At 54.3% G+C, this 243,793-nt stretch overlaps 1 protein-coding gene and 2 pseudogenes across 1 annotated transcript; all 3 read right to left on the minus strand.

Annotated features, from left to right (window-relative positions):
* Positions 1 to 48,286: 48,286 nt before the first annotated feature.
* LOC130024573 (vacuolar protein sorting-associated protein 33A-like) lies at positions 48,287 to 70,277 on the minus strand (annotated as a pseudogene).
* A 38,073-nt stretch (positions 70,278 to 108,350) lies between these two features.
* Positions 108,351 to 128,247, minus strand: LOC130024574 (vacuolar protein sorting-associated protein 33A-like; annotated as a pseudogene).
* Positions 128,248 to 128,690: 443 nt separating this feature from the next.
* LOC130024575 (CAP-Gly domain-containing linker protein 1-like) lies at positions 128,691 to 223,186 on the minus strand. Its single transcript, XM_056115288.1, is given in 17 exon segments — positions 128,691 to 129,013; positions 138,443 to 138,560; positions 191,616 to 191,665; positions 192,075 to 192,225; positions 192,440 to 192,557; positions 198,509 to 198,522; positions 210,437 to 210,640; positions 210,871 to 210,936; positions 212,965 to 213,774; positions 213,980 to 214,124; positions 215,224 to 215,327; positions 215,682 to 215,701; positions 215,704 to 215,878; positions 219,383 to 219,605; positions 220,750 to 220,874; positions 221,824 to 222,365; positions 223,102 to 223,186. Coding segments are annotated over 17 exon segments (3,273 nt in total).
* Positions 223,187 to 243,793: the final 20,607 nt, after the last annotated feature.

Raw genomic sequence — 243,793 nt, forward strand, 5'->3', positions numbered from 1 at the left:
ACCACATGGTTCCCAAGCACTGCTGCAGCTGGGATGGCCCCCGCGACTCTCCCGCCCAGACTACAGCAGGGGCTGCAGGTGGCCCCCAGCCCAGAGGGCCCAGGTCACCAAGGTCTCTGTGACCCCCATACGGAAGCAGAAGAGCCCCCAGCTCTGACCCCAGGGCCCCATGCCACCTCATCTCCCACTGTCCCGCTAGGGGCGCCGAGGGTGCCCCACCCACCGAACCAGGGCACAGGCCGCTGAGACTCAGCGCTCCCCGGGGCTGTACAGACCCCCCAGACCCCCAGCAGAGCTGGGGCACAGCGCTGCCTCTGCTCCCTTGGAGGGACCCTCCCGGGAAACTGGGGGCGGGGGGACGAGGGCGCCCTGGCGTCATCTCCCCTGCACTGCCAGCTGGCCTTGCGAGGGCATGTTCCCCCCCCCCCGCCCCGCCCCGGCTCCTGGGAGCGGTCTCAGGGGGTCCTCGGTTTCCCCTGGCCATCGCCGGGTCCTGCCCAGTGAGGGACCCACCAGCACCCCCAGCAGGCTGGTGAGCGGATTGCGGCGCCCTCTGCTGGCCGCCATGCGAACTGCACAGGTGCCGGGCCCTGCCTGGCTCGGGGTCCCGCCCACCCGCACCCAGCAGCACCTCTCTCAGGCCCGCGTCCCCAGTCCCAGGGGTTCCCTGCCGGCCCCTCGGGAACGGCCCGTGGCTGCGGAGCCGCAGGAGGGGGCGCTGCCCGCGCAGTGGTCCCTGGGGGGCCTCCGGCCGGATGCCCGAGCACCGTGTTGCCAGGTTGGTTGGCGGGGGCCGGAGCAGGGCCGGCGACTCCCGGCGGGCGACCCCCAGCGCCCATCTCCCCGACGCGGGGCGGACCCCAGCCCCCGGCCCCCGGCGCCCAGCGAGGCGCACCCCGAGGCCACGTGACTGTCTTTCCTGGGGGGCAGCAGCGGGCGGACCGCGGGGAGCGCAGGGCGCGCAGGGCGCGCGAGTCCTGGGGCGTGGGCGCGCCCCCCCCCCTCCGTCTCGGGGGTCTGAGTCCAGAGGCGTCTGTCCGAGGGAGCGGGCGGCGGTGGCGGCGGCAGGACTAGACCGCGGCCTCGGCGTCTGGCCAGTCGGGCGGGGCGGGGCGGGCGGGGGTCCCTCGCATGCGGCGCGGGGTCCCGTCCGGCGGTGGCTTCAGGCTCAGGCTTTGGGCTCCGCGTCTTCCTCCTCGTGGGCGCCCGGCTCCGCGCGGCCAAGGAGATGGGGGTCAACGGAGGCCCGGGCGGCCCGCACGTGCCGGCAGGGGGGGCTGTCCCCGCGGCAGCGTCCCCCGCCCGAGACTCACCACGCACCCCCACGCCTGCTGGGGGGGGTCGGCCTCCACTCCAGGTGGGGAAACGGGCTCAAAGGTATGCAGCGAAGCCTAGACGGCTCGGCTTCTTCTGACCCCGTGGTCGGGGGTCTCTCCTGCATCCCATTCTCCGTGGAGGAGAGGCCCGACCTCTGCCCGCCGTTCCGGGGGCGGGTCTGGGCAGGGGGCCACCGTCCTCTCCACACCGCGCTCTGCTGCTACTGCAGCTGGGCATGAACCTCCGGGAACCCCCAGCCCACTGAGTCTCCTTGGACCCTCCGGCCACGGACTGCTGGTCAAGGGCCCCGCGGGTCCTCACAGCCCCTGGGACCTCGACTTCCCTTCCTGTGCCGAAATCAACCCAGAGAGAGGCCAGTGCACAACTGCCCTAGAACCCACGCTCAACGGCTCCCAGGACTATTGCGGGGGGGAGGGGCCCAGGCTTTGATGCTTGCAGAAGTTTAGGGAAATTTTACTGACTGTGAGGGAGAAAAAGTTTGCCTGTGTGTACATGCCAGAACCCGCGTATCATTGTGTCCATTTGAATTTTAAGAAACAAGTTAATAACTTTGGGAGATGGAGAACAGAAAGAAAAAAGGAAAAAAGAACTTGTTGCACCCCCACCCCACCCCCCCCAAAAAGAATTCTTTTAAACACCTAATCCCAGGTTGAAGTGCTATTTCTTGAATAAATTATTACCAAGCAATGACAACAATTAAAACACACACAAAAGGACGTGTGTGGGGGAGCACAGGGTGGGGACGGACGTTCAGTCAAGACTGGGCAATGCCACAGCCTGGAAAGGACATGAGAGGGGACAGAAGTGTGGCTCCTGGGATGCATATTGGGAGAGAGACAGAGGTGCGTGTGAAGTGGGGGATCTCATTAAAGTCTAGGGCCCAGGACAGCTGTGGCTGTTCGTATCCGACTCAGTGGTTCGAATCTGTGCACCCCTGGGAGAAGCCGGCAGGGCCACTGGGCACTCCCTCCATCCCACCTTGCAACACTGGGTCATGCATGTTTAGATCACATGCTCTGGGCCATAGCACCAGTGATGCGGGCAGGTGACACATTGAATGAGGCGTAACTTACAGCAAAAAGACGAGTCTCCCTGGTCCCCGGGTGAGTGGGTGAACGAGGAGCATGTTCCGAGTGTCAGATGCCTCCGAAAACTGACAGGAGGAATCGGAGACTGAGGCCCACGTTAGAAATGGCAGAATGTATGTCTGGTTAGTGAGACCCAAGATATCCGCACACACATTACAGACTTCTCATGGGTTTACGGCAAACGGAAATTCTCACAAAGATGAAAAGAGAAGTGTGTATTTATCTCAGTGCGTGGCTCACACTTACACTCCAGATCATTAAGTAGTAAGCAAAGAATCTGAGACTAGCAGAGATCTCCTGAATTCAACACCCAAGGGCTGGAAATACACCGGAAAGTGTGGACTTCTGTGCAGTTAAGCTATTACCTGAGCAACACCTCGCTAGGGAATAGGATCTTGTTTAGGTGGAAATAAGAGCGTTTTAGTGGAAAGAAAATCTCTGATGCGACCCTGTGGGTCAGGAATCTTGACTTTCCTATGGCATGTGTTTGGGGCTGGGCTGGGGTCTACGCTTCACAGACAGGAGAGCTGGGTTGGTCCCCAGCACTGCATGGTCTCTGGAGGCAGGAATGACTGAAGAGCACTGTGTCCCCAAAGCAAAACAAAACAAACTTATTTGGTAACTGATCCCACCACAAGATTATTTTAAGAGTTCCTTGCTCTAAATCTAACACATACTTAGAAAATCTGATTTTAAATGTTTATTCAAAGTGAAGGGGTTTAAGGAGGATGAGCAGAGTCTCCTGCCCCCGCGCCTGGCTGTCCTCGCCGGGAACCCTTGGAGGGGAGCGGGTTGAGTTTCCCTCCCCACCCCGACCAGGGCTCCGGCATCCGAAGACCTCCACAACCAGCCATCACCATGCTGAGACCACTCTCCACAGGCATGAAGGTACTGGCAGAGGAACAAAGGCATGCGTGTCCTGGGGCTGAGATCTCCAAGCCTGCTCGGATTGGGGCTGAGCATCCTCCACTCAGATCCTCCATATTCCAGTAGGCAGGGGTTACACCCACCAACTGGCCCCCTTGTGCCCTGTAATCCCATCAACGGCCAAGACCCAGAGACTATAAAACCCAGCTCCCGGAAGCATCTTATTATCTCATTCTTTCTTTGGACAAACTGGCAGGCTACCGAATGTAACCTGCCCACACGGCAGAGTCTGGCAAACTCCCCGTGGCTTACCCAATATGCCAAATACCAGTAACAATGATGAGGCTCATTCTGCTAACCCTGAAAGAGCCTTGAATATGGCACTTTTTAAAAAATTCTCAGGGCTAGGACAAAGGAGACATTACCGGGGCCTGTTCGAGGCAATCGACGAACAACAAGATGGTTGTGATCGTGATCGTGAGCAGATTCCGATTTTTTGGGGGGGAGGGGGTCATACTGAGAGATCTCAGGGGATCCTCCTGGTTGTGCACTCAGGAATTACTCCTGGCAGTGCTTGGGGGACCATATGGAATGCCAAGGATCGAACCCAAGTTGGCCGTGTGCAAGGCAAACGCTCTCCACGCTGGAATGTCGCTCCAGTCCCACATTCCCATTCTTTGGTCAGGACTATCCAACTAGCCTGAGCCATCAGCTCTGAGGCAGGAGGGGAGGGCAGTTTCCTTGGCATGTTCCTGACACAAGCCTGGAACATTGCACAATCACCTCGCAGCCTTTCCTCGAGTGGGCACGTGTGGCGACCCCTACATGGACACGGCCAAACAGACCCTGGCAGCTGCTCCTGCTGACCAGTCCTCACGGCTAATTCCTTTGGTCTCTTCTCAGCTCTGACTTCTACCGTGCAATCCACAAGTGGCTGGAGGACATCGGGCCTCTTTACCGATGCCCGAGTCACAAATACGCTTTAGATTTGGTGTCATGAGGAACAGCAGAGGGAGGAGAGCCGGAAGGGAGGTCTCCGGGGCCAGAAACCTTTCCCAAGGGATCACACTACCCAGATTCTTTCCTTACGACTTTCATAAGAAATAAATCTCAGTCATGATGCAAATGCCTTAAAGTGTTACTGGGCAGCCTTTCAAAATGCAAAAAACAAGAACCAAATATTAGAAACTAAAAAATATATGATATTTATTATAACGTTGATAGTTTCTTTAGTCTTTCCATCAACAACACACAGATAGAGCAAAGGAAGCAGGAGTGGGAGGAAAAAGAGAGGGTGAGGTGAGCACGGCAGCGCGTGAGCGCGGAGACAGCCAGACATCAGCACCCACAGTGAGCTCAGGACCACGGAGGCTGCCTCCCGGCCCCGCAGAGTTCCTGACCAAAGCCCGAGCCTGACATTCTGGTTCTGGTATCTGTCCCTGGCCGTCAGGGAAGTGGGGGACTCTGAACAGGACTTCCCCCCCCCCAGCCATCCTCTCTGGGCTTTAGCAGTGGTCTGAGCAGGGCAGGACTGGCCCTGCCTTCCGCAGCTGGACCTGTTTTGAACCTGTCTGAAAACCCAACTTGGAGACAATCTCCCGAAAGAAACGCTGACTTTCACAAAGTGCAGAGACACACCTTTGGCACACATCGCTTGCAGCTAAGCTGGAGATAACAACAGTCTGGGGAAAAACCGCAGCAAACCCAGGGATTGGGTGAGTGTAGCCGACGACCTCGCTCAGAGGCAGCAGTTCTGCGCCTCCATGTGGGAGCCCAGGATGGAGAGAGCCTCCGCCATCAGGACTGCACGCCAACAAGGCCCTTGGGGGCAGGCAGCAGTTTCTGCATGAACCCAGGGAAAGTGGACCTAAACCCTTCTAGGCTTTCAACCTGAGAGCAGAGCAAATTCCTTTTAGCACTTTATGTACCATCACACTCAGACCTACATCTGAATACTTTACAATCTCTACCTGGCGATGAAGATCCTGGGATTAGCTACAATTGAGTTGTCTTCAGATTTCTGAATCAGACACAACTTGCCATGATTAACGAGAAGAAACAGTTCAATATTTGTTTTAAAATTTTTTAATAGTTTTAAAATTTATTACTCCCACAAAAAAAAAATAAAGTCATCATTTGTTCCTTAGATTCACTGAAAGTTTTTTTCCTTCGGGGTGGATGGGTGCACACCTGGCCATGCTCAGGGTTTACCCTGGCTCTGGGCTCAGGGTACCACATGGGGTGCCAGGGATTGAACCCAGCTCAGCTGTGTACAAGACAAGATAGTACCAGTTCTACGACTTCCCCGGCCCCTGAAAGAGTGACATTCCATGGATGGCTGCATAAACATTCCTGGGACATAGGGGGAGAAGGGGAACAGAGGTGATGAGACAGCAGAGGGAAATGGAAAAGTGGTTAAATGGGTCATTTGATTTTAGAATTTATTTATGTATTTATTTTTGCCGGGGGTCACGCCCAGCGATGCACAGGGTTACTCCTGGCTCTGCACTCAGGAATTACTCCTGGTGTTGCTCAGGAGACCATATGGGATGCTGGGAATTGAACCCGGGTCGGCCGCGAGCAAGGCCATACCCCGCCGTGCTACCGCTCCAGCACTAAGTTGCATGCCAAGACGAGTGTCTTAAAAAAACAAAACCAAAATGAAACAAAAAACTGGTTCCCGTTCTAACGGATGGTTCCTCCTCAAGCCAGGGGCGCCAGCCTTGATTCTGGGGGGCTGTGCGTTGTGGGGAGCGCGGGAGAGGATGGGACTCGGGTGTCTGTGTGCCCCCAACTTGGGAGTTGTCTCCTTCAAATAGCACCAGGGATGAACCGACCATTTGGGACCAGCTGTGGGGGCTGGGAGGATGAGCGGATGGAAGGACCTGAGATGGGAGGCAACCGTGGACGCGCAACAGACCCTGACAATCGCCACTCAAGAGTACAGAGGAGGGGGTCTCCCCACAACCAGAACAGATGGTGGGGGTGGGGTGGGGGGTGCGCTGTGTCACAGGGAATTACAGCACAGTAGATTTCATGGGAAACGCATTTCCCGTCCTTGTGTCCTCCATCTTCGGCAGCCTGGCAGTGGGCTGGCCTTGGGGATACTCCTGGCTCCTTGCTGGGGGCTGGGTGGAGGGAGGGAACTCTGCCTCCTGCAAAGCCTGTGCTCCCTGTGGCCCCAGACTTCAGAGCAAAGCTCAGATATGCTTAGGCCCATCTGCCTTTTTCTTTTCTTTTGTTTTGGGGCCACACCTCGTGATGTGAGGGGCTTCCTCCTGGCGCTGCGCTCAAGGATCACTCCTGGCGGGGGGAGGGTCCACCTGGGATTCCAGGGATCGACACTGGGTTGGCCTCCAACAAGGGAAGTTCCCTGCCTGCTGTGCTATCCTGCAATTCCCCTATTTGTCCTTTTCATTCTGACTTTCGTTTGCATTTCTGCAGGAAGTTCAAATTCTGGGCTTATCTGCTCCACCTCAGTTCAAGATTTTTTTCCATTCTGTTAAATTATGTCTTTTTCTCCTGATACGCTGGTTGAAGTTTTTGTTCTCCTTAGTCATAACAGTAAATGTAGAAAACGAATCTGTAACAAGATAGTTCTTTTTTGTGGCACATTTGGCGGTATTTGGGGCTTACTCCTGGCTCTGTGCTCAGAGAGCACTCCTGGCGGTGCTCGGGGGACCATACAGAGTGCGGGAATCAAACATGAGTCAGACAAAAAGCAAGGCAAGACCCTCCCACTGTGATATTGATGTCGGTGAGTCCCACGGGTGACTTATGTGAAGCGGGGAGGAGAAAGACGGTCACTTTCTCCCCAGCCGCCTCTTCCACCCGGGACCCAGGATTACTGGGTTCTTGTCTCACCTCGCAGAAAGGAATTTCAGGAGTAGACAAGCAGTGAAACAAATAGATTTTATATGGAGGATTTTTGGAGAGGGAGAGAAAGGAATAAGCAGATAAGCGGGGGAATGGAGAGTAAGAGAGAGAGAGTATAGGGTCCAGAGAGAACGCGGGCTTCTCCGAGGGTGGAGAGAGCCCCTGCACACATCCCAGCATTAGACACGAATGCATGAAAGTACACATCTCAAGAGGGGAGATGCGGTGACACATGTGCTCGGGCACCACATGAGCTGGGCCACGTGGGCGCAAGCAGCACATGGGCTCCTTTGTTCAAGGTGGCCTTTATAGGGTTTCTCCAACCTGCCCCCACCTGAGGCTTCTTCCCAGGTAAAAGTCTGTTGCTAAGGAGGTTACCAGGGAGGTCCAAAAAGAGGAATTTCATGGGGAGGCCTATATCCTCAGGGTCTGCAGATGGTCTTATCGGGCCTTTGCTTTCTGTATCCACAAGGTGGCTCATTCCTAGAAATCTTCTTCCATGAAACTTTGTTTCATTGCAAAGGGCCTTTCCCTATCTACCTGCCTGCATCACAACCATTATTGACTTACTGGTCCCTACTCTATCCTAAGTATCCTCTGTCCCCTACACTTGTGTTTTTTTCCAACCATTGACAAGGCCTCCTGGCCCCCATTTTCCTAGCCTTGGATATCAATCTCATATGTGTGTGTGTGTGTGTGTGTGTGTGTGTGTATTATGGGCTGGAGCCATAGCACAGCTGGTAGGGCGTTTGCCTTGCATGCAGCCAACATGGCCGACCCGAGTTCGATTCCTCCGCCCCTCTCAGAGAGCCTGGCATGCTACCGAGAGTATCTCGCCCGCAAGGCAAAGCCTGGCAAGCTAACTGTGACATATTCAATATGCCAAACACAGTAACAACAAGTCTCACGATGGAGACATTACTGGGCCCGCTCGAGCAAATCGGTGAACAACGGGAGGACCGTGACCATATATATTATATTCCACAAAATGGGTGCTTACTTATATTTGTGAAGGGACTTGGGAATCATATCCAGCAGTGCTGAGGCTCCTCCGGGCTCTGCTCAGGCATCACTCCTGGAGGGGATACTGGGGACCATATGAAGTGCCAGGGAAAGGAATCTGGGTTTGCTGCTTGCTAGGCATCAGCCTTGCCCCAGGGCTCTCTCTCCAATCTAGAGTTTCCTGACTTACAACCTAGTATTACAGAATATTCACAGTACGATGTAATATTTGGATATCCTGCAAAGTAACCATGATTCATGTATAGACCGTTTGGATTCCCTACCATAGATTCTAAAGTCAAGGACTGCTATTGGGTATTATGTAGGCTAAAAGTAACAGTCTTGCTCAAGCTCTTTCTCTAGAAAAATCAACCTGAGGAGACGTGCGTCAAACGTACAGGAGTTGGTGCTTATAAACATCTTTGAATCTGTTAATTTGGGTTAATGATATAGCAACTTCCAGTTTCTTTCCCAGACTTTATGGATTGATGGTGTTTGTACTGCATGGTGTCTTTTTAGTTTCATCTCGTGAAATAGCTATGGAGAATCACTGAAGGTATTCATTTTAGGCTACGTTTATTTGGAAGCTTTGCAATAATACAATAAAGGTTTTATTTGTTTTGGGTTTTTTTTTTTTTTTGCTTTTTGAGTCACACCTGGTGATGCACAGGGGTTACTCCTGGCTCTTCACTCAAGAGTTACTCCTGGCGGTGCTCAGGGGACCATGTGGGATGCTGGGAATTGAATCCGGGTCTGCTGCGTGCAAAGCAAACGCCCTACCCACTGTGCTATCTCTCCAGCCCCCTGTTTTGGCTTTTTTTTTACCTTTAAACCTCACCAGTGGTTCTTTTTTTTCATTTTTAATAATTTTATTTATTGAATCACCATGAGACCAGTTACAAAACTTTAGGGTTTAAGTCTTGGTCATACAATGAAACGCCTATACCGTCACCAGTACCCTTTCTCCACCACCAAAAACCCTAGTATACCCCCATCCCACACCCTCTCCTTACCTGTGGAGGAAATGATTTCCACATTACTCTCTCTCTACTTTGATTACATTCAAAATTTTGACACGGGACCCACCATTATTATTTTGGATTTTACCCCAACACTCAGATCTCCTGAAAAGGCAACAGTAGACAATTTGTTTTCTATTCCTGGTTTTAAATAACATATGATGTCATGTGGCTGCAGTAGTGGTTGCGCGATTTTGGAATTCCAAAATTTTAACAATTAAATCTGGAGGGATTTCTTGCCAAAACCTGCTGGGTTCCGAGATTTGTTCCTGAGTCTCTGGGATCATGGCTGTTAAGCAACTTGATCAAAGCCAGAAAGGCCGTTAGTGGGCGGTGACTAGAGGTCTTGTTGGGATGGGGAGGAAAGGGCTGGTCCCACCCCCATCCCGTGAGGCCCCACGTGTCTCATCACTGAGGGCCCAAACCTGACTGTCCAATGGCCTCTGGAGGATGGCGGCCACCAAGCCACCAAGGGGGAGCAGGTGAAGGGACAGCACCCTTTCCTCCCCGGAATGGCCCAGCGACAGTAACCTACTGCAGGGTCTGGATGCATTTCTGCCAAAAGCCACTGGATTCCGAGATTTGTTTCTGAGTCTCTGGGACCATGGCCGTTAAGCAGCTTAATCAGGAGCCAGAGAGGCCATTCGTGGGCGGTGACTTGGGGTCTTGTTGAGACTGGGAGGAAAAGGCCGGCTCCACCCCCATCCCATGAGGCCCCACGTATCTGGTCACTGTGGGCCCAAACCTGACTCTCCAGTGGCCTCTGGCAGATGGTGGCCACTGAGCCGCCAAGGGGGAGCAGGTGCAGGGACAGCACACTTTCTCCCCTCCGGTGGCCCAGCAACAGTAACCTATTGTGCGGTCCTGACGCATTTCTGCCGAAAGCTGCTGAGTTTCGAGATTTGTTTCTGAGTCTCTGGGATCATGGCTGTTAAACAGCTTGATCAGAAGCCAGAGAGGCCGTTTGTGGGTGACGACTTGGGATCTCGTTGGAGAGGAAAGGGCCAGTTCCACCCCCATCCCATGAGGCCCTATGTGTCTCGTCACTGTGGGCCCAAACCTGATTGTCCAGTGGCCTCTGGAAGATGGCAGCCAGCAGGCTGCGAGGGGGAACAGGCCAACGCACAAAATCTATTCCCACCTGGAGTGGTCCAGCGCCTGTAACTTACTGCAGGGACTCGACACATTTCTGCCAAAAACCGTTGGGTTTCGAGGTTTGTTTCTGAGTGTCTGGTATCATGGCCGTTAAGCAGTTCAATCAGGAACCAGAGAGGCGATGCCTCCAAATATAGAGCTGAACTGGAGATGGTTTGTGGGTGTGTCTCCCACATACCTAACTTTTGCCTGTTTACTTTCTTGGTAAACTCTGCCCCAAGTTTTTGGGGTCTGGTCCAAGGCACGGCAGCAATTTGGGGGTACCTGGAAGTCTAAAGGTGCCATCAGGCTGGGTGTTAGTCTCCTATTTTGTTACTTAATGTTCCCCAGATGAATGCAATCTTTCTATGTCTGTCTCTCTCTTTCTGCCTCATTTCGCTTAGCATGATATTTTCCATGTAGTACCACTTGTATGTAAAGTTCATGATTTCATCTTTTCTAACAGCTACATAGTACTCCATTGTGTAGATGTACCAAAGTTTCTTTAACCAGTCATCTGTTCTCAGGCACTCAGGTTTTTTCCAGATTCTGGCTATTGTAAACAGTGCTGCAATGAACAAACAAGTGCAGATGTCACTTCGAGTATACATTTTGGCCTCTCTGGGATATATTCCCAGGAGTGGTATTGCTGGGTCAAATAGGAGCTCAATTTCTAATTTTTTGAGAATCGACCATACTGTTTTACAAAAGGGCTGAACCAGCCGGCATTCCCACCAGCAGTGAAGGAGGGTCCCTTTCTCGCCGCATCTGCGCCAACTCTGGTTGCTTTTGTTCTTTTGGATGTGGGCCATTCTGTGTGGTGTGAGATGATATCTCATTGAGATGATATCTCATGGTGTGAGATGATATCTCATTGTGTGAGATGATATCTGCATCACCCTGATGATTAATGATGTAGAGCATTTTCTCATGTGCCTTTTAGTCACTTAGATTTCTTCTTTGAGAAAGTTTCTGTTCATTTCGACGCCCCATTTTTGATGTGGTTCGATGTTTTCTTCTTGTGGAGTTCAACCAGTACTTTGTATATCCTTGATATCAACCCTTTGTTGGATGTCTATTGGGTGAATATCCTTTCCCATTCTGTAGACTGTCTTTGTACTTTGGTTACTGTTTCTTTTGAGGTGCAGAAGCTTCTTAGTTTAAAGTAGTCCCATTTATCTATCTCTGTTTTCACTTGCTTGACCAGTGGCATGACATCTTTGAAGATACCATTCGCTTCGATGTCATGGAGGGTTTTGCCAACCTTGTCTTCAATGTACCTTATGCCATTCTGACAATACTTATGGATTCCCGTCTGATGTTGAGGTCTTTAATCCATTCTGATCTTACTTTTGTACATGGTGTTAGGCAGAGATCTGAGCCCACTTTTTTGCATGTAGCTGTCCAGTTTTGCCAGCACAATTTGTTAAAGAGGCTTTCCTTGCTCCACTTCACATTTCTTGCTACCTTCTCAAAGATTAGATGATCATATGTTTGGGGGAAGATGTCAGTATATTCAACTCTGTTCCACTGGTCTGCAGCCCTGACTTTGTTCCAGTACCATGCTGTTTTAATTATTACTGCTTTGTAGTAGAGTTTGAAGTTAAGGAGGTTGATCCCTTCCATTTTCTTTTTCCCAAGAATTGCTTTAGCTATTCTTGGGGGCTTATTGTTCCATATGAATTTCAGGAGTGTTTGCTCCATTTTTAGTTGAAAAATGTCATGAGTATCGTTATAGGGATCACACTGAATTTGTACAATGCTTTGGGAAGTATTGCCATTCTGACAATGTTAATTCTCCCGATTCATGAGCAGGGGATATCTTTCCATTTTCTCATGTCCTCTTTTATTTCATGAAGTAGAGTTTTGTAGTTTTCTTTGTACAGGTTCTTTACTTCCTTAGTTAAGCTGATTCCTAGGTACTTGATTTTCTGGGGCACAATTGTGAATGGGATTGTTTTTTTCATGTCACTTTCTTCTCTCTCACAATTTGCATATAGGAAAGCCATGGACTTTTGGGTATTGATTTTATAGCCTTCAACTTTACTATACAAGTCTATTGTTTCTAGGAGTTTCTTGGTAGAGGTTTTAGGATTCTCTAAGTATAGTATCATATCATCTGCGAATAGTGAGAGCTTGATTTCTTCCGTTCCTACCTGACTGCTCTTAATATCTTTTTCTTGCCTAACCGCTATTGCAGTACTATATTGAACAGCAGTGGAGAGTGTGGGCATCCTTGTCTCGTCCCTGATCTTAGGGGGAATGCTCTCAGTTTTTCCCCATTGAGGATGATGCTTGCTGTAGGCTTGTGGTAAATGGCTTTAACTATATTGAGGAAAGTCCCCTCTATCCCCATTTTGGCGAGGGTTTTCATCATAAACGGGTGCTGGATCTTGTCAAATGCTTTCTCTGCATCTATTGATATGATCATATGGTTTTTATCCAAGATAATTTTTAATAAAAAAATAAAGTCCTAAAATTATGTTTATATTTTTAAAAGGAGAAGTAGCACACGCAGTGGAGAACTGAGTGAGGGCCCTGTAGGAGGCTGCCAGCTCCGCCACGCCTCCCTCCAGTGGAACAGGTTCAGGAGCTCAGCAGTTACTCCTCCGCCTGCAGAGGGGCCCCTGGGAGCCCCATGTCCCCAAGGTGCCCAGGGCCCTTGGCTGTCCTCCCAGGTGGGGACAAGCGCAGGAAGTGACAGGCCCTCCTGGGGGGCGGGGGGGCATTGCTTGCTTGTTTGCTTATTAGAGCCTACAGCGTTAATGAGCCAGCAGGGATGCCCCAGGGCGTGAGGCGCCTCTGAGTGCCTCAGAGCTGCCGAGGGAACCCTGAGCACTTACAAGCTCCTGGCAAGCTCCTCAGAAAGCTAGGGAGCTGCTAACATTGCTAATGAGAGGCCAGACCTGTGATCTCCACCCTCAACTTTTCACATGCTCTGTCCGTACACTCTCACACACATACATACACACACATGCAAACACACCTACATGCAAACCACATATACATGCAAATACAAATGCACACTTACAAACACATACACATACATGCAAACACACAAATGCACATGCATGCACATAAACACAAGCATACACAAACGTTCAAACACAAACACATAATTACAAACCACACATATATGCATATGCACACATACAAACACAAACAAGTATACAAAATTAATATATACAAACACACATAAACATGCACAAATACAAACACGCACTTGCAAATACAAACACATACACATGCACACATACAAGCATACATACAACACACACAAACATACATGACTATACACATATACAAACATACACACACATACGCGTACGCACTGCCCTGCAATTTCCAAGTTATTTCAGTTTGTTTTTAATAAAGCACCATGATTTGCAAAGATATTAATAGATAAGGATTTATTTTTCAAAATTGTATTTGTGTTGAGTTTTTTTTCCAATTTTGTTTTAAGGATCATAAAATAAGCAAAAATTTAAAAATTCTTTATTCCATAGGAAGCCAATTAGAAGAAACAGGATTAGGAGGAAATGTTTGAAGTGTTTTGACAAAATGTAGCCTGCCCACAGGGCAGAGTCTGGCAAACTCCCCATGGCCTACCAAATATGCCAAATACCAGTAACAATGATGGGTCTCATTCTCCTAAAGAGCCGTGAATATAATCTCAGGGCTAGGATGAAAGAGACATTACTGGGGCCTGCTCGAGGCAATCGACGATTAACAGGATGATGAAATGAAAATGAAATGACAAAAGTGTCAGGCAGAAGTCTGGAGAGAGGCAGCGAGAAACAAACCCCATAGGCAGAGGTGAGAGGCATCTCAGAACCACATTTTATGGGTAACTGTAGTGGGGTCCCCACTGACCCTCCCTGGATGAGACAGGAAAGACCAAGCTGACATTTGCAGAATGGTCAGGACCCCAGTCGTCTTCTGAATCCAAGAGGCAGTTTGCACACTTTCTTCAACCATCCTCCGGCTTATTAAAGCAATGTTGAGTTCCGTGGCAGGGGATTGTTGAGTTTTAGACATGCAACATCACACCACGAATCCCACTACCAGAATCACCATCGCCCCACTGGGGTCCCCAGGTTCACTGTCACCCTCCAGCCCTCCACTTTGACAGGCACATTTTGAGTCTGGCACTCATAGTCTGGATCTGGCATTTTCCATGTAGTTGACTTGGGACTGACTCTAAAGCTAGGTCACTCCTTCACATCATTGATGTGTGTTTCTGTGCTCAAATGCCTTTCAATTTCTTTCCGTCTTACTAATGCTCTTTTATTATTTTATTTTATGTTTTGGGGTGGAACAATAGTACAAAGGTATGCTGCCTTGCATGCGACCAACCCAGGCTCTATCCAAGGCATCCCATCAGGTTCCCCAAGCACTGCCAGGAGTAATCCTTGAGTGCAAAGGCAGGAGGAATCCCTGAGCAGAGCCAGGTGTTACCCAAAAAGCAAAAAATAAAAATAAAAATATTTTTTTCTTTTTGGGTCACACCCAGCGATGCTGGTTCATGCACTCAAGAATTACTCCTGGCAGTGCTCAGGGGACTCTCTGGGATGCTGGGAATCGAGCCGCATGCACAGGAAATGCCCTACCAACTGTGCTATCACTCCAGCCCAAAACTATATTATTTGTAATATATTTGTTTGGATGGGGCTGGAGCGATAGCACAGCGGGTAGGGCGTCTGCCTTGCACGCAGCCAACATGGCCGACTCGAGTTCGATTCCTCCGCCCCTCTCGGAGAGCCCGGCAAGCTACCGAGAGTATTGGATATGCCAGACACAGTAACAACAAAGTCTCCAATGGAGACGTTACTGGGCCCGCTCGAGCAAATCGACGATCAACGGGAGGGCCTTTACCTCGAGCTTGTTTGGATGATAGTTCTATGATTCACAACACTGTTCTTGGTGCTTTCGCGGACACATAATTCCAACACCACACATATCACCATTGATTTTCTATAGCATTAGTGTTGCGGGAAAGAATTTACAAGGTCCTTGGCCCGACCTCCCAGCTCTGGGAGCTGCGGGGCCCAGAGTGGAGAGAGGGGTTACTCTTGGCAGGAAAAGAAAGGCAGGCCTAAGTCTGACCCAGACTTACCAGGAATGCTGCCTTCGCTCCCAGAAAAGAATTTCAGAAAGAGACAAATAGTGAAGTCAAATAGTTTTAACTTAGAGTTAAAGGGGAGAGAGAAAGAGAGAGAGAGAGAGAGAGAGAGAGAGAGAGAGAGAGAGAGAGAAAGTGAATGAGAGAGAGAGAGAGAGAGAGAGAAAGTGAATGAGAGAGAGATGCATTCAAGAGAGAACTTGGGCTTTTTAGTCAGCCACCCTATATTACCCACCCCACCCCACCCCACACACACACAGTATTGGGGGCACACTGTTTGCCTTGCAGAATGATTATGTAGGTTTTCTCCCAAACCGCCATGTGTGGGATTTTCACACTAGATTAAAAAAAAACCTTGGTAATGTTGTTTTGGTTTGTTTTGCTTAATTTTCAGTTTGCTTGTTTTTGTTTTGGGACCACATCCAGTGGTGCTCAGGATTTACTTCTGACTCTACACTCAGGAATCTTTCCTAGTGGGGCTTGGATTACCACTTGAGATCGGACTGGGGTCGGCCCTGTGCAAGGAAGGGCCCTCCCGCTGTGCTATAGCTTGGGCCCCAACATTTGAAACGTTTGATGGTCCATCTTCATTTCCTATCACATTCTCCTGCTGGATCTTCTTTCCGAAAAGGGGTCCAGCCTTTACTGAACCTGGGCTGGTGCCAGTTAGAGTCTTAGCAGGCCTTAGTTCCTGTGTCCACAAAATGGGTCCAGCCATAATATGTTTTTCTACTTTAGAGTTGGAGAAAGAGTCACTTCTTCAAACCCCATCTTGGTTTAATTACTTCCCAAGAAGTCATTGCCCAGGGTTCCTGCTGACAATCTATCTACTACTTCATTTTGTTTCCACTTGGGGTGCGGAGGGGGCCATACTTGACAACACAGTGCTCAAGAGCTATTTTTAATTCTGTGCTCAAGGATTGCTCCTTGTGATGCCCAGGGGGCCATACAAGGCGTGGGGGATGAACCTGGGATTGGGCCCACATAAGGCAAGAACCTTAAGCCCTGTTCTATCTCTCCAGCCTACGTATGATTTCCTTGGTGCAAAAGTTACTTGAGGTCCTAGAAGTTCTGAAAAATCTTTGGGAGCTAGAGAGACAGTACATTCAGTAAGGTGATGGCCTTGAACACATCCATTGGGTTCTATCCCCAGGTCCTCTGACCCCTGCCACGAGTGCTCACTCCCCTCCCCCCCCAATAAAAAAGAAGAAACTTTTACCACTCCTCAACTATAGCCAAGAATAAAAATTACCCCAGATTTGGACTTTTTACAATGACCTATCAAAGAAAACAATCTATTTGACAGAGCAAACATATTTGGTCTTGTTTTTGTTTTGTTTTGTTTGGGAGGGTGTGCTCAGGGATCACTCCTGGCAGGAATCAGGGACCACATATGATTCAGGGGATAGAACCAAGGTCAGCTGCGTGCAAAGCAAGAGTCCTGCCTTCTGTAATTCTCTCTGGCTCATGCTGTTCTTTTAGACATAAACAGTTCCACAGACTTCCAAGCCCAGATCATGTTTCCCTGAGACTCTGAAAAAAATGCAGAAAACAGCAACAAAACAACAGGAGCCTAGTGCCACCGATGAAAGCCCACTTTCCCTCTATCGCCGCCAACATCGGAAACTGCTGCTTCTTTGCAATGATAGCTGAGTCTCGCCTCTCCTTAGAACCAGATAAGTGTATTGAGAGATGGGGGTGTGTGGCTTCATCGTAGAGCACATACCGGCATGGGTCCAATCCCCTGAGGTTGATACCAACCACAGCCTCCAATTCCTCAGACCCTTCCCCCAAATCACCAACTAAGCCCCAGTGCTTTCTCTCCTTTCTAATACTGACATACACCCCCCCACAGCTCCCAGTGGTGTGGCCAGAATATGTGGCCACCCCCAGCAGTCCTTCGTGGCAGCTCCCAACTTAGTGCTCAAGCACTGCTCCCGGCTATACTCTGGGACCATGAATACTGGGAAGCAAGCCTGCACCCCAACCTGTTTAGCTAATTCCCTGATACCGTGATTTATACTACAAAATCGTATTCTTTATTTACCCTTATTCCTAGCACAGGGAACCCCAGCAAGGGCTTTTTCTAATTTATCTTTGCTTTTTTTGTTGTCTGATTGGTTTCCATGGGGAGGGAGTTTGGGGCACACCAGCCATGCTCAAGGCTACTTCTGGCTCTGTACTCAGGGTCACCAGCAAGACAAGCACCTTCACCCAATACTATCTCTCCAGCCCTGGGAAGTTTTCTTGGTTCTGTGAAGGAAGCACTTTTGGGAAAGTCGCTAAATCACTCAGGTTGTGAAGGTCATTTGTCAAGGGAAACCAAAGTAAACAAAGGTTGCATCTTCCAGACCTCCCTGGATTTGCCCAGGGCTTGACCCAATAATTCACCAAGGGCCAATGTACTGAAGCTCCAGAACACTCAGACTGTCTGGTCTGAGAGAGCCTCTGAGCTGGGGGATGGGTGGAGACTTGAGAGGATGGGAAGTAGCTGAGCCAGAACAGGGCAGGGCTCAGACGGCTTCCCTTTCTAGATTCTGCTGCAACCCTTCAGCTGACTCTTAACCCCTAATCTTGAAGACGTTTCTGCAGAGCCTGGACCCAGAGCATGGTACAGTGAGGAGGGTTGCCTTGCATGCGGCCAACCCCGGTTTGATTTCCAGCATCCATAGTGTCCCCTGAGCACCGCTGGGAGTAATTCTTGAGTGCGGAGCCAGGAAGAACCCCCGAGCTGGGCAGTTTTGACCAAAAAAGAAAAAAATACAAAAACAATATCCAAAGAACCCTTCCTAAGGAAGGAAGAACCATAGTAGGAAGGTTCTGGAGAGAGCATATTGGGTAGAGGGTTCCCCTTGCACGAGGCTGTCTGGAGCTAGAGCCCCATCATCCCACAGGTGTGCCCTAAGCCTTCCAGGAGCGACTTCTGAATGCAGAGTCAGGATTAAATCCTCCGACTGTGCTATCGTTCCGGTCCCATGTTTCTAAGAGTATAAATGATTGTTGAAAGAGTCTACAACAACCACGGTGAGCTTTGGGCAGCTGGGGCGCTGTGGACAGTCACAGAGAGTGTCACTGTTACTCCTGGTATCTATGAGCCCAAAGACACAGAAGAGTCCTTCCATCCTGTGTCTCCTCCTTTCAGGTTCATAATGTCACTATGGTTCCCGTAGGTGCAAGCAGGGGTGGGCTCAGCGACTGCACCCGTGGGAGGCAGGCTGGGTGGGTTTGCAGGCGCACACGCAACTCACAGACCTCCCACCTTGAACGCATGCTCCATACTGCGATACCACAGACGGCCAGCAGGGGCGGGCCCACCACGGCAAAGGGGCCACACGCGCTCCAGACTGCAATACCGCAGACGGCCAGCAGAGGGTGGGCGCACCGCGGCAAAGAGACCACACGGGCTCCGAACTGCGATACCGCAGACGGCCAGCAGGGAATGGGTGAACCGCTGCGTAGGGGCCCGAGGCATCCAAACAGGCCTGTGGGGTCCCAGGCATCTTCCATCCAAGCGATGTCCATCGGGGTTGGAATCGATTTACGGCGGGGAGGGCGCTTGTCTTGCACGAGGCCCACCAGGATCCACCGCCGCCCCCCCCCCGCACCCTAAGGACGCCCCAAGGGGACTTGGGAGTGACCCTGAGCGCAGAGCCAGGGGTTGGACCCGAGATCCAGGGTGTGCACGTCAAACAAAAATTTTTGAAAAAAACAAGATTGGAGGAGTGGGCAAGCTAAATAGATAAAGGTGGGGGGCAGGGGTGTAACTGGGCGGCGGAGCACCGGCCTTGCAGGTCTGAGTCCACGGATTTGATTCCAAATTCCTGGATCAGGCACCAGAGTCACCCACCCCGCCCCCGGAACTCACAGTTTTAACTGGGAGGAGGGCTGCGGGAGGCAGGGGGGGCAGGAGGCTGAGAGATGCAGGAGGAGCAGGAGCGCAGCCTTCCTCACAGGCCACAGAACCACGCCCCCAGCACCCCCAGAGTCGTGCCCTGAGCACTGCAGGTGGGAACAAAAGGAAAGAAACCATGGGATACTGTGTATCCGACCCTGACTAGCCTCAGGCTCCCTTCTTATTTTATGTCACTGTCAATGTCCTCTCATTGTTCATCAATTTATCAATTTTCCTCAGTAACATTGTGAGACTTGTTACTGTATTTGGCATAACGAATACATCACAGGTAGCTTGCCAGGCTTTGCCATGCAGGTGACATACTCTAGGTAGCTTGCCAGGCTCTCCGAGAGGGGCGGAAGAATCAAACTCTAGTTGGCCGTGTAGGAAGCGTGCAGGGCAAACGCCCTACCCTCTGTGCTATGTATGTAACTTTTGCCTGTTTACTTTCTTGGTAAACTCTGCCCCACGTTTTTGGGGTATGACCCAAGGCATGGCAGCAATTTGGGGATACCTGGAAGTCTGAAGGCGCCATCAGGCTGCTGATGCACTCGCCTCACAGCTACAGACTGACCTGCTGGTGGCACCATACCCCCAACCCAGTGCTTCTTACAGTTTACTCTTGCCTCTGCACTTAGAGACTGCTCCTACCAGGGCACAGATGACTGGATGAGATTCCTGCGATTGAACCCAGATCAGCCACATGCAAGGTAAGAACCCTACTCACTGTACTACCTCTTTAGCCCAAGATAAACACTTTTAAGAAAATGGTATACAGGCACAGAGCAATAGTTCAGCTGGTAGGGCATTTGCTTTGGCCAATCTGGCTTCAATCCCTGACGTTCCGTATAGTCTGCCCAAGCACTGTCAGGAGTGATTCCTGAGTGCAGAGCCATGAATAAGCCCTAAGACATCACCAGGTGTGGCACAAACATAAAGAAACAAAAAGAAATTGGTGTATCAGAATTCCATTGTAGAAACTCTTTGACTTATTTGACTCTATAGTTCTTGATTGCTAGCCAAAAATCTTTTATAAATAAACCGGAGAATAATCAGTTATCACTGGCAAAAAGGAAATAATTTTATTCAAGTAGATATAGAACATTGTTTGCTCACATTTTAATACTGCTTTACATAGTTTGTGAAACAATTTCCATCGTGTTTATTACGCAAAATGTCAATGGATTACGATCTTTCACTGGTGAGACACTTGATAATCTCCAGAGGAAAATACATCAAAAGCATATATACAATTATAGAAGTTCTTATAATCCATGTAGCCCTGATGGTACATTATTTATCACGTTTTACAGAACTAGAAAACATTCAAATGAACATAAAGAGATTCAGACTGGATGATCACCTTCTGATGGTTCAGGTCCTTCATTTAATTTTTTCTGATAAGAAAATCCAAAATTATTAATGTTGAATTTCTCATCATACATTCATCTAAAACCACAGTGGAAAAAAAGTAAACTTTGTAAAGACAGTAAATTGGTTATTTCAGGTGTTTCACAAGTAGCTTGCTATCTAATCCAGGAACTGCTGGAGATTTCTGCACAGTGCAGAGAATGAGGTGGCCAGGCCGAAGTTGTTGCTGTCGTAATTGTTGAGGTCGTCCCCGTTCCCTTTGAGAGCCCCCTCGGACATCATCTGCACTTTCATGTTGAGGTCCTGATTCTTTCTTTGGAGGTCCACAATCACGGAATTCAGGAAATCAATCTGTGTTCAAGGAGAGCGTGAGACGGTGAGCCATCTGCGGGAGCCATGGGAGCCCGCCACAGAGGAGGCTGGGCCCCGCTTCCAGTCCCCGCCCCAGGGTTGGAGGCAGCCAGAGCTCCCCTTTCCCTTCCTGAGCGCAAGCTCCCGGGTGCCCAGGGAAGACCCCAGGAGGAGATGCTGGTACCCCTTGGTTCCTCTAAGAGCAGGGAGACAAAGACTCACTTCTTTAAAATGAATGGGGCGGGGGGAAATCCCACTTTACAAAAGTAAGCATGACTGTAGGCACAAACATTCATGTTTCACTTGAAAACTGGCGGGCGAGTTGGGTCTGAGTGATAGCAGAGCGGGAAAGGTGCTTGCCTCGCACGCAGCCAACCCAGGTTTGATCCCTGACATCCTATAGGGGCCACCGGAGAGCAGCCAGGAGTGATTCCTGAGTGCAGAGCCAGGAGGAAGCCTGGAGTATCGCCAGGTGTGGCCCCCAAAGAAAGTGTAAATAAAACCAGAAAAACAGACTGATTCTTTTTCTCCCTCAGGGCAAGTTCTGATGGCCAGTCTCTGAGAGTGCCCAGGCCATCCCACACTACAGCCAAGAAACACAGATCTCTCTTCTTCCAGCTGAAAAAAAAAAACATGGAAATGTTCAGTTCCCAACAAGCCCATACAGGATCCACCTGCACAGCCCACGTGCAAAGTTCACTTCAGCCCACTGTTAAGTGCAGAAGTGCAGGAAGTGAGGGTGTGTGGGAACTCCTCAGGGCACTGGGACCCAGATGGTCCCCTTCCTCGGAGAGGATTCAAACGATAAAGCGCTGCAGACCCTGGTGGGATGGAAGGGGCGTTGGGGAAGGAGAGACATCAAGGAGGCCCCAAGGCTGACTCCTGCTGCAGGCCAGACCCGAGCCTGGTGATGGTAGGTGCGGGCACTGGACTGCAGCCAAGTGTGCAAACCCCGGAGGACCCCACCCAGCTGTCTCCCTTGACAGGAGCAAGAAGCAGGAAGGCAGCCCAGAGGACCAGACTCCCCCAGCTCTGGGCCTAGAGCATGCGCAAAGAGGCTGGAAAAGCCACATGCTGGTGGGCGTTTCCGTTTGCGACTGAACCTTCCTGGCAGGGAAGAAGCCCTCCAAAGTGGTGTTCAACTCTGGCAAAGTGAAGATTTGCCAATTTGATGGGAGCCCGAAGCCCAGGTTCTGGGAGAGCAGCAAGAGGAAGGGCATTGGAGGGCTCTGGCAAGGACATGACCCCTTGACTGAAGGGATGTGTCCTTGTCCATGGGGCCTCTCACTCCTTAAGCATCACCTCTTGTGCTGGGAGCGTGTGGGGGTGGGGTTCCGGCAGCATGTGCGTGGCCCCTGGTTCTCATGGGCGCCAGGGGAGCACAGCCCCTTCTTCCTCAGCTTCCCTCTTTTTGGCTTCTGTTGTTTTAATGAACCAATTCATTTGGGGAGGGGGCTTTTTGGGTCACAATCCGGCGTTGCTCAGGAGTGACTCCAGGCTCTGCACTCAGGAATCACTCCTGGCGGTGCTTCGGGGACCATATGGGATGCCGGGGATGGAACCTTGGTTGGCCATGTGCAAGGCCAACACCCTACCTGCTATGCTATTGCTCCGGCATCATTCTCGGATATTTTAAATGGTAGATATTCCCCGACTCTTTTGAAGCATACACGCATATATACATATATACATGTCTGTGTATGTATACATGCTTATCTAGAACCTTTGTGGGTAGTCAGTTTGGTTTGTTTGGGGGCCACACCCGGTGGGGTAGGGACTAAACCCTAGCTCTGTGCTCAGGGATCACTCCTGGCTAGGGTGGAACAGCTCAGGCTGTCAGCAGTCACTCGAGCCCGGGAAAGTGGGGCTGTGAGTTCAGAGGGCACTGGCTCACCTACAACTGCACTCAGGAATTACTCCTGGCGGTGCTCAGGGGACCATATGGGATGCCGGGGATTGAACCTGGGAATTCGGTGTGTAAGTCAAACGCCCTCCCCGCTGTGCTATCACTATGGCCCAGGATATGGTTTCTCTCAGGGCTGAGGCCGAGCCTACACAGCCCTGGTCACTACCATCACCCACCTTACTCTGCATCATCGCATTGGTGTTCCTGGCGTCCTCCAGGGAGGCCAGGGCCTGCAGGGACGCCTCCCGCTCGGCCAGCAGCTCGGTCTGCTGTGCCTCCAGCAGCGCCTGGTCTTTCAGCAGCCAGTGCAGCTGCCGCTGGAGCTTAGTGGCCTTCTGGCCCAGCAGCTCCTTCTCAGAGCCAAGGCTGTTCAGCTGCTCACGCAGGGCCGACTCCACGCGGGCGGCCTCCTCCTTCTCAGCCGTGAGCTCCTCGATCTCTTGCACCAGCGACTTCTGCTCCCGAGCCAGCTCCTCGTAGGAGCACTGCAGCTTCTGGATGATGTTGTCCTTGTCCTTGGCCAGGGATAGGTTCTCCAGAACCAGCTTCTTGACATGCTCCTCCAGCTGGCCCCTCTCCTCCAGGCCCTTCTTGCACTCGGCCACCAGGCTGCTCTTGCTCATCTGCAGCTCCTCCACCAGGGTCTGCAGCCCCAGCTTGGCCACCTGCAGTGCGTCCTTCTCCGCGCCCACCCTCTGGAGCTCCTCCTGCACCGCCCTGCCCTCTTCCAGCACTTTCTCTTTCTCCGCCTCGAGGGCTTCTCGGTCGAGCCGCTCCTGCTGGCAGAGCTTCTCCGCGGCCCACCTGGCCTCGATGACCTTCTCCTTATCCAAGCGAATCGCTTGGTTCAACAGCCAGAGCTTCCTCTGCTCTTCCCGCAGCGAAGAGTTTTTGGCCTCCGCTTCTCTGAGTTTCAATTGAAACCACCCTCTCTCGGACTTCAGACAGAGCTTCTCCTTCGCCAGCAATTCATTCTCTGACCTCAGGGCCCTGCGATCCTCTGACATCAGCTCCATCTCTTCTTTGGCCGAGCTTAATAAGCAAGTTAAGGACTGCAGAAACAAAAAGCGGGGAAGAATGGAAACAAGAATGAGATCAAGCAGGCACACGCAAGCCAAGCACTTCATGTGGCCTAAATACCAGAAATGAAAATGGCAGAGTAGTCTTACCTGCACACGCGTGTATACGCGCACGCGCACACACTCACACACACACGCACACACAGACTCAGGATGGAGAGGCTCAAACACAGTTAGCTTCTTAGCGTCAACATAACTACCTGCCTATTTTGTGGATGGGGGCCCCACACCTGCTGGTGTTCGGGTCTCGCTCAGGGTTCTGTGCTCAGGGATCACTGCTGGCAGGGCCGGAGGACCATACGGGATGCTGGGGATCAACCCCGGGTTGGCTGAGTACAAGGCAGCACCCTACCCATTCTACTATCAGCCGATTTGGTTTTTGAAATGCCGTCTGAAATGATTCCTGACAGCTCCCCGGAAGGTGTAAGTACAGTTGGATCTTGACATTGGGGCATAAGGTTTTTCCCCCCACTTCAATTCTTCTATTATAAAATCCATCACTCTGTCCTAGAAGGGATGCATTCAAAAACTAGTTTTCAATACAATTCAAAGAACTACAAAAAGTATTTTGTTTTGGAACTTTGTGCAGGAGGGGAAGGGAAGAGCAACCACTGCTTGTCAAACGATTTTCACAGGGACAAACAGAGGCAGGAAATGGACTTAGTCCCAAAAGTTATACACTTTATAGAAAATCCAGACGAATCCACCAAGCTTTGGAGACTGAAGCCAAAAGTTTTTCTTGCCAAACACAGTAACAAGTCTCAAAATGGAGACATTAGTGGGCCCGCTCGAGCCAATCGATGAGCAATGGGAGGGCAGTGTTTGCAGTCATTTGGGAGGGTCCCAGGGGCTCCAGGAGGACTGGCCGCACACGGGTCAGGGTCTCCCTCACCTGCTCTCCCTGCCCAGCAGCAAAGGGTTGTGCGTTTTCAGTTCTGAGTCTCAATGCACACCCCAGTTGAACCGCCATGTACTTTCCAGAACTTTCTGCAGCAAGGGCTATCTTCTCTGTCCAGCTCAGCAGCCATGAGCCGCAGTAGGCTACTGGCATGTGCTGGGAAGCTGACCGTTGACGGCCATGTTACCGGAATGGGACTGACCTGAGCATGCACACAACGCTGCTGGCCACAGAACTGGGCCGTGCACGTGGTCCAGAGAGGAGACGTAGCCCTGGCTGCGGTGCGTGGTGGAAAGCGGCCGGGCACCAACACACACACGGGCCACGGCCGCCACTCAGCAGCCCTGGTTTCCTCTGATGTAACCCCGCTTCCGTTTTCTTTCCATTGGCTTATAGATATGTATACACACATATACATACAAGCACATATATGTATATGCATACACATTAATATATAAACTATACATGATATAAAGCATGTAAAACTAAAAATGTATCCAAATACGTACATATGTATTCAAATGCACTTGTTGTATGTATATAAAGATGGACACATAGGTACATGTTATGTATGTACACACATATATGTGTGTGTACATTCTTTTCCTTTTTGTTTTGGGGTTCACACCCGGAAGAGGTCACGGCTTCCTCCTGGGTGCTTGGGGGACCATGGGGGATGCTGGGGATCCCCGGTGGGTCACGTGCACAGCAAGTGCCCTCTTGCTGCACTAGTTCCAGCCGCTCTATTTCTCTCCACTGAGCCTCAAACCTTAACATTTCTCTGATACACACTAAAAAATGCCTTTGAGCAATCAAGTGAAAACACGAAGGCCTGAACTTACTGAACAAGCTCAAAACAAAACGGAAAACCCAAGCTGGGGTCCCTGGGCTTCCGCATGATCTGCTGGGCGCCCCGGGAGCAACCCCCTTCCTGCTCTCACAGCCGCCGCCGGGTGGGGGAGGTGTCTGCGGCTGCAGGCCGAGGCCCCCCAACAGAGCCCGACCCCGAGACGGCCGCCATCAGCCGCGGCGCTGCCCTGCGCCCACCCACCTTGGCCTTATCGGCTTGCGACTTCAGCTCGGCCACCTGTCGCAGCAGGCTCCCGTTCTCCGCCTCCGCTGCCTGCAGCTTCTCCTCCGCCTGCTGCAGCAGCTTCTGCAGGGCCTGCGGCGCCTCCTCGTACTGCCCCTGGCTCTCCACGCTGGCCTTGGTGTGCTCGGCCTGCAGAGCCTGGCACTGGCTGCGGCTCACGTCCACCTTCTCCTCCTGCGGGGAGCCAGGGGCCACCGTCAGCAGCCGGCTCCCTGCCCGCTCCCAGCACACACGCACACACACGAGCACACACACACACAGACACAACGCAAACACACAAACATACACACCCGCACACACACGGCCCCTCTGCTCTGCTCACCAGCATGCACACAAAAAACACACATGCACACACACACGCGCGCACACACGGTCCCTCAGCTCGGCCGCTTTCGTTCAAGTTTTCCTGAAGACTACGAAGCGCTAGCCCCTTCCCCTGCAGCTCTTCGGCCAGGCTATCGGCCTACCAGAGTCACAAGGATGGAGTGAATGGACCAAGGAGACAAACAGGAATGGGAAGGGGAAAACAAAACAGAAAACATGTATGAGAAGCCCATGACCCAACACAACCCCGAAGAACAGAGGCGTGAGGTGCGTGTGATTGCCTGAAGCTCGTGAAGCCAAGGCCTTGGCGCCGGCAGTTCTGGTGATGTCTGTCTAGTGGTTATTGAAACAGCCCAAACAGAGGCGTTTTCTAGACCTAACTTTGGAGTGGCCAGAAAATAAGAAAGCCTTTGAGAAAGACTGACTTTCCAGGGGCGAGGAGACGGCACAAAGGGCTGGAGTATACACCAGGCCCGAGTTGGAACTGCAGCACCAATGGGGGAAGTAAGCAAGGGAGGAGGGAGGCTAAGCAAAGGAAAGAGGGAGGGAGGAAACAGGGAAGAAAGGGAAAGGGAGGGGAGGAAGGGAAGAAAAGGTTATCTTTTTTTATTCTCTTTTGTCCTTTTAGGTCACCCTAAGTGCTCAGGAATTTCTCCTTGGCAGTAACCCGGCCAGCTCACCGAGAGTATCTCGCCTGCACGGCAAAGCCTGCCAAGCTCCCCGTGACGTATTCGATATGACAAACACAGTAACAAGTGTCACAATGGAGACGCTACTGGGTCCGCTCGAGCTAATCGATAAACAACGGGAGGGTAGAGACAATGACAGTGACCCTATGGGATGATGGAGATCGAACCCACGTGGGCCGCGTGCAAGGCAAATGCCCTTCCCATTGTACTATCATACCGGCCCCCAAGATTTACTTTCTTGTAGTTTCTTTTCTGTGACTTTAAAAGTTTGAGGGGTTTCAATATGAAATTTAAAATGAAGACCCTCTAATCCACTAGACAGCAGTCACCAGAACTTGATGTTTGTTACATCTTGATGCGAACAAGTGGGTCAGCTATCCCCTGCTGTGTCCCAGGAATTGATTCCATTTGTTTCAGCCGGTATTTCTGGAATGCCAGACAAGGAGTCCTGAGTCCTGAAGGGAACTCCCAGGGATCTCTGGGCCCTTCTGTTATGTCTGTCAGTCCTGTCTACAAAGCCCACAGCCCTTCCATCTTGGCCAACAGAGAAGTTTCTCCAACAAAGTGCCCAGCGCGGGGGGCGCTGGGGGTGAGGGACCGTCCCTGCCACGACAATCCTATAGGAGGAAAAGGGCATTTCTCGAGGGTCCTTGGTGAGAACTGCAGCTTCCTCGGCTTGGCCCAGATCTCACTGTCTCTTCCTTCCCCAGGGTCAGGGCTACCATGAGAGTCCATGCCCGTGGCCAGCAGAGGGCCATGCGGGAAGGCGGACTTGGCCCAAGCACCCCTTAGAGGCTGAAAGGGATGAAATCTCTGCAGGGCTGGGTGGGGGCTTGTGCTGCAGGGAGGGAGGGGCTGGCAATGAGAAATACCAAGATGGGCCACGTTACCAGCCCTGAGGGAGCTCAGAGGCTCAGAGGCATCGAGCACTAGCTGGGAACTGAGGCACTCCGGGGAGAGGAGGGCAAAGCCCGTCACACGAGCAGGTGGTCAGCAAGGTCAGGGAAAAACCCTCGCGGCCTGACTCGAGTCCAAGTGTCTGGGCGAACTCGGCGAGTATGCAGCGGGCCCAAGGGGCGGGGGCAGAGTTTGCTCTGGGGGCTCCTATCTTGTTTTCTCACTGGCCTCGTGAAGAATTCTCTGTTTCAGAAAGACCCCAGACGGGCCCGATTAGCCGGGGCCAAGGCTAGTACGGCATCCAGGTGCTGGGAATCAATGACAGCCCCAGAATCGTGCCGACACCTTCTCAGTCCCCTCAGAGGGAACCGCACGGGACGTGACCGGGAGACCTGTCAGCACCAAGCCTGAACACGGCGAGCAGACTGACACACAGCATGCAGGGAGCGAGCGTGGAAGTGGGCGAGGGCGCCCGAGTACCAACCTGCAGCTCTCGTCCCGCTTTGCATTCTCTAACTCCTGAATCTGCCGCTCAGCCACCTGGAGCTGCTGCCTGAGCTTCTCCATTCCCAATTGACCTTCGGAACTGGCCTTCCAGAGCCCATCGAGCTGCAAGAGCTTCTGCTGGGTGGCCTCCAGCTGTGCCGTGGCATTGGCCAGGGCCTGGGCTTGCTGACTACACACGGCCCGCAACCCGTCCAGGTGCTTTACCTTCATCTCCGCCTCCTGCAGCTTGTTCAGGGCGTCCTCCATCTCCACCAGGTGCTGGTCCTCGATCTGCTCGAGCTTGGCCCGTGCGGCCTCCAGGCTGTTCTTCTGCTCCTGGGCCGTCCTGAACAGCCGCGACCTGAGCGTCTGCAGCTCGGAGGCGTGCGCTGCACGCTCAGCCGCCTGCTGGGCCTTCAGGCTCTCCACCTCCTGCTGGTACTCGAACTGTAGCCTCTCGATCTGCATCTTGAGCTCGGCCAGCTCGGCCGCCTCGGCGCCCACGCCCTGGCTCACGGATGCCTTCGGCTCGCCCATGGCCTGTTGGTGCGGGGCGGTGGCCGTCTCCAGCTTGGACTTCCTCAGGGCGATCACGTCCGCATTCTCCTTGTTGGCATGGTCCAGCTTGGTCCTCAGGCACTCGTTCTCCTTGGCGAGCTTCTCGGAGGCCGCCTGCAGGGACTTCACCTCCTTCTGGTGGGAAAACAAAATTTCCATGAACTTAAAACAGGAAGGAAAAGAAGCAGAAATAGAAATTTTTCTTTTCCAAACTGACTCTTTGCTTCTTCTTGTTTTAAGGAAAAGCTTCCCAAAAATGGGGTTCTAAAGGATTTGATTTGTGCTGCTCGACTGAAAATCAAAGCTGAGGCAAAGGCATAGACCCGACTGTCAGAACGAGAGAAAAACGCTCATCAAGAGCAGCCTCCAGCCCCAAGGAGCAGAGATGTGTCAGCCGGGCCCTGCCAGGTGCATGACCCCAGGTATCCCTGTCTGATTCGGAGTCTCCAGCAGAAGTGGTCCCGGCGGGGTCGGCCAGGCCGCCCCGCATCCTTGCCTGCAGCCTGCAAGCCTCCGGGACCTGCCCGGGCTTTACCTCCAGGTCGCCTTTGGTGATGGACTCCTCCTCGACTTGGAACTGGAGGTCTTCCACTTTCCTGTGGGGGAGAGGGAGACGTTGTGAGGGGCGTCACTGCTGCCCCCCATGAGGGCCACCATCTTGTAGATGCGCCTGACCCAGCCCCCGGCTCCACACACAGGAGGGCTGAGAGAGTCGGGGAGGGCCAGAGCGAGAGTACAGCAGGCAGGGCGTTTGTCTTGCACGTGGCCGACCCGGGTTCAATTCCCAGCATACCACTGTGGACCCCGGAGCAATGCCTGGAGTAATTCCTGAGTGCCGAGGCAGGAGTAACCCGTGAGCATCGCTGGGTTGACCCAAAAAGAAAAAAAAGAAAGTCAGCGAGTCCCCTCAGCTTCGAGCACTGGGTGGGACCCGCAGGCTACAGGAGGAAGCTAGGCCGAGCCAACGCCAGGTGCAGTGTCATATCAACCCTTTCTGCCTCGCAGCTAACAGAGGTGGTTAAAAACTGACCCGCGGCGCCTGCCAGTCCCTCCCAGCCAGCGCCTGTCTCCACATTGGGACAACAACTGAGCCCCTGGGGGAGAAGCAGTCAATGACTCGGGGGCGGGGGGCGGGGGGCGGGGGAGAGGGGCTCCCAGTGACTGTCGAGTCAGCATGTGGAGCTGAGGGGCTGAGCCAGGCACTGGCAGTGCCCCTGGGCACCACACTGCCGGGAGCCCATCTGAAAAGGCGGTCTCGGCCAGCACCCCGTGTCCATCTGTCTGCAGCCAGGCCTCAGCCCCGCGTCCGTCTGTCTGCAGCCTGGCCTGAGCCCCATGTCTGTCTGTCTGCACCCCGGCCTGAGCACCACGTCCGTCTGTCTGCAGCCTAGCCTGAGCCCTGTCTGTCTGCTGTCGTGCCCCATGAGTACTGTGGGTTTCCTCCCGCCTGGGACTTAACCACAGGGACTCCCACAGGGCCCCACTGGGTTAGGACAGTTCCTTGCCACCCAGCACAGGCCTCCTGAATACCAGGCCAGGTGGACACAGCAGGGAGGGCCGGGGGTGGCTTGTCTCCACTAAGCTCCCCCCCCCAGCCCTCCCGCTGAGGCCGCGCTCAGGACTGGGCACCCATTGGTTTCTGGTTCTCACAGCCCTGGAAGGCCAGGAGTGCCCCACCCGAGGGAGCCCCAAGCTCCGGGCACGGCCTCACTTCTTCTCCTCCTCCAGCTGGTTCAGCAGCTCCACCTTCTCCCAGTCGGTCGCTTCCAGCATGGCCCGCAGCTCGTCGTTCTTGGCCTCCAGCTCCAGGACGTGCTGTAGAGGCAACGGCGCGTGAGTGGCCTCGCCCGCCCCCAACAGCCCTCTGTGGGCTGGCATCGCCACCTGTCACCACGGCAAGCTGAATGCATCTCCCACCTAAGCTACGGCAGTTCTGGAAGGCCAGAGGGGAACCACACCATGAAAGCACCGGCGCGGACAACTCGGCACTCCCTAAACCCCCACAGGGCGAGCAGAAGGCGCATGCGATCAAACCACGCGCCGGACGCCACCGCAACGACGGCAGACGGGGACCCACGGCCTCTGCCTGCACCGCCTGCACCAAACTCGTGCCCAGCCTCTACCGCAGGCGTCTCTCGGCCCCGGCACTGCCGTCTGCACAGACGTCACCTGGTCGTGCCCGTTCCGGCCAGGGCCAGCTCCTGCTCTATCTCCCCCATGTGGCTCGTGGCCTTGGCCACCTCCGCCCGCTCTAGGTCCCGCTCGGCCAGCAGCTTCTCAATGTGCCGCTGCTTCTCCTTCAGCGCCTCCTGGAGGGCGGTGGTGCCAGAGATCTTGTGGGCGTAGCGGGAGGAGGTTTCTGGCAACTGCAAAGGAAAAAGAGACGTGAAGGGGATGGGGCCAGCCGACACGGGCATGCTCGCGGTGATCCTCGGTAAAGCACATGGAGCAGTGCTGCATCCTTGCATATGGGCCAGCGACTCTCAGCAGAAACGTCATGAAACCTTCCCGAAGATCCTTGGACGGGACCTGGGCTCCACTGACCTCGGGCCTCGTGGGAATCCAGAGACTCTTCTGCAGAGCCGGAGGCAGCCCCCTCCACAGCCCGCTCTGGCCTGAGCTTCCTTAAGGATGAGGCCTTGGCTTGAGCTTGAGGCCAGCTCCAGCATCTTCAGCCTTGCAGGTCCGTCAGGGTCTCCCTGGGCAGCCTGTCCCTTCTCTCTTCCTCTTCCTTCCAGCTCACCTCGCTCTCCCGGGCACCCGCCCCATGCCTGAATAGCAGTAACCAGAGACTCTTGTCTCTGGGAATGGCCCCGTGCCCCCGGGGGTCACTGGGTGTGACCCTATAAAAGACACCTGTGCCATCTGCTTTCGAAAATGGGAGATGAGAGGCTAGAATGATAAAGTTGCGGGAAAGGCGCTGGCCTTGCACGCCGCTGACCCGAGCTGGATAACAGGTACCCACCCCATAGGGTCCCGAGCCCACCAGGAGTGACTCCTGAGTGCAGAGTCCAGAGTAAGTCCTGAGTATTGCTGGGGCATGGCCAAAGTCCAGGGAAAAAAAAGGAAAAAGTGGTTCGAATGTGTGAGGGCTCACGCCCAGCGAGCAGGACAGCAAGGGCAGCTCAGGGAAAGACCAAGCACAAAGGGAAGGAGAGAAGAGGCAAAGACAGTGAGGAGGGGAGGGGAGTGGGCTGAAGCTCTGCGGGGACCGGGGGTCCTGTCCGTTCTATCCTGGGCTCGTGGTCGCTCATGGTCGCTCTGCAGACCCAGATCCCTCTCTGCACAACGGCCCCTGCAGGAGGGGACAAGGCGGGACCTGATCTTCATTCTTCGGGCACATGGTGGCGGGGGCTGCAGCGGCGATGGCCAGGACTTCCGCTCCTTCTGCCCGGCCATCCCTGTTCCATCGCCCTGCTGCGGTCCAGCCGCAGGTTCTCTTGCCGCTTCCCCGCATCATCTGAGCTGCTGCCAAACGCCTCCTGACCGACGGGCCCAGCAGGGCCCAGGCTGTCCACTGCTGCTTTGCCTGCTGGGAGCTCTCGAGCCACCTGGTTCTGTCCGGAGAGCGGGATCATCCTTGCCTGTGCGTAAGGACCTGGCCGTGATTTCCCGATACACTTCAAGTATATCTGGTCCGATTAAATGCCCTCCCCAGGGCCAAAGAGTCTGTTGGGGGGGTGGGGGAAGGTGCTTGCAGAGGTTCAAGATCCAGCACCATCAGGAGTGACCTCACCCCCCAAGCAGAGAGCCAGGAATAAGCCCTGAGCACCCCTGGGTGTGGCCCCAAAACCAAATAATAACTAAAATTTCTAGGAGCACACGAGCTCTCGGGCCAGCCATGTGCAGTGCTCCCGGGAACTGCAGTCAACTCGGATTTCAAGGGGTGGCTGGGAAGAGCTTGCCAGCCTTGGGGGTCTAACACCAAGACCCGGGCTCAACCCCCCCTCCACCGGGAGCAGCCCCCAAGCACCACGCCTGGAGTCCCTGAGCACTGCCAGGTGAACCCCAAAGAGCAAAAATAAAAACTAAGAAAGGCGGGTGGCGGTGTTCCCTGAGCCTCCTGGCCTGAGCGGGTGGGCCAGGCCAGACGCACACGCTTCCTGGGCCCGAGACAGCTCCCTGAGGAAACCAGCACAGGAGCGATGGGCTTCTTTCAGCCAACTATGGAGACGAGACTGTGAGGTTCAGGCGCCGGAGCAGGGAGAAAGCAGCACCCCTAGCATGGGGGGAGGCGCGTGCTGAGGGGCTGGGCAAGGTCGGGGCCAAGAGCTGAACTCAGGATGCTGATGCCAAAGCCTCTGCCCTGCGCGTGGTTTGTGAGGCCCCAGGCTCCATCCCAGCAAGGCCAGGCCTTCTGTGGGAGCCTGGTACCTCAGAAGAGCAACTCAGCCAACAGACGAACAGGGAGGCCTCCACAGGGCACGCACGGACCCGTGTGCATGTATGTATGCATGCATGTATGTTCTGGTGGGCATATCTACACGCACCTGTGTGCATGCGCACGTTGTGTTTATGCATGTATGTGCCTGTGTGTGTATACCCATAAGCCTGTGTATATACGGTATGCACTACGTGTACATGTATGAGTGACTGTGTGTATGAACGCTTGTGTGTGCACTTATGGAATTATGTTGTCGAGGTATACTTCCGTGAAGCCACACAGAATCTTTCTATATTCCTGTCATAGACGCTAACGGTGATGTTCAGTTTAGGAGTGAGCTCCACCCTGCATAAAGATATGCAAGGCAGGGGCCAAAGAGCTGGAGAGCGAAGCCCCAGTGCTGCCCAGGCTCAATCCCGGAGGCCCGCCAGGAATAATCCCGAGCACAGAGGTGGGAGAAAGCCCTGAGCTCTGCCAAGTGTGACCCCAAAACAGAACCAAACAAGATAGCGGGGGGAGGCTGGAGATACGTCTCAGGCGTAGGGCTCTTGCTTGGAGGTGGGAGGCCCCAGCACAACCCCAGCACTGCAAACGGCCCCTCGAAGCACTATAGGGTGTGGTCCACAGTCAAGCAGAAAAACAAAACCAAATTCCACAAATGGGCTGGCTCGCGAGGGAAGGAGAGGGGCTTCTGAGTCTGCTCCCCTCCTAAATGGTGAGGCAAGGGAAGGAGGAGTCGGACGTGAGGATGCAGGTGGGGCAGGGAAACCTGGTGGTGGTCGAGCAAGACAGGACTGGCCCCAGGCCTGTGCCCACGGCGTGTGGCCTCCTGGCTCCCGTTCCCGTGTCATCTGTTTTGTATCTTCCGTTGCACACACACTCACTCCCTGCTCTTCCGCATCGAGGGTCAATGCACGGAGCAGAGGCAGCGGCAGGAAGCGCAGCCCCCAGCAAATTCAGCTCCCCCGGGACACACTCTCCATCGTGGGCCCGTTTCCCTGTGGACAATATCTCAGGGCACCCTTGCATATTCAGACACACTTTAGTGTTTATGACTCAGATAGACATGAGGGGAGAAGCCACGAGGCCCCAGCTTTGAATTGAGGCACCGCAATGGACAGAAGTCGAGGCCACTCTGCATGTGGACAGCGGTGCAGAGGGACAGGAGGGAGCAGGGAGAGACGGAGAGAGCAAAGAAGCAAGATGAAGGGCCAAGCGTTCCCCAGAGTCTCTGGGCCCTGCTCTGACCCTCAGGCACCCCCTTCAGCTACCCCACTTCATCCCTAAGGTGGCCTGAGGCCAGAGAGGAGCCCTGAGCACCCCAGGAAAGGCCCATCCCTGCTCCTGTCACCGGTGGTGGCTGGGAAGCCACTCGCCTGCCACCCGAGGCTGCTCAGCCCACGTGCTCCTGCTCCGCCTCTTGCCCCTGGGGCTGTGGGAGTCTGTGGGGGCCCGAGCACCCCGCAGTGGTGGGGGGCTTCTTACTAGTCCGTGCGGCCGGGCCTGCTGCTCACGGATGAGGCCCCGGAGCTGACGGAGCTGAGCGAGGAGGCCGAAGGGCTGCGCTTCAGGCTGGCGGGGGTGGTGGCCATCACACGCCTCACAGCGGCCACCTTGCCCTTGGCCGGCGTCGTGGACGGGAAGCCGATCTTGGTGACTTTGTGAATGGGAGCAAACAAGCCATACTTGGGCTGACACTGGAAGTACCTGCGGACAACGAGGAGGGGGGGACAAAAACACCTTCGGCAAGAGACCAAGAGACACAAGCGCCGACCCAGAAGTCCACTGAGTCCCAGAGTCTCACACCCCCACAAACGAACACGCTCCCACAGCCCCACATGCCCACACACTCACACCCCGACAAACACACTCACACACGCACCCCAAACAACACTCCCACACTCTCACACTCCCACCCCAACAAACACACTCACACTCACACCGCAACAAACACACTCACACTCACTCCCCAACAAACATCATACCCTCCACCAGCCCACACTCACACACACTCACAACCCAACAAACACACACACACCCCAACCAACACTCCCACACATAAACACCACAACCAACACACACTTACACTCACACCCCAACCAACACTCCCACACTTCCACACTCTCACAGCCCAACAAACACACTCACACCCCAACCAACACTCCCATACTCTCACACTCCCACCCCATCAAACACACACACTCACACCCCAAAAGACACTCCCACATGTCCACAGCCCCACACTCACACACACTCACTCCCCAGAAACACACATACTCACACCCAAACCAACACACACTCACACTCACACCGCACCGACACTCCCACACCCACACACACTCACACCCCAACCAACACTCCCACACACCCACAGCCCCACAGTAACACACATGCACACCCCAATCAACACTTGCACGCTCTCAAACCAACACTGACACGCTCTCACTCCCCCACAAACACGCTCACACCCCCACAAACACTCTCATGCCCACGCCCCCACCAACACTCTCACAGCACCACACTCACACGCTCACATACACACTCCCTCATACATTGACACCCACACTCTCTCGCACGCCGCCCACCCCCACCACGCAAACCAAGGGCGATTCCAAGCAGCCTCCCTGGCATCTGAAGGGCGACAGCAGGCCCGGGGGGTTCCTGCGGCCCGAGCACAGCTGCATGTGGGGGCCCCAGGCTATCCCCACATCCCTGCAGGGTCCCCGAGTGCCAACGGAAGTGGCCCCGCCTAAGAACCAAGTGAAGTGGCCTGCAGTCCCCTCAGCGCCTCCCGGGCACCCTGCATGGCCCCAGGCTGTCTGGGAGGGCAGGGGGACCCACCTCGTTCCGGCCACGGCACCATCGTTCTTGCCCAGTGGCTTGTCCAGCTCTACGCCGCACCAATCCCCCTTGGCGAAGTCCGTCTCCCCGAGGAAGCGCACCACACTGGCCTCCATGCCTCCCACCTGCCGGAGGGATGGAGGGACGTGGGTCAGGCACCCTGGACTGCGCACAGCGCCCCCACCCCCGCAAACGAACATTCTGGCTTCAGAGTCGGGATTTCCTGAAGAAACCCCAAAGGTCAAGGTGCCATTTCCCCCCGCAACCCCTACAGGGTGAGCAGACACTGCTGCTCAGTGTCCAGGCAAGGCAGCGGCATTCACACCCACTCGCTGTCACCGGTGGCCTGGCTGACCACACCCCCGGGAATCTCTGACCCAGGCCAGCCACCTGGTGTGGCGAGGGGGTCGCTGCCCCGTGGGTGTGGGAGCGGAGCAGTGGCAACCCCACCGCTGGAGAACAATTAAGCCAGAAACCAGCTAAAGGAAAGTGACTATGCTCGTATCTTAGCAGAGTTCGATTTTCCAGTTCTCCTTCACTATGCCTTGGCTTGACGCTTGGCTCCCGGGACACAGAGCAAAACAGAATCAAAGCGCTGGACAGTGCCCTTCCAGGGGGAAGGGCACTGGCTTTGTGTGCGACCACCCTGTGACGCCCCAAACAAAAACATAGAAAACCAGAGAAATAGAACCGATATCCAACTTTGTTCATTGGTTTGTTTTTGAGTCACAGTCAGAGTGCTCAGGGCTTACTCTTGGCTTGGTGCTCAGGGATCCCTCCGGGATGTGCTTGGGGGACTGTACATGGGACCAAGACTTAAACCCCGGGTCAGAGGCATGCCAAGCATGACCCCTCCCCACGGCATGACCCCTCCACCCTGTTTTGGCTAAACTGGTAAAACTGGCAGCATCCCCGCACGCATCCATCACGCTGGAAACTGCAGGACCAGGCGTCCCGGCTGCTCGTGCTTCCACCCAAACCATGAGTCTGGAGGAACTGATGGACCAGACAGGCGAATGGACAGCCACCCGCGACCGCTGCCCTCGGCACTCACCAGCACCTGGTCCCCGAGCTTCAGCTCCCGCTCCCCTTTCTTGAGGGAGCCGGTCTCAGAGAGGTTGGAGATGGACTCTCTGGCCGTCCTGGTCAGGCTGCTGATGTGAGGGGTGGCCGGTGACTCCTTCGCAGGGGACTGGGGCACCTTCGCGGTGCCGGCAAGGGGCCGGGGAGGCCGACAGGGGCGGTGTGGCCCAGGCGGCAGGCGCTGGCTGCCGGCAGTTGGTCTCATCGTCGGCCTGCAAGCTCCTACTCAGCTTGGACGGCCGGGTGAAGATGCCCTTCAGCGGCTCGCACTGGAAGTAGCGCACATCCGCCACCGAGCCGTCGTTCTTGCCGATGGGCTCGTCCAAGACAATCCCGGCCCACTGACCAGGGGCAAACTGGGTCTCCCCGAGGAACTGGATGAATCCAGGCTTGTTCCCGTTCACCCAGACTCGTTCCCCGACCTGGAAGTCGCCCACAAACTCCTCCTGCATCTCCGAGGATGGGGCGATGGGGGTTTTCTCCCCAGGCATGGTCTTCTCAACGGGAGCAGCAGCTGGAACAGCAGAAAGGGTCAGAAGGGACAGGAAGGGCCTGTGCAGGTCCAGTTAAAGTGTGGTTGGGGGGAGGGAAACCCAGCAGTGCTCGGGATTACTCCCAGCCAATGACGGGGGCTGCTTGTGGCAAAGCCTGGCTGGGCCTGCCGTGAAGCGGACATGCTCACCTACCGCAGCATCCCAGGCCACAGTCATACTTTGGGCAGCTCAGGGGAAATCTTTGGATACACCCCCCGATACTACGGACCAAGCTAGGTGAAAGCTCGAACCCAGTGTCTTATTTCTGCTGTGTCCACTGGCCCATCTTCTTTTTATTTTTTGGGGGGAGCACCCCAGCCAGTGCTCAGGACCTATTTCTGGTTCTCCGTTCAGTGTTACTCATGGTGAGGTTGAGGGTGGAGAGTCACATGGGGTGCCAGTTGCCCTCCCCACTGTACTGTGGCTTTGGCCGGCAATGAGGCCCTCTAGTCCAGGTGAGTCCACCTCCCTAAGCCTGTCCCCAAGCCTGGGCAAGGGAGCTACCAGTTAGAAGGGAGCGTGTTGGTCGCCTCAGCTGTCACCAGTTGCCGTGACACTAAACTCACAGAACGTGACACTCGTGTGTGAGAGCTGTCCCCAGAACCATGGACTTGTCTACAGCTCAGGGAGCCCTTCCCGGGCGAAGACTCGGGATGGGGTTCCCGGGTGGGAATGAGTCTCCGTTGGCCTGGACTGAGCGCACTTACCGGCCGAGGGTGCCTTCAGGGCCCAGCTCCCATGCTTGAGGATCTTGGTGGGGGACTTCAGCCCGCTGGGCCTCAGCAGACTCATGGTCAGGCGGTCAGACGCTGCCGCGGCCACTACCAGGCCCCGACCATCGAGCCCACTGTGGGGCCTTCTGAGGCACACTCGTTCTCAGGACTAAATCTCTGAAGAGCAGAGGAGAGAGTCTGTCTCAGGGGAGCGACCACAGCAGCTTCCGGAGCCCAGAGAGCTGCCAGTCTGGCACTCGCCACCCCGAGTGCGACCCCCAGTCTCCCGCACAGCCCCCTGAGCCCACCAAGTGTCATTCCTGCGCAAAAACTCAACCCAAAACAGACAAACAAACAACTGCCGATTCAGGGCCAGAGAGCAGAGGGGACAGGTACTTGCCCTGCGGGCAGCTGACTATCACGCCCTTCCTGCCATCACTCCCACCACCAAACACATTCAGGAGCCAGAAATCATCCCTGAGCACCGCGAGTGTCACTGACCACCTCCCCGTCCAGACACTGACGAGCCGGCAGGCGACTCAGCAGTGATGGCTGGTCTTGTGTGTGCGTGTGTGCGTATGTGTATGTGCGAGAGGCCCGGGGTTACACGTAGAAGCTAAGGCAAGCAACAGGCACACTTTTTTCTATGGGCTGAGAACTGCCAGGGAAAAGGGCCCAGCAAGACTGCGCCATGGGGGGCTGGAGAGCGATAGAACAGTGGGAAGGGCATTTGCCTTGCACGCGGCCGACCCAGGTTCGATTCCCAGCATCCCATATGGTCCTCTAAGCACTGCCAGGAGTGATTCCCGAGTGCAGACCAAGGAGTAAACCCTGTGCATCACCAGGTGTGACCCAAAAAGAAAAAAAAATTGCGCCAAAGGGGAGCGAAGGAGTTTTCGGCGTTTCCTACGTTCCTTGTGATGCTGCCCAAGTTGGATAACCACAAGGCAGTATTAACTCCATTTCTTAACCCACAGGACTGAGGCAGACAGGTAGATGGGGGAAGCGTCCCCATGGCAATGGAACTCCGAGGAAGTCAACAAAAGCTTCATGGCCACCAAAAGACCACCTGAGGGCACGGAACCCAAAGTCTGGTCAAAATTAACCCACATTAGGAGGCTCAGATCAGGCTGGACCCCCCGAGGGAATAGGAACAAAGCCCAGGAAAGGAATTTCTAAGAGGACCATGGACCACTCAACTCTACCCCCTTGGCAACCACCCTAGCAACAGACTCTAGGTAGCTAGAAACTCCCACCAGGGGCAGCCTGGGGAAATCCCTAGATTAGCCACCTTGAACCAAGGGAGGGCGCTCATGTGTGCCCGAGCCCAGGTACTGCTCTTGCCTATGAGGTCGGTCATGTGATGGGCTTCTCCCCTCCTGAGGTGTGGACTTTCAGACCGAATGCAACCTAGCAACATAACATGTTCAGTGGCTTTCTGCACCTCTGGAGAAGCTGCACTCTCTCTCGAGCGTGTTACTCCCTCCCTCCTTCCCCTTCCTAAAGGCCTCCAAATAAAATGTTTCTGCTTCATGCTCATCTCCTGAAATGCTTTTCTGCGAGGAGGACAAAGGCCCGGGGGCCTGAGGAGGTCGAGGATCGACTCCCTTTCCCTGAAAAGGGCAACCCCTCACTCTGGCCCAAGACCCCGGGAAGGCCTAGTGGGCGTCATGGGGCTGGCGGGGCTCATCGCACTCAGCAGTGCCAGCGCTCCAGCCAGTCCCGGGGGAGTGATATCTTCTCCTCTGCTTCTCATCAGCCCCCAATGAGGGCCCACTGACTTCAGAGTTTTTCCATATTTCAATAGAGAAGTCCACAAGGGGCAGAGAGGCAGGACAGTGGGGAGGGCACTTGCCTTATATCCAGTTGTCCTGGGCTCGATCTCCGTCAGCACAGGGACTTTAGCCGGCCAGGGTCACCCCTGGGCACAGCCAGGTATGGCCACCCCACCCCACCCCGCCCCCACCACCCAAATATATATATATATATATATATATATATATATATAACTAGTAAAAAAACTTAAACTAACTAAAGATTAAAAACTATCATACACTAAAGAACTGTTAGAGAAAAAAGCCGCGCGCACACGGGCAGAAAGCCCAGAGACTCAGATTCACCTGTGTCACACTGCACTCGCAGCTTCAGTACTGAGCTCTGCCAAACAGGCTCGTGCCAGTCTCGTGGAGAGACTGAAAATGGCAGTTGGAGTCTAGAATGTTCTGAGGTAGAACTAGAATTCAGCAAGGAGGAGGGCATCATGGGCCATTCTTAAAGGGGCAGGCGCCACCCTTCGTGATGTCAGTGTCTGGCTGAGGCTCCGGAGGGCTGCCCTTGCAGACGTCAGCACTACATGGCCAACGAGCCTCTGGTCCCTGCGGGGCCCAGTTCTGGATCCCCGGGCCCTGTGAAAGTGGTTTCAGAAAACTTTTGACAAATGTTTGTCAGTTACAGATCTCCAACTGAGGTCATTCAGCATCCCCCGAGTGGGACCTGGACCCAGTGACCCTGCCCAGGGCCCTCCTCAGGAGCCGGGCCAGGAAATCTGTGAGCCGGGGGGGGGGGGGGAAGCGGGGGGCCAGAGCGACAGGGCAAAGGCCCTGAGCTCGACCCTGACAGCCCTGCTCTCTGTGACCCCAGTGCTGTGAGCAACACCGGCCGCACCGTGGCCAGGGAGTAGCCCATCCCACTAAGGCCGGAGAGCTGTACAGAGGAGTATGGCCTGGCCTGCTCCGGATGGGAGCACAAGCTGAATGAGTGCGGGTCCCCTCGAGGATGAGTGAGCGGGAACTGGGGAGTGGGGGGGAGGTGGGGAGGGCGGAGTGACCTAACCTGGGGGCTGAGGACGGGACACCTGATGGTGCTCAGGGCTGACTCTGATCCAGTCATGGGAGCTCATCCTGGCAGGACCTGGGTGGGAAGGGACGTACAGGGTGGGGTGGGGTCAACCACAGGCAAGGCAGGCTCTTTGGCCATGGGCTACCCTTCCGGGCAAGGATACCTATTTTCTTTCTTTCCTTTTGTTTTTTGGGACACTCGGCAGTGCTCAGGGTTACTCCTGGGTCTGCACTCGGGAATCACTCCTGGCGGTGCTCAGGGGACCTATGGGGTCAGCCATGCACCAGGCAAGCGCCAAGTCTTCATGTCAAGGTGCCCACGAAACACAGTGTGCAACAAGGGACTCTGCAGAGAACATCAGGGCCAGCAAACGCTACTTGGAAATCAATCAATTCTGAAAATAACACAAAAAGATGCAAAAGGAGGGTCTGGAGTGAGAGCACAGTGGGGAGGGGTTTGCCTTGCTCACGGCTGACCAAGATTTGATCACCAGTCCTGAGCACTGCCAGGAGTAATTCCTGAGTGCCACGTCCGGCGCTGCGGGGCAGAGCCAGGGGAGGGCCGTCAGGGTGAAATCAGCACTCGAGTCACACAGGGTTCGTCATTTAGGAGATGGCATGAATGCCTGCGTTTATTCAGAGCATAAGTACAGACTTAAGTATGTTTCCACAGCCCACCCAATAGAAGGAAAGGGGATGGGACGTGGGAAAGTGGATGGGACAATGAGCAGAGCCATGCACTGTTGGTCAGCCACCTGGTGACCCTTTCGGCATAATGCTATTGGTCAGAACGACCTGCTTTGATATAGCTTTGACATAACTGCAAAGATTGTGCTGTTCCTCATACACCATTTACAAATCATTTACGAGGGTGCATTTTCCCCAAACTGAAACCTCCTGTACTGGGAAGTTGCCCAGCTTTGAGCAGGACAAAGGGGGAATGAAAAATCAAGCATTCTTTTACTTGGTCAGTAGGCAACACTGAGCATCACTGAGTGTGACCCAAAAAGCCAAAAAAAAAAAAAAAGAGAAAAAAACAGCGCAAAAGAAAATGTGTTTGAGCCTCACTGTCTCCCTGAGACTTGAGCACTCAATGCTGTGTGTGAGCCTAGTAGAGTCTCCGGCCTGAACAAGCCCCCACCCCCCCACCCCCATGCTCCTGTGTTTGGACCCTGACCCTAAATCCTGTGATGGGACCACCTGTGTCCATGACAAAGACGCTAGCAGGCTCATGCCCTGGAACGTCCCTACTTCACACAGGCGTGGCACACGGGTCCTGGCCTGCTAGCGGCCGGCAGTGATTCGGCAGGAAGCAGAAGTGTGAGCCTGAACGTGGGTCAAGTCCGTTCCTTCAGCTTGGAGGGGAGGAATGTACAAGAGGGGGTTTTGAGCACTGCCTCACAAGCAGGAGGTCCTGAATCCAAGCCCCCGGGGTCAACCGTGCACCTGGCACAAAGCCGGCACAAACCCGGCAGCTCTGCTGTCCCAGCACCACGCAGGAAGGGGGGTGACCCCAGGGGGAGGGCCACCGAGAGAGGAGGGGGACACCACAGAAAGGAGGAGTGAACACAGGGCAGGAGTTGAGGGCTGCAGGGCCGGGAGCACCGGGAAGAGAGCAGCCCTGGGGAGCAGGAGGACACGCAGGCGCCCAAGTCACTGGCCACTCGAGGCAGTCGCACAAGCCGTGTGCAGACCCACGAGGCTGACAGGACGCCAGGGACGGGGAAACCCCAGCAAGGATTTTTCTTTAAGTTTTGGGCCTTGGGGCCAGAAGTCTAGTACAGCGGGGAGGGCATTTGCCTTGCACACAACTGACCCGGGTTCAATCCCGGCATCCCATAGGGACCCCCGAGCACCTCCAGGAGTAAGTCCTGAGTGCAGAGCCAAGAGTGACCCCGGAGCACGTCCAGGTGTGACCCAAAAACAAAACTACAGCAGAGCAAGCCGAAGGGCACGGAAGCTCTGAGCCACGGAAACACCGAGGTTGGTGCCCACTCGCCCCCGCCCCCCGCCAGGTCAGGCCTGCCTGCGATCAAGGTGCCCGAGTGTCTCCAGACAGGATCTGCCTCAGCGGCTCGGTGCGTCATCTCAGCCTATCACCCAACTCGACTGGGATTGACTCTGGTTATCTCCTTGTCTGGTTATCTTGGGCATCTCAGGGGCCAGCCGCCAATCTCCGTCCTCCCACCTGGCCAGGGCGGGATCAGGTGTCAGCAGCTGGGCCCTGAACAACCCACCTGCCCGTCCAAACACAACGCGAGCCCAAAGGCCAGGCTCGCCCCCAACTCGTAGGACACGACCAAGCTAGGGGCCCCGGAGAGCACTGGGCCCGAGGATGGGTCCCAGAGATCCCCAAATCTCCCTTGATCGACGGCCTGGCCCAGCAATCTGCATCAACCACCGGGCCCAAGCTCTTTGCTTTCCTTCTGCTTGCTGAGCGAAACTTGGAGGGGAGGAACTCCAAACTTTTCTTTTTTTTTTTGCTTTTTGGGTCACACCTGGCGATGCACAAGGGTTATTCCTGGCTCTGCACTCACAGGGGTTACTCCTGGCTCTGCACTCAGGAGTTACTCCTAGCATTGCTCAGGGGAACTTATGGATGTTGGGACTCGAACCCGGGTTGCCCACGTGAAAGGCAAACGCCCTACCCGCTGTGCTATCTCTCCAGCCCCGGAACTCCGAACCTTATATAGAAAACAATGTATTTCACAATGCCATTTCAGCCATTCTGATTGTTGGGGGGTAAATTCTAAGCAATCATGCTGCATCTTTTGTCGAAATAATGAATGTAATCAATGTAGAGAAGAGTTAGTTAGAAATCATTTGCCTCATAGGCATTGGGTGGGTGGGAGGTGGGGTATATTGGGGTTCTTGGTGGTGAAAAATGAGTACTGGTGAAGGGTGAAGAAGACGGTGTTTGATCATTGTATGACCGAGACTTAAATCTGAAAGCTTTGTAACTTTTCCCACAGTGATTCAATAAATAAATATAAGAAGAAAAAAGAAAGAGAGAAAGAAAGAAAGAAAGAAAGAAAGAAAGAAAGAAAGAAAGAAAATTATGGAAAAAAATGTAAGGTGGAGTTCATGCCCAATTCAATCAGCTAATCAGTGGCTGAATAAATAGCAGTACTCCTACATAAAAACACAAACCATGAAACAAAAATCACTGTACCTGTGAGGCGAGTGCATCAGCAGCCTGATGGCGCCTCCACACTTCCAGATACCCCAAAATTGCTGTTGTGCCTTTGGCCAGACTCCAAAAACTTGGGGCAAAGGTTACCAAGAAAGTAAATGGCCAAAAGTTAGGTATGTGGGAAACACACCCACAAATCACCTCCGGCTCAGCTAGATCATTGGAGGCATGGCCTCTCTGGGTCCTGATTGAACTGCTTAATGACCATGATCCCAGAGACTCAGAAAAAACCTCGAAACCCAGTGGCTTTTGGCAGAAATGCGTCTGGTCCCTGCAGAGCTGGGCCCACAGTTTCATGCCTTGGCCTGTTCCCTCTGGTGGCCCGGTGGCCGCCATCCTCCAGAGGCCACTGGACAGTCAGGCTTGGGACCTCAGTAACAAAACTTGTTGGGCCTCACAGGATGGGGGTGGAGCCAGTCCTGTCCTCCCCGTCCCCAAGAGACCCCAAGCCATTGCCCACGAACGGCCTTTCTGGCTCCTGATCAAGCTGCTTAACGACCATGATCCCAGAGACTCAGGAGCAATTCTCGGGAACCCAACAGGTTTTGACAGAAATCCCTCCAGATTTAAGTGTTCAAATGTCAGAATTTCAAAATCGTGCGGCCAGTACTGCAGCCACGAAACATCATATGTTATTCATAACCAGCAATAGAAAACAAATTGTCTACTGTTGCCCTTTCAGCAGATCTGAGTGTTGGGGCAAAATCTCAAATAATAATCGTGGGTCTGGTGTCAAAATATTGAATGTGATCAAAGTAGAGAGAGAGTAATGTGGAAATCATCTGCCCCACTGGTAGGGGGAGGGTGTGGGATGGGGATATACTGGGGTTGTTGGGGGTGGAGAATGGGCACTGGTGAAGGTACGGGTGTTTCATTGTATGACCGAGACTTAGACCTGAAAGCTTTGTAACTGCTCTCACGGTGATTCAATAAATAAAATCATAAAAAGTGAAAAGAAAAGTAAGGTGGAGTTCATGCACAGTTCAATCAGCTAATCAGTGGCTGGATAAATAGCAGTACTCCTACATAAAAGAGAGAGAGAGAGAGAGAGAGAGAGAGAGAGAGAGAGAGAGAGAGATGCAGAAAAATGGGGCAAATCTGTACCCCAAGCACACTTCTCCCCAAACGATCCGTTTTCCCCCACCCGAGATAAAGCCGACACGCTATGGGTCACATCCTCCTGCCACTGACCCCCAAAACCCGATGCTCCCTCCTCCCACCCTAGGGACTGATGGCACAAACTCCATCTTTGTGTCACGCCATACATGACACATTTGTCACTAGCACCTGATGACTCATTTCAGAACCTCAACAGAAGCCACAAAGATGGGGAGCACTGCTCAGGGAGCACCATGCAGGGGCTTCTCAGACCTTCCCTCTACCTCTGTTCCCCGCCTGTTCTGGGGAAGATGTATAGACAAATGGCCGGGGGTTGAGAACAGAGGAACCAAGCTGGGAGGAAGCGGGTGCTTGTGTTTTGTTTTCTCTGGTGGCCTCTAACTACGGTTCCTCTTAAGAGACAAAGAAGGCCACAAATAAGCAAACACTCTGACCTCAGTTAGCACCCAACTCTGATTGAACGCCAAGATCTGCTCTAAATGAACTTTGAAAGGGCAAGCTAAATATCTTTCAGGGAAGCAAATAACCTTAGGGGATTATCTGCTCTGGTACTAAAAATGGGGGGGAAAAAGTCTGTTTTGTATCTCTTGAAAATGTCAGCTTGACTCAAAGGCAGTTCTATTTCATCCCGCGGTACAAATGCTTCCTCCCAGCTAGAGCTTTGGCTCACGTCTGTCCAGCATTTTCTGGACAGGGAAACACCAGCCCTGGGAGCTGTGGCGTGAGGGGCAGCACCACACACCGTTCTATGAGGAAGTTACATAAATATCAGTCTTTCGTTCCAAACAAAATGTCAGGAGCTGCAGACACAGTTCAAGACTATATATAGCCTGAAGGCACAGGACATATGCAAACGGCACCTACTCAATGTCATCAGCCAGCCCAGTCACCCACCTCACGCTGGCATTCAACTTCAAAATATCCAGATAGAGGAAATTGTCACATGTAAGGGGGGAAAATCAGAGTTAGCAAGAGCTCGGAGAGAAGAGCAAGCCGGCAAACAGGACTGAGAGAAGGTGACCGGAGGTGAGACAGGTCTCTGGCCTAACCCAGGTCCTAGCCCCAGCTGCCCTGCAGAACCTGCCAGGGGCGACCTCACATGCCTCGGAAGACTCACGGGCACCCCACATGCTATAGAATCCCCCCAACGCCCACAGTCGCTCAGTTCTGACTCACACCCGCCCTTCCATGCAAAAGACCCGAAGGAACAAGAATCCCAGGCCGAAGCTTCTAGTATTGGGGCTAGAACGATAGTACAGCAGTGAGGGCATTTGCCTTGCATGCAGCCAACGTGGGTTCGAATCCCAGCACCCCACATGGTCCCCTGAGCACCGCCAGGAGTAAATCCTGAGTGCAGAGCCAGGAGTAACCCCTGTGCATCACCGGGTGAAAAAATTAACAATAAAAATATAACACCGTGGAGATGTGCAGACTGGGGGCGGGGTGCAGAGGGAGACCTCCCAAAGAGTGGCCCAGAGTGAGCATAACATCCCCAAAGATTCCGTAGGATGGGTCCGCCAGGTCTGGGGTGCAGCCTCACACTTGAGTCTAAGCCACCCTGGTCAGGATGTCCAAAGAGTCCTCAGAAAAGGACCAGAAACTCTGCATTGGAGCAGAGTAGAGAGGATGATTCAGGGGAACGAGAGCATTAGGGGGCATCTTTCGAACTGCTCAAGGGCCCAGGTGACTGTTCAGAGCGGGAACTGTGTCTGCCTGCGGACAGCTAAGCCGGCTCCTGCCCAGCCCTGCCCAGCCCCGAGCACCCAAACAAAACATTCATTTTGAAAAACGGCGTATTACTACAGAGACGCCTCTAACAACTCCCACCCGGCGAGGCTCAGGGGATACCCCTGGCTCAGCACTCAGGAATTATTCTGGTGGTGCTTCGGGGACCATATGTGATGCCGGGGATTGAACCTGGGTCAGCTGCGTACAAGGCAAATGCCCTCCGAATATATATAGCTCCAGCCCTTGCAATTCCTCTTTAACAGCCCCTAGGGTCATAACTGGTGGTGTGTGGGTCCCTCCTGTCCTGAACCCGGGGCTCCCCAGGTTATGCTGGGCCTCTAGCCCTCTAAGCTATCTCCACACCACCCAGAAATCTGTAAGTAAAGTGAAAAAAGTAAAGGCCCTCCCGTTGTCCGTCCATTTGCTCGAGCGGGCCCAGTAACGTCTCCATTGGAGACTTTGTTGTTACTGAGTTTGGCATATCGAATACGTCACGGGGAGCTTGCCAGGCTCTGCCGGGCGGGCGAGATACGCTTGGTAGCTTGCCGGGCTCTCCGAGAGGGGTGGAGGAATCGAACTCGGGTTGGCCATGTTGGCTGCGTGCAACGCAAACGCCCTTCCACTGTAATATCGCTCCAGCCATAATTCCGTATTAAAAAAAATTTGTTTACGTTAACCACAGGGGCCAATGGCACAGCGAGGCCCGGGTTCTTTCTCTTAAGGTGCTGCTGAGACCAACATGCTGAGGGGAAAGGGTGCCCGGAAATCTGGTGATGCACCTGCGTTCTAGAAAGGTCGTTTCTTGAGACCAGCAGCAGCAGTACCACAAATCAACGCACACACCCAAGAAAGCAGTGAAACGCGGTCACATCTCAAACACACCTGCACAAGCTTCCAATGGCAGAGGGCGCAGAGGGCACAGACAGGCATCGGAAGCGTTGGGGAAGTGCACGGGTTCAGGCTGACTCTCTGGCTTGGCACTGGGGGTGACACTTGGCGGGCTTGGGGGACCGTATGGGGTGCTTGGGAATGAACCCGGGTCTGCCAGGGGGAAGGCAAGTGCCCTACCCACCTTACTATCTCTCTGGCCCTGGTACGCTGTTTTTAGAAGATATTATCAAGCCGATGTGTTTCCCCCTTGCATCTTCCCCTTCATTCCAGTATTTATTTTCCCTTTCCCTCCCTTTCTCGCTGAGGCTGAGGGTCGCACACTCTAGATGGCGGTTACCCACTTGGGGGGTGGGGGGTCTCACTCGGCCTGCCAGAACTCCAGCCATGCCCAATTTTCCCTATTTCCAGTGAAGAATATGCCATAGGAAAAACATCTGGTTGAAAACTCACATAAATCAATGCTTTTGGGTCTACAGATACTCTTAAGGGACTAAGCATAGAGAAACCTCACCGCACAGAAGATAGAGCCAGAGTTCTGGCCTGGGCGCCCCTAAGAGCCAAGCTGACACTTCGAATGAGAAAGTTTTCAGAAGTGCTCCCGGTCATAAAGATAGTAAACAAAACATATAAAATCATATTTGTAAACAAAAATCCACCTTTCAGAAAAAGACAACATTTAAAAAAGAAAATGTCCCGGGGACCCGACAGATAGTTCAGTGCGAAGGTGCTTCCCAGGCATCAAAGAGTCAAATATGGACCCCTGGGGACCAGCAAGAGTAATCCCTGAGCATCACCAGGTGAAGCCCCAAGCAAAAACCAAAGCAAAGCAAACAAATAAATATGTGCTGAAAATAACCAGTAGGAAACAGGCTGGGACGGGCGTGTGGGAGAAACAGAATTTCCCGCACACCCTGCACCCAGCCCTGAGGTCACACTGCAGAACCTCAAGAGTTTGAATGAAAAATGTAAGCAATTTTATTTCTAAAAATGAGAATGTAAGAAAAGAATCTTCAGGTCTTACCAAGACTCAATCAAGGGGAAAGGCGGGTCACGAAAACAAAATCACTCACAAACCTACGTTTATCCTGCAGGCACCTGGGCAGCGGCTGCCACTCCTCGAAGTGGGGACCCGGGAGGATGTGCAGAAATTCCTCGATTCTGCGCCAACCAGGCCGGGAGAGCAGCTGGGCCAGCCGCATGCTGAGGGAGGCATAGCCGAGATGTCCGTGGGGTTCTGCGGGGGATTCGAGAGCGACACCTGGAGTCAACCAACTCCTCTCTGCCAATGGACCATGGGATCTCTTTTTGTTTTTTTGTTTTGGTGGAGGCCATACCCTGCGGTGCTCAGGGCTCCCTCCTGGTGCTGCACTCAGGGATCACAACCTGGGTTGGCCGCATTAAAGGCAAACGTCCTCCACGCTGCCATCCTGGATTTGACTTTGGGGAGGAACACAGTGTGCTCCAGCCTACCCCGCTCAGCCCTGCCATCTCCACCCTCTACCCAATTTCCCAATCTCTCTCTTCTCTCCTTCTCTCTCTCTCTCTCTCTCCCCCACCCCCGCCCTTACAGCTTTATGGATCAGACCTGGTGGTGCAGAGCTGACGCATGGCTCTGCCCTCACCTCTCCTGGCCCTGAGTCCTGTCTCAAACCAATCTCAGAAAGCTGCTTGGTGCCCCTGTGTGCTGGAAGGTGCCAGTGCCCGGCAGCACGTGCAGAGGGCAGGTGCGTGGCCAAACCCCAGCACCGCTGGGTCTGAACATTCAACTGTCTGCCGGGGAAAGATTCCATCCGACCCCCACAGAAGAAAAACTGTTCATCGATTTGGTGAGAAACTTCTCCTATAGAATCTTGGCCCACTGGGGGGAGGGAATGTGGAGAGCTCTAAGCCCAGCCAAGCTACTCTCAGGCATTCTTCCAGGGGGCGAGGCTCCAGGGCACAGCCAAGCCCAAATCTCCCAAGGGTGAGAGTGACAGCCCCCAGCATCACAGTCACCCCCAGTCTGAAACCCCCCTCTCTCACAGTGACTCTGAGTCCAGCAGCCCCAACTGCCCACAATGAGTCAGTTGTGTTGGTCCCCAATCCTCTTCCTTGAGGCCGGCCTTTTCCCTGACCAGAGGCTTCCTTGAGTCCAGACCAGCCTCCCCCGCCCTGAGGCCTAAGTGGACAAGGGCCCCTGTTTCCCACCCCCCAGCCCCCATTTTCAAAGAGCATCCCCCCAAAAGCCCCTCTCAGTCCTGGCTTCTGCAAGGGCAGCGCCTTCCCACCAGCAGGATGCCACACCACTGGGGAACTGTGTGTGTGTATATCTATGTATGGGTCTGTGTGTGTATGTTGGTCCGCATGCATGTGCGTGAAGGCTCAGCTCGCCTATTAGATGGCGTGCATGTGCATGCGTGTGCATGAAGACTCGGCTCACCTGCTCATTCACATCGTCCATCCAGAGGCGCAGGGTCTTCCGGATGGTGGGGTAGCTGTTCCTGCCCCACTGCTGGGGCCGCAGCAGCCCGGCCTTCTCCAGGTTCTGTAACGTCAGGATGTGCTCATAGCCGTATGTCTGCCAGAGAAGTTGGGGAGCCTGCTAGATCTCCCACTTCCGAAGAGGGAGCGAACATTTTCATTCTCATTTTGATACTATTGATTTTGAGTCATAGCCGGCAGCATGCAAGACAAGTGCCTGACCCCTTTCTAGCTCTTGGTTTGTTTGTTTTTTTTGTTTGTTTGTTTTGCTTTTCAGGTCACACCCGGCGATCCTCAGGGGATACTCCTGGCTTTGCACTCAGGAATCACTCCTGGCGGTGCTCAGGAAAACGTATGGGATGCTGGGAATCGAACCAGGGTCGGCTGCGTGCAAGGCAAACGCCCTACCCGCTGTGCTATTGCTCCAGCCCCTTTCTAGCTCTTTGGACCCCACATTTTCACTTTAAAGTCAGAATGCATGGGCCCAACGTAAGGAAGATAGATGACAGTGTACTGAAATAACTGAGTAAGAAAAGGAGGCCAACCACACCTCCTGACGTGCTATTGTCCAGATGTCTCCTTTGTTTTGTTTGCTTTTGCCCGCCCCCCCCACACTTCCTGTGCTCAGGGATCAGTGCTGGTGGGGCTCAGGGAACCCATATGGGTGCCGGGGATCGAGCCCAGGTGGGCACATGCAAGGCCAACTGCCTTTTTAATAAATTTCTTCCTTGGCAAATGAGTCACTTAGAAACACTGACCTGGAGAATTTCTCTTTTGTAATAATCCAGAACCTACTGCTTGACCCCACTGTTGCACACCGACTACAGGCAAATGAGCCTGAGCACCTTGATGAGTGGATGCTTCTGGGCGATGCAGTCCTCCATGTAACTGTTGACCTAGAGTCGTGGCAGATTCATGTGTGAGAGCCGGGTCTGGGCCTGCAGTCCTGGGCGTTCCCCGGCCCCTGAGAGGCCCAATCAAGGAGAGGCTGGAGATTGGCTCACGCTCCTGCCCACACTCCCTGGACAACCTAAGCTCCAGGGGCTACGGGCGGGTGCAACTGTCCCACTTGTCAGCGACACCTGAGCAGCATCAGTAAAGTATCAAGGACTGTGGGGAATTTGGGCGCTTGCTTGCTGCAAGTGAGAATGCGGGATTTATTGACAGGCAGACAGGAAAAGGGATCATATAACCCATGCTCTTAAATAATCCCTGATGGGCTTCAATAGTCTTGGGCTTCAGGGCTGGGTCTTGTTTCTCTGAGGACAGCAAACAGCAATGGAACACATGCACACACACACACACACACACACACACACACACACACACCACCCCCAGTCAACAGAAACCTATCCCTTGGCAGAATCTCTTCCCGCACATTTTGCACTGCTCTGACAGGTATTTAGGCCAGACACAGGAATCAAAGCGATTCCTTTCCGACCTCGAGTTCTGTTTGCCAATCTCGTTAACTATCGGCTAAAACAGTTTTAGTGTTCACGTACCTGATCAGTGTCTATTCCAGACATAAACTCCTGCTCCACGGTTAACTCATCAAAGAAGTCTTCAGACGCTGAAACATAATTAACACAGGAGCAACTCAGAAGTGGGATAAATGCTCATTTCTCCCAAAGGCATGCAAAGTAGCAAGCAAGCACCAAGTTTAATTCATCACCAGGAAGGCACAGTCCAGAACAGAGAGGCTGACAGCCTGTGCCCCGAGGTGTGCCTAGACACAGAGCCCCAGGGCCTGGGCCCTAGCAGCTTCCCCTTCACACTAATTAAAGCAATTTCCCAAGGGCATTTTACTTTGGTTACTTTGGGGGCTACTCCCGGTGGTGCTCAGGGATCACTCCTGGCAGGCTTCGGAGACCATATGGGACTCCGGGATCCAACCCGGGCCGGCTGTGTGCCAGGCACTGCAGTACCGCTCCAACTCCAGCTCCTTGCCACATCAGACTGAAACCAACCTCAGCAAGTATTGCCAGGTCTGGCGAAGCAGTGCTGGCGCCACCCAGAGCCTGGGAGAGTCCTGCTGCACCACCTGACCCCGCAGAACCCAACAGTCACACTCGGAACATTTCTGTGAGGACACAGCGGCTGGCACAGGGAACAATGCACAAGTGAAAAAGTAGCCGGGGGCCCCCCCAGAAGTAGCAGGGAGCCAGTGACACACCCTGAGCCTGAGCCCGGGACAGGGCACTCACTCGTTACGTCCCTGATGAGCTCGGCGATGGAGGTGTGGTTGGCCAGGGAGCCCCGTGTCACCTGCATGTGGGGTAGCTGGGAGACAATCTGCTTGATCTTGCCCACCGTCTTGACATTGTGCCTTTCCTGAGGGAGGGGAGAAGGTCACGACAGTACTGGGTACAGCACTCAGGGCCTCGCACACCTATGTGTGTGCGTGTGCGCACACGCACACACACACATACACGCACACACACACACACACACACACATACACGCACACACACACACACACACACACATACACGCACACACACACACACACACACGGGGCATGCCCCAGACACAGCCAAAGCAGTGCTGGGAATGCACCCAGGCCACCCACCCTCCCACGCCCCCCACACACACACAATGTGCCCCAGCTCCAGCCCTGGTTGCCAAGAGTGCATTTTTAAGAATTTGGGTCTTTGGGTTGCCCAGGGCATGTTTGAATCACGTGCAAGGCAGTGCCCCGGCTTTCCTCCTGGCCTGGCACTCAGGGATCACTCCTGGCATGCACCGGGACCACATGGAAGGCTGGGGAGTGAGTCCAGGTCAGCTGCATGCAAGGTAAGCGCCTTACCTGCTGTGCTATCACTCCGGCTCCCCCAACTTAATTTTTAGTGTGAGAAATGGACACAAAACGAATTAGGCTATAACCAGATCCCACAGCCACAGGAAAATAGAAAAGGCAGGTTGGTGGGTCCAGGTACTGCGACAGCCACATCCTGCAGCACTGGGAGACCATGTGGACGGGAGGGAGCCCAGGGCCCACGCAGGCCACACCTGACACTGCATGGTCCCTGCCAGGGATGTGGAGCTCAGCAAACTGTGCCTTGAAGCCACAAAAGCTAACGCTCGTATAGCCTGAGACCTCAACAATAGCAAATCAAGTGTAAAACGTTTCCTGGGTCCAAGCTATACAGTGTGGGAGGCGCTTGCTCAGTGCCCGGCCTCCCCACAGAACCCCGAGGCCTGCCAGGAGCCAGCCCTGAGCACTGGCAGCGGGAAGGGAGGGAACTGGACACCATGGCGAGCTCGGACCTGGAACAGTGAATGCCTGACACTTCTTATCCATAGCTTTATAAGTCACGGTGAGGAAAAAAAAAATTGAGGAACAAAACCCAAGTGAGACAAAAGCAACTTCAGAAATACAACAACCATGGGGTCAGAGTGACAGAACAGTGGCGAGGTGCTTGCCTTGCATGCGGCCAGCCTGGGTTCGATCCCCAGCATCCCATGTGGTTGCCTCAGCCCACCAGAAGTGATCCCTGAGCGCAGAGCCAGGAGTTAGCCCTGAGCACCTCTGGGTGTGCCTCCCCTCAAAAAACAAACAAACAAAAAAAAACCCAAAGAAATACAAATACTGATATTGTGGAGATAACTCCTAAAAAAGATGAAATCAGGAAATCACCCTTCAAGGGAAAAAGTGATTTTTAAAAACTTCCCCCAGAGTTAAAAAATTCAGCTTCTATCATTTTACTGATTCAGGTTTCAAAAGTGAGCTGAACCCAAAATAAATGAGCAGCAGGAGGGTGCGAGGTGCTAACGAAGCTGGGGGCCGGGGACTGTGCTCTCATTATCACACGCCTTCCCAGCCTGCTCCGGCTGAACCCGGATTCCCTAGATGCAGGAGCTAGTGGAGATGCCGCCACCGCCAGCAGCTGGGAGGAAGGTGGGAGGGACAGGGAGTGCAGATGATGACTGGCAAAGGACCTGACACCAGGAGAGGGCCTGGCACCACCTTTCCCCGGGCGCCCACAGCCCGCCTGCCGCCTAGCACCAGGCCCCAGTCACGTCAAAGGTGGCCAAGATCACCTTGGCCTTCTTGCTGAGCACGGCGCCCACGGCGTTGAAGTTGCGGTCTTGGATCTCAGCGTAGAGCTCCTCGGCTGAGTTCAGCGGCACCTTCTTGGACTCCGTGGGCAGGTGCTGCCCGTCACCCTGCCTCTTCAGGGCGAATTTCTCGGGTGGCAGCTTTACATGACCTGCACGGGAGGGGACACCCAAGTGAGACTCCAGAGACTTCCTGTCAGGGGAGAGCACTGGGCTTTGAGTCACTAGATGCGCACGAGCGTAGGACGCTCACGCTTTTCACGCACGGCTTCCCTGCCCTGGCCCGTGGGACGCCTCCTGCCACTGCCAGCCCGAACTGAACTCAGGATGGGGCCACCTGAGGAAACATGCCCCAGGGCGGCCTAACTGCAGGTCTGTCCTGCTGGCGTGTGCAAGTGCATGCCGTCTATACCGCCATTTCAACAAGCCAAGAGGAGCCCAGGATGGGGCTGGAGTGATAGCACAGCAGGGAAGGTGATTGCCTTGCACGGGCCAGACCCAGGTTCGAGTCCCAGCATCCCATATGGCCCCCTGAGCACCGCCAGGAGTAACTCCTGAGTGCAGCACCAGGAGTAACACCTGTGCATGGCCAAGTGTGACCCCTGTCACTGTCCTCCCATTGTTCATCGATTTTGCTCAAGCGGGCCCAGTAACGTCTCCATTTTGAGACTTGTTACTGTGTTTGCCATATAGAACACGTCACGGGTAGCTTGCCAGACTTTGCCATGCAGGCAAGATACTCTACGAAAAAGAAAGGTAAAGGTAAAGGTAAAGGCCCTCCCGTTGATCGTCGATTTGCTCGAGCGGGCCCAGTAATGTCTCCATGGGAGACTTTGTTGTTACTGTGTCTGGCATATCGAATACTCTCGGTAGCTTGCCAGGCTCTCCGAGAGGGGCGGAGGAATCGAACTCGGGTCGGCCATGTTGGCCGCGTGTAAGGCGAACGCCCTACCCGCTGTGCTATCGAAAAGTCAAAAGAAAAACAAAAACAAAAACAAGATCCCAGGAATCATTTCAGCATGGAAGTTTGCTTGAGGCCGGAGACAGCTCCGACAGCTTCTTTCCTTTCTGTTTCCTTTCTCTGATTTTGGGGCCAAACCTGTCAGTGCTCAAGGCTTATTCCTGGCTCTGTGCTCTGGGCTAATTCTTGGCAGTGACTGGGGGAACCATATGCGGTCCTGGGGACCAAACTCACCCTAACTGCTGCACTGCCTCTAGCTCCAAGTTGGTTCCTTTCAAAAAATCATCTCCTCTACTTTCAACACAAATCCCGACGTGTCTACACACAATCAGCTCCACTGCTGTGGGTCCAGAGAGACGGGTCATCGGGGGCAGCGCATGCTCAAGTCCAGCTGTCTGTTCCTCTGAGCACTGCCCCGTGTGGGCCCTGAGCACTGTGGGGTGGGTGCTGAGAATCATAAAGCAACAACAAGAACTCCTGCATCGGAGAATGTGGGGAGAGAAAGTGACCGACGGAAGAAAAATACTTCTCAGATGCTTTCCAAATCCTAAGCCCCTCGGAACAGCCCGGGAACTAGCGTCTGGAGACAGCACACCACGGTGGCCGCGGGATCCGGGGCCTGAGCACATGCTGAGATACACGAGGTCGGCCACACCTCGCATTACAGCTCAAAGCAGAGGGGCATCCGCTGGCCCAGGCAGCCTGCACGCAGCTCCTGCACGGACCTGCCATCGCCCTCGGTCCAGCCACGGGCGCAGAGCTGGGGGGTTATGGGGAAGCCCAATTTCTCCTTGTTTTTCAGATTTCTCTTAATTTTTTCTTTTTTTGGGGGGGTCACACCCAGCAATGCACAGGAGTCACTAGTGGCTCTGCACTCAGGAATTACTCCTGGTGGTGCTCAGGGGACACTATGGGATGCTGGGAATCGAACCCGGGCTGAGCCGCGTGCAAGGAAAATGCCCTACCCGCTGTACTATCACTCCAGCCCTCTCCCTTAATTAAATGTTTCATCAGAAGTAAGTGTGTGATGTGAAGAGACTGTGAGCTCCCAAAACGCCTTCCCCCCGGAGGCACCCCACAAGTCCCATCTCTCACACCTCCGCACCAGCCACCCCAGCACCTCTGCCAGATCCCTCGAGGGACTTGCAGAAGCACCAGGAGGTGGGGACCCCTCGCACGGGGTGCTCCCGTGCCAGTGAAAGCTCGGAGCCTGACTCTGGGGAGGGACTGTGTGTGTGGCATCACCCCCAGCCGCTGCCAGGCACAAGCCCGGTTGCCCCAGGGCCACGGACTGGCCCCATAGAGCAGAAAATCACCGAGATCAGCCCCACAGTCCCTTGGGCACTGCTTACAACTGTCCCCACAAAAGGAAGCAACTTAAGAAGTTATCCTTTGGAACAACTGGTAAAAAACAAACCGGAAACACCCCCATAATCATGAAAGAGCAGGAAAACGCTTTGTTGTGTGGAAATGCCTCCATGTGTGGTCCTGTTCTGCTTCCGTGGCCGCTGTCACTGAGCCATGCATTCACCACTGCAGTGACATACACACTAACACACACGAACACACACACACACACACACACACACACACACGCCATCACAATCCACTCTGCGATAACCAGCTTGGCACACTGGACAGACAGCACTGTCTGGACTCGGCCAGCACTTAGCAGCTGCAGGGCTCTGTGTCCCCAGAGAGACCCCATGCAGTTAGCTGCATCCCCGTCCTTCCAGACCGGGGCTCTATCCCCAGGGCTGTTTCCCCAGCCCCCGGCCAGGGCCACTCCTGAAGTCGCCGGAGTTACCCCTCTTGCGGCCTAGGGCTCCCTGTTCTGAAGAAAAGACACAATCAGACTGTGGGAAACTTCTCAGACTGTATCCCAGCAGGAGATACTCCCGGCTCAGTGCTCACTGGACGAGGCAGGAGCGCGGATGGAACCGAGCGCTGACTGTGCGCCTGGCACTAGCCCCGTGACCTTTCCTAGCCCCCACTCAGATCTGAAATGCTACAGAATCTAACACCCGGGGCCAAAGCCCCCTGACCTCAGACCCAGGCACCCCTCAGAAACGCTCTATTCCTCACGCCTCCCTGGGCGGCCTGAGCAGCGGGGCTGCACACCGCATGGCCCTCTGCACAAGGCCTTCGCCTCAGTTTCCCCGATGGTGTCCTGGCTCGAGCTCGCTTTAACCTTGGGCTGAAAGTCAGTGCCTGACATTTTCAAGTATTCTGACTTATACACAAATGCCACACCTTTAAAAACAGACACTTTTGAGATTGATTTTACTCAGCTAACCTATTAGTAAATGATGTCGCTTCACTTACTGTTCTGGAGCCATAAATTTCATCGACGAGTCCTTCGTATGTCAGCTGAGTCGCAAGGGGCGTTAATGAATCCACATTTCAATCAAGCAACAAGAGGTTATCAAAAACAGGAAATATTGAATTCTGACTTTCTGTAAACTCTCTCCTCATTCTCATCATCATATTGGCCACTTGCTGGGAACAAAGTACAGAGTCAGGGAGAGCCTTTTTAGCAATGGGCGGATTTTAAAATGAAGCTAAAAAGACCCCGGCAATCCAAAATTTAAAAATAAAGCGGAAAAAATGGAACAATAAAATAAAACAAGATAGGCCCGAGACAGTATGGTGGGTAGGATGCTTGCCTTGCAGGTGGCTGACACAGGTTCAATTCCTGGCACCACGTACGATCCCTCAAACCCTGCCAGGAGTGAGCCCCGAGCACTGCTGGGTATGGAGAGGGCGGGAGGAGGGAGAGGGCGAGAGAGGGAGGGAGAGTAGGGATGGAAAAGAAAAGATAAAGAACAGAAAAAAGAAAAGGAAAGAGGGCTGGGAGACAGCAGAGGGGCCAGGGGTCACGCCTTGCATGCAGACAGACTCATTGTGGTGGCCCGAGCACAGAGCCAAGAGCACTGCGAGGTGGAGCCCCAAACCCCACCCGCAGGAGAGAGGCCTCTCTCCCCGCCCCGGCTCACCCTGGCGCACTCGCCCTTGCCGAAGATCTAGGGGATGGTCCCGTACAGGTCAGCAGCTTCATCAGGCCCTTGGTCGCGTGGTACAGGCCCGTCTGGTCGCTGTCCAGGCAGCACTCCTGTGGGAGAGGGCCAGGCACGTGGGCACAGGCTCTGTGAGTCAGCACCGAGGCCTCAAGGCAGCATCTCTACTGGGGGCAAGCATTGCTGGGCGGGCGAGGAAAGGCTGGCCTCCGCCTGCCCGCGTGACCACACAGCAGAACACTCTGGGCTTGTTGAAGGGCAGGCAGCCTCTCCCACATACAGCAGCGAGTGTCACAGGGGACAGCAGGAGGGCAGCCACGGTCTCGGAGAAGGGCCACAAGGTCCATTTAACACACAGACAGAAAGAAACTTCTTTGGCCCAGAAAGAGCAAAAGCACGCAGGCACGCACCCCCCAGCCGGGTGGTTCAGCAGGGCTGACAGAGCACACATGGTCCCCAGCGGGGCCTCAAGATCTCTCCTGTGCCTCAATCCCTTCACCCAGCAAGTGCGGAGAGCAGAGGAGGGAAATCACGCAACGCGCTTCACCTGCACTCCACCTGATGGGGCGGCACTGCTGGTGCCCATCGCGGGACTCTCTTTTTATCTTTTTTCTTTTTGGGTCACACCCGGCAATGCACTGGGGTTACTCCTGGCTCATGCACTCAGGAACTACTCCTAGTGGTGCTCGGGGGACCATATGGGATGCTGGGAATCGAACCCGTGTCGGCCGCATGCAAGGCAAACGCCCTACCTGCTGTGCTATTGCTCCAGCCCCTCATCGTGGAATCTTTGACCCTGTCTAAGGCAGCAGCCAACAGGCGTGCACCGCAGAGGCGTGAGGACGAGGGGTGCAGACTGAGGGCGGGGTAGAGAGGGAGACCTCCCAGAGAGCCTGGCCCAGATTGAGCATAACATCCCCAAAGATCATGTAGGATGTCTCTGCCAAGTCTGGGGTGCAGCCTCACACTTCATTCCAAAACATCCTGGTCGGGATGTCCAAAGAGTCCTCAGAAAAGGACCAGAAACTCCGCATTGGAGCAGAGCAGAGAGGAAGATTCAGTGGAAGGAAAGCACTAGGGGGCCTCTTTCAAACTGCTCAGGGGCACAGGTGACTGTTCAGAGCGGGAACTGTGTCTGCCTGCGGACAGCTAAGCCGGCTCCTGCCTGGTCCTGCCCAGCCCTGAGCACCCAAACAAAACATTCATTTTGAAAAACGGCGTATTGCTACAGAGACACCTCTAACAACTCCCACCCGGTGAGGCTCAGAGGATACCTCTGGCTCTGCACTCAGGAATTATTCTGGTGGTGCTTCAGGGACCATATGGGATGCTGGGGATTGAACCTGGGTCAGCTGCGTGCAAGGCAAATGCCCTCCGAATGTATATAGCTCCAGCCCTTGCAATTCCTCTTTAACAGCCACTAGGGTCATAACTGGTGGTATGTGGGTCCCTCCTGTCCTGAACTCGGGGCTCCCCAGGTGATGCGGGCTCGGGGGCCGTCGTGGCTCAGGACGGACGAGAAGGCGTGAATGCAGCATCCACGGGCGGATGTGGGGCCCGTGGCAAGGACCAGTCTTGGGTCTGTCTGTTGGGATGGCCTTGCCCCGCCCACGCAGGGCCAGGAGCAACCCTGGGTGTGAACGAGACAGCTCCTATCCTCAGCTGGGGTGACCAAGCCGCTTCCTCAACGCTTCCGCACTGCTGACTGGGAAAAGGAGCAGAGGGGCCGCTCCCAGACCTGCAATGGCTCGGATGGAAGGCAACCCCTAGTCCTGTCACCACACAGGGGCAGGCAGGCCCGTACCCTATTACTACACAGCGGTATGCAGGCCTGTGTCCTGTCACCAAACAAGGCCATGCAAGCCCCTCCCTGCTTCATGACTGGGGTGGGGAGAGACCATCGGGGAGCCCAGGAAAGTTCTGGATTCCACAGGATGAAGCCCAGAGACGTGAGCAAACCCACAGGGAGCTGGGTGACAACAGCCCAGAACCAAAGCGAGCCCCAGGTTCTTTCTCTTAAGGTGCTGCTGAGACCAACATGCCGAGGGGAAATGGTGCCTGGAAATCTGGTGATGCGCCTGCGTTCTCGAAAGGTCGTGTCTTGAGACCAGCAGCAGCAGTACCACAAATCAACTCACACGCCCAAGGAATGCAGGGAAACGTGGTCGCGTCTCAAACACACCTGCACAAGCTTCCAATGATAGAGGGCGCAGAGGGCGCAGACAGGCACTGGGAGCTTTGGGGCCGTGCACGGGTTCCGGCTGACTCCCTGGCTTGGCACTGGGGGTCACACCTGGCGGGGCTTGGGGGACCGTTTGGGGTGCCAGGGAACAAACCCGGGTCTGCAAGGGACAAGGCAAGTGCCCTACCCACATTACTATCTCTCTGGTCCAGTGCGCCGTTTTTAGAAGACATTATCAAGCTGATGTGTTTCCCCCTTGCATCTTCCCCTTAATTCCGCTATTTATTTTCCCTTTCCCTCCCTTTCTTGCTGAGGCTGAGGGTCGCACACTCTAGGTGGTGGTTACACACTTGGGGGGGGGTCCCCAGTCGTTCTGCCAGAACTCCAGCCATGCCCAATTTTCCCTATTTCCAGTGAAGAATGTGCCATAGGAAAAACATCTGGGTGAAAACTCAAATAAATCAATGCTTTTGGGTCTACAGATTATCTTAAGGGACTCAGCATGGAGAAACCTCACCCCACAGAAGAAAGAGCCAGAGTTCTGGCCCGGGCACCCCTAAGAGCCAAGCTGACACTTCGAATGAGAAATTTTTCAGAAGTGCTCCCTGTCATAAAGATAGTAAACAAAACATATAAAATCATATTTGCAAACAAAACACAACTTTTCAGAAAAAGACAATATTTAAAAAAGAAAAACTCTGGGAGCCAGATAGATAGTATAGTGGGAAGGTGCTTCCCTGGCATCAAAGAGTCAAATATGGACCCCTGAGGACCCCCAAGAGTAACCCCTGAGCATCATCACGTGAGGCCCCAAGCAAAAACCAAAGCAAAGCAAACAAATAAATCACTTATCACTTAATCACTTAATCCCCGTTATTCATCGATTTATTCGAGCGGGTGCCAGTAATGTCTCCATTCATCCCGGTTGCGTGCTAGCGTAGCCCAATGGTATCTGTTCGTTCTAGCAACATGCAGAGCCTTAAACCGATCATTTAGGGTCTTGACGAAGAAGTCTGACCATCTTATAGGTGGGCGTCCACGTGATCTTTTGATGTCTCGTGGAATCCAATCAGTAATGGCTCTAGTCCAGCGGTTGTCTGTAAACCTCATTACGTGTCCAGCCCATCTGATTTTTGATGTCTTGGCAAATGAGACAGCGTCCCTGATTCTTGAGCATTGATGAAGATCAGAACTCCGGATTCTATCTCTCATTTGAGTGAATCGTGATATTCCAAGCATAGTTCTTTCGATTCCTCTTTGAGAGACCCGAGTAGCGTTCTCATCCTGTTTTCGTAGGGTCCAGGTCTCTGAGGCATATGTTAATGCAGGAAGAATAGTGGAATCAAAGAGATGTGTTCGTAGCTGGAGGTTCTTTGTCCTTTTAGTTATTTCTTCAATGCTCTTGAAGGCATTCCAAGCCGCTCTCTTCCTCCTGCGCAACTCAGGTGCCAGGTCATTCATCATGTTGTTTTCTCGACCTAGGTATATATAACCATTGCATTCGGAGATGGTGGTTCCGTTGAGAGCGAATGGAGCGTCAGGAACAAGGCTCTTTCTCATAAACATTGTCTTCGTAAGATTCAGCTGTAGTCCGACCTTTCCACATTCACGGTCAAATTCGTTCAGCATTTGTGCCGCTTGGCTGATGTTCGGTGTTATTAGAACGATGTCATCAGCAAAGCGGAGGTGGTGTAGTTGCCGACCATCTATCTTCACTCCCATGTTTTCCCATTCCATCGTCGCATGATGTTCTCGAGGGTGGCACTGAAGAGTTTTGGTGAAATGGTATCACCCTGCCGAACCCCTCTCTTGATATGGATGATTACTTCTTTGTAGAATGGTGCGATTTTGGTAGTGAATCCGCAATAGAGCTCACGAAGGATCCTGATGTATTGAGTTTGTACACCCTGATTGGCTAGGGCTTCCATGACCGCTTCCGTCTCAACAGAATCAAAGGCCTTCTTTAAATCAATGAACGTTAGACAGAGCGGCATCTTGAACTCCCGAGATACCTCAATGAGCTTGGTTATTGTGTGGATATGGTCGATGGTACTGAATCCTTTTCGGAATCCAGCTTGTTCACATGGTTGTCCTTCATCTAGCGTTCTGCTAATCCTATTCAGGATGACTCGAGTGAATAGTTTGTAGATGACAGACAATAGGCAGATTGGGCGATAGTTGCCAATGTCGTGGGTGTCTCCTTTCTTGTATAGTAGTACAGTCCTGCTGGTTTTCCATTGGGATGGAACCTTGCATTCAGACAGGTAGCGTGTGAAAAGTCGAGCCAATGTATTGATGAGTACTGATGGTAAGTTCTTCAGTTGTTCAGGTCTGATCTTGTCTGGGCCAGGTGCTCTTTGTTTCTTTACCGACGAGATGGCATGTTGGATTTCGGAAGGGAGAACATTGGGAACGACATATCCATCATGTGGTATGTGGTATGTGGGCAAGTGGATGTGGCTATTAAAGAGATCTGAGTAGAAGTCATGAATAATCTTCTCCATTGTCCTTCTGGAAGATGTGATAGATCCATCATGATGTCGGGGGGCAGTCATCTTGGTTTTGTAGTTGGTGAAGGACAGGCGGGCATTACGAATGTTTTTCCCAGCTTCTGCTGCATCTACCAGTACTGCTGCTCTCCTGTTTTTGAGGTCATCCTTGATGGCTTCTCTGCACTGCTTTGCCAGTTCGGATGTTCGCTTGTGGTTGCCTGAGGCATGTGCCAAGCCACGTTGGCGAATAAGTTCAAGAGTGTTCGAAGAAAGACGGTTTTTTGTGGTTATCTATCTCTTGGCATTCCTTGCACAATCATGGAGGTGCTGAATCATTCGATGGTATTCCTCATCAATGTTGTCAATGACGGCATCTTCCCATGATGCCACAATTGAGCCAAAGAGCTCCCAGTTGGTGGTTGTTCTGGGAGTCCTCTTCTTAAACCTTGCATTCTTTTCTCCTCGTTCTGTGAGGTAGAATTTTGCACGAAGAAGACGGTGGTCTGATCCCGTTTGGAATTTTGGGACAACAGCAACATCGGTTAGGCAAAACCGCCGATTGAATATGATGTGGTCTATTTCATTGTGGAACCGTCCATCGGGAGACTCTCATGTCCAACATTTAGATTCATCCTTTTGGAATTGTGAGTTACCATGGAAGGCTTTGGTTGACATGATGAACTCAGACAGTCTGTCACCCTGTTCGTTCCATTCCAGGCCATGGGTTCCGATGTGGAGTTCATCGACTGATCTTCTTGGTCCTATCTTGGCATTAAAATCACCGACAATGATCTTGTAGAAGGTGTGATCTTCTTTATAGAACTTCTCCAGCTCCATGTAGAATTTCTCAGTTTCTCTTTCACCATAACTGGATGTTGGTGCATAGACAACAAAGATAGAAACTTCCGGTAGTGAGCCACATTTATTCAAGTGTAATCGTCCGATTCGGGTTGTTAGGCATTCGAATGAATCAATGCTCATGACTAAGTTTGTATTGACAAGGATACCAACACCGCCGACGCCTCTTTTATCACATGTTCCAAGGAACAGTTTTTCTCCAGTGTCGAAAACAGCATGATGGGATTGATGTCTTCTCATTTCGGTCAGACCAATGATGTCGTACTTGATCTTTCGTGCTTGTACCATAAGGAATTCAATGGATACAGTAGATGCCAGCGTACGAGCATTAAAAGTACAGACAATCATTTTTGTTTTTCTGCGTTTTGGCAGCCTATGTCTGCCTTGGTGTTTTATCAGCCTCTCCTTCCATATCCTTCTCGACTCTGCATATTCAGGGTTAGGGAAATGAGATTCATTTATTACTGGATTTGGCATATCAATTTGGTCTATTTGGCATAGACCACGGATAGCTTGCCAGGCTCTGCCGTGTGGGTTGGATATTTAAGGTACCCTGAAAACTTAGAAAAAAGTAAATAATATTCGCGGCCGCGCGCTCCCGGGAGCTTGTTGTGATAATCTCTGGATCCTGGCCGTTGTTGGGGTTACACGGCAGTTGGAGGGTGTAACTGTCTAGCTACTGACAGGTCCAGTCCCAAACCGTGCAGGCTTGGAGATCTCAAATAAATCACAAATAAATATGTGCTGAAAATAACCAGTAGGAAACGGGCTGGGACGGGCATGTGGGAGAAACAGAATTTCCCGCACACCCTGCACCCAGCCCTGAGGTCACACTGCAGAACCTCAAGAGTTTGAATGAAAAATGTAAGCAATTTTTTTTCTAGAAAATGAAAATGTAAGATAAAAGTCTTCAGGTCTTGCCAAGACTCAATCAAGGGGAAAGGCGAGTCATGGAAACAAAATCACTCACAAAGGGCTAACTGGAAAAACGCAGTGACAGACTTGACTCTTTCTGGCTGGAGCGGCCCTGCCTTCCACTCTCAAAGCTTCCTCCACAGCCACAGTCAAGTCAGGGTGGGACGGGCACAAGGACAAACATCGAACAGCAGCAGAGAAACACCAGAAATCAACACATTTAAGGCCAATTGATTTTTGAGAATTCAGTAAGGGCAACAACAATTTTAAGCCAATTTGTTGGAACAGGAGGTTCTCCATAAGCAAGAGGAGCAGTGGCCGGAGAGACAGCACAGGGGAAGGCGCTGGTCTTGCACGCAGCCAATCTGGGTTCTAGCCCCAGCACCACATATGGTCCCCGAGCATGCGCAGGAGTGATCCTTGAGCACAGAACCAGGAGTAAACCTTGAGCACTGCTGGATGTGGACCAACTCCCATCTCTCCCCAAAAGGAAGAAACTGGACACTTCCAGGAATCACTAAAATGCCAGTGTGAGTGTCACCATCACAAACGAGGCAGAAACGAGTGTCAAGTTCAAAGGGAAAACACTGAACTTACTCTGAAGGCGCCCTCCGACTCCATGGAGAGAAGGTCCCCGTCGAAGGGAATGAGGTCCAGGCTGTACTCCTCCATACGGATGAAGGAGCCCAGGACGCCCAGGTCCTTAAGCCGCTGCTCACACAGCAGGCTACGCCGGGGCACAAACAAAATGTGGAAATCTCTTGTGGGGCCACGTCTGTCTTCACTGCAAGAGAAGGACCGTGCCTTGGCCCGAGGCCCCGACGCGAGGACTGCTCCCCAGGGCCCCACCTGTGCCTGACACACAGTGGGCTCTAAAGAGACGCTTATCAGCTAACCCCCCACTACTGACTCGGCCCAAGTTTCGAGTTTTCCTGCTCTCTTGATGTGATGCTTTTTCTGGAAACCGCTGACCTGTGCTCTGCCAAGGGGCAGTGCTGCTTCTCGTGGGCCATTGATGGGACATGAAAACTCTCAGGGTTGGGGCTGGAGCAACAGTGCAGCGGGTAGGGCGTTTGCCTTGCACGCGGCCGACTCGGATTCGATTCCCAGTTCCCAGCATCCTATATGGTCCACTGAGCACCACCGCAGGTAATTCCTGAGTACAGAGCCAGGAGTAACCCCTGTGCATTGCCGGGTGTCACCCAAGAAGAGAAAAAAAACCCAAAAACCTCTCAGGGTTATTGCAATGGACATCTGTTTCTTGCAGAAAAAAAAATGTTTCTATTTAATCAAGCGATGTCTCTAGGAAAATAAATGGTTGCTTCACACCGTGCCCGATCTTGCGCAAATACCCCGCATGCTTTTAAGTCCGTTCGTAGGGGCCACGTCGATCAAACATAATGCAGACTGGGCTGGTGCACTTCCTCCATAAATGCTGCAGCATTAAATTTTAATCAGCTTCTCCTGACGTTGCTTATGAAATTTGAGCATATGGTATTCAGTACTTGAAAAAGAACCACTAGCTGTTTTTCTTTTTATAAAAAAATCTGGGTCCTTCTACTGAGACAGGCCGGAGCTTCCTACTGTCCTGAGAGAGTGGGTTTCTGTGGTTTGCCCTGCCTCCCCAAGCCCCAATGCACAAAGTTTCCCATTCTCTATTTATAGTTTTTGGGCCACACCTGCAGGTGCTCAGGGATAACTCCTGGCTATGCACTCAGAAGTCACTCCTGGAAAACTTGGGGACCACACTGGGTTCCGAGGATCTATCCTTTTCTGGCTGCAGAGTATGCTACTCCTGACCCCCCATTCTCCTCCGACACACTCTCACATCTGTCCAAAGATCCACTTCCTAAAGCGCTGGCAAGCAAAGGTGTCCTGATGAGCACTAAAACCACTAGAGGAATGATTCCGTATGGACCAAGCATCAGTTCTGAGATACCTAAGCACATTTTCAGCAATTATATCCATCAGTTCTAGCCGGGGTCTGACGAAAAAAATGATATTCTTGACATCCGCTGCTTGCAAGCGGCTTCCTTTGAGTGTGAACATTTTCTCCACCTCATGTTCCTAGGAAAGCACACATACAAATGGTAAACAGAACCCCTAAAGCTTAGCAGCCGACCCAAACTCGGACATCACTGCAGGCAGCCAACCCGGGTTGGATTGCCGGCCTCCCACACCGTCCCCAAACACCACCAAGAGTCATTCCTGAGTGCAGAGCTAGGGGTAAGTCTGAGCACTGCCAGGGGTGGCCCAAACAAAACAGATCAACAACAAAAACTCAGGTGTTCTAACACTCCCACTCCAAAGCACAGTAGACTTTAGTGTTGAGTCAGAGAATGCAGGGGTTACGGTACATGCCTGACACATGACTGCCAACTTCGTCCCCTGGCACCACAAGGGTCTCAAGCATTGCCATGTGCATCCCAAGAGAGGCCACTGGAGTGGCCTGGGATATCCCTGCCACCACAGCACCAAGCCTCATCGAACTGCTAAGACTCACCACCAGGAGGTGCCCAGGGGCAGTGCTCAGGAGACCTGGGGCTAGGGAGAAAGTAGAGTGGTGAAGGTGCTTGCTTTGCATTCAGCTGACCCGGGGTTCTATCCCCAGCACCCCATACTGTCCACTGAGCACTGCCAGGAGTGATCCTAAGTGCAAAGCCAGGAGTAAGTCCTGAGCACTGCCTGGCACGAGCCCCCAAATAAAATTCAAAACCACTTTAGGATAAAAATTTAGATTCCCCAAAGCCAGGTGTATAAATTCAGGCTGAAGTAACCAATCCTGTGTCTGAAAAATTTGGAGCCACGTGAAGTAACAATCAGAAGACATGCTGCTCCGTCAAGGAGAAGAGGGGTGTGCACACCCACCCTTGAAAGGTCCACTGAAGGCTCCTATGCTGCCCGAGCCCCTGAGGTGCTTGTGCCCGTCTAGCCGAGCAAATACGGTGCCCGCAGCTCTCCTTGAGATGGGGACTTTTGTGCTTTCCTTTCTAATGTTGGGATGTGTGTAGGGGCTCTCTCTGTCTTTGGAGAAGCCCACGGTCTCTCCTGAAATGTTACTCTCTCTCTGCTCGTCCTCTTCCTAAAGGTCACCAAATAAAATGTTTTTTTTTACTTCAAATAAATAAACAAAAGGTCCACAGAAGATAAAACATTTACCACTCATAACAGCGTCAGTGATTCTAAAAACCAGACAGCTCTGCACACCACTTACTCCAGAAGTGGAACATCATATTACTCTTGCTAGAGTCCAGAATGACAGTTTCAAAAAAATAATAATAACCAAAACCTTTTTACCTTTAGAAGTGAGTACTGTGCAATCAAGCCAAATGGTCCTGTGAGATACTCATCTCAAACTATTGCCTGCGGGAGAGAGAAGCATCCCGTTCTTTTAGTAAAAGGGATTTCAATAACGGCCAACAGCAAACAACAGTCATTTGCAAACTCTGGACAAACAAAACTTGCCGTTAGCAATAGCTAACCACACTCCTATTTTGTGGCCTGAAGAAAAACAGCGTCAGGGCAAGGGGCGCTACTGGCCACGGAAGCACATTCACTGTCATCCACAAAGAGTGTGTATGCAGTGTCCTGGGGTCAGACTGGGGTCATGAACCCCGTGGGTGAACTGCCAAGGAAACCGGTCAACCCAGCATGTAACAGGCGTCACATAATCCAGCATCAATCAAATGAAAACCTCTCGTGTAGGTATCCCATAGGTATCTTAATTCTGAGAGAGTATTTGGAAAGCTGGGACAGTGTCAGGTGCCCCTGAGAGAGTCAGGCCTCCCGCTGACCTTCGCCTCTACCTAGGCAAGGATGGTGTCACTGGGGGCCAGGACGAATGCCAAGCGGCCTGTGAGCATTTCGCCTGTGCGACACCAGGGTCCTTTTTCCCCATTTGGCATAACTGATTGCGCGAACCGTGGAGGAACAGGCAGCTGGGAGAAGTGGTACCCAGGGTAGCATGCAGCGCCACCCCGCACACGGGGACAGCGGGGAGTGCCTGGACGCGGGGCTGTAATCGTCCTGCTGAGAAGGACTCAGGTCGCTCCCGTTTTCCTTCCCAGACCCAGGCCACAGGGGCGGGGAGCGCAACGCCCCCTCTCTCCCCCTCTCTCGGGGCTGCTGACTCTGGGTGGCGCCCCCGGACCCAGAGGCCGCCGCCCACCCCAACTGTCAGCTTGCTGCCCGCGCACATGTCCAGGAACTTGCGCAGCACGTTCAGGTTCACCCGCCTGACCACAGGTGCGTGGCCTTGGCTCCACAGGACCCCGCCGCCACGTGACGCCGCGGTCACGTGAAAATAGTGACATCACACCCCCTCATCTCCCTCCATACCGCTAGGGGCGCCCGGGGTGCCCCACGGAGCCAGGGCACAGGCTTCCGAGACTCAGCGCTTCCCGGGGGCTGTACAGACCCCCCAGACCCCCAGCAGAGCCGGGGCACAGCGCTGCCTCTGCTCCCTTGGAGGGACCCTCCCAGGAAGCTGGGGACGGGGGACGAGGGCGCCCTGGCGTCATCTCCCCTGCACTGCCAGCTGGCCTTGCGAGGGCATGTTCCCCCCCCCCCGCCCCACCTCGGCTCCTGGAGGCGGTCTCAGGGGGTCCTCGGGTTCCCCTGGCTATCACTGGGTCCTGCCAAGTGAGGGACCCACCAGCAGCCCCAGCAGGCCGGTGAGCGGCTCGCTTTGCCATCTGCTGGCCGCCGTGCGAACTGCACAGGTGCGGGGCTCTGACTGGCGCAGGGGGTCCCGCCCAAAGGCACCCAACCGTGCCTCGCTCAGGCCGCGTCCCCCTGTCCCAAGGGTTCCCTGCCCGCCCCTCAGGGGCCAGCCCGTGGCTGCGGAGCCGCAGGAGGTGGCGCTGCCCGCGCAGCGGTCCCTGGGGGGCCTCCGGCCGGATGCCCGAAATCCGTGGCGCCAGGTGGGTTGGCGGGGGCCGGAGCAGGGCCCGCGACTCCCGGCGGGCGACCCCCTGCGCCCGTCTCCCCGCGCAGGGCGGACCCCAGCCCCCGGCGCCCATCGAGGCGCACCCCAAAGCCACTTGACCGTCTTTCCTGGGGGCAGGGGAGGGCGGGCGGAGGGGAGCGCAGGGCGCGCGAGTCCTGGGCCTCGGGCGCGGACCCCCGGCGCGGGGGTCTCAGTCCTGAGGCATCTGTCCGCGGGGCTCTGGCGGCGGGGGCGGGGGCGGCAGGACTGTACGGTGGCCTGGGATCCCGGCCCCTCGGGCGGGGCGGGCGGGGGCCCCTGGCGTGCGGCTTTGGGTCTGGGTCCAGCGGTGGAGTTGGGCTCAGGCTTCGGGCTCCTCATCTCCCTCGTGGGGGGGGGGCACCCTGCCCAGCCGGTCTAGGAGATGGGGGTCAGCGGCGACCCAGGAGGCCCGCACTTGCCAGCAGGGGGCTGTCCCCGCTGCAGCGCCCCCGCCCCAGAATCACCACGCACCCCCTCGCCTGCTAGGGGGCGCCCTCCACTCCAGGTGGGAAAAACCCCAGCCAACTGAGCCTCCTAGGGCCCGCTGGCCAAGGACTGCTGGTCACAGGCCCTGAGGGTCCTCATGGCCCCTGGGGCCTCGACTTCCCTTCCTGTACCAGAAATCAACCCAGAGAGAGGCCAGTGCACAACTGCCCTAGAACCCCCGCTCAACGGCTCCCAGGACTATTGCGGGGGGAGGGGCCCAGGCTTTGATGCTTACACAAGTTTAGTGAAATTTTACTGACTGTGAGGGAGAAAAAGTTTGCCTGTGTGTACATGCCAGAACCAGCGTATCATTGTGTCCATTTGAATTTAAAGAAACAAGTTAATACCTTTGCGAGATGGAGAACAGAAAGAAAAAAAAAAGAACTTGTTGCAGCCCCACCCTACCCCCCAAAAAAGAATTCTTTTAAACACCTAATCCCAGGAAGAAGTGCTATTTCTTGAATAAATTATTACCAAGCAATGACAACAATTAAAACACACACAAAAGGACGTGTGGGGGGGAGCACAGGGTGGGGACGGACGTTCAGTCAAGACTGGGCAATGCCACAGCCTGGAAAGGACATGAGAGGGGACAGAAGTGTGGCTCGTGGGATGCATATTGGGAGAGAGACAGAGGTGCGTGTGAAGTGGGGGATCTCATTAAAGTCTGGGGTCCAGGACAGCAGTGGATGTTCGTGTCCTACTCAGTGTTTCGAATCTGTGTGCCTTGGGGATGGAGGGAATGCGCACCCATGGGAGAAGCTGGGAGGGCCACTGGGTATTCCCTCCAACCCACCTTGCGGCACTGGGTCATGCATGTTTAGATCACATGCTCTGGGCCATAGCACCAGTGATGCGGGCAGGTGACACATTGAATGAGGCATAACTTACAGCAACAAGCCGAGTCTCTCTGGTCCCCGGGTAAGTGGGTGAATGAAGAGCATGTTCCGAGTGTCAGATGCCTCCCAAAACTGACAGGAGGAATCAGAGACTGAGGCCCACGTTAGAAATGGCAGAATGTATGTCTGGTTAGTGAGACCCAAGATATCCGCACACACATTACAGAATTCTCATGGGTTTACGGCAAACGGGAATTCTCACAGAGATGAAAAGAGAAGTGTGTATTTCTCTCAGCGCCTGGCTCACACTTACACTCCAGATCATTAAATAGAAAGCAAAGAATCTGAGACTAACAGAGATCTCCTGAATTCAACACCAAAGGGCTGGAAATACACCCGAAAGGGTGGACTTCTGTGCAGTTAAGCTATTACATGAGCAACACCTCTCTAGGGAATAGAATCTTGTTTAGGTGGAAATAAGAGCGTTTTAGTGGAAAGGAAATCTCTGATGCGACCCTGTGGGTCAGGAACCTTGAGTTTCCTATGGCATGTGTTTGGGGCTGGGCTGGGGTCTACGATTCACAGACAGGAGATCTGGGTTGGTCCCCAGCACTGCATGGTCTCTGGAGGCAGGAATGACTGAAGAGCACTGTGTCCCCAAAGCAAAACAAAACAAACTTATTTGGTAACTGATCCCACCATAAGATTATTTTAAGAGTTCCTTGCTCTAAGTCTAACACATACTTAGAAAGTCTGATTTTAAATGTTTATTCAAAGTTAAGGGGTTTAAGGAGGATGAGCAGAGTCTCCTGCCCCCGCGCCTGGCTGTCCTCGCCCGACCCCTTGGAGGGGAGCAGGTTGAGTTTCCCTCCCCACCCCGACCAGGGCTCCGGCAGCCGAAGACCTCTACAACCAGCCACCACCATGCTGAGACCACTCTCCACAGGCATGAAGGTACTGGCAGAGGAACAAAGGCATGCGTGTCCTGGGGCTGAGATCTCCAAGCCTGCTCAGATTGGGGCTGAGCATCCTCCACTCAGATCCTCCATATTCCAGTAGGCAGAGGTTACACCCACCAACTGGCCCCCTTGTGCCCTGTAATCCCATCAACGGCCAAGACCCAGAGACTATAAAACCCAGCTCCCGGAAGCATCTTATTATCTCATTCTTTCTTTGGATAAACTGGCAGGCTACCGAATGTAACCAGCCCACACGGCAGAGTCTGGCAAACTCCCCGTGGCTTACCCAATATGCCAAATACCAGTAACAATGATGAGGCTCATTCTACTAACGCGGAAAGAGCCTTGAATATGGCACTTTTTAAAAAATTCTCAGGGCTAGGACAAAGGAGACATTACTGGGACCTGTTCGAGGCAATCGACAAACAACAGGATGGTTGTGACCGTGATCATGAGCAGATTCCGATTTTTTTGGGGGAGGAGGGGGTCATACGGAGAGATCTCAGGGGATCCTCCTGGTTGTGCACTCAGGAATTACTCCTGGCAGTGCTTGGGGGACCATATGGGATGCCAAGGATCGAACCCAAGTTGGCCGTGTGCAAGGCAAACGCTCTCCACGCTGGAATGTCGCCCAGTCCCACATTCCCATTCTTTGGTCAGGACTATCCAACTAGCCTGAGCCATCAGCTCTGAGGCAGGAGGGGAGGGCAGATTCCTTGGCGTGTTCCTGACACAAGCCTGGAACATTGCACAATCACCTGGCAGCCTTTCCTCGAGTGGGCACGTGTGGCGACCCCTACATGGACACGGCCAAACAGACCCCGGCAGCTGCTCCTGCTGACCAGTCCTCACGGCTAATTCCTTTGGTCTCTTCTCAGCTCTGACTTCTACCGTGCAATCCACAAGTGGCTGGAGGACATCGGGCCTCTTTACCGATGCCCGAGTCACAAATACGTGGGCCCCTTGAAAGCCACACGCTTTAGATTTGGTGTCATGAGCAACAGCAGAGGGAGGAGAGCCGGAAGGGAGGTGTCCGGGGCCAGAAACCTTTCCCAAGCGATCACAGTATCCAGATTCTTTCCTTACGACTTTCATAAGAAATAAATCTCAGTCATCATGCAAATGCCTTAAAGTGTTACTGGGCAGCCTTTCAAAATGCAAAAAACAAGAACCAAATATTAGAAACTAAAAAAATATATGAAATTTATTATAACGTGGATAGAGTTTCTTTAGTCTTTCCATCAAAGACACACAGATAGAGCAAAGGAAGCAGGAGTGGGAGGAAAAAGAGAGGGTGAGGTGAGCACGGCAGCGCGTGAGCGCAGAGACAGCCAGAAATCAGCACACACAGTGACCTCAGGACCGCGGAGGCTGCCTCCCGGACCCGCAGAGTTCCTGACCAAAGCACGCACCTGACATTCTGGTTCTGGTATCTGTCCTTGGCCGTCAGGGAAGTGGGGTACGCCGAACAGGACCACCCCGCCCCCGTCTGCTCTGGGCTTTAGCAGTGGTCGGAGCAGGGCAGGACTGGCCCTGCCTTCCGCAGCTGGACCTGTTTTCTTTTATTTATTTATTTATTTATTTATTTTAATTTTATTTATTTATTTTTATTGAATCACCATGAGAGACTTACAATCTTTCATGTTTGGGCTACAATCACACAATGATCAAACACCCTTCCTTCCACCAGTGCACATTCCCCACCACCAATCTCCCAGGTATACCGCCCCCCTTCTACACCCTCCCCTTGCCTTCATGGCAGACAATATTCCCCATACTCTCTCTCTACTTTTGGACATTATGGTTTGCAATACAGACACTGAGAGGTCATCATGTTTGGTCCATTATCTACTTTCATCACAAATCTCCCATCCCGACAGATCTGGACCTGTTTTCAACCTGTCTGAAAACCTAACTTGGAGACAACCCCCCGAAAGAAACGCTGACTTTCACAAAGTGCAGAGACACACCTTTGGCACACATCGCGTGCAGCTAAGCCGGAGATAACTACAGTCTGGGGAAAACCCGCAGCAAACCCAGGGGCTGGGTGAGTGTAGGCGACGTCCTCGCTCAGAGGCAGCAGCTCTGCGCCTCCATGTGGGAGCCCAGGATGGAGAGAGCCTCCGCCATCAGGACTGCACGCCAACAAGGCCCTTGGGGGCAGGCAGCGGTTTCTGCATGAACCCAGGGAAACTGGACCTAAACCCTTCTAGGCTTTCAACCTGAGAGCAGAGCAAATTCCTTTTAGCACTTTATGTACCATCACACTCAGACCTACATCTGAATCCTTTACAATCTCTACCTAGCGATGAAGATCCTGGGTTTAGCTACAATTGAGTTGTCTTCAGATTTCTGAATCAGACACAACTTGCCATGATTAACGAGAAGAAAAAGTTCAATATTTGTTTTAAAATTTTTTAATAGTTTTAAATTTTTGTACTCCCACAAAAGAAAAATAAAGTCATCATTTGTTCCTTAGATTCACTGAAAGTTTTTTTCCTTCGGGGTGGATGGGTGCACACCTGGCCATGCTGAGGGTTTACCCTGGCTCTGGGCTCAGGGTACCACACGGGGTGCCAGGGATTGAACCCAGCTCAGCTGTGTACAAGACAAGATAGTACCAGTTCTACGACTTCCCCAGCCCCTGAAAGAATGACTTTCCATGGATGGCTGCATAAACTTTCCTGGGACATAGGGGGAGAAGGGGAACAGAGGTGATGAGACAGCAGAGGGAAATGGACAAGTGGTTAAATGGGTCATTTATTTTTTAGAATTTATGAATTTATTTTTGCCGGGGGTCACTCCCAGCGATGCACAGGGTTACTCCTGGCTCTGCACTCAGGAATTACTCCTGGTGTTGCTCAGGAGACCATATGGGATGCTGGGAATTGAACCCGGGTCAGCCGCGTGCAAGGCCCTACCCCGCTGTGCTACCGCTCCAGCACTAATTTGCATGCCAAGATGCGTGTCTTAAAAAAACAAAACCAAAATGAAACAAAAAACTGCTTCCCGTTCTGACGGATGGTTCCTCCTCAAGCCAGGGGCGCCAGCCTTGATTCTGGGGGGCTGTGCATTGTGGGGAGCGCGGGAGAGGATGGGACTCTGGTGTCTGTGTGCCCCCAACTTGGGAGTTGTCTCCTGCAAATAGCACCAGGGATGAACCGACCATTTGGGACCAGCTCTGGAGGGCTGGGAGGATGAGTGGATGGAAGGACCTGAGATGGGAGGCAACCGTGGACGCGCAGCAGACCCCGACAATCGCCACTCAAGAGTACAGAGGAGGGGGTCCCCCCGCAACCAGAACAGATGGTGGGGGTGGGGTGGGGGGTGCGCTGTGTCACAGGGAATTACAGCACAGTAGATTTCATGGGAAACGCATTTCCCTTCCTTGTGTCCTCCATCTTCGGCAGCCTGGCAGTGGGCTGGCCTTGGGGATACTCCTGGCTCCTTGCTGGGGGCTGGGTGGAGGGAGGGAACTCTGCCTCCTGCAAAGCCTGTGCTCCCTGTGGCCCCAGACTTCCGAGCAAAGCTCAGATATGCTTAGGCCCATCTGCCTTTTTCTTTTCTTTTGTTTTGGGGCCACACCTGGTGATGTGAGGGGCTTCCTCCTGGCGATGCGCTCAAGGATCACTCCTGGCGGGGGAGGGTCCACCTGGGATGCTGGGGATCAGGGATCGACCCTGGGTTGGCCTCAAACAAGGCAAGTTCCCTGCCCGCTGTGCTATCCTGCACTTCCCCTATTTGTCCTTTTCATTCTGACTTTCGTTTGCATTTCTGCAGGAAGTTCAAATTCTGGGCCTATCTGCCCCACCTCAGTTCAAGATTTTTTCCATCCTGTTGAAGTATGTCTTTTTCTCCTGATACTCTGGTTGAAGTTTTTGTTCTCCTTAGTCATAACAGCACATGCAGAAAACGAATCTGTAACAAGATAGTTCTTTTTTGTGGCACATTTGGCGGTGTTCGGGGCTTACCCCTGGCTCTGTGCTCAGAGAACACTCCTGGCGGTGCTCGGGGGACCATACAGAGTGCAGGAATTAAGCAGCACATGGGCTCCTTTGTTCAAGGTGGCCTTTATAGGGTTTCTCCAACCTGCCCCCACGTAGGGCTTCTTCCCAGGTAAAAGTCCGTTGCTAAGGAGGTTACCAGGGAGGTCCAAAAAGAGGAATTTCATGGGGAGGAGGCCTTTATCCTCAGGGTCTGTGGATGGTCTTATCAGGCCTTTGCTTTCTGTATCCACAAGGTGGCTCATTCCTAGAATTCTTCTTCCATGAAACTTTGTTTCATTGCAAAGGGCCTTTCCCTATATACCTGCCTACATCACAACCATTATTGCCATACTGGTCCCTACTCTATCCTAAGCATCCTCTGTCCCCTACATGTGTGGTTTTTTCCAACCATTGACAAGGCCTCCTGGCCCCCATTTTTCTAACCTTGGATATCAATCTCATATATGTGTGTGTGTGTCTCTGTGTGTGTGTGTGTGTGTGTATTATGGGCTGGAGCCATAGCACAGCGGGTAGGGAGTTTGCCTTGCACGCAGCCAACATGGCCGACCCGAGTTTGATTCCTCAGCCTCTCTCGGAGAGCCTAGCAAGCTACCGAGAGTATCTCGCCCGCACGGCAGAACCTGGCAAGCTCCCCGTGACGTATTTGATATGCCAAACACAGTAAAAACAAGTCTTACGATGGAGACATTACTGGGCCCGCTCAAGCAAATCAATGAACAACGGGAGGACTGTGACCATATATATCATATTCCACAAAATGGGTGCATACTTATATTTGTGAAGGGACTTGGGAATCATATCCAGCAGTGCTGAGGCTCCTCCGAGCTCTGCTCAGGCATCACTCCTGGAGGGGATACTGGGGACACTATGAAGTGCCAGGGAAAAGAATCTGGGTTTGCTGCTTGCTAGGCATCAGCCTTGCCCCAGGGCTCTCTCTCCAATCTGCAGTTTACTGACTTACAACGTAGTAATACAGAATACTCACAGTACGATGTAATCATATTTGGATATCCTGCAAAGTAACCATGATTCATGTATAGACCGTTTGAATTCCCTACCATAGATTCTAAGGTCAAGGACTGCTATTGGGTATTATGAAGGCTGAATATAACGGTCCTACTCAAGTTCTTTTTCCAGAAATCTCAACGTGAGGACATGTGCTTCAAACGTACAGGAGTTGGTGCTTATAAGCATATTTGGTTCTGTTCATTTTGGGTTAATAATATAGCAATGTCCAGTTCTTTCCCAGACTTTATGGATTGATGGTGTTTGTACTGCTTGGTGTCCCTTCACTTTTGTCTTGTGAAGAATCACTGAAGGCATTCATTTTAAGGTACATTGACTAGGAAGCTTTGCAATAATGCAAGAAAGGTTTTGTTTGTTTTGGGTTTTTTTTTTTGTTTTTAAACCTCACCTAGTGGTTTTCTTTTCATTTTTTATAATTTTATTTATTGAATCACCATGAGAGCAGTTACAAAGCTTTCGCGTTTAAGTCTTGGTCATAAAATGAAACACCCGTACTTTCATTAGGGCCCATTCTCCACCACCAAAAACCCCAGTATAGACCCATCCCACACCCTCCCCCTACCTGTAGAGGAGATAATTTCCATATTACTCTCTCTGCTTTGATTACATTCAATATATTGACACCGGACCCACCATTATTATTTGGTGCTCAGATCTGCTGTAAAGGCAACAGTAGACAATTTGTTTTCTACTCCTGGTTATGAATAACATATGACATCGCGTGGCTGCAGTAGTGGCTGCGCGATTTTGAAATTCCACAATTTTAACCATTAAATCTGGAGGAATTTCTTGCCCAAACCTGCTGGGTTCCAAGATTAAATCAGCAGCCAGAGAGGCCGTTTGTGGGTGACGACTTGGGGTCTCGTTGGGGAGGAAAGGGCCAGCTCCACCCACATCCCGTGAGGCCCTATGTGTCTCGTCACTGTGAGCCCAAACCTGACTGTCCAGTGGCCTCCGGAGGATGGCGGCCAGCAGGCTGCCAGGGGGAACGGGCTAACGCACGAAATCTGTTCCCACCTGGGGTGGCCCAGCGCCTGTAACTTACTTCAGGGACTGGACACATTTCTGCCAAAAGCTGTTGGGTTTCGAGATTTGTTTCTGAGTCTCTGGGATCATGGCCGTTAAGCAGTTCAATCAGGAACCAGAGAGGCCATGCCTCCAATTATATAGCTGGACTGGAGGTGGTTTGTGTGTGTGTCTCCCACATACCTAACTTTTGCCTGTTTACTTTCTTGGTAAACTCTGCCCCACGTTTTTGGGGTCTGGCCCAAGGCACAGCAGCAATTTGGGGGTACCTGGAAGTCTGAAGGCGCCATCAGGCTGCTGATGCACTCATCTCACAGGTACAGAGAGACCTGCTGGTGGAACCATACCCCCAACCCAGTGCTTCTTACGGTTTACTCCTGCCTCTGCACTTAGTGATTGCTCCTGCCGGGGCACAGATGACTGGATGGGATTCCTGCAATTGAACCCAGATCAGCCACATGCAAGATAAGAAACCTACTCACTGTACTACCTCTTTATCCCAAGATAAACACTTTTAAGAAAATGGTATACAGGCACAGAGCAATAGTTCAGCTGGTAGGGCATGTGCTTTGGCCAATCTGGCTTCAATCCCAGACGTTCCGTATAGTCTGCCCAAGCACTGTCAGGACTGATTCCTGAGTGCAGAGCCATGAATAAGCCCTAAGACATCACCAGGTGTGGCACAAACATAAAGAAACAAAAAGAAATTGGTGTATCAGAATTCCATTGTAGAAACTCTTTGACTTCTTTGATTCTATAGTTCTTGATTGCTAGCCAAAAATCTTTTATAAATAAACCGGAGAATAATCAGTTATCACTGGCAAAAAGGAAATAATTTTATTCAAGTAGATAAAGAACATTGTTTGCTCTAATTTTAATACTGCTTTACATAGTTTGTGAAACAATTTCAATAGTGTTTATTACTCAAAATGTCAATGGATTACGATCTTTCACTGGTGAGACACTTGATAATCTCCAGAGGAAAATACATCAAAAGCATATATACAATTATAGAAGTTCTTATAATCCATGTAGCCCTGATGGTACATTATTTATCACGTTTTACAGAACTAGAAAACATTCAAATGAACATAAAGAGATTCAGACTGGATGATAAACTTCTGATGGTTCAGGTCCTTCATTTAATTTTTTCTGATAAGAAAATCCAAAATTATTAATGTTGAATTTCTCATCATACATTCATCTAAAACCACAGTGGAAAAAAATAAACTTTGTAAAGACAGTAAATTGGTTATTGTAGGTGTTTCACAAGTAGCTTGCTATCTAATCCAGGAACTGCTGGAGATTTCTGCAGAGTGCAGAGAATGAGGTGGCCGGGCCGAAGTTGCTGTTGTCGTAATTGTTGAGGTCGTCCCCGTTCCCTTTGAGAGCCGCCTGGGACATCATCTCCACTTTCATGTTGAGGTCCTGATTCTTTCTTTGGAGGTCCACAATCACGGAATTCAGGAAATCAATCTGTGTTCAAGGAGAGCGTGAGACGGTGAGCCATCTGCGGGAGACATGGGAGCCCGCCACAGAGGAGGCTGGGCCCCGGTTCCAGTCCCTGCCCCAGGGTTGGAGGCAGCCAGAGCTCCCCTTTCCCTTCCTGAGCGCAAGCTCCTGGGTGCCCAGGGAAGACCCCAGGAGGAGATGCTGGTACCCCTCGGTTCTTCTCAGAGCAGGGAGTCAAGAGGGGTCTTCCCTCTCCTACAAAGACAAATTCACTTCTTTCAAATGAATGGGGCGGGGGGAAATCCCACTTTACAAAAGCAAGCATGACTGTAGGCACAAACATTCATGTTTCACTTGAAAACTGGCAGGCGCGTTGGGTCTGAGTGATAGCACAGCGGGAAAGGTGCTTGCCTCGCACGCAGCCAACCCAGGTTTGATCCCTGGCATCCTAGAGGGGCCACCGGAGAGCAGCCAGGAGTGATTCATGAGTGCAGAGCCAGGAGGAAGCCTGGAGTATCGCCACGTGTGGCCCCCAAAGAAAGTGTAAATAAAACCAGAAAAACAGACTGATTCTTTTTCTCCCTCAGGGCAAGTTCTGATGGCCAGTCTCTGAGAGTGCCCAGGCCATCCCACACTAGAGTCAAGAAACGCAGATCTCTCTTCCTCCAGCTGAAAACAAAACAAAACAAAACAAAACAAAACAAAACAAAACATGGAAATGTTCAGTTCCCAACAAACCCATACAGGGTCCACCTGCACAGCCCACATGCAAAGTTCACTTCAGCCCACTAGTGCCCTCCAGGGCCACCAGCTGTTAAGTACAGAAGTGCAGGAAGTGAGGGTGTGCGGGAACTCCTCAGGGCACTGGGACCCAGATGGTCCCCTTCCTTGGAGAGGATTCAAACGATAAAGCGCTGCAGACCCGGGTGGGATGGAAGGGGGGTTGGGGAAGGAGAGACATCAAGGAGGCCCCAAGGCAGACTCCTGCTGCAGGCCAGACCCGAGCCTGGTGATGGTAGGTGCGGGTACCGGACTGCAGCCAAGTGTGCAAACCCCGGAGGACCACACCCAGCTGTCTCCCTCGACAGGAGCAAGAAGCAGGAAGGCAGCCCAAAGGACCAGACTCCCCCAGCTCTGGGCCTAGAGCATGCGCAAAGAGGCTGGAAAAGCCACATGCTGGTGGGCATTTCTGTTTGCGACTGAACCTTCCTGGCAGGGAAGAAGCCCTCCAAAGTGGTGTTCGACTCTGGCAAAGTGAAGATTTGCCAATGTGATAGGAGCCCGAAGCCCAGGTTCTGGGAGAGCAGCAAGAGGAAGGGCATTGGAGGGCTCTGGCAAGGACATGACCCCTTGACTGAAGGGATGTGTCCTTGTCCATGGGGCCTCTCACTCCTTAAGCATCACCTCTTGTGCTGGAAGCGTGTGGGGGTGGCGTTCCGGCAGCATGTGCGCGGCCCCTGGTTCTCATGGGCGCCAAGGGAGCACAGCCCCTTCTTCCTCAGCTTCCCTCTTTTTGGCTTCTGTTATTTTAATGAATCAATTAATTTGGGGAGGGGGCTTTTTGGGTCAAAATCCGGCATTGCTCAGGAGTGACTCCAGGCTCTGCACCCAGGAAGTACTCCTGGCGGTGCTTCGGGGACCATATGGGATGCTGGGGATGGAACCTGGGTTGGCCATGTGCAAGCAAACACCCTACCTGCTATGCTATTGCTCCGGCATCATTCTCGAGCGCTGGAGCGATAGCACAACGGGTAGGGCGTCTGCCTTGCACGCAGCCAACATGGCCGACCCGAGTTCGATTCCTCCGCCCCTCTCGGAGAGCCCGGCAAGCTACCGAGAGTATTTGATATGCCAAACACAGTAACAACAAAGTCTCCAATGGAGATATTACTGGGCCCGCTCAAGCAAATCGGATATTTTAAATCGTAGATATTCCCCGACTCTTTTGAAGCATACATGCATATATACATATATACATATCTGTGAATGTATACATGCTTATCTAGAACCTTTGTGGGTAGTCAGTTTGGTTTTTTTGGGGGCAACACCCGGTGGGGTAGGGACTAAACCCTAGCTCTGTGCTCAGGGATCACTCCTGGCTAGGGTGGAACAGCTCAGGCTGTCAGCAGTCACTCGAGCCCGGGAAAGTGGGGCTGTGAGGTCAGAGGGCACTGGCTCACCTAGCACTGCACTCAGGAATTACTCCTGGCGGTGCTCAGGGGACCATATGGGATGCCGGGGATTGAACCTCGGAATTCGGTGTGTAAGTCAAACGCCCTCCCCGCTGTGCTATCACTATGGCCCAGGATATGGTTTCTCTCAAGGCTGAGGCCGGGCCTACACAGCCCTGGTCACTACCATCACCCACCTTACTCTGCATCATCGCATTGGTGTTCCTGGTGTCCTCCAGGGAGGCCAGGGCCTGCAGGGACGCCTCCCGCTCGGCCAGCAGCTCGGTCTGCTGCGCCTCCAGCAGCGCCTGGTCTTTCAGAAGCCAGTGCAGCTGCCGCTGGAGCTTCGTGGCCTTCTGGCCCAGCAGCTCCTTCTCAGAGCCAAGGCTGTTCAGCTGCTCACGCAGGGCCGACTCCACGCGGGCGGCCTCCTCCTTCTCAGCTGTGAGCTCCTCGATCTCTTGCACCAGCGACTTCTGATCCCGACCCAGCTCCTCGTAGGAGCACTGCAGCTTCTGGATGATGTTGTCCTTGTCCTTGGCCAGGGATAGGTTCTCCAGAACCAGCTTCTTGACATGCTCCTCCAGCTGGCCCCTCTCCTCCAGGCCCTTGTTACACTCGGCCACCAGGCTGCTCTTGCTCATCTGCAGCTCCTCCACCAGGGCCTGCAGCCCCAGCTTGGCGACCTGCAGTGCGTCCTTCTCCGCGCCCACCCTCTGGAGCTCCTCCTGCACCGCCCTGCCCTCTTCCAGCACTTTCTCTTTCTCCGCCTCGAGGGCTTCTCGGTCCAGCCGCTCCTGCTGGCAGAGCTTCTCGGCTGCCCACCTGGCCTCGATGACCTTCTCCTTATCCAAGCGAATCGCTTGGTTCAACAGCCAGAGCTTCCTCTGCTCTTCCCGCAGCGAAGAGTTTTTGGCCTCTGCTTCTCTGAGTTTCAATTGAAACCACCCTCTCTCGGACTTCAGACAGAGCTTCTCCTTCGCCAGCAATTCATTCTCTGACCTCAGGGCCCTGCGATCCTCTGACATCAGCTCCATCTCTTCTTTGGCCGAGCTTAATAAGCAAGTTAAGGACTGCAGAAACAAAAAGCGGGGAAGAATGGAAACAAGAATGAGATCAAGCAGGCACAAGCAAGCCAAGCACTTCATGTGGCCTAAATACCAGAAATGAAAATGGCAGAGTAGTCTTACCTGCACACGCGTGTATACGCGCACGCGCACACACTCACACACACACACACACACAGACTCAGGATGGAGAGGCTCAAACACAGTTAGCTTCTTAGCGTCAACATAACTACCTGCCTATTTTGTGGATGGGGGCCCCACACCTGCTGGTGTTCGGGTCTCGCTCAGGGTTCTGTGCTCAGGGATCACTGCTGGCAGGGCCGGAGGACCATACGGGATGCTGGGGATCAACCCCGGGTTGGCTGAGTACAAGGCAGCACCCTACCCATTCTACTATCAGCCAATTTGATTTTTGAAATGCCGTCTGAAATGATTCCTGACAGCTCCCCGGAAGGTGTAAGTACAGTTGGATCTTGACATTGGGGCATAAGGTTTTTCCCCCCACTTCAATTCTTCTATTATAAAATCCATCACTCTGTCCTAGAAGGGATGCATTCAAAAACTAGTTTTCAATACAATTCAAAGAACTACAAAAAGTATTTTGTTTTGGAACTTTGTGCAGGAGGGGAAGGGAAGAGCAACCACTGCTTGTCAAACGATTTTCACAGGGACAAACAGAGGCAGGAAATGGACTTAGTCCCAAAAGTTATACACTTTATAGAAAATCCAGACGAATCCACCAAGCTTTGGAGACTGAAGCCAAAAGTTTTTCTTGCCAAACACAGTAACAAGTCTCAAAATGGAGACATTAGTGGGCCCGCTCGAGCCAATCGATGAGCAATGGGAGGGCAGTGTTTGCAGTCATTTCGGAGGGTCCCAGGGGCTCCAGGAGGACTGGCCGCACACGGGTCAGGGTCTCCCTCACCTGCTCTCCCTGCCCGGCAGCAAAGGGTTGTGCGTTTTCAGTTCTGAGTCTCAATGCACACCCCAGTTGAACCGCCATGTACTTTCCAGAACTTTCTGCAGCAAGGGCTATCTTCTCTGTCCAGCTCAGCAGCCATGAGCCGCAGTAGGCTACTGGCATGTGCTGGGAAGCTGACCGCTGACGGCCATGTTACCGGAATGGGACTGACCTGAGCATGCACACAACGCTGCTGGCCACAGAACTGGGCCGTGCACGTGGTCCAGAGAGGAGACGTAGCCCTGGCTGCGGTGCGTGGTGGAAAGCGGCCGGGCACCAACACACACACGGGCCACGGCCGCCACTCAGCAGCCCTGGTTTCCTCTGATGTAACCCCGCTTCCGTTTTCTTTCCATTGGCTTATAGATATGTATACACACATATACATACAAGCACATATATGTATATGCATACACATTAATATATAAACTATACATGATATAAAGCATGTAAAACTAAAAATGTATCCAAATACGTACATATGTATTCAAATGCACTTGTTGTATGTATATAAAGATGGACACATAGGTACATGTTATGTATGTACACACATATATGTGTGTGTACATTCTTTTCCTTTTTGTTTTGGGGTTCACACCCGGAAGAGGTCACGGCTTCCTCCTGGGTGCTTGGGGGACCATGGGGGATGCTGGGGATCCCCGGTGGGTCACGTGCACAGCAAGTGCCCTCTTGCTGCACTAGTTCCAGCCGCTCTATTTCTCTCCACTGAGCCTCAAACCTTAACATTTCTCTGATACACACTAAAAAATGCCTTTGAGCAATCAAGTGAAAACACGAAGGCCTGAACTTACTGAACAAGCTCAAAACAAAACGGAAAACCCAAGCTGGGGTCCCTGGGCTTCCGCATGATCTGCTGGGCGCCCCGGGAGCAACCCCCTTCCTGCTCTCACAGCCGCCGCCGGGTGGGGGAGGTGTCTGCGGCTGCAGGCCGAGGCCCCCCAACAGAGCCCGACCCCGAGACGGCCGCCATCAGCCGCGGCGCTGCCCTGCGCCCACCCACCTTGGCCTTATCGGCTTGCGACTTCAGCTCGGCCACCTGTCGCAGCAGGCTCCCGTTCTCCGCCTCCGCTGCCTGCAGCTTCTCCTCCGCCTGCTGCAGCAGCTTCTGCAGGGCCTGCGGCGCCTCCTCGTACTGCCCCTGGCTCTCCACGCTGGCCTTGGTGTGCTCGGCCTGCAGAGCCTGGCACTGGCTGCGGCTCACGTCCACCTTCTCCTCCTGCGGGGAGCCAGGGGCCACCGTCAGCAGCCGGCTCCCTGCCCGCTCCCAGCACACACGCACACACACGAGCACACACACACACAGACACAACGCAAACACACAAACATACACACCCGCACACACACGGCCCCTCTGCTCTGCTCACCAGCATGCACACAAAAAACACACATGCACACACACACGCGCGCACACACGGTCCCTCAGCTCGGCCGCTTTCGTTCAAGTTTTCCTGAAGACTACGAAGCGCTAGCCCCTTCCCCTGCAGCTCTTCGGCCAGGCTATCGGCCTACCAGAGTCACAAGGATGGAGTGAATGGACCAAGGAGACAAACAGGAATGGGAAGGGGAAAACAAAACAGAAAACATGTATGAGAAGCCCATGACCCAACACAACCCCGAAGAACAGAGGCATGAGGTGCGTGTGATTGCCTGAAGCTCGTGAAGCCAAGGCCTTGGCGCCGGCAGTTCTGGTGATGACTGTCTAGTGGTTATTGAAACAGCCCAAACAGAGGCGTTTTCTAGACCTAACTTTGGAGTGGCCAGAAAATAAGAAAGCCTTTGAGAAAGACTGACTTTCCAGGGGCGAGGAGACGGCACAAAGGGCTGGAGTATACACCAGGCCCGAGTTGGAACTGCAGCACCAATGGGGGAAGTAAGCAAGGGAGGAGGGAGGCTAAGCAAAGGAAAGAGGGAGGGAGGAAACAGGGAAGAAAGGGAAAGGGAGGGGAGGAAGGGAAGAAAAGGTTATCTTTTTTTATTCTCTTTTGTCCTTTTAGGTCACCCTAAGTGCTCAGGAATTTCTCCTTGGCAGTAACCCGGTCAGCTCACCGAGAGTATCTCGCCTGCACGGCAAAGCCTGCCAAGCTCCCCGTGACGTATTCGATATGACAAACACAGTAACAAGTGTCACAATGGAGACGCTACTGGGTCCGCTCGAGCTAATCGATAAACAACGGGAGGGTAGAGACAATGACAGTGACCCTATGGGATGATGGAGATCGAACCCACGTGGGCCGCGTGCAAGGCAAATGCCCTTCCCATTGTACTATCATACCGGCCCCCAAGATTTACTTTCTTGTAGTTTCTTTTCTGTGACTTTAAAAGTTTGAGGGGTTTCAATATGAAATTTAAAATGAAGACCCTCTAATCCACTAGACAGCAGTCACCAGAACTTGACGTTTGTTACATCTTGATGCGAACAAGTGGGTTAGCTATCCCCTGCTGTGTCCCAGGAATTGATTCCATTTGTTTCAGCCGGTATTTCTGGAATGCCAGCCAAGGAGTCCTGAGTCCTGAAGGGAACTCCCAGGGATCTCTGGGCCCTTCTGTTATGTCTGTCAGTCCTGTCTACAAAGCCCACAGCCCTTCCATCTTGGCCAACAGAGAAGTTTCTCCAACAAAGTGCCCAGCGTGGGGGGCGCTGGGGGTGAGGGAGCGTCCCTGCCACGACAATCCTATAGGAGGAAAAGGGCATTTCTCGAGGGTCCTTGGTGAGAACTGCAGCTTCCTCGGCTTGGCCCAGATCTCACTGTCTCTTCCTTCCCCAGGGTCAGGGCTACCATGAGAGTCCATGTCCGTGGCCAGCAGAGGGCCATGCGGGAAGGCGGACTTGGCCCAAGCACCCCTTAGAGGCTGAAAGGGATGAAATCTCTGCAGGGCTGGGTGGGGGCTTGTGCTGCAGGGAGGGAGGGGCTGGCAATGAGAAATACCAAGATGGGCCACGTTACCAGCCCTGAGGGAGCTCAGAGGCTCAGAGGCATCGAGCACCAGCTGGGAACTGAGGAGCTCCGGGGAGAGGAGGGCAAAGCCCGTCACACGAGCAGGTGGTCAGCAAGGTCAGGGAAAGACCCTCGCGGCCTGACTCGAGTCCAAGTGTCTGGGCGAACTCGGCGAGTATGCAGCGGGCCCAAGGGGCGGGGGCAGAGTTTGCTCTGGGGGCTCCTATCTTGTTTTCTCACTGGCCTCGTGAAGAATTCTCTGTTTCAGAAAGACCCCAGACGGGCCCGATTAGCCGGGGCCAAGGCTAGCACGGCATCCAGGTGCTGGGAACCAATGACAGCCCCAGAATCGTGCCGACACCTTCTCAGTCCCCTCAGAGGGAACCGCACGGGACGTGACCGGGAGACCTGTCAGCACCAAGCCTGAACACGGCGAGCAGACTGACACACAGCATGCAGGGAGCGAGCGTGGAAGTGGGCGAGGGCGCCCGAGTACCAACCTGCAGCTCTCGTCCCGCTTTGCATTCTCTAACTCCTGAATCTGCCGCTCAGCCACCTGGAGCTGCTGCCTGAGCTTCTCCATTCCCAATTGACCTTCGGAACTGGCCTTCCAGAGCCCATCGAGCTGCAAGAGCTTCTGCTGGGTGGCCTCCAGCTGTGCCGTGGCATTGGCAAAGGCCTGGGCTTGCTGACTACACACGGCCCGCAACCCGTCCAGGTGCTTTACCTTCGTCTCCGCCTCCTGCAGCTTGTTCAGGGCGTCCTCCATCTCCACCAGGTGCTGGTCCTCGATCTGCTCGAGCTTGGCCCGTGCGGCCTCCAGGCTGTTCTTCTGCTCCTGGGCCGTCCTGAACAGCCGCGACCTGAGCGTCTGCAGCTCGGAGGCGTGCGCTGCACGCTCAGCCGCCTGCTGGGCCTTCAGGCTCTCCACCTCCTGCTGGTACTCGAACTGTAGCCTCTCGATCTGCATCTTGAGCTCGGCCAGCTCGGCCGCCTCGGCGCCCACGCCCTGGCTCACGGATGCCTTCGGCTCGCCCATGGCCTGTTGGTGCGGGGCGATGGCCGTCTCCAGCTTGGACTTCCTCAGGGCGATCACGTCCGCATTCTCCTTGTTGGCATGGTCCAGCTTGGTCCTCAGGCACTCGTTCTCCTTGGCGAGCTTCTCGGAGGCCGCCTGCAGGGACTTCACCTCCTTCTGGTGGGAAAACAAAATTTCCATGAACTTAAAACAGGAAGGAAAAGAAGCAGAAATAGAAATTTTTCTTTTCCAAACTGACTCTTTGCTTCTTCTTGTTTTAAGGAAAAGCTTCCCAAAAATGGGGTTCTAAAGGATTTGATTTGTGCTGCTCGACTGAAAATCAAAGCTGAGGCAAAGGCATAGACCCGACTGTCAGAACGAGAGAAAAACGCTCATCAAGAGCAGCCTCCAGCCCCAAGGAGCAGAGATGTGTCAGCCGGGCCCTGCCAGGTGCATGACCCCAGGTATCCCTGTCTGATTCGGAGTCTCCAGCAGAAGTGGTCCCGGCGGGGTCGGCCAGGCCGCCCCGCATCCTTGCCTGCACCCTGCAAGCCTCCGGGACCTGCCCGGGCTTTACCTCCAGGTCGCCTTTGGTGATGGACTCCTCCTCGACTCGTAACTGGAGGTCTTCCACTTTCCTGTGGAGGAGAGGGAGACGTTGTGAGGGGCGTCACTGCTGCCCCCCATGAGGGCCACCAACTTGTAGATGCGCCTGACCCAGCCCCCGGCTCCACACACAGGAGGGCTGAGAGAGTCGGGGAGGGCCAGAGCGAGAGTACAGCAGGCAGGGCGTTTGTCTTGCACGTGGCCGACCCGGGTTCAATTCCCAGCATACCACTGTGGACCCCGGAGCAATGCCTGGAGTAATTCCTGAGTGCCGAGGCAGGAGTAACCCGTGAGCATCGCTGGGTTGACCCAAAAAGAAAAAAAAGAAAGTCAGCGAGTCCCCTCAGCTTCGAGCACTGGGTGGGACCCGCAGGCTACAGGAGGAAGCTAGGCCGAGCCAACGCCAGGTGCAGTGTCATATCAACCCTTTCTGCCTCGCAGCTAACAGAGGTGGTTAAAAACTGACCCGCGGCGCCTGCCAGTCCCTCCCAGCCAGCGCCTGTCTCCACATTGGGACAACAACTGAGCCCCTGGGGGAGAAGCAGTCAATGACTCGGGGGCGGGGGGCGGGGGGCGGGGGAGAGGGGCTCCCAGTGACTGTCGAGTCAGCATGTGGAGCTGAGGGGCTGAGCCAGGCACTGGCAGTGCCCCTGGGCACCACACTGCCGGGAGCCCATCTGAAAAGGCGGTCTCGGCCAGCACCCCGTGTCCATCTGTCTGCAGCCAGGCCTCAGCCCCGCGTCCGTCTGTCTGCAGCCTGGCCTGAGCCCCATGTCTGTCTGTCTGCACCCCGGCCTGAGCACCACGTCCGTCTGTCTGCAGCCTAGCCTGAGCCCTGTCTGTCTGCTGTCGTGCCCCATGAGTACTGTGGGTTTCCTCCCGCCTGGGACTTAACCACAGGGACTCCCACAGGGCCCCACTGGGTTAGGACAGTTCCTTGCCACCCAGCACAGGCCTCCTGAATACCAGGCCAGGTGGACACAGCAGGGAGGGCCGGGGGTGGCTTGTCTCCACTAAGCTCCCCCCCACCCAGCCCTCCCGGTGAGGCCGCGCTCAGGACTGGGCACCCATTGGTTTCTGGTTCTCACAGCCCTGGAAGGCCAGGAGTGCCCCACCCGAGGGAGCCCCCAGCTCCGGGCACGGCCTCACCTCTTCTCCTCCTCCAGCTGGTTCAGCAGCTCCACCTTCTCCCAGTCGGTCGCTTCCAGCATGGCCCGCAGCTCGTCGTTCTTGGCCTCCAGCTCCAGGACGTGCTGTAGAGGCAACGGCGCGTGAGTGGCCTCGCCCGCCCCCAACAGCCCTCTGTGGGCTGGCATCGCCACCTGTCACCACGGCAAGCTGAATGCATCTCCCACCTAAGCTACGGCATTTCTGGAAGGCCAGAGGGGAACCACACCACGCAAGCACCGGCGCGGACAACTCGGCACTCCCTAAACCCCCACAGGGCGAGCAGAAGGCGCATGCGATCAAACCACGCGCCGGACGCCACCGCAACGACGGCAGACGGGGACCCACGGCCTCTGCATGCACCGCCTGCACCAAACTCGTGCCCAGCCTCTACCGCAGGCGTCTCTCGGCCCCGGCACTGCCGTCTGCACAGACGTCACCTGGTCGTGCCCGTTCCGGCCAGGGCCAGCTCCTGCTCTATCTCCCCCATGTGGCTCGTGGCCTTGGCCACCTCCGCCCGCTCTAGGTCCCGCTCGGCCAGCAGCTTCTCAATGTGCTGCTGCTTCTCCTTCAGCGCCTCCTGGAGGGCGGTGGTGCCAGAGATCTTGTGCGCGTAGCAGGAGGAGGTTTCTGGCAACTGCAAAGGAAAAAGAGACGTGAAGGGGATGGGGCCGGCCGACACGGGCATGCTCGTGGTGATCCTCGGTAAAGCACATGGAGCAGTGCTGCATCCTTGCATATGGGCCAGCGACTCTCAGCAGAAACGTCATGAAACCTTCCCGAAGATCCTTGGACGGGACCTGGGCTCCACTGACCTCGGGCCTCGTGGGAATCCAGAGACTCTTCTGCAGAGCCGGAGGCAGACCCCTCCACAGCCCGCTCTGGCCTGAGCTTCCTTAAGGATGAGCCCTTGGCTTGAGCTTGAGGCCAGCTCCAGCATCTTCAGCCTTGCAGGTCCGTCAGGGTCTCCCTGGGAAGCCTGTCCCTTCTCTCTTCCTCTTCCTTCCAGCTCACCTCGCTCTCCCGGGCACCCGCCCCATGCCTGAATAGCAGTAACCAGAGACTCTTGTCTCTGGGAATGGCCCCGTGCCCCCGGAGGTCACTGGGTGTGACCCTATAAAAGACCCCTGTGCCATCTGCTTTCGAAAATGGGAGATGAGAGGCTAGAATGATAAAGTTGCGGGAAAGGCGCTGGCCTTGCACGCCGCTGACCCGAGCTGGATAACAGGTACCCACCCCATAGGGTCCCGAGCCCACCAGGAGTGACTCCTGAGTGCAGAGTCCAGAGTAAGTCCTGAGTATTGCTGGGGCATGGCCAAATTCCAGGGGAAAAAAAAGGAAAAAGTGGTGGGTTCGAATGTGTGAGGGCTCACGCCCAGCGAGCAGGACAGCAAGGGCAGCTCAGGGAAAGACCAAGCACAAAGGGAAGGAGAGAAGAGGCAAAGACAGTGAGGAGGGGAGGGGAGTGGGCTGAAGCTCTGCGGGGACCGGGGGTCCTGTCCGTTCTATCCTGGGCTCGTGGTCGCTCATGGTCGCTCTGCAGACCCAGATCCCTCTCTGCACAACGGCCCCTGCAGGAGGGGACAAGGTGGGACCTGATCTTCATTCTTCGGGCACATGGTGGCGGGGGCTGCAGCGGCGATGGCCAGGACTTCCGCTCCTTCTGCCCGGCCATCCCTGTTCCATCGCCCTGCTGCGGTCCAGCCGCAGGTTCTCTTGCCGCTTTCCCGCATCATCTGAGCTGCTGCCAAACGCCTCCTGACCGACTGGCCCAGCAGGGCCCAGGCTGTCCACTGCTGCTTTGCCTGCTGGGAGCTCTCGAGCCACCTGGTTCTGTCCGGAGAGCGGGATCATCCTTGCCTGTGCGTAAGGACCTGGCCGTGATTTCCCGATACACTTAAAGTATATCTGGTCCGATTAAATGCCCTCCCCAGGGCCAAAGAGTCTGTTGGGGGTGGGGGGAAGGTGCTTGCAGAGGTTCAAGATCCAGCACCATCAGGAGTGACCCCACCCCCCAAGCAGAGAGCCAGGAATAAGCCCTGAGCACCCCTGGGTGTGGCCCCAAAACCAAATAATAACTAAAATTTCTAGGAGCACACGAGCTCTCGGGCCAGCCATGTGCATTGCTCCCGGGAACTGCAGTCAACTCGGATTTCAAGGGGTGGCTGGGAAGAGCTTGCCAGCCTTGGGGGTCTAACACCAAGACCCGGGCTCAACCCCCCCTCCACCGGGAGCAGCCCCCAAGCACCATGCCTGGAGTCCCTGAGCACTGCCAGGTGAACCCCAAAGAGCAAAAATAAAAACTAAGAAAGGCGGGTGGCGGTGTTCCCTGAGCCTCCTGGCCTGAGCGGGTGGGCCAGGCCAGACGCACACGCTTCCTGGGCCCGAGACAGCTCCCTGAGGAAACCAGCACAGGAACGATGGGCTTCTTTCAGCCAACTATGGAGACGAGACTGTGAGGTTCAGGCGCCGGAGCAGGGAGAAAGCAGCACCCCTAGCATGGGGGGAGGCGCGTGCTGAGGGGCTGGGCAAGGTCGGGGCCAAGAGCTGAACTCAGGATGCTGATGCCAAAGCCTCTGCCCTGCGCGTGGTTTGTGAGGCCCCAGGCTCCATCCCAGCAAGGCCAGGCCTTCTGTGGGAGCCTGGTACCTCAGAAGAGCAACTCAGCCAACAGACGAACAGGGAGGCCTCCACAGGGCACGCACGGACCCGTGTGCATGTATGTATGCATGCATGTATGTTCTGGTGGGCATATCTACACGCACCTGTGTGCATGCGCACGTTGTGTTTATGCATGTATGTGCCTGTGTGTGTATACCCATAAGCCTGTGTATATACGGTATGCACTACGTGTACATGTATGAGTGACTGTGTGTATGAACGCTTGTGTGTGCACTTATGGAATTATGTTGTCGAGGTATACTTCCGTGAAGCCACACAGAATCTTTCTATATTCCTGTCATAGACGCTAACGGTGATGTTCAGTTTAGGAGTGAGCTCCACCCTGCATAAAGATACGCAAGGCAGGGGCCAAAGAGCTGGAGAGCGAAGCCCCAGCGCTGCCCAGGCTCAATCCCGGAGGCCCGCCAGGAATAATCCCGAGCACAGAGGAGGGAGAAAGCCCTGAGCTCTGCCAAGTGTGACCCCAAAACAGAACAAAACAAGATAGCGGGGGGAGGCTGGAGATACGTCTCAGGCGTAGGGCTCTTGCTTGGAGGTGGGAGGCCCCGGCACAACCCCAGCACTGCAAACGGCCCCTCGAAGCACTATAGGGTGTGGTCCACAGTCAAGCAGAAAAACAAAACCAAATTCCACAAATGGGCTGGCTCGCGAGGGAAGGAGAGGGGCTTCTGAGTCTGCTCCCCTCCTAAATGGTGAGGCGAGGGAAGGAGGAGTCAGACGTGAGGATGCAGGTGGGGCAGGGAAACCTGGTGGTGGTCGAGCAAGACAGGACTGGCCCCAGGCCTGTGCCCACGGCGCGTGGCCTCCTGGCTCCCGTTCCCGTGTCATCTGTTTTGTATCTTCCGTTGCACACACACTCACTCCCTCCTCTTCCGCATCGAGGGTCAATGCACGGAGCAGAGGCAGCGGCAGGAAGCGCAGCCCCCAGCAAATTCAGCCCCCCGGGACACACTCTCCATCGTGGGCCCGTTTCCCTGTGGACAATATCTCAGGGCACCCTTGCATATTCAGACACACTTTAGTGTTTATGACTCAGATAGACGTGAGGGGAGAAGCCACGAGGCCCCAGCTTTGAATTGAGGCACCGCAATGGACAGAAGTCGAGGCCACTCTGCATGTGGACAGCGGTGCAGAGGGACAGGAGGGAGCAGGGAGAGACGGAGAGAGCAAAGAAGCAAGATGAAGGGCCAAGCGTTCCCCAGAGTCTCTGGGCCCTGCTCTGACCCTCAGGCACCCCCTTCAGCTACCCCACTTAATCCCTAAGGTGGCCTGAGGCCAGAGAGGAGCCCTGAGCACCCCAGGAAAGGCCCATCCCTGCTCCTGTCACCGGTGGTGGCTGGGAAGCCACTCGCCTGCCACCCGAGGCTGCTCAGCCCACGTGCTCCTGCTCCGCCTCTTGCCCCTGGGGCTGTGGGAGTCTGTGGGGGCCCGAGCACCCCGCAGTGGTGGGGGGCTTCTTACTAGTCCCGTGCGGCCGGGCCTGCTGCTCACGGATGAGGCCCCGGAGCTGACGGAGCTGAGCGAGGAGGCCGAAGGGCTGCGCTTCAGGCTGGCGGGGGTGGTGGCCATCACACGCCTCACAGCGGCCACCTTGCCCTTGGCCGGCGTCGTGGACGGGAAGCCGATCTTGGTGACTTTGTGAATGGGAGCAAACAAGCCATACTTGGGCTGACACTGGCCACGACTCCAGGGCACAGAAACAAATCTCTTAACTAGCTAACTTTTAATAGAAATTCTTCCAGGGTCAATAAGTAAAATAGCAGAAATTCAAAACATGATTTTATTTTTAAACCAAGTTGTAGAAAGCAAATCATTTCACAACGCTGTTTCAGCATGTCTGATTGTGGGGGGTGGGTCGTAAACTCTAAACAATAATTGTGCATCTTCTAGCGAAATAATCTATCTAGTCAAAGTAGATAGAGTATTAACTAGAACTCATCTGCCTCACAAGAATTGGGAGGGGTGGGAGGTGGGGGTCTATTGGGGTTTGGGGTTAAAAATGAGTATTGGTAAAGGGAAATGTGTTTGGTATCTACATGACTGAGACCTAAACCCGAAAGCTCTGTAACTTTTCCCACAGTGATTCAATAAATAAATAAATTATAAAAAAAAATTTGAGGGGTTTCAATATGAAATTTAAAATGAGGAACCTCTAATCCCCTAGACAGCAGTCACCCGAACTTGACGTTTGTTACATCTTGATGCGAACAAGTGGGTCAGCTATCCCCTGCTCTGTCCTAGGAATTGATTCCATTTGTTTCAGCCGGTGTTTCTGGAATGCCAGCCAAGGAGTCCTGAGTCCTGAAGGGAACTCCCGGGGATCTCGGGGCCCTTCTGTTATGTCTGTCAGTCCTGTCTACAAAACCCACAGCCCTTCCATCTTGGCCAACAGAGAAGTTTCTCCAACAAAGTGCCCAGCGTGGGGGAAGCGGGGGGTGGTGGTGAGGGCCCGTCCCTGCCACCACAATCCTATAGGAGGAAAAGGGCATCTCTCGGGGCTCCTTGGTGAGAACTGCAGCTTCCTCCGCTTGGCCCAGATCTCACTGTCTCGTCCTTCACAAGGGTCAGGGCTACCATGAGAATCCATGCCTGTGGCCAGCAGGGGGCCATGCTGGAAGGCAGACTTGGCCCAAACACCCCTTAAAGGCTGAAAGGGATGAAATCTCTGCAGGGCTGGGCGGGGGCTTGTGCTGCAGGGAGGGAGGGGCTGGAAATGAGAAATACCAAGATGGGCCACGTCACCAGCCCTGAGGGAGCTCAGAGGCTCAGATGCATTGAGCACCAGCTGGGAACTGAGGCGCCTCAGGGAGAGGAGGGCAAAGCCCGTCACACGAGCAGGTGGTCAGCAAGGTCAGAGAAAGACCCTCATGGCCTGACTCGAGCCCAAGTGTCTGGGCGGACTCGGCGAGTATGCAGCGGGCCCAAGGGGTGGGGGGCAGAGGTTTGCTCTGGGGGCTCCTATCTTGTTTTCTCACTGGCCTCGTGAAGAATTCTCTGTTTCAGAAAGACCCCAGACGGGCCCGATTAGCCGGGGCCAAGGCTAGCACGGCATCCGGGTGCTGGGGAACAATGACAGTCCCAGAATCGTGCCGACACCTTCTCAGTCCCCTCAGAGGGAACCGCACGGGACGTGACCGGGAGACCTGTCAGCACCAAGCCGGAACACGGCGGCGAGCAGACTGACACACAGCATGCAGGGACCGAGCGTGAAAGTGGGCGAGGGCGCCCGAGTACCAACCTGCAGCTCTCGGCCCGCTTTGCATTCTCTAACTCCTGAATCTGCCGCTCAGTCACCTGGAGCTGCTGCCTGAGCTTCTCCATTCCCAATTGACCTTCGGAACTGGCCTTCCGGAGCCCATCGAGCTGCAAGAGCTTCTGCTGGGTGGCCTCCAGCTGTGCCGTGGCATTGGCCAGGGCCTGGGCTTGCTGACTACACATGGCCCGCAACCCCTCCAGGTGCTTTACCTTCGTCTCCGCCTCCTGCAGCTTGTTCAGGGCATCCTCCATCTCAACCAGGTGCTGGTCCTCGATCTGGTCGAGCTTGGCCCGTGCGGCCTCCAGGCTGTTCTTCTGCTCCTGGGCCATCCTGAACAGCTGCGACCTGAGCGTCTTCAGCTCGGAGGCGTGCGCTGCACGCTCAGCCGCCTGCTGGGCCTTCAGGCTCTCTACCTCCTGCTGGTATTCGAACTGTAGGCTCTCGATCTTCATCTTGAGCTCGGCCAGCTCGGCCGCCTCAGCACCCACGCCCTGGCTCACGGATGCCTTCGGCTCGCCCATGGCCTGATGGTGCGGGGCGGTGGCCGTCTCCAGCTTGGACTTCCTCAGCGCGATCACGTCCGCGTTCTCCTTGTTGGCATGGTCCAGCTTGGTCCTCAGGCACTCGTTCTCCTTGGCGAGCTTCTCAGAGGCCGCCTGCAGGGACTTCACCTCCTTCTGGTGGGAAAACAAAATTTCCATGAACTTAAAACAGGAAGGAAAAGAAGCAGAAATAGAAATTTGTCTTTTCCAAAATGACTGTTTGCTTCTTCTTGTTTTAAGGAAAAGCTCCCAAAAATGGGGTTCTAAAGGATTTGATTTGTGCTGCTCGACTGAAAATCAAAGCTGAGGCAAAGGCATAGACCCGACTGTCAGAACGAGAGAAAAACGCTCATCAAGAGCAGCCTCCAGCCCCAAGGAGCAGAGATGTGTCAGCCGGGCCCTGCCAGGTGCATGACCCCAGGTATCCCTGTCTGATTCGGAGTCTCCAGCAGAAGTGGTCCCGGCGGGGTCGGCCAGGCCGCCCCGCATCCTTGCCTGCACCCTGCAAGCCTCCGGGACCTGCCCGGGCTTTACCTCCAGGTCGCCTTTGGTGATGGACTCCTCCTCGACTCGGAACTGGAGGTCTTCCACTTTCCTGTGGGGGAGAGGGAGACGTTGTGAGGGGCGTCACTGCTGCCCCCCATGAGGGCCACCATCTTGTAGATGCGCCTGACCCAGCCCCCGGCTCCACACAAAGGAGGGCTGAGAGAGTCGGGGAGGGCCAGAGCGAGAGTACAGCAGGCAGGGCGTTTGTCTTGCACGTGGCCGACCCGGGTTCAATTCCCAGCATACCACTGTGGACCCCGGAGCAATGCCTGGAGTAATTCCTGAGTGCCGAGGCAGGAGTAACCCCTGAGCATCGCTGGGTTGACCCAAAAAGAAAAAAAAGAAAGTCAGCGAGTCCCCTCAGCCACTCTGGGTGTGGACAGCGGTGCAGAGGGACAGGAGGGAGCAGGGAGAGACGGAGAGAGCAAAGAAGCAAGATGAAGGGCCAAGCGTTCCCCAGAGTCTCTGGGCCCTGCTCTGACCCTCAGGCGCCCCCTTCAGCTACCCCACTTCATCCCTAAGGTGGCCTGAGGCCAGAGAGGAGCCCTGAGCACCCCAGGAAAGGCCCATCCCTGCTCCTGTCACTGGTGGTGGCTGGGAAGCCACTCGCCTGCCACCCGGAGCTGCTCAGAACCACGTGCTCCTGCTCCGCCTCTCGCCCCTGGGGCTGTGGGAGTCTGTGGGGGCCCGAGCACCCCGCAGTGGTAGGGGGCTGCTTACTAGTCCCGTGCGGCCGGATCTGCTGCTCTCGAATGAGGCCCCGGAGCTGACGGAGCTGAGCGAGGAGGCCGAAGGGCTGCGCTTCAGGCTGGCGGGGGTGGTGGCCATCACACGCCTCACGGCGGCCACCTTGCCCTTGGCCGGCGTCGAGGACGGGAAGCCGATCTTGGTGACTTTGTGAATGGGAGCAAACAAGCCATACTTGGACTGACACTGGAAATACCTGCGGACAACGAGGAGGGGGGGACAAAAACACCTTCGGCAAGAGACACAAGCGCCGACCCAGAAGTCCACTGAGTCCCACAGTCTCACACCCGCACAAACGAACACGCTCCCACAGCCCCACATGCTCACACACTCACACCCCAACAAACACACTCACACACGCACCCCAAACAACACTCCCACACTCTCACACTCCCACCCCAACAAACACACTCACACTCACACCCCAACCAACACTCCCACATTTCCACAGCGCCACACTCACACTCACTCCCCAACAAACATCATACCCTCCACCAGCCCACGCTCACACACACTCACAACCCAACAAACACACACACCCCAACCAACACTCCCACACATAAACACCACAACCAACACACACTTACACTCACACCCCAACCAACACTCCCACACTTCCACACTCTCACAGCCCAACAAACACACTCACACCCTAACCAACACTCCCATACTCTCACACTCCCACCCCATCAAACACACACACTCACACCCCAAAAGACACTCCCACATGTCCACAGCCCCACACTCACACACACTCACTCCCCAGAAACACACATACTCACACCCAAACCAACACACACTCACACTCACACCCCACCGACACTCCCACACCCACACACACTCAAACCCCAACCAACACTTCCACACACCCACAGCCCCACAGTAACACACACGCACACTCCAACCAACACTTGCACGCTCTCAAACCAACACTGACACGCTCTCATTCCCCCACAAACACGCTCACACCCCCACCAACACTCTCATGCCCACGCCCCCACCAACACTCTCACAGCCCCACACTCACACGCTCACATACACACTCCCTCATACATTCACACCCACACTCGCTTGCATGCCGCCCACCCCCACCACGCAAACCAAGGGCGATTCCAAGCAGCCTCCCCGGCATCTGAAGGGTGACAGCAGGCCCGGGGGGTTCCTGCGGCCTGAGCACAGCTGCATATGGGGGCCCCAGGCTTTACCCACATCCCTGCAGGGTCCCCGAGTGCCACTGGAAGTGGCCCCGCCTAAGAACCAAGTGAAATGGCCTGCAGTCCCCTCAGCGCCTCCCGGGCACCGTGCATGGCCCCAGGCTGTCTGGGGGGGGCAGGGGGACCCACCTCGTTCCGGCCACGGCACCATCGTTCTTGCCCAGTGGCTTGTCCAGCTCTATGCCGCACCAATCCCCTTTGGCGAAGTCCGTCTCCCTGAGGAAGCGCACCACACCGGCCTCCATGCCTCCCACCTGCCGGAGGGATGGAGGGACGTGGGTCAGGCACCCTGGACTGCGCACAGCGCCCCCACCCCCGCAAACGAACATTCTGGCTTCAGAGTCGGGATTTCCTGAAGAAACCCCAAAGGTCAAAGTGCCATTTCCCCCCGCAACCTCTACAGGGTGAGCAGACGCTGCTGCTCAGTGTCCATGCAAGGCAGCGGCATTCACACCCACTCGCTGTCACTGGTGGCCTGGCTGACCACACCCCCGGGAATCTCTGACCCAGGCCAGCCACCTGGTGTGGCGAGGGGGTCGCTGCCCCTTGGGTGTGGGAGCGGAGCACTGGCAACCCCACCGCTGGAGAACAATTAAGCCAGAAACCAGCTAAAGGAAAATGACTGTTCTCGTATCTTAGCAGAGTTCGATCTTCCAGTTCTCCTTCACTATGCCTTGGCTTGACGCTTGGCTCCCAGGACACAGAGCAAAACAGAATCACAGCGCTGGACACTGACAGGAATGCTGACAAACAGGGCTGGAGCACCGGGGGAAGGGAGACTGAAAATGGCAGTTGGAGTCAAGAATGTTCTGAGGTAGAACTAGAATTCAGCAAGGAGGAGGGCATCATGGGCCATTCTTAAAGGGGCAGGCGCCACCCTTCGTGATGTCAGTGTCCGGCTGAGGCTCCGGAGGGCTGCCCGGCAGACGTCAGCACTACATGGCCAACGAGCCTCTGGTCCCTGCGGGGCCCAGTTCTGGATCCCCGGGCCCTGTGAAAGTGGTTTCAGAAAACTTTTGACAAATGTTTGTCAGTTACAGATCTCCAACTGAGGTCATTCAGCATCCCCCGAGTGGGACCTGGACCCAGTGACTCTGCCGAGGGCCCTCCTCAGGAGCCGGGCCAGGAAATCTGTGAGCCAGGAGGCGGGGGCGGAGGGCGGGGCAGAGCGACAGGGCAGAGGCCCTGAGCCCGACCCTGACAGCCCTGCTCTCTGTGACCCCAGTGCTGTGAGCAACACCGGCCGCACCGTGGCCAGGGAGTGGCCCAGCACACTAAGGCCTGAGAGCTGTACAGAGGAGTATGGCCTGGCCTGCTCCGGATGGGAGCACAAGCTGAATGAGTGCGGGTTCCCTCGAGGATGAGTGAGCGGGAACCGGGGAGTGGGGGGGAGGTGGGGAGGGCGGAGTGACCTAACCTGGGGGCTGAGGACGGGACATCTGACGGTGCTCAGGGCTGGCTCTGATCCAGTCATGGGAGCTCATCCTGGCAGGACCTGGGTGGGAAGGGACGTACAGGGTGGGGTGGGGTCAGCCACAGGCAAGGCAGGCTCCTTGGCCCTGGGCTACCCTTCCAGGCAAGGATACCTATTTTCTTTCTTTCCTTTTGTTTTTTGGGACACTCGGCAGTGCTCAGGGTTACTCCTGGGTCTGCACTCGGGAATCACTCCTGGCGGTGCTCAGGGGACCTATGGGGTCAGCCATGCACCAGACAAGCGCCAAGTCTTCATGTCAAGGTGCCCTCGAAACACAGTGTGCAACAAGGGACTCTGCAGAGAACGTCAGGGCCAGCAAACGCTACTTGGAAATCAATCAATTCTGAAAAAACACAAAAAGATGCAAAAGGAGGGGCTGGAGTGAGAGCACAGTGGGGAGGGGTTTGCCTTGCTCACGGCTGACCAAGATTCGATCACCAGTCCTGAGCACTGCCAGGAGTAATTCCTGAGTGCCACGTCCGGCGCTGCGGGGCAGAGCCAGGGGAGGGCCCTCAGGGTGAAATCAGCACTCGAGTCACACAGGGTTCGTCATTCAGGAGATGGCATGAATGCCTGCGTTTATTCAGAGCATAAGTACAGACTTATGTTTCCACAGCCCACCCAAAAGAAGGAAAGGGGATGGGAAGTGGGAAAGTGGATGGGACAATGAGCAGAGCCATGCACTGTTGGTCAGCCACCTGGTGACCCTTTCGGCATAATGCTATTGGTCAGAACGACCTGCTTTGATATAGCTTTGACATATCTGCAAAGATTGTGCTGTTCCTCATACACCATTTACAAATCATTTACGAGGGTGCATTTTCCCCAAACTGAAACCTCCTGTACTGGGAAGTTGCCCAGCTTTCAGCAGGACAAAGGGGGAATGAAAAATCAAGCATTCTTTTACTTGGTCAGTAGGCAACACTGAGCATCACTGAGTGTGACCCAAAAAGCCTAAAAAAAAAAAAAAAGAGAAAAAAACAGCGCAAAAGAAAATGTGTTTGAGCCTCACTGTCTCCCTGAGACTTGAGCACTCAATGCTGTGTGTGAGCCTAGTAGAGTCTCCGGCCTGAACAAGCCCCCACCCCCCTACCCCCATGCTCCTGTGTTTGGACCCTGACCCTAAATCCTGTGATGGGACCACGTGTGTCCATGACAAAGACGCTAGCAGGCTCACGCTCTGGAACATCCCTGCTTCACATAGGCGTGGCACACGGGTCCTGGCCTGCTAGCGGCCGGCAGTGATTCGGCAGGAAGCAGAAGTGTGAGCCTGAACGTGGGTCAAGTCCGTTCCTTCAGCTTGGAGGGGAGGAATGTACAAGAGGGGGTTTTGAGCACTGCCTCACAAGCAGGAGGTCCTGAATCCAAGCCCCCGGGGTCAACCGTGCACCTGGCACAAAGCCGGCACAAACCCGGCAGCTCTGCTGTCCCAGCACCACGCAGGAAGGGGGGTGACCCCAGGGGGAGGGCCACCGAGAGAGGAGGGGGACACCACAGAAAGGAGGAGTGAACACAGGGCAGGAGTTGAGGGCTGCAGGGCCAGGAGCACCGGGCAGAGAGCAGCCCTGGGGAGCAGGAGGACACGCGGGCGCCCTTATCACTGGCCACTCGAGGCAGTCGCACAAGCCGTGTGCAGACCCACGAGGCTGACAGGACGCCAGGGACGGGGAAACCCCAGCAAGGATTTTTCTTTAAGTTTTGGGCCTTGGGGCCAGAAGTCTAGTACAGCGGGGAGGGCATTTGCCTTGCACACAACTGACCCGGGTTCAATCCCGGCATCCCATAGGGACCCCCGAGCACCTCCAGGAGTAAGTCCTGAGTGCAGAGCCAAGAGTGACCCCGGAGCACGTCCAGGTGTGACCCAAAAACAAAACTACAGCAGAGCAAGCCGAAGGGCACGGAAGCTCCGAGCCACGGAAACACCGAGGTTGGTGCCCACTCGCCCCCGCCCCCCGCCAGGTCAGGCCTGCCTGCGATCAAGGTGCCCGAGTGTCTCCAGACAGGATCTGCCTCAGCGGCTCGGTGCGTCATCTCAGCCTATCACCCAACTCGACTGGGATTGACTCTGGTTATCTCCTTGTCTGGTTATCTTGGGCATCTCAGGGGCCAGCCGCCAATCTCCGTCCTCCCACCTGGCCAGGGCGGGATCAGGTGTCAGCAGCTGGGCCCTGAACACCCCACCTGCCCGTCCAAACACAACGCGAGCCCAAAGGCCAGGCTCGCCCCCAACTCGTAGGACACGACCAAGCTAGGGGCCCCGGAGAGCACTGGGCCCGAGGATGGGTCCCAGAGATCCCCAAATCTCCCTTGATCGACGGCCTGGCCCAGCAATCTGCATCAACCACCGGGCCCAAGCTCTTTGCTTTCCTTCTGCTTGCTGAGCGAAACTTGGAGGGGAGGAACTCCAAACTTTTTTTTTTTTTTTTTGCTTTTTGGGTCACACCTGCCGATGCACAAGGGTTATTCCTGGCTCTGAACTCACAGGGGTTACTCCTGGCTCTGCACTCAGGAGTTACTCCTGGCATTGCTCAGGGGACCATATGGAAGCTGGGACTCGAACCCGGGTTGGCCACGTGAAAGGCAAACGCCCTACCCGCTGTGCTATCTCTCCAGCCCCGGAACTCCGAACCTTATATAGAAAACAATGTATTTCACAATGCCATTTCAGCCATTCTGATTGTTGGGGGGTAAATTCTAAGCAATCATGGTGCATCTTTTGTCAAAGTAATGAATGTAATCAATGTAGAGAAGAGTTAGTTAGAAATCATTTGCCTCATAGGCATTGGGTGGGTGGGAGGTGGGGTATATTGGGGTTCTTGGTGGTGAAAAATGAGTACTGGTGAAGGGTGAAGAAGACGGTGTTTGATCATTGTATGACCGAGACTTAAATATGAAAGCTTTGTAACTTTTCCCACAGTGATTCAATATATAAATATAAGAAGAAAAAAGAAAGAAAGAAAGAAAGAAAGAAAGAAAGAAAGAAAGAAAATTATGGAAAAAAATGTAAGGTGGAGCTCATGCCCAATTCAATCAGCTAATCAGTGGCTGAATAAATAGCAGTACTCCTACATAAAAACACAAACCATGAAACAAAAATCACTGTACCTGTGAGGCGAGTGCATCAGCAGCCTGATGGCGCCTCCACACTTCCAGATACCCCAAAATTGCTGTTGTGCCTTTGGCCAGACTCCAAAAACTTGGGGCAAAGGTTACCAAGAAAGTAAATGGCCAAAAGTTAGGTATGTGGGAAACACACCCACAAATCACCTCCGGCTCAGCTAGATCATTGGAGGCATGGCCTCTCTGGGTCCTGATTGAACTGCTTAATGACCATGATCCCAGAGACTCAGAAAAAATCTCGAAACCCAGTGGCTTTTGGCAGAAATGCGTCTGGTCCCTGCAGTGCTGGGCCCACGGTTTCGTGCCTTGGCCTGTTCCCTCTGGTGGCCCGGTGGCCGCCATCCTCCAGAGGCCACTGGACAGTCAGGCTTGGGACCTCAGTAACAAAACTTGTTGGGCCTCACAGGATGGGGGTGGAGCCAGTCCTGTCCTCCCCGTCCCCAAGAGACCCCAAGTCATTGCCCACGAACGGCCTTTCTGGCTCCTGATCAAGCTGCTTAACGACCATGATCCCAGAGACTCAGGAGCAATTCTCGGGAACCCAACAGGTTTTGACAGAAATCCCTCCAGATTTAAGTGTTCAAATGTCAGAATTTCAAAATCGTGCGGCCAGTACTGCAGCCACGAAACATCATATGTTATTCATAACCAGCAATAGAAAACAAATTGTCTACTGTTGCCTTTTCAGCAGATCTGAGTGTTGGGGCAAAATCTCAAATAATAATGGTGGGTCTGGTGTCAAAATATTGAATGTGATCAAAGTAGAGAGAGAGTAACTTGGAAATCATCTGCCCCACTGGTAGGGGGAGGGTGTGGGATGGGGATATACTGGGGTTGTTGGGGGTGGAGAATGGGCACTGGTGAAGGTACGGGTGTTTCATTGTATGACCGAGACTTAGACCTGAAAGCTTTGTAACTGCTCTCACAGTGATTCAATAAATAAAATCATAAAAAGTGAAAAAAAAAGTAAGGTGGAGTTCATGCACAATTCAATCAGCTAATCAGTGGCTGGATAAATAGCAGTACTCCTACATTAAAAAAAGGAAAGAGAGAGAGAGAGAAATCCAGAAAAATGCGGCAAATCTGTACCCCAAGCACACTTCTCCCCAAACGATCCGTTTTCCTCCACCCGAGATAAAGCCGACACGCTATGGGTCACATCCTCCTGCCACTGACCCCCAAAACCCGATGCTCCCTCCTCCCACCCTAGGGACTGATGGCACAAACTCCATCTTTGTGTCACGCCATACATGACACATTTGTCACTAGCACCTGATGACTCATTTCAGAACCTCAACAGAAGCCACAAAGATGGGGAGCACTGTTCAGGGAGCACCATGCAGGGGCTTCTCAGACCTTCCCTCTACCTCTGTCCCCCGCCTGTTCTGGGGAAGATGTATAGACAAATGGCCGGGGGTTGAGAACAGAGGAACCAAGCTGGGAGGAAGCGGTTGCTTGTGTTTTGTTTTCTCTGGTGGCCTCTAACTATGGTTCCTCTTAAGAGACAAAGAAGGCCACAAATAAGCAAACACTCTGACCTCGGTTAGCACCCAACTCTGATTGAACGCCAAGATCTGCTCTAAATGAACTTTGAAAGGGCAAGCTAAATATCTTTCAGGGAAGCAAATAACCTTGGGGGTTATCTGCTCTGGTACTAAAAATGGGGGGGAAAAGTCTGTTTTGTATCTCTTGAAAATGTCAGCTTGACTCAAAGGCAGTTCTATTTCATCCCGCGGTACAAATGCTTCCTCCCAGCTAGAGCTTTGGCTCACGTCTGTCCAGCATTTTCTGGACAGGGAAACACCAGCCCTGGGAGCTGTGGCGTGATGGGCAGCACCACACACCGTTCTATGAGGAAGTTACATAAAAATCAGTCTTCCGGTCCAAACAAAATGTCAGGAGCTGCAAACACAGTTCAAGACTATATATAGCCTGAAGGCACAGGACATATGCAAACGGCATCTATTCAATGTCATCAGCCAGCCCAGTCACCCACCTCACGCTGGCATTCAACTTCAAAATATCCAGATATAGGAAATTGTCACATGTAAGGGGGAAAAATCAGAGTTAGCAAGAGCTCGAAGAGAAGAGCAAGCCGGCAAACAGGACTGAGAGAAGGTGACCGGAGGTGAGGCAGGTCTCTGGCCTAACCCAGGTCCTAGCCCCAGCTGCCCTGCAGAACCTGCCAGGGGCGACCTCACATGCCTCAGAAGACGAACGGGCACCCCACATGCTATAGAATCCCCCCAACGCCCACAGTCGCTCAGTTCTGACTCACACCCGCCCTTCCATGCAAAAGACCCGAAGGAACAAGAATCCCAGGTCGAAGCTTCTAGTATTGGGGCTGGAACGATAGGACAGCAGTGAGGGCATTTGCCTTGCATGCAGCCAACGTGGGTTCGAATCCCAGCACCCCACATGGTCCCCTGAGCACCGCCAGGAGTAAATCCTGAGTGCAGAGCCAGGAGTAACCCCTGTGCATCACCGGGTGAAAAAATTAACAATAAAAATATAACACCGTGGAGATGTGCAGACTGGGGGCGGGGTGCAGAGGGAGACCTCCCAAAGAGTGGCCCAGAGTGAGCATAACATCCCCAAAGATTCCGTAGGATGGGTCCGCCAGGTCTGGGGTGCAGCCTCACACTTGAGTCTAAGCCACCCTGGTCAGGATGTCCAAAGAGTCCTCAGAAAAGGACCAGAAACTCTGCATTGGAGCAGAGTAGAGAGGATGATTCAGGGGAACGAGAGCATTAGGGGGCATCTTTCGAACTGCTCAAGGGCCCAGGTGACTGTTCAGAGCGGGAACTGTGTCTGCCTGCGGACAGCTAAGCCGGCTCCTGCCCAGCCCTGCCCAGCCCCGAGCACCCAAACAAAACATTCATTTTGAAAAACGGCGTATTACTACAGAGACGCCTCTAACAACTCCCACCCGGCGAGGCTCAGGGGATACCCCTGGCTCAGCACTCAGGAATTATTCTGGTGGTGCTTCGGGGACCATATGTGATGCCGGGGATTGAACCTGGGTCAGCTGCGTACAAGGCAAATGCCCTCCGAATATATATAGCTCCAGCCCTTGCAATTCCTCTTTAACAGCCCCTAGGGTCATAACTGGTGGTGTGTGGGTCCCTCCTGTCCTGAACTCGGGGCTCCCCAGGTGATGCTGGGGCTCTACCCCTCTAAGCTATCTCCACACCACCCAGAATTCCGTAAGTAAAGTGAAAAAAGGAAAGGCCCTCCCGTTGTTCGTCCATTTTCTCGAGTGGGCCCAGTAATGTCTTCATTGGAGACTTTGTTGTTACTGAGTTTGGCATATCGAATACATCACGGGGAGCTTGCCAGGCTCTGCCGGGCGGGCGAGATACGCTTGGTAGTTTGCCGGGCTCTCCGAGAGGGGTGGAGGAATCGAACTCGGGTTGGCCATGTTGGCTGCGTGCAACGCAAACGCCCTGCCGCTGTAATATCGCTCCAGCCATAATTCCATATTAAAAAAAAATTTGTTTACGTTAACCACAGGGGCCGATGGCACAGCGAGGCCCGGGTTCTTTCTCTTAAGGTGCTGCTGAGACCAACATGCTGAGGGAAAGGGTGCCCAGGAATCAGTTGATGCACCTGCGTTCTAGAAAGGTTGTGTCTTGAGACCAGGAGCAGCATACCACAAATCAACTCACACACCCAAGAAAGCAGGGAAACGCGGTCACATCTCAAACACACCTGCAAAAGCTTCCAATGTCAGAGGGCGCAGAGGCGCAGACAGGCACCGGAAGCGTTGGGGAAATGCACGGGTTCAGGCTGACTCCCTGGCTTGGCACTGGGGGCGACACTTGGCGGGGCTTGGGGGACCGTATGGGGTGCTTGGGAACGAACCCGGGTCTGCCAGGGGCAAGGCAAGTGCCCTACCCACCTTACTATCTCTCTGGCCCTGGTACGCTGTTTTTAGAAGACATTATCAAGCCGATGTGTTTCCTCCTTGCATCTTCCCCTTCATTCCAGTATTTATTTTCCCTTTCCCTCCCTTTCTCGCTGAGGCTGAGGGTCGCACACTCTAGGTGGTGGTTACCCACTTGGGGGGTGGGGGGTCTCACTCGGCCTGCCAGAACTCCAGCCATGCCCAATTTTCCCTATTTCCAGTGAAGAATATGCCATAGGAAAAACATCTGGTTGAAAACTCACATAAATCAATGCTTTTGGGTCTACAGATACTCTTAAGGGACTAAGCATGGAGAAACCTCACCGCACAGAAGATAGAGCCAGAGTTCTGGCCCGGGCGCCCCTAAGAGCCAAGCTGACACTTCGAATGAGAAATTTTTCAGAAGTGCTCCCTGTCATAAAGATAGTAAACAAAACATATAAAATCATATTTGTAAACAAAAATCCACCTTTCAGAAAAAGACAACATTTAAAAAAGAAAATGTCCCGGGGACCCGACAGATAGTTCAGTGCGAAGGTGCTTCCCAGGCATCAAAGAGTCAAATATGGACCCCTAGGGACCACCAAGAGTAATCCCTGAGCATCACCAGGTGAAGCCCCAAGCAAAAACCAAAGCAAAGCAAACAAATAAATATGTGCTGAAAATAACCAGTAGGAAACAGGCTGGGACGGGCGTGTGGGAGAAACAGAATTTCCCGCACACCCTGCACCCAGCCCTGAGGTCACACTGCAGAACCTCAAGAGTTTGAATGAAAAATGTAAGCAATTTTATTTCTAAAAATGAGAATGTAAGAAAAGAATCTTCAGGTCTTACCAAGACTCAATCAAGGGGAAAGGCGGGTCACGAAAACAAAATCACTCACAAACCTACGTTTCTTCTGCAGGCACCTGGGCAGCGGCTGCCACTCCTCGAAGTGGGGACCCGGGAGGATGTGCAGAAATTCCTCGATTCTGCGCCAACCAGGCCGGGAGAGCAGCTGGGCCAGCCGAATGCTGAGGGAGGCATAGCCGAGATGTCCGTGGGGTTCTGCGGAGGATTCGAGAGCGACACCTGGAGTCAACCAACTCCTCTCTGCCCAATGGGCCATGGGATTTCTTTTTGTTTGTTTGTTTCGGCGGAGGCCATACCCTGCGGTGCTCAGGGCTCCCTCCTGGTGCTGCACTCAGGGATCACAACCTGGGTTGGCCGCATTAAAGGCAAACGTCCTCCACGCTGCCATCCTGGATTTGACTTTGGGGAGGAACACAGTGTGCTCCAGCCTACCCCGCTCAGCCCTGCCATCTCCACCCTCTACCCAATTTCCCAATCTCTCTCTTCTCTCCTTCTCTCTCTCTCTCTCCCCCCCACTCCCGCCCCTACAGCTTTATGGATCAGACCTGGTGGTGCAGAGCTGACGCATGGCTCTGCCCTCACCTCTCCTGGCCCTGAGTCCTGTCTCAAACCAATCTCAGAAAGCTGCTTGGTGCCCCTGTGTGCTGGAAGGTGCCAGTGCCCGGCAGGACGTGCAGAGGGCAGGTGCGTGGCCAAACCCCAGCACCGCTGGGTCTGAACATTCAACTGTCTCCCCGGAAAAGATTCCATCCGACCCCCACAGAAGAAAAACTGTTCATCGATTTGGTGAGAAACTTCTCCTATAGAAACTTGGCCCACTGGGGGGAGGGAATGTGGAGAGCTCTAAGCCCAACCAATCTACTCTCAGGCATTCTTCCAGGGGGCGAGGCCCCAGGGCACAGCCAAGCCCAAATCTCCCAAGGGTGAGAGTGACAGCCCCCAGCATCACAGTCACCCCCAGTCTGAACCCCCCCCCCCCCCACAGTGACTCTGAATCCAGCAGCCCCAACTGCCCACAGTGAGTCAGTTGTGTTGGTCCCCAATCCTCTTACTTGAGGCTGGCCTTTTCCCTGACCAGAGGCTTCCTTGAGTCCAGACCAGCCTCCCCCGCCCTGAGGCCTAAGTGGACAAGGGCCCCCGCTTCCCACCCCCCAGCCCCCATTTTCAAAGAGCATCCCCCAAAAAGCCCCTCTCAGTCCTGGCTTCTGCAAGGGCAGCGCCTTCCCACCAGCAGGATGCCACACCACTGGGGAAATGTGTGTGTGTATGTCTATGTATGTGTCTGTGTGTGTATGTTGGTCCGCATGCATGTGCGTGAAGGCTCAGCTCGCCTATTAGATGGCGTGCATGTGCATGCGTGTGCATGAAGACTCGGCTCACCTGCTCATTCACATCGTCCATCCAGAGGCGCAGGGTCTTCCGGATGGTGGGGTAGCTGTTCCTGCCCCACTGCTGGGGCCGCAGCAGCCCGGCCTTCTCCAGGTTCTGTAACGTCAGGATGTGCTCGTAGCCGTATGTCTGCCAGAGAAGTTGGGGAGCCTGCTAGATCTCCCACTTCCGAAGAGGGAGCGAACATTTTCAATCTCATTTTGATACTATTGTTTTTGAGTCATACCCGGAAGCATGCAAGACAAGTGCCTGACCCCTTTCTAGCTCTTTTTTTTTTGTTTTTGTTTTGTTTTTTTTTTGCTTTTCAGGTCACACCCGGTGATCCTCAGGGGATACTCCTGGCTTTGCACTCAGGAATCACTCCTGGCGGTGCTCAGGAAAACGTATGGGATGCTGGGAATCAAACCAGGGTCGGCTGCGTGCAAGGCAAACGCCCTACCCGCTGTGCTATTGCTCCAGCCCCTTTCTAGCTCTTTGGACCCCACATTTTCACTTTACAGTCAGAATGCATGGGCCCAACGTAAGGAAGATAGATGACAGTGTACTGAAATAACTGAGTAAGAAAAGGAGGCCAACCACACCTCCTGACGTGCTATTGTCCAGATGTCTCCTTTGTTTTGTTTGCTTTTGCCCCCCCCCCACTTCCTGTGCTCAGGGATCAGTGCTGGTGGGGCTCAGGGAACCCATATGGGTGCCGGGGATCGAGCCCAGGTGGGCACATGCAAGGCCAACTGCCTTTTTAATAAATTTCTCCCTTGGCAAATGAGTCACTTAGAAACACTGACCTGGAGAATTTCTCTTTTGTAATAATCCAGAACCTTCTGCTTGACCCCACTGTTGCATACCGACTGCAGGCATATGAGCCTGAGCACCTTGATGAGTGGATGCTTCTGGGCGATGCAGTCCTCCATGTAACTGTTGACCTAGAGTCGTGGCAGATTCATGTGTGAGAGCCGGGTCTGGGCCTGCAGTCCTGGGCGTTCCCGGGCCCCTGAGAGGCCCAATCAAGGAGAGGCTGGAGATTGGCTCACGCTCCTGCCCACACTCCCTGGACAACCTAAGCTCCAGGGGCTACAGGCAGGTGCAACTGTCCCACTTGTCAGCGACACCTGAGCAGCATCAGTAAAGTAGCAGGGACTTGGGGAATTTGGGCGCTTGCTTGCTGCAAGTGAGAATGCGGGATTTATTGACAGGCAGACAGGAAAAGGGATCATATAACCCATGCTCTTAAATAATCCCTGATGGGCTTCAATAGTCTTGGGCTTCAGGGCTCGGTCTTGTTTCTCTGAGGACAGCAAACAGCAATGGAACACATGCGCGCGCACACACACACACACACACACACACACACACACACACACACACCACCCCCGGTCAACAGAAACCGATCCCGTGGCAGAGTCTCTTTCCGCACATTTTGCACTGCCCTGACAGGTATTTAGGCCAGACACAGGAATCAAAGCGATTCCTTTCCTACCTCGAGTTCTGTTTGCCAATCTCGTTAACTATCGGCTAAAACAGTTTTAGTGTTCACGTACCTGATCAGTGTCTATTCCAGACATAAACTCCTGCTCCACGGTTAACTTATCAAAGAAGTCTTCAGACGCTGAAACATAATTAACACATGAGCAACTCAGAAGTGGGTTAAATGCTCATTTCTCCCAGAGGCATGCAAAGTAGCAAGCAAGCACCAAGTTTAAGTCATCACCAGGAAGGCACATTCCAGAACAGAGAGGCTGACAGCCTGTGCCCCGAGGTGCGCCTAGACACAGAGCCCCAGGGCCTGGGCCCTAGAAGCTTCCCCTTCACACTAATTAAAGCAATTTCCCAAGGGCATTTTACTTTGGTTACACTGGGGGCCCCTCCCGGTGGTGCTCAGGGATCACTCCTGGCAGGCTTCGGAGACCATATGGGACTCCGGGATCCAACCCGGGTCGGCTGTGTGCCAGGCACTGCAGTACCGCTCCAACTCCAGCTCCTTGCCACATCAGACTGAATCCAACCTCAGCAAGTATTGCCAGGTCTGGCGAAGCAGTGCTGGCGCCACCCAGAGCCTGGGAGAGTCCTGCTGCACCACCTGACCCCGCAGAACCCAACAGTCACACTCGGAACATTTCTGTGAGGACACAGCGGCTGGCACAGGGAACAATGCACAAGTGAAAAAGTAGCCGGGGCCCCCCAGAAGTAGCAGGGAGCCAGTGACACACCCTGAGCCTGAGCCCGGGACAGGGCACTCACTCGTCACGTCCCTGATGAGCTCGGCGATGGAGGTGTGGTTGGCCAGGGAGCCCCGTGTCGCCTGCATGTGGGGTAGCTGGGAGACAATCTGCTTGATCTTGCCCACCGTCTTGACATTGTGCCTTTCCTGAGGGAGGGGAGAAGGTCACGACAGTACTGGGTACAGCACTCAGGGCCTCGCACACCTGTGTGTGTGCGTGTGCGCACACGCACACACACACACATACACGCACACACACACACATACATGCACACACACACACACGCACACACACGGGGCATGCCCCAGACACAGCCACAGCAGTGCTGGGAATGTACCCAGGACACCCATCCTCCCACGCCCCCCCCCCCCCCACACACACACACAATGTGCCCCAGCTCCAGCCCTGGTTGCCAAGAGTGCATTTTTAAGAATTTGGGTCTCTGGATTGCCCAGGACATGTTTGAATCACGTGCAAGGCAGTGCCCCGGCCTTCCTCCTGGCCTGGCACTCAGGGATCACTCCTGGCATGCACCGGGACCACATGGAAGGCTGGGGAGTGAGTCCAGGTCAGCTACATGCAAGGTAAGTGCCTTACCTGCTGTGCTATCACTCCGGCTCCCCCAACTTAATTTTTAGTGTGAGAAATGGACACAAAACGAATTAGGCTATAACCAGATCCCACAGCCACAGGAAAATAGAAAAGGCGGGTTGGTGGGTCCAGGTACTGCGACAGCCACATCCTGCAGCACTGGGAGACCATGTGGACGGGAGGGAGCCCAGGGCCCACGCAGGCCACACCTGACACTGCATGGTTCTTGCCAGGGATGTGGAGCTCAGCAAACTGTGCCTTGAAGCCACAAAAGCTAATGATCGTATAGCCTGAGACCTCAACAATAGCAAATCAAGTGTAAAACGTTTCCTGGGTCCAAGCTATACAGTGTGGGAAGCGCTTGCTCAGTGCCCGGCCTCCCCAGAGAACCCAGAGGCCTGCCAGGAGCCAGCCCTGAGCACTGGCAGCGGGAAGGGAGGGAACTGGACACAATGGAGAGCTCGGAGCTGGAACAGTGAATGCCTGACACTTCTTATCCATAGCTTTATAAGTCACGGTGAGGAAATAAAAAATTGAGGAACAAAACCCAAGTGAGACAAAAGCAACTTCAGAAATACAACAACCATGGGGTCAGAGTGACAGAACAGTGGCGAGGTGCTTGCCTTGCATGCGGCCAGCCTGGGTTCGATCCCCAGCATCCCATGTGGTTGCCTCAGCCCACCAGAAGTGATCCCTGAGCGCAGAGCCAGGAGTTAGCCCTGAGCACCTCTGGGTGTGCCTCCCCTCAAAAAACAAAACAAAAAAAAAAAACCCAAAGAAATACAAATACTGATATTGTGGAGATAACTCCTAAAAAAGATGAAATCAGGAAATCACCCTTCAAGGGAAAAAGTGATTTTTAAAAACTTCCCCCAGAGTTAAAAAATTCAGCTTCTATCATTTTACTGATTCAGGTTTCAAAAGTGAGCTGAACCCAAACTAAATGAGCAGCAGGAGGGCGCGAGGTGCTAAGGAAGCTGGGGGCCGGGGACTGTGCTCTCATTATCACACGTCTTCACAGCCTGCTCAGGCTGAACCCGGATTCCCTAGATGCAGGAGCTAGTGGAGATGCCGCCACAGCCAGCAGCTGGGAGGAAGGTGGGAGGGACAGGGAGTGCAGATGATGACTGGCAAAGGACCTGACACCAGGAGAGGGCCTGGCACCACCTTTCCCCGGGCGCCCACAGCCCGCCTGCCGCCTGGCGCCAGGCCCCAGTCACCTCAAAGGCGGCCAAGATCACCTTGGCCTTCTTGCTGAGCACGGCACCCACGGCGTTGAAGTTGCGGTCTTGGATCTCAGCGTAGAGTTCCTCGGCTGAGTTCAGCGGCAGCTTCTTGGACTCTGTGGGCAGGTCCTGCCCGTCACCCTGCCTCTTCAGGGCGAATTTCTCGGGTGGCAGCTTTACATGACCTGCACGGGAGGGGACACCCAAGTGAGACTCCAGAGACTTCCTGTCAGGGGAGAGCACTGGGCTTTGAGTCACTAGATGCGCACGAGCGTAGGACGCTCACGCTTTTCACGCACGGCTTCCCTGCCCTGGCCCGCGGGACGCCTCCTGCCACTGCCAGCCCGAACTGAACTCAGGATGGGGCCACCCGAGGAAACATGCCCCAGGGCGGCCTAACTGCAGGTCTGTCCTGCTGGCTCGTGCAAGTGCATGCCGTGTATACCGCCATTTCAACAAGCCAAGAGGAGCCCAGGATGGGGCTGGAGTGATAGCACAGCAGGGAAGGTGATTGCCTTGCACGGGGCAGACCCAGGTTCGAGTCCCAGCATCCCATATGGCCCCCTGAGCACCGCCAGGAGTAACTCCTGAGTGCAGCACCAGGAGTAACCCCTGTGCATTGCCAAGTGTGACCGCTGTCACTGTCCTGCCATTGTTCATCGATTTTGCTCAAGCGGGCCCAGTAACGTCTCCATTTTGAGACTTGTTACTGTCTTTGCCATAAAGAACACGTCACGGGTAGCTTGCCAGACTTTGCCATGCAGGCAAGATACTCTCCGAAAAAGAAAAAGAAAAGTCAAAAGAAAAACAAAAACAAAAACAAGATCCCAGGAATCATCTCAGCATGGAAGTTTGCTTGAGGCCGGAGACAGCTCCAACGGCTTCTTTCCTTTCTGTTTCCTTTCTCTGATTTTGGGGCCAAACCTGTCAGAGCTCAAGGCTTATTCCTGCCTCTTTGCTCTGGGCTAATTCTTGGCAGTGACTGGGGGAACCATATGCGGTCCTGGGGACCAAACTCACCCTAACTGCTGCACTGCCTCTAGCTCCAAGTTGGTTCCTTTCAAAAAATCATCTCCTCCACTTTCAACACAAATCCCGACGTGTCTACACACAATCAGCTCCACTGCTGTGGGTCCAGAGAGACGGGTCATCGGGGGCAGCGCACGCTCAAGTCCAGCTGTCTGTTCCTCTGAGAACTGCCCCGTGTGGGCCCTGAGCACTGTGGGGTGGGTGCTGAGAATCATAAAGCAACAACAAGAACTCCTGCATCGGAGAATGTGGGAGAGAAAGTGAACGACGGAGAAAAATACTTCTCAGATGCTTTCCAAATCCTAAGCCCCTCGGAACAGCCCGGGCACCAGCGTCTGGATACAGCATGCCACGGTGGCCGCGGGACCCGGGGCCTGAGCACATGCTGAGATACACGAGGTCGGCCAGACCTCGCATTCCAGCTCAAAGCAGAGGGGCAGCTGCTGGCCCAGGCAGCCTGCACGCAGCTCTGCACGGGCCTGCCATCGCCCTTGGTCCAGCCACGGGCGCAGAGCTGGGGGGTTATGGGGAAGCCCAATTTCTCCTTGTTTTTCAGATTTCTCTTAATTTTTTCTTTTTTGGGGGGGTCACACCCAGCAATGCACAGGAGTCACTAGTGGCTCTGCACTCAGGAATTACTTCTGGTGGTGCTCAGGGGACACTATGGGATGCTGGGAATCGAACCCGGGCTGAGCCGCGTGCAAGCAAAATGCCCTACCCGCTGTACTATCACTCCAGCACTCTTCCTTAATTAAATGTTTGATCAGAAGTAAGTGTGTGATGTGAAGAGACTGTGAGCTCCCCAAACGCCTTCCCCCCGGAGGCACCCCACAAGCCCCATCTCTCACACCTCCGCACCAGCCACCCCAGCACCTCTGCCAGATCCCTCGAGGGACTTGCAGAAGCACCAGGAGGTGGGGACACCTCGCACGGGGTGCTCCTGTGCCAGTGAAAGCTCAGAGCAGGAGTCTGGGGAGGGACTGTGTGTGTGGCATCACCCCCAGCCGCTGCCAGGCACAGCCCCGGTGGCCCCAGGGCCACAGACTGGCCCCACAGAGCAGAAAATCACCGAGATCAGCCCCACAGTCCCTTGGGCACTGCTTACGACTGTCCCCACAAAAGGAAGCAACTTAAGAAGTTATCCTTTGGAACAACTGGTAAAAAACAAACCGGAAACACCCCCCATAATCATGAAAGAGCAGGAAAACGCTTTGTTGTGTGGAAATGCCTCCATGTGTGGTCCTGTTCTGCTTCCGTGGCCGCTGTCACTGAGCCACGCATTCACCACTGCAGTGACATACACACTAACACACACGAACACACACACACACACACACACACACGCCATCGCAATCCACTCTGCGATAACCAGCTTGGCACACTGGACAGATAGCACTGTCTGGACTCAGCCACCACTCAGCAGCTGCAGGGCTCTATGTCCCCAGAGAGACCCCATGCAGTTAGCTGCATCCCTGTCCTTCCAGACCGGGGCTCTATCCCCAGGGCTGTTTCCCCAGCCCCCGGCCAGGGCCACTCCTGAAGTCGCCGGAGTTACCCCTCTTGCGGCCTAGGGCTCCCTGTTCTGAAGAAAAGACACGAATCAGACTGTGGGAAACTTCTCAGACTGTATCCCAGCAGGAGATACTCCCGGCTCAGTGCTCACTCGATGAGGCAGGAGCGCAGATGGAACCGAGTGCTGGCTGTGCGCCTGGCACTAGCCCCGTGAGCTTTCCTAGCCCCCACTCAGATCTGAAATGCTACAGAATCTAACACCCGGGGCCAAAGCCCCCTGACCTCAGACCCAGGCACCCCTCAGAAACGCTCTATTCCTCACGCCTCCCTGGGCGGCCTGAGCAGCGGGGCTGCACACCGCATGGCCCTCTGCACAAGGCCTTCGCCTCAGTTTCCCCGATGGTGTCCTGGCTCGAGCTCGCTTTAACCTTGGGCTGAAAGTCAGTGCCTGACATTTTCAAGTATTCTGACTTATACACAAATGCCACACCTTTAAAAACAGACACTTTTGAGATTGATTTTACTCAGCTAACCTATTAGTAAATGATGTCGCTTCACTTACTGTTCTGGAAGCCATAAATTTCATCGACGAGTCCTTCATATGTCAGCTGAGTCGCAAGGGGCGTTAATGAATCCACATTTCAATCAAGCAACAAGAGGTTATCAAAAACAGGAAATATTGAATTCTGACTTTCTGTAAACTCTCTCTTCATCCTCATCATCATATTGGCCACTTGCTGGGAACAAAGTACAGAGTCAGGGAGAGCCTTTTTAGCAATGGGCGGATTTTAAAATGAAGCTAAAAAGATCCCGGCAATCCAAAATTTAAAAATAAGGCGGAAAAAAATGGAACAATAAAATAAAACAAGACAGGCCCGAGACAGTATGGTGGGTAGGATGCTTGCCTTGCAGGTGGCTGACACAGGTTCAATTCCTGGCACCACGTACGATCCCTCAAACCCTGCCAGGAGTGAGCCCCGAGCACTGCAGGGTATGGAGAGGGCGGGAGGAGGGAGAGGGCGAGAGAGGGAGGGAGAGTAGGGATGGAAAAGAAAAGATAAAGAACAGAAAAGAGAAAAGGAAAGAGGGCTGGGAGACAGCAGAGGGGCCAGGGGTCACGCCTTGCACGCAGACAGACTCATTTTGGTGGCCCGAGCACAGAGCCAAGAGCACTGCGAGGTGGAGCCCCAAACCCCACCCGCAGGAGAGAGGCCTCCCTCCCCGCCCCGGCTCACCCTGGCGCACTCGCCCTTGCCGAATCTCTAGGGAATGGTCCCGTACAGGCCAGCAGCTTCATCAGGCCCTTGGTCGCGTGGTACAGGCCCGTCTGGTCGCTGTCCAGGTAGCACTCCTGTGGGAGAGGGCCAGGCGCGTGGGCACAGGCTCTGTGAGTCAGCAGCGAGGCCTCAAGGCAGCATCTCTACTGCGGGCAAGCATTGCGGGCGGGCGAGGAAAGGCTGGCCTCCGCCTGCCCGCGTGACCACACAGCAGAACACTCTGGGCTTGTGGAAGGGCAGGCAGCCTCTCCCACATACAGCAGCGAGTGTCACAGGGGACAGCAGGAGGGCAGCCACGGTCTCGGACAAGGGCCACAAGGTCCATTTAACACACAGACAAAAAGAAACATCTTTGGCCCAGAAAGAGCAAAGAGCACGCACGCGCCGCCCAGCCGGGTGGTTCAGCAGGGCTGACAGAGAACACACGGTCCCAAGCGGGGCCTCAAGATCTCTCCTGTGCCTCAATCCCTTCATCCAGCAAGTGCGGAGAGCAGAGGAGGGAAATCACGCAACGCGCTTCACCTGCACTCCACCTGATGGGGCGGCACTGCTGGTGCCCATTGGGACTCTCTTTTTATTTTTTTTCTTTTTGGGTCACACCCGGCAATGCACTGGGGTTACTCCTGGCTCATGCACTCAGGAACTACTCCTAGTGGTGCTCGGGGGACCATGATGGGATGCTGGGAATCGAACCCGTGTCGGCCGCATGCAAGGCAAATGCCCTACCTGCTGTGCTATTGCTCCTCATCATGGAATCTTTGACCCTGTCTAAGGCAGCAGCCAACAGGCGTGCACCGTAGAGGCGTGAGGACGAGGGGTGCAGACTGAGGGCGGGGTAGAGAGGGAGACCTCCCAGAGAGCCTAGCCCAGATTGAGCATAACATCCCCAAAGATCACGTAGGATGTCTCTGCCAAGTCTGGGGTTCAGCCTCACACTTCAGTCCAAAATATCCTGGTCGGGATGTCCAAAGAGTCCTCAGAAAAGGACCAGAAACTCCGCATTGGAGCAGAGCAGACAGGAAGATTCAGTGGAAGGAAAGCATTAGGGGACCTCTTTCAAACAGCTCAGGGGCATAGGTGACTGTTCAGAGCGGGAACTGTGTCTGCCTGCGGACAGCTAAGCCAGCTCCTGCCTGGCCCTGCCCAGCCCCGAGCACCCAACAAAACATTCATTTTGAAAAACGGCGTATTACTACAGAGACACCTCTAAAAACTCCCACCCGGTGAGGCTCAGGGGATACCCCTGGCTCTGTACTCAGGAATTATTCTGCTGGTGCTTCGGGGACCATATGGGATGCAGGGGATTGAACCTGGGTCAGCTGCGTGCAAGGCAAATGCCCTCCGAATGTATATAGCTCCAGCCCTTGCAATTCCTCTTTAACAGCCACTAGGGTCATAACTGGTGGTGTGTGGGTCCCTCCTGTCCTGAACTCGGGGCTCCCCAGGTGATGCGGGCTCGGGGGCCGTCGTGGCTCAGGGCGAGAGAGAAGGCGTGAATGCAGCATCCACGGGCAGATGTGGGGCCCGTGGCAACGAACTGTCTGGGGTCTGTCTGTTGGGATGTCCTTGCCCCGCCCACGCAGGGCCAGGAGCAACCCTGGGTGTGACTGAGAAAGCTCCTATCCTCAGCTGGGGTGACCAAGCCGCTTCCTCAACGCTTCCGCACTGCTGACTGGGAAAGGGAGCAGAGAGGCCGCTCCCAGACCTGCAATGGCTCGGATGGAAGGCAACCCCTAGTCCTGTCACCACACAGGGCCGGGCAGGCCCCCGTCCTGTCACCACACAGGGGCATGCAGGCCTGTGTCCTGTCACCAAACAAGGCCATGCAAGCCCCTCCCTGCTTCATGACTGGGGTGGGGAGAGACCATCGGGGAGCCCAGGAAAGTTCTGGATTCCACAGGATGAAGCCCAGAGCCATGAGCAAACCCACAGGGAGCTGGGTGACAGCAGCCCAGAACCCAAGCGAGCCCCAGGTTCTTTCTCTTAAGGTGCTGCTGAGACCAACATGCCGAGGGGAAGTGGTGCCCGGAAATCTGGTGATGCATCTGCGTTCTCGAAAGGTCGTGTCTTGAGACCAGCAGCAGCAGTACCACAAATCAACTCACATGCCCAAGGAATGCAGGGAAACGTGGTCGCGTCTCAAACACACCTGCACAAGCTTCCAATGATAGAGGGCGCAGAGGGCGCAGACAGGCACTGGGAGCTTTGGGGCCGTGCACGGGTTCCGGCTGACTCCCTGGCTTGGCACTGGGGGTCACACCTGGCGGGGCTTGGGGAACCGTATGGGGTGCCAGGGAACAAACCCGGGTCTGCAAGGAACAAGGCAAGTGCCCTACCCACATTACTATCTCTCTGGCCCTGGTACGCCGTTTTTAGAAGACATTATCAAGCTGATGTGTTTCCGCCTTGCATCTTCCCCTTCATTCCGGTATTTATTTTCCCTTTCCCTCCCTTTCTTGCTGAGGCTGAGGGTCGCACACTCTAGGTGGTGGTTACACACTTGGGGGGGGGGGTCCCCACTCGGCCTGCCAGAACTCCAGCCATGCCCAATTTTCCCTATTTCCAGTGAAGAATGTGCCATAGGAAAAACATCTGGGTGAAAACTCAAATAAATCAATGCTTTTGGGTCTACAGATTATCTTAAGGGACTCAGCATGGAGAAACCTCACCCCACAGAAGAAAGAGCCAGAGTTCTGGCCCGGGCATCCCTAAGAGCCAACCTGACACTTTGAAAGAGAAATTTTTCAGAAGTGCTCCCTGTCATAAAGATAGTAAACAAAACATATAAAATCATATTTGCAAACAAAACACAACCTTTCAGAAAAAGACAATATTTAAAAAAGAAAAACTCCGGGAGCCAGATAGATAGTATAGTGGGAAGGTGCTTCCCTGGCATCAAAGAGTCAAATATGGACCCCTGAGGACCCCCAAGAGTAACCCCTGAGCATCATCAGGTTAGGCCCCAAGCAAAAACCAAAGCAAAGCAAACAAATAAATCACTTATCACTTAATCACTTAATCCCCGTTATTCATCGATTTATTCGAGCGGGTGCTAGTAATGTCTCCATTCATCCCGGTTGCGTGCTAGCGTAGCCCAATGGTATCTGTTCGTTCTAGCAACATGCAGAGCCTTAAACCGATCATTTAGGGTCTTGACGAAGAAGTCTGACCATCTTATAGGTGGGCGTCCACGTGATCTTTTGATGTCTCGTGGAATCCAATCAGTAATGGCTCCAGTCCAGCGGTTGTCTGTAAACCTCATTACGTGTCCAGCCCATCTGATTTTTGATGTCTTGGCAAATGAGACAGCGTCCCTGATTCTTGAGCGTTGACGAAGATCAGAACTCCGGATTCTATCTCTCATTTGAGTGAATCGTGATATTCCAAGCATAGTTCTTTCGATTCCTCTTTGAGAGACCCGAATAGCTTTCTCATCCTGTTTTCGTAGGGTCCAGGTCTCTGAGGCATATGTTAATGCAGGAAGAATAGTGGAATCAAAGAGATGTGTTCGTAGCTGGAGGTTCTTTGTCCTTTTAGTTATTTCTTCAATGTTCTTGAAGGCATTCCAAGCCACTCTCTTCCTCCTGCGCAACTCAGGTGCCAGGTCATTCATCATGTTGATTTCTCGACCTAGGTATATATAACCGTTGCATTCGGAGATGGTGGTTCCGTTGAGAGCGAATGGAGCGCCAGGAACAAGGCTGTTTCTCATAAACATTGTCTTCGTAAGATTCAGCTGTAGTCCGACCTTTCCACATTCACGGTCAAATTCGTTCAGCATTTGTGCCGCTTGGCTGATGTTTGGTGTTATTAGAACGATGTCATCAGCAAAGCGGAGGTGGTGTAGTTGCCGACCATCTATCTTCACTCCCATGTTTTCCCATTCCATCGCCGCATGATGTTCTCGAGGGTGGCACTGAAGAGTTTTGGTGAAATGGTATCACCCTGCCGAACCCCTCTCTTGATATGGATGATTACTTCTTTGTAGAATGGTGAGATTTTGGTAGTGAATCCGCAATAGAGCTCACGAAGGATCCTGATGTATTGAGTTTGTACGCCCTGATTGGCTAGGGCTTCCATGACCGCTTCCGTCTCAACAGAATCAAAGGCCTTCTTTAAATCAATGAATGTTAGACAGAGCGGCATCTTGAACTCCCGAGGTACCTCAATGAGCTTGGTTATTGTGTGGATATGGTCGATGGTACTGAATCCTTTTCGGAATCCAGCTTGTTCACATGGTTGTCCTTCATCTAGTGTTCTGCTAATCCTATTCAGGATGACTCGAGTGAATAGTTTGTAGATGACAGACAATAGGCAGATTGGGCGATAGTTGCCAATGTCGTGGGTGTCTCCTTTCTTGTATAGTAGTACAGTCCTGCTGGTTTTCCATTGGGATGGAACCTTGCATTCAGACAGGTAGCGTGTGAAAAGTCGAGCCAATGTATTGATGAGTACTGATGGTAAGTTCTTCAGTTGTTCAGGTCTGATCTTGTCTGGGCCAGGTGCTCTTTGTTTCTTTACCGACGAGATGGCATGTTGGATTTCGGAAGGGAGAACATTGGGAACGACATATCCATCATGTGGTATGTGGTATGTGGGCAAGTGGATGTGGCTATTAAAGAGATCTGAGTAGAAGTCATGAATAATCTTCTCCATTGCCCTTCTGGAAGATGTGATAGATCCATCATGATGTCGGAGGGCAGTCATCTTGGTTTTGTAGTTCGTGAAGGACAGGCGGGCATTACGAATGTTTTTCCCAGCTTCTGCTGCATCTACCAGTACTGCAGCTCTCCTGTTTTTGAGGTCATCCTTGATGGCTTCTCTGCACTGTTTTGCCAGTTCGGATGTTCGCTTGTGGTTGCCTGAGGCATGTGCCAAGCCACGTTGGCGAATAAGTTCAAGAGTGTTCGAAGAAAGACGGTTTTTTGTGGTTATTTATCTCTTGGCATTCCTTACACAATCATGGAGGTGCTGAATCATTCGATCGTATTCCTCATCAATGTTGTCAATGACGGCATCTTCCCATGTTGCTGCAATAGAGCCAAAGAGCTCCCAGTTGGTGGTTGTTCTGGGAGTCCTCTTCTTAAACCTTGCATTCTTTTCTCCTCGTTCTGTGAGGTAGAATTTTGCACGAAGAAGACGGTGGTCTGATCCCGTTTGGAATTTTGGGACAACAGCAACATCGGTTAGGCAAAACCGCCGATTGAATATGATGTGGTCTATTTCATTGTGGAACCGTTCATCGGGAGACTCCCATGTCCAACGTTTAGATTCAGCCTTTTGGAAATATGAGTTACCATGGAATGTTTTGGTTGACATGATGAACTCAGACAGTCTGTCACCCTGTTCGTTCCATTCCAGGCCATGGGTTCCGATGTGGAGTGCATCGACTGATCTTCTTGGTCCTATCTTGGCATTAAAATCACAGACAATGATCTTGTAGAAGGTGTGATCTTCTTTATAGAACTTCTCCAGCTCCATGTAGAATTTCTCAGTTTCTCTTTCACCATAACTGGGTGTTGGTGCATAGACAACAAAGATAGAAACTTCCGGTAGTGAGCCACATTTATTCAAGTGTAATCGTCCGATTCGGGTTGTTAGGCATTCGAATGAATCAATGCTCATGAGTAAGTTTGTATTGACAAGGATACCAACACCACCGACGCCTCTTTTATCACATGTTCCAAGGAACAGTTCTTCTCCGGTGTCGAAAACGGCATGATGGGATTGATGTCTTCTCGTTTCGGTCAGACCAATGATGTCGTACTTGATCTTTTGCACTTGTACCATAAGGTCTTCAATGGATGCAGTAGATGCCAGCGTACGAGCATTAAAAGTACAGACAATCATTTTTGTTTTTCTGCGTTTTGGCAGCCTATGTCTGCCTTGGTGTTTTATCAGCCTCTCCTTCCATATCCTTCTCGACTCTGCATATTCAGGGTTAGGGAAATGAGATCCATTTATTACTGGATTTGGCATATCAATTTGGTCTATTTGGCATAGACCACGGATAGCTTGCCAGGCTCTGCCATGTGGTATTTAAGGTACCCTGAAAACTTAGAGAAAAGTAAATAATATTCGCGGCTGCGCGCTCTCTTGGGTTTACACGGCAGTTGGAGGGTGTAACTGTCTAGCTACTGACAGGTCCAGTCCCAAACCATGCAGGCTTGGAGATCTCAAATAAATCACAAATAAATATGTGCTGAAAATAACCAGTAGGAAACGGGCTGGGACGGGCGTGTGGGAGAAACAGAATTTCCCGCACACCCTGCACCCAGCCCTGAGGTCACACTGCAGAACCTCAAGAGTTTGAATGAAAAATGTAAGCAATTTTTTTTCTAGAAAATGAAAATGTAAGATAAAAGTCTTCAGGTCTTGCCAAGACTCAATCAAGGGGAAAGGCGAGTCATGGAAACAAAATCACTCACAAAGGGCTAACTGGAAAAACGCAGTGACAGACTTGACTCTTTCTGGCTGGAGCGGCCCTGCCTTCCACTCTCAAAGCTTCCTCCACAGCCACAGTCAAGTCAGGGTGGGACGGGCACAAGGACAAACATCGAACAGCAGCAGAGAAACACCAGAAATCAACACATTTAAGGCCAATTGATTTTTGAGAATTCAGTAAGGGCAACAACAATTTTAAGCCAATTTGTTGGAACAGGAGGTTCTGCATAAGCAAGAGGAGCAGCGGCCGGAGAGACAGCACAGGGGAAGGCGCTGGTCTTGCACGCAGCCAATCTGGGTTCTAGCCCCAGCATCACATATGGTCCCCGAGCATGCGCAGGAGTGATCCTTGAGCACAGAACCAGGAGTAAACCTTGAGCACTGCTGGGTGTGGACCAACTCCCATCTCTCCCCAAATGGAAGAAACTGGACACTTCCAGGAATCACTAAAATGCCAGTGTGAGTGTCACCATCGCAAACGAGGCAGAAACGAGTGTCAAGTTCAAAGGCCAAACACTGAACTTACTCTGAAGGCGCCCTCCGACTCCATGGAGAGAAGGTCCCCGTCGAAGGGAATGAGGTCCAGGCTGTACTCCTCCCTACAGATGAAGGAGCCCAGGACGCCCAGGTCCTTAAGCCGCTGCTCACACAGCAGGCTACGCCGGGGCACAAACAAAATGTGGAAATCTCTTGTGGGGCCACGTCTGTCTTCACTGCAAGAGAAGGACCGTGCCTTGGCACGAGGCCCCGATGCAAGTACTGCTCCCCAGGGCCCCACCTGTGCCTGACACACAGTGGGCTCTAAAGAGACGCTTATCAGCTAACCCCCCACTACTGACTCGGCCCAAGTTTCGAGTTTTCCTGCTCTCTTGATGTGATGCTTTTTCTGGAAACCGCTGACCTGTGCTCTGCCAAGGGGCAGTGCTGCTTCTCTTGGGCCATTGATGGGACATGAAAACTCTCAGGGTTGGGGCTGGAGCAACAGCGCAGCGGGTAGGGCGTTTGCCTTGCACGCGGCTGACTCGGATTCGATTCCCAGTTCCCAGCATCCTATATGGTCCCCTGAGCACCACCGGGGGTAATTCCTGAGTACAGAGCCAGGAGTAACCTCTGTGCATTGTCGGGTGGCACCCAAAAAGAGAAAAAAAAACCCCAAAACCTCTCAGGGTTATTGAAATGGACATCTGTTTCTTGCAGAAAAAAAAATGTTTCTATTTAATCAAGCGATGTCTCTAGGAAAATAAATGGTTGCTTCACACCGTGCCCGATCTTGCACAAATACCCCGCATGGTTTTAAGTCCGTTCGTAGGGGCCACGTCGATCACACGTAATGCAGACTGGGCTGGTGCACTTCCTCCATAAATGCTGCAGCATTAAACTTTAATCAGCTTCTCCTGACGTTGCTTATGAAATTTGAGCATATGGTATTCAGTACTTGAAAAAGAACCACTAGCTGTTTTTCTTTTTATAAAAATACCTGGGTCCTTCTACTGAGACAGGCCGGAGCTTCCTACTGTCCTGAGAGAGTGGGTTTCTGTGGTTTGCCCTGCCTCCCCAAGCCCCAATCCACAAAGTTTCCCATTCTCTATTTATAGTTTTTGGGCCACACCTGCAGGTGCTCAGGGATAACTCCTGGCTATGCACTCAGAAGTCACTCCTGGAAAACTTGGGGACCACACTGGGTTCCGAGGGTCTATCCTTGTCTGGCTGCAGAGTATCCTACTCCTGACCCCCCATTCTCCTCCGACACACTCTCACATCTGTCCAAAGATCCACTTACTAAAGCGCTGGCAAGCAAAGGTGTCCTGATGAGCACTAAAACCACTAGAGGAATGATTCCGTATGGACCAAGCATCAGTTCTGAGATACCTAAGCACATTTTCAGCAATTATATCCATCAGTTCTAGCCGGGCTCTGACGAAAAAAATGATATTCTTGACATCCGCTGCTTGCAAGCGGCTTCCTTTGAGTGTGAACATTTACTCCACCTCATGTTCCTAGGAAAGCACACATACAAATGGTGAACAGAACCCCTAAAGCTTAGCAGCTGACCCTAACTCAGACATCACTGCAGGCAGCCAACCCGGGTTGGATTGCCGGCCTCCCACACCGTCCCCAAACACCACCAAGAGTCATTCCTGAGTGCAGAGCTAGGGGTAAGTCTGAGCACTGCCAGGGGTGGCCCAAACAAAACAGACCAACAACAAAAACTCAGGTGTTCTAACACTCCCACTCCAAAGCACAGTAGACTGTAGTGTTGAGTCAGAGAATGCAGGGGTTACGGTACATGCCTGACACATGACTGCCAACTTCGCCCCCTGGCACCACAAGGGTCTCAAGCATTGCCATGTGCATCCCAAGAGAGGCCACTGGAGTGGCCTGGGATATCCCTGCCACCACAGCGCCAAGCCTCATCGAACTGCTAAGACTCACCACCAGGAGGTGCCCAGGGGCAGTGCTCAGGAGACCTGGGGCTAGGGAGAAAGTAGAGTGGTGAAGGTGCTTGCTTTGCATTCAGCTGACCCGGGGTTCTATCCCCAGCACCCCATACTGTCCACTGAGCACTGCCAGGAGTGATCCTAAGTGCAAAGCCAGGAGTAAGTCCTGAGCACTGCCTGGCACGAGCCCCCAAATAAAATTCAAAACCACTTTAGGATAAAAATTTAGATTCCCCAAAGGCAGGTGTATAAATTCAGGCTGAAGTAACCATTCCTGTGTTTAAAAAACTTTGAGCCACATGAAGTAACAATCAGAAGACATGCCGCTCCGTCAAGGAGAAGAGGGGGGTGCACACCCACCCTTGAAAGGTCCACTGAAGGCTCCTATGCTGCCCGAGCCCCTGAGTTGCTTGTGCCCATGTAGCCGAGCAAATGCGGTGCCCGCAGCTCTCCTTGAGATGGGGACTTTTGTGCTTTCCTTTCTAATGTTGGGATGTGTGTAGGGGCTCTCTCTGTCTTTGGAGAAGCCCACGGTCTCTCCTGAAATGCTACTCTCTCTGCTCGTCCTCTTCCTAAAGGTCACCAAATAAAATGTTTTTTTTACTTCAAATAAATAAACAAAAGGTCCACAGAAGATAAAACATTTACCACTCATAACAGCGTCAGTGATTCTAAAAACCAGACAGCTCTGCACACCACTTACTCCAGAAGTGGAACATCATATTACTCTTGCTAGAGTCCAGAATGACAGTTTCAAATAAATAATAATAACCAAAACCTTTTTACCTTTAGAAGTGAGTACTGTGCAATCAAGCCAAATGGTCCTGTGAGATACTCATCTCAAACTATTGCCTGCGGGAGAGAGAAGCATCCCATTCTTTTAGTAAAAGGGATTTCAATAACGGCCAACAGCAAACAACAGTCATTTGCAAACTCTGGACAAACAAAACTTGCCGTTAGCAATAGCTAACCACACTCCTATTTTGTGGCCTGAAGAAAAACAGCGTCAGGGCAAGGGGTGCTACTGGCCACGGAAGCACATTCACTGTCATCCACAAAGAGTGTGTATGCAGTGTCCTGGGGTCAGACTGGGGTCATGAACCCCGTGGGTGAACTGCCAAGGAAACCTTTCAACCCAGCATGTAACAGGCATCATATAATCCAGCATCAATCAAATGAAAACCTCTCGTGTAGGTATCCCATAGGTATCTTAATTCTGAGAGAGTATTTGGAAAGCTGGGACAGTGTCAGGTGCCCCTGAGAGAGTCAGGCCTCCAGCTGACCTTCGCCTCTACCTAGGCAAGGATGGTGTCACTGGGGGCCAGGATGAATGCCAAGCGGCCTGTGAGCATTTCGCCTGTGCGACACCAGGGTCCTTTTTCCCCATTTGGCATAACTGATTGCGCGAACCGTGGAGGAACAGGCAGCTGGGAGAAGTGGTACCCAGGGTAGCATGCAGCGCCACCCCGCACACGGGGACAGCGGGGAGTGCCTGGACGCGGGGCTGTAATCGTCCTGCTGAGAAGGACTCAGGTCACTCCCATTTTCCTTCCCAGAGCCAGGCCACAGGGGCGGGGAGCACAACGCCCCCTCTCTCGGGGCTGCCGACTCTGGGTGGCGCCCCCAGACCCAGAGGCCGCCACCCGCCCCGGCTGTCAGCTTGCTGCCCGCGCACATGTCCAGGAACTCGCGCAGCACGTTCAGGTTCACCCGCCTGACCACAGGTGCGTGGCCTTGGCTCCACTGGGCCCCGCCGCCACGTGACGCCGCGGTCACGTGAAAATAGTGACATCACACCCCCTCATCTCCCTCCATCCCGCTAGGGGCGCCGGGGGTGCCCCACGGAGCCAGGGCACAGGCTGCCGAGACTCAGCGCTTCCCGGGGGCTGTACAGACCCCCCAGACCCCCAGCAGAGCAGGGGCACAGTGCTGCCTCTGCTCCCTTGGAGGGACCCTCCCGGGAAGCTGGGAACGGGGGAACGAGGGCGCCCTGGCGTCATCTCCCCTGCACTGCCAGCTGGCCTTGCGAGGGCATGTTCCCCCCCCCCGCCCCACCCCGGCTCCTGGGAGCGGTCTCAGGGGGTCCTCGGGTTCCCCTGGCCATCACCGGGTCCTGCCCAGTGAGGGACCGACCAGCAGCCCCAGCAGGCCGGTGAGCGGCTCACGGCGCCCTCTGCTGGCCGCCGTGCGAACTGCACAGGTGCGGGGCCCTGCCTGGCGCGGGGGGTCCCGCCCACCGGCACCCAACAGCGCCTCGCTCAGGCCGTGTCCCCCTGTCCAGAGGTTCCCTGCCCGCCCCTCAGGGGCCGGCCCGTGGCTGTGGAGCCGCAGGAGGTGGCGCTGCCCGCGCAGCGGTCCCTGGGGGGCCTCCGGCCAGATGCCCAAGCTCCGTGGCTCCAGGTGAGTTGGCGGGGCCGGAGCAGGGCCCGCGACTCCAGGCGGGCGATCCCCTGCGCCCGTCTACCCGCGCGGGGCGGACCCCAGCCCCCCGCGCCCATCGAGGCGCACATCGAGGCCACGTGACCGTCTTTCCTGGGGGCCGCGGCGGGCGGCGGGAAGCGCAGGGCGCGCGAGTCATGGGCTCAGGGCGCGGACCCCCGGCGCGGGGGTCTCAGTCCTGAGGCATCTGTCCGCGGGGCTCTAGCGGCGGGGGCGGGGGCGGCAGGACTGGAAGGCGGCCTGGGATCCCGGTCCCTCGGGCGGGGCGGGCGGGGGCCCCTGGCGTGCGGCTTTGGGTCTGGGTCCAGCGGTGGCCTTGGGCTCAGGCTTTGGGCTCCTCATCTCCCTCGTGGGGGGGGGGGGCACCCTGCACAGCGCGGTCTAGGAGATGGGGGTCGGAGGCGACCCGGGCGGCCTGCACTTGCCGGCAGGGGGCTGTCCCCGCTGCAGCGCCCCCGCCCCAGACTCACCACGCACTCCCTCGCCTGATAGGGGGCGCCCTCCACTCCAGGTGGGAAAACCCCCAGCCAACTGAGCCTCCTAGAGCCCGCTGGCCAAGGACTGCTGGTCACAGGCCCTGAGGGTCCTCATGGCCCCTGGGGCCTCGACTTCCCTTCCTGTACCAGAAATCAACCCAGAGAGAGGCCAGTGCACAACTGCCCTAGAACCCCCGCTCAACGGCTCCCAGGACTATTGCGGGGGGAGGGGCCCAGGCTTTGATGCTTACACAAGTTTAGTGAAATTTTACTGACTGTGAGGGAGAAAAAGTTTGCCTGTGTGTCTTTTAAATACCTAATCCCAGGAAGAAGTGCTACTTCTTGAATAAATTATTACCAAGAAATGACAACAATTAAAACAAACACAAAAGGACGTGTGGGGGGTAGCACAGGGTGGGGACGGACGTTCAGTCAAGACTGGGCAATGCCACAGCCTGGAAAGGACATGAGAGGGGACAGAAGTGTGGCTCCTGGGATGCATATTGGGAGACAGACAGAGGTGCGTGTGAAGTGGGGGATCTCATAAAAGTCTGGGGTCCAGGACAGCAGTGGATGTTCGTGTCCTACTCAGTAGTTCCAATCTGTGTGCCTTGGGGATGGAGGGAATGTGCACCCCTGGGAGAAGCTGGGAGGGCCACTGGGTATTCCCTCCAACCCACCTTGCGGCACTGGGTCATGCATGTTTAGATCACATGCTCTGGGCCATAGCACCAGTGATGCGGGCAGGTGACACATTGAATGAGGCGTAACTTACAGCAACAAGCCGAGTCTCTCTGGTCCCCGGGTGAGTGGGTGAACGAAGAGCATGTTCCGAGTGTCAGATGCCTCCCAAAACTGACAGGAGGAATCGCAGACTGAGGCCCACGTTTGAAATGGCAGAATGTATGTCTGGTTAGTGAGACCCAAGATATCCGCACACACATTACAGAATTCTCATGGGTTTACGGCAAACGGGAATTCTCACAGAGATGAAAAGAGAAGTGTGTATTTCTCTCAGCGCCTGGCTCACACTTACACTCCAGATCATTAAATAGAAAGCAAAGAATCTGAGACTAACAGAGATCTCCTGAATTCAACACCCAAGGGCTGGAAATACACCGGAAAGGGTGGACTTCTGTGCAGTTAAGCTATTACATGAGCAACACCTCGCTAGGGAATAGGATCTTGTGTAGGTGGAAATAAGAGCATTTTAGTGGAAAGGAAATCTCTGATGCGACCCTGTGGGTCAGGAATCTTGACTTTCCTATGGCATGGGTTTGGGGCTGGGCTGGGGTCTACGCTTCACAGACAGGAGAGCTGGGTTGGTCCCCAGCACTGCATGGTCTCTGGAGGCAGGAATGACTGAAGAGCACTGTGTCCCCAAAGCAAAACAAAACAAACTTATTTGGTAACTGATCCCACCATAAGATTATTTTAAGAGTTCCTTGCTCTAAATCTAACACATACTTAGAAAGTCTGATTTTAAATGTTTATTCAAAGTGAAGGGGTTTAAGGAAAATGAGCAGAGTCTCCTGCCCCCGCGCCTGGCTGTCCTCGCCGGGACCCTTTGGAGGGGAGCAGGTTGAGTTTCCCTCCCCACCCCGACCAGGGCTCTGGTAGCCGAAGACCTCTACAACCAGCCACCACCATGCTGAGACCACTCTCCACAGGCATGAAGGTACTGGCAGAGGAACAAAAGCATGCGTGTCCTGGGGCTGAGATCTCCAAGCCTGCTCAGATTGGGGCTGAGCATCCTCCACTCAGATCCTCCATATTCCAGTAGGCAGAGGTTACACCCACCAACTGGCCCCGTTGTGCCCTGTAATCCCATCAACGGCCAAGACCCAGACACTATAAAACCCAGCTCCCGGAAGCATCTTATTATCTCATTCTTTCTTTGGACAAACTTGCAGGCTACCGAATGTAACCTGCCCACACGGCAGAGTCTGGCAAACTCCCCGTGGCTTACCCAATATGCCAAATACCAGTAACAATGATGAGGCTCATTCTACTAACCCTGAAAGAGCCTTGAATATGGCACTTTTTAAAAAATTCTCAGGGCTAGGACAAAGGAGACATTACTGGGGCCTGTTCGAGGCAATCGACGAACAACAGGATGGTTGTGATCGTGATCGTGAGCAGATTCCAATTTTTGGGGGGGAGGAGGGGGTCATACTGAGAGATCTCAGGGGATCCTCCTGGTTGTGCACTCAGGAATTACTCCTGGCAGTGCTTGGGGGACCATATGGGATGCCAAGGATCGAACCCAAGTTGGCCGTGTGCAAGGCAAACGCTCTCCACGCTGGAATGTCGCTCCAGTCCCACATTCCCATTCTTTGGTCAGGACTATCCAACTAGCCTGAGCCATCAGCTCTGAGGCAGGAGGGGAGGGCAGATTCCTTGGCGTGTTCCTGACACAAGCCTGGAACATTGCACAATCACCTGGCAGCCTTTCCTCGAGTGGGCACGTGTGGCGACCCCTACATGGACACGGCCAAACAGACCCCGGCAGCTGCTCCTGCTGACCAGTCCTCATGGCTAATTCCTTTGGTCTCTTCTCAGCTCTGACTTCTACCGTGCAATCCACAAGTGGCTGGAGGACATCGGGCCTCTTTACCGATGCCTGAGTCACAAATACGTGGGCCCCTTTAAAGCCACATGCTTTAGATTTGGTGTCATGAGCAACAGCAGAGGGAGGAGAGCCGGAAGGGAGGTGTCCGGGGCCAGAAACCTTTCCCAAGGGATCACACTATCCAGATTCTTTCCTTACGACTTTCATAAGAAATAAATCTCAGTCATGATGCAAATGCCTTAAAGTGTTACTGGGCAGCCTTTCAAAACGCAAAAAACAAGGACCAAATATTAGAAACTAAAAAAAATTTGAAATTTATTATAACGTGGATAGAGTTTCTTTAGTCTTTCCATCAAAGACACACAGATAGAGCAAAGGAAGCAGGAGTGGGAGGAAAAAGAGAGGGTGAGGTGAGCATGGCAGCGCGTGAGCGCAGAGACAGCCAGAAATCAGCACACACAGTGACCTCAGGACCGCGGACGCTGCCTCCCGGACCCGCAGAGTTCCTGACCAAAGCCCGAGCCTGACATTCTGGTTCTGGTATCTGTCCTTGGACGTCAGGGAAGTGGGGTACGCCGAACAGGACCACCCCGCCCCCGTCTGCTCTGGGCTTTAGCAGTGGTCGGAGCAGGGCAGGACTGGCCTTGCCTTCCGCAGCTGGACCTGTTTTCTTTTATTTATTTATTTATTTATTTATTTATTAAATTTATTTATTTATTTTTATTGAATCACCATGAGAAACTTACAATCTTTCATGTTTGGGCTACAATCACACAATGATCAAACACCCATCCTTCCACCAGTGCACATTCCCCACCACCAATCTCCCAGGAATACCGCCCCACTTCTACACCCTCCCCCTGCCTCCATGGCAGACAATATTCCCCATACTCTCTCTCTACTTTTGGACATTATGGTTTGCAATACAGACACTGAGAGGTCATCATGTTTGGTCCATTATCTACTTTCATCACAAATCTCCCATCCCGACAGATCTGGACCTGTTTTCAACCTGTCTGAAAACCTAACTTGGAGACAAGCTCCCGAAAGAAACGCTGACTTTCACAAAGTGCAGAGACACACCTTTGGCACACATCGTGTGCAGCTAAGCTGGAGATAACTACAGTCTGGGGAAAACCCGCAGCAAACCCAGGGGCTGTGTGAGTGTAGGCGACGTCCTCTCTCAGAGGCAGCAGTTCTGCGCCTCCATGTGGGAGCCCAGGATGGAGAGAGCCTCCGCCATCAGGACTGCACGCCAACAAGGCCCTTGGGGGCAGGCAGCGGTTTCTGCATGAACCCAGGGAAACTGGACCTAAACCCTTCTAGGCTTTCAACCTGAGAGCAGAGCAAATTCCTTTTAGCACTTTATGTACCATCACACTCAGATCTACATCTGAATCCTTTACAATCTCTACCTGCCGATGAAGATCCTGAGATTAGCTACAATGGAGTTGTCTTCAGATTTCTGAATCAGACACAGCTTGCCATGATTAACGAGAAGAAACAGTTCAATATTTGTTTTAAAATTTTTTAATAGTTTTAAATTTTTTTACTCCCACAAAAAAAATAAAGTCATTATTTGTTCCTTAGATTCACTGAAAGTTTTTTTCCTCCTTCGGGGTGGATGGGTGCACACCTGGCCATGCTCAGGGTTTACCATGGCTCTGGGCTCAGGGTACCACATGGGGTGCCAGGGATTGAACCCAGTTCAGCTGTGTACAAGACAAGATAGTACCAGTTCTACGACTTCCCCAGCCCCTGAAAGAATGACTTTCCATGGATGGCTGCATAAACATTCCTGGGACATAGGGGGAGAAGGGGAACAGAGGTGATGAGACAGCAGAGGGAAATGGACAAGTGGTTAAATGGGCCATTTATTTTTTAAAATTTATTTATGTATTTACTTTTGCCGGGGGTCACGCCCGGCGATGCACAGGGTTACTCCTGGCTCTGCACTCAGGAATTACTCCTGGTGTTGCTCAGGAGACCATATGGGATGCTGGGAATCGAACCCGGGTCGGCCGCGTGCAAGGCCCTCCCCTGCTGTGCTACCGCTCCAGCACTAAGTTGCATGCCAAGACGAGTGTCTTAAAAAACAAAACCAAAATGAAACAAAAAACTGGTTCCCGTTCTGACGGATGGTTCCTCCTCAAGCCAGGGGCGCCAGCCTTGATTCTGGGGGGCTGTGCGTTGTGGGGAGCGCGGGGGAGGATGGGACTCTGGTGTCTGTGTACCCCCAACTTGGGAGTTGTCTCCTGCAAATAGCACCAGGGATGAACCGACCATTTGGGACCAGCTGTGGGGGGCTGGGAGGATGAGTAGATGGAAGGACCTGAGATGGGAGGCAACCGTGGACGCGCAGCAGACCCCGACAATCGCCACTCAAGAGTACAGAGGAGGGGGTCTCCCCGCAACCAGAACAGTTGGTGGGGGTGGGGCGGGGATGCGCTGTGTCACACGGAATTACAGCACAGTAGATTTCATGAGAAACGCATTTCCCTTCCTTGTGTCCTCCATCTTCTGCAGCCTGGCAGTGGGCTGGCCTTGCGGATACTCCTGGCTCCTTGCTGGGGGCTGGGTGGAGGGAGGGAACTCTGCCTCCTGCAAAACCTGTGCTCCCTGTGGCCCCAGACTTCAGAGCAAAGCTCAGATATGCTTAGGCCCATCTGCCTTTTTCTTTTCTTTTGTTTTGGGGCCACACCTGGTGATGTGAGGGGCTTCCTCCTGGCGGTGCGCTCAAGGATCACTCCTGGCGGGGGAGGGTCCACCTGGGATGCTGGGGATCAGGGATTGACCCTGGGTTGGCCTCAAACAAGGCAAGTTCCCTGCCCGCTGTGCTATCCTGCACTTCCGCTATTTGTCCTTTTCATTCTGACTTTCGTTTGCATTTCTGCAGGAAGTTCAAATTCTGGGCCTATCTGCCCCACCTCAGTTCAAGATTTTTTCCATCCTGTTGAAGTATGTCTTTTTCTCCTGATACTCTGGTTGAAGTTTTTGTTCTCCTTAGTCATAACAGTACATGCAGAAAACGAATCTGTAACAAGATAGTTCTTTTTTGTGGCACATTTGGCGGTGTTCGGGGCTTACCCCTGGCTCTGTGCTCAGAGAACACTCCTGGCGGTGCTCCGGGGACCATACAGAGTGCAGGAATTAAGCAGCACATGGGCTCCTTTGTTCAAGGTGGCCTTTATAGGGTTTCTCCAACCTGCCCCCACGTAGGGCTTCTTCCCAGGTAAAAGTCCGTTGCTAAGGAGGTTACCAGGGAGGTCCAAAAAGAGGAATTTCATGGGGAGGAGGCCTTTATCCTCAGGGTCTGCGGATGGTCTTATCGGGCCTTTGCTTTCTGTATCAACAAGGTGGCTCATTCCTAGAATTCTTCTTCCATGAAACTTTGTTTCATTGCAAAGTGCCTTTCCCCATCTACCTGCCTACATCACAACCATTATTGCCATACTGGTCCCTACTCTATCCTAAGCATCCTCTGTCCTTTACACGTGTGGTTTTTTCCAATCATTGACAAGGCCTCCTGGCCTCCATTTTTCTAGCCTTGGATATCAATCTCGTGTGTGTGTGTGTGTGTGTGTGTGTATTATGGGCTGGAGCCATAGCACAGCGGGTAGGGCGTTTGCCTTGCTCGCAGCCAACATGGCCGACCCGAGTTCGATTCCTCCGCCCCTCTCAGAGAGCCTGGCAAGCTACCGAGAGTATCTCGCCCGCAAGGCAAAGCCTGGCAAGCTACCCTTGACATATTCAATATGCCAAACACAGTAACAACAAGTCTCACGATGGAGACGTTACTGGACCCGCTCAAGCAAATCAATGAACAACGGGAGGACTGAGACCATATATATCATATTCCACAAAATGGGTGCTTACTTATATTTGTGAAGGGACTTGGGAATCATATCCAGCAGTGCTGAGGCTCCTCTGGGCTCTGCTCAGGCATCACTCCTGGAGGGGATACTGGGGACCCTATGAAATGCCAGGGAAAAGAATCTGGGTTTGCTGCTTGCTAGGCATCAGCCTTGCCCCAGGGCTCTCTCTCCAATCTCCAGTTTACTTACTTACAACGTAGTATTACAGAATACTCACAGTACGATGTAATAATATTTGGATATCCTGCAAAGTAACCATGATTCATGTATAGACCGTTTGAATTCCCTACCATAGATTCTAAGGTCAAGGACTGCTATTGGGTATTATGAAGGCTGAAAGTAACAGTCCTACTCAAGTTCTTTTTCCAGAAATCTCAACGTGAGGACATGTGCTTCAAACGTACAGGAGTTGGAGCTTATAAGCATATTTGGTTCTGTTCATTTTGGGTTAATAATATAGCAATGTCCAGTTCTTTCCCAGACTTTATGGATTGATGGTGTTTGTACTGCTTGGTGTCCCTTCATTTTTGTCTTGTGAAGAATCACTGAAAGCATTCATTTTAAGGTACATTGACTAGGAAGCTTTGCAATAATGCAAGAAAGGTTTTGTTTGTTTTGTGGTTTTTTTTTTTTTTTTGCTTTTAAACCTCACCCAGTGGTTTTCTTTTCATTTTTTATAATTTTATTGATTGAATCACCATGAGAGCAATTACAAAACTTTCGCGTTTAAGTCTTGGTCATAAAATGAAACACCCGTACTTTCATCAGGGCCCATTCTCCACCACCAAAAATCCCAGTATAGACCCATCCCACACCCTCCCCCTACCTGTAGAGGAGATAATTTCCATATTACTCTCTCTGCTTTGATTATATTCAATATTTTGACACCGGACCCACCATTATTATTTGGTGCTCAGATCTGCTGTAAAGGCAACAGTAGACAATTTGTTTTCTACTCCTGGTTATGAATAACATATGACATCGCGTGGCTGCAGTAGTGGCTGCACGATTTTGAAATTCCACAATTTCAACCATTACATCTGGAGGAATTTCTTGCCAAAAGCTGCTGGGTTCCAAGATGAAATCAGCAGCCAGAGAGGCCATTTGTGGGTGACGACTTGGGGTCTCGTTGGGGAGGAAAGGGCCAGCTCCACCCACATCCCGTGAGGCCCTACGTGTCTCGTCACTGTGAGCCCAAACCTGACTGTCCAGTGGCCTCTGGAGGATGGCGGCCAGTGGGCTGCCAGGGGGAACGGGCCAAGGCACGAAATCTATTCCCACCTGGGGTGGCCCAGTGCCTGTAACTTACTTCAGGGACTGGACACATTTCTGCCAAAAGCTGTTGGGTTTCGAGATTTGTTTCTGAGTCTCTGGGATCATGGCCGTTAAGCAGTTCAATCAGAAACTAGAGAGGCCATGCCTCCAATTATATAGCTGGACTGAAGGTGGTTTGTGTGTGTGTCTCCCACATACCTAACTTTTGCCTGTTTAATTTCTTGGTAAACTCTGCCCCACGTTTTCGGGGTCTGGCCCAAGGCACAGCAGCAATTTGGGGGTACCTGGAAGTCTGAAGGCGCCATCAGACTGCTGATGCACTCACCTCACAGGTACAGAGAGACCTGCTGGTGGCACCATACCCCCAACCCAGTGCTTCTTACGGTTTACTCCTGCCTCTGCACTTAGCGATTGCTCCTGCCGGGGCACAGATGACTGGATGGGATTCCTGCGATTGAACCCAGATCAGCCACATGCAAGATAAGAAACCTACTCACTGTACTACCTCTTTAGCCCAAGATAAACACTTTTAAGAAAATGGCATACAGGCACAGAGCAATAGTTCAGCTGGTAGGGCATGTGCTTTGGCCAATCTGGCTTCAATCCCTGACGTTCCGTATAGTCTGCCCAAGCACTGTCAGGAGTGATTCCTGAGTGCAGAGCCATGAATAAGCCCTAAGACATCACCAGGTGTGGCACAAACATAAAGAAACAAAAAGAAATTGGTGTATCAGAATTCCATTGTAGAAACTCTTTGGCTTATTTGACTCTATAGTTCTTGATTGCTAGCCAAAAATCTTTTATAAATAAACCGGAGAATAATCAGTTATCACTGGCAAAAAGGAAATAATTTTATTCAAGTAGATAAAGAACATTGTTTGCTCTAATTTTAGTACTGCTTTACATAGTTTGTGAAACAATTTCAATCGTGTTTATTACTCAAAATGTCAATGGATTACGATCTTTCACTGGTGAGACACTTGATAATCTCCAGAGGAAAATACATCAAAAGCATATATACAATTATAGAAGTTCTTATAATCCATGTAGCCCTGATGGTACATTATTTATCACGTTTTACAGAACTAGAAAACATTCAAATGAACATAAAGAGATTCAGACTGGATGATAAACTTCTGATGGTTCAGGTCCTTCATTTAATTTTTTCTGATAAGAAAATCCAAAATTATTAATGTTGAATTTCTCATCATACATTCATCTAAAACCACAGTGGAAAAAAATAAACTTTGTAAAGACAGTAAATTGGTTATTGTAGGTGTTTCACAAGTAGCTTGCTATCTAATCCAGGAACTGCTGGAGATTTCTGCAGAGTGCAGAGAATGAGGTGGCCGGGCCAAAGTTTTTGTTGTCGTAATTGTTGAGGTCGTCCCCGTTCCCTTTGAGAGCCGCCTCGGACATCATCTCCACTTTCATGTTGAGGTCCTGATTCTTTCTTTGGAGGTCCACAATCACGGAATTCAGGAAATCAATCTGTGTTCAAGGAGAGCGTGAGACGGTGAGCCATCTGCGGGAGCCATGGGAGCCCGCCACAGAGGAGGCTGGGCCCCGCTTCCAGTCCCCGCCCCAGGGTTGGAGGCAGCCAGAGCTCCTCTTTCCCTTCCTGAGCGCAAGCTCCCGGGTGCCCAGGGAAGACCCCAGGAGGAGATGCTGGTACCCCTCGGTTCTTCTCAGAGCAGGGAGTCAAGAGGGGTCTTCCCTCTCCTACAAAGACAAACTCACTTCTTTCAAATGAATGGGGCGGGGGGAAATCCCACTTTACAAAAGCAAGCATGACTGTAGGCACAAACATTCATGTTTCACTTGAAAACTGGCAGGCGCGTTGGGTCTCAGTGATAGCACAGCGGGAAAGGTGCTTGCCTCGCACGCAGCCAACCCAGGTTTGATCCCTGGCATCCTATAGGGGCCACCGGAGAGCAGCCAGGAGTGATTCCTGAGTGCAGAGCCAGGAGGAAGCCTGGAGTATCGCCAGGTGTGGCCCCCAAAGAAAGTGTAAATAAAACCAGAAAAACAGACTGATTCTTTTTCTCCCTCAGGGCAAGTTCTGATGGCCAGTCTCTGAGAGTGCCCAGGCCATCCCACACTAGAGCCAAGAAACGCAGATCTCTCTTCCTCCATCTGAAAACAAAACAAAACAAAACAAAACATGGAAATGTTCAGTTCCCAACAAACCCATACAGGGTCCACCTGCACAGCCCACATGCAAAGTTCACTTCAGCCCACAAGTGCCCTCCAGGGCCACCGGCTGTTAAGTACAGAAGTGCAGGAAGTGAGGGTGTGCGGGAACTCCTCAGGGCACTGGGACCCATATGGTCCCCTTCCTTGGAGAGGATTCAAACGATAAAGCGCTGCAGACCCGGGTGGGATGGAAGGGGTGTTGGGGAAGGAGAGACATCAAGGAGGCCCCAAGGCAGACTCCTGCTGCAGGCCAGACCCGAGCCTGGTGATGGTAGGTGCAGGCACCGGACTGCAGCCAGGTGTGCAAACCCCGGAGGACCCCACCCAGCTGTCTCCCTTGACAGGAGCAAGAAGCAGGAAGGCAGCCCAGAGGACCAGACTCCCCCAGCTCTGGGCCTAGAGCATGCGCAAAGAGGCTGGAAAAGCCACATGCTGGTGGGCGTTTCCGTTTGCGACTGAACCTTCCTGGCAGGGAAGAAGCCCTCCTAAGTGGTGTTCGAATCTGGCAAAGTAAAGATTTGCCAATTTGATGGGAGCCCGAAGCCCAGGTTCTGGGAGAGCAGCAAGAGGAAGGGCATTGGAGGGCTCTGGCAAGGACGTGACCCCTTGACTGAAGGGATGTGTCCTTGTTCATGGGGCCTCTCACTCCTTAAGCATCACCTCTTGTGCTGGGAGCGTATGGGGGTGGGGTTCCGGCAGCATGTGCGCGGCCCCTGGTTCTCACGGGCGCCAGGGGAGCACAGCCCCTTCTTCCTCAGCTTCCCTCTTTTTGGTTTCTGTTATTTTAATGAATCAATTAATTTGGGGAGGGGGTTTTTGGGTCACAATCCAGCGTTGCTCAGGAGTGACTCCAGGCTCTGCACCCAGGAAGTACTCCTGGCGGTGCTTCGGGGACCATATGGGATGCCGGGGATGGAACCTGGGTTGGCCATGTGCAAGGCCAACACCCTAACTGCTATGCTATTGCTCCGGCATCATTCTCGGATATTTTAAATGGTAGATATTCCCCGACTCTTTTGAAGCATACACGCATATATACATATATACATGTCTGTGTATGTATACATGCTTATCTAGAACCTTTGTGGGTAGTCAGTTTGGTTTGTTTGGGGGCCACACCCGGTGGGGTAGGGACTAAACCCTAGCTCTGTGCTCAGGGATCACTCCTGGCTAGGGTGGAACAGCTCAGGCTGTCAGCAGTCACTCGAGCCCGGGAAAGTGGGGCTGTGAGTTCAGAGGGCACTGGCTGACCTACAACTGCACTCAGGAATTACTCCTGGCGGTGCTCAGGGGACCATATGGGATGCCGGGGATTGAACCTGGGAATTCGGTGTGTAAGTCAAACGTCCTCCCCGCTGTGCTATCACTATGGCCCAGGATATGGTTTCTCTCAGGGCTGAGGCCGGGCCTACACAGCCCTGGTCACTACCATCACCCACCTTACTCTGCATCATCGCATTGGTGTTCCTGGCGTCCTCCAGGGAGGCCAGGGCCTGCAGGGACGCCTCCCGCTCGGCCAGCAGCTCGGTCTGCTGCGCCTCCAGCAGCGCCTGGTCTTTCAGCAGCCAGTGCAGCTGCCGCTGGAGCTTCGTGGCCTTCTGGCCCAGCAGCTCCTTCTCAGAGCCAAGGCTGTTCAGCTGCTCACGCAGGGCCGACTCCACGCGGGCGGCCTCCTCCTTCTCAGCCGTGAGCTCCTCGATCTCTTGCACCAGCGACTTCTGATCCCGACCCAGCTCCTCGTAGGAGCACTGCAGCTTCTGGATGATGTTGTCCTTGTCCTTGGCCAGGGATAGGTTGTCCAGAACCAGCTTCTTGACATGCTCCTCCAGCTGGCCCCTCTCCTCCAGGCCCTTCTTACACTCGGCCACCAGGCTGCTCTTGCTCATCTGCAGCTCCTCCACCAGGGCCTGCAGCCCCAGCTTGGCGACCTGCAGTGCGTCCTTCTCCGCGCCCACCCTCTGGAGCTCCTCCTGCACCGCCCTGCCCTCTTCCAGCACTTTCTCTTTCTGCGCCTCGAGGGCTTCTCGGCGGAGCCGCTCCTGCTGGCAGAGCTTCTCCGCGGCCCACCTGGCCTCGATGACCTTCTCCTTATCCAAGCGAATCGCTTGGTTCAACAGCCAGAGCTTCCTCTGCTCTTCCCGCAGCGAAGAGTTTTTGGCCTCCGCTTCTCTGAGTTTCAATTGAAACCACCCTCTCTCGGACTTCAGAGAGAGCTTCTCCTTCGCCAGCAATTCATTCTCTGACCTCAGGGCCCTGCGATCCTCTGACATCAGCTCCATCTCTTCTTTGGCCGAGCTTAATAAGCAAGTTAAGGACTGCAGAAACAAAAAGCGGGGAAGAATGGAAACAAGAATGAGATCAAGCAGGCACACGCAAGCCAAGCACTTCATGTGGCCTAAATACCAGAAATGAAAATGGCAGAGTAGTCTTACCTGCACACGCGTGTATACGCGCACGCGCACACACTCACACACACACGCACACACAGACTCAGGATGGAGAGGCTCAAACACAGTTAGCTTCTTAGCGTCAACATTACTACCTGCCTATTTTGTGGATGGGGGCCCCACACCTGCTGGTTTTCGGGTCTCGCTCAGGGTTCTGTGCTCAGGGATCACTGCTGGCAGGGCCGGAGGACCATACGGCATGCTGGGGATCAACCCCGGGTTGGCCGAGTACAAGGCAGCACCCTACCCATTCTACTATCAGCCGATTTGATTTTTGAAATGCCGTCTGAAATGATTCCTGACAGCTCCCCGGAAGGTGTAAGTACAGTTGGATCTTGACATTGGGGCATAAGATTTTTCCCCCCACTTCAATTCTTCTATTATAAAATGCATCACTCTGTCCTAGAAGGGATGCATTCAAAAACTAGTTTTCAATACAATTCAAAGAACTACAAAAAGTATTTTGTTTTGGAACTTTGTGCAGGAGGGGAAGGGAAAAGCAACCACTGCTTGTCAAACGATTTTCACAGGGACAAACAGAGGCAGGAAATGGACTTAGTCCCAAAAGTTATACACTTTATAGAAAATCCAGACGAATCCACCAATCTTTGGAGACTGAAGTCAACAGTTTTTTCTTGCCAAACACAGTAACAAGTCTCAAAATGGAGACATTAGTGGGCCCGCTCGAGCAAATCGATGAACAATGGGAGGGCAGTGTTTGCAGTCATTTGGGAGGGGCCCAGGGGCTCCAGGAGGACTGGCCGCACACGGGTCAGGGTCTCCCTCACCTGCTCTCCCTGCGCGGCAGCAACGGGTTGTGCGTTTTCAGTTCTGAGTCTCAATGCACACCACAGTTGAACCGCCATGTACTTTCCAGAACTTTCTGCAGCAAGGGCTATCTTCTCTGTCCAGCTCAGCAACCATGAGCCGCAGCAGGCTACTGGCATGTGCTGGGAAGCTGACCGCTGACGGCCATGTTACCGGAATGGGACTGACCTGAGCATGCACACGAGGCTGCTGGCCACAGAACTGGGCCAGCAGGTGGTCCAGAGAGGAGACGTAGCCCTGGCTGCGGTGCGTGGTAGAAAGAGGCCGGGCACCAACACACACACAGGCCACGGCCACCACTCAGCAGCCCTGGTTTCCTTTGATGTAACCCCGCTTCCGTTTTCTTTCCATTGGCTTATAGATATGTATACACACATATACATACAAGCACATATATGTATACGCATACACATTAATATATAAACTATACATGATATAAAGCATGTAAAACTAAAAATGTATCCAAATACGTACATATGTATTCAAATGCACTTGTTGTATGTATATAAAGATGGACACATAGGTACATGTTATGTATGTACACACATATATGTGTGTGTACATTCTTTTCCTTTTTGTTTTGGGGTTCACACCCGGAAGAGGTCACGGCTTCCTCCTGGGTGCTTGGGGGACCATGGGGGATGCTGGGGATCCCCGGTGGGTCACGTGCACAGCAAGTGCCCTCTTGCTGCACTAGTTCCAGCCGCTCTATTTCTCTCCACTGAGACTCAAACCTTAACATTTCTCTGATACACACTAAAAAATGCCTTTGAGCAATCAAGTGAAAACACGAAGGCCTGAACTTACTGAACAAGCTCAAAACAAAACGGAAAACGCAAGCTGGGGTCCCTGGGCTTCCGCATGCTCTGCCGGGCGCCCCGGGAGCAACCCCCTTCCTGCTCTCACAGCCGCTGCCAGGTGGGGGAAGTGTCTGCGGCTGCAGGCCAAGGCCCCCCAACAGAGCCTGACCCCGAGACGGCCGCCATCAGCCGTGGCGCTGCCCTGCGCCCACCCACCTTGGCCTTGTCGGCTTGTGTCTTCAGCTCGGCCACCTCCCGCAGCAGTCTCCCGTTCTCCGCCTGCACCGCCTGCAGCTTCTCCTTCGCCTGCAGCAGCAGCTGCTGAAGGGCCTGCGGCGCCTCCTCGTGCTGCCCCTGGATCTCCACGCTGGCCTTGGCGTGCTCGGCCTGTAGAGCCTGGCACTGGCTGCGGCTCACGTCCACGTTCTCCTCCTGTGGGGAGTCGGGGGCCACCGTCAGCCGCCGGCCCCCTGCCCGCTCCCAGCACACACGCACACACACGAACACACACACACAACACAAACACACAAACATACACACACGCACACACACGGCCCCTCTGCTCTGCTCACCAGCATGCACACACAAACACACATGCACACACACGCGCGCACACACGGCCCCTCAGCTCGGCCGCTTTCGTTCAAGTTCTCCTGAAGACTACGAAGCGCTAGCCCCTTCCCCTGCAGCTCTTCGGCCAGGCTATCGGCCTACCAGAGTCACAAGGATGGAGTGAATGGACCAAGGAGACAAACAGGAACGGGAAGGGGAAAACAAAACAGAAAACACGTATGAGAAGCCCATGACCCAACACAACCCCGAAGAACAGAGGCGTGAGGTGAGCGTGATTGCCTGAAGCTCACGAAGCCAAGGCCTTGGCGCCGGCAGTTCTGGTGATGACTGTCTAGTGGTTATTGAAAACGGCCCAAACAGAGGCATTTTCTAGACCTAACTTTGGCGTGACCAGAAAATAAGAAAGCTTATGAGAAAGACTGACTTTCCAGGGCCGGGGAGACGGCACAAAGGGCTGGAGTACACACCAGGCCCGAGTTGGAACTGCAGCACCACTGGGCGAGACTGAGATCGGTCCCCAAGCTGAAAAGCCCCACTACTGCTGGGCGGGAGGACCCCAGAGCCCAGAGCATGGCTTGGCGAGGAAGAAGGAAGTAAGCAAGGGAGGAGGGAAGCTAAGCATAAGAAGGAGGGAGGGAGGAAACAGGGAAGAAAGGGAAAGGGAGGGGAGGGAGGGAATAAAAGGTTATCTTTTTTTTTCCTTTTGGCTTTTTCGGTCACCCTAAATGCTCAGGAATTTCTCCTTGGCAGTAACCCGGCCAGCTCACCGAGAGTATCTCGCCTGCACAGCAAGCCTGCCAAGCTCCCCGTGATGTATTCCATATGACAAACACAGTAACAAGTGTCACAATGGAGACGTTACTGGGTCCGCTCGAGCTAATCGATAAACAACGGGAGGGTAGAGACAATGACAGTGACCCTATGGGATGATGGAGATCGAACCCACGTGGGCCGCGTGCAAGGCAAATGCCCTTCCCACTGTACTATCACTCCGGCCCCCAAGATTTACTTTCTTGTAGTTTCTTTTCTGTGACTTTAAAAGTTTGAGGGGTTTCAATATGAAATTTAAAATGAGGAACCTCTAATCCCCTAGACAGCAGTCACCCGAACTTGATGTTTGTTACATCTTGATGCGAACAAGTGGGTCAGCTATCCCCTGCTCTGTCCTAGGAATTGATTCCATTTGTTTCAGCCGGTGTTTCTGGAATGCCAGCCAAGGAGTCCTGAGTCCTGAAGGGAACTCCCAGGGATCTCGGGGCCCTTCTGTTATGTCTGTCAGTCCTGTCTACAAAACCCACAGCCCTTCCATCTTGGCCAACAGAGAAGTTTCTCCAACAAAGTGCGCAGCGCGGGGGGGAGCGGGGGGGGGGGGGTGAGGGCACATCCCTGCCACCACAATCCTATAGGAGGAAAAGGGCATCTCTCGGGGCTCCTTGGTGAGAACTGCAGCTTCCTCGGCTTGGCCCAGATCTCACTGTCTCGTCCTTCCCCAGGGTCAGGGCTACCATGAGAGTCCATGCCTGTGGCCAGCAGGGGGCCATGCTGGAAGGCGGACTTGGCCCAAGCACCTGTTAGAGGCTGAAAGGGATGAAATCTCAGCAGGGCTGCGCGGGGGCTTGTGCTGCAGGGAGGGAGGGGCTGGCAATGAGAAATACCAAGATGGGCCACGTCACCAGCCTTGAGGGAGCTCAGAGGCTCAGAGGCATCGAGCACCAGCTGGGAACTGAGGCGCCTCGGGGAGAGGAGGGCAAAGCCCGTCACACGAGCAGGTGGTCAGCAAGGTCAGGGAAAGACCTTCGCGGCCTGACTCGAGCCCAAGTGTCTGGGCGAACTCGGTGAGTATGCAGCGAGCCCAAGAGGTGGGGGGCAGAGGTTTGCTCTGGGGGCTCCTATCTTGTTTTCTCACTGGCCTCGTGAAGAATTCTCTGTTTCAGAAAGACCCCAGACGGGCCCGATTAGCCGGGGCCAAGGCTAGCACGGCATTCAGGTGCTGGGGACCAATGACAACCCCCGAATCATGCCGACTCCTCAGTCCCCTCAGAGGGAACCGCACGGGACGTGACCGGGAGACCTGTCAGCACCAAGCCGGAACACGGCGGCGAGCAGACTGACACACAGCATGCAGGGAGCGAGCGTGGAAGTGGGCGAGGGCGCCCGAGTACCAACCTGCAGCTCTCGGCCCGCTTTGCATTCTCTAACTCCTGAGTCTGCCGCTCAGCCACCTGGAGCTGCTGCCTGAGCTTCTCCATTCCCAATTGACCTTCGGAACTGGCCTTCCAGAGCCCATCGAGCTGCAAGAGCTTCTGCTGGGTGGCCTCCAGCTGTGCCGTGGCATTGGCCAGGGCCTGGGCTTGCTGACTACACACGGCCCGCAACCCGTCCAGGTGCTTTACCTTCGTCTCCGCCTCCTGCAGCTTGTTCAGGGCGTCCTCCATCTCCACCAGGTGCTGGTCCTCGATCTGCTCGAGCTTGGCCTGTGCGGCCTCCAGGCTGTTCTTCTGCTCCTGGGCCGTCCTGAACAGCCGCGACCTGAGCGTCTGCAGCTCGGAGGCGTGCGCTGCACGATCAGCCGCCTGCTGGGCCTTCAGGCTCTCCACCTCCTGCTGGTACTCGAACTGTAGCCTCTCGATCTGCATCTTGAGCTCGGCCAGCTCAGCCGCCTCGGCACCCACGCCCTGGCTCACGGATGCCTTCGGCTCGCCCATGGCCTGTTGGTGCGGGGCGATGGCCGTCTCCAGCTTGGACTTCCTCAGGGCGATCACGTCCGCGTTCTCCTTGTTGGCATGGTCCAGCTTGGTCCTCAGGCACTCGTTCTCCTTGGCGAGCTTCTCGGAGGCCGCCTGCAGGGACTTCACCTCCTTCTGGTGGGAAAACAAAATTTCCATGAACTTAAAACAGGAAGGAAAAGAAGCAGAAATAGAAACTTTTCTTTTCCAAACTGACTCTTTGCTTCTTCTTGTTTTAAGGAAAAGCTTCCCAAAAACGGGGTTCTAAAGGATTTGATTTGTGCTGCTCGACTGAAAATCAAAGCTGAGGCAAAGGCATAGACCCGACTGTCAGAACGAGAGAAAAACGCTCATCAAGAGCAGCCTCCAGCCCCAAGGAGCAGAGATGTGTCAGCCGGGCCCTGCCAGGTGCATGACCCCAGGTATCCCTGTCTGATTCGGAGTCTCCAGCAGAAGTGGTCCCGGCGGGATCGGCCAGGCCGCCCCGCATCCTTGCCTGCACCCTGCAAGCCTCCGGGACCTGCCCGGGCTTTACCTCCAGGTCGCCTTTGGTGATGGACTCCTCCTCGACTCGGAACTGGAGGTCTTCCACTTTCCTGTGGGGGAGAGGGAGACGTTGTGAGGGGCGTCACTGCTGCCCCCCATGAGGGCCACCATCTTGTAGATGCGCCTGACCCAGCCCCCGGCTCCACACACAGGAGGGCTGAGAGAGTCGGGGAGGGCCAGAGCGAGAGTATAGCAGGCAGGGCGTTTGTCTTGCACGTGGCCGACCCAGGTTCAATTCCCAGCATACCACTATGGACCCTGGAGCAATGCCTGGAGTAATTCCTGAGTGCCGAGGCAGGAGTAACCCCTGAGCATCGCTGGGTTGACCCAAAAAGAAAAAAAAGAAAGTCAGCGAGTCCCCTCACCTTCGAGCACTGGGTGGTACCCGCAGGCCACAGGAGGAAGCTAGGCCGAGCCAACGCCAGGTGCAGTGTCATATCAACCCTTTCTGCCTCGCAGCTAACAGAGGTGGTTAAAAACTGACCCGCGGCGCCTGCCAGTCCCTCCCAGCCAGCGCCTGTCCCCACATCAGGACAACATCTGAGCCCCTGGGGGAGAAGCAGCCAACGACTCGGGGGCGGGGGGGAGGGGCTCCCAGTGACTGTCGAGTCGGCATGTGGAGCTGAGGGGCTGAGCCAGGCACTGGCAGTGCCCCTGGGCACCACACTGCAGGGAGCCCATCTGAAAAGGCGATCTCGGCCAGCACCCCGTGTCCATCTGTCTGCAGCCAGGCCTCAGCCCCGTGTCCGTCTGTCTGCAGCCTGGCCTGAGCCCCATGTCTGTCTGTCTGCACCCCGGCCTGAGCACCACGTCCGTCTGTCTGCAGCCTAGCCTGAGCCCTGTCTGTCTGCTGTCGTGCCCCATGAGTACTGTGGGTTTCCTCCCGCCTGGGACTTAACCACAGGGACTCCCACAGGGCCCCACTGGGTTAGGACAGTTCCTTGCCACCCAGCACAGGCCTCCTGAATACCAGGCCAGGTGGACACAGCAGGGAGGGCCGGGGGTGGCTTGGCTCCACTGAGCTCCACCCCCAGCCCTCCCGGTGAGGCCGCGCTCAGGACTGGGCACCCGTTGGTTTCTGGTTCTCACAGCCCTGGAAGGCCAGGAGTGCCCCACCCGAGGGAGCCCCCAGCTCCGGGCAAGGCCTCACCTCTTCTCCTCCTCCAGCTGGTTCAGCAGCTCCACCTTCTCCCAGTCGGTCGCTTCCAGCATGGCCCGCAGCTCGTCGTTCTTGGCCTCCAGCTCCAGGACGTGCTGTAGAGGCAACGGCGCGTGAGTGGCCTCGCCCGCCCCCAACAGCCCTCTGTGGGCTGGCATCGCCACCTGTCACCACGGCAAGCTGAATGCATCTCCCACCTAAGCTACGGCATTTCTGGAAGGCCAGAGGGGAACCACACCACGCAAGCACCGGCGCGGACAACTCGGCACTCCCTAAACCCCAAGAGGTCGAGCAGAAGGCGCATGCGATCAAACCACGCACCGGATGCCACCGCAACGACGGCAGACGGGGACCCACGGCCTCTGCCTGCACCGCCTGCACCAAGCTCGCGCCCAGCCTCTACCGCAGGCGTCTCTCGGCCCCGGCACTGCCGTCTGCACAGACGTCACCTGGTCGTGCCCGTTCCGGCCAGGGCCAGCTCCTGCTCTATCTCCCCCATGTGGCTCGTGGCCTTGGCCACCTCCGCCCGCTCTAGGTCCCGCTCGGCCAGCAGCTTCTCAATGTGCTGCTGCTTCTCCTTCAGCGCCTCCTGGAGGGCGGTGGTGCCAGAGATCTTGTGCGCGTAGCAGGAGGAGGTTTCCGGCAACTGCAAAGGAAAAAGAGACGTGAAGGGGATGGGGCCGGCCGACACGGGCATGCTCGCAGTGATCCTCGGCAAAGCACATGGAGCAGTGCTGCATCCTTGCATATGGGCCAGCGACTCTCAGCAGAAACGTCATGAAACCTTCCCGAAGATCCTTGGACGGGACCTGGGCTCCACTGACCTCGGGCCTCGTGGGAATCCAGAGACTCTTCTGCAGAGCTGGAGGCAGCCCCCTCCACAGCCCGCTCTGGCCTGAGCTTCCTTAAGGATGAGGCCTTGGCTTGAGCTTGAGGCCAGCTCCAGCATCTTCAGCCTTGCAGGTCCGTCAGGGTCTCCCTGGGCAGCCTGTCCCTTCTCTCTTCCCCTTCCTTCCAGCTCACCTCGCTCTCCCGGGCACCCGCCCCATGCCTGAATAGCAGTAACCAGAGACTCTTGTCTCTGGGAATGTCCCCGTGCCCCCGGGGGTCACTGGGTGTGACCTTATAAAAGACCCCTGTGCCATCTGCCTTCGAAAATGGGAGATGAGAGGCTAAATGATAAAGTTGCGGGAAAGGCGCTGGCCTTGCACGCCGCTGACCCGAGCTGGATAACAGGTACCCACCCCATAGGGTCCCGAGCCCACCAGGAGTGACTCCTGAGTGCAGAGTCCAGAGTAAGTCCTGAGTATTGCTGGGGCATGGCCAAAGTCCAGGGGGAAAAAAAGGAAAAAGTGGTGGGTTCGAATGTGTGAGGGCTCACGCCCAGCAAGCAGGACAGTAAGGGCAGCTCAGGGAAAGACCAAGCACAAAGGGAAGGAGAGAAGAGGCAAAGACAGTGAGGAGGGGAGGGGAGTGGGCTGAAGGGCTGCGGGGACCGGGGGTCCTGTCCGTTCTATCCTGGGCTCGTGGTCGCTCATGGTCGCTCTGCAGACCCAGATCCCTCTCTGCACAACGGCCCCTGCAGGAGGGGACAAGGCGGGACCTGATCTTCATTCTTCGGGCACATGGTGGCGGGGGCTGCAGCGGCGATGGCCAGGACTTCCGCTCCTTCTGCCCGGCCATCCCTGTTCCATCGCCCTGCTGCGCTCCAGCCGCAGGTTCTCTTGCCGCTTCCCCGCATCATCTGAGCTGCTGCCAAACGCCTCCTGACTGACGGGCCCAGCAGGGCCCAGGCTGTCCACTGCTGCTTTGCCTGCTGGGAGCTCTCGAGCCACCTGGTTCTGTCCGGAGAGCGGGATCATCCTTGCCTGTGCGTAAGGACCTGGCCGTGATTTCCCGATACACTTCAAGTATATCTGGTCCGATTAAATGCCCTCCCCAGGGCCAAAGAGTCTGTTGGGGGGGTGGGGGAAGGTGCTTGCAGAGGTTCAAGATCCAGCACCATCAGGAGTGACCCCACCCCCCAAGCAGAGAGCCAGGAATAAGCCCTGAGCACCCCTGGGTGTGGCCCCAAATAATAACTAAATAACTAAAATTTCTAGGAGCACACGAGCTCTCGGGCCAGCCATGTGCAGTGCTCCCGGGAACTGCAGTCAACTCGGATTTCAAGGGGTGGCTGGGAAGAGCTTGGCAGCCTTGGGGGTCTAACAACAAGACCCGGGCTCAACCCCCCTCCACCGGGAGCAGCCCCCAAGCACCACGCCTGGAGTCCCTGAGCACTGCCAGGTGAACCCCAAAGAGCAAAAATAAAAACGAAGAAAGGCGGGCGGCGGTGTTCCCTGAGCCTCCTGGCCTGAGCGGGTGGGGCAGGCCAGACGCACTCGCTTCCTGTGCCCGAGACAGCTCCCTGAGGAAACCAGCACAGGAGCGATGGGCTTCTTTCAGCCAACTATGGAGACGAGACTGTGAGGTTCAGGCGCCGGAGCAGGGAGAAAGCAGCACCCCTAGCATGGGGGGAGGCGCGTGCTGAGGGGCTGGGCAAGGTCGGGGCCACGAGCTGAACTCAGGATGCTGATGCCAAAGCCTCTGCCCTGCGCGTGGTTTGTGAGGCCCCAGGCTCCATCCCAGCAAGGCCAGGCCTTCTGTGGGAGCCTGGTACCTCAGAAGAGCAACTCAGCCAACAGACGAACAGGGAGGCCTCCACAGGGCACGCACGGACCCGTGTGCATGTATGTATGCGTGCATGTATGTTCTGGTGGGCATATCTACACGCACCTGTGTGCATGCGCGCGTTGTGTTTATGCATGTATGTGCCTGTGTGTGTATACCCATAAGCCTGTGTATATACGGTATGCACTGCGTGTACATGTATGAGTGACTGTGTGTATGAACGCTTGTGTGTGCACTTATGGAATTATGTTGTCGAGGTAACTTCCGTGAAGTCACACAGAATCTTTCTATATTCCTGTCATAGACGCTAACGGTGATGTTCAGTTTAGGAGTGAGCTCCACCCTGCATAAAGATATGCAAGGCAGGGGCCAAAGAGCTGGAGAGCGAAGCCCCAGCGCTGCCCAGGCTCAATCCCGGAGGCCCGCCAGGAATAATCCCGAGCACAGAGGAGGGAGAAAGCCCTGAGCTCTGCCAAGTGTGACCCTAAAACAGAACAAAACAAGATAGCGGGGGGAGGCTGGAGATACGTCTCAGGCGTAGGGCTCTTGCTTGGAGGTGGGAGGCACCGGCAAAACCCCAGCACTACAAACGGCCCTTTGAAGCACTGTAGGGTATGGCCCACAGTCAAGCAGAAAAACAAAACCAAATTCCACAAATGGGCTGGCTCGCGAGGGAAGGAGAGGGGTTCTGAGTCTGCTCTCCTCCTAAATGGTGAGGCGAAGGGAAGGAGGAGTCGGACGTGAGGATACAGGTGGGGCAGGGAAACCTGGTGGTGGTCGAGCAAGACAGGATTGGCCCCAGGCCTGTGCCCACGGCGCGTGGCCTCCTGGCTCCCGTTCCCGTGTCATCTGTTTTGTATCTTCCGTTGCACACACACTCACTCCCTCCTCTTCCGCATCGAGGGTCAATGCACGGAGCAGAGGCGGCGGCAGGAAGCGCAGCCCCCAGCAAAGCCAGCCCCCCGGGACACCCTCTCCATCGTGGGCCCGTTTCCCTGTGGACAATATCTCAGGGCACCCTTGCATATTCAGACACACTTTAGTGTTTATGACTCAGATAGACGTGAGGGGAGAAGCCACGAGGCCCCAGCTTTGAATTGCGGCACCGCAATGGACAGAAGTCGAGGCCACTCTGCATGTGGACAGCGGTGCAGAGGGACAGGAGGGAGCAGGGAGAGACGGAGAGAGCAAAGAAGCAAGATGAAGGGCCAAGCGTTCCCCAGAGTCTCTGGGCCCTGCTCTGACCCTCAGGAGCCCCCTTCAGCTACCCCACTTCATCCCTAAGGTGGCCTGAGGCCAGAGAGGAGCCCTGAGCACCCCAGGAAAGGCCCATCCCTGCTCCTGTCACCGGTGGTGGCTGAGAAGCCACTCGCCTGCCACCCGGAGCTGCTCAGCCCACGTGCTCCTGCTCCGCCTCTCGCCCCTGGGGCTGTGGGAGTCTGTGGGGGCCCGAGCACCCCGCAGTGGTGGGGGGCTGCTTACTAGTCCCGTGCGGCCGGGTCTGCTGCTCTCGAATGAGGCCCCGGAGCTGACGGAGCTGAGCGAGGAGGCCGAAGGGCTGCGCTTCAGCCTGGCGGGGGTGGTGGCCATCACACGCCTCACGGCGGCCACCTTTCCCTTGGCCGGCGTCGTGGACGGGAAGCCGATCTTGGTGACTTTGTGAATGGGAGCAAACAAGCCATACTTGGGCTGACACTGGAAGTACCTGCGGACAACGAGGAGGGGGGGACAAAAACACCTTCGGCAAGAGACACAAGCGCCGACCCAGAAGTCCACTGAGTCCCACAGTCTCACACCCCCACAAACGAACACGCTCCCACAGCCCCACATGCCCACACACTCACACCCCAACAAACACTCACACACGCACCCCAAACAACACTCCCACACTCTCACACTCCCACCCCAACAAACACACTCACACTCACACCCCAACCAACACTCCCACATTTCCACAGCGCCACACTCACACTCACTCCCCAACAAACATACCCTCCACCAGCCCACACTCACACACACTCACAACCTAACAAACACACACACACCCCAACCAACACTCCCACACATAAACACCACAACCAACACACACTTACACTCACACCCCAACCAACACTCCCACACTTCCACACTCTCACAGCCCAACAAACACACTCACACCCCAACCAACACTCCCATACTCTCACACTCCCACCCCATCAAACACACACACTCACACCCCAACAGACACTCCCATATGTCCACAGCTCTACACTCACACACACTCACTCCCCAGAAACACACATACTCACACCCAAACCAACACACACTCACACTCACACCCCACCGACACTCCCACACCCACACACACTCACACCCCAACCAACACTCCCACACACCCACAGCCTCACAGTAACACACACGCACACCCCAACCAACACTTGCACGCTCTCAAACCAACACTGACACGCTCTCATTCCCCCACAAACACGCTCACACCCCCACCAACACTCTCATGCCCACGCCCCCACCAACACTCTCACAGCCCCACACTCACACGCTCACATACACACTCCCTCATACATTCACACCCACACTCGCTCGCATGCCGCCCACCCCCACCACGCAAACCAATGGCGATTCCAAGTAGCCTCCCCGGCATCTGAAGGGCGACAGCAGGCCCGGGGGTTTCCTGCGGCCCGAGCACAGCTGCATGTGGGGGCCCCAGGCTGTACCCACATCCCTGCAGGGTCCCCGCGTGCCACTGGAAGTGGCCCCGCCTAAGAACCAAGTGAAGTGGCCTGCAGTCCCCTCAGCGCCTCCCGGGCACCGTGCATGGCCCCAGGCTGTCTGGGGGGACAGGGGGACCCACCTCGTTCCGGCCACGGCACCATCGTTCTTGCCCAGTGGCTTGTCCAGCTCTACGCCGCACCAATCCCCCTTGGCGAAGTCCGTCTCCCCGAGGAAGCGCACCACACCGGCCTCCATGCCTCCCACCTGCCGGAGGGATGGAGGGACGTGGGTCAGGCACCCTGGACTACGCACAGCGCCCCCACCCCCGCAAACGAACATTCTGGCTTCAGAGTCGGGATTTCCTGAAGAAATCCCAAAGGTCAAAGTGCCATTTCCCCCGCAACCCCTACAGGGTGAGCAGACGCTGCTGCTCAGTGTCCATGCAAGGCAGCGGCATTCACACCCACTCGCTGTCACCGGTGGCCTGGCTGACCACACCCCCGGGAATCTCTGACCCAGGCCAGCCACCTGGTGTGGCGAGGGGGTCGCTGCCCCGTGGGTGTGGGAGCGGAGCAGTGGCAACCCCACCGCTGGAGAACAATTAAGCCAAAAACCAGCTAAAGGAAAATGACTGTTCTCGTATCTTAGCAGAGTTCGATCTTCCAGTTCTCCTTCACTATGCCTTGGCTTGACGCTTGGCTCCCGGGACACAGAGCAAAACAGAATCACAGCTCTGGACACTGACAGGAATGCTGACAAACAGGGCTGGAGCACCGGGGGAAGGGTGCTTTGTGTGCGACCACCCTGTGACGCCCCAAGCAAAAACATCGAAAACCAGAGAAATAGAACCGATTTCCAACTTTGTTCATTGGTTTGTTTTTGAGTCACAGTCAGAGTGCTCAGGGCTTACTCTTGGCTTGGTGCTCAGGGATCACTCCGGGATGTGCTTGGGGGACTGTACATGGGACCAAGACTTAAACCCCGGGTCAGAGGCGTGCAAAGCATGACCCCTCCCCACGGCATGACCCCTCCACCCTGTTTTGGCTAAACTGGTAAAACTGGCAGCATCCCCGCACGCATCCATCACACTGGAAACTGCAGGACCAGGCGTCCCGGCTGCTCGTGCTTCCACCCAAACCGCGAGTCTGGAGGAACTGATGGACCAGACAGGCGAATGGACAGCCACCCCCGACCTCTGCCCTCGGCACTCACCAGCACCTGGTCCCCGAGCTTCAGCTCCCGCTCCCCTTTCTTGAGGGAGCCGGCCTCAGAGAGGTTGGAGATGGACTCGCTGGCCGTCCTGGTCAGGCTGCTGATGTGAGGGGTGGCCGGTGACTCCTTCGCGGGGGACTGGGGCACCTTGGCGGTGCCGGCAGGGGCCGGGGAGGCCGACAGGGGCGGTGTGGCCCAGGCGGCAGGCGCTGGCTGCCGGCAGTTGGTCTCATCGTCGGCCTGCAAGCTCCTACTCAGCTTGGACGGCCGGGTGAAGATGCCCTTCAGCGGCTCGCACTGGAAGTAGTGCACACCCGCCACCGAGCCGTCGTTCTTGCCGATGGGCTCGTCCAAGACGATCCCGGCCCACTGACCAGGGGCAAACTGGGTCTCCCCGAGGAACTGGATGAATCCAGGCTTGTTCCCGTTCACCCAGACTCGTTCCCCGACCTGGAAGTCGCCCACAAACTCCTGCATTTCCGAGGAGGGGACGCTGGGGGTTTTCTCCCCAGGCACGGTCTTCTCAACGGGAGCAGCCGCTGGAACAGCAGAAACGGTCAGAAGGGTCAGAAGGGACAGGAAGGGCCTGTGCAGGTCCAGTTAAAGTGTGGTTGGGGGAGAGGGACACCCAGCAGTGCTCGTGGCTACTCCCAGCCAATAACGGGGGCTGCTTGTGGCGAAGCCTGGTCGGGCCAGCCGTGAAGCGGACGTGCTCACCTACCGCAGCATCCCAGGCCGCAGTCATACTTTGGGCAGCTCAGGGGAAATCTTTGGATACACCCCGTGATACTACGGACCAAGCCAGGTGAAAGCTCGAACCCAGTGTCTTATTTCTGCTGTGTCCACTGGCCCATCTTCTTTTTCTTTTGGGCGGGGAGCAACCCAGCCAGTGCTCAGGGCCAATTTCTGGTTCTCCGTTCAGGGTTACTCATGGTGAGGTAGAGGGTGGAGAGACACATGGGGTGCCAGTTGCCCTCCCCACTGTACTGTGGCTTTGGCCGGCAATGAGGCCCTCTGGTCCAGGTGAGTCCACCTCCCTAAGCCTGTCCACGAGCCCGGGCGAGGGAGCTAGCAGTTAGGAGGGAGCGTGTTGGTCGCCTCAGCTGTCCCCCGTTGCCGTGACACTAAACTCACAGAACGTGACACTCGTGTGTGAGAGCTGTCCCCAGAGCCACGGACGTGTCTACAGCTCAGGGAGCCCTTCCCGGGCGAGGACTCGGGATGGGGTTCCCGGGTGGGAATGAGTCTCCGTTGGCCTGGGCTGAGCGCACTTACCGGCCGAGGGTGCCTTCAGGGCCCAGCTCCCATGCTTGAGGATCTTGGTGGGGGCCTTCAGCCCGCTGGGCCTCAGCAGACTCATGGTCAGGCGGTCAGACGCTGCCGTGGCCACTACCAGGCCCCGACCATCGAGCCCACTGTGGGGCCTTCTGAGGCACACTCGTTCTCAGGACTAAATCTCTGAAGAGCAGAGGAGAGAGTCTGTCTCAGGCGAGCGACCACAGAAGCTTCCGGAGCCCAGAGAGCTGCCAGTCTGGCACTCGCCACCCCGAGTGCGACCCCCAGTCTCCCGCACAGCCCCCTGAGCCCACCAAGTGTCATTCCTGCGCAAAAACTCAATCCAAAACAAACAAACAACTGCCGATTCGGGGCCAGAGAGCAGAGGGGACAGGTACTAGCCCTGCGGGCAGCTGACCCTCGCGCCCTCCCTGCCATCACTCCCACCACCAAACACATTCAGGAGCCAGAAATCATCCCTGAGCACCGCGAGTGTCACTGACCACCTCCCCGTCCAGACACTGACGAGCCGGCAGGCGACGCAGCAGTGATGGCTGGTCTTGTGTGTGCGTGTGTGTGTATGTACATGTGTGAGAGGCCCGGGGTTACACGTAGAAGCTAAGGCAAGCAACAGGCACACTTTTTTCTATGGGCTGAGAACTGCAAGGGAAAAGAGCCCAGCAATACAGCGCCAAAGGGGGGCTGGAGAGCGATAGCACAGTGGGAAGGGCATTTGCCGTGCACGCGACCGACCCAGGTTCGATTCCCAGCATCCCATATGGTCCTCTAAGCACTGCCAGGAGTGATTCCCGAGTGCAGACCCAGGAGTAAACACTGTGCATTACCAGGTGTGACCCAAAAAGAAAAAAAATAATTGTGCCAAAAGGGAGCGAAGGAGTTTTCGGCATTTCCTTCATTCCTTGTGACGCTGCCCAGGTTGGATAACCACAAGCCAGTATTAACTCCATTTCTTAACCCACAGAACTGAGGCAGACAGGTAGATGGGGGAAGCGTCCCCATGGCGATGGAACTCCGAGAAAGTCAACAAAAGCTTCATGGCCACCAAAAGACTACCTGAGTGCATGGGACCCAAGGTCTTGTCAAAATTAACCCACATTATGAGGCCCAGAGCAGGCTGGACCCCCTGAGGGAATAGGAACAAAGGGCAGGAAAGGAATTTCTAAGAGGACCATGGACCACTCAACTCTACCCCGTTGGCAACCACCCTAGCAACGGACTCTAGGTAGCTAGAAACTCCCACTAGGGGCAGCCTGGGGAAATCCCTAGATTAGCCACCTTGAACCAAGGGAGGGCGCTCATGTGTGCCCGAGCCCAGGTACTGCTCTTGCCTATGAGGTCCATCATGTCACGGGCTTCTCCCCTCCTGAGGTGTGGACTTTCAGACCGAATGCAACCTAGCAACATAACATGTTCAGTGGCTTTCTGCACCTCTGGAGAAGCCGCACTCTCTCTCGAGCGTGTTACTCCCTCCCTCCTTCCCCTTCCTAAAGGCCTCCAAATAAAATGTTTCTGCTTCATGCTCATCTCCTGAAATGCTTTTCTGCGAGGAGGACAAAGGCTCGGGGGCCTGAGGAGGTCGAGGATCGACTCCCTTTCCCTGAAAAGGGCAACCCCTCACTCCGGCCCAAGACCCCGGGAAGGCCTAGTGGGCGTCATGGGGCTGGCGGGGCTCATTGCACTCAGCAGTGCCAGCGCTCCAGCCAGTCCCGGGGGAGTGATATCTTCTCCTGTGCTTCTCATCAGCCCCCCATGAGGGCCCACTGACTTCAGAGTCATTCCATATTTCAATAGAGAAGTCCACAAGGGGCAGAGAGGCAGGACAGTGGGGAGGGCACTTGCCTTATATCCAGTTGTCCTGGGCTCGATCTCCGTCAGCACAGGGACGTTAGCCGGCCAGGTCACCCCTGGGCACAGCCAGGTATGGCCACCCCACCCCACCCCGCCCCCACACCACCCAAAAATATATATATAACTAGTAAAAAAACTTAAACTAACTAAAGATTAAAAACTATCATACACTAAAGAACTGTTAGAGAAAAAAGCCGCCGGCACGCGGGCAGAAAGCCCAGAGACTCAGATTCACCTGTGTCACACTGCACTCGCAGCTTCAGTACTGAGCTCTGCCATACAGGCTCGTGCCAGTCTCGTGGAGAGACTGAAAATGGCAGTTGGAGTCTAGAATTTTCTGAGGTAGAACTAGAATTCAGCAAGGAGGAGGGCATCATGGGCCATCCTTAAAGGGGCAGGCACCACCCTTCGTGATGTCAGTGTCTGGCTGAGGCTCCAGAGGGCTGCCCGGCAGACGTCAGCACTACATGGCCAACGAGCCTCTGGTCCCTGCGGGGCCCAGTTCTGGATCCCCGGGCCCTGTGAAAGTGGTTTCAGAAAACTTTTGACAAATGTTTGTCAGTTACAGATCTCCAACTGAGGTCATTCAGTATCCCCCGAGTGGGACCTGGACCCAGTGACTCTGCCCAGGGCCCTCCTCAGGAGCCGGGCCAGGAAATCTGTGAGCCGGGAGGCGGGGGCGAGGGGGCAGAGCGACAGGGCAGAGGCCCTGAGCCCGACTCTGACAGCCCTGCTCTCTGTGACCCCAGTGCTGTGAGCAACACCGGCCGCACCGTGGCCAGGGAGTGGCCCAGCCCACTAAGGCCTGAGAGCTGTACAGAGGAGTATGGCCTGGCCTGCTCCGGATGGGACCACAAGCTGAATAAGTGCGGGTTCCCTCGAGGATGAGTGAGCGGGAACCGGGGAGTGGGGGGGAGGTGGGGAGGGCGGAGTGACCTAACCTGGGGGCTGAGGACGGGACATCTGACGGTGCTCAGGGCTGACTCTGATCCAGTCATGGGAGCTCATCCTGGCAGGACCTGGGTGGGAAGGGACGTACAGGGTGGGGTGGGGTCAGCCACAGGCAAGGCAGGCTCCTTGGCCCTGGGCTACCTTTCCAGGCAAGGATACCTATTTTCTTTCTTTCCTTTTGTTTTTTGGGACACTTGGCAGTGCTCAGGGTTACTCCTGCGTCTGCACTCGGGAATCACTCCTGGCGCTGTTCAGGGGACCTATGGGGTCAGCCATGCAGCAGGCAAGCGCCAAGTCTTCATGTCAAGGTGCCCACGAAACACAGTGTGCAACAAGGGACTCTGCAGAGAACGTCAGGGCCACCAAACGCTACTTGGAAATCAATCAATTCTGAAAAAACACAAAAAGATGCAAAAGGAGGGGCTGGAGTGAGAGCACAGTGGGGAGGGGTTTGCCTTGCTCACGGCTGACCAAGATTCAATCACCAGTCCTGAGCACTGCCAGGAGTAATTCCTGAGTGCCACGTCCGGCACTGCGGGGCAGAGCCAGGGGAGGGCCGTCAGGGTGAAATCAGCACTCGAGTCACACAGGGTTCGTCATTCAGGAGATGGCATGAATGCGTGCGTTTATTCAGAGCATAAGTACAGACTTAAGTATGTTTCCACAGCCCACACAAAAGAAGGAAAGGGGATGGTACGTGGGAAAGTGGATGGGACAATGAGCAGAGCCATGCACTGTTGGTCAGCCACCTGGTGATCCTTTCGGCATAATGCTATTGGTCAGAACGACCTGCTTTGATATAGCTTTGACATAAGTGCAAAGATTGTGCTGTTCCTCATACACCATTTACAAATCATTTACGAGGGTGCATTTTCCCCAAACTGAAACCTCCTGTACTGGGAAGTTGCCCAGCTTTGAGCAGGACAAAGGGGGAATGAAAAATCAAGCATTCTTTTACTTGGTCTGTAGGCAACACTGAGCATCACTCAGTGTGACCCAAAAAGCCAAAAAAAAAAAAGAGAAAAAAACAGCGCAAAAGAAAATGTGTTTGAGCCTCACTGTCTCACTGAGACTTGAGCACTCAATGCTGTGTGTGAGCCTAGTAGAGTCCCCGGCCTGAACAAGCCCCCACCCCCCCACCCCCATGTTCCTGTGTTTGGACCCTGACCCTAAATCCTGTGATGGGACGTGTGTCCATGACAAAGACGCTAGCAGGCTCAAGCCCTGGAACGTCCCTGCTTCACACAGGCGTGGCACTCAGGTCCTGGCCTGCTAGCGGCCGGCAGTGATTCGGCAGGAAGCAGAAGTGTGAGCCTGAACGTGGGTCAAGTCCGTTCCTTCAGCTTGGAGTGGAGGAATGTACGAGAGGGGGTTTTGAGCACTGCCTCACAAGCATGAGGTCCTGAATCCAAGCCCCCGGGGTCAACCGTGCACCTGGCACAAAGCCGGCACAAACCCGGCAGCTCTGCTGTCCCAGCACCACGCAGGAAGGGGGGTGACCCCAGGGGGAGGGCCACCGAGAGAGGAGGGGGACACCACAGAAAGGAGGAGTGAACACAGGGCAGGAGTTGAGGGCTGCAGGGCCAGGAGCACCGGGCAGAGAGCAGCCCTGGGGAGCAGGAGGACACGCAGGCGCCCTTGTCACTGGCCACTCGAGGCATTCGCACAAGCCGTGTGCAGACGCACGAGGCTGACAGGGCGCCAGGGACGGGGAAACCCCAGCAAGGATTTTTCTTTAAGTTTTGGGCCTTGGGGCCAGAGGTCTAGTACAGCGGGGAGGGCATTTGCCTTGCACACAACTGACCCGGGTTCAATCCCAGCATCCCATAGGGACCCCCGAGCACCTCCAGGAGTAAGTCCTGAGTGCAGAGCCAGGAGTGACCCCGGAGCACGTCCAGGTGTGACCCAAAAACAAAACAACAGCAGAGCAAGCCGAAGGGCACGGAAGCTCCGAGCCACGGAAACGCCGAGGTTGGTGCCCACTCGCCCCACCATGCCAGGCCTGCCTGCGATCAAGGTGCCCGAGTGAATCCAGGCAGGATCTGCCTCAGCGGCTCGGTGCGTTATCTCAGCCTATCACCCAGCTCGACTGGGATTGACTCTAGTTATCTCCTTGACTGGTTATCTTGGGCATCTCAGGGGCCAGCCGCCAATCTCCGTCCTCCCACCTGCCCAGGGAGGAATCAGGTGTCAGCAGCTGGGCCCTGAACACCCCACCTGCCCGTCCAAACACAACGCGAGCCCAAAGGCCAGGCTCGCTCCCAACTTGTAGGACACGACCAAGCTAGGGGCCCCGGAGAGCACTGAGTCGAGGATGGGTCCCAGAGATCCCCAAATCTCCCTTGATCGACGGCCCGGCCCAGCAATCTGCATCAACCACTGGACCCAAGCTCTTTGCTTTCCTTCTGCTTGCTCAGCAAAACTTGGAGGGGAGGAACTCCAAACTTTTTTTTTTTGATTTTTGGGTCACACCTGACGATGCACAAGGGTTATTCCTGGCTCTGAACTCACAGGGGTTACTCCTGGCTCTGCACTCAGGAGTTACTCCTGGCATTGCTCAGGGGACCATATGGATGCTGGGACTCGAACCCGGGTTGGCCACGTGAAAGGCAAACGCCCTACCCACTGTGCTATCTCTCCAGTCCCGGAACTCCGAACCTTATATAGAAAACAATGTATTTCACAATGCCATTTCAGCCATTCTGATTGTTGGGGGGTAAATTCTAAGCAATCATGGTGCATCTTTTGTCGAAATAATGAATGTAATCAATGTAGAGAAGAGTTAGTTAGAAATCATTTGACTCATAGGCATTGGGTGGGTGGGAGGTGGGGTATATTGGGGTTCTTGGTGGTGAAAAATGAGTACTGGTGAAGGGTGAAGAAGACGGTGTTTGACCATTGTATGACCGAGACTTAAAACTGAAAGCTTTTTAACTTTTCCCACAGTAATTCAATAAATAAATATAAGAAGAAGAACGAAAGAAAGAAAGAAAGAAAGAAAGAAAGAAAGAAAGAAAGAAAGAAAGAAAGAAAATTATGGAAAAAAAGGTAAGGCGGAGTTCATGCCCAATTCAATCAGCTAATCAGTGGCTGGATAAATAGCAGTACTCCTACATATGAGAGAGAGAGAGAGAGAGAGAGAGAGAGAGAGAGAGAGAGAGAGAGAAAGAGAGAGAGAGAGAGAAAGAGAGAGAGAGAGAGAGAAATCCAGAAAAACGCGGCAAATCTGTACCCCAAGCACACATCTCCCCAAACGATCCGTTTTCCCCCACCTAAGATAAAGCCGACACGCTATGGGTCACATCCTCCTGCCACTGACCCCCAAAACCCGACGCTCCCTCCTCCCACCCTGGGGACTGATGGCACAAACTCCATCTTTGTGTCACGCCGTACATGACACATTTGTCACTAGCACCTGATGACTCATTTCAGAACCTCAACAGAAGCCACAAAGATGGGGAGCACTGCTCGGGGAGCACCATGCAGGGGCTTCTCAGACCTTCCCTCTACCTCTGTCCCCCACCTGTTCTGGGGAAGATGCATACACAAATGGCCGGGGGTTGAGAACAGAGGAACCAAGCTGGGAGGAAGCGGGTGCTTGTGTTTTGTTTTCTCTGGTGGCCTCTAACTACGGTTCCTCTTAAGAGACAAAGAAGGCCACAAATAAGCAAACACTCTGACCTCAGTTACCACCCAACTCTGATTGAACGCCAAGATCTGCTCTAAATGAACTTTGAAAGGGCAAGCTAAATATCTTTCAGGGAAGCAAATAACCTTGGGGGTTATCTGCTCTGGTACTAAAAATGGGGGGAAAAAGTCTGTTTTGTATTTCTTGAAAATGTCAGCTTGACTCAAAGGCAGTTCTATTTCATCCCGCGGTACAAATGCTTCCTCCCAGCTAGAGCTTTGGCTCACGTCTGTCCAGCATTTTCTGGACAGGGAAACACCAGCCCTGGGAGCTGTGGCGTGATGGGCAGCACCACACACCGTTCTATGAGGAAGTTACATAAAAATCAGTCTTCTGGTCCAAACAAAATGTCAGGAGCTGCAGACACAGTTCAAGACTATATATAGCCTGAAGGCACAGGACATATGCAAACGGCATCTATTCAATGTCATCAGCCAGCCCAGTCACCCACCTCACGCTGGCATTCAACTTCAAAATATCCAGATAGAGGAAATTGTCACATGTAAGGGGGAAAAATCAGAGTTAGCAAGAGCTCGAAGAGAAGAGCAAGCCGGCAAACAGGACTGAGAGAAGGTGACCGGAGGTGAGGCAGGTCTCTGGCCTAACCCAGGTCCTAGCCCCAGCTGCCCTGCAGAACCTGCCAGGGGCGACCTCACATGCCTCGGAAGACTCACGGGCACCCCACATGCTATAGAAACCCCCAACGCCCACAGTCGCTCAGTTCTGACTCACACCCGCCCTTCCATGCAAAAGACCCGAAGGAACAAGAATCCCAGGTCGAAGCTTCTAGTATTGGGGCTGGAACGATAGGACAGCAGTGAGGGCATTTGCCTTGCATGCAGCCAACGTGGGTTCGAATCCCAGCACCCCACATGGTCCCCTGAGCACCGCCAGGAGTAAATCCTGAGTGCAGAGCCAGGAGTAACCCCTGTGCATCACCGGGTGAAAAATTAACAATAAAAATATAACACCGTGGAGATGTGCAGACTGGGGGCGGGGTGCAGAGGGACACCTCCCAAAGAGTGGCCCAGAGTGAGCATAACATCCCCAAAGATTCCGTAGGATGGGTCCGCCAGGTCTGGGGTGCAGCCTCACACTTGAGTCTAAGCCACCCTGGTCAGGATGTCCAAAGAGTCCTCAGAAAAGGACCAGAAACCCTGCATTGGAGCAGAGTAGAGAGGATGATTCAGGGGAAGGAAAGCATTAGGGGGCATCTTTCAAACTGCTCAAGGGCCCAGGTGACTGTTCAGAGCGGGAACTGTGTCTGCCTGCGGACAGCTAAGCCGGCTCCTGCCTGGCCCTGCCCAGCCCCGAGCACCCAACAAAACATTCATTTTGAAAAACGGCGTATTACTACAGAGACACCTCTAACAACTCCCACCCGGCGAGGCTCAGGGGATACCCCTGGCTCTGCACTCAGGAATTATTCTGGTGGTGCTTCGGGGACCATATGGGATGCCGGGGATTGAACCTGGGTCAGCTGCGTACAAGGCAAATGCCCTCCGAATGTATATAGCTCCAGCCCTTGCAATTCCTCTTTAAAAGCCCCTAGGGTCATAACTGGTGGTGTGTGGGTCCCTCCTGTCCTGAACCCGGGGCTCCCCAGGTGATGCTGGGGCTCTAGCCCTCTAAGCTATCTCCACACCACCCAGAATTCCGTAAGTAAAGTGATAAAAGTAAAGGCCCTCCCGTTGTTCGTCCATTTGCTCGAGCGGGCCCAGTAACGTCTCCATTGGAGACTTTGTTGTTACTGAGTTTGGCATATGGAATACGTCACGGGGAGCTTGCCAGGCTCTGCCGGGCGGGCGAGATACGCTTGGTAGCTTGCCGGGCTCTCCGAGAGGGGTGGAGGAATCGAACTCGGGTCGGCCATGTTGGCTGCGTGCAACGCAAACGCCCTGCCGCTGTAATATCGCTTCAGCCATAATTCCGTATTAAAAAAAATTTGTTTACGTTAACCACAGGGGCCGATGGCACAGCGAGGCCCGGGTTCTTTCTCTTAAGGTGCTGCTGAGACCAACATGCTGAGGGAAAGTGTGCCCAGAAATCTGGTGATGTACCTGCGTTCTCGAAAGGTTGTGTCTTGAGACCAGCAGCAGCAGTACCACAAATCAACTCACACACCCAAGAAAGCAGGGAAACGCGGTCACATCTCAAACACACCTGCACAAGTTTCCAATGGCAGAGGGCGCAGAGGGCACAGACAGGCACCGTAAGAGTTGGGGAAGTGCACGGGTTCAGGCTGACTCCCTGGCTTGGCACTGGGGGTGACACTTGGCGGGGCTTGGGGGACCGTATGGGGTGCTTGGGAACGAACCCGGGTCTGCCAGGGGCAAGGCAAGTGCCCTACCCACCTTACTATCTCTCTTGCCCTGGTATGCTGTTTTTAGAAGACATTATCAAGCCGATGTGTTTCCCCCTTGCATCTTCCCCTTCATTCCAGTATTTATTTTCCCTTTCCCTCCCTTTCTCGCTGAGGCTGAGGGTCGCACACTCTAGATGGTGGTTACACACTTGGGCGGTGGGGGGTCTCACTAGGCCTGCCAGAACTCCAGCCGTGCCCAATTTTCCCTATTTCCAGTGAAGAATATGCCATAGGAAAAATATCTGGTTGAAAACTCACATAAATCAATGCTTTTGGGTCTACAGATACTCTTAAGGGACGAAGCATGGAGAAACCTCACCGCACAGAAGTTAGAGCCAGAGTTCTGGCCCGGGCGCCCCTAAGAGCCAAGCTGACACTTCGAATGAGAAATTTTTCAGAAGTGCTCCCTATCATAAAGATAGTAAACAAAACATATAAAATCATATTTGTAAACAAAAATCCACCTTTCAGAAAAAGACAACATTTAAAAAAGAAAATGTCCTGGGGACCCGAAAGATAGTTCAGTGCGAAGGTGCTTCCCAGGCATCAAAGAGTCAAATATGGACCCCTGGGGACCAACAAGAGTAATCCCTGAGCATCACCAGGTGAAGCCCCAAGCAAAAACCAAAGCAAAGCAAACAAATAAATATGTGCTGAAAATAACCAGTAGGAAACAGGCTGGGACGGGCGTGTGGGAGAAACAGAATTTCCCGCACACCCTTCACCCAGCCCTGAGGTCACACTGAAGAACCTCAAGAGTTTGAATGAAAAATGTAAGCAATTTTATTTCTAAAAATGAGAATGTAAGAAAAGAATCTTCAGGTCTTACCAAGACTCAATCAAGGGGAAAGGCGGGTCACGAAAACAAAATCACTCACAAACCTACGTTTCTTCTGCAGGCACCTGGGCAGCGGCTGCCACTCTCAAAGTGGGACCCGGGAGGATGTGCAGAAATTCCTCGATTCTGCGCCAACCAGGCCGGGAGAGCAGCTGGGCCAGCCGCATGCTGAGGGAGGTATAGCCGAGATGTCCGTGGGGTTCTGCGGAGGATTCGAGAGGGACACCTGGAGTCAACCAACTCCTCTCGGCCCAATGGGCCATGGGATCTCTTTTTGTTTGTTTGTTTCGGCGGAGGCCATACCCTGCGGTGCTCAGGGCTCCCTCCTGGTGCTGCACTCAGGGATCACAACCTGGGTTGGCTGCATTAAAGGCAAACGTCCTCCACGCTACCATCCTCGATTTGACTTTGGGGAGGAACACAGTGTGCTCCAGCCTACCCTGCTCAGCCCTGCCATCTCCACCCTCTACCCAATTTCCCAATCTCTCTCTTCTCTCCTTCTCTCTCTCTCTCTTCCCCCCACCCCCGCCCCTACAGCTTTATGGATCAGACCTGGTGGTGCAGAGCTGACGCATGGCTCTGCCCTCACCTCTCCTGGCCCTGAGTCCTGTCTCAAACCAATCTCAGAAAGCTGCTTGGTAACCCTGTGTGCTGGAAGGTGCCAGTGCCCGGCAGCACGTGCAGAGGGCAGGTGCGTGGCCAAACCCCAGCACCGCTGGGTCTGAACATTCAACTGTCTGCCCGGGAAAGATTCCATCCGACCCCCACAGAAGAAAAAGTGTTCATCGATTTGGTGACAAACTTCTCCTATAGAAACTTGGCCCACTGGGGGGAGGGAATGTGGAGAGCTCTAAGCCCAGCCAAGCTACTCTCAGGCATTCTTCCAGGGGGCGAGGCCCCAGGGCACAGCCAAGACCAAATCTCCCAAGGGTGAGAGTGACAGCCCCCAGCATCACAGTCACCCCCAGTCTGAAACCCCCCCTCTCTCACAGTGACTCTGAGTCCAGCAGCCCCAACTGCCCACAGTGAGTCAGTTGTGTTGGTCCCCAATCCTCTTACTTGAGGCTGGCCTTTTCCCTGACCAGAGGCTTCCTTGAGTCCAGACCAGCCTCCCCCGCCCTGAGGCCTAAGTGGACAAGGGCCCCCGCTTCCGACCCCCAGCCCCCACTTTCAAAGAGCATCCCCCAAAAAGCCCCTCTCAGTCCTGGCTTCTGCAAGGGCAGAGCCTTCCCACCAGCAGGATGCCACACCACTGGGGAAATGTGTGTGTGTATGTCTATGTATGTGTCTGTGTGTGTATGTTGGTCCGCATGCATGTGCGTGAAGGCTCAGCTCGCCTATTAGATGGCGTGCATGTGCATGCGTGTGCATGAAGACTCGGCTCACCTGCTCATTCACATCGTCCATCCAGAGGCGCAGGGTCTTCCGGATGGGGGGGTAGCTGTTCCTGCCCCCCTGCTGGGGCCGCCAGCAGCCCGGCCTTCTCCAGGTTCTGTAACGTCAGGATGTGCTCGTAGCCGTATGTCTGCCAGAGAAGTTGGGGAGCCTGCTAGATCTCCCACTTCCGAAGAGGGAGCGAACATTTTCATTCTCATTTTGATACTATTGATTTTGAGTCATAGCCGGCAGCATGCAAGACAAGTGCCTTACCCCTTTCTAGCTCTTGGTTTGTTTGTTTTTTTTGTTTGTTTGTTTGTTTTGCTTTTCAGGTCACACCCGGCGATCCTCAGGGGTTACTCCTGGCTTTGCACTCAGGAATCACTCCTGGCGGTGCTCAGGAAAACGTATGGGATGCTGGGAATCGAACCAGGGTGGGCTGGTGCAAGGCAAACGCCCTACCCGCTGTGCTATTGCTCCAGCCCCTTTCTAGCTCTTTGGACCCCACATTTTCACTTTACAGTCAGAATGCATGGGCCCAACGTAAGGAAGATAGATGACAGTGTACTGAAATAACTGAGTAAGAAAAGGAGGCCAACCACACCTCCTGACGTGCTATTGTCCAGATGTCTCCTTTGTTTTGTTTGCTTTTGCCCCCCCCCCCACTTCCTGTGCTCAGGGATCAGTGCTGGTGGGGCTCAGGGAACCCATATGGGTGCCGGGGATCGAGCCCAGGTGGGCACATGCAAGGCCAACTGCCTTTTTAATAAATTTCTTCCTTGGCAAATGAGTCACTTAGAAACACTGACCTGGAGAATTTCTCTTTTGTAATAATCCAGAACCTTCTGCTTGACCCCACTGTTGCACACCGACTGCAGGCAAATGAGCCTGAGCACCTTGATGAGTGGATGCTTCTGGGCGATGCAGTCCTCCATGTAACTGTTGACCTAGAGTCGTGGCAGATTCATGTGTGAGAGCCGGGTCTGGGCCTGCAGTCCTGGGCGTTCCCCGGCCCCTGAGAGGCCCAATCAAGGAGAGGCTGGAGATTGGCTCACGCTCCTGCCCACACTCCCTGGACAACCTAAGCTCCAGGGGCTACGGGCGGGTGCAACTGTCCCAATTGTCAGCGACACCTGAGCAGCATCAGTAAAGTAGCAGGGACTGTGGGGAATTTGGGCGTTTGTATGCTGCAAGTGAGAATGCGGGATTTATTGACAGGCAGACAGGAAAAGGGATCATATAACCCATGCTCTTAAATAATCCCTGATGGGCTTCAATAGTCTTGGGCTTCAGGGCTGGGTCTTGTTTCTCTGAGGACAGCAAACAGCAATGGAACACATGCGCGCGCGCACACACACACACACACACACACACACACACATACACCACCCCCGGTCAACAGAAACCTATCCCTTGGCAGAATCTCTTTCCGCACATTTTGCACTGCTCTGACAGGTATTTAGGCCAGACACAGGAATCAAAGCGATTCCTTTCCTACCTCGAGTTCTGTTTGCCAATCTCGTTAACTATCGGCTAAAACAGTTTTAGTGTTCACGTACCTGATCAGTGTCTATTCCAGACATAAACTCCTGCTCCACGGTTAACTTATCAAAGAAGTCTTCAGACGCTGAAACATAATTAACACACGAGCAACTCAGAAGTGGGATAAATGCTCATTTCTCCCAGAGGCATGCAAAATAGCAAGCAAGCACCAAGTTTAATTCATCACCAGGAAGGCACATTCCAGAACAGAGAGGCTGACAGCCTGTGCCCCGAGGTGCGCCTAGACACAGAGCCCCGGGGCCTGGGCCCTAGCAGCTTCCCCTTCACACTAATTAAAGCAATTTCCCAAGGGCATTTTACTTTGGTTACTTTGGGGGCCACTCCCGGTGGTGCTCAGGGATCACTCCTGGCAGGCTTCGGAGACCATATGGGACTCCGGGATCCAGCCCGGGCCGGCTGTGTGCCAGGCACTGCAGTACCGCTCCAACTCCAGCTCCTTGACACATTAGACTGAAACCAACCTCAGCAAGTATTGCCAGGTCTGGCGAAGCAGTGCTGGCGCCACCCAGAGCCTGGGAGAGTCCTGCTGCACCACCTGACCCCGCAGAACCCAACAGTCACACTCGGAACATTTCTGTGAGGACACAGCGGCTGGCACAGGGAACAATGCACAAGTGAAAAAGTAGCCGGGGGCCCCCCCAGAAGTAGCAGGGAGCCAGTGACACACCCTGAGCCTGAGCCCGGGACAGGGCACTCACTCGTTACGTCCCTGATGGGCTTGGCGATGGAGGTGTGGTTGGCCAGGGAGCCCCGTGTCACCTGCATGTGGGGTAGCTGGGAGACAATCTGCTTTATCTCGCCCACCGTCTTGACATTGTGCCTTTCCTGAGGGAGGGGAGAAGGTCACGACAGTACTGGGGACAGCACTCAGGGCCTCGCACACCTGTGTGTGTGCGTGTGCGTACACGCACACACACAGATACACGCACACACACACACATACACGCACACACACACACACACACACACACACACACACACACGGGGCATGCCCCAGACACAGCCAAAGCAGTGCTGGGAATGAACCCAGGCCACCCACCCCCCCACGCCCCCCCCCCCCACACACAATGTGCCCCAGCTCCAGCCCTGGTTGCCAAGAGTGCATTTTTAAGAATTTGGGTCTTTGGGTTGCCCAGGGCATGTTTGAATCACATGCAAGGCAGTGCCCCGGCTTTCCCCCTGGCCTGGCACTCAGGGATCACTCCTGGCATGCACCGGGACCACATGGAAGGCTGGGGAGTGAGTCCAGGTCAGCTGCATGCAAGGTAAGCGCCTTACCTGCTGTGCTATCACTCCGGCTCCCCCAACTTAATTTTTAGTGTGAGAAATGGACACAAAACGAATTAGGCTATAACCAGATCCCACAGCCACAGGAAAATAGAAAAGGCAGGTTGGTGGGTCCAGGTACTGCGACAGCCACATCCTGCAGCACTGGGAGACCATGTGGACGGGAGGGAGCCCAGGGCCCACGCAGGCCACACCTGACACTGCATGGTCCCTGCCAGGGATGTGGAGCTCAGCAAACTGTGCCTTGATGCCACAAAAGCTAACGATCGTATAGCCTGAGACCTCAACAATAGCAAATCAAGTGTAAAACGTTTCCTGGGTCCAAGCTATACAGTGTGGGAGGCGCTTGCTCAGTGCCCGGCCTCCCCAGAGAACCCAGAGGCCTGCCAGGAGCCAGCCCTGAGCACTGGCAGCGGGAAGGGAGGGAACTGGACACCATGGCGAGCTCGGAGCTGGAACAGTGAATGCCTGACACTTCTTATCCATAGCTTTATAAGTCACGGTGAGGAAATAAAAAATTGAGGAACAAAACCCAAGTGAGACAAAAGCAACTTCAGAAATACAACAACCATGGGGTCAGAGTGACAGAACAGTGGCGAGGTGCTTGCCTTGCATGCGGCCAGCCTGGGTTCGATCCCCAGCATCCCATGTGGTTGCCTCAGCCCACCAGAAGTGATCCCTGAGCGCAGAGTCAGGAGTTAGCCCTGAGCACCTCTGGGTGTGCCTCCCCTCAAAAAACAAAAAAAAAAAAACCCAAAGAAATACAAATACTGATATAGTGGAGATAACTCCTTAAAAAGATGAAATCAGGAAATCACCCTTCAAGGGAAAAAGTGATTTTTAAAAACTTCCCCAGAGTTAAAAAATTCAGCTTCTATCATTTTACTGATTCAGGTTTCAAAAATGAGCTGAACCCAAAATAAATGAGCAGCAGGAGGGCGCGAGGTGCTAACGAAGCTGGGGGCCGGGGACTGTGCTCTCATTATCACACGCCTTCCCAGCCTGCTCCGGCTGAACCCGGATTCCCTAGATGCAGGAGCTAGTGGAGATGCCGCCACCGCCAGCAGCTGGGAGGAAGGTGGGAGGGACAGGGAGTGCAGATGATGACTGGCAAAGGACCTGACACCAGGAGAGGGCCTGGCACCACCTTTCCCCGGGCGCCCACAGCCCGCCTGCCGCCTGGCACCTGGCCCCAGTCACCTCAAAGGCGGCCAAGATCACCTTGGCCTTCTTGCTGAGCACGGCGCCCACGGCGTTGAAGTTGCGGTCTTGGATCTCAGCGTAGAGCTCCTCGGCTGAGTTCAGCGGCACCTTCTTGGACTCTGTGGGCAGGTCCTGCCCGTCACCCTGCCTCTTCAGGGCGAATTTCTTGGGTGGCAGCTTTACATGACCTGCACGGGAGGGGACACCCAAGTGAGACTCCAGAGACTTCCTGTCAGGGGAGAGCACTGGGCTTTGAGTCACTAGATGCGCACGAGCGTAGGACGCTCACGCTTTTCACGCACGGCTTCCCTGGCCTGGCCCGCGGGACGCCTCCTGCCACTGCCAGCCCGAACTGAACTCAGGATGGGGCCACCCGAGGAAACATGCCCCAGGGCGGCCTAACTGCAGGTCTGTCCTGCTGGCGCGTGCAAGTGCATGCAGTCTATACCGACATTTCAACAAGCCAAGAGGAGCCCAGGATGGGGCTGGAGTGATAGCACAGCAGGGAAGGTGATTGCCTTGCACGGGGCAGACCCAGGTTCGGGTCCCAGCATCCCATATGGCCCCCTGAGCACCGCCAGGAGTAACTCCTGAGTGCAGCACCAGGAGTAACCCCTGTGCATTGCCAAGTGTGACCCCTGTCACTGTCCTCCCATTGTTCATCGATTTTGCTCAAGCGGGCCCAGTAACGTCTCCATTTTGAGACTTGTTACTGTGTTTGCCATATAGAACACGTCACGGGTAGCTTGCCAGACTTTGCCATGCAGGCAAGATACTCTCCGAAAAAGAAAAAGAAAAGTCAAAAGAAAAACAAAAACAAAAACAAAAACAAGATCCCAGGAATCATTTCAGCATGGAAGTTTGCTTGAGGCCGGAGACAGCTCTGACGGCTTCTTTCCTTTCTGTTTCCTTTCTCTGATTTTGGGGCCAAACCTGTCAGTGCTCAAGGCTTATTCCTGGCTCTGTGCTCTGGGCTAATTCTTGGCAGTGACTGGGGGAACCATATGCGGTCCTGGGGACCAAACTCACCCTAACTGCTGCACTACCTCTAGCTCCAAGTTGGTTCCTTTCAAAAAATCATCTCCTCCACTTTCAACACAAATCCCGACGTGTCTACACACAATCAGCTCCACTGCTGTGGGTCCAGAGAGATGGGTCATCGGGGGCAGCGCACGCTCAAGTCCAGCTGTCTGTTCCTCTGAGCACTGCCCCGTGTGGGCCCTGAGCACTGTGGGGTGGGTGCTGAGAATCATAAAGCAACAACAAGAACTCCTGCCTCAGAGAATGTGGGGAGAGAAAGTGACCGACGGAAGAAAAATACTTCTCGGATGCTTTCCAAATCCTAAGCCCCTCGGAACAGCCCGGGCACCAGCGTCTGGAGACAGCACGCCACGGTGGCCGCGGGACCCGGGGCCTGAGCACATGCTGAGATACACGAGGTCGGCCAGACCTCGCATTCCAGCTCAAAGCAGAGGGGCAGCCGCTGGCCCAGGCAGCCTGCACGCAGCTCCTGCATGGACCTGCCATCGCCCTCGGTCCAGCCACGGGCGCAGAGCTGGGGGGTTATGGGGAAGCCCAATTTCTCCTTGTTTTTCAGATTTCTCTTAATTTTTTCTTTTTTGGGGGGTCACACCCAGCAATGCACAGGAGTCACTAGTGGCTCTGCACTCAGGAATTACTCCTGGTGGTGCTCAGGGGACACTATGGGATGCTGGGAATCGAACCCGGGCTGAGCCGCGTGCAAGGAAAATGCCCTACCCGCTGTACTATCACTCCAGCCCTCTCCCTTAATTAAATGTTTGATCAGAAGTAAGTGTGTGATGTGAAGAGACTGTGAGCTCCCAAAACGCCTTCCCCCCGGAGGCACCCCACAAGCCCCATCTCTCACACCTCCGCACCAGCCACCCCAACACCTCTGCCAGATCCCTCGAGGGACTTGCAGAAGCACCAGGAGGTGGGGACCCCTCGCACGGGGTGCTCCTGTGCCAGTGAAAGCTCGGAGCAGGAGTCTGGGGAGGGACTGTGTGTGTGGCATCACCCCCAGCTGCTGCCAGGCACAGCCCCGGAGGCCCCAGGGCCACGGACTGGCCCCACAGAGCAGAAAATCACCGAGATCAGCCCCACAGTCCCTTGGGCACTGCTTACGACTGTCCCCACAAAAGGAAGCAACTTAAGAAGTTATCCTTTGGAACAACTGGTAAAAAACAAACCGGAAACACCCCCATAATCATGAAAGAGCAGGAAAACGCTTTGTTGTGTGGAAATGCCTCCATGTGTGGTCCTGTTCTGCTTCCGTGGCCGCTGTCACTGAGCCACGCATTCACCACTGCAGTGACATACACACTAACACACACGAACACACACACACACACACACACACACACGCCATCGCAATCCACTCTGCGATAACCAGCTTGGCACACTGGACAGACAGCACTGTCTGGACTTGGCTAACACTCAGCAGCTGCAGGGCTCTGTGTCCCCAGAGAGACCCCATGCAGTTAGCTGCATCCCCGTCCTTCCAGACCGGGGCGCTATCCCCAGGGCTGTTTCCCAGCCCCCCGCCAGGGCCACTCCTGAAGTCGCCAGAGTTACCCCTCTTGCGGCCTAGGGCTCCCTGTTCTGAAGAAAAGACACAATCAGACTGTGGGAAACTTCTCAGACTGTATCCCAGCAGGAGCTACTCCAAGCTCAGTGCTCACTGGATGAGGCAGGAGCGTGGATGGAACCAAGCGCTGGCTGTGCGCCTGGCACTAGCCCCGTGAGCTTTCCTAGCCCCCACTCAGATCTGAAATGCTACAGAATCTAACACCCGGGGCCAAAGTCCCCTGATCTCAGATCCAGGCACCCCTCAGAAACGCTCTATTCCTCACGCCTTCCTGGGCGGCCTGAGCAGCGGGGCTGCACACCGCATGGCCCTCTGCACAAGGCCTTCGCCTCAGTTTCCCCGATGGTGTCCTGGCTCGAGCTCGCTTTAACCTTGGGCTGAAAGTCAGTGCCTGACATTTTCAAGTATTCTGACTTATACACAAATGCCACACCTTTAAAAACAGACACTTTTGAGATTGATTTTACTCAGCTAACCTATTAGTAAATGATGTCGCTTCACTTACTGTTCTGGAAGCCATAAATTTCATCGATGAGTCCTTCGTATGTCAGCTGAGTCGCAAGGGGCGTTAATGAATCCACATTTCAATCAAGCAAAAAGAGGTTATCAAAAACAGGAAATATTGAATTCTGACTTTCTGTAAACTCTCTCCTCATCCTCATCATCATATTGGCCACTTGCTGGGAACAAAGTACAGAGTCAGGGAGAGCCTTTTTAGCAATGGGCGGATTTTAAAATGAAGCTAAAAAGACCCCGGCAATCCAAAATTTAAAAATAAGGCGGAAAAAAATGGAACAATAAAATGAAGCAAGATAGGCCCGAGACAGTATGGTGGGTAGGATGCTTGCCTTGCAGGTGGCTGACACAGGTTCAATTCCTGGCACCACGTACGATCCCTCAAACCCTGCCAGGAGTGAGCCCCGAGCACTGCAGGGTATGGAGAGGGCAGGAGAAGGGAGAGGGCGAGAGAGGGAGGGATAGTAGGGATGGAAAAGAAAAGATAAAGAACAGAAAAGAGAAAAGGAAAGAGGGCTGGGAGACAGCAGAGGGGCCAGGGGTCACGCCTTGCACGCAGACAGACTCATTTTGGTGGCCCGAGCACAGAGCCAAGAGCACTGCGAGGTGGAGCCCCAAACCCCACCCGCAGGAGAGAGGACTCTCTCCCTGCCCCGGCTCACCCTGGCGCACTCGCCCTTGCCGAAGATCTAGGGGATGGTCCCGTACAGGCCAGCAGCTTCATCAGCCCCTTGGTCGCGTGGTACAGGCCCGTCTGGTCGCTGTCCAGGCAGCACTCCTGTGGGAGAGGGCCAGGCACGTGGGCACAGGCTCTGTGAGTCAGCACCGAGGCCTCAAGGCAGCATCTCTACTGGGGGCAAGCATTGCTGGGCGGGCGAGGAAAGGCTGGCCTCCGCCTGCCCGCGTGACCACACAGCAGAACACTCTGGGCTTGTGGAAGGGCAGGCAGCCTCTCCCACATACAGCAGCGAGTGTCACAGGGGACAGCAGGAGCGCAGCCACGGTCTCGGAGAAGGGCCACAAGGTCCATTTAACACACAGACAAAAAGAAACATCTTTGGCCCAGAAAGAGCAAAGAGCACGCACGCGCCGCCCAGCCGGGTGGTTCAGCAGGGCTGACAGAGCACACATGGTCCCCAGCGGGGCCTCAAGATCTCTCCTGTGCCTCAATCCCTTCATCCAGCAAGTGCGGAGAGCAGAGGAGGGAAATCACGCAACGCGCTTCACCTGCACTCCACCTGATGGGGCGGCACTGCTGGTGCCCATTGCGGGACTCTCTTTTTATCTTTTTTCTTTTTGGGTCACACCCGACAATGCACTGGGGTTACTCCTGGCTCATGCACTCAGGAACTACTCCTAGTGGTGCTCGGGGGACCATATGGGATGCTGGGAATCGAACCCGTGTCGGCCGCATGCAAGGCAAACGCCCTACCTGCTGTGCTATTGCTCCAGCCCCTCATCGTGGAATCTTTGACCCTGTCTAAGTCAGCAGCCAACAGGCGTGCACCGCAGAGGCGTGAGGACGAGGGGTGCAGACTGAGGGCGGGGTAGAGAGGGAGACCTCCCAGAGAGCCTGGCCCAGATTGAGCATAACATCCCCAAAGATCACGTAGGATGTCTCTGCCAAGTCTGGGGTGCAGCCTTACACTTCAGTCCAAAATATCCTGGTCGGGATGTCCAAAGAGTCCTCAGAAAAGGACCAGAATCTCCGCATTGGAGCAGAGCAGAGAGGAAGATTCAGTGGAAGGAAAGCATTAGGGGGCCTCTTTCAAACTGCTCAGGGGCACAGGTGACTGTTCAGAGCGGGAACTGTGTCTGCCTGAGGACAGCTAAGCCGGCTCCTGCCTGGCCCTGCCCAGCCCCGAGCACCCAAACAAAACATTCATTTTGAAAAACGGCGTATTACTACAGAGACAACTCTAACAACTCCCACCCGGTGAGGCTCAGGGGATACCCCTGGCTCTGCACTCAGGAATTTTTCTGGTGGTACTTCGGGGACCATATGGGATGCCGGGGATTGAACCTGGGTCAGCTGCGTGCAAGGCAAATGCCCTCCGAATGTATATAGCTCCAGCCCTTGGAATTCCTCTTTAACAGCGACTAGGGTCATAACTGGTGGTGTGTGGGTCCCTCCTGTCCTGAACTCGGGGCTCCCCAGGTGATGCGGGCTCGGGGGCCGTCGTGGCTCAGGGCGGGAGAGAAGGAGTGAATGCAGCATCCACGGGCGGATGTGGGGCCCGTGGCAACGAACTGTCTGGGGTCTGTCTGTTGGGATGGTCTTGCCCCGCCCACGCAGGGCCAGGAGCAACCCTGGGTGTGACTGAGACAGCTCCTATCCTCAGCTGGGGTGACCAAGCCGCTTCCTCAACGCTTCCGCACTGCTGACTGGAAAAGGGAGCAGAGAGGCCGCTCCCAGACCTGCAATGGCTCGGATGGAAGGCGAACCCCTAGTCCTGTCACCACACAGGGCCGGGCAGGCCCCTGTCCTGTCACCACACAGGGGCATGCAGGCCTGTGTCCTGTCGCCAAACAAGGGTATGCAAGCCCCTCCCTGCTTCATGACTGGGGTGGGGAGAGACCATCGGGGAGCCCAGGAAAGTTCTGGATTCCACAGGCTGAAGCCCAGAGACGTGAGCAAACCCACAGGGAGCTGGGTGACAGCAGCCCAGAACCAAAGCGAGCCCCAGGTTCTTTCTCTTAAGGTGCTGCTGAGACCAACATGCCGAGGGGAAATGGTGCCCAGAAATCTGGTGATGCACCTGCGTTCTCGAAAGGTCGTGTCTTGAGACCAGCAGCAGCAGTACCACAAATCAACTCACATGCCCAAGGAATGCAGGGAAACGTGGTCGCGTCTCAAAAACACCTGCACAAGCCTCCAATGATAGAGGGCGCAGAGGGCGCAGACAGGCACTGGGAGCTTTGGGGCCGTGCACGGGTTCCGGCTGACTCCCTGGCTTGGCACTGGGGGTCACATCTGGCAGGGCTTGGGGGACCGTATGGGGTGCCAGGGAACGAACCCGGGTCTGCAAGGGACAAGGCAAGTACCCTACCCACCTTACTATCTCTCTGGTCCAGTACGCCGTTTTTAGAAGACATTATCAAGCTGATGTGTTTCCCCCTTGCATCTTCCCCTTCATTCCGCTATTTATTTTCCCTTTCCTTCCCTTTCTTGCTGAGGCTGAGGGTCGCACACTCTAGGTGGTGGTTACACACTTGGGGGGGGAGTCCCCACTGGGCCTGCCAGAACTCCAGCCATGCCCAATTTTCCCTATTTCCAGTGAAGAACGTGCCATAGGAAAAACATCTGGGTGAAAACTCAAATAAATCAATGCTTTTGGGTCTACAGATTATCTTAAGGGACTCAGCATGGAGAAACCTCACCCCACAGAAGAAAGAGCCAGAGTTCTGGCCCGGGCACCCCTAAGAGCCAACCTGACACTTAGAAAGAGAAATTTTTCAGAAGTGCTCCCTGTCATAAAGATAGTAAACAAAACATATAAAATCATATTTGCAAACAAAACACAACCTTTCAGAAAAAGACAATATTTAAAAAAGAAAATCTCCGGGAGCCAGATAGATAGTATAGTGGGAAGGTGCTTCCCTGGCATCAAAGAGTCAAATATGGACCCCTGAGGACCCCCAAGAGTAACCCCTGAGCATCATCAGGTGAGGCCCCAAGCAAAAACCAAAGCAAAGCAAACAAATAAATCACTTATCACTTAATCACTTAATCCCCGTTATTCATCGATTTATTCGAGCGGGTGCCAGTAATATCTCCATTCATCCCGGTTGTGTGCTAGCGTAGCCCAATGGTATCTGTTCGTTCTAGCAACATGCAGAGCCTTAAACCGATCATTTAGGGTCTTGACGAAGAAGTCTGACCATCTTATAGGTGGGCGTCCACGTGATCTTTTGATGTCTCGTGGAATCCAATCAGTAATGGCTCTAGTCCAGCGGTTGTCTGTAAACCTCATTACGTGTCCAGCCCATCTGATTTTTGATGTCTTGGCAAATGAGACAGCATCCCTGATTCTTGAGCGTTGACGAAGATCAGAACTCCGGATTCTATCTCTCATTTGAGTGAATCGTGATATTCCAAGCATAGTTCTTTCGATTCCTCTTTGAGAGACCCGAATAGCGTTCTTATCCTGTTTTCGTAGGGTCCAGGTCTCTGAGGCATATGTTAATGCAGGAAGAATAGTGGAATCAAAGAGATGTGCTCGTAGCTGGAGGTTCTTTGTCCTTTTTGTTATTTCTTTAATGCTCTTGAAGGCATTCCAAGCCGCTCTCTTCCTCCTGCGCAACTCAGGTGCCAGGTCATTCATCATGTTGATTTCTCGACCTAGGTATATATAACCGTTGCATTCGGAGGTGGTGGTTCCGTTGAGAGCGAATGGAGCGCCAGGAACAAGGCTGTTTCTCATAAACATTGTCTTCGTAAGATTCAGCTGTAGTCCGACCTTTCCACATTCACGGTCAAATTCGTTCAGCATTTGTGCCGCTTGGCTGATGTTTGGTGTTATTAGAATGATGTCATCAGCAAAGCAGAGGTGGTGTAGTTGCCGACCATCTATCTTCACTCCCATGTTTTCCCATTCCATCGTCGCATGATGTTCTCGAGGGTGGCACTGAAGAGTTTTGGTGAAATGGTATCACCCTGCCGAACCCCTCTCTTGATATGGATGATTACTTCTTTGTAGAATGGTGAGATTTTGGTAGTGAATCCGCAATAAAGCTCACGAAGGATCCTGATGTATTGAGTTTGTATGCCCTGATTGGCTAGGGCTTCCATGACCGCTTCCGTCTCAACAGAATCAAAGGCCTTCTTTAAATCAATGAACGTTAGACAGAGCGGCATCTTGAACTCCCGAGATACCTCAATGAGCTTGGTTATTGTGTGGATATGGTCGATGGTACTGAATCCTTTTCGGAATCCAGCTTGTTCACATGGTTGTCCTTCATCTAGCGTTCTGCTAATCCTATTCAGGATGACTCGAGTGAATAGTTTGTAGATGACAGACAAAAGGCAGATTGGGCGATAGTTGCCAATGTCGTGGGTGTCTCCTTTCTTGTATAGTAGTACAGTCCTGCTGGTTTTCCATTGGGATGGAACCTTGCATTCAGACAGGTAGCGTGTGAAAAGTCGAGCCAATGTATTGATGAGTACTGAGGTAAGTTCTTCAGTTGTTCAGGTCTGATCTTGTCTGGGCCAGGTGCTCTTTGTTTCTTTACCGACGAGATGGCATGTTGGATTTCGGAAGGGAGAACATTGGGAACGACATATCCATCATGTGGTATGTGGTATGTGGGCAAGTGGATGTGGCTATTAAAGAGATCTGAGTAGAAGTCATGAATAATCTTCTCCATTGCCCTTCTGGAAGATGTGATAGATCCATCCTGATGTCGGAGGGCAGTCATCTTGGTTTTGTAGTTGGTGAAGGACAGGCGGGCATTACGAATGTTTTTCCCAGCTTCTGCTGCATCTACCAGTACTGCAGCTCTCCTGTTTTTGAGGTCATCCTTGATGGCTTCTCTGCACTGTTTGGCCAGTTCGGATGTTCGCTTGTGGTTGCCTGAGGCATGTGCCAAGCCACGTTGGCGAATAAGTTCAAGAGTGTTCGAAGAAAGATGGTTTTTTGTGGTTATCTATCTCTTGGCATTCCTTGCACAATCATGGAGGTGCTGAATCATTCGATCGTATTCCTCATCAATGTTGTCAATGACGGCATCTTCCCATGTTGCCGCAATAGAGCCAAAGAGCTCCCAGTTGGTGGTTGTTCTGGGAGTCCTCTTCTTAAACCTTGCATTCTTTTCTCCTCGTTCTGTGAGGTAGAATTTTGCACGAAGAAGACGGTGGTCTGATCCCGTTTGGAATTTTGGGACAACAGCAACATCGGTTAGGCAAAACCGCCGATTGAATATGATGTGGTCTATTTCATTGTGGAACCGTCCATCGGGAGACTCCCATGTCCAACGTTTAGATTCAGCCTTTTGGAATTGTGAGTTACCATGGAAGGTTTTGGTTGACATGATGAACTCAGACAGTCTGTCACCCTGTTCGTTCCATTCCAGGCCATGGGTTCCGATGTAGAGTTCATCGACTGATCTTCTTGGTCCTATCTTGGCATTAAAATCACCGACAATGATCTTGTAGAAGGTGTGATCTTCTTTATAGAACTTCTCCAGCTCCATGTAGAATTTCTCAGTTTCTCTTTCACCATAACTGGATGTTGGTGCATAGACAACAAAGATAGAAACTTCCGGTAGTGAGCCACATTTATTCAAGTGTAATCGTCCAATTCGGGTTGTTAGGCATTCGAATGAATCAATGCTCATGACTAAGTTTGTATTGACAAGGATACCAACACCACCGACGCCTCTTTTATCACATGTTCCAAGGAACAGTTCTTCTCCAGTGTCGAAAACAGCATGATGGGATTGATGTCTTCTCGTTTCGGTCAGACCAATGATGTCGTACTTGATCTTTCGCGCTTGTACCATAAGGTCTTCAATGGATGCAGTAGATGCCAGCGTACGAGCATTAAAAGTACAGACAATCATTTTTGTTTTTCTGCGTTTTGGCAGCCTATGTCTGCCTTGGTGTTTTATCAGCCTCTCCTTCCATATCCTTCTCGACTCTGCATATTCAGGGTTAGGGAAATGAGATCCATTTATTACTGGATTTGGCATATCAATTTGGTCTATTTGGCATAGACCACGGATAGCTTGCCAGGCTCTGCCGTGTGGGTTGGATATTTAAGGTACCCTGAAAACTTAGAGAAAAGTAAATAATGTTCGCGGCCGCGCGCTCCCGGGAGCTTGTTGTGATAATCTCTGGATCCTGGCCATTGTTGGGGTTACACGGCAGTTGGAGGGTGTAACTGTCTAGCTACTGACAGGTCCAGTCCCAAACCGTGCAGGCTTGGAGATCTCAAATAAATCACAAATAAATATGTGCTGAAAATAACCAGTAGGAAACGGGCTGGGACGGGCGTGTGGGAGAAACAGAAATTCCCGCACACCCTGCACCCAGCCCTGAGGTCACACTGCAGAACCTCAAGAGTTTGAATGAAAAATGTAAGCAATTTTATTTCTAGAAAATGAAAATATAAGATAATAGTCTTCAGGTCTTGCCAAGAGTCAATCAAGGGGAAAGGCAAGTCATGGAAACAAAATCACTCACAAAGGGCTAACTGGAAAAATGCAGTGACAGACTTGACTATTTCTGGCTGGAGCGGCCCTGCCTTCCACTCTCAAAGCTTCCTCCACAGCCACAGTCAAGTCAGGGTGGGACGGGCACAAGGACAAACATCGAACAGCAGCAGAGAAACACCAGAAATTAACACATTTAAGGACAATTGATTTTTGAGAATTCAGTAAGGGCAACAACAATTTTAAGCCAATTTGTTGGAACAGGAGATTCTCCATAAGCAAGAGGAGCAGCGGCCCGAGAGACAGCACAGGGGAAGGCGCTGGTCTTGCACGCAGCCAATCTGGGTTCTAGCCCCAGCACCACATATGGTCCCCGAGCATGCGCAGGAGTGATCCTTGAGCACAGAACCAGGAGTAAACCTTGAGTACTGCTGGGTGTGGACCAACTCCCATCTCTCCCCAAAAGGAAGAAACTGGACGCTTCCAGGAATCACTAAAATGCCAGTGTGAGTGTCACCATCACAAACGAGGCAGAAACGAGTGTCAAGTTCAAAGGGCAAACACTGAACTTACTCTGAAGGTGCCCTCCGACTCCATGGAGAGAAGGTCCCCGTCGAAGGGAATGAGGTCCAGGCTGTACTCCTCCCTATGGATGAAGGAGCCCAGGACGCCCAGGTCCTTCAGCCGCTGCTCACACAGCAGGCTACGCCGGGGCACAAACAAAATGTGGAAATCTCTTGTGGGGCCACGTCTGTCTTCACTGCAAAAGAAGGACTGTGCGTTGTCCCGAGGCCCCGACGCGAGGACTGCTCCCCAGGGCCCCACCTGTGCCTGACACACAGTGGGCTCTAAAGAGATGCTTATGAGCTAGCCCCCCACTACTGACTTGGCCCAAGTTTCGAGTTTTCCTGCTCTCTTGATGTGATGCTTTTTCTGGAAACCGCTGACCTGTGCTCTGCCAAGGGGCAGTGCTGCTTCTCTTGGGCCATTGATGGGACATGAAAACTCTCAGGGTTGGGGCTGGAGCAACAGCGCAGCGGGTAGGGCGTTTGCCTTGCACGCGCCGACTCGGATTCGATTCCCAGTTCCCAGCATCCTATATGGTCCCCTGAGCACCACCGCAGGTAATTCCTGAGTACAGAGCCAGGAGTAACCCCTGTGCATTGCCGGGTGTCACCCAAAACGAGAAAAAAAAAAACCCAAAAAACTCTCAGGGTTATTGCAATGGACATCTGTTTCTTGCAGAAAAAAAATGTTTCTATTTAATCAAGCGATGTCTCCGGCCCTCAGCTTGCTGCCCGCACACATGTCCAGGAACTCGTGCAGCACGTTCAGGTTCACCGCTGGGCCCCGCCGCCACGTGAGGCCGCGGTCACGTGAAAAGTGACATCACACCCCCTCATCTCCCTCCATCCCGCTAGGGGCTTGGGGGTGCCCCACCGAGCCAGGGCACAGGCCGCCGAGACTCAGTGCTCCCCGGGGGCTGTACAGACCCCCCAGAGCCCCAGCAAAGCCGGGGCACAGCGCTGCCTCTGCTCCCTCGAAGGGACCCTCCCAGGAAGCTGGGGGCGGGGTGACGAGGGCGCCCTGGCGTCATCTCCCCTGCGCACTGCCAGCTGGCCTTGCGAGGGCATTTTCCCCCGCCCCACTCCGGCTCCTGGGAGCGGTCTCAGGGGTTCCTCGGGTTCCCCTGGCCATCCCGGGGTCCTGCCCAGTGAGGGACAGACCAGCAGCCCCAGCAGGCCGGTGAGCGGCGAGCGGCGCCCTCTGCTGGCCGCCGTGCAAACTGCACAGGTGCCAGGTCCTGCCTGGCGCGGGGGTCCCGCCCATCTGCACCCAACAGCGCCTCGCTCAGGCCCGCGTCCCCGCGTCCCGGGGGTTCCCTGCCCGCCCCTCGGGGAACGGCCCGGGGGTTCCCTGCCCGCCCCTCGGGGAACGGCCCGTGGCTGCGGAGCCGCAGGAGGTGGCGCTGCCCGCGCAGCGGTCCCTGGGGGGCCTCCGGCCGGATGCCCTAGCTCCGTGGCGCCAGGTGGGTTGGCGGGGGCCGGAGCAGGGCCCGCGACTCCCGGCGGGCGACCCCCTGCGCCCGTCTCCCGGCGCGGGGCGGACCCCAGCCCCCGGCGCCCAGCGAGGAGCACCCTGAGGCCACGTGACCTTCTTTACTGGGGGCGGGGGCAGCAGTGGGCGGGCCGCGGGGAGCGCAGAGCGCGCGAGTCCTGGGGCGCGGGGGTCTCAGTCCGGAGGCGTCTGTCCGCGGGCCCGAGCCGCGGAGGAGGGGGCAGGACTGGACGGTGGCCTCGGCGTCCGGCCCCTCGGGCGGGACGGGGACCCCTGGCGTGCGGCGCGGGGTACTGGTCTAGTGGCGGCGGCGTCGGGCTCAGGCTTCGAGCTCCTTGTCTCCCTCGTCGGGGGCGCGCGGCTCCGCGTGGTCTAGGAGATGGGGGTCAGCAGCGGCCGGGCGGCCCGCACGTGCCGGCAGGGGGCTGTCCCCACTGAAGCGCCCCCGCCCGAGACTCACCACGCACCCCCACGCCTGCTGGGGGTTGCCCTCCACTCCAGGTGCGGAAACTGAAGCTCAAAGGTACGTGAGGCATGTACGGGCTCGGCTTCTTCTGACCCCAAGGTCGGGGGTGTCTCCTGCATCCCCTTCTCCCTGAAGGAGCGGCCGGACCTGTGCCCCCAGGCCTCAGGGGCTGGTCTGGGGGGGGGCACCGTCCTCTCCCCACCGAGCCCTGCTGCTGCTGCTGCGGCTGGGTGCGAACCTCCGGGAACCCCCAGCCCACTGAGTCTCCTTGGACCCGCCGGCCACGCACTGCTGGTCGCCAGCCCTGGGGGTCCTCACGGCCCCTGGGACCTCGACTTCCCTTCCTGTGCCAGAAATCAACCCAGAGAGAGGCCAGTGCACAACTGCCCTAGAACCTACACTCAACGGCTCCCAGGACTATTGCGGGGGGAGGGGCCCAGGCTTTGATGCTTGCAGAAGGTTAGTGAAATTTTACTGACTGTGAGGGAGAAAACATCTTTCTTGGGGTGGGGGCAGAGGGAGAGGCCCAAATGCCCAGGTGCGTTTGCCTGGCACATGACCCAACCTGAGTTTAATCCTCGGCTTCCCATAGGGTCCCTGAGCTCCACCAAGAGTAATTCCTGAGTGCAGAGCCAGGAGTAAGCCCTGAGCACTGCCAGGTGTGATCCAAAATAAGGGTGTTTGCCTTGCAAGCGGCCAACATGGCGACCCGAGTTCTCTTGAGCGCCCGGCAAGCTACCGAGAGTATCTCGCCCACACAGCAAAGCCTGGCAAGCTACCCATGACGTATCCTATTCAATATGCCAAACACAGTAACAATTGTCACAGTGGAGACATTACTGGGCCCGCTCGAGCAAATCGATGAACAGTGACAGTGACAGGGACTGTTGGGGCCATGGCTGGCGATGCTCAGGGGCCACTCCTGGCAGACCCAGGGGGACCTTATGGGGTGCCGGGATTCGACCCCGAGTCTTCTGCGCGCCAAGCAAGTCCCCTGTCTGCTGTAGTGTCTCTGGCTCCCACACGCTTCTTTTAAAGAACCAAGAACATGGGGGCAGAGAGGCAGCACAGGGGTCTGCGACACATGGTCCCCAAGCACTGCTGCAGCTGGGATGGACCCCGCGACTTGCCCGTCCAGACTACAGCAGGGGCTGCAGGCGGGCCCCAGCCCAGAGGGCCCAGGTCACCAAGGTCTCTGTGACCCCCATGCAGAAGCAGAAGAGCCCCCAGCTCTGACCCCAGGGCCCCATGCCCCCTCATCTCCCACCGTCCCGCTAGGGGTGCCGGGGGTGCCCCACCGAGCCAGGGCACAGGCCGCCGAGACTCAGCGCTCCCCGGGGGCTGTACAGACCCCCCAGACCCCCAGAAGAGCCGGGGCACAGCGCTGCCTCTGCTCCCTCGGAGGGACCCTCCTGGGAAGCTGGGGACCGGGTGGACAAGGGCGCCCTGGCGTCATCTCCCCTGCACTGCCAGCTGGCCTTTCGAGGGCATGTTCCCCCCCCCGCCCCGCCCCGGCTCCTGGGAGCAGTCTCAGGGGGTCCTCGGGTTCCCCTGGCCATCGCGGGGTCCTGCCCAGTGAGGGACCGACCAGCAGCCCTAGCAGGCAGGTGAGCGGCGAGCGGCGCCCTCTGCTGGCCTCCGTGCGAACTGCACAGGTGCCGGGCCCTGCCTGGGGCGGGGGTCCCGCCCACCCGCACCCAGCAGCGCCTCGCTCAGGCCGCGTCCCCGCGTCCCGGGGGTTCCCTGCTCGCCCCCCCCCCCGGGGGCCGGCCCGTGGCTGCGGAGCCGCAGGAGGTGGCGCTGCCCGCGCAGCGGTCCCTGGGGGGCCTCCTGCCGATTACCCGAGCTCCGTAGCGCCAGTTTGGTTGGCGGGGGCCTGAGCAGGGCCGGCAACTCCCGGCGGGCGACCCCCGGCGCCCGTCTCCCAGATGCGGGGCGGACCCCAGCCCCCGGCGCCCAGCGAGGCGCACCCGGAGGCCACGTGACTGTCTTTCCAGGGGGCAGCAGCGGGTGGGCCGCAGGGAGCGCAGGGCGCGCAAGTCCTGGGGCGCGGGCGCGGACCCCCGGCACGGGGGTCTCAGTCCGGAGGCGTCTGTCCCCGGGGCCCGGGCGGCGGGGGCGGCGGCAGGACTGGACGCGGCCTCAGCATCCAGCCCCTCGGGCGGGGGCCCCTGGTGTGAGGCGCCGGGTGCGCGTCCTGCTGCGGCGTCGGGCTCAGGCTTTGGGCTCCGCATCTCCCTCGTGGGGGGGGGGGGGGGGGCGCCCGTCTTCACGCGGTCTAGGAGATGGGGGTCAGCGGCGGCCCGGGCGGCCCGCACATGCCGGCAGGGGGCTCTCCCCGCTGCAGCGCCCCCGCCCCAGAATCACCACGCACCCCCACGCCTGCTGGGGGCGCCCTCCACTCCAGGTGGGAAAACCCCCAGCCCACTGAGCCTCCTAGGACCCGCCGGCCACGGACTGCTGGTTGCAGGCCCTGAGGGTCCTCACGGACCCTGGGCCCTCGACTTCCCTTCCTGTGCCAGAAATCAACCCAGAGGGGCTGTGTGTGTGGCATCACCCCCAGCGGCTGCCAGGCACAGCCGCAGTGGCCCCAGGGCCACGGACTGGCCCCACAGAGCAGAAAATCACCAAGATCAGCCCCACGGCCCCTGGGGCACTGCTTACGACTGTCCCACAAAAGGAAGCAACTTAAGAAGTTATCCTTTGGAACAACTGGTAAAAAACAAACCGGAAACACCCCCATAATCATTAAAGAGCAGGAAAACGCTTTGTTGTGTGGAAATACCTCCACGTGTGGTCCTGCTCTGCTTCCATGGCCGCCGCCACTGAGCCATGCATTCACCACTGCAGTGACATACAAACACACACACACACACACACACACACACACACACACACACACGCCATCACAATCCACTCTGCGATAAACAGCTTGGCACACTGGACAGACAGCACTGTCTGGACTCGGCCAGCACTCAGCAGCTGTGACCCAGAGAGAACCCATGCAGTTAGCTGCATCCCCGTCCTTCCAGACCGGGGCTCTATCCCCAGGGCTGTTTCCCCAGCCCCCGGCCAGGGCCACTCCTGAAGGCGCCGGAGTTGCCCCTCTTGCGGCCTGGGATTCCGTATTCTGAAGAAAAGACACGAATCAGACTGTGGGAAACTTCTCAGACTGTATCCCAGCAGGAGCTACTCCCAGCTCAGTGCTCACTGGACGAGGCAGGAGCGTGGATGGAATCGAGCGCTGGCTGTGCGCCTGGCACTAGCCCCGTGAGCTTTCCTAGCCCCCACTCAGATCTGAAATGCTACAGAATCTAATATCCGGGGCCAAAGCCCCCTGACCTCGGACCCAGGCACCCCTCAGAAACGCTCTATTCCTCACGCCTCCCTGGGCGGCCTGAGCAGCGGGGCTGCACACCACAAGGCCCTCCGCACAAGGCCTTCGCCTCGGTTTCCCCGATGGTGTCCTGGCTCGAGCTCACTTTAACCTTGGGCTGAAAGTCAGTGCCTGACATTTTCAAGTATTCGGACTTACACACAAAGGCCGCACCTTCGAAAACAGACACTTTTGAGATTTATTTTACTCAGCTAACCTATTAGTAAATGATGTCGCTTCACTTACTGTTCTGGATGCCATAAATTTCATGTTCCTAGGAAAGCAAACATACAAATGGTGAACAGAACCCCTAAAACTTACCAGCCGACCCAAACTTGGAGTCACTGCAGGCAGCCAGCCTGGGTTGGATTGCTGGCCTCCCACACCGTCCCCAAACACCACCAAGAGTCAATCGTGAGTGCAGAGCCAGGGGTAAGCCTGAGCACTGCCAAGGGTGACCCAAAGAAAACAGACCAACAACAAAAACTCAGGTGTTCTAACACTCCCACTCCCAAGCACAGTAGACTTTAGTGTTGAGTCAGAGAATGCAGGGGTTATGGTACATGCCTGACACATGACTGCCAACTTCGCCCCCTGGCACCACAAGGGTCTCAAGCATTGCCATTTGCATCCCAAGAGAGGCCACTGGATTGGCCTGGGATATCCCTGCCACCACAGCACCAAGCCTCATCGAACTGCTAAGAATCACCACCAGGAGGTGTCCTGGGGCAGTGCTCAGGAGACCCGGGGTCAGGGAGATAGTACAGTGGGTAAGGTGCTTGCTTTGCATTCAGCTGACCCGGGGTTCTATCCCCAGCACCCCATACTGTCCACTGAGCACTGCCAGGAGTGATCCTGAGTGCGAAGCCTGAGCACTGCCTGGCATGAGCCCCTCCAAAAAATAAAAAAACACTTTAGTATAAAAATTTAGATTCCCCAAAGCCAGGTGTATAAATTCAGGCTGAAGTAACCAATCCTGTGTCTGAAAAACTTGGAGCCACATGAAGTAACAATCAGAAGACATGCCGCTCCGTCAAGGAGAAGAGGGGGGTGCACACCCACCCTTGAAAGGTCCACTGAAGGCTCCTATGCTGCCCGAGCCCCTGAGTTGCTTGTGCCCATGTAGCCGAGCAAATGCGGTGCCCGCAGCTCTCCTTGAGATGGGGACTTTTGTGCTTTCCGTTCTAATGTTGGGATGTGTGTAGGGGCTCTCTCTGCCTTTGGAGAAGCCCACGGTCTCTGCTGAAATGTTACTCTCTCTCCGCTCGTCCTCTTCCTAAAGGTCACCAAATAAAATGTTTTTTTTACTTCAAATAAATAAACAAAAGGTCCACAGAAGATAAAACATTTACCACTCATAACAGCGTCAGTGATTCTAAAAACCAGACAGCTCTGCACACCACTTACTCCAGAAGTGGAACATCATATTACTCTTGCTAGAGTCCAGAATGACAGTTTCAAAAAAATAATAATAACCAAAATCTTTTTACCTTTAGAAGTGAGTACTGTGCAATCAAGCCAAATGGTCCTGTGAGATACTCATCTCAAACTATTGCCTGCGGGAGAGAGAAGCATCCCGTTCTTTTAGTAAAAGGGATTTCAATAACGGCCAACAGCAAACAACAGTCATTTGCAAACTCTGGACAAACGAAACTTGCAGTTAGGAATAGCTGACCACACTCCTATTTCGTGGCCTGAAGAAAAACAGCGTCAGGGCAAGGGGTGCTACTGGCCACGGAAGCACATTCACTGTCATCCACAAAGAGTGTGTATGCAGTGTCCTGGGGTCAGACTGGGGTCATGAACCCCATAGGTGATCTGCCAAGGAAACCGTGGAGGAAAAGGCATCTGGAAAAGTGGTTCCCAGGGTAGCATGCCACGACACCCCGCACAGGGGGACAGCGGGGAGTGCCTGGACGTGGGGCTGAGCTCTTCCTGCGGAGAGGGACTCGAGTCGCCCCCGTTTTCCTTCCCAGAGCTGAGCCGCAGGGGCGGGGAGCGCAATGTCCCCTCTCTCTGGGCATCCAGCACTGGGGGGCGCCCCCGGCTCCAGAGGCCGCCGCCCACCCGAGCCCTCAGCTTGCTGCCCCCGCACTTGTCCAGGAACTTGCACAGCAAGTTCAGGTCACCTGCTCTAAAGACAGGTGCACGGCCTTGGCACCATCCAGCCCCGCCACCACGTGACGCCGCGGTCACGTGAAAAGAGTGACATCACGTGAAAAGAGTGACATCGCACCGCCATCTGAAGCTAGAAGCCACCAGAGTCCCCGGGCCTCTTTCTGGTCTTGCCTTCCACCTCTTGGTTCCACCCTGCCCGGCTCCATCCCACCCTGGGACCGAGGCTCCCGCAAGGTCCCCGCCGTGGCCCGCGAGTCCCCGGGAGCCGAGAACTGGCGTCAGAGACAGCAGCGCTGGTTCTAGGACGTCGGGGCGACCCCTGCCCGAGCAGCCCCTGGACACCGCGGGTGGGGTGCAGAACATTGGTTTTGTTTCTTTGGTTGAAATAAAATAAAGAGAAGGGACCAGAGCGACCGCACAGCGGTTAGGACGTTTGCCTTGCACACGGCCCACCCTGGTTCGATCCCCACCATCCCATAGGGTCCCCCAAGCAACGCCAGGCTTAATTCCTGAGTGCAGAGCCAGGAGTAAGCCCTGAGCATCTCTCGATGTGACCCAAAAGCAAAATAAATAAATAAAAGAAACAAAATGACTAAAGATAAAATTGGTCTTCGTCCCGCTTAACAGTCTCACCTTCAGGGGCTGGGGATAGTACAGGGATTAAGGCATTTGCCTGCAGGCGGGATATGCTTCATATGCTTCAGCCCCTGCAGCCCCCCAAAGAACGCTGATGATTAAGGCTCCGTTTGGACCAGGGAGAGGCGCCAAGCTTCGGAAGCTTCTGGAGCGTGGGAGCTGACTCCCACCACAGCTGCCCGGTGAGGCTTTGCTAGCATCGCTCACCAGCCCACTGCACTGCTGCTCGCTCAAAATTTCAAGATTGACTTAAATTTGATTTTTCTTTTTAAAAATGTTATTTTCTTTTGAAATTTTTTTAATCCTAATGAAATACACAGAGTTGATCATGATTGGATTTCAGTCATATCATGTTCCAACACCTGTCCCTTCGCCAGTGTACATTGCTCACCACCAATGTTCCCAGTCTCCCTACTCCCCCAGGCAGGGAAGGCACCTCTCTCTCCCTCCTCCTTTCTGCAGTGCTCTCTCTCCACTCCCTCTCTCCCTCTTTTCTCTCTCCCCCTGTCTCTGACACATGCCTTTTGGTTTACAATACAGATATTGAAAGATTATTATGTATATCTCTTTACCTACTTTCAACACCCAGTTCCGTCCAAAGTGATTTCCAACCATTTCCAAGCATTATTGCCAGACTGGTCCCTACTCTATCCTAACTACCCTCTGTCCCCGATGCTTGTGGTAGCTTCCAACCATTGACCAGTCCTCCTGGACCCATTTTCCTAGTCTTGGATATCAATCTCATATATATGTGAATATATATATACATATATATATTATGGGCTGGAGCAATAGCACAGCGGGTAGGGCGTTTGCCTTGCATGCAGCCAACATGGCCGACCCGAGTTCAATTCCAACGCCCCTCTCGGAGAGCCCAGCAAGCTACCGAGAGTATCTTGCCCGCACGGCAAAGCCTGGAAAGCTCCCCGTGACATATTCGATATGCCAAACACAGTAACAACAAGTCTCACGATGGAGTCGTTACTGGACCCACTCAAGCAAGTCGATGAACAACGGGAGTTGAAATATTGAATGTAATCAAATAAATTGGTGTGGAAATATTGAATGTAATCAAATAATGTGAACAACCTTATGAAACAACAAAAACAACAACAACAGAACCCAACAAGGGCCAGAGCAATAGCTTAGGTATTTGTTTTGTACCCCACTGACCTGGGTTGATCCCCGGCACCCCACATGGTTCCCCAAGCCTTACCATGAGTGATTCCTGAGTGTAGAGCCAGGGGTAAGCCCTGAGCACCACGGGGTTTGGTCCCCAAACTAACAAGCAAAATAAAACATAACAAGGAAGCAACACAGCAAAGAAATATTACCTGATTCTCCTGGGCCCTTTCGTCCTCATCTGCTTGAGAATCAGAATTACCTTTTAGTTAAAAAACAAAGAGTGAGTGTAGGTCTTTGAAAATGTGCCTTTTGGGGGCAGCAACAGTTCAGCAGGTAAGGGGTTAGATCTCTGGTCCCCTGAATGGTCCCCTGAGCAGGGTGATCCCTGAGCAGAGCCAGCAGTAAATTCTGAGCACCGCAAGGTGTGACCCCCAAACCAAACTGACCCCCATCCCCAAAGTGCCTTTTCGCCTTGTTTTGGGCTCTTATTTTGGCGCCAGTGCTTGCGGACCCAGGGATGCTACCGTGAGCCCGTGCTCCGGGCAGGTGCCCAAGTTCACCCTTCTGTGCAGCCAGCTGGGGGGAGGGGGGTAGGGCAGGGGGGGCTGGTGCCCCCGGAGGTTTGGGGGAGGGCAGAAAGCAGGCAACCCTCAGCGGTAGCATTTTACTTGCAGTGCTCTGGAGCTGCCTTTTGTTCTCTTTGAGTTGAAGCTCCAAGTTTTTGACCTTGAGCTCCAGTTTCACCTTGTCAGATTCCAGGGACTGAACAACTGAATGCAAGGACTTGGCAGAGGCATTTTCTGCCCTGAACAAGGAGACCTGCAACACAGGGGTGTGGCTTAGGCCCACATGGCTGTGACCCCCATGTGGGTGTGGCCTGTGCCAACATGGGAGTGGCTCAAGCCGGAGTGGGCATGGCTCAGGCCAATGTGGGCATGGTTCAGAGTGAGATGAGCTTGGCTCGGCCATGTAGGCGTGGCCCTGGCAGAGATGGGTTTGGCTCGGGTCCAAGTGGGCGGGGCCGGGACTCGACCTCATTCCTCAGCTTCTCCAGCTCTGTGTCCTTCTCCGTGAGCATGGCACTGGTAATACTGATGGATTTCTGCAGGGAAGCGTTCTCTTCATCGGAGTCTCTTATGAACTCGGATTCTCTAAAAGACCAAAGAGTTCACGAATCATGACCATCCTGTTATTCGTGGATTGCCTCGAGCAGGCCCTAGTAACGTCTCCTTCATCCTAGCCCTGAGATTTTTAAGAAAATGCTATTTCAAGGCTCTTTAGTAGAATGAGACCCATCATTGTTACTGGTATTTGGCATATTGGGTATGACACAGGGAGTTTGCCAGACTCTGCCATGTGGGCAGGTTACATTCGGGAGCCTGCTAGTTTGTCAAAGTAGGAATGAGATAATAAGATGTCATAATAAGATGTCACACGGCTGCGAATGCGGCCGCGTGGTTCCGGGAGCTGGTTTTTATAGTCTCTGAGTCTTGGCCGTTGATGGGATTATACGGCGCCAGGGGGCCAGTTGGTGGGTGTGACCCCCGCCTCCCCAGAAAAAAAGAACTAAGAATCAGGGCTGCGGAGATGGCAGGACTTGCACCCAAGTACTGCGTCCCTCAAGTACGCTCAGGAGCAGCCAATATGTCCTCGCCCTGCAGTGAGCCAGGACGGGCCGAGCACCATGGGGTGTGGCCCAAAACAAAACCAAAAGAAGGGGGAAAAAAAGAATCAGGGCAAGGAGATCAAGGTTAGAGCTTACACCCTGTGTGCTGGAAGGCCGAAAAGGACCCATGCTGCGGGCACCCCCGCCCTGGAGCCTGCCGGTCTGAGCCCTAGGTCCCAGGGACTTCTGGGAACTGCCCAGACGTGCTAAAGCTCCAAGCACTGCTGGGAAGAGTTCCAGTATTCCTAGGAATATCTCCAGTGCTACTGGATTAAAGCCCCAGTACTTCTGAGTAAGTCCACCAGTACTGCTGGAAGTAGCCCTGAGCACTGCTGGGTATAGCCCCAAGGACTGCAGGGTGTGGCCCAGCACTGGGCAGGTGCTGTGTCACCTCGAGGGCCTGGGCCCTAATGCCTTCAGGCTGCCAGCCCAGTGCTGCCAGTCCCTGCCCCCGAGTGCCGGGAAGGCTTCTGAACAATCACTTTATTTTTTAAAGTCTTTCTTGGGGGTGGGGGCAAAGGGAGAGGCCCAAATGCCCAGGTGCGTTTGCCTGGCACATGACCCAACCTAAGTTCAATCCTCGGCTTCCCATAGGGTCCCTGAGCTCCACCAAGAGTAATTCCTGAGTGCAGAGCCAGGAGTAAGCCCTGAGCACTGCTGGGTGTGGTCCAAAAAAAGGGTGTTTGCCTTGCAAGCGGCCAACATGGTGACCCGAGTTCGATTCCTCTGCCTCTCGAGAGCCCGGCAAGCTATCGAGAGTATCTCGCCCGCACAGCAAAGCCTGGCTAGCTACCCATGAGGTATCATATTCGATATACCAAACACAGTAACAATTGTCACAGTGGAGATGTTACTGGGCGCGCTGGAGCAAATCGATGAACAGTGACAGTGACAGGGACTGTTGGGGCCACGGCTGACGATGCTCAGGGGCCACTCCTGGCAGACCCAGGGGGACCTTATGGGGTGCCGGGATTCGACCCCGAGTCTTCTGCACGCCAAGCAAGTGCCCTGTCTGCTCTAGTGTCTCTGGCTCCCAGACGCTTCTTTGAAAGAATCAAGAACATGGGGGCAGAGAGGCAGCACAGGGGTCTGCGCCACATGGTCCCCAAGCACTGCTGCAGCTGGGACGGCCCACGCGACTCGCCCACCCAGGCTACAGCAGGGGCTGCAGGCGGGCCCCAGTCCAGAGGGCCCAGGTCACCAAGGTCTCTGTGACCCCCATGCGGAAGCAGAAGAGCCCCCAGCTCTGACCCCAGGGTCCCATGCCCCCTCATCTCCCACCGTCCCGCTAGGGGTGCCGGGGGTGCCCCACCGAGCCAGGGCACAGGCCGCTGAGACTCAGCGCTCCCCGGGGGCTGTACAGACCCCCCCAGACCCCTAGCAGAGCTGGGGCACTGCGCTGCCTCTGCTCCTTCAGAGGGACCCTCCCGGGAAGCTGGGGGCGGGGGGGGGGGGGGGGGGGACGAGGCCGCCCTGGCGTCATCTCCCCTGCACTGCCAGCTGGCCTTTCGAGGGCATGTTCCCCGCCCCCCACCCCGACTCCTGGGAGCGGTGTCAGGGGGTCCTCGGGTTCCCCTGGCCATCGCCTGGTCCTGCCCAGTGAGGGACCGACCAGCATCCCCAGCAGGCCGGTGAGCGGCTCGCGGCGCCCTCTGCTGGCCGCCGTGCGAACTGCACAGGTGCCGGGCCCTGCCTGGCGCGGGGGTCCCGCCCACCCGCACCCAGCAGCGCCTCGCTCAGGCCCGAGTCCCCGCGTCCCGGGGGTTCCCTGCCCGCCCCTCGGGGGCCGGCCCGTGGCTGCGGAGCCGCAGGAGGGGGCGCTGCCGGCGCAGCGGTCCCTGGGGGGCCTCCGGCCGGATGCCCGAGCTCCGTGGCGCCAGGTTGGTGGGCAGGGGCCGGGGCAGGGCTGGCGACTCCCGGCGGGCGACCCCCAGCGCCCGTCTCCCCGCGCGGGGCGGACCCCAGCCACGTGACCGTCTTTCCTGGGGGCAGCGGCGGGTGGGCCGCGGGGAGCGCAGGGCGCGGACCCCCGGCGCAGGGGTCTGAGTCCGGAGGCGTCTGTCCGCGGGCCGGGCGGCGGCCTCGGCTTCCGGCATCTCGAGCGGAGCGGGGCGGGGCGGGGCGGGTGGGCGGGGGCCCCTGGAGTGTGGCGCAGGGTCCGGGTCCGGGTCTGGTGGCTGCGTCGGGCTCAGTCTTCGGGCTTCTCATCTCCCTCCTTGGGGGCGCCCGGCTCTGCGGGGTCTAGGAGATGGGGGGTCAGCCGCTCCCTGGCGCCCACACATGCGGGCAGGGGGCTGTCCCCGCTGCAGCGCCCCCACCCGAAACTCACCACGCACGCCCACGCCTGCTGGGGGCGCCCTCCACTCCAGGTGGGGAAACTAAGGCTCCAACGTAAGCAGCGAGGCGTGGACGGGCTCGGCTTCTTCTGACCCGGAGGTTTGGGGTTTCTCCTGCATCCCATTCTCCAAGTCGGAGGGGCACGACCTCTGCCCCCCCTCCACCTCCCCCCCCCCCCCCGCTGGGCACGAACCTCCGGGAACCCCCAGCAAACTGAGTCTCCTTGGACCCGCCGGCCACAGACTGTTGGTCGCAGGCCCTGAGGGTCCTCACGGTCCCTGGGGCCTCGACTTCCCTTCCTGTGCCAGAAATCAACCCAGAGAGAGGCCAGTGCACAACTGCCCTATAACTGATGCTCAACGGTTCCCAGGACTATTGCGGGGGGAGGGGACCAGGCTTTGATGCTTGCAGAAGTTTAGTGAAATTTTACTGACTGTGAGGGAGAAAAAGTTTGCCTTGTGTACATGCCAGAACCCGATTATCATTGTGTCCATTTGAATTTAAAGAAACAAGTTAATAACTTTGGGAGATGGAGAACAGAAAGAAAAAAAAAGGACTTGTTGCACCCCCACCCCACCACCCAAAAAAAGAATTCTTTTAAACACCTAATCCCAGGTTGAAGTGCTATTTCTTGAATAAATTATTACCAAGCAATGACAACAATTAAAACACACACAAAAGGACGTGTGGGGGGGAGCACAGGGTGGGGACGGACGTTCAGTCAAGACTGGGCAATGCCACAGCCTGGAAAGGACAAGAGAGGGGACAGAAGTATGGCTCCTGGGATGCATATTGGGAGAGAGACAGAGGTGCATGTGAAGTGGGGGATCTCATTAAAGTCTGGGGTCCAGGACAGCAGTGGATGTTCGTGTCCTACTCAGTGTTTCGAATCTGTGTGCCTTGGGGATGGAGGGAATGTGCACCCCTGGGAGAAGCTGGGAGGACCACTGGGTATTCCCTCCAACCCACCTTGCGGCACTGGGTCATGCATGTTTAGATCACATGCTCTGGGCCATAGCACCAGTGATGCGGGCAGGTGACACATTGAATGAGGCATAACTTACAGCAACAAGCCGAGTCTCTCTGGTCCCCGGGTGAGTGGGTGAACGAAGAGCATGTTCCGAGTGTCAGATGCCTCCCAAAACTGACAGGAGGATTCGGAGACTGAGGCCCACGTTAGAAATGGCAGAATGTATGTCTGGTTAGTGAGACCCAAGATATCCGCACACACATTACAGAATTCTCATGGGTTTATGGCAAACGGGAATTCTCACAGAGATGAAAAGAGAAGTGTGTATTTCTCTCAGCGCCTGGCTCACACTTACACTCCAGATCATTAAATAGAAAGCAAAGAATCTGAGACTAACAGAGATCTCCTGAATTCAACACCCAAGGGCTGGAAATACACCGGAAAGGGTGGACTTCTGTGCAGTTAAGCTATTCCATGAGCAACACCTCGCTAGGGAATAGGATCTTGTTTAGGTGGAAATAAGAGCGTTTTAGTGGAAAGGAAATCTCTGATGCGACCCTGTGGGTCAGGAATCTTGACTTTCCTATGGCATGTGTTTGGGGCTGGGCTGGGGTCTACGCTTCACAGACAGGGGAGCTGGGTTGGTCCCCAGCACTGCATGGTCTCTGGAGGCAGGAATGACTGAAGAGCACTGTGTCCCCAAAGCAAAACAAAACAAACTTATTTGGTAACTGATCCCACCATAAGATTATTTTAAGAGTTCCTTGCTCTAAATCTAACACATACTTAGAAAATCTGATTTTAAATGTTTATTCAAAGTGAAGGGGTTTAAGGAGGATGAGCAAAGTCTCCTGCCCCCGCGCCTGGCTGTCCTCGCCGGGACCCCTTGGAGGGGAGCAGGTTGAGTTTCCCTCCCCACCCCGACCAGTGCTCCGGCAGCCGAAGACCTCCACAACCAGCCACCACCATGCTGAGACCACTCTCCACAGGCATGAAGGTACTGGCAGAGGAACAAAGGCATGCGTGTCCTGGGGCTGAGATCTCCAAGCCTGCTCAGATTGGGGCTGAGCATCCTCCACTCAGACCCTCCATATTCCTGTAGGCAGGGGTTACACCCACCAACTGCCCCCCTTGTGCCCTGTAATCCCATCAACGGCCAAGACCCAGAGACTATAAAACCCAGCTCCCGGAAGCATCTTATTATCTCATTCTTTCTTTGGACAAACTGGCAGGCTACCGAATGTAACCTGCCCACACGGCAGAGTCTGGCAAACTCCCCGTGGCTTACGCAATATGCCAAATACCAGTAACAATGATGAGGCTCATTCTGCTAACCCTGAAAGAGCCTTGAATATGGCACTTTTTAAAAAATTCTCAGGGCTAGGACAAAGGAGACATTACCGGGGCCTGTTCGAGGCAATCGACGAACAACAGGATGGTTGTGATCGTGATCGTGAGCAGATTCCGGTTTTTTTTTGGGGGGGGAGGGGGTCATACTGAGAGATCTCAGGGGATCCTCCAGGTTGTGCACTCAGGAATTACTCCTGGCAGTACTTGGGGGACCATATGGGATGCCAAGGATCGAACCCAAGTTGGCCGTGTGCAAGGCAAACGCTCTCCACGCTGGAATGTCGCTCCAGTCCCACATTCCCATTCTTTGGTCAGGACTATCCAACTAGCCTGAGCCATCAGCTCTAAGGCAGGAGGGGAGGGAAGCTTCCTTGGCGTGTTCCTGACACAAGCCTGGAACATTGCACAATCACCTGGCAGCCTTTCCTCGAGTGAGCACGTGTGGCGACCCCTACATGGACACGGCCAAACAGACCCTGGCAGCTGCTCCTGCTGACCAGTCCTCACGGCTAATTCCTTTGGTCTCTTCTCAGCTCTGACTTCTACCGTGCAATCCAGAAGTGGCTGGAGGACATCGGGCCTCTTTACCGATGCCCGAGTCACAAATACGTGGGCGCCTTGAAAGCCACACGCTTTAGATTTGGTGTCATGAGCAACAGCAGAGGGAGGAGAGCCGGAAGGGAGGTGTCCGGGGCCAGAAACCTTTCCCAAGGGATCACACTATCCAGATTCTTTCCTTACGACTTTCATAAGAAATAAATCTGTCATGATGCAAATGCCTTAAAGTGTTACTGGGCAGCCTTTCAAAATGCAAAAAACAAGAACCAAATATTAGAAACTAAAAAAATATATGAAATTTATTATAACGTGGATAGAGTTTCTTTAGTCTTTCCATCAAAGACACACAGATAGAGCAAAGGAAGCAGGAGTGGGAGGAAAAAGAGAGGGTGAGGTGAGCACGGCAGCGCGTGAGCGCAGAGACAGCCAGACATCAGCACCCACAGTGAGCTCAGGACCGCGGAGGCTGCCTCCGGGCCCCGCAGAGTTCCTGACCAAAGCCCGCGCCTGACATTCTGGTTCTGGTATCTGTCCTTGGCCGTCAGGGAAGTGGGGTACGCCGAACAGGACCACCCCGCCCCCGTCTGCTCTGGGCTTTAGCAGTGGTCGGAGCAGGGCAGGACTGGCCCTGCCTTCCGCAGCTGGACCTGATTTCTTTTTATTTATTTATTTTTTAAATTTTATTTATTTATTTTTATTGAATCACCATGAGAAACTTACAATCTTTCATGTTTGGGCTACAATCACAAAATGATCAAACACCCATCCTTCCACCAGTGCACATTCCCACCACCAATCTCCCAGGTATACCGCCCCCCTTCTACACCCTCCCCCTGCCTCCATGGCAGACAATATTCCCCATACTCTCTCTCTAGTTTTGGACATTATGGTTTGCAATACAGACACTGAGAGGTCATAATGTTTGGTCCATTATCTACTTTCATCACAAATCTCCCATCCCGACAGATCTGGACCTGTTTTCAACCTGTCTGAAAACCTAACTTGGAGACAAGCTCCCAAAAGAAACGCTGACTTTCACAAAGTGCAGAGACACACGTTTGGCACACATCGCGTGCAGCTACGCTGGAGATAACTACAGTCTGGGGAAAACCCACAGAAAACCCAGGGGCTGGGTGAGTGTAGGCGACGTCCTCTCTCAGAGGCAGCAGTTCTGCGCCTCTATGTGGGAGCCCAGGATGGAGAGAGCCTCCGCCATCAGGACTGCACGCCAACAAGGCCCTTGGGGGCAGGCAGCGGTTTCTGCATGAACCCAGGGAAACTGGACCTAAACCCTTCTAGGCTTTCAACCTGAGAGCAGAGCAAATTCCTTTTAGCACTTTATGTACCATCACACTCAGACCTACATCTGAATCCTTTACAATCTCTACCTGCCGATGAAGATCCTGGGATTAGCTACAATTGAGTTGTCTTCAGATTTCTGAATCAGACACAGCTTGCCATGATTAACGAGAAGAAACAGTCCAATACAAGCATTCCTCAGGAAGGAGGAGCGAGCACACATAAGTAACCTAACCTCACAGCTTAAGAGCTTGGAGAAGGACCAAAAAAAGGAGCACAACCCGAACAGGAGAAAGGAAATAATAAAACTCAGGAGAAAGGAAATAATAAACAGGAGAAAGGAAATAATAAAACTCAGAGCAGAGATTAACGAGATGGAAACCCAAAGAACAATCCGAAAGATCAATGAAACCAAAAGCTGGTTCTTCGAGAAAATTAACAAGATCGATAAGCCTCTAGCAAAACTCACAAAGAAAGGGAGAGAGAAAACCCTAATAAACCAAATCAGAAATGAAAAGGGGGTCATTACAACAGAAACCACAGAAATTCAGAGGATCCTCAGGGAGTACTTTGAGAAGCTTTATGCCACGGAACATCAAAACCTCGAGGAAATGGATAAATTCCTAGAGTCCTACAGACTCCCAAGGCTGAACCAAGAAGACCTGGAATACCTGAACAGACCTATCACCATCAAGGAAATTGAAATGGTAATAAAAAGTCTCCCCAAGCACAAAAGTCCTGGCCCGGATGGATTCACTAGTGAATTCTTCCAAATCTTTAAAGAGGACTTACTCCCGATGCTCTTTAAGCTTTTCCACGAAATTGAAATATCAAAAACACTTCCGAACAGTTTCTACGAAGCAAATATCACACTGATACCAAAAGCAGACAGAGATACCACAAAGAAAGAGAATTACAGGCCGATATCCCTGATGAACACAGATGCAAAGATCCTCAACAAACTACTAGCAAATAGAATCCAACTACTCATCAAAAAGATCATACACCATGACCAAGTAGGATTCATCCCAGGGATGCAAGGATGGTTTAACATTCGGAAATCAATCAACATAATCCACCATATCAACAAAAGAAAAGATAAAAAGCATATGATCATATCAATAGATGCAGAGAAAGCATTTGATAAGATCCAGCACCCCTTTATGATGAAAACCCTAGCCAAAATGGGTATAGAGGGGACCTTCCTCAACATAATTAAAGCCATCTACCACAAGCCTACAGCAAGCATCATCCTCAATGGGGAAAAACTGAGAGCCTTCCCTCTAAGATCAGGGACGAGACAGGGATGCCCACTCTCTCCACTGCTGTTCAATATAGTACTGGAAGTACTTGCAATAGCGATTAGGCAGGAAAAAGATATTAAGGGCATTCAGGTAGGAAAGGAAGAAATCAAGCTCTCACTATTCGCAGATGATATGATACTCTACTTAGAGAACCCAATAACTTCCACCAAAAAACTCCTAGAAACAATAGACTCGTATAGTAAAGTTGCAGGTTATAAAATCAATACCCAAAAGTACATGGCTTTCCTATACGCAAACAGTGAGAGAGAAGAAAGCAACATGAAAAAAACAATCCCATTCACAATTGTGCCCCAGAAAATCAAGTACCTAGGAATCAGCTTAACTAAGGAAGTAAAGGACCTGTACAAAGAAAACTACAAAACGCTACTTCAGGAAATAAAAGAGGACATGAGGAAATGGAAAGATATCCCCTGCTCATGGGTCGGGAGACTTAACATTGTCAAAATGGCAATACTACCGAAAGCATTGTATAAATTCAATGCAATCCCTATAAGGATACCCATGACATTCTTCAAAGAAATGGAGCAAATACTCTTGAAATTTATATGGAACAATAAGCCCCCACGAATAGCTAAAGCAATTCTTGGGAAAAAGAAAATGGGAGGAATCAACCTCCCGAACTTCAAACTGTACTACAAAGCAGTAATAATTAAAACAGCATGGTACTGGAACAAAGGCAGAACTGCAGACCAATGGAACAGGGTTGAATACACTGACATCTCTCCTCAATCATATGCTCATCTAATCTTTGATAAAGGTGCAAGTAATGTGAAGTGGAGTAAGGAAAGCCTCTTTAATAAATTGTGTTGGCATCACTGGACGGCTACATGCAAAAAAATAGGATCAGAACTCTGCCTAACACCATGTAAAAAAGTAAGATCAAAATGGATTAAAGACCTCAACATCAGACCAGAAACCATAAGGTACATTGAAGATAAAGTTGGCAAAACCCTCCATGACATTGAAGCTAATGGTATCTTCAAAGATGCCACGCCACTGGCCGAGCAAGTGAAAACAGAGATAGATAAATGGGACTATCTTAAACTAAGAAGCTTCTGCACCTCCAAAGAAACAGTGACCAAAATACAAAGACAGTCTACAGAATGGGAAAGGATATTCACCGAATACACATCTGACAAGGGGTTGATATCCAGGATATACAGAATACTGGTTAAACTCCACAAGAAGAAAACATCCAACCCCATCCAAAAATGGGGCAATGAAATGAACAGAAACTTTCTCAAAGAAGAAATCCGAATGGCAAAAAAGCACATGAGAAAATGCTCTATATCATTAATCATCAGGGAGATGCAGATCAAAACCACAATGAGATACCATCTCACACCTCAGAGACTGGCCCACATCCAAAAGAACAAAAGCAACCGATGCTGGCGTGGATGTGGCGAGAAAGGGACAATCCTTCACTGTTGGTGGGAATGTCCACTGGTTCAGCCCTTCTGGAAAACAGTATGGACGATTCTCAAAAAATTAGAAATTGAGCTCCCATTTGACCCAGCAATACCACTCCTGGGAATATATCCCAGAGAGGCAAAAATGTATAGTCAAAGTGACATCTGCACTTGTTTGTTCATTGCAGCACTCTTTACAATAGCCAGAAACTGGAAGAAACCTGAATGCCCAAGAACAGATGACTGGTTAAAGAAACTTTGGTACATCTACACAATGGAGTACTATGTAGCTCTTAGAAAAGATGAAGTCATGAAATTTACATACAAGTGGTACAATATGGAAAGTATCATGCTAAGCGAAATGAGTCAGAAAGAGAGGGATAGACATAGAAAGATTGCATTCATCTGGGGGATATAAAGTAACAAAGTATGAGATTAATACCCAAGAATAGCTGAGATCAGCACCAGGAGGATTACTCCATAACTTAGAGGCCAGCCAGGTATCCTAGAGGAAAGGGCAGTTCAGATAGAGAAGGGAGCACCAAATAAAGTATGTTTGGAGGATCCTCCCAGGAGGGGAGATGCATGTCGAAAGTAGACTATGGACTGAACATGTTTGCCACTCAATGCCTCTTTTGCAGACCACAACACCCAAAAGGAGAGAGAGAACACAGGGGATTGCCCTGCCACAGAGACAGGGGGGATGGGGGGATTGGGGTGGGAGGGATATTATCCATGGTGGTGGAAAATGGGCACTGGTAGAGGGATGGGTATCTGATCATTGTATAATTGAAACCAAAGCACAAAAAATTGTAAATCTACAACTTTAAAAAAAATAAAATAAAATAAAGGGGAAAAAAATTTTAATACTTTTAAAATTTTTTACTCCCACAAAAAAAAAATAAAGTCATCATTTGTTCCTTAGATTCACTGAAAGTTTTTTTCCTCCTTCGGGGTGGATGGGTGCACACCTGGCCATGCTCAGGGTTTACCATGGCTCTGGGCTCAGGGTACCACATGGGGTGCCAGGGATTGAACCCAGCTCAGCTGTGTACAAGACAAGATAGTACCAGTTCTACGACTTCCCCAGCCCCTGAAAGAATGACTTTCCATGGACGGCTGCATAAACATTCCTGGGACATAGGGGGAGACGGGGAACAGAGGTGATGAGACAGCAGAGGGAAATGGACAAGTGGTTAAATGGGTCATTTATTTTTTAAAATTTATTTATGTATTTATTTTTGCCGGGGGTCACGCCCGGCGATGCACAGGGTTACTCCTGGCTCTGCACTCAGGAATTACTCCTGGTGTTGCTCAGGAGACCATATGGGATGCTGGGAATCGAACCCGGGTCGGCCGCGTGCAAGGCCCTACCCTGCTGTGCTACCGCTCCAGCACTAAGTTGCATGCCAAGATGAGTGTCTTAAAAAACAAAACCAAAATGAAACAAAAAACTGCTTCCCGTTCTGATGGATGGTTCCTCCTCAAGCCAGGGGCGCCAGCCTTGATTCTGGGGGGCTGTGCGTTGTGGGGAGCGCGGGGGAGGATGGGACTCTGGTGTCTGTGTGCCCACAACTTGAGAGTTGTCTCCTGCAAATAGCACCAGGGATGAACCGACCATTTGGGACCAGCTGTGGGGGGCTGGGAGGATGAGCAGATGGAAGGACCTGAGATGGGAGGCAACCGTGGACGCGCAGCAGACCCCGACAATCGCCACTCAAGAGTACAGAGGAGGGGGTCTCCCCGCAACCAGAACTGACGGTGGGGGTGGGGTGGTGGGTGCGCTGTGTCACAGGGAATTACAGCACAGTAGATTTCATGGGAAACGCATTTCCGGTCCTTGTGTCCTCCGTCTTCGGCAGCCTGGCAGTGGGCTGCCCTTGGGGACACTCCTGGCTCCTTGCTGGGGGCTGGGTGGAGGGAGGGAACTCTGCCTCCTGCAAAGCCTGTGCTCCCTGTGGCCCCAGACTTCAGAGCAAAGCTCAGATATGCTTAGGCCCATCTGCCTTTTCCTTTTGTTTTGGGGCCACACCTGGTGATGTGAGGGGCTTCCTCCTGGCGATGCGCTCAAGGATCACTCCTGGCGGGGGACGGTCCACCTGGGATGCTGGGGATCAGGGATCGACCCTGGTTTGGCCTCACACAAGGCAAGTTCCCTGCCCGCTCTGCTATCCTGCACTTCCCCTATTTGTCCTTTTCATTCTGACTTCCGTTTGCATTTCTGCAGGAAGTTCAAATTCTGGGCTTATCTGCCCCACCTCAGTTCAAGATTTTTTCCATCCTGTTGAATTATGTCTTTTTCTCCTGATACTCTGGTTGAAGTTTTTGTTCTCCTGTACAGAGAGACCTGCTGGTGGCACCATACCCCCCAACCCAGTGCTTCTTACGGTTTACTCCTGCCTCTGCACTTAGCGATTGCTCCTGCCGGGGCACAGATGACTGGATGGGATTCCTGAGATTGAACCCAGATCAGCCACATGCAAGATAAGAAACCTACTCACTGTACTACCTCTTTAGCCCAAGATAAACACTTTTAAGAAAATGGTATACAGGCACAGAGCAATAGTTCAGCTGGTAGGGCATGTGCTTTGGCCAATCTGGCTTCAATCCCTGACGTTCCGTATAGTCTGCCCAAGCACTGTCAGGAGTGATTCCTGAGTGCAGAGCCATGAATAAGCCCTAAGACATCACCAGGTGTGGCACAAACATAAAGAAACAAAAAGAAATTGGTGTATCAGAATTCCATTGTAGAAACTCTTTGACTTCTTTGACTCTATAGTTCTTGATTGCTAGCCAAAAATCTTTTATAAATAAACCGGAGAATAATCAGTTATCACTGGCAAAAAGGAAATAATTTTATTCAAGTAGATAAAGAACATTGTTTGCTCAAATTTTAATACTGCTTTACATAGTTTGTGAAACAATTTCAATCGTGTTTATTACTCAAAATGTCAATGGATTACGATCTTTCACTGGTGAGACACTTGATAATCTCCAGAGGAAAATACATCAAAAGCATATATACAATTATAGAAGTTCTTATAATCCATGTAGCCCTGATGGTACATTATTTATCACGTTTTACAGAACTAGAAAACATTCAAATGAACATAAATAGATTCAGACTGGATGATCACCTTCTGATGGTTCAGGTCCTTCATTTAATTTTTTCTGATAAGAAAATCCAAAATTATTAATGTTGAATTTCTCATCATACATTCATCTAAAACCACAGTGGAAAAAAAGTAAACTTTGTAAAGACAGTAAATTGGTTATTGTAGGTGTTTCACAAGTAGCTTGCTATCTAATCCAGGAACTGCTGGAGATTTCTGCACAGTGCAGAGAATGAGGTGGCCGGGCCGAAGTTGTTGTTGTCGTAATTGTTGAGGTCGTCCCCGTTCCCTTTGAGAGCCACCTCGGACATCATCTCCACTTTCATGTTGAGGTCCTGATTCTTTCTTTGGAGGTCCACAATCACGGAATTCAGGAAATCAATCTGTGTTCAAGGAGAGCGTGAGACGGTGAGCCATCTGCGGGAGCCATGGGAGCCCGCCACAGAGGAGGCTGGGCCCCGCTTCCAGTCCCCGCCCCAGGGTTGGAGGCAGCCAGAGCTCCCCTTTCCCTTCCTGAGCACAAGCTCGCGGGTGCCCAGGAAAGACCCCAGGAGGAGATGCTGGTACCCCTCGGTTCTTCTCAGAGCAGGGAGTCAAGAGGGGTCTTCCCTCTCCTACAAAGACAAACTCACTTCTTTCAAATGAATGGGGCGGGGGGAAATCCCACTTTACAAAAGCAAGCATGACTGTAGGCACAAACATTCATGTTTCACTTGAAAACTGGCAGGCGCGTTGGGTCTGAGTGATAGCACAGCGGGAAAGGTGCTTGCCTCGCACGCAGCCAACCCAGGTTTGTTCCCTGGCATCCTATGGGGGACACCGGAGAGCAGCCAGGAGTGATTCATGAGTGCAGAGCCAGGAGGAAGCCTGGAGTATCGCCAGGTGTGGCCCCCAAAGAAAGTGTAAATAAAACCAGAAAAACAGACTGATTCTTTTTCTCCCTCAGGGCAAGTTCTGATGGCCAGTCTCTGAGAGTGCCCAGGCCATCCCACGCTACAGCCAAGAAACACAGATCTCTCTTCCTCCAGCTGAAACAAAATAAAAAAAAAAAAAACATGGAAATGTTCAGTTCCCAACAAGCCCATACAGGGTCCACCTGCACAGCCCACATGCAAAGTTCACTTCAGCCCACAAGTGCCCTCCAGGGCCACCGGCTGTTAAGTACAGAAGTGCAGGAAGTGAGGGTGTGCGGGAACTCCTCAGGGCACTGGGACCCAGATGGTCCCCTTCCTCGGAGAGGATTCAAACGATAAAGCGCTGCAGACCCGGGTGGGATGGAAGGGGTGTTGGGGAAGGAGAGACATCAAGGAGGCCCCAAGGCTGACTCCTGCTGCAGGCCAGACCCGAGCCTGGTGATGGTAGGTGCGGGCACCGGACTGCAGCCAAGTGTGCAAACCCCGGAGGACCCCACCCAGCTCTCTCCCTTGACAGGAGCAAGAAGCAGGAAGGCAGCCCAGAGGACCAGACTCCCCCAGCTCTGGGCCTAGAGCATGCGCAAAGAGGCTGGAAAAGCCACATGCTGGTGGGCGTTTCCGTTTGCGACTGAACCTTCCTGGCAGGGAAGAAGCCCTCCAAAGTGGTGTTCGACTCTGGCAAAGTGAAGATTTGCCAATGTGATGGGAGCCCGAAGCCCAGGTTCTGGGAGAGCAGCAAGAGGAAGGGCATTGGAGGGCTCTGGCAAGGACATGACCCCTTGACTGAAGGGATGTGTCCTTGTCCATGGGGCCTCTCACTCCTTAAGCATCACCTCTTGTGCTGGGAGCATGTGGGGGTGGGGTTCCGGCAGCATGTGCGCGGCCCCTGGTTCTCACGGGCGCCAGGGGAGCACAGCCCCTTCTTCCTCAGCTTCCCTCTTTTTGGCTTCTGTTATTTTAATGAATCAATTAATTTGGGGAGGGGCTTTTTGGGTCACAATCCGGCGTTGCTCAGGAGTGACTCCAGGCTCTGCACCCAGGAAGTACTCCTGGCGGTGCTTCGGGGACCATATGGGATGCCGGGGATGGAACCTGGGTTGGCCATGTGCAAGGCCAACACCCTACCTGCTATGCTATTGCTCCGGCATCATTCTCGGATATTTTAAATGGTAGATATTCCCCGACTCTTTTGAAGCATACACGCATATATACATGTCTGTGTATGTATACATGCTTATCTAGAACCTTTGTGGGTAATCAGTTTGGTTTGTTTGGGGGCCACACCCGGTGGGGTAGGGACTAAACCCTAGCTCTGTGCTCAGGGATCACTCCTGGCTAGGGTGGAACAGCTCAGGCTGTCAGCAGTCACTCGAGCCCGGGAAAGTGGGGCTGTGAGTTCAGAGGGCACTGGCTCACCTACAACTTCACTCAGGAATTACTCCTGGCGGTGCTCAGGGGACCATATGGGATGCCGGGGATTGAACCTGGGAATTCGGTGTGTAAGTCAAACGCCCTCCCCGCTGTGCTATCACTATGGCCCAGGATATGGTTTCTCTCAGGGCTGAGGCCGGGCCTACACAGCCCTGGTCACTACCATCACCCACCTTACTCTGCATCATCGCATTGGTGTTCCTGGTGTCCTCCAGGGAGGCCAGGGCCTGCAGGGACGCCTCCCGCTCGGCCAGCAGCTCGGTCTGCTGCGCCTCCAGCAGCGCCTGGTCTTTCAGCAGCCAGTGCAGCTGCCGCTGGAGCTTAGTGGCCTTCTGGCCCAGCAGCTGCTTCTCAGAGCCAAGGCTGTTCAGCTGCTCACGCAGGGCCGACTCCACGCGGGCGGCCTCCTCCTTCTCAGCCGTGAGCTCCTCGATCTCTTGCACCAGCGACTTCTGATCCCGAGCCAGCTCCTCGTAGGAGCTCTGCAGCTTCTGGATGATATTGTCCTTCTCCTTGGCCAGGGATAGGTTCTCCAGAACCAGCTTCTTGACATGCTCCTCCAGCTGGCCCCTCTCCTCCAGGCCCTTCTTGCACTCGGCCACCAGGCTGCTCTTGCTCATCTGCAGCTCCTCCACCAGGGCCTGCAGCCCCAGCTTGGCGACCTGCAGTGCGTCCTTCTCCGCGCCCACCCTCTGGAGCTCCTCCTGCACCGCCCTGCCCTCTTCCAGCACTTTCTCTTTCTCTGCCTCGAGGGCTTCTCGGTCCAGCCGCTCCTGCTGGCAGAGCTTCTCCGAGGCCCACCTGGCCTCGATGACCTTCTCCTTATCCAAGCGAATCGCTTGGTTCAACAGCCAGAGCTTCCTCTGCTCTTCCCGCAGCGAAGAGTTTTTGGCCTCCGCTTCTCTGAGTTTCAATTGAAACCACCCTCTCTCGGACTTCAGACAGAGCTTCTCCTTTGCCAGCAATTCATTCTCTGACCTCAGGGCCTTGCGATCCTCTGACATCAGCTCCATCTCTTCTTTGGCCGAGCTTAATAAGCAAGTTAAGGACTGCAGAAACAAAAAGCGGGGAAGAATGGAAACAAGAATGAGATCAAGCAGGCAAAAGCAAGCCAAGCACTTCATGTGGCCTAAATACCAGAAATGAAAATGGCAGAGTAGTCTTACCTGCACACGCGTGTATACGCGCACGCGCACACACTCACACACACACACACACACACAGACTCAGGATGGAGAGGCTCAAACACAGTTAGCTTCTTAGCGTCAACATAACTACCTGCCTATTTTGTGGATGGGGGCCCCACACCTGCTGGTGTTCGGGTCTCGCTCAGGGTTCTGTGTTCAGGGATCACTGCTGGCAGGGCCGGAGGACCATACGGGATGCTGGGGATCAACCCCAGGTTGGCCGAGTACAAGGCAGCACCCTACCCATTCTACTATCAGCCGAGTTGATTTTTGAAATGCCGTCTGAAATGATTCCTGACAGCTTCCCGGAAGGTGTAAGTACAGTTGGATCTTGACATTGGGGCATAAGATTTTTCCCCCCACTTCAATTCTTCTATTATAAAATGCATCACTCTGTCCTAGAAGGGATGCATTCAAAAACTAGTTTTCAATACAATTCAAAGAACTACAAAAAGTATTTTGTTTTGGAACTTTGTGCAGGAGGGGAAGGGAAAAGCAACCACTGCTTGTCAAACGATTTTCACAGGGACAAACAGAGGCAGGAAATGGACTTAGTCCCAAAAGTTATACACTTTATAGAAACTCCAGACGAATCCACCAAGCTTTGGAGACTGAAGCCAACAGTTTTTGCTTGCCAAACACAGTAATTGTAAAGGCCCTCCCGTTGATCGTCGATTTGCTCGAGCGGGCCCAGTAACGTCTCCATTGGAGACTTTGTTGTTACTGTGTCTGGCATATCGAATACTCTCGGTAGCTTGCCGGGCTCTCCGAGAGGGGCGGAGGAATCGAACTCGGGTCGGCCATGTTGGCCGCTTGTAAGGCGAACGCCCTACCCGCTGTGCTATCGCTCCAGCCCGCCTTACAAGTGGCCAACAAGGCCGACCCGAGTTCGATTCCTCCGCCCCTCTCGGAGAGCCCGGCAAGCTACCGAGAGTATTCGATATGCCAAACACAGTAACAAGTCTCAAAATGGAGACATTAGTGGGCCCACTCGAGCCAATCGATGAGCAATGGGAGGGCAGTGTTAGCAGTCATTTGGGAGGGGCCCAGGGGCTCCAGGAGGACTGGCCGCACACGGGTCAGGGTCTCCCTCACCTGCTCTCACTGCCTGTCAGCAACGGGTTGTGCGTTTTCATTTCTGAGTCTCAATGCACACCACAGTTGAACCGCCATGTACTTTCCAGAACTTTCTACAGCAAGGGCTATCTTCTCTGTCCAGTTCAGCAGCCATGAGCCGCAGCAGGCTACTGGTGTGTGCTGGGCAGCTGACCGCTGACGGCCATGTTACCGGAAAGGGACTGACCTGAGCATGCACACGAGGCTGCTGGCCACAGAACTGGGCCAGCAGGTGGTCCAGAGAGGAGACGTAGCCCTGGCTGCGGTGCGTGGTGGAAAGCGGCCGGGCACCAACACACACACGGGCCATGGCCGCCATCAGCCGCGGCGCTGCCCTGCACCCACCCACCTTGGCCTTGTCGGCTTGCATCTTCAGCTCGGCCACCTCCCGCAGCAGGCTCCCGTTCTCCGCCTGCACCGCCTGCAGCTTCTCCTTCGCCTGCAGCAGCAGCTGCTGCAGGGCCTGCGGCGCCTCCTCGTGCTGCCCCTGGATCTCCACGCTGGCCTTGGCGTGCTCGGCCTGTAGAGCCTGGCACTGGCTGCGGCTCACGTCCACCTTCTCCTCCTGTGGGGAGCCGGGGGCCACCGTCAGCCGCCGGCCCCCTGCCCGCTCCCAGCACACACGCACACACACGAACAAACACGAACACACACACACACAACGCAAACACACAAACATACACACACGCACACACACGGCCCCTCTGCTCTGCTTACCAGCATGCACACACAAACACACATGCACACACACGCGCACACACACGGCCCCTCAGCTCGGCCGCTTTCGTTCAAGTTCTCCTGAAGACTACGAAGCGCTAGCCCCTTCCCCTGCAGCTCTTCGGCCAGGCTATCGGACTACCAGAGTCACAAGGATAGAGTGAATGGACCAAGGAGACAAACAGGAACGGGAAGGGGAAAACAAAACAGAAAACACGTATGAGAAGCCCATGACCCAACACAACCCCGAAGAACAGAGGCGTGAGGTGAGCGTGATTGCCTGAAGCTCACGAAGCCAAGGCCTTGGCGCCGGCACTTCTGGTGATGACTGTCTAGTGGTTATTGAAAACGGCCCAAACAGAGGCGTTTTCTAGACCTAACTTTGGCGTGACCAGAAAATAAGAAAGCCTATGAGAAAGACTGACTTTCCAGGGGCGGGGAGACGGCACAAAGGGCTGGAGTACACACCAGGCCCGAGTTGGAACTGCAGCACCACTGGGCGAGACTGAGATCGGTCCCCAAGCTGAAAAGCCCCACTACTGCTGGGCGGGAGGACCCCAGAGCCCAGAGCATGGCTTGGCGAGGAAGAAGGAAGTAAGCAAGGGAGGAGGGAAGCTAAGGATAGGAAGGAGGGAGGGAGGAAACAGGGAAGAAAGGGAAAGGGAGGGGAGGGAGGGAATAAAAGGTTATCTTTTTTTTTTCCTTTTGGCTTTTTCGGTCACCCTAAATGCTCAGGAAATTCTCCTTGGCAGTAACCCGGCCAGCTCACCGAGAGTATCTCGCCTGCACAGCAAGCCTGCCAAGCTCCCCGTGATGTATTCGATATGACAAACACAGTAACAAGTGTCACAATGGAGACATTACTGGGTCCGCTCGAGCTAATCGATAAACAACGGGAGGGTAGAGACAATGACAGTGACCCTATGGGATGATGGAGATGGAACCCACGTGGGCCGCGTGCAAGGCAAATGCCCTTCCCACTGTACTATCACTCCGGCCCCCAAGATTTACTTTCTTGTAGTTTCTTTTCTGTGACTTTAAAAGTTTGAGGGGGTTCAATATGAAATTTAAAATGGGGAACCTCTAATCCCCTAGACAGCAGTCACCCGAATTGACGTTTGTTACATCTTGATGCGAACAAGTGGGTCAGCTATCCCCTGCTCTGTCCTAGGAATTGATTCCATTTGTTTCAGCCAGTGTTTCTGGAATGCCAGCCAAGGAGTCCTGAGTCCTGAGAGGAACTCCCGGGGGTCTCGGGGCCCTTCTGTTATGTCTGTCAGTCCTGTCTACAAAACCCACAGCCCTTCCATCTTGGCCAACAGAGAAGTTTCTCCAACAAAGTGCCCAGCGCAGGGGGGAGCGGGGGGGGGGGGGTGAGGGCACGTCCCTGCCACCACAATCCTATAGGAGGAAAAGGGCATCTCTCGGGGCTCCTTGGTGAGAACTGCAGCTTCCTCGGCTTGGCCCAGATCTCACTGTCTCGTCCTTCCCCAGGGTCAGGGCTACCATGAGAGTCCATGCCTGTGGCCAGCAGGGGGCCATGCTGGAAGGCGGACTTGGCCCAAGCACCTCTTAGAGGTTGAAAGGGATGAAATCTCTGCAGGACTGCGCGGGGGCTTGTGCTGCAGGGAGGGAGGGGCTGGCAATGAGAAATACCAAGATGGGCCACGTCACCAGCCTTGAGGGAGCTCAGAGGCTCAGAGGCATCGAGCACCAGCTGGGAACTGAGGCGCCTCGGGGAGAGGAGGGCAAAGCCCGTCACACGAGCAGGTGGTCAGCAAGGTCAGGGAAAAACCCTCGCGGCCTGACTCGAGCCCAAGTGTCTGGGCGAACTCGGCGAGTATGCAGCGAGCCCAAGAGGTGGGGGGCAGAGGTTTGCACTGGGGGCTCCTATCTTGTTTTCTCACTGGCCTCGTGAAGAATTCTCTGTTTCAGAAAGACCCCAGACGGACCCGATTAGCCGGGGCCAAGGCTAGCACGGCATCCAGGTGCTGGGGACCAATGACAACCCCCGAATCATGCCGACTCCTTCTCAGTCCCCTCAGAGGGAACCGCACGGGACGTGACCGGGAGACCTGTCAGCACCAAGCCGGAACACGGCGGCGAGCAGACTGACACACAGCATGCAGGGAGCGAGCGTGGAAGTGGGCGAGGGCGCCCGAGTACCAACCTGCAGCTCTCGGCCCGCTTTACATTCTCTAACTCCTGAGTCTGCCGCTCAGCCACCTGGAGCTGCTGCCTGAGCTTCTCCATTCCCAATTGACCTTCGGAACTGGCCTTCCAGAGCCCATCGAGCTGCAAGAGCTTCTGCTGGGTGGCCTCCAGCTGTGCCGTGGCATTGGCCAGGGCCTGGGCTTGCTGACTACACACGGCCCGCAACCCGTCCAGGTGCTTTACCTTCATCTCCGCCTCCTGCAGCTTGTTCAGGGCGTCCTCCATCTCCACCAGGTGCTGGTCCTCGATCTGCTCGAGCTTGGCCCGTGCGGCCTCCAGGCTGTTCTTCTGCTCCTGGGCCGTCCTGAACAGCCGCGACCTGAGCGTCTGCAGCTCGGAGGCGTGCGCTGCACGCTCAGCCGCCTGCTGGGCCTTCAGGCTCTCCACCTCCTGCTGGTACTCGAACTGTAGCCTCTCGATCTGCATCTTGAGCTCGGCCAGCTCGGCCGCCTCGGCGCCCACGCCCTGGCTCACAGATGCCTTCGGCTCACCCATGGCCTGTTGGTGCGGGGCGATGGCCGTCTCCAGCTTGGACTTCCTCAGTGCGATCACGTCCGCATTCTCCTTGTTGGCATGGTCCAGCTTGGTCCTCAGGCACTCGTTCTCCTTGGCGAGCTTCTCAGAGGCCGCCTGCAGGGAATTCACCTCCTTCTGGTGGGAAAACAAAATTTCCATGAACTTAAAACAGGAAGGAAAAGAAGCAGAAATAGAAATTTGTCTTTTCCAAACTGACTCTTTGCTTCTTCTTGTTTTAAGGAAAAGCTTCCAAAAAACGGGGTTCTAAAGGATTTGATTTGTGCTGCTCAACTGAAAATCAAAGCTGAGGCAAAGGCATGGACCCGACTGTCAGAACGAGAGAAAAACACTCATCAAGAGCAGCCTCCAGCCCCAAGGAGCAGAGATGTGTCAGCCGGGCCCTGCCAGGTGCATGACCCCAGGTATCCCTGTCTGATTCGGAGTCTCCAGCAGAAGTGGTCCCGGCGGGGTCGGCCAGGCCGCCCCGCATCCTTGCCTGCAGCCTGCAAGCCTCCGGGACCTGCCCGGGCTTTACCTCCAAGTCGCCTTTGGTGATGGACTCCTCCTCGACTCGGAACTGGAGGTCTTCCACTTTCCTGTGAGGGAGAGGGAGACGTTGTGAGGGGCGTCACTGCTGCCCCCCATGAGGGCCACCATCTTGTAGATGCGCCTGACCCAGCCCCCGGCTCCACACACAGGAGGGCTGAGAGAGTCGGGGAGGGCCAGAGCGAGAGTACAGCAGGCAGGGCGTTTGTCTTGCACGTGGCCGACCCGGGTTCAATTCCCAGCATACCACTATGGACCCCGGAGCAATGCCTGGAGTAATTCCTGAGTGCCGAGGCAGGAGTAACCCCTGAGCATCGCTGGGTTGACCCAAAAAGAAAAAAATGAATGTCAGCGAGTCCCCTCACCTTCGAGCACTGGGTGGGACCCGCAGGCTACAGGAGGAAGCTAAGCCGAGCCAACGCCAGGTGCAGTGTCATATCAACCCTTTCTGCCTCGCAGCTAACAGAGGTGGTTAAAAACTGACCCGCGGCGCCTGCCAGTCCCTCCCAGCCAGCACCTGTCCCCACAATGGGACAACTGAGCCCCTGGGGGAGAAGCAGCCAACGACTCGGGGGCGGGGAGGGGAGGGGCTCCCAGTGACTGTCGAGTCGGCACGTGGAGCTGAGGGGCTGAGCCAGGCACTGGCAGTGCCCCTGGGCACCACACTGCCGGGAGCCCATCTGAAAAGGCGGTCTCGGCCAGCACCCCGTGTCCATCTGTCTGCAGCCAGGCCTCAGCCCCGCGTCCGTCTGTCTGCAGCCTGGCCTGAGCCCCATGTCTGTCTGTCTGCACCCCGGCCTGAGCACCACGTCCGTCTGTCTGCAGCCTAGCCTGAGCCCTGTCTGTCTGCTGTCGTGCCCCATGAGTACTGTGGGTTTCCTCCCGCCTGGGACTTAACCACAGGGACTCCCACAGGGCCCCACTGGGTTAGGACAGTTCCTTGCCACCCAGCACAGGCCTCCTGAATACCAGGCCAGGTGGACACAGCAGGGAGGGCCGGGGGTGGCTTGGCTCCACTGAGCTCCCCCCCCAGCCCTCCCGGTGAGGCCGCGCTCAGGACTGGGCACCCGTTGGTTTCTGGTTCTCACAGCCCTGGAAGGCCAGGAGTGCCCCACCCGAGGGAGCCCCCAGCTCCGGGCAAGGCCTCACCTCTTCTCCTCCTCCAGCTGGTTCAGCAGCTCCACCTTCTCCCAGTCGGTCGCTTCCAGCATGGCCCGCAGCTCGTCGTTCTTGGCCTCCAGCTCCAGGACGTGCTGTAGAGGCAACGGCGCGTGAGTGGCCTTGCCCGCCCCCAACAGCCCTCTGTGGGCTGGCATCGCCACCTGTCACCACGGCAAGCTGAATGCATCTCCCACCTAAGCTACGGCGTTTCTGGAAGGCCAGAGGGGAACCGCACCACGAAAGCACCAGCGCGGACAAGTCGGCACTCCCTAAACCCCCAGAGGGCGAGCAGAAGGCGCATGCGATCAAACCACGCGCTGGACGCCACCGCAACGACGGCAGATGGGGACCCACGGCCTCTGCCTGCACCGCCTGCACCAAGCTCGCGCCCAGCCTCTACCGCAGGCGTCTCTCGGCCCCGGCACTGCCGTCTGCACAGACGTCACCTGGTCGTGCCCGTTCCGGCCAGGGCCAGCTCCTGCTCTATCTCCCCCATGTGGCTCGTGGCCTTGGCCACCTCCGCCCGCTCTAGGTCCCGCTCGGCCAGCAGCTTCTCAATGTGCTGCTGCTTCTCCTTCAGCGCCTCCTGGAGGGTGGTGGTGCCAGAGATCTTGTGGGCGTAGCAGGAGGAGGTTTCCGGCAACTGCAAAGGAAAAAGAGACGTGAAGGGGATGGGGCCGGCCGACACGGGCATGCTCGCGGTGATCCTCGGCAAAGCACATGGAGCAGTGCTGCATCCTTGCATATGGGCCAGCGACTCTCAGCAGAAACGTCTTGAAACCTTCCCGAAGATCCTTGGACGGGACCTGGGTTCCACTGACCTCGGGCCTCGTGGGAATCCAGAGACTCTTCTGCAGAGCCGGAGGCAGCCCCCTCCACAGCCCGCTCTGGCCTGAGCTTCCTTAAGGCTGAGCCCTTGGCTTGAGCTTGAGGCCAGCTCCAGCATCTTCAGCCTTGCAGGTCCGTCAGGGTCTCCCAGGGCAGCCTGTCCCTTCTCTCTTCCTCTTCCTTCCAGCTCACCTCGCTCTCCCGGGCACCCGCCCCATGCCTGAATAGCAGTAACCAGAGACTCTTGTCTCTGGGGATGGCCCCGTGCCCCCGCGGGTCACTGGGTGTGACCCTATAAAAGACCCTTGTGCCATCTGCCTTCGAAAATGGGGGATGAGAGGCTAGAATGATAAAGTTGCGGGAAAGGCGCTGGCCTTGCACGCCGCTGACCCGAGCTGGATAACAGGTACCCACCCCATAGGGTCCCGAGCCCACCCGGAGTGACTCCTGAGTGCAGAGTCCGGAGTAAGTCCTGAGTATTGCTGGGGCATGGCAAAGTCCAGGAAAAAAAAAGGAAAAAGTGGTGGGTGAGAATGTGTGAGGGCTCACGCCCAGCGAGCAGGACAGCAAGGGCAGCTCAGGGAAAGACCAAGCACAAAGGGAATGAGAGAAGAGGCAAAGACAGTGAGGAGGGGAGGGGAGTGGGCTGAAGTGCTGTGGGGACCAGGGGTCCTGTCCGTTCTATCCTGGGATCATGGTCGCTCATGGTCGCTCTGCAGACCCAGATCCCTCTCTGCACAATGACCCCTGCAGGAGGGGACAAGGCGGGACCTGATCTTCATTCTTCGGGCACACGATGGCGGGGGCTGCGGCGGGGGTGGCCAGGACTTCCTCTCCTTCTGCCCAGCCATCCCTGTTCCATCGCCCTGCTGCGGTCCAGCCGCAGGTTCTCTTGCCGCTTCCCCGCATCATCTGAGCTGCTGCCAAACGCCTCCTGACCGAAGGGCCCAGCAGGGCCCAGGCTGTCCACTGCTGCTTTGCCTGCTGGGAGCTCTCGAGCCACCTGGTTTTGTCCGGAGAGCGGGATCATCCTTGCCTGTGCGCAAGGACCTGGCCGTGATTTCCCGATACACTTAAAGTATATCTGGTCCGATTAAATGCCCTCCCCAGGGCCAAAGAGTCTGTTGGGGGGGTCAGGGAAGGTGCTTGCAGAGGTTCAAGATGCAGCACCATCAGGAGTGATCCCACCCCCCCAAGCAGAGAGCCAGGAATAAGCCCTGAGCACCCCTGGGTGTGGCCCCAAAACCAAATAATAACTAAAATTTCTAGGAGCACACAAGCTCTCGGGCCAGCCATGTGCAGTGCTCCCGGGAACTGCAGTCAACTCGGATTTCAAGGGGTGGCTGGGAAGAGCTTGGCAGCCTTGGGGGTCTAACACCAAGACCCGGGCTCAACCCCCCTCCACCGGGAGCAGCCTCCAAGCACCACGCCTGGAGTCCCTGAGCACTGCCAGTTGAACCCCAAAGAGCAAAAATAAAAACTAAGAAAGGCGGGCGGCGGTGTTCCCTGAGCCTCCTGGCCTGAGCGGGTGGGGCAGGCCAGACGCATGCGCTTACTGGGCCCGAGACAGCTCCCTGAGGAAACCAGCACAGGAGCGATGGGCTTCTTTCAGCCAACTATGGAGACGAGACTGTGAGGTTCAGGTGCCGGAGCAGGGAGAAAGCAGCACCCCTAGCATGGGGGGAGGCGCGTGCTGAGGGGCTGGGCAAGGTCGGGGCCACGAGCTGAACTCAGGATGCTGATGCCAAAGCCTCTGCCCTGCGCGTGGTTTGTGACACCCCAGGCTCCATCCCAGCAAGGCCAGGCCTTCTGTGGGAGCCTGGTACCTCAGAAGAGCAACTCAGCCAACAGACGAACAGGGAGGCCTCCACAGGGCGCGCACGGACCTGTGTGCATGTATGTATGCGTGCATGTATGTTCCGGTGGGCATATCTACACGCACCTGTGTGCATGCACGCATTGTGTTTATGCATGTATGTGCCTGTGTGTGTATACCCATAAGCCTGTGTATATACGGTATGCACTAGGTGTACATGTATGAGTGACTGTGTGTATGAACGCTTGTGTGTGCACTTATGGAATTATGTTGTCAAGGTATACTTCCGTGAAGTCACACAGAATCTTTCTATATTCCTGTCATAGACGCTAACGGTGATGTTCAGTTTAGGAGTGAGCTCCACCCTGCATAAAGATATGCAAGGCAGGGGGCAAAGAGCTGGAGAGCGAAGCCCCAGCGCTGTCCAGGCTCAATCCCGGAGGCCCGCCAGGAATAATCCCGAGCACAGAGGTGGGAGAAAGCCCTGAGCTCTGCCAAGTGTGACCCCAAAACAGAACAAAACAAGACAGCGGGGGGAGGCTGGAGATACGTCTCAGGCGTAGGGCTCTTGCTTGGAGGTGGGAGGCACCGGCAAACCCCAGCACTGCAAACGGCCCCTTGAAGCACTGTAAGGTATGGCCCACAGTCAAGCAGAAAAACAAAACCAAATTCCACAAATGGGCTGGTTCGCGAGGGAAGGAGAGGGGCTTCTGAGTCTGCTCTCCTCCTAAATGGTGAGGCGAAGGGAAGGAGGAGTCGGACGTGAGGATACAGGTGGGGCAGGGAAACCTGGTGGTGGTCGAGCAAGACAGGACTGGCCCCAGGCCTGTGCCCACGGCGCGTGGCCTCCTGGCTCCCGTTCCCATGTCATCTGTTTTGTATCTTCCGTTGCACACACACTCACTCCCTCCTCTTCCGCATCGAGGGTCAATGCACGGAGCAGAGGCGGCGGCAGGAAGTGCAGCCCCCAGCAAAGCCAGCCCCCCGGGACACCCTCTCCATCGTGGGCCCGTTTCCCTGTGGACAATATCTCAGGGCACCCTTGCATATTCAGACACACTTTAGTGTTTATGACTCAGATAGACGTGAGGGGAGAAGCCACGAGGCCCCAGCTTTGAATTGCGGCACCGCAATGGACAGAGGTCGAGGCCACTCTGCATGTGGACAGCGGTGCAGAGGGACAGGAGGGAGAAGGGAGAGACGGAGAGAGCAAAGAAGCAAGATGAAGGGCCAAGCGTTCCCCAGAGTCTCTGGGCCCTGCTCTGACCCTCAGGCGCCCCCTTCAGCTACCCCACTTCATCCCTAAGGTGGCCTGAGGCCAGAGAGGAGCCCTGAGCACCCCAGGAAAGGCCCATCCCTGCTCCTGTCACCGGTGGTGGCTGAGAAGCCACTCGCCTGCCACCCGGAGCTGCTCAGCCCACGTGCTCCTGCTCCGCCTCTCGCCCCTGGGGCTGTGGGAGTCTGTGGGGGCCCAGCACCCCGCAGTGGTGGGGAGCTGCTTACTAGTCCCGTGCGGCCGGGTCTGCTGCTCTCGAATGAGGCCCCGGAGCTGACGGAGCTGAGCGAGGAGGCCGAAGGGCTGCGCTTCAGCCTGGTGGGGGTGGTGGCCATCACACGCCTCACGGCGGCCACCTTGCCCTTGGCCGGCGTCGTGGACGGGAAGCCGATCTTGGTGACTTTGTGAATGGGAGCAAACAAGCCATACTTGGGCTGACACTGGAAGTACCTGCGGACAACGAGGAGGGGGGGACAAAAACACCTTCGGCAAGAGACACAATCGCCGACCCAGAAGTCCACTGAGTCCCACAGTCTCACACCCCCACAAACGAACACGCTCCCACAGCCCCACATGCCCACACACTCACACCCCAACAAACACACACACGCACCCCAAACAACACTCCCACACTCTCACACTCCCACCCCAACAAACACACTCACACTCACACCCCAACCAACACTCCCACATTTCCACAGCGCCACACTCACACTCACTCCCCAACAAACATCATACCCTCCACCAGCCCACACTCACACACACTCACAACCTAACAAACACACACACACCCCAACAAACACTGCCACACATAAACACCACAACCAACACACACTTACACTCACACCCCAACCAACACTCCCACACTTCCACACTCTCACAGCCCAACAAACACACTCACACCCCAACCAACACTCCCATACTCTCACACTCCCACCCCATCAAACACACACACTCACACCCCAACAGACACTCCCACATGTCCACAGCCCCACACTCACACACACTCACTCCCCAGAAACACACATACTCACACCCAAACCAACACACACTCACACTCGCACCCCACCGACACTCCCACACCCACACACACTCACACCCCAACCAACACTTCCACACACCCACAGCCCCACAGTAACACACACGCACACCCCAACCAACACTTGCACGCTCTCAAACCAACACTGACACGCTCTCATTCCCCCACAAACACGCTCACACCCCCACCAACACTCTCATGCCCACGCCCCCACCAACACTCTCACAGCCCCACACTCACACGCTCACATACACACTCCCTCATACATTCACACCCACACTCGCTCGCATGCCGCCCACCCCCACCACGCAAACCAAGGGCGATTCCAAGCAGGCTCCCCGGCATCTGAAGGGCCACAGCAGGCCCGGAGGGTTCCTGCGGCCCGAGCACAGCTGCATATGGGGGCCCCAGGCTGTACCCACATCCCTGCAGGGTCCCCGAGTGCCACCGGAAGTGGCCCCGCCTAAGAACCAAGTGAAGTGGCCTGCAGTCCCCTCAGCGCCTCCCGGGCACCGTGCATGGACCCAGGCTGTCTGGGGGGGCAGGGGGACCCACCTCGTTCCGGCCACGGCACCATCGTTCTTGCCCAGTGGCTTGTCCAGCTCTACGCCGCACCAATCCCCCTTGGCGAAGTCCGTCTCCCCGAGGAAGCGCACCACACCGGCCTCCATGCCTCCCACCTGCAGGAGGGATGGAGGGACGTGGGTCAGGCACCCTGGACTGCGCACAGCGCCCCCACCCCCGCAAACGAACATTCTGGCTTCAGAGTCGGGATTTCCTGAAGAAACCCCAAAGGTCAAAGTGCCATTTCCCCCCGCAACCCCTACAGGGTGAGCAGACGCTGCTGCTCAGTGTCCATGCAAGGCAGCGGCATTCACACCCACTCGCTGTCACCGGTGGCCTGGCTGACCACACCCCCGGGAATCTCTGACCCAGGCCAGCCACCTGGTGTGGCGAGGGGGTCGCTGCCCCGTGGGTGTGGGAGCGGAGCACTGGCAACCCCACCGCTGGAGAACAATTAAGCCAGAAACCAGCTAAAGGAAAATGACTGTTCTCGTATCTTAGCAGAGTTCGATCTTCCAGTTCTCCTTCACTATGCCTTGGCTTGACGCTTGGCTCCCGGGACACAGAGCAAAACAGAATCACAGCGCTGGACACTGACAGGAATGCTGACAAACAGGGCTGGAGCACCGGGGGAAGGGTGCTTTGTGTGCGACCACCCTGTGACGCCCCAAGCAAAACCATCGAAAACCAGAGAAATAGAACCGATTTCCAACTTTGTTCATTGGTTTGTTTTTGAGTCACATTCAGAGTGCTCAGGGCTTACTCTTGGTTTGGTGCTCACGGATCACTCCGGGATGTGCTTGGGGGACTGTACATGGGACCAAGACTTAAACCCCGGGTCAGAGGCGTGCAAAGCATGACCCCTCCCCACGGCATGACCCCTCCACCCTGTTTTGGCTAAACTGGTAAAACTGGCAGCATCCCCGCACGCATCCATCACGCTGGAAACTGCAGGACCAGGCGTCCCGGCTGCTCGTGCTTCCACCCAAACCGCGAGTCTGGAGGAGCTGATGAACCAGACAGGCGAATGGACAGCCACCCGCGACCGCTGCCCTCGGCACTCACCAACACCTGGTCCCCGAGCTTCAGCTCCCGCTCCCCTTTCTTGAGGGAGCCAGCCTCAGAGAGGTTGGAGATGGACTCGCTGGTCGTCCTGGTCAGGCTGCTGATGTGAGGGGTGGCCGGTGCCTCCTTCGCGGGGGACTGGGGCACCTTCGCGGTGCCGGCAAGGGCCGGGGAGGCCGACAGGGGCGGTGTGGCACAGGCGGCAGGCGCTGGCTGCTGGCAGTTGGTCTCATCGTCGGCCTGCAAGCTCCTACTCAGCTTGGACGGCCGGGTGAAGATGCCCTTCAGCGGCTCGCACTGGAAGTAGCGCACACCCGCCACCGAGCCGTCGTTCTTGCCGATGGGCTCGTCCAAGACGATCCCGGCCCACTGACCAGGGGCAAACTGAGTCTCCCCGAGGAACTGGATGAATCCAGGCTTGTTCCCGTTCACCCAGACTCGTTCCCCGACCTGGAAGTCGCCCACAAACTCCTCCTGCATCTCCGAGGAGGGGGCGCTGGGGGTTTTCTCCCCAGGCACGGTCTTCTCAACGGGAGCAGCCGCTGGAACAGCAGAGACGGTCAAAAGGGTCAGAAGGGACAGGAAGGGCCTGTGCAGGTCCAGTTAAAGTGTGGTTGGGGGAGAGGGACACCCAGCAGTGCTCGTGGCTACTCCCAGCCAATGACGGGGGCTGCTTGTGGCGAAGCCTGGCCGGGCCAGCCGTGAAGCGGACGTGCTCACCTACCGCAGCATCCCAGGCCGCAGTCATACTTTGGGCAGCTCAGGGGAAATCTTTGGATACACCCCGTGATACTACGGACCAAGCCAGGTGAAAGCTCGAACCCAGTGTCTTATTTCTGCTGTGTCCACTGGCCCATCTTCTTTTTCTTTTGGGCGGGGAGCAACACAGCCAATGCTCAGGGCCTATTTCTGGTTCTCCGTTCAGGGTTACTCATGGTGAGGTTGAGGGTGGAGAGTCACATGGGGTGCCAGTTGCCCTCCCCACTGTACTGTGGCTTTGGCCGGCAATGAGGCCCTCTAGTCCAGGTGAGTCCACCTCCCTAAGCCTGTCCCCAAGCCCGGGCAAGGGAGCTAGCAGTTAGAAGGGAGCGGGTTGGTCGCCTCAGCTGTCACCGGTTGCCGTGACACTAAACTCACAGAACGTGACACTCGTGTGTGAGAGCTGTCCCCAGAGCCACGGACGTGTCTACAGCTCAGGGAGCCCTTCCTGGGCGAGGACTCGGGATGGGGTTCCCGGGTGGGAATGAGTCTCCGTTGGCCTGGGCTGAGCGCACTTACCGGCCGAGGGTGCCTTCAGGGCCCAGCTCCCATGCTTGAGGATCTTGGTGGGGGCCTTCAGCCCGCTGGGCCTCAGCAGACTCATGGTCAGGCGGTCAGATGCTGCCGCGGCCACTACCAGGCCCCGACCATCGAGCCCACTGTGGGGCCTTCTGAGGCACACTCGTTCTCAGGACTAAATCTCTGAAGAGCAGAGGAGAGAGTCTGTCTCAGGCGAGCGACCACAGCAGCTTCCGGAGCCCAGAGAGCTGCCAGTCTGGCACTCGCCACCCCGAGTGCGACCCCCAGTCTCCCGCACAGCCCCCTGAGCCCACCAAGTGTCATTCCTGCGCAAAAACTCAATCCAAAACAGACAAACAAACAACTGCCGATTCGGGGCCAGAGAGCAGAGGGGACAGGTACTAGCCCTGCGGGCAGCTGACCCTTGCGCCCTCCCTGCCATCACTCCCACCACCAAACACATTCAGGAGCCAGAAATCATCCCTGAGCACCGCGACTGTCACTGACCACCTCCCCGTCCAGACACTGACGAGCCGGCAGGCGACGCAGCAGTGATGGCTGGTCTTGTGTGTGCGTGTGTGCGTATGTACATGTGTGAGAGGCCCGGGGTTACACGTAGAAGCTAAGGCAAGCAACAGGCACACTTTTTTCTATGGGCTGAGAACTGCAAGGGAAAAGGGCCCAGCAAGACTGCGCCATGGGGGGCTGGAGAGCGATAGCACAGTGGGAAGGGCATTTGCCGTGCACGCGACCGACCCAGGTTCGATTCCCAGCATCCCATATGGTCCTCTAAGCACTGCCAGGACTGATTCCGGAATCCAGACCCAGGAGTAAACACTGTGCATCACCAGGTGTGAACCAAAAAGAAAAAAAAAATTGTGCCAAAGGGGAACGAAGGAGTTTTCGGCATTTCCTTCATTCCTTGTGACGCTGCCCAGGTTGGATAACCACAAGCCAGTATTAACTCCATTTCTTAACCCACAGAACTGAGGCAGACAGGTAGATGGGGAAAGCGTCCCCATGGCGATGGAACGCCGAGAAAGTCAACAAAAGCTTCATGGCCACCAAAAGACTACCTGAGTGCACGGGACCCAAGATCTTGTCAAAATTAACCCACATTATGAGGCCCAGAGCAGGCTGGACCCCCTGAGGGAATAGGAAGAAAGGGCAGGAAAGGAATTTCTAAGAGGACCATGGACCACTCAACTCTACCCCGTTGGCAACCACCCTAGCAACGGACTCTAGGTAGCTAGAAACTCCCACCAGGGGCAGCCTGGGGAAATCCCTAGATAAGCCACCTTGAACCAAGGGAGGGCGCTCATGTGTGCCCGAGCCCAGGTACTGCTCTTGCCTATGAGGTCCATCATGTCACGGGCTTCTCCCCTCCTGAGGTGTGGACTTTCAGACCGAATGCAACCTAGCAACATAACATGTTCAGTGGCTTTCCGCACCTCTGGAGAAGCCGCACTCTCTCTCGAGCGTGTTACTCCCTCCCTCCTTCCCCTTCCTAAAGGCCTCCAAATAAAATGTTTCTGCTTCATGCTCATCTCCTGAAATGCTTTTCTGCGAGGAGGACAAAGACCCGGGGGCATGAGGAGGTCGAGGATCGACTCCCTTTCCCTGAAAAGGGCAACCCCTCACTCCGGCCCAAGACCCCGGGAAGGCCTAGTGGGCGTCGTGGGGCTGGCGGGGCTCATCGCACTCAGCAGTGCCAGCGCTCCAGCCAGTCTCGGGGGAGTGATATATTCTCCTCTACTTCTCATCAGCCCCCCATGAGGGCCCACTGACTTCAGAGTCATTCCATATTTCAATAGAGAAGTCCGCAAGGGGCAGAGAGGCAGGACAGTGGGGAGGGCACTTGCCTTATATCCAGTTGTCCTGGGCTCGATCTCCGTCAGCACAGGGACGTTAGCCGGCCAGGGTCACCCCTGGGCACAGCCAGGTATGGCCACCCCACCCCACCCCGCCCCCACCCCACCCAAAAATATATATATATAACTAGTAAAAAAACTTAAACTAACTAAACATTAAAAACTATCATACACTAAAGAACTGTTAGAGAAAAAAGCCGCCCCCACGCGGGCAGAAAGCCCAGAGACTCAGATTCACCTGTGTCACACTGCACTCGCAGCTTCAGTACTGAGCTCTGCCAAACAGGCTCGTGCCAGTCTCGTGGAGAGACTGAAAATGGCAGTTGGAGTCTAGAATGTTCTGAGGTAGAAGTAGAATTCAGCAAGGAGGAGGGCATCATGGGCCATTCTTAAAGGGGCAGGCGCCACCCTTCGTGATGTCAGTGTCTGGCTGAGGCTCCGGAGGGCTGCCCTTGCAGACGTCAGCACTACATGGCCAACGAGCCTCTGGTCCCTGCGGGGCCCAGTTCTGGATCCCCGGGCCCTGTGAAAGTGGTTTCAGAAAACTTTTGACAAATGTTTGTCAGTTACAGATCTCCAACTGAGGTCATTCAGCATCCCCCGAGTGGGACCTGGACCCAGTGACCCTGCCCAAGGCACTCCTCAGGAGCCGGGCCAGGAAATCTGTGAGCCGGGGGGGGGGGGGGGGGGGTGGTGCTGGCGGGGGGGCAGAGCGACAGGGCAGAGGCCCTGAGCTCGACCCTGACAGCCCTGCTCTCTGTGTCCCCAGTGCTGTGAGCAACACCGGCCGCACCATGGCCAGGGAGTGGCCCAGCCCACTAAGGCCTGAGAGCTGTACAGAGGAGTATGGCCTGGCCTGCTCCGGATGGGAGCACAAGCTGAATAAGTGCGGGTCCCCTCGAGGATAAGTGAGCGGGAACTGGGGAGTGGGGGGGAGGTGGGGAGGGCGGAGTGACCTAACCTGGGGGCTGAGGACGGGACATCTGACGGTGCTCAGGGCTGACTCTGATCCAGTCAAGGGAGCTCATCCTGGCAGGACCTGGGTGGGGAGTGACGTACAGGGTGGGGTGGGGTCAGCCACAGGCAAGGCAGGCTCCTTGGCCCTGGGCTACCCTTCCAGGCAAGGATACCTATTTTCTTTCTTTCCTTTTGTTTTTTGGGACACTCGGCAGTGCTCAGGGTTACTCCTGGGTCTGCACTCGGGAATCACTCCTGGCGGTGCTCAGGGGACCTATGGGGTCAGCCATGCACCAGGCAAGCGCCAAGTCTTCATGTCAAGGTGCCCACGAAACACAGTGTGCAACAAAGGGACTCTGCAGAGAACGCCAGGGCCAGCAAACGCTACTTGGAAATCAATCAATTCTGAAAAAACACAAAAAGATGCAAAAGGAGGGGCTGGAGTGAGAGCACAGTGGGGAGGGGTTTGCCTTGCTCACGGCTGACCAAGATTCGATCACCAGTCCTGAGCACTGCCAGGAGTAATTCCTGAGTGCCACGTCCGGCGCTGCGGGGCAGAGCCAGGGGAGGGCCGTCAGGGTGAAATCAGCACTCGAGTCACACAGGTTTCGTCACTCAGGAGATGGCATGAATGCGTGCGTTTATTCAGAGCATAAGTACAGACTTAAGTATGTTTCCACAGCCCACCCAAAAGAAGGAAAGGGGATGGGACGTGGGAAAGTGGATGGGACAATGAGCAGAGCCATGCACTGTTGGTCAGCCACCTGGTGACCCTTTCGGCATAATGCTATTGGTCAGAACGACCTGCTTTGATATAGCTTTGACATATCTGCAAAGATTGTGCTGTTCCTCATACATCATTTACAAATCATTTACGAGGGTGCATTTTCCCCAAACTGAAACCTCCTGTACTGGGAAGTTGCCCAGCTTTGAGCAGGACAAAGGGGGAATGAAAAATCAAGCATTCTTTTACTTGGTCAGTAGGCAACACTGAGCATCACTGAGTGTGACCCAAAAAGCCAAAAAAAAAAAGAGAGAGAAAAAAACAGCGCAAAAGAAAATGTGTTTGAGCCTCACTGTCTCCCTGAGACTTGAGCACTCAATGCTGTGTGTGAGCCTAGTAGAGTCTCCGGCCTGAACAAGCCCCCACCCCCCCACCCCCATGCTCCTGTGTTTGGACCCTGACCCTAAATCCTGTGATGGGACCACGTGTGTCCATGAAAAATACGCTAGCAGGCTCACGCCCTGGAACGTCCCTGCTTCACACAGGCGTGGCACACGGGTCCTGGCCTGCTAGCGGCCGGCAGTGATTCGGCAGGAAGCAGAAGTGTGAGCCTGAACGTGGGTCAAGTCCGTTCCTTCAGCTTGGAGGGGAGGAATGTACGAGAGGGGGTTTTGAGCACTGACTCACAAGCAGGAGGTCCTGAATCCAAGCCCCCGGGGTCAACCGTGCACCTGGCACAAAGCCGGCACAAACCCGGCAGCTCTGCTGTCCCAGCACCACGCAGGAAGGGGGGTGACCCCAGGGGGAGGGCCACCGAGAGAGGAGGGGGACACCACAGAAAGGAGGAGTGAACACAGGGCAGGAGTTGAGGGCTGCAGGGCCGGGAGCACCAGGCAGAGAGCAGCCCTGGGGAGCAGGAGGACACGCGGGCGCCCTTGTCACTGGCCACTCGAGTCAGTCGCACAAGCCGTGTGCAGACCCAGGAGGCTGACAGGGCACCAGGGACGGGGAAAACCCAGCAAGGATTTTTTCTTTAAGTTTTGGGCCTTGGGGCCAGAAGTCTAGTACAGCGGGGAGGGCATTTGCCTTGCACACAACTGACCCGGGTTCAATCCCGGCATCCCATAGGGACCCCCGAGCACCTCCAGGAGTAAGTCCTGAGTGCAGAGCCAGGAGTGACCCTGGAGCACGTCCAGGTGTGACCCAAAAACAAAATAACAGCAGAGCAAGCCGAAGGGCATGGAAGCTCCAAGCCACGGAAACGCCGAGGTTGGTGCCCACTCGCCCCCGCCCCCCGCCAGGCCAGGCCTGCCTGCGATCAAGGTGCCCGAGTGTCTCCAGACAGGATCTGCCTCAGCAGCTCGGTGCGTTATCTCAGCCTATCACCCAGCTCGACTGGGATTGACTCTGGTTATCTCCTTGACTGGTTATCTTGGGCATCTCAGGGGCCAGCCGCCAATCTCCGTCCTCCCACCTGGCCAGGGCGGGATCAGGTGTCAGCAGCTGGGCCCTGAACACCCCACCTGCCCGTCCAAACACAACGCGAGCCCAAAGGCCAGGCTCGCCCCCAACTCGTAGGACACGACCAAGCTAGGGGCCCCGGAGAGCTCTGGGCCCGAGGATGGGTCCCAGAGATCCCCAAATCTCCCTTGATCGACGGCCCGGCCCAGCAATCTGCATCAAGCCCCGGTCCCAAGCTCTTTGCTTTCCTTCTGCTTGCTGAGCGAAACTTGGAGGGGAGGAACTCCAAACTTTTTTTTTTTTTTGCTTTTTGGGTCACACCTGGCGATGCACAAGGGTTATTCCTGGCTCTGCACTCACAGGGGTTACTCCCTGCTCTGCACTCAGGAGTTACTCCTAGCATTGCTCAGGGGAACTTATGGATGTTGGGACTCGAACCCGGGTTGCCCACGTGAAAGGCAAACGCCCTACCCGCTGTGCTATCTCTCCAGCCCCGGAACTCCGAACCTTATATAGAAAACAATGTATTTCACAATGCCATTTCAGCCATTCTGATTGTTGGGGGGTAAATTCTAAGCAATCATGGTGCATCTTTTGTCGAAATAATGAATGTAATCAATGTAGAGAAGAGTTAGTTAGAAATCATTTGCCTCATAGGCATTGGGTGGGTGGGAGGTGGGGTATATTGGGGTTCTTGGTGGTGAAAAATGAGTACTGGTGAAGGGTGAAGAAGACGGTGTTTGATCATTGTATGACCGAGACTTAAATCTGAAAGCTTTGTAACTTTTCCAACAGTGATTCAATAAATAAATATAAGAAGAAGAAAGAAAGAAAGAAAGAAAGAAAGAAAGAAAGAAAGAAAGAAAGAAAGAAAATTATGGAAAAAAAAGTAAGGTGGAGTTCATGCCCAATTCAATCAGCTAATCAGTGGCTGAATAAATAGCAGTACTCCTACATAAAAACACAAACCATCAAACAAAAATCACTGTACCTGTGAGGCAAGTGCATCAGCAGCCTGATGGCGCCTCCACACTTCCAGATACCCCAAAATTGCTGTTGTGCCTTTGGCCAGACCCCAAATACTTGGGGCAAAGTTTACCAAGAAAGTAAATGGCCAAAAGTTAGGTATGTGGGAGACACACCCACAAATCACCTCCGGCTCAGCTAGATCATTGGAGGCATGGCCTCTCTGGGTCCTGATTGAACTGCTTAATGGCCATGATCCCAGAGACTCAGAAACAAATCTCGAAACCCAGTGGCTTTTGACAGAAATGCGTCTGGTCCCTGCAGTGCTGGGCCCACAGTTTCGTGCCTTGGCCTGTTCCCTCTGGTGGCCCGGTGGCCGCCATCCTCCAGAGGCCACTGGACAGTCAGGCTTGGGACCTCAGTGACAAAACTTGTTGGGCCTCACAGGATGGGGTTGGAGCCAGTCCTGTCCTCCCCGTCCCCAAGAGACCCCAAGTCATTGCCCACGAACGGCCTTTCTGGCTCCTGATCAAGCTGCTTAACGACCATGATCCCAGAGACTCAGGAGCAATTCTCGGGAACCCAACAGGTTTTGACAGAAATCCCTCCAGATTTAAGTGTTCAAATGTCAGAATTTCAAAATCGTGCAGCCAGTACTGCAGCCACGAAACATCATATGTTATTCATAACCAGCAATAGAAAACAAATTGTCTACTGTTGCCTTTTCAGCAGATCTGAGTGTTGGGGCAAAATCTCAAATAATAATGGTGGGTCTGGTGTCAAAATATTGAATGTGATCAAAGTAGAGAGAGAGTAATGTGGAAATCATCTGCCCCACTGGTAGGGGGAGGGTGTGGGATGGGGATATACTGGGGTTGTTAGGGGTGGAGAATGGGCACTGGTGAAGGTACGGGTGTTTCATTGTATGACGGAGACTTAGACCTGAAAGCTTTGTAACTGCTCTCACGGTGATTCAATAAATAAAATCATAAAAAGTGAAAAAAGAGTAAGGTGGAGTTCATGCACAATTCAATCAGCTAATCAGTGGCTGGATAAATAGCAGTACTCCTACATTAAAAAAAAAAAAAAACAAAAGAGAGAGAGAGAGAGAGAAATCCAGAAAAACGCGGCAAATCTGTACCCCAAGCACACCTCTCCCCAATCGATCCGTTTTACCCCACCCGAGATAAAGCCGACACGCTATGGGTCACATCCTCCTGCCACTGACCCCAAAACTCGACGTTCCCTCCTCCCACCTTGGGAACTGATGGCACAAACTCCATCTTTGTGTCACGCCGTACATGACACATTTGTCACTAGCACCTGATGACTCATTTCAGAACCTCAACAGAAGCCACAAAGATGGGGAGCACTGCTCAGGGAGCACCATGCAGGGGCTTCTCAGACCTTCCCTCTACCTCTGTCCCCCGCCTGTTCTGGGGAAGATGCATACACAAATGGCCGGGGGTTGAGAACAGAGGAACCAAGCTGGGAGGAAGCGGGTGCTTGTGTTTTGTTTTCTCTGGTGGCCTCTAACTACTGTTCCTCTTAAGAGACAAAGAAGGCCACAAATAAGCAAACACTCTGACCTCGGTTAGCACCCAACTCTGATTGAACGCCAAGATCTGCTCTAAATGAACTTTGAAAGGGCAAGCTAAATATCTTTCAGGGAAGCAAATAACCTTAGGGGATTATCTGCTCTGGTACTAAAAAAAGGGGGGGGGGGGTTGTGGAGGGGGGAAGTCTGTTTTGTATTTCTTGAAAATGTCAGCTTGACTCAAAGGCAGTTCTATTTCATCCCACGGTACAAATGCTTCCTCCCAGCTAGAGCTTTGGCTCACGTCTGTCCAGCATTTTCTGGACAGGGAAACACCAGCCCTGGGAGCTGTGGCGTGAGAGGCAGCACCACACACCGTTCTATGAGGAAGTACATAAAAATCAGTCTTTCGTTCCAAACAAAATGTCAGGAGCTGCAGACACAGTTCAAGACTATATATACCCTGAAGGCACAGGACATATGCAAACGGCATCTATTCACTGTCATCAGCCAGCCCAGTCACCCACCTCACGCTGGCATTCAACTTCAAAATATCCAGATCGAGGAAATTGTCACATGTACGGGGGAAAAATCAGAGTTAGCAAGAGCTCGAAGAGAAGAGCAAGCCGGCAAACAGGACTGAGAGAAGGTGACCGGAGGTGAGGCAGGTCTCTGGCCTAACCCAGGTCCTAGCCCCAGCTGCCCTGCAGAACCTGCCAGGGGCGACCTCACATGCCTCGGAAGACTCACGGGCACCCCACATGCTATAGAATCCCCCCAACGCCCACAGTCGCTCAGTTCTGACTCACACCCGCCCTTCCATGCAAAAGACCCGAAGGAACAAGAATCCCAGGTCGAAGCTTCTAGTATTGGGGCTGGAACGATAGGACAGCAGTGAGGGCATTTGCCTTGCATGCAGCCAACGTGGGTTCGAATCCCAGCACCCCACATGGTCCCCTGAGCACCGCCAGGAGTAAATCCTGAGTGCAGAGCCAGGAGTAACCCCTGTGCATCACCGGGTGAAAAAATTAACAATAAAAATATAACACCGTGGAGATGTGCAGACTGGGGGCGGGGTGCAGAGGGAGACCTCCCAAAGAGTGGCCCAGAGTGAGCATAACATCCCCAAAGATTCCGTAGGATGGGTCCGCCAGGTCTGGGGTGCAGCCTCACACTGGAGTCTAAGCCACCCTGGTCAGGATGTCCAAAGAGTCCTCAGAAAAGGACCAGAAACTCTGCATTGGAGCAGAGTAGAGAGGATGATTCAGGGGAAGGAAAGCATTAGGGGGCATCTTTCGAACTGCTCAAGGGCCCAGGTGACTGTTCAGAGCGGGAACTGTGTCTGTCTGCAGACAGCTAAGCCGGATCCTGCCCGGCCCTGCCCAGCCCTGAGCACCCAAACTAAACATTCATTTTGAAAAACAGCGTATTAGTACAGAGACACCTCTAACAACTCCCACCCGGCGAGGCTCAGGGGATACCCCTGGCTCTGCACTCAGGAATTATTCTGGTGGTGCTTCGGGGACCATATGGGATGCTGGGGATTGAACCTGGGTCAGCTGCATGCTAGGCAAATGCCCTCCGAATGTATATAGCTCCAGCCCTTGCAATTCCTCTTTAAAAGCCCCTAGGGTCATATCTGGTGGTGTGTGGGACCCTCCTGTCCTGAACCCGGGGCTCTCCAGGTGATGCTGGGGCTCTAGCCCTCTAAGCTATCTCCACACCACCCAGAATTCTGTAAAGGTAAAGGTAAAGGCCCTCCCGTTGATCGTCGATTTGCTCGAGCGGGCCCAGTAACGTCTCCATTGGAGACTTTGTTGTTACTGTGTCTGGCATATCGAATACTCTCGGTAGCTTGCCGGGCTCTCCGAGAGGGGTGGAGGCATCGACCTCGGGTCGGCCATGTTGGCTGCGTGCAACGCAAACGCCCTGCCGCTGTAATATCGCTCCAGCCATAATTCCGTATTTAAAAAAAATTTGTTTACGTTAACCACATGGGCCGATGGCACAGCGAGGCCCGGGTTCTTTCTCTTAAGGTGCTGCTGAGAACAACATGCTGAGGGGAAAGGGTGCCCGGAAACCTGGTGATGCACCTGCGTTCTCGAAAGGTCGTGTCTTGAGACCAGCAGCAGCAGTACCACAAATCAACTCACACGCCCAAGAAAGCAGGGAAACATGGTCGCGTCTCAAACACACCTGCACAAGGTTCCAATGATAGAGGGCGCAGAGGGCGTTGACAGGCACTGGGAGCGTTGGGGCCGTGCACGGGTTCCGGCTGACTCCCTGGCTTGGCACTGGGGGTGACACTTGGCGGGGCTTGGGGGACCGTATGGGGTGCTTGGGAACGAACCCGGGTCTGCAAGGGACAAGGCAAGTGCCCTACCAACATTACTATCTCTCTGGCCCTGGTATGCCGGTTTTAGAAGACATTATCAAGCTGATGTGTTTCCCCCTTGCATCTTCCCCTTCATTCTGGTATTTATTTTCCCTTTCCCTCCCTTTCTCGCTGAGGCTGAGGGTCGCACACTCTAGATGGTGGTTACCCACTTGGGGGGTGGGGGGTCTCACTCGGCCTGCCAGAACTCCAGCCATGCCCAATTTTCCCTATTTCCAGTGAAGAATATGCCATAGGAAAAACATCTGGTTGAAAACTCACATAAATCAATGCTTTTGGGTCTACAGATACTCTTAAGGGACTAATCATGGAGAAACCTCACCGCCCAGAAGAAAGAGCCAGAGTTCTGGCCCGGGCACCCCTAAGACCCAAGCTGACACTTTGAAAGAGAAATTTTTCAGAAGTGCTCCCTGTCATAAAGATAGTAAACAAAACATATAAAATCATATTTGTAAACAAAAATCCACCTTTCAGAAAAAGACAACATTTAAAAAAGAAAATTTCCGGGGGGCCCGACAGATAGTTCAGTGCGAAGGTGCTTCCCAGGCATCAAAGAGTCAAATATGGACCGCTGGGGACCACCAAGAGTAATCCCTGAGCATCACCAGGTGAAGCCCCAAGCAAAAACCAAAGCAAAGCAAACAAATAAATATGTGCTGAAAATAACCAGTAGGAAACAGGCTGGGACGGGCGTGTGGGAGAAACAGAATTTCCCGCACACCCTGCACCCAGCCCTGAGGTCACACTGCAGAACCTCAAGAGTTTGAATGAAAAATGTAAGTAATTTTATTTCTAAAAATGAGAATGTCAGAAAAGAGTCTTCAGATCTTGCCAAGACTCAATCAAGGGGAAAGGCGGGTCACGAAAAAAAAATCACTCACAAACCTACGTTTCTTCTGCAGGCCCGTGGGCAGCGGCTGCCACTCCTCGAAGTGGGGACCCGGGAGGATGTGCAGAAATTCCTCGATTCTGCGCCAACCAGGCCAGGAGAGCAGCTGGGCCAGCCGCATGCTGAGGGAGGCATAGCCGAGATGTCCGTGGGGTTCTGCGGAGGATTCGAGAGGGACACCTGGATTCAACCAACTCTTCTCTGCCCAATGGGCCATGGGATCTTTTTGTGTTTGTTTGTTTCGGCGGAGGCCATACCCTGCGGTGCTCAGGGCTCCCTCCTGGTGCTGCACTCAGGGATCACAACCCGGGTTGGCTGCATTAAAGGCAAATGTCCTCCACGCTGCCATCCTGGATTTGACTTTGGGGAGGAACACAGTGTGCTCCAGCCTATCCCGCTCAGCCCTGCCATCTCCACCCTCTACCCAATTTCCCAATCTCTCTCTTCTCTCCTTCTCTCTCTCTCTCTCCCCCCCACTCCCGTCCCTACAGCTTTATGGATCAGACCTGGTGGTGCAGAGCTGACGCATGGCTCTGCCCTCACCTCTCCTGGCCCTGAGTCCTTCTGTCTCAAACCAATCTCAGAAAGCTGCTTGGTGCCCCTGTGTGCTGCAAGGTGCCACTGCCCAACAGCACATGCAGAGGGCAGGTGCATGGTCAAACCCCAGCACCGCTGGCTCTGAACATTCAATTGTCTGCCCCGGAAAGATTCCATCTGACCCCCACAGAAGAAAAACTTTTCATCGATTTGGTAAGAAACTTCTCCTATAGAAACTTGGCCCACGGGGGGGAGGGAATGTGGAGAGCTCTAAGCCCAGCCAAGCTACTCTCAGGCATTCTTCCAGGGGGCGAGGCCCCAGGGCACAGCCAAGCCCAAATCTCCCAAGGGTGAGAGTGACAGCCCCCAGCATCACAGTCACCCCCAGTCTGAACCCCCCCCCCTCACAGTGACTCTGAATCCAGCAGCCCCAACTGCCCACAGTGAGTCAGTTGTGTTGGTCCCCAATCCTCTTACTTGAGGCTGGCATTTTCCATGACCAGAGGCTTCCTTGAGTCCAGACCAGCCTCCCCCGCCGTGCGGCCTAAGTGGACAAGGGCCCCCGCTTCCCACCCCCCAGCCCCCATTTTCAAAGAGTATCCCACCAAAAACCCCACTCAGTCCTGGCTTCTGCAAGGGCAGCGACTTCCCACCAGCCAGGAGTAACTCCTGAGTGCAGCGCCAGGAGTAACCCCTGTGCATTGCCAAGTGTGACCCCTGTCACTGTCCTCCCATTGTTATTCGATTTTGCTCAAGTGGGCCCAGTAATGTCTCCATTTTGAGACTTGTTACTTTATTTGCCATATAGAACAGGTCAAGGGTAGCTTGCCAGACTTTATCGTGCAGGCAAGATACTCTCCGAAAAAAAAAAAAAAAAAGAAAAACAACAACAACAAAAAAAAAAAAAAAAAAACAAGATCCCAGGAATCATCTCAGCATGGAAGTGTGCTTGAGGGCGGGAGACAGCTCCAACGGCTTCTTTCCTTTCTGTTTCCTTTCTCTGATTTTGGGGCCAAACCTGTCAGTGCTCAAGGCTTATTCCTGGCTCTGTGCTCTGGGCTAATTCTTGGCAGTGACTGGGGGAACCATATGCGGTCCTGGGGACCAAACTCACCCTAACTGCTGCACTGCCTCTAGCTCCAAGTTGGTTCCTTTCAAAAAATCATCTCCTCCACTTTCAACACAAATCCCGACGTGTCTACACACAATCAGCTCCACTGCTGTGGGTCCAGAGAGACGGGTCATCGGGGGCAGCGCACGCTCAAATCCAGCTGTCTGTTCCTCTGAGCACTGCCCCGTGTGGGCCCTGAGCACTGTGGGGTGGGTGCTGAGAATCATAAAGCAACAAGAAGAACTCCTGCATCGGAGAATGTGGGAGAGAAAGTGACCGACGGAAGAAAAATACTTCTCGGATGCTTTCCAAATCCTAAGCCCCTCGGAACAGCCCGGGCGCCAGCGTCTGGAGACAGCACGCCACGGTGGCCGCGGGACCCAGGGCCTGAGCACATGCTGAGATACACAAGGTCGGCAAGACCTCCCATTCCAGCTCAAAGCAGAGGGGCAGCCGCTGGCCCAGGCAGCCTGCACGCAGCTCCTACACGGGCCTGCCATCGCCCTCGGTACAGCCACGGGCGCAGAGCTGGGGGGTAATGAGGAAGCCCAAGTTCCCCTTGTTTTTTAGATTTCTCTTAATTGTTTCTTTTTGGGGGGGTCACACCCAGCAATGCACAGAAGTCACTCCGGGCTCTGCACTCAGGAATTACTCCTGGCGGTGCTCAGGGGACCATATGGGATGCTGGGAATCGAATCCGGGCTGAGCCGCGTGCAAGGCAAACGCCCTACCCTCTGTGCTATCACTCCAGCCCTCTCCCTTAATTAAATGTTTGATCAGAAGTAAGTGTGTGATGTGAAGAGACTATGAGCTCCCGAAACTCCTTCCCCCCGGAGGCACCCCACAAGCCCCATCTCTCACACCTCCGCACCAGCAACCCCAGCACCTCTGCCAGATCCATCGAGGGACTTGCAGAAGCAACAGGAGGTGGGGACCCCTCGCAATGGGTGCTCCCGTGCCAGTGAAAGTTCGTAGCAGGAGTCTGGGGAGGGGCTGTGTGTGTGGCATCACCCCGGGCTGCTGCCAGGCACAGCCCCGGTGGCCCCAGGGCCACGGACTGGGCCCACAGAGCAGAAAATCACCGAGATCAGCCCCACAGTCCCTTGGGCACTGCTTACGACTGTCCCCACAAAAAGAAGCAACTTAAGAAGTTATCCTTCAGAACTAGTAAAAAACAAACCGGAAACACCCCCATAATCACTAAAAAGCAGGAAAACGCTTTGTTGTGTGGAAATGCCTCCATGTGTGGTCCTGTTCTGCTTCCGTGGCCGCTGTCACTGAGCCACGCATTCACCACTGCAGTGACATACACACTAACACACACGAACACACACACACACACACACACACACACACACACACACACGCCATCGCAATCCACTCTGCGATAACCAGCTTGGCACACTGGACAGACAGCACTGTCTGGACTCTGCCAGCACTCAGCAGCTGCAGGGCTCTGTGTCCCCAGAGAGACCCCATGCAGTTAGCTGCATCCCCGTCCTTCCAGACCGGGGCTCTATCCCCAGGGCTGTTTCCCCAGCCCCCGGCCAGGGCCACTCCTGAAGGCGCCGGAGTTACCCCTCTTGCGGCCTGGGGCTCCCTGTTCTGAAGAAAAGACACGAATCAGACTGTGGGAAACTTCTCAGACTGTATCCCAGCAGGAGCTACTCCAGGCTCAGTGCTCACTGGACGAGGCAGGAGCGCGGATGGAACCGAGCGCTGGCTGTGAGCCTGGCACTAGCCCCGTGAGCTTTCCTAGCCCCCACTCAGATCTGAAATGCTACAGAATCTAACACCCGGGGCCAAAGCCCCCTGACCTCGGACACAGGCACCCCTCAAAAACGCTCTATTCCTCACGCCTCCCTGGGCGGCCCAAGCAGCGGGGCTGCACACCGCATGGCCCTCTGCACAAGGCCTTCGCCTCAGTTTCCCCGATGGTGTCCTGGCTCAAGCTCGCTTTAACCTTGGGCTGAAAGTCAGTGCCTGACATTTTCAAGTATTCTGACTTATACACAAATGCCACACCTTTAAAAACAGACACTTTTGAGATTGATTTTACTCAGCTAACCTATTAGTAAATGATGTCGCTTCACTTACTGTTCTGGAAGCCATAAATTTCATCGATGAGTCCTTCGTATGTCAGCTGAGTCGCAAGGGGTGTTAATAAATCCACATTTCAATCAAGCAACAAGAGGTTATCAAAAACAGGAAATATTGAATTCTGACTTTCAGTAAACTCTCTCTTCATCCTGATCATCATATTGGCCACTTGCTGGGAACAAAGTACATAATCAGGCAGAGCCTTTTTAGCAATGGGCGGATTTTAAAATGAAGCTAAAAGGAGCCCGGCAATCCAAAATTTAAAAATAAGACGGAAAAAAATGGAACAATAAAATAAAACAAGACAGACCCGAGACAGGATGCTTGCCTTGCAGGTGGCTGACACAGGTTCAATTCCTGGCACCACATACGATCCCTCAAACCCTGCCAGGAGTGAGCCCCGAGCACTGCTGGGTACAGAGAGGGTGGGAGGAGGGAGAGGGCGAGAGAGGGAGGGAGAGTAGGGATGGAAAAGAAAAGATAAAGAACAGAAAAGAGAAAAGGAAAGAGGGCTGGGAGACAGCAGAGAGGCCAGGGGTCACGCCTTGCACGCAGACAGCCTCAGTTTGGTGGCCCCAGCACAGAGCCAAGAGCACTGCGAGGTGGAGCCCCAAACCCCACCCGCAGGAGAGAGGCCTCCCTCCCAGCCCCGGCTCACCCTGGCGCACTCACCCTTGCAGAAGATCTAGGGGATGGTCCCGCACAGCCCTGCAGCGTCATCAGGCCCTTGGCCGCGTGGTACAGGCTCCTGTGCTCGCTGTCCAGGTAGCACTCCTGTGGTAGAGGGCCAGGCGGGCACAGGCTCTGTGAGTCAGCGCCGAGGCCCCAAGGCAGCACCTCGACTGGGGGCAAGCATTGGTGGGCGGGCGAGGAAAGGCTGGCCTCCGCATGCCCGCGTGACCACACAGCAGAACACTCTGGGCTTGTGGAAGGGCAGGCAGCCTCTCCCACATACAGCAGCGAGTGTCACAGGGGACAGCAGGAGGGCAGCCACGGTCTCGGACAAGGGCCACAAGGTCCATTTAAGACACAGACAAAAAGAAACATCTTTGGCCCAGAAAGAGCAAAGAGCACACACACGCCCCACAGCTGGGCGGTTCAGCAGGGCTGACGGAGCACACACGGTCCCCAGCGGGGCCTCAAGATCTCTCCTGTGCCTCAATCCCTTCATCCAGCAAGTGCAGAGAGCAGAGGAGGGAAATCACGCAACGCGCTTCACCTGCACTCCACCTGATGGGGCGGCACTGCTGGTGCCCATCGCAGGACTCTCTTTTTGATTTTTTTCTTTTTGGGTCACACCCGGCAATGCACTGGGGTTACTCCTGGCTCATGCACTCAGGAACTACTCCTAGTGGTGCTCGGGGGACCATATGGGATGCTGGGAATCAAATCCGCGTCGGCCGCATGCAAAGCAAATGCCCTACCTGCTGTGCTATTGCTCCAGCCCCTCATCGTGGAATCTTTGAACCTTTGTAAGGCAGCGGCCAACAGGCGTGCACCCCAAAGGCGTGAGGACGAGGGGTGCAGACTGAGGGCAGGCTGCAGAGGGAGACCTCCCAGAGAGCCTGGCCCAGAGTGAGCATAACATCTCCAAAGATCCCGTAGGATGTCTCTGCCAAGTCTGGGGTGCAGCCTCACACTTCAGTCCAAAACATCCTGGTCGGGATGTCCAAAGAGTCCTCAGAAATGGACCAGAAACTCCACATTGGAGCAGAGCAGAGAGGAAGATTCAGTGGAAGGAAAGCATCAGGGGGCCTCTTTCAAATTGCTCAGGGGCCCAGGTGACTGTTCAGAGCGGGAACTGTGTCTGCTTGCGGACAGCTAAGCCGGCTCCTGCCCGGCCCTGCCCAGCCCCGAGCACCCAAACAAAACATTCATTTTGAAAAACGGCGTATTACTACAGAGACACCTCTAACAACTCCCACCCAGTGAGGCTCAGGGGATACCCCTGGCTCTGCACTCAGGAATTATTCTGGTGGTGCTTCGGGGACCATATGGGATGCCGGGGATTGAACCTGGGTCAGCTGCGTGCAAGGCAAATGCCCTCCGAATGTATATAGCTCCAGCCCTTGCAATTCCTCTTTAAAAGCCCCTAGGGTCATAACTGGTGGTGTGTGGGTCCCTCCTGTCCTGAACTCGGGGCTCCCCGGGTGATGCGGGCTCGGGGGCCATCGTGGCTCAGGGCGGGAGAGAAGGCGTGATTGCAGCATCCACGGGGGCGAGTGGGGCCCTTGCCTCCGACCTGTCTCAGGTCTGTCTGTTCGGATGGCCTTGCCCCGCCCACGCAGGGCCAGGACCAACCATGGGTGTGACCGAGACAGCTCCTATCCTCAGCTGGGCTGACCAAGCCGCTTCCTCAACGCTTCCGCACTGCTGACTAGGAAAGGGAGCAGAGAGGCCGCTCCCAGACCTGCAATGGCTCGGATGGAAGGCGAACCCCTAGTCCTGTCACCACACAGGGGCAGCCAGGCCCGTATCCTATTACTACATAGGAGCATGCAGGCCCATATCCTATTAATACACAGGGGCATGCAGGCCTGTGTCCTGTCACCACACAAGGGCATGCAAGCCCCTCCCTGCTTCATGACTGGGGTTGGGAGAGACCATCGGGGGAGCCCAGGAAAGTTCTGGATTCCACAGGCTTAAGCCCAGAGACGTGAGCAAACCCACAGGCAGCTGGGTGACAGCAGCCCAGAACCCAAGCGAGCCCCAGGTTCTTTCTCTTAAGGTGCTGCTGAGACCAACATGCCGAGGGGAAATGGTGCGCGGAAATCTGGTGATGCACCTGCATTCTAGAAAGGTCGTGTCTTGAGACCAGCAGCAGCAGTACCACAAATTAACTCACACGCCCAAGGATTGCAGGGAAATGCGGTCGCATCTCAAACACACCTGCACAAGCTTTCAATGATAGAGGGCGCAGAGGGCGTAGACAGGCACTGGGAGCGTTGGGGCAATGCACAGGTTCAGGCTGACTCCCTGGCTTGGCACTGGGGGTCATACCTGGCGGGGCTTTGGGGACCATATGGGGTGCCAGGGAATGAACCCGGGTCTGCAAGGGACAAGGCAAGTGCCCTACCAACATTACTATCTCTCTGGCCCTGGTACGCCGTTTTTAGAAGACATTATCAAGCTGATGTGTTTCCCCCTTGCATCTTCCCCTTCATTCTGGTATTTATTTTCCCTTTCCCTCCCTTTCTCGCTGAGGCTGAGGGTCGCACACTCTAGGTGGTGTTTACCCACTTTGGGGAGAGGGGTCCCACTCGGCCTGCCAGAACTCCAGCCATACCCAATGTTCCCTATTTCCAGTGAAGAATATGCTATAGGAAAAACATGTGGTTGAAAACTCACATAAATCAATGCTTAGGGTCTACAGATTCCATTAAGGGCCTAAGCATGGAGAAACCTCACCCCACAGAAGAAAGAGCCAGAGTTCTGGCCCAGGTGCCCCTAAGAGCCAAGCTGACACTTTGAAAGAGAAATTTTTCAGAAGTGCTCCCTGTCATAAAGATAGTAAACAAAACATATAAAATCATATTTGCAAACAAAAATCCAGATTTCAGAAAAAGACAATATTTAAAAAAGAAAAACTCCGGGGGCCCAAATAGATAGTATAGTGGGAAGGTGCTTCCCTGGCATCAAAGAGTCAAATATGGACCCCTGAGGACCACCAAGAGTAACCCCTGAGCATCACCAGGTGAGGCCCCAAGCAAAAACCAAAGCAAAGCAAACAAATAAATATGTGCTGAAAATAACCAGTAGGAAACGGGCTGGGACGGGCATGTGGGAGAAACAGAATTTCCCGCACACCCTGCACCCAGCCCTGAGGTCACACTGCAGAACCTCGAGTTTGAATGAAAAATGTAAGCAATTTTATTTCTAGAAAATGAAAATGTAAGATAAAAGTCTTCAGATCCTGCGAAGACTCAATCAAGGGGAAAGGCGAGTCATGGAAACAAAATCACTCACAAAGGGCTAACTGGAAAAACGCAGTGACAGACTTGACTCTTTCTGGCTGGAGCAGCCCTGCCTTCCACTCTCAAAGCTTCCTCCACAGCCACAGTGAATTCAGGGTGTGACGGGCACAAGGACAAATATCGAACAGTAGCAGAGAAACACCAGCAATCAACACATTTAAGGACAACTGATTTTTGAGAATTCAGTAAGGGCAACAACAATTTTAAGCCAATTTGTTGGAACAGGAGGTTCTCCATAAGCAAGAGGAGCAGCGGCCGGAGAGACAGCACAGGGGAAGGCGCTGGTCTTGCACGCAGCCAATCTGGGTTTTAGCCCCAGTACCACATATGGTCCCCGAGCATGCGCAGGAGTGATCCTTGAGCACAGAACCAGGAGTAAACCTTGAGCACTGTTGGGTGTGGCCCAACTCCCATCTCTCCCCAAAAGGAAGAAACTGGATGCTTCCAGGAATCACTAAAATGCCAGCGTGAGTGTCACCATCACAAAAGAGGCAGAAACGAGTGTCAAGTTCAAAGGGCAAACACTGAACTTACTCTGAAGGCGCCCTCCGACTCCATGGAGAGAAGGTCCCCGTCGAAGGGAATGAGGTCCAGGCTGTACTCCTCCCTACAGATGAAGGAGCCCAGGACGCCCAGGTCCTTCAGCCGCTGCTCACACAGCAGGCTACGCCGGGGCACAAACAAAATGTGGAAATCTCTTGTGGGGCCACGTCTGTCTTCACTGCAAGAGAAGGACCGTGCCTTGGCCCGAGGCCCCGACGCGAGGACTGCTCCCCAGGGCCCCACCTGTGCCTGACACACAGTGGGCTCTAAAGAGACGCTTATGAGCTAACCCCCCACTACCGACTCGGCCCAAGTTTCAAGTTTTCCTGCTCTCTTGATGTGATGCTTTTTCTGGAAACCGCTGACCTGTGCTCTGCCAAGGGGCAGTGCTGCTTTCTTTTGGGCCATTGATGGGACATGAAAACTCTCAGGGTTGGGGCTGGAGCAACAGCGCAGCGGGTAGGGCGTTTGCCTTGCACGCGGCCGACTCGGATTCGATTCCCAGTTCCCAGCATCCTGTATGGTCCCCTGAGCACCACCGGGGGTAATTCCTGAGTACAGAGCCAGGAGTAATCCCTGTGCATTGCCGGGTGTCACCCAAAAAGAGGGAAAAAAACCCAAAAACCTCTCAGGGTTATTGCAATGGACATCTGTTTCTTGCAGAAAAAAAAAAAAGTTTCTATTTAATCAAGCGGTGTCGCTAGGAAAATAAAAGGTTGCTCCACACCGTGCCCGATCTTGCGCAAATACCCCGCATGCTTTTAAGTCCTTAGGGGCCATGTCGATCAAACGTAATGCAGACTGGGCTGGTGCACTTCCTCCATAGATGTTGCAGCATTAAATTTTAATCAGCTTCTCCTGACTTTGCTTATGAAATTTTGGCATATGGTATTCAGTACTTGAAGAAGAACCATTAGCTGCTTTTCTTTTTATAAAGAAATTTGGGTCCTTCTACTGCGACAGGCTGGAGCTTTCTACTGTCCTGAGAGAGTGGGTTTCTGTGGTTTGCCCTGCCTCCCCAAGCCCAAATCTACAAAGTTTCCCATTCTCTATTTATAGTTTTGGGGCCACACCTGCAGGTGCTCAGGGATAACTCCTGGCTATGCACACAGAAGTCACTCCCGGAAGACTTGGGGACCACACTGGGTTCCGAGGATCTATCCTTGGCTGACTGCAGAGTATCCTACTCCTGACCCCCCATTCTCCTCTGACACACTCTCACATCTGTCCAAAGATCCACTTCCTAAAGCGCTGGCAAGCAAAGGTGTCCTGATGAGCACTAAAACCACCAGAGGAATGATTCCGTATGGATCAAGCATCAGCTCTGAGATACCTAAGTACATTTTCAGCAATTATATCCATCAGTTCTAGTGGGCGTCTGACAAAAAAATGATATTCTTGACATCCGCTGCTTGCACAGGCTTCCTTTGAGTGTGAACATTTTCTCCACCTCATGTTCCTAGGAAAGCACACATACAAATGGTGAACAGAACCCCTAAAGCTTAGCAGCCGACCCAAACTTGGACATCACTGCAGGCAGCCAACCCGGGTTGGATTGCCGGCCTCCCACTCCGTCCCCAAACACCACCAAGAGTCATTCCTGAGTGCAGAGCTAGGGGTAAGTCTG

Source organism: Sorex fumeus, unplaced genomic scaffold (assembly GCF_029834395.1).
Source record: "Sorex fumeus unplaced genomic scaffold, SorFum_2.1 ptg000029l, whole genome shotgun sequence".
NCBI lineage: Eukaryota > Metazoa > Chordata > Mammalia > Eulipotyphla > Soricidae > Sorex > Sorex fumeus.